Here is a 288,358-nt window from a genome sequence, read left to right on the forward strand (position 1 = left end):
GATGCGTATTGCGCCGGGGGTTTCGGTGAATCTCTAGTTCAGGCCAGTTTTTTACACGTTACAGAAAAGTAGCAGATTACAATTACTTTGTCAGGAATCTAACTTGATTTCAGTGGTGAGTTAGAGCCTGTAAAGTAATATAACAATAACAGAAAAGTAATCGATCACTATTGCGTTATTATTCATCCATCTTTTATTAGCATGGAGCAAATATACACGGACGAGAAGCTGGTCCAGCCGACTTCACGTATACAGTCTGTTGCGTTACATACGTTGGCAATTTCACCTGCAGTCATTTCTAAGTTTACTTCGGTACGTCTCCTGTAGTGAACAAATCAGTAATGACCCTGTAGAGTATCTCGATGTACGCACAGGAGGAGAATGCGTTGCTTTAACATACGAAGGTCTTGCGCACCACCTCGAGATTATGCTAAGTGCCGCACTTCGCTGCTGTTCGAGCTCTGAGAGGCCAGGCTCACTAAACATGACATTCCGTTGTGCAGTCTGCGTGAAATGCGAAGTGCGGTGCGAGTCAAACGCAGGCCACTCGTACTGGCATGTGCGGAAAAGCGCGCGCGGATTTTTCCCATCTCGACAAGTCGCTCTAACGCGAGGGAATGTGTCGCTGAGTTTAGGTAATCACCTACATGCTTTCTTCGAATTTTGTGATGCAAGAATTAAGGTGGAACGTTCTCAGTAATCCAACTGCATTTTCTTTCATTAATACATTACCTGTAATTTCAGTAAAAGTCTGAATCAGGTACACATCTTCTGCCCTCAAGTTTTCCGCTGAACGTCTGGCTACCACGCAGCAACACAGCACGCCCTTAAAAATGGATATTAAATTCGATAAAATAATTATATATAATCACAGTCAGTCATCAAAAATAAATCAAATCTGTTGTGTTTTTGCATCAGACCGAAATCATAAATTCTTGAGTTCTTGCGCTTACTTTTCTGCATCAGAATGGCATCATAAAATCGTAAGTTTATACATTAACCTGTTGGTATCAGAGTCGCATCATAAATTTTTAATGAATACCTTTCCTTTTTACCTTGTTTTCCAAGGACCATCAATGATAAGAACAGTCCCTCTGATGATGTGATACAGCAGTCACTGTATTTATTTGTAGAGCATTTAAACTGATTATGGTTAATTAGCTTGCCGCGGTATTTTCTTTGCTGAGCCTTTATGCATGATTTCTCTTGTTTTGTACGTGCCTGAATTTTTGCACTTTAGCAGACCTGCGCGGATAATCCCGCCTACTATTTTCTTGTACCAAGATTGCAAAATTCATAAAAAAAAATCTGATAAAAAAAGCTAGTTTTTCAGCACGTCAAGATGCATCAGAGCAGTAAAGCAGGAAGTTGGGTTGTACATGATGATGGCTCATGCCGAAAAGAACGTTGCTGTGCTAAAAAGACACCTTCTTGTATTTTACGCGGGTGTCTTCTTGGCGCAGTAACTTGCTTTCCGTCGTGAGACATATCAGAGCAGTGCCTTTTTCAAGCGTCACCTCAGATTTCTTTTTTCAATTGCTCATGCAGTAAAATGCACATCAGCTAACAGAATTTGGAGTTAAATCTCTTGGTTTGCATCTGCCAGAGACTGTAAACCTGACGCCATTTTTTTTTAAACTGCGCTCATTAACAAATCTCCATTAACACAGGTTAATGGGGATTAATGAGGCCTTTCATTGCCAAAGTACAGGGTGATTTTTTTTCTAACTATTACGCATTTTATTTAAAAAACCGTGAGATCCGCTGGTGCAGTCTATGCAGGTGGATTGTACAGCAAGGCATACATTATGTACGTACGTGACAGGGTGGTACACGGAACGCAGAAGCATAGCAGGCGGTATAGGCTGCAGTACGAATATTAATTCGCGTGAAGCAATATGAAATCGCAAGCCTACAATTATCTGCAGGAGAATCCTACCTCTTTCTTTCACTACCGAGAGCTTGAGTGCCTTCAAGACCACAGTACCAAAATTCCCATTGGAATTCCGGCTGTTTTAAGACAACGAGTAACCACACGCAGGCTGCAGCACGTCCAGCTGGCGCAATTTAATATTTCTTCAGGCCTGTGATGCGGCAGCTAACAGGCACACATGAAGCCCACAACCAGGGTTGTACACATGGGGTGGCCACCTTCACCTAGGACCTTTCCCCCAATACCGAAGTACATGAGTCGTGTAAAAATATACTGCAATGCAGCAGATCGGCGTGGGCTAACTCTAGTCGACTGCCTAAGAAGAGATTGACTATCGCTTTCGGTGCGCTATAGACACCGATGCCGGACGGGTGTGTGGGCGATCCAACGAAAAACCAGAGGTTTGCAGCTTTGTTGCGCCGACTGATCTTTCCTTGACATTTGGTGGAAGTTCTGGTCGACCCTAACCTTGGAAATCCTGCCCCTACGGCCCGCCGTACCTGAAGAAACCAGCCAAACCAGCTAGCCCACCTATCACCACCATCTGTATCGGCGTGGCTCGCCGAAGCGGCCCAGTTGTATTCACCGGCAGGGCGGTCAACAGTCACTGCAGGCAAATATTATGGCTGCTAAAGAAGTCTAAGGAACTCGCGGTATAACTGCGCCAGTTACAAGTCTGGGCGCGAATCGGCAAGCGAGTCAATGCGCTGCAATGTGTTCGCTCATTAATTGCGGACTGCAAGCAGCGCCATAAAATACAGCCTGGCGCGCAGAGGAAGCAACCTTCAGCAGAACGCACGGCTACAGTCGCTGGAAAAGATCCACTGCAGCTTTGCGACGTCACCTGTCATCGCATATCTCGAGGCCCGAGCGACTACGCTCTGCCGAAAAAATACGGCATTACAGTCACTAACCACCGGGATGGGGTAAGCAAAATATGCAAAAAATTTAGATGTTTACTTTTGTTCCCTTTCTAAAAGGGCATTCTTTTGTGCATATTTTCCTATAGCGCTTGTTCCTGCGCTGCATATTTCCCTTTGAAGAATAGCTTTGCAAAGGAGGAAGCGAACGGCCAGGCCACCTTTTTTGTAGAAGCGGTGTCTTACGAGCCATTTGAAACGCAACTCCATGAATGGAACTGAATGTTTTTGATTTCATCTGGAGCAAAAACATATCTAGGAACGATTTGAGAGCTCTTAGTTTCCATGATAGCATTTTAACTCTTCATTTTGCATCATCTGGGACGAAGCTCAAAAAAATTCCTCTCTATTACCGGATATACTAAGGTTGTCAACAGTAGATACTGAATAACATTAAACGGCAGCAAAATAGAGACAGCCAACGTTCTAGACGCCTTTCGGATAATCAGAAGCAATAATGCTCTCCGCCGGCTGAGGGAAGTTGCTCGGCGTCAAGTTTTCTCTGCTCGCCGAGCAGAGCAGCAGGTAACAAAAAAGCCGAGGAAACTAAACTACAGGTAATTGAGCCGAATAATGACTACGGAGGTTTTGCCCACCGAAAAAATTGGTCAGAAAATGTTGGCAAAGCAAAAAATGTAATAAAGTTACTTTTCAATTTAAACACTCTATCTCGGAACAACATTTTTTGTTATTACGGTACCATCATCTCCAAAACGACACAAGGCAGAGCCACTTCTTTGCATGTAGTTTATAAGAGCATGTGGGAATAGACTAACCAAAATTATGCATATGCAATGATCTGTTTTGATTTTATAGAGAGAAACAACGTCAAAAGTGGCCTTAAATCTACTCCTCGAGAGAAAAAGGCTAAAAAATAGTTTTAATTGTGTTGCATACTTTTGCTTCAGCAGAAAGTGCATAAAGCAATGATATAAACAGGCAAGCGCTGTCCCTATTGGATGTGGAGAAAAGTGTACCGAAACACGTTCTAAAATAGATGGAAGCGATGGAGCTTGCCCTGTCCCCTTCTGGTCCTTTCCATGCAGCTCTGACTACAATAAAAGACTGGCGCTTCGTTTTCTTACTAACACAGCAAAGCTCTGCGCACGCCGTTCTCGTGTGTGGTTTTAATAGCTACGTGCACAGTTCTTGCAAGTTGTGGCCTAATATTTGCACGAATCCGGGGTATTATGTCACACCACCTGCTAAGCGCCTCTGGACAGTAGTTAAGAAACGCGTGCAATTCTGGTGCAGTGTCCCACGTGGCCAACTATGCAGTGTATAGTCATCAGTGAGGAAAACGTTTCGCTTGATGCTACAGTGCAAGCATAAGGGTAGTCAGACGACCTTGTACCTGCTCAGTGGCGCGCCGCGCACAGGGTTCACGGAGAGTGCACGCCATAATTTACGTGATCGTCGGTGGAAGGGCTAAAACCAAGCAGTAGTCTGCGCATAATTGGAGACAATGCAGAAAGACGTCTCTTCTCCGTGTGCGTTTTCAGACGCGTAGCCGTCACGCTGTTCAATTCAATAAAAATTTAGCAGCAACGAGTCTTTAATAATAGCAAACGAGTGAGAATGTAGTTGTTAAAACAAAAAGCGAATAGAGCTTCGGGAAGAAATACAGTGCAATTCGGGATGGAATGAGGTTTAATTCATAGACGGGCATGTGCCAACCGCGTAGTGTAACTACTTGGAGGCGCCAGTAGAGTGTTAGCCGCGTGGCAATATGGAACACCCCACATGGTCACCGCTCAAATCCTCTCAGCCTGGATCACGAAGGAGGACTATTTAGGAGTAGAAACTCCGCTGTCTGCGGCGACCGGAAAAGGTCACAAGCCCGCAGAGCCACCATCATGATGGCGGCGCCTGGCGGCCTGGAAAGAAACTACTGCTGTTTCGGTTGCCAAGGCAACTGGTCGAGCGTGTTGCTCCCGTTCGGCCGCGCGCGCCCGACTTCTATTGAGGGCACTCTCGCGCGCTTCTTTACCGCTGGTAGCTCGAGGAGCAACCGCTGCTACGCTTCAACCATTTGAGCACAGTAAAAAAATAAAACGCGTTCCTTTCCATGACAGCTATGAGATGTTCTGTAGCTTCTGGTTGTACGCAGGGCTTTTGTTTGACACCCGCGCGATGACTTCGATTGGATTGGTATAAGCGCTGCTGGCATTCGTCGAAGGCAAATATGCCTTCACTTTAGTCGAGTATGTGACCACGCCGAGTTTCATCTGCTGTAGGAGAACGCGGGCTTCGTACGGCGCAGCGTTTATGACTACACATTAGCCGAGAAGGCAACAAACGGCTACAACTTCTCACCTTCCCCCTGCAACGCTTCTAACCGCTTTTGAAATTTCGAACAAAATACCTGCGTCCCATCTCAGTCTAGCAAATTCCGAAGGAGGCCGCACTGCGCGTAGCAGCGCTGTTAGTATTACGGCCCTCGGACAGACATTGACAAGAACTGTTTCTGTTTGACTTAAGGGCGCAGAAATACAACGTCACGGCGTGCCTGCTGAAGCAAACACCCGTGTCGTCTGCTTTGATCGCGCGCCGCCGGAGCCGTCTGTTCTAGTGTTCCTGTATATGCTCCAGGAATACTAGGGCAGGCGGCTCCTGTATATGCTCCCGCAGGGAGCATATACAGGAACACTAGCCTGTCCGGGCGCTGCATTTTTTTTTTTTCGCTGCGGTTTCTACGACGCGCCGCCACTGCATACGGCCCCGTCGGCTCATACAATTGTTACCTTATCTGGTCGCCTGCGCTCGCTCGCGCTGACGGGAGTTTCACCTCCTAAATAGTCTTGCTCCGTGGCCTGGATGATGCCACCCTCCTTCTGAAGAGAAAGGAGTCCTCTATAACGCAGCACGCATGCTCCCTCCGTGCGGCGCGGTAACCTTCTCCCGCGGTATTGGCCGAGCAGAGGTGGTTGCGCGCTTCTAGGGATCAGGGTAGGGATTGCCCTTCTCACTCCGGCCATCACTTCCGAGGCTCGTTTCCCTGCTGCCTCGGGTTGCCTGTGTACCTTTCCCGAAGATGTCGGAAGCCAACATCCACCACTTGGTGAGGGGCCTGCCCGGCACTGAGACCGAATTCGAAATCCGGCAGCAACGGCTCTCTCCCTGGACAGTGCATCGCCCTATGCTGTTTGGACACAGGGACATCATCATCGGTCCATTCCGGAATTTATTACGCCAGCCTGGTCATATTTAAATTGCCCCCCCCCCTTTTTATGTCACAACATAATAAACACAATAAAAGTATACAACAGCTGTATCTTACCGGTACTCAACTACGGGGCATAAACGTGGAGGCTGACGAAAAGGGTTCAGCTCAAGTTAAGGACAGCACAGCAGGCTATGGAAAGAAAAATGATAGGTGTAACGTTAAGAGATCGGAAGCGGGCAGAGTGGGTGAGGGAACAAACGCGGGTTAATGACATCCTAGTCGTGATCAAGAGGAAGAAATGGGCTTGGGCTGGGCATGTACTGCGAAGGCACGCGCAGCAGGAGGAGGCAGAAGGTTAGGTGGGAGGGTGAGACTAAGAAGTTCGCAGGCATAGGATGGGCGCAGCTGGCAATTAAAGGACAGGGTTAATTGGACAGACATGGGAGACGCTTTGGCCCTGCAGTGGGCGCAGTCAAGCTGATGATGATGACAATGATGACAATAAAAACCTCCTTAAAGCACCCGCCAGACGCTCAGAAATAGGGCGTTTTTCATATTTTGGAATACTGTCCCGCTTCCGTGGAGGTCCAAGCGACAACAGCCACCATTTTTAAGCCGAATAACCACACCGCGTCCTGGACATAGCAGTTTGCCCATGCCACCCGTTGCTCCAGAGAGGTCTCTATTTTATGAGGTTAACCGGTTAACTGCACCTAAAATAGGAAGGCTGCCCTGAACGTGCCTGGATGGATCAGTGAGAGAGGCCGCTGTTGCGCGTCCTTTGTACAGTAGCGGACGCAACCTGGCTAATGGCGATGAACGGAACGCCAGAGTGCGTAGGGTTGCGTTGTGTGCAGCCGGTGCAGCTTCCCAAGGAAAGGTGCTTTCAGCTGCAGAAATTTGTGGCGTCAGTTGGCGAAAGACGCATGTTGCACGACTGGAGCCTTGCAGTCGTCGCCGACTCGCTCGCTCAAAACCGACAACCTGGCACAACAGCTGCTGAGGTACTTGGTGCGCAAAGCCCAGCACGTCGAAATTCGCCGACTATCTTTCTTTGAAACCTGGATGGCTAAGCGAAATCGCCAAAAACACTAGCGTTATCACTCGCGTCAAAATGTAACCGCAACCGTAACAAAAAAAAAAAAGACCATCACAGTTCTATCAGACAGTTGCATGGTTATCAGCTCTGTACGTTAGTACAGGTATACTTCGGATATTTTTAACAGCGGCGTCTTGAAACACATTTTGTTTTAGCTTTGCAGCTCATGTAGTTTTCCATTTCACCGATTCGAGAGGAAAGCTAAACTAGCTAGCTGCCATAGTATTGATGTACAAACTCAAGTATTTAATTGGTGATGGTCCCGTCACACAATGGATCAGCAGTTTTTTGTCTGAACGTTACCAATTTGTCCAATTTGACGGACATACCTCCGACATTATTCCCGTAGTATCTGGTGTCCCCCAAGGATCTGTACTGGCGCCTATTTTATTTTTGCTGTTTATTAATGATATAACTAACCAAAATGAAGTACAAATGAGACTTTTTGCAGACGAGTGCGTTCTTTATCATGAAATAAGCATCAGTCTGACCAGATCAAACTAAATAGCGCTTTGAATAAAGTTTTTCAGTGGTGCCATGATTGGAGTATGATCATTAACAAAGACAAAACTGTTTCTATATCCGTCACAAAGAAAAAATTCGCTTAAGTTCACTTAAGCTCTGATAACACTGCGCTACGAAGTGTTACAGAATACCGATATCTGGGCATCCTTATCTCATCCGACCTGAACTGGACAACGCACGTTCAGTATGTAGCAAATAATGCAATGAACAAGCTGTTTTTCCTCAAACGTGCCTTGAAAAACTCGCCTTGCGAAATAAAGCTTCTGGCATACACTACACTTATACGCCCGGTATTAGAATATGCTACCATAACATGGTTCCCTTATACAGGCACTAGCGTAGCCGTACTGGAAAGTGTGCAGCGATGAGCTGCGCGATTTATCTATAACCAACACAGGCGCACAGATTCACCTACTGAACTTTTGCATCGCGCATGACTTCAGCCTTTATCCATCCGATCGAAACTGCACGCTTGAAATTCCTATACTTACTTTTGCACAATTAATTTAAACTTAACTCTAAAGACTTCGTCAATATAAGCCACTCCAGAATCACCCGCCGCAAACATCCTCTTACACTTGAAGAATTTTTTTGTTGCAATAACACATTCCATTTTTCCTTTTTTCCGCGAGCAGTGCGCGAATGAAATGCCCTTGACGCTTCGATTGTAATGCAGCCGACAGTCCTCAAATTTTTGGAGCTTGCCGAGCTGAGTATGCTGGCTCAAAACTGACTAAATATTGTTAAAATGTTGGTGATATATACTGTGTTCTATACAACTGGTGATATATACTGTGTTCTGTACAACTGATTACCCCGACTTTGTTTGTACTTGTCTTGATTTAAGTAGACCCATCCTTTTCATTGTACAACTGCTTACTGTTCTATAATTGTTTTATCTGGAAGTTGGGTATTTTTTGACATCCGCCCACCCCTGTAAAAACCGCGGTTTGGGTTGGCAGTATATTGAAATAAAATAAATAAATAAATATACTAACGAGCAGGTTGAGCAATGCAAGAACGAGTACAGAAAAAAAAGATCACGACATAAACAAGACGGGTGTAAGGCCCCATTTGTCACAGGCTTAGAGCCCAGCTTGTGTGCGAATTTAGCCCTGTCTATTTTACGTTCGCTAATGTACAGGGGCGATGGAAAGAAACGCGAACAGAGCGGAGGCTAGGCGCTCCGCTCTGTTCAAGAAAATGAAAAATTGACTTACCTTTGAAGCAGGCCGTCACCACCAACAAAAGGAGATCACCTTACATGCTTGACAGCAAGTGGGAAAAATAAAAAGGAACACACTACGACTTCAGTTCACTTCACTCAACGCTGCATATTTATTGCCTGGACGGCTAAATAATGCCCCTCAATAGTGTATACAAAAGTTTGTTCCAAAGTACGCACGTGGCAAGAATAAAGTGCGCGCTTGATTCTCTCCCTCGTGCAGGTATATGACGCGCTATCCACTTGACTAAACGCTGCATCGGAGGGCCTCGCATATAGCGACAGTTCTGTCGCGAGCCTTTGAGAGTAAAAAAAAAAAAAGGTGGGTATATATCTTGGGCAATGAGTTCAGAAGTGCGCGCCTGACAGTTGGTTGGGCCAAGCTGCGAGTAAGCGGGGGTTTGCCCGCAACGGGAGCAACGTGCCCCGTGCTAGGGCACCGGGAGCACCGCCGCCAGCATGAGGACTAGCCACGACCACCAGGCCCGAGTAGCACTGCCCCCGGACGCCAGCTGCAGACGGGCCTCCCTGTCGACGACAGCGCTGACGCCTGCGTGGGCCAGAATTGCACCGCAGCCATGCGCTTTAAACACATAGAAAAATGAGCCCGCGGGTGCATGACCCAAACTTCGCTGCATGCGCTACGCTCAACAGTGTCACGCTGCCAGAGTGACGTAAAAGGGCCCCGCGCAGCGATGTACTTCGGCCCCGTGCTCGGTGCACACTGCCGCGGGGGAAGAGTTGTGCAGGAGGAAACACTTTCGCTCAGCCGGCGCTAACGTGCTCTGTTTACTTCCAGCTTTGCTTTGCTTCCTTCCAAAAACGGAGGAGCCAAAGTTCATTACAGCATCGGCTGCTGTCTCCAGAAGCCAACAAACACCGTGTAATCAAAGCATACACTCTACAAGAGCCCAGTGCCAGCGCGAACAAATGAGAAAAAAAAAGTAGCTCTCCCAAAGCGTTTCTGTTTTAAATTAACAGTGTTGTTTAGCAACCCCCCCCCCCCCCCCCCCATTTTCTTGAATCCATGCTGTGGCAATTTTTGTGCTACTCTACTGCGTCCTAAACAATGGAAAACGAAAACAAATGTAAGCATTGCGCGTTTTTTTTTTTTCACCGCTTCGAGATGCTGCGCCGCAGAGTTTGCTGGTTTATCTTACCGTACACTCCTCTGGCTAATCACGTGATCCTGAGAAGCATCTTTCCCTCTCTTCGAGTAGTGCCTTCACAACACAAAAGCCCGAGAAAATTTCTAGTCGAGTGCGAGGAGTGCCTCGGAAATGGTATATACTTCCAAGCGGCAGTCTCCCTGCGATCCTATCGTTATCCCGACACTTCTGCGAATACATTCAGCTACACGCACTCTAAACATAAAGGAGTAAAGAAGGGAGTAAGCCGCCCTCTAGCGCACTCCCTTTTACAAAAGGTAGTGCGGTAGAGGACGGCTTACTCTCTTCTCACTCCCACATCGGAGTATTAGTGTTTAGAGTGCGCAAACGTTAAAGACAAGGAGTGCTACAGCGACACAAAGGCCAATGAGACACTTGATATTTCGTCATACAGCTCTTTTCGTAAGGTCGCGTGACGTGCAATTGGCGCCGGAATGCACCATAAAAGATTTTTTTTTTTAAAACTCAACAGAAATAATCAGTCATTTCGTAACAGCATCGTTCTTGTACGGCAGCACCGTCACTCAGTGCCGGTCAAAACAAGGACATAACTTCAGCCGATAACCTCAAATGTTATAGGGCCATCAGCTCTAAAGAAAAAAAAAATTACAACACATGGCCGCTTTCAAACAAGGTACATGTCACTGAGAGCCCTATAAGCATGCCGACAGAACATTTTTTTGATAGCAGAGAACACAGCTTATATATAAAAAAAGGCACTCTGCGGTTTCGTTTTCATTTCCTAGCACGACCACACTGAACACACCGAGATATGTGTTTTCTGCCAAATAAAATTTGTCGTAGTATTTCATTAAACATGCGCGTGCAATAAACAGCACACGTATCGCCCAGTGCCATTAGTCGTGAACCAACTGACCCAGCAATCCTGTGGTTCCTAACCTCGAGAAAACATGCCTCATAAACGGAGTGAGAACTTTGAAACACTGCCATGACACCCACGTGACAATGAAACGATTGCTATAAGCGCATATGACCCCTCGCTTATATGGACCACTGAGTTCCTATACTGCAAGTGTTTGTGTCGTGTCCGTGAACCTCGCAGGCACACACAACGCGCGCGTACCTCTCGGAGGCACACATCTCAATTACTTGACACTTGGTGAAAAATGCACTTGCTGCGCAATTAGAACATAAGCGGCCATCATTGAATACTCCAAGTCCCGTTTATACAGTAAGGTGCTTCAAGAATGCTCCGAACAACTTGGACACTGCCCATCTCATTACAAAAGCTCCTGCACACAACGTGATTCGGAACAGCAGACTGTTTCGGGCACTGACGAAGAAAGCTGCCTGCATGCAACGCCTCAAGCACACCTACTTCCCTTCTGATATGGCATGCACTGTGGTTCTCACTTTACCACCTACGGCTCTCATTCCCCACTAGGTAGTCGCGATGGTTTAGTCTTACTTCCATCAAACAATTACATACTCGTTTTTCTTATTTTGCTGCTGTGAGCGGCCCAGGGGCACGGTACTGGATTGTGAGTACGAACTGATCACTGTAGAGGGATTGGCGGCGGTTATTAGAAGATTCGCCGTGGCGGCTGCAAGGGCAACAAATAAAGACCGACACACTACGGTCGACTGACGTCGTTTGGGAAACGCCCGTAAAGCAATAACAGAACATGCTAGCCTGCCGTTATACAGTTCCTTGACAAAAGGAATGTAGCTTCGCAAGGGCTCAGTACGCGCGCGAAGCTAGCAACCTTTCTGCCGCTGCGTGGAAGGAGGAGAAAAAACTGCATACCGGTACTATTACGGACTACTAGAAACTGTCTTCCTCGGTCAGCTGATGGCGAGTTTTCTTGGCCCATCATCTATATACACCGTAACGAGCGTGCATCAAAACTCATGTTACAGACCAAAACTTCCCCCTTTTTTTTGTATGGTCACGTATGCATTGCGTGCAGTCGCGCTGGGGCAGCTGCGTTGCTATACGGCCAAAGGCATGTAACCGGCAAATACTAAGGCCATCGACTGCCCCAGTAACACATCGACACGGACGGACCACTCGCGAGCAATGCATTGCCAGTTTTTGTTCTTGTCACCTTTACGCCGCTTTTTCAGGCATTCGCCGAGCTCAAGGTCACGGCTCTATTCCGAAAACCGTAGCTGCATTTCTATGGCGGCGAAATTGGAAAACGCCTATGCACTGAGATTCTGGAATACACTAAAAAAAAAAAAACCGGGTCAGTTACGATGGCAATTTGGTGAAGTTCCTTTTTTTTTTTCAGCGAGCGTAGCCTTTAGAACAAGAGACGGACAGAAGCAAGGACGACACAAGCGCTAATTCCGAACTAGCTGAGAGCAGCCCTTTTGTTTTAGAGATTACGCTGAAAAAACCTAGCAAGTCCATGCGGTTACCAGTTACGTTCGTTTAGTTGACTGTCTGTCCCTTCTCCGACGTGCAACTTTCGTTTCATGGTATTGTCTTCTTTTGCGAAGTTCAGTTCTCTTTAAGTTGCAGTTTCTCTAGGCATTTCGACAGTTTAAAACATTTGTGCCTGTTTCCGGTGTACACCATGCCTTATACTTCCTCGCATCTAAAACATTTCGTATTCGTCGCAAGCGTCGCGCCTCCATATATAAGTCCTCATTACTGATCCTGTTTTTTTTCTTTTCAGAAGGAGAACTACACCTCTTAAATCTTTTTGTATTAAACTCTTCATTTCTGCCCGCTCTGTCCATAAGCTGCGTATTCACACACACACACACACACACACACACACACACACACACACACACACACACACACACACACACACACACACACACACACACACACACACACACACACACACACACACACACACACACACACACACACACACACACACACACACACACACACACACACACACACACACACACACACGCACGCGCGCGCGGAGTTGGAGATGCTTTGTGCGATCTTCACTTTATTACGCAAGCAAAGAAAAAGGCTAACAAAAGCACACGTATCCAGCTATGCATGCAGCGCGGAATCCAATTGTGCCGTGCAGCTTACACCTATACAGTTTCAACGAGGCTTAAGCACTATTTTATGAACGGAAAGAACAGATCAGCAGATTATTCTCTGCCTCGCAAAGATACGTCACAAACTCACCGTACTTATCTTAAGTCTGGATCAGTGACGACGTTTCTTTCCCCGTTTCTAAGAAAACAGATGACCGGGACGTATGACACGCGCATGACTTACGTCCCCCTTCACCATTTCGTCCTCCAAACGGAACCCCAAAATGTGTGTTTAAAAGGCCACATTGATTGGAAGCTTATTATTAGTGTTATCATTACGAGGGCAAGTCAACAAATAACCCACACAGGCTATTCATCCAAACAGCGCATTACCTAATTATAAAGCCTGATTGTGCAGATCCTTTGGGGTTGGTGCTTCACGCACACAGGCAGCCATCGCGGTGGCTCGTTGGGTACACGGCTTAAGGTACATACATGGTGTTCGGCTGCTGGCCCGAAAGACACGGGTTCGATCCCGGCCGAGGCGGTCGCATTTCGATGGAGGCGAAATGCTAAAAACCTATGTACTGTGCGATTGTCAGTGCACATTAAGAACCCCAGGTGGTTGAAATTACCTGGAGCTCTCCACTCGGCGTCCCTAATAGCCCGAGTCGTTTTGAAAGGTAAACGCCATGAACCAACTATCGCCCACAGAGGTAACCCTCGTTCAACTAGACTTATCGAGCAACCTTAAAACAGGAATTTGTTTTCTGTTCTAAAAGAGAAAACTAGACACAATAAGCGCTCGCTGTCCGTGGGCCGTTCTCTTGCAGTCCCCGTTCTGTCCCGCTGCATTTAAAGGAACAAAAGACCAGCTGACAGCCGCTATAGGCCAACGGACGATTCCCTCCCAGGTTAATCGACCACATGCATGAGGTCAGCCACAGCTGCCTGCGCAGAAAGGTTCACAGCGATGCTACTGATAAAATCCAACTTGGGTCAATTTTTGGAGCACTTAAGAGCACTTTGCAGCAGAGGAAGGTCAGTTTAGGAGCAGTTTGGATTACCAATATTTCCAATCTGGAGCATTTTGGAGCAATAAAACATCGATTTAGAAGCACTCTGGAGCACGTAATTCTTAGTTTCCAAATCTATTTGGGTGGCAAACAATGGCGAAAAAGTTTCAGTGTGATGTAAAGATATGCTACCCCATTGAGTCAGTATTTTGGCACAGAGTCGCACCTAAGATGTCTTCAGTTCTGTTTTATGCACTATAATTGAAGAGAGTCACCTTTGCGAAATATGTCAAACACTTAATTGAAGAGCACATACACTGCATAGCTCGCGGGTGAAATAGCTCCACTTTTCTTTATTCCTCCTTAAACGTGCTCCACATTAAAAACTTTCCGGTATTTTAGTAATGCTAGCCCCTTATGTCTGTTTTGCCCTTGTGCTTTCCTCACTCGAAAACAATAAGACACATCGCTGCCGTATCCTTGTGGACTGTCATGATCAGCCCGTCTGCTCGCTGAAGCATCGTGCTAACCCTGCACGATGTATAGCGCTTCATTTTTTTTTTAAAGAAATGACGAAGCGCCACGGTCACCATGTTGCACAACTGGGACGAATGCGAAGTGCAAACAGAGCAATTCCATGGAGTTAAGCCCATTTATAACGAACACTGACCAAGGACGAATGAGATGGAAAATGCGCAAAATGAGCAAAATGCGCATTACGGCTATGGCACAGAGTTTCGGATATATCGAACGTTCCCGGACGAGGCCCTCGGTTGAAATGAAGACAAAGGCCAGAAGCCCGCGTGCGAGATATCGCACCACGGCCGCGATCTTCATCACGAATGTACTACACTATAGCATCAAAAATTTTCCGCGCACAGCGTGAAAATGATGGGCAACACATATGGGACAGAAAGCAGGAAAAAATCCTCCCCGCAAGCCCTGCACTGTCCTGTCTCGCACACACTAGCGATTTCTGCCGGGCGCTCGAGTGTGGGAAGGGAGACGAGCTCCCACCTAAAAAAATTTTCCGCTTCGCCGTACCGCTCAGTCGCTTAATTGAATGTGAAACCGCCTTCAGATCTCGTGGGACAGGTGTCGAGTAGAGCGACGCACGCTAATGCGTGTTCAACGCTTGTAGTCCTTCCCTATGCCCCCACCCTCCAGGCCTTAAAGGGACCCAGAAAGGGGGTCCCTATAATAAAGGTGCGATATGTCTGGGATGTTAAAAGACGACGGTTCGTAATTATCCCCCAGCAAGAATTATTTCAATGCGTTTTGTGGAAGCTGAGTTATATGCAGACAAAATTTGAACTTCCGCGTCTTCGCGCCTTTCCCTCTCCTCTCGCACGCCAAAGCAACGGCGCTCCTCCGGCGGCCAACTCACTCGGCCCCTCCCCTACCTCCGCCGGCTGCGGCGCGCGCGGAGTGGCCGCGGCCGCGGTAGCGCGTGACGTCTGAAAGAATTTGGCGCTGTGAACCAATGATAACCCCCGGCTGATGACGTCATTTGCAAGACGTGACGTCGTTTGCCAGGTTTTCGCGCGAAAGCCCGGCACCGCGCGTCGCCGCGAGGTGCGAAAGCGGCGATTTTTAAAAATGTATTGCAAATTTCCCGCTCGCTTTTGAGGTTTCGTACGCGGCATGGACGCTCGGTGGCCTGTAGTCTACATAGTGCAAGCATTTCAAAGCAAAGCTCAAACACCCCTTTCTGTGACCTTTTAAACAAAGAAACATTTGATTTCATAATGGGTAATAAAATGTCTTACGGCGCCTCAATCAAACCGCGCCAAGTGACGCGACGTCATTATGCGTTGCAGCGTGTTCGTCAGTACCACTAGATATCGCCCAAGCTGCGTGCACATCGATCGCGAATGTCTTCCGATTGAGGTGAAACGTTACATCACAGCAGAAAAATCTTGCTGCCAATCCTGCGCCACTATTCGGCTCTCGGCCTAAAGTGGATCGCGCCTCGCAGCCTGTTTCGCCCTCGGCCACGTTGCGTGCGAGATTTTCACAAATGGACTTCACAGTAATTGGCCGCGCGTACGCGCTTTTTCCACATGCTTCTTCTCGTCAGCGCTCACCGAAGACGACCTTCTGGAAGATGCGATGTGCCATCTGCGCGTAAATCGCCGTACGCGCGTCAGTTATATTATACCACCAAATAATTTTTCCGTCATTAATAAACGCAACGTTCTATCTTTTGACTCACTCCTAAGCCTAATCGGCCGGCCAGTCGGATTCACGCCGACGAAAGACACGCAAGCCTGAGGATGTCGATCGGCCTCCATCTCGACGCGTGTGCTGCTCAGCTGTTTTGTAACGAGGAGAGAAACGGGCAGAGGATCTAAAACGTGTGCCAAAACTTCGCCGGACCGAAGGTGGCTCACGCATACATGCCATAAGTACACCCTGGAAGCCCGCGTTGCGATGGCCATTTTTATTAGCCCATTTACTGCAAACTTCGGAACATGAGGAACGGATGGCGAGTGACAGTCATGCTCGTTATAAGTGGGCTTCAAGTGACCTTAAAAATTTGAAACGGCAGCGAGAGCTACGGTTATGCCCGCCCTGATAGCCAGCGCACGGCGCCGCCAAATTCGAAAGCAGCGAGTTTGGCGCAGTTCTCCCGATTTTTATCAGGATAGAGCAGTTAATCTGGTTTGGCGCAGTTAATCTGGTTTGGCGCAGTTAATCTGGTTTAGCGCAGTTTCGCGCGTTTGGAGCAAGAGTGAGGTGACCGGGTTCAGAAAGGCCTGCGAAAAGCGCAGACGCCCTCGTGCAAGCCCGCAACATGACGCTCGTATCCGTCCAGGCTCCCTCCACCTTTTTGATCTGCCTGTGCTTCCATTCAGGCACACGGTAAGCTCACTTTTGCGTGCTAAATGGGGTTGTCGAACTTTAAGCTGGGCACTCGTTCCCGCACCGTTCCAGCGACGGGGTGATTCGCTAAGTAGGGGAAGGGAGGGGGTAGAAACAAATGGTGGTACGTATATGTCGCCGCTTTGATTCAGTGGAATTATGGTCCTCGACTGCTGGCCCGAAATACACGGGTTCGATCCCGTCCGTGGAGGCCACATTTCGATGGCGGCGAAATGCTAGAGGCCCGTGTACTGTGAGATGTCAGTGCACGTTAAGGAATCGCAGGTGGTACCGGAGCTCTCCACTGCGCCGTCCCTCATGGCCTAAGTCGCTTTGGGACGTTAAACCCCATAAAAGCAAACCAAACGTGCAACGTATGCAGAGATTTTGACAGGAAGGCAGGTTGTGCAGAGAGGACTGAAGAGGGAGCCGCCATACACGACACCCATACAGAGATGGCAAAAACTACTAGCCTTTCTTCTCGGAGGTCGCTTGCCTGTACCATGGTACAGAAACAGGGCAAGATGCGTGCAATCATGGACCGAAGCAGAACTGCAGTTTTCTATGCAAGAATGCACAAGAAACACGAAAGAAAAGCCAGTAAAGTCGCGTTTAACTAGAACATTCTCAACCAGAACATGCGCTTCTTATGATCTGTATGAAAACAGAAAAAAAAAAACTGTCTTTACAAACGACAGTATAACGACGAGCGCTCAGCATGAAACCACAGGCAGACTTTGTTCCCCTCTCTTACTTGGTATTATATACTGACATTTGCTTCAAGTTTTTGGAACAGGGAACCACAAAAAAGCTGTATGGCTTCGTAGCTTATAAGGCGGCCAGTAATGAGGGGGTGAAATATTTACTGGAGCGCGCGGTTGAGAAGCGTAGTTGACAATAGCTATTCTTGAAATGGCCGCAGCTCAGTGGTTAGATAGCTTGGATACGGAGCCGGAGTTCGAACACTACCGCGGTATCCGCGTTTCGATGGAGGCGAAACGCAAAAGCGCCATGTACTGCACGATGTCAGTGCACGTTAAAGATCCCCAGGTGGTCGACATTATTCCGGAGCCCTCCATTAGAGCACATCTTTCTTCTTTCACTCCCACCTTTCTCCTTTCCCTTACGGTGCGGTTCGGATGTCCACCGAGATGTGAGACAATTATTGCGGCATTTCCTTTCCTCAAAAACCAATTTCGAATTTTCAACTACGCTCCTTACCCGCTAATTTTCAGGTCTGTTGCCTTCTACTAAGACGAATTTCACTAAGTACCGTGACCAAGCAGCAGCGCCACTTTCGCAACATATCTTTTTATCTGCGGATTTAGTCTCACAGCAATCTTACGGGGAGACAATGAAGGCGTTGTTGGGAACGCGTAAAAAGTACGCCGGCGGACAACCTCAACAGAGAGCAGGCCACCACGCTCGGACGACTGCGAACAGAGACATATCCAAACAGAGTGATGTATCATAAAATGTGACCGACTCGGTAACATGGACGGGTGAGTGTGGTGTGGGGGATGACGTACCACGTCACCAGGAGCCGCAAAAAGATCCCTAGTCCAGAGCAGTGGGAGGGCCTCCTGACCGACTCCGACCCGAGCACACAGCTCATGCTGCTGACGAGGGCCAAGGCAGCGGTGGAGGTCAACGGCTTCCTTGACTAAGAAGTACCTACTACTGAAGCTCTATATCCATCTTTCTCTCTCTCCTCCAACATGCCCTAATTCTTCCTTACTGAAATAAATGTTGTTTTTACTACTAATTCTAAACGTCACTCAGTAGGGGCGATAGACTGTTACTTGCAAAAAACTGCTCTAGTGCGCCATTAAACAAGAAGTGAAGTAGTGCAGATTAGTCATTTCGGCAAGTTAATATGGCAAACAGTAAGACTTAATGCCTCCTTTCAGTGCGTGTACGTAGGGGATGGAGGCGGGGGGGGGGGGGGGGGGTCGCTTCCTCGTGGCCTTTCATGGGGGATGCATTAGTCTTCGGCATTACATATGTCCGGAAAAAAAGCCAACCATAGTTATTGCCTCCGAAACCTGTGGCTCGGCTCTCTGCTCATTTCGCCACCTGCTAGACAGGAGCCAACTCGGAACTACATAACATTATCCCTTTTTCAGTCTCCGTCAGCAGTGACGCGTCACTGAGTGCAGTGCAGTAGTGTAGTGTGAAGCGTCGCCGTCACACTGAGGAAGGTGGAGGGGCTTGATAAACGAATCTGAATCGACATCTCTGCGGATACTCCTCAACCAGCAATACCAATATTTTATCTTGCTTTGTTTCGTTTGTAGAACCATCTCCAAAAGTTTCTGTGGCTGGGAAATTACAATTGACTACCACACAAAAGCACAAAATGCGGCCAGCAGGAACCTACGTCACGCAGAACCTCGAAAGATCTTGTCCTTTGTGTTTCTCTGCGCTTGTTACAATGTTTATCGTTGTGTGCCCTGTGACGTCGACTTCGGTATCTTGCGGTGTCGTCGGGAGCCTTGTTCCAACAAGCAAGTCGGCAGGAGTTGGACTTCAGTTCAGCGAGCGCGCCAAGAAGTGGTTCTGCAAAATCAATGCCCAGGACCTATAGAAAGAACTGGTCGAAGAAAGGCACTGACTCGGAAAATGTGTGGTTGGAGCCATTATTGAGACGTTCGCAGAAGTAGCAGTCGCGGATCACTCGCTTCACCAAAGTTCGCACTCGGCAAATGAAGTAGCGCTTTCGCAGTTGTATCAAAATGGCCCTGACACCACCATGCAGCACTTGGCAACGCACTCAAGCTGCTAACAGCGCTGAAATGCGATGATTTGTTAGAAGGATGGCAGTTCTTCCGTTCATCGCGTGATGTCAGGCGAGATAAGCGTTCACCGACTCGAAGGATGCCTTCGCTGTCTTGGGTGGTGGTGGCGGTGGTAAACATTTATTGACTATTATGTACAAGGAGGTATTTGGACCCAGGCTCTATTGGCCCCGGTCCTCACAAATCTAGGGAGCCGCCACGGTGGCTGAGTGGTTATGGCACTCGGCTGCTAGTCCGAAAGATGCGGGTTTGATACCGGCCGCGGCGACCGACTTTCGATGGAGGCGAAATTCTAGAGGCCTGTGTACTTTGCAATATCAGTGCACGTCAATGAACCTCCGGTGGTCGAAATTCCCGGAGCGCTTCACTACGGCATCTCTCATAGCCCGAGTCGCTTTGGGACGTTAAGCCCCCGTAAACCATAAACCATCACAAATCTAGGTGGAGCTCCTATTCCGGAGCCCCAATGGCGTCTAACGCCGCTCGCACCCTGGCGACCAGGCCCGTTGGGACTGTAGGTCATGGCAGCTGAGCAGCGCCACCGCCCAGGCCTCCCTAGAAGGGTGGGAGATGAAAGGCTGGGAGCCTGCCGGCAGCGCCAGCCACTGGTGGTCTTCGGGTCATCGTAGCCGCTTAGGTCCGTGAGACCGTGTGCGGCTAGACGAGACCGTTCCGATCGATACGTCACAGGTGTTCCGCAGAATTGTCTAGTCCTGTACAATATGTCCACTCAAAAGCCTCCGTTCTGTTTTTCCGGTTCATGCGGTAGTGCGACCCTACATTTTCCATTTCGAAGCTTGACACTTTGTTCAAAGTCTGGTGTGGTCGCGCTGACGGAGCGATCCTTGTGAACAGGATCTGACATCCCAAGCTCTAGGATTCCTTCGAAGAGCGGAGTGAGTCGCCGCTCTCTTCACTGCCTTTATTAGCTTGTGAAAATGTCGTGATACCGCGAAATGTCCACCCGTGCTAGGAGTTCATTGCTGCGTGTCTCGTCCGTGTCGCAACTAGAAACATGGCCTGTCAGAACCAATAAGTATACTTGCGCCACTTCCCGTTACGGCTGTAGGATAGAGTACTTTGTCCACCGTGTTATTTCCGCACTCAACGATGCCACAAGAGCTGAGTCTATGGGCGTGCGACATCTAAGCAAATGGGTGAAATCTCAAGTGCACGCAGAACAACGCCCGTGTCGGAAAACTTGCTTTTTAAGTGTTGTTCTATGACGCGTCGTTTCCTAACTTGCTGATTTGGCAAGCTAGCGAATATTTCTACGGCAATGGTGGTAAAACCGAATGCACGGACTTCAACTTGAGATGCCTTGAAAACTCTTCCGTTTTGAACGTGCGCTGGCTGCCACCATCGAAATTCGTCGAATATAGCGGCACGCGTTTTCATTTACCGCCCAGGAACAAAATGTTCGCGGCAGTGCACACGAGTTCGATCCGCGCTGAACATTAGGCCGGCTTGTTCAAAGGATGTGCACACGGTCGTGTTGGTGCTCAAGTTGGTCCCACTTTGGCGCGTCTGTCGGCTCGCACCCCCGACTCTCATACTTGAGGGGTGGCGGTTGACCCCAGCAGGTGGAGCAGGTAATCCTTCGCCAACCGTCTCGTGCACGATGGCCTGTCGTTGTGCAACGGAAGCAGGGCATGTGCTTGGACGGAGGTCTTTTCTTGTGCTGGAGAGGAAGCCCAGCGTGGCATGACTCAGTCAGTAAGTAGCTTGACTTGCAGAAAACATAGCTCTCGGTAATCCACAGAGAGCTGCCTTGAAGAACCATTGTGTCTTACGAGCTCTCCGGTGGTGCCTGGTCGTGTACTCAAGTCGGATGTCCCGGCCGTTTCAGCCCTTGAGATCGCTCTTCTCGAGGCTCGTAACAGCTAGAAACGCCAGCAAACGTTCCAGCTTTGACATGGTCGCAGTGGTGCCTCGGTCGTCAGCTGCTGCACCAGTTGCACAGAGCCGGCACGTGGTGCTGGACGACAACGTCACGTGGCAGCGATTGAAGTAGAATATCGCAGAGAATCAAAGAAAACGATGCCTTGCTCACGCCTACGGTCGTGCAAGCGCCGTCGATTTTAATGAGGACTCGGTCGTGCATCTCGCAAAGATTGGCGGAGTGCTCTTGCTCCAAGCGCGCCTTGTAGCCAAAGCACAGCTTCAACGAAGCAGTCTCTTCCACGGGGCCATCTTCAGTAGTAGGGTGGCCCGCGATGGCTGAAGCAGCATCTTCTTTCAAGAAAAGCCAAAAACAGCATAACTCCATGACAGTAAGATCGTTGTTGCGATGGATCATTTAGTCAAACTATTCACAAAACTCATATTGCAATGACACAAGTAGCAATGGTTAGTTCTAGCTTGAGCCGCCGCGGTGACTCAGTGGTTACGGCGCTCGGCTGCTGACCCGAAAGACGCTGGTTCGATCCCGGCCGCGGCAGTTGAATTTCGATGAAGGCGAAATTCTAGAGGCCCGTGTACTGTGCGATGTCAGCGCACGTTAAAGAACCCCAATTGGTAGAAATTTCCGGAGCCCTTCACTACGGCGTCCCTCATAGCCTGAGTCGTTTTGGGACGTTAAACCCCCATAAACCAAACCATAAACCAAGTTGTAGCTTGGGTAATTTAGCTAAGGGCCTTTCAGAAGGAGCTGCGACAACTTGTGTAGCAGCTTCCAGGAGCAAGGTCTCCGTTGACAGAAGAGTTCGTTGACTGAGAATGTCCGTCAGAGTGCGCTTGAGTTGTCTTAGTACTCAATGACTGCCGCGTGCTCCGTTTCAAAAGTTCCTTCATCCCAGATGTACTCTGAGTTTTTCGCATCACGTACAAGGACGTAATAGTCGGTCATGTGCCGCATAATCAGAAATCAGAACAGCAGGTGCCTCGTTGATGAGTAGGACGTTTTGCGCTCGTCAAGCCGTCCGCTAATTTCGGTCTATACATCTCAGATATCCGCACTCATAGCCTAGAGGTCCACGCTGCAGATCCCGGATTTCGGCACGAAATGCTTGCAGTCAATCATGGACTAAATTAGACCGGGTGGGAAAAAGGCTTTAAAGGAGAACCAGGGATCAAATCGCGTAGATAACGTTTTGCCCTTTGCAACAAATGAGTCTTCACCATTTTTCATACCATTTTTTCGTAATAACTATAAATTAGTCTTTAGCTTGTAATTACCGCCGTACCTTGAATGCATTTCAAAATACTACTGGCTATAAAGAAAAGAATTACGGAGCTACTTTGTGAAATTGTGAATACTTAAGTACTGTTAACATCATTGTTATTACTATTTTCTATGTTGTTTAATTACCTAGGCATCCTTCTTAAATGTGTTCTCTTCGTTGTTTGAACAAAATGCCATTTTTATTTTCCTGCTTACTTTTATCTGTATAACTACAGGGATTTCTTAACTTTGGCATGTTATCACTGCCTCTTTTTCTATGCTTTGTATTCCACGATTTATTATGTTTAACATGTTTTCTAGTCAGTGATGGTTTCTAATTGTTGCATGTCACATGCTATGCCTTGTTTTTGGTTTCCTGGACCTAGTCATGTTGTGTAAGCAGCTATTTTCCAGGAAACCATCCAGATATGTCTGGTGAATAAAACTGAAGCGAAAATTTCGAGAAAAAAACTTGGATTTTAGAAAAGATCAGATCTGGTATCTACAAGGCCTTTTAATTATATTCCCTAAAATTATGCCCGAGTTGATGACGCTGACCGGTTCGATCGAGCAGCAGCAAGTGCTGTCAGAGGCCAACCTATGGCCAGTTGCTGACGCCCGGTAGCGAACACGAATACCTTGGCGACACGTGAACAACCAACCAAGGCATTGCGGTGCAGTTCCGACGCGGGTAACGTCTTGCTGCACTATTCAGGGAAGCTTTTAACTATGCTCTGTCGCCTTGGAAACGGCTTAGAACTAAGCGTCCAGCTTCCATGACTCGCATCGTGAGGTGTCGGCGACGGAGCGCAAGTTCGATTTCACAGACTCTCGGCAGAATGGGACCGACAGAAAAGAAAAAAGGAGGCATGCATGCAGGGCTGAATAAACAAACGACAGAGATATACGAAGGCCCCCATAGCCAAAGACACTAAACATTACAGTTCTGGGGCATTTTGATAGACATGAACTGCTTGTGCAACTTCAGTGTTTTTTGACCTGACTGCTCTGCTTGCTGAAGGCGTAGCACGACAATGGCTTCATGGATTTTCATGGTTTGTTGTATCGTACTCCCTCATAAATTCTGTATACAGTGACGTTCCTATATTTTTAATGAATTTCTTATTTTCTCGATGGAACTAATTTGATATGACGATAAAGAGTGCACCATGCAAGCATGGATACAATATTCTGTGAAGAAAAAAATCGGATAGACTATTACAAATATTTGGAGAATGTCACTGCATCAACCATTCCTCTGGGTAAAACTCGCGAGTGACTGCAGACTCCTACCATGTTTTGTTGCAACGCCGGGCTTTCTGCAAGTTTGGTACAATAATAAACCATATAAAAATTTAATGCCAAAACTACTTGAGGTATTTCAGTGAAATTCTGTATTTCTGAACTCAGTGGACTTACCAATAAGCGTACCAAATTGATTGCTCTATGAAAAAAAATTTTAAAATTCACCTCCGACCAGCGCCTCTGCCTCCCCCTTTAATGGGTGCATGCAGCGTAGCCAGCAATGTTGCTATTGTGTTTGTGTCCGTCATGAATGGCAGATATCCTCGGGGGGTTTAGCCACACAGGAAAGAAATCAAAGCCCGATATCACCATGCAGACTTCAGGCGCACAAACTCAGCAACAATTTCCTTACCAAAACAAAAGTGGTCATAATCTGTACTTGGAATGAAGACAAAAAGGGTAGGTGGTGAAAACTAGAAACCCGCACAAGTCTGACCTGAAGAACATTAACGGGCCGAAGACCAAAAACAGAAGACTCAAATCTGACCGGACTGGAGATGTCGCGGCTGTACAAATTTGGGACACCAGCAATGGTGCCCAAAATTCCACTACGAGTGCACGGGCACTCCCTGGCAAGTGGGTCTTTTTCACTGGCATAGAAGTGGGGATAGCGTACGGGATTTAAAAATAACATCCCAACCATTTCACAACAGTACCCACTAGCCCAAATTTCTCCTTTCATTATGCTTCACTACTGATTTGAATGGTTCTCGAAAATTGTTCAAGACAGAACAAAAAGCCGAAATGCATTGATCAAGTCACTTTGCCATTCTGAATTCAGTGCTGCGACTCCACACCACCTTACCCAACAGCACATTATTGGAGCTCAATCACACAAAAAGAAAGTGATAATTCCTGGATGCGCAGTCGGGTCTCCTCTAACAATAGTGGTAAGGCACAGAGAAGAGGTGAAGATGAACATCTACAGAACTCCCCCTGCTACCATCACCATGGCTGTCAGCAATCTTTTTTTTTTTTTTTTAACGGAATGTTTGCACAAAAAGAGACAGAAAATTAAACACTGATTTCTTTTAAAAGTGCTGAGATTTATATAAAGAGTATATTTGCTTCCTTCTGGGCCCCTTGATTTTAAAATAGGCATCATGCAGGAATGTCACCACTTTGTTTTACAGAGGAACGCTTTCACACATCATGCACGCTGATCAACACCAAAACTACCAGCTAAAAAATTATTGTACCAGGCCACCCAGAATAAGAACAAATTACAGCTCTCAAACTATGCTGTACCAGATAACAGTTCTTCTAATTTGTAGCAAACAGATAAAAGATCTCATCCATACATATACAAATGAGTGCTTATTTCGGAAAAAATGAACAGGAATGCTTTTAGTAGAACCCTCATAAACTTACACTGGTGAAAATGTTCCTAATCAATGATGTGAATGTGTTTTTATTTTGTTTCGCATCTTGTATTACTGTTACACGTTATGCTGTGTTGCTGTGTTAGGTGCACCAGGGGGGATGGCCTCGCCAGGCTTACTATGCCTTTTGCCCTTCCCCTCAAGTATGTACACATGCTTGGGATAAACAACTTCCTTCCTTTATTTTACTGTTTCAGTTTCATGGTAATAACAGCCATGGTGTTAATCGCATAGTTAGAATCATGCGATTTGAGGATGTTAGCATTGCTAGGTTAGTAAGCATCTTGAAATATGTACACACAAAAGTGGCTGGCCACCAATGGGCACACCAAGTCTACTGCCATGGTTTGTGAAAATGTGGACAGGACATGCATGACAGTGCAGCTGCCACTATTGTCCTAGAGTCTGTAGGCCTCTATAACTCTTTTACATGGCCAAAAACAGGCTTTGGGGATATAAAATATGATGAAATACTGTATGGAAAGACCTTTTCATTGAAGTGCGCATGCAGAGGTGCAAATAGTACCACTGAAGTGAACTTAATGCACAGCATAAAGTATAACAATTCACAGGGACACCTAATTACATTACGTGTCGGCAATGCCGTAGCATTAGAAGCTGTTAATGCCTTTATATCGTTTTGTGTCATTCTTTAATGGTTGTCTTCGTGTGCCCCTACACCAGACTTTAGGTCATTTACCTGGTTTCCCTGAAGGTGTCTAGAGGTGGTGACATGGACACAGTGAAGACACATAGAAATATGTAGTTGTCAATTTTCAGTCTGGTGACATCACTTCCTGTCCTAGGAATTAAGTGACTGACGGCAAATTTTTTTTCGCCGATGAGACTTCTAATGCTATCGCATTAAAAATGCTAGGAAAATATCCTACCTCACTTATATAGTGCACAATCATGCAATTTCTGGTCACCGGCCGATGGGAGCCCGAGATCTCCCGCAAAAGCTGGTCAGGGTACCCCTTGAGCAGATTCCAAGTTTAAGCCCTGGTCAGGCGTTTTCATAAAGTCTGTTATTGTGCCAAGACCTATGCAGGTGAAACTGCATAAGTACTATAGTTGTCCTATTTATAAGCATATTTGGAAACCTTAGATGAGTGCCCACAAGTACAGAATGCCACCATTTACATTTATGTGGTTTCACCTTTCCATTCAGTACCACTCCTATGTGCAAGCAGCATTGTAAAAACGAGTGCATTACTGTATGTAAACCAGCAAGACTGTCTGCTAAAGTTCTCCAGGACATGATACTCCAGTCACTAGTCACGAATAAGAGACATTGCAAGAGTTGAAATCAACACTTGGGCTTTTATTGTCATCAGCAAAAGGTAGAAATGCTATAAACAAAAAATTAAACCCCAAATTCAGCTTTTCATTACAACTAATAGTACTGATGCCAAGACTTCTTGGTGTAATGGAATCACAGCCTTGAAAAAGTCTGCTCTCTCTTTGGTTAAACAACTTCCAGCATTTGTGCCATAGCCAATATCTCTAAACTATATATATCACTGTAGAGAATATCATTAAAAAGATATCCAGAAGATGCACTGCAATTTACACAATGCTTCTTACAGACAAGAAAAAGAGACTCTGCCCACAATATAACCTCATACGTGCTGTAAAGCTGAACAACATATGTTCAACAACAACTAAATATATATATACATTGCAGACCACTTATAGCACATACCCCACAAGTTAAACAAATTCACACCAAAGAAGGTAACCATGCTTAAGCAAAGCAATAATTTTCTGTTACTGGACATGTGCCTCATCGCACACCCCTTATGAAACAATGAAACTGAATGCTCTGTATAAATACAAACAATATGGCACTGAATAACAGCCCAAAACTTGTGGTTCTGCAAAATCATCAAGAGGGATAATTTAGAACTTGCCCCGAGTGCCACAGGCACTCTCCAACTCAGCCACAATTATTACTGAATTGTGCCAGGCTCACAACCACCACTTTTCTGCATGCCTCTGAAAGATATGAGAGGAAAGCAGTTCACCAAAACACCAAATGCATTCCAATCTAGCCAAATTTGACTTCCTTCCCTTACTTTTTTTTACCTCGATGTTGAACATGAACTGAATGAGCTGTGGTAAACATAGGGCAGGTCTATAAGTGGCCTACAGTGTATTACAATACACAAGCTGCAAAACCTACATGTCAGCTTCTCTGCACAGCAGCTATTCCTGCGCAACGGCAGCAGGGCTTGCCTAGGAGGCAATAATGGACCTTTTCCAGTAGTACACCCTTCTAGTAGCCATCAGGTAAACAAGCACGCTAGGTCAGGCCAGCTAGGCTCCTTCCCACTATCTCTGCGAAAATCCCTTTACAATGATGAGGCAGGCTTACTTTCAGGTAATAGTTAATTGCCGTGCTGGCTTTGTCTAGGGAGACCAGATAGGTGTCAGTCATCTGCAGACAAACCTGCCAAGGTGTACATTGTCAGCGTTGCACTAAATCCGCTTAATCTCAGACTCAAAAATGCTGGCGAACGAGACTGCATCTTCTTGCTCGAGGACGATGCATGCGGGGGCCACGCGGACATTTGTGTGCCTAAAAGATGATAGCACGGCACCTAAATATTGCTCCTCAGTTCTTCCAGTCACTGGTCGCACAGACGCTGCTCATGAAAAAACACATGCAGCTAACTCATCCGCCGTTTTCGCCGGGAGATCCTGCCAAAATTGATGGAGGAGGAGGCTTGGCGCATGTGCTGAGCATAAATTGTGGGGTTTAACGTAGCGAAGCGACATATGGGCTACAAGTGATGCTGTAGTGCAGGACTCTGGATTAATTTAGACCACCTGGGGTTTTTTAACGTGCATTGACATCACATGCCACACAGGCACCTTTTGTGTTTCTTGTCTATTCAAGCGCAGCGGCCGCTGTGGCTGGGATTGAACACGTGTCCTTTAGCTCAGTAGCAGAGCGCCCTAGCCACTGAGCCGCCGCAACGAAGCGCATGCAACACTACTGGAAAAAGGTTCATTATATGCAGTGGTGGCATCCTCTGGGTCCTCGCACATACTTGCCTCACCCTCGAAGACAAGGTCAGGTTTCCAGCATCCTTGAGTCGGGGATTAAGTGGGTTAAGCACACTGCTGGCAGGCAGTGCACTGAGTGACAGGTGCATCCACAAATAGATTGCAAGCATCTGCTCAGCCTAGATGATGCCAGCATTGCTCCTACTGCCCCAAAGTACAGACAGACAGCTACTGTACAAGAATTTCCACCAAACAGGGAAGCTCACATGTAAGCTTTGCAACTCATCTATCCCCTGGATAAAATGGATTTAAAATTCATCACTTTAGGACCCAAAGGTGTATACTATATAAATGATGACAGCATTAGTCACAGCACATGCATGCAGCAGTTGTGAGATTACATCAGTGATTTGATGACAAGAGGATAACTGTACAGTCAAAACAGTCCATACAAACTCGCACCAGATGTGTAACAGGCATTCTGTGAGGAGAAACTGCACATTACTTACACATACAACAACAAAAGTAAGAATATATGTTGCACATACTTAGCTGAAGGTCATCTTATTTGCAGTGTGTTCAGTATCGACTCAAAAGAGAGATACGCAGGTGAGAGAAGGAGCACTCTGAAATGGTCACATAAGAGATGCCAATAGCTACACTGGGTACCGCACTTCTATGCTCACAGCACACTAAACTGCATTCTACTCCGGCACTTCCAAGAAATCTTCATTAACTTCACATGGCTTTTCCAAACGTGATGACAGATCCCACACCTGTAGCATATGCTGCCTGTGTAGCTATTTCTCCTTCTTTAACAAAACAATTTTTCTGGCATCTTCAAGTGCAATATACATTATTAAGTTTATCAAAACATGTCAGTTTGTAATGGTGGTTACAAAAATATACTTAGACCTCTTGGCTGTACATATTAACCTCTCTATTTTTTTTTACACAGCCCATTATGCTCACAACAACAATGAAATGCTCTGACCATGAAAAGTGTAAGCATAAAAAAATGAACGGAAGCCTACACAGAGGAACACTGCACATTGGAGATGAGTTTCTGGTATTTGTTATGCCGCCCAGCTTCAGTAATGCAGGTGTAGCCTGCTTGGACATGTAGCAACATTCGCGCATTTGTCCACATAAACATCAGCAGTTTTCATTATTATTATTATTATAATGTCCATGTTACTGCTCTATCAAAGCTGGCTGCCACAATGCTTCTACTGCAGTTTTGTTTTACTCTCACAGTGAATGGCCAATAAGTGACAGATTACAAAGAACCAAATTGCATGCCCTAAACAAGCACTGTACAGAGGTAAAGCACTCCTCTTTGCCTTCTCTTGATCACAAATGCATTGTCTTATCCTTGTTTAAGCAGTAACATTTTATTTAGATGTCACATTAAACAATATATTTGAAATTTCTTAACCACTGGTAGACAAAAAAAAACCTAATTCAAGGTCTTGAGCATTCACCTTCAATAATAGCATTGCACACTGCCAATTCATGTGCTCCATGACCGTTTAATGTGAACAGCAAATTTTTCTGAGCATTTAATACTATTATCCAAAGCAAAGATAATTTCAGAAAAGCAGATCATGACTCATGGTTAGTTATTGTTTTTTACAAAAGAAGGATTTTAATTACTTTTAAGTGTTTCAAAATTTGGCAACCCTGATCATTTTTAAACAACTATTAAAGAAATTTTTAACTTAATTCCAGTGGTTAAAGAATATTTGTCAGCAAATGCCAACTTAAATATATATAAACATACTCGGTCAGAATGAGCACCACTAATGTAACGCAAGCATATTTAAGCCATGTGAATTGGCTCATACAGAACATCCCAAGTATCATGAGCCAAGGATTGAAAAAGGCTGGTAGATGTGGTGGGACCAAAATGGAATAAGTATAATCTCAAGCAAGCAGGAGTATAGTTCACTTTATATTAATCCAAGTAATTAGGTTCATCAGGCCAATTGTTTAACAGTATCACGTGACCATAAAGAAGCCGGTGGGTTGGTGGTGATGCAATACTGTTAAAAAATTGGCCAAGTGTACACAGTTTTTAACTTCTAAGCTGGCTGATATATGCATAAAATTTGATTAAAGTTGTGCAGAGTGAAAAGGGGGCACAAGTGGCACAATTTATGCTTTTGTAAATTCATTCTAAACATTTTTTCCCATGTTCTGTAGACAACGCACAAAATCCTCAAGGATCACAAAATAGTAGCTACTCCTACGTGCTGACAATGATTGTAACCATGCAAACTTGGGCCCTGTGTGGACGAACAGCAGGGAAGCGGTGCCAGGCACGGGACATTAAAGGCATGTACCTCTTCTACGAATATTTCGAATTCTGTGCACCTTCTTTCAGAGTGTGAAAAGCAGTTTCGTATTAAGCTACCATTGTAAAAATTACACCGTCTGGGTTTCAAAAGAGGCTCAACACCACTTTAATAAAAAATTCCAAATTTTCCTGCAGTTTAATGTTTCAAAGTGAATCACGCTGTGAGAGACGCTATAGTGAAGGGCTTTGCATCTATGTAGACCATCTGAGGATCTTTAATATAAAGCTCACCAATTTTAATAGGGTAGCAGCTCGGACCGGTTGGTGAAGCTTATTTAGAGGCACAGAATACGAGAGAAACAATGGATGAGAACCTCTCACATGCTCTTCATTCTTGTCCATAATTTCTCTTGCAATATGCACCTCTGGATATGGTTAATTAAACCAATTATGTTATTAGCATGAATTAATAGATACATGTGCTTGGTCCAGTGTATACCATCACTGATGCCTGGTAGACTGCTATGAAACGTACAGTAAGCAGTAAAAGTTTGCAGGATATGTGTGCTAGGGAAAAAATTTATTGTAGCCCTGCCTCGGAAGCCAGTCACCTGGAATCAATTCCAGCTGATGCATGATGCAAATCCCCCAATCTTGTAAGCATGTCAAATGATTACTTTGCTTAATGGTGCTGAAATAAACTTGTCCCATGTCCCATTAACTTTTGCTGGTGACTGTACCCTTATAGTGTACATTGCCATGGAATGTGCTAGTCTTTTCTTTTTTTAAGCCTTCACTCAGATTACATGGGGCATTCTGTATAAAAAAGCAATGCAAAAACAGTAAAACACGACAATAAGCCAGTAAGTAATGAAAGCTACAAGTTGCAACACACAAAACAACACTGAGCAAAGCTTTCGATACCAATTATGATGCAGAGCGAGAAATTCGCAGCAAGCCTTCCTTAACATCAGCAGTTTAAATAGCATAATTGCCAATATACTAATTTAGAGCCACCTTGCTAAAAGTACTGTCTACTAGATATAAGGCAAATGAACTCTCAGACAACAGAATAATGGAGGCTTCCTGTCTGTCGTGCTACCATGTCTCAAAAAGTTCAGGCTACCTCCAGCATATTACAACAAGCCAACCAAAATAAAGCCCAGTTTGTAGCCTACATTAAGAAATGGCACCATGGATGACCGAAACTAGACTGACCATTTCAAACTCCACATTACTGTAATGGAGGTATTACATCTGCAACACACCTACTGCTATTCCAGTCATGTAAAGACTTAATGTGCAGATGTCTAGAAAACAAGTGATCACACTAGCATCACAGAAGACACAATTTTACTCGTCATGTCATGAAAGTAAGATTCATCTAAAATGCATATCCCAAAATCAATGTCAAAATGAAAAAAAAAAAATAAAAGCATGCAGGAAGCCAAGACTGAAAAACTACTAGAGTTTTGTACATGCCAATTAGTTTTATGTTTACTTATCTAATTACATCTTTTTTTGGTGCATAATAAGTAATATCCAGTGTGGGCCAAGAGGTATCCCCAAACATAAGCAACATGATTACTGACCATCACATAATAGCACTGTTTACTTACTGCATGTTTGTGCAGTTTGCGGTGAAGTGTTTTACCACTATCAGTTAACCTACCGATACTAATATCCTTAATAAAAGCTTTATGCTTAGTAAGCACATTACCCCTTGACTAGAACTAGGTGGCCTCAGACCACAGCATTAACATCACAGAGTAACTATTTTGAAAAACTGTTGAGCACAAGAACCAATTAGTGCCACCTTGATGATAGAAGAAAGATAAAATTATTAGTTTTATGCTGGTTATGCTTGCTACCACAACGGCCATGTCCACTAAACTCTAATATTTGTGAGTACAAATGTGACAAACCTTAAATAGTAGACAGTAGTTTTAACAAGGCAATGAAATTCGTGCATAACAGAAACACACAGCATAACAAAAAAATGCACACGAGGATACACATATTTCAGTGTCTATAAGCAGCATGAACAAGAAAGATGAGAAAGCTGAACGAATAAGCAGGGTAAATAGGCATGTCAATAAACAGGGCGAATAACAAAAGCGCCACACAAGTCCTGGCAGTACAGGTAGCATCAGAACTACATAGAACAAAGTTCTAATATCAAGTTCTAATATCAAAGTTTCTTATTTCGTAACCTTGGGGAATTAGCATGCATAGTGTAATCGCTGTGTTCTGATTAATTCTGACTTGACTCGTATGTATCTAGTTGCACTCGATACAACCTGCAACACATGAACCGTTATGTTTGGACACTGCACAAGGCAGTGTGCATACTGCTATGCTTAAAATTGATGAATCCATTTATTCAGAGTTCCCACATGTGTTTTGATGCCTATTACAGCTTATTATATCGCAACCGCCAGTAATATGTGGTCAGACTGTTGCTGTCGCACTGCATGTACAACTGAGTACACAGTACTGTCACAATAAAGTTTAGATGCCACTGAAACCACACACACAAAAAAAAAACTGACTTCTCCACAAAACAGGCCAGTAGCATGAAACTGAAAACGTGCCCAGCACTTTGAATGACATCACCTGAGTTTAGCTTTGCTGCAGTGTCTGCTAGCCATCCTGATTGGAGGAGTGACTGCCCTAGTACAGTGGCAGTTTAAGGTTTGCAAACCAGAGAATTCTTCATAACAACAAAGGCTTGACAATACTGTACAGCTTTTCTTTTTTTCTTTTGTAGCCATATAACTGCCCTCAATTTGGCACTAATTATCATTATTCCAGTTTTTAATTGCTGCCTCACGCAGGTGTGCTTTTCTAATACAGTCGAAGCCCACTACAACCAAATTCATGAGACCTGCAAAAATTTAGCTGAAACAAAAGCTTCGTTTTCATGAAATCAGCCCAGAAAATTGACGAACTGGTCCGGATAGTTCATGAATAAGGTTTATTTTCCAAATATCTGTCAGCCTTGGTCTTCCACCATTCCGAAATTGGCACCGTGACGTGAATTTCCCAGTACTTTGCAAATCTCAGACAATGGACTTATTCGCTTAATAAACGCCCCACTACATTTGCTATCAAAACAAATTTTTTTTCCACACCCGTGATAAAAGCACCCTGCTTTTGTCCTGCGAGAATCCGTGCTGAGACCACGCTGTCTGGAGGCATTTCAGCGTGAACTAAGCTCATGTCACAGCGCTTGAATATGAGTCGCATGCATCTCGAAACTGATGCTTTAGACGACTTGCCAGAAATGCGGTTGCTCCGATTTTTCGAAGACTATTTGCGACGTGTGGTACAAACATAACGTCCTACTGCCATTAATGCAACAGTGCCTGTAAGTCAGTGTCCGGATTCATAAGATAGGACAAAATAAATAAAACATTATCACAATGCATGCTTGCGGCGCAAAAGCAAGACTAGAGTGCACCCTAGCCGTCGTCAAGCTTCTTGCAACGGTGTGCCGCTCGCCGACACGCTGGGCAACAGTGGATCGTTGCATGCTGTTGGCTTAACGTCACTAGGCCTAACATGCTCTGCAATGAAGCTGCAGAAAAAGCGCTTTGGAACTAGCCACCGCCTGTCATAAAACGTTATTCGTTTTTGCTGGTTTCTGCCAATGCAACAGCTTCACATTGAAATGAATGCAGAACTGCTTTCCATTACGTGTTCGTCAGCCCAGTGAGTGAAAAAGCCGAAAGCCGCCTCGTACCAATGGCCATGGTTCGCAATCGCAGAGTCCTAGCCGTCAGCAATAACATCGCAGGCAGTCATGCGCTGCATCGCATTTTTATACATACATGCCTGAATATTAATTCTGATTCCGCAGGGAATGCTGGCTGCACTAATGAAAGTGCTCTCTTTGGCAGCCATTTTTTGGTGAAGTCTAACAAGGTACGAGCATGTGTGGATACACAAAAAAAAAAAGGAAATCGAGCGCTTACTCGGAAACATTTTGTTGAAGTGAAACCTCACTCTGGGAATTGTTCATTGTGGGGGGAAATAATTGCATTGCACTGTATGGTTTACCGACGGGGAATCGGAAATACTTAATTCGTTGTGGCGGAAATTTCGCTGTAGCAGCCTTTATTGTAATGGGGTTTGACTGTAGCTACAAAACAAAATGGCAGGGAATTCAAAGATTTGTTTCAAGGCACACAGCGCAATTACTGTTACATACTGTGTCACTCATTTAGCCACCAGTAACAAATTGCACACTGTTACAACTTTTCAATTACTCTTAACTTATCATGCAATATTTAATACACTTCAGTTGTCATAAATCATCGTAACCTTGTTTATTTTTTAGTGTAATGCTGTTTACCTGACCTGTGTATGTTCAGTCTGTGTGACTCAAAACAACCACCCCTCTGAAATAAAGCAACTACCTGTGAATGATTATTCAAATTTTTTATTTCCTTACAAGTAAACATGAATGGTGTATGCAATGAAAAGCTTTAAATCAAGGAAATTGCAGTAGGCCTGTATCGATAGACTATCATGTTCTAATGATAAAGACACTACTTTCCCTGAAAAAGGGCTTTTATAAGCTAGAAAAGGTCGGAAAACAAAGTACAGGTGCCGCCATCACCGGCTGTTAATGTAAGCAAACTATGGTAATACAGCGAAGCCACCCCACAGCTGGTGCTTGACCTGCTGCCATTGCATGCTGGCGATGGCGTACGGAGAAGCCAACCTAACTGGATCTCGTTTTTTTTTTTTTTTGCGGCTTCCAGAATCGCCAAGAGCCGCTTGAAATGGAGTTAAAACTTCAGAAAACATCTTTCATTTCTTTAGTAAGCATCATCTGAGTTATGGTCCCTTCATTGATTCAAATTCTCTGCTCATGCATGCGTTCCTAGAGAAATTTTATATTGTGAATTCAGCTATATCGAAATATTTTACGATTTTTTGTGTCATTATAACGAGGTTTGACTGTAGGTATGTAATTAGCCATTTTCGAACCATCTGTATAAAATTCTAGATAACTCTCATATTTCTCGTTTAGTGCTAAGTAAGTCAACGACCGATTTTTCGGACCCTCTAGGGACTGCGAAACTGACCAAAAAATCAGGCAGTCCAGAAAATCATATTTCACCGAAAAAATCATGAACATGTTGCCATTATGCTGGAGGAAAAGGACAGCTGTGTTGCACACATTCTAAAGCTCCTAGAGCCTAAACTTCGCCGCGCGACACGTGCACAGACGACGGGCGGCGACCGCTTTCACGAGCTCGGCCTGGCTGTGCTGCCCTCGGCATGTCGCCGATGAACGCACGGGTTGGGACAAAGTCTAAACGGGAAAGCGAACACGCCGCTGCGGGAACTGCATTGCGCCCGCAGTACGATGGGCCCAGAATGAGAACGCGAAGATGGCGAAACAATGAGAATCCAGAAACGGCCGAATCAAGCGCTCCGTCGGCGTTAGCCTCCGTCATTAGGCCTAGCGACTAGAGCCAAAATCGGCATCGTATTCGGCGATATGCACTCTGCGGTGGCTTACATATAATGAGGGGCATCTTGCCTGTCATCGAAACGCCAGTTATTTACGGTTTTACGATAGAAAAGTCAGGGTTGCGGTGCGTTTTGCCGCGGGTACGCTGACGTCGCTTTGAAATGCACCATTTTTTCCCACGCTCGCCGTCTCCGTGAAGCCGTATGCCTCCCACGCGCTTCGCTGCTACCTCTTTCCGTATTCGGAACGAAAGACTCCGCATAGGTGAGTTCCGTGAACTCTGACTGCTTTTCAAGTTCGTGCGGCGGAAGACGTTCAAGAACTGTACGAATTCGAAACTACACGGGTACAATGTGCCGACTCGCGCTGGCCATTGCTCTTGCTTTGCTGGTTTGCCACCAATACTGAATCTGCACAGCGGCCACTTCGACTATGTGCCATTTTTTGCCACGGAGAAAACAGATCAACTTGAAACACCATTCTCGCATGGCATTTCTGGCAGTGCTCCTGTACATCTCTCCGAGTAAAGTACTCTGAACAATGGTCCACCTAATGCAATGTTATCACGATGCAGCACCCTAGGATATACTAAATGCCTTGGGATATCACCAGGAGTGTCATAGGCTGTTAACTATGGCCATGCTGCCATCACTAAATATGAGCGCTGCATCTACATTGGTAATTCTAATTCTGAGATGCACATTAGAAGAAAGGCATTCATTGGTGTGCGTTCCCAGATGACATGGTTAAATGACTCCTTGGAATTTTAGGCTCACCTATGGAAACACTTCTTGAGAAGATCTGGCTGTGCTAGCTGTTGGAAAACTGACTTTCACGCATAGGGACCTGATTTAGGTGAGTGTATTTAAGCGAAAGGCTCGTCTGTTCCCTCGCTCTTGCACACACCAAGTGTCACAGTCTTTCGTACACAGAATGTGAGAGGCATCACTGGCAGCAGCAAACGTGTGAAAATAAGTGACCCACACAGCCTTGCACATTTTCCAAGTCTCCAACCAAAAGCAAAATGAAACTTTCCAAATAATCACACAGGAGTGAAGAAATTGTGTGCCTCACATGAGGTAAGAAGAGACTGGAGTAAACTGTGCCAGTGTTCAATGAAACATATCATGTACTTTTCCTGCTTTGCCTGACTACTGTTGAAGAATCGGCTGAGCTTACCAAAATTCCTGTTTTTGCTTTTGACAGTGTTCTTGAGCATTGAGCATGCCCATTCGCCATTTGGTTTCTGAAACCAGGCTGCTATAGCTCTACCAAATCGGTGTAAAAGCATGCAAGTCACAGAATAATGTTTGGGAATGTTTCGGCATTCGGTTTTAGCCTGCCCTGTATCCTTAACCAAAAGTTCCACAGTATGAACCCTTGCTCAGACGCAATTTCTTTTCCAAGACATCTCCAGTGAAAGTATACCAGAGAATAGAGACCGATAGTGAAAGTGCCAAGGGCTGGCCCAAAAAACACTACTAAGCATCTGACTTGCACTTGAGGTGGCAGAAAGCGCTGCCCTGACTACTGTACCGTGGAAGACACCGAGAAAGATAGTGAACCTGCGGCCTTCTCCAGCCAGTCCCCGATTCTCCAATAAACTAGAGTTTAATTAGATCTAGCCTGCACCAATACCTTATCATTCGGATAGCATCATGTCCCCCTGAGATTCAGCGAAAGCTTCTAACTACCACTGCATAGTTCTGGTCACAAACTCCACTGCCCTTACTGCTCCAGTAGTACTGTGCTAACTTAGTTGCCTAAGTCAGCGTTGTAGCAAATTGCACAAAAGTCATCAATACAAGAGCTGTTGATGCAGCAGCACTTTCTTGCACATATACACACATCAGGAAGTGCATTCATCGCACGTGGTGCTTAAGGAATGAAACTCGTAACGGGATGGGCTTACTCAAAAGGAGCAGCATGTTCCTGGCTACATCTCTACCAAGGCTACACTGGACACAGGCCATCTACTACAAAAGTGCTAAGGGTTGGCCATACTAATACTGAGCATTTAAAAATGCAAATTGGAACAGCTCTCAAAGAAAACAGTTACACATCCAGAAGAAAACAGAAAGGAAGAACCATGAGTTTCAGGGCCACATGGCTAATCCTGTAATGCTCAGAAAAAAAAAAAGGGGGTGAATTGGAGTTCTGATAGCATCTGGCCAGTTTCTAAACATTGTAGGGATGAAAAACGAAAATAAATCTGCTAAGGAATCTTAATTCTTCTCAGATCAAAACCTTGAAAATTAAAGTAATTCTGAATGTCTTAAACCCACAGCAATAGCACGCATACTCCCATACTCGCAGAGAGAAAAAACAAACTATTAGGCGATCCTTGGTGGATTGTGTAATGCATTAGCATTTTCTGCTGCTGCTGATTCTGTTGTAGCTAATGACCATATATGCAGTATTGGGCATTCTTCACTTTACGCTCATAGATCAATGGCAGTCCTCATAGCATGCCTGGTGCAGTGGGGTACACCAATTAAGCAATGCGCCACTGCCCCAGCAGGTGGCTGTTTCAAACATAGCCACTGGTGGGGCTTGTGAGACACAGGTTGCTCTTTCTAAGCAACCTCTCACCACCGCTCATTAATTTAACTGCTACCTGCCATGGTGGGCAGTTTGGTCACAATCCGGTAGGCAGGTTGTGATCACATCACGAGGTCACGTGTGATGGCGGTCGCCATTTCCGCCTGCACAGACCTTTCTGCTAATCCAATGATAAATATCAAATTCCCACTGTTTTCAACAAATCACCAAATCGGCAGTAAGCTTATCGTTTAGCTTCAGCAATTCCAATTTTATGTTCAGAGCAGTCAATTGGGTACAAAGTGGAATGTCTCACTTTGGCTGAAATTATCCTCCCAAATGTGTGAATGAAACACACAAGCTCTCACAAAAGGCAACTAGTACATCTAACGAGAGTAGATGTGTATGCTCCTGGCATTCTATGAGCTTCAGTTATGTCAGCAAATGGCCACATGCACTGTGAATGGCTCGGAAAGCCTGGTACCCTTCCAAATAATTTACCATGCAAGTTGCTTTTTGGCAAAAACCGAGCCCTGCAGAAAAGACTTTTTGTACACTCTATGACATTACCAATCCCAGAATATATGTTCCAGAAGGAACTCAAGTTTTTTTAGGCTGCTTAACAAATTTATTAAAGCTACGAAAAAATAAATACGACTTGGCTTTCATTTGATAGTGCAGTAAAAAAAAGGATGTTCGGTTCAGGATCACATCAGTGCTCTGATGTCTCAAAGAGAATGGTTGGCGTCTTTTCAAGATGCAGTGCTCATCACATACACACAAAAGTAACAATGTATTGTGTGACAAAAATGTGAAAATGGATGCTATAATTTGAAAAGAAGTGTGTTCTCAGCAGATCACATTATCACACAAGTCTCAAGAGAAACAACTGTGAACACCTGAAGTACCTCCATAAACTGAGACTAAAAAAGAAGTTGGCAACAGAACTTCTTTATCATCATACCAGTATCAAGTGCCATGGAAGTTGTGGGCATGTACACGCCCCGCTATGCTGTGAAAGAAGGGGACAGCGAGGTGCCAGATTATGTGATAAAAGCAGCCCAGAATGTCAGTCTGGAGCTTCTTCCTGGACGCACACTCCACATCAAGGAACATGAGTACATGGCTGTATAGTGATCGACTGTGAATAGAGTGAATGTTTTTACCCCTTTTTATACCAGCTTAGCCTTTCTTTGGTGGCCATACAGACAGTTTACGTTGTCTGGCATTGTAGCACTATGTTATTTCAGATTTGCATTCATACACAACAATAAATCGATAGATTTTGAATTTTCAATTACACACTTTTTTGCCAGGAAAGGCAACATTCTGGAGTCATGTCACTGCAAAGCCTGAGGCCTTCATTTGCTATCGAATGTGTTAGCGGATTCTGCAATAATAGGCACAGACCACACTGTTCAATTTGTATTGCCCAAGTCCAGGCATGCATCCTCAGCTCCTACCACATCCCTGTTACCAAAAAGCTTCGTTCTCCTCATTTTTTATTTATTTATTTTTATTTATTGATACTGCGATCTTTTACAAGACCTTCGCTCTCAAAGCTTCGTTCTCCTCATTTTACTTTTTATTTATGCCCTTTTTGCAAGCAGTATAAAAATTGTGCACAATTTGACAGCTATCAAGGTCACTTTACTTGTGAGGAGTTTGAATGCAGAAAGCAAAGCAAAACTTGTCAATATTCCAGCAGGGTTTTTGATATACAGTCGAGCCCGCTTATAACGAACATGAGCGTCACGCAGCACCCATTCGTTATATCCCGAAGTTCGTAGTAAGTGGACCACAGCTTTAAAGACACAAAATTTGTCAAAACACAAAATTTTTCTTTGCGAAAAAGTCCGTGATGAACGTCTGTTTCTGCAGCGCAGATCCGATGAGGGAGTTTTCCAGTTTATTTAAAGCAGACGCATGCTATCGCCGAGGCCCTTGGAATAGACAAGTTGTCTGAGGCTCTCTATGTAGCCCATTGCTACAGGTGTGCTTATGGGTGCTGGCTCCGAAGTTTTATCCTCATCTTATTCATCCGGGTCACTCTCGTCTCGCACTTCAGAAACGATGCCCTCGTCCGTGCACGGTTCCGCGGTGCCGGCATCGTCATCAACAGAAATAAAATCATTCCAACCAATGTCATGGTCCCCATGTCGGAGTCGACAACACGCTGCCACAAATCGCCGCCAAGCTGGTCATCTTCTGAAGCATCAGGCTCCACATCACGCAGTGTCGACGAAGCTGGCCTTGCGGAAGCAGTTCCGCTCGCCAGTGGCCATCACCTCTGCCCGTGCCGCTTTCATCATCTCTACCGCTGAATACAATGGAAATGGGCACGGTGTTCCTGTCCGGCATCCCGAATTACATCCAGGGCCCAAGATATGAACGAAGCCAACGAAACAAACGTCCGCACCGCAACAAGAGTGACAAAAATTTGGAGGACGCTTAAGCTTCGTCTTTAAGAGTGAGACACGACAGCGTTGCCAAGGAATGCACGGAACCGAAAGCGACAGGTGTGACGGGCCACGTGTGATGGGACACGTGGCCGTTGGACAATTTAAGGAAAGGACGCCTGTCTCACATATCTCGGTGGACACCCAAAGAACCGGGCCCTATGGGAAGGAAAATTAAATGAAAATTTGGAGGACACTTAAGCTTAAGCAGGACGCTTAAGCTTAAGCAGGACGCTTAAGCTTAAGCAGGACACCACAGCGTGTTGCAGCACTGCCAAGGAATCCACAGAACAGAACTGAACAATGGCCCAGACAATTTAAGGAAAGGAAACATATCTTGGTGGACACCTGATCCACCACCTGAACAGCACCAGTTTTTCTGCGACACCTGAAAGACACCAGCTTTTCTGCGACACGAGCTCCTTAACGCTGTCGCATTAAAGACACACGATGGGGTAGACGTGCAACGTGTACAGGCGGCAATCAAGCCAATCAAGCTAAAGATACAGACGCACAGCGCCAGCGGAGAGACCAATAAGGGCGTCCGTGAGTGTCAGTGCAGCAGCCACCTCTTAGCTCCCACGGAAGGCCTGCTTCATGGAGCGTGGCTTCCGCGATCGGCACTAGCAGCGGTGCGGTTGATCGCGGAGGCCACGCGCGGATTTGCAAGAGAGTGAGGAGAGAGGAGCGGAGTTGCGAGGAGGTGCGGGAGGGCGATGTTGGAAGGCACGTTGGCGGGGAAGGGTAGCTCGCTCGAGAGCGGCGCGAAACGGGGCAGGCAGTTGGCCTGCGATGAGTCTCGGGAAAACATGCCGCGCGCCGGGCGCACAAAGGGGTCGGAGGCAGGTTATCTCGCATCGCGGCGCCGGATTTACGCCGTCTGTTCGCTGTAACCAATCAGCAGAGCTTAATGACGTTCGTTATACGTGTTATTTTGTGCCATTGAAACAATGTATATTTTGACGGTCATGCAAGCCTCGTTCGTTATAAGCGAAAGTTCGTCTTAAGTGGGGCCGTTATATGTGGGCTCAACTGTATGTCTATTACTGGAAAGTTTCTGTTCTGTGCCAGGCCAGAGCACAAGCAGTGGTGCATAGCTTTCTAAGATTAAATAAGTTTTTCTTGTGGACTAATACCAGCAACGCATTCTAGTTATAGCTGATAAAACAAAAACTGAAAGCAGTCAGCCTTGCCAATTAGACTTCGGCTTCGAGCTTTCTCATAAGTCTGTTCTCATAAGTTTTGTCCTTACAATGCTAACATTGCCAAATGAAAAGCAAGGGACGTAATGTCTGTGCAGTGCACGGACAATTTCATTGTAGTGTTGTGCATAGCACTTGAAGGCTAACACCTTGAAGGCTGACCAAATTGAAGGATAACTGCAAAATGAAATGTTCTTTCAACTTTATGAATTATTCTTTTAACAACTTTTAAAAAACACACTGTTCATCCACACTGCCATTAGTCCTGGTTTGCTTGTGAACACTTTGTTTTATTCTTTCCTGTTTTATTTGTTCCCATGCTCGCCTGCAAGGGATGCAGATCATTGTGCACGATTTGAGACATATCAGGATTCTTTTACTTGCAAAGCATACTGAGAAAAAAATTAATAAATTTCCAGCTAGGTCTTTTATATACGGCCACGACTGGAAAGGTTCTGTTGTGCAGTGGATTATTTCCCACTAGTCTTTGAATTCGCTTTCACAGTTGCTTTTTCGTTTTGCTGCTACATGGGCTTTAGTGGGTGGAGGCCTTGTGGAGGATGGAGGTAGGTGTTGGAGCTGGGAGGTGCTTCTGGAAGGTAGAGCTAGGTGGGTGGGTGGTAGATGTTGCTTCTGGAGAATGAAGTGGGTGGGCATGGGGTGGGAAGGTGGATTGGGGGTGTCAGTGGGAGGGTAGGCATCCCCCTCGCTAGGGAGGTGCAATGGGGGGGTGATTGGTGGGTGGTGCTTTTGCAGGGTGAAGGCTTCACACAGATAATGCCGGCATTTTTGCCAACTGCCACTGTTACTGCTGTAACTGCTGCAAATGCGCAAATCCAATGCAACCTCAACGTGAGGTCCCATCTGACAAGCAGTGAAAAGCCCGTGACGAGCGCACAGTTTTAGCAAGCTGGAAGAACAATGCGGACGTGAGCACGTGGAACACACAGTGGTGTCAGAACATCTGTTAGGTTGGAGCAACCTAAAAAGAATTCAAAATAATAAGCCCCTACCTACACCACTAATGTACAACAGGCTTGATCCAATCTGAAAAAAAAAATGAAATGGCCCGAAGGCAATGATATAATTTTACCACCCGTAGGGAGGGAAAATGGAAAAAAATGAGGGGGGGGGGGGTGAAAAGCTACACAGCAGCACAGCCGGGGCAGCGGGCCCGAAGAGACTCCCCTGATCTCCCCTGGGACGTAGCGGAAGGGGTTGGATAAACGGGTTATGGGAATTGGGATGGGAATGGGGACAGCGAGTTTTTGCTCTGATCCTTCATATACCTTGACTTCATTACTGGCCTGCCTGGCCAGGACAGGGAGGGCGTCAAGATTGGCCAATGGTGCGGCCCCGCTCACGGGATGCCCGACCACCCACAAACGCAATGGGCTCCGACCGCCAGAGACAGGAAAACCTAACCCGGGGTCAGCTACCAGCTACGTCGGGCTCCTCCACGACTTTGAGGATTTGCTTCGGACCTGCCAGATACTTGCCGTCGAGTGCTTTTTGTGGTTTTTCGGAGACCGGAAATATGTGTGGTGTGATCCGGCCAGTAGAGGCTTAGGTCCTCCGGCCCTCGGGAACAGTGGTGTCGGAACAGCGAGAGTGGTTTTAAAAAGAAAAAGATTAACGGTGCAGAAGTCAGTGTCCAAAAGTAGAAGCTGCTGGGTTTGCATGGCTGGCCAGTGCGCGGTCGATAACCGCTGTCGCCATGGGCAGTCAGCGAAGCTCAGAAACTGAAACTACACGGCTAGGCTATTTTTGGCTAGTGACTACGGCACTTCTATCATTTTCATGACTGCCATTACACGCACGTCAAAGGTGTGCAGGTTACAATACATCATGCAATAGGCGGGATTTTTTCACAACCGCTTGCCCTCCCGATGACACTTGAGCTCCGTCCCCTTTTAGGAGCCCCAAGCGAAATTCCACAAGTGGCCTTTCGTCAATCAAAACGAGATGGCAGAGCTCATGCAAGAAGAGTTGTGAAGGGGACAGGACAAGTGCCATGGGTGTATGTGTTAAAGAGACACTGAGGACAATGCTATCAAACTTTTTTGTTAGTAAAATCCCATAGTTCAGCATTTTATGGCTTTGTTGCTGCTTTTCCGGCAGCGAAAAAATGCTTTTATTGCTAAGAGATTTGGATTCGAAGTTGAAACACTTTTTCCCGCCGCTACGATTCAAACTCTGGACTCTCTGATGACAAAACAGGAGAAGAGCGATGAAAAGCGGCGGAAATGGAAACAAGGACTCCATGGTTGCTGGCGGAGAGTGCTGCACTCCCACCTAGCAGCAGCTGAAATGAAAACTACTGCCGGCCGGACGTTGAAGGCGTCTATCAGCTGTCGTCACTTAGTTTATGTTTGCACCAACATTACAATGGATCCCGTTCCCGATTCCAACAAAGAAGTTCACGCAAAGAACTGCGGCCTACATTCAGCGACCTTAATCCTACACAGAGTGTGATGCTTTTGAGGGCTGAGGCCATGAAAGCCCTAGCACCGAGGAGACGGCAGCATCGCTGTCACCGCCAGACAACCGTCACGACTGATGTGAAGCGATTGGTACGTGCGGGCATATATAAATTCAGTAATGACAGTCCTCGTAGGGCTGTTTATGCAGTCCAGCGTCTTGGTACGTTGACAAAGCAAACACACCGAGTGCTGCGTTTGCTAACGTGGAGGCGCGTTGAACACTAGGCTATACACAGCTTGTCGTTGCACGAACTTCATCCAAGGAGCACTTAGAGTGGCACTTGGAGGTCCCCTGCTGCTCCGCCCATGTAAATCGAGGCGCATAACGAAACCATGCGGGCACGAAGAATGCATAGCTGCGAAGCACCCCTTAAACATACCGAAACTCAGCTAGCCGCCTGTTCCGCCGCCAAATGCTGGTTTTCTTTGACTTCCAACAGTCAGGTTCCTTTTTCCGTCTTCCTCGTGTGATAAAAGTGCACTGGTGGTTTCAAAGCAAAGCTTATATACTTCAATATCGATCAAACACATAACCTTCATGCACATTTGTCAGCCTCAGAGATCTGCGTAATCTTTTCTCCTATTTCATCATCACACTTGTACTTGCGAGATTGGCCTGTGGTGGCGATACCTGTATTTAGTTCTTGCTCTTTGCGACTTTACAAGAGCTTTGTTTTCAGAAAAGGTGGTCTTTTTGTGTTTAGGAGCTGGTATTCTATTGATACAAGCCAACTTCAATTTCTCCTCAGTGTCCCAGTGTGTCAACACATTACGGAAGGATGAAACAAAAAAAATGCGCGCTTTTGCGCTATAATTGTTTGAAGTGGGTGGTTGGCCATCCTGTTTTTACCATGCTGGGAAATGTGGGGAAGCCCACTAGCAAAATTTCGCAGTCCAACCGACTGGAAATATGGCCAAATAACACCTATCCCAAAAACTAATGACCTGTCGCAATCCGCATCGTTTAGACCCATTTTACTGTTATGCACTTGCACCAAATCACTCGAGCATATCCTTTCCAAACACGTCTCCACTTTTCTCGACAGAAACAAAGTAATTGATATGTGGCATCACGGGTTTCGAAAGGGGCTATCCACAGTAACCCAACTACTTGAAAAAATTCACGATCTCGCTGCAGCATTAGATAAGCATAGCTAGGTCGACATCATTTTTTTACACTTCGAAAAAGCTTTCGATCGCGTGTCTCATCCTAAACTATTGTTAAAGCTAAAATTGCTACTTAAAAATGATACCCTGATAGCGTGGATAAAAGCTTATCTCTCGTGCTGTCGTTAGAATGTTAAGATTTGACAATGCTTCCTCTAGACCTGCTTTAATTGAGTCCGGAATTCCTCAGGGATCGGTTCTTGGACCACTCTTTTTTTAATCTTCATTAATGACATTGTCTGTGAAATTCCTGTGAAAATCAAACTTTTTGTAGCCGATGTATAATTTAAAATGAAATCAGTAATTCCGAAGATCAGGTTGGTTTAAATACTTTGCTGGCCAAGCTACAAGAATGGTGGAACACATAGCAAATGACCATAAATCGCAAAAAAACTGTAGCAATGACGGTCACTCGCAAAAAGAATCTGTTGCACTTCAATTATTGCCTTTAAAACCATGCTTCAGATATGGTATCAAGTTATATATATCTCAGTGTAATAATTACAAATGACTTGAGCTGGAATGAGCCCATACAATATGTTGAAAAAAGGCAATGAAAAAGCTCGGGTACTTGAGAACACTGGCAAAATCAGCATGCGACATAAAACTACTAGCATATAAAACGTACATCAGACCGATACTGGAATACGCTGCAGCTGTTTGGGACCCCTAAACACAAACAAATATCACTAAACTTGAAAAGGTGCAATGCAAATCGGTAAGATTTATCTATAACGCATATAATTGGCGCACATCCCCGTCCCTGCTCTTACTTGACGCAAACTTGGAAAGCCTGGCTTCAAGAAATTGCCATGAATGGATGAAACTTTTTTACTTTCTTTATCACGACCAGTAAAGAATTAATAAAACACTTTACATAGATACTGCTAATCCGCGTGCAACACGCTCCTATCACCCTAAAAAGTTAAAGAATATACCTGCAAAACTAATATTTTTAAAGAGTCATTCTTTCCAAGAATGGCTCGACAGTAGAATGCCTTACCTGTTGATGTTGTGCAATGTGCGAATGTATCATTATTCTCTCGCACGCTGTCCTGAATATCGAAGTGTGTTCACCATACTGTTACTTGCCTTTATTTTTCTGGTTCAGATCGTGGAGTTACGTTGCACTGCCTTTATTCTAATTTATCATGTTTTTTCTCTTGCCCTGCAATGTGTTTTTTGCTTTACAATTAACTTAGAGCTCGCTGGCGTCTGCTGATTTGTCTTTGGCATCTGTTACGATCCCCTGCATGAAATGCTCTTGATGCTATGTATGATGATTTATGTTGTGTACGCCGACTCCTGCTTAAAGCCTGGCACTCAGGCTGCAGTATTCTTCTAAATAAAAGAAAAACCCAGTAGCGTCCGAATGTGATCGGTTCACGCGACAGAGGAGAAGAGCACAAAAAGGACGCCTTTGTACTGTTTTCCCAGCACTTTAAACCCGGCCTTCGAATAATTTGCCCAGATACGAATAATTTGCCCAGATTTCGTTACGCTGCCAGAGAAACTTTTCCGTGAGAAGGCTAAGAATTCAGTTGCCAAAAACTTTAAGCCTGTGCGTTCCAGTGCCCTTAAACAAAAAAGCGAGGCGTTAAGGCTGGTAGGTGATATGAATTTAGTTGGCCTGCAAGCATCCATTAAGAAGGCGAAAGGCAACTTTTTAGAAGTGTTTTTTGCTGCCAAAACTCATAAAACTGGCATCCCCTTCCGTTGCATTGTTACTGAACGGGGAACTTGGCAACATGCCGTTTCAAGTTTTTTGCAAAGTAAATTGTGTTCACTGACAGTAGAAGACCCGTTTCTTGTATCTAATTCCGAGGCGGTTGTGCAATATCTGAAACTAAATAATCCTGGTGGGTGTGATATGTTTAGTATTGATGTGCAGGATTTATTCTATTCATTGCCACATGATAGGCTCCTCCAGTGTGTTAAGAAATGTATAGTAGAGGATAATGATGAAGAAGCATTCATTTCAAAGTGTGGCGTTTCTGTGGGCTCGTTTTTGGAGCTTGTGTCATTTTATCTCAAATCCACATTTGTTGATTGGGAAGGCAGGCTATATGTTCAAAAAACAGGAGTGTGCATTGGCTCAAAAGTGGCTCCGGTACTTAGTAATATCTTTCTTTCCTATGCAGATAGGAGCATTAAAGTTAACTTAGACAACCGTGTAAAACAAATCTTCCGGTATGTAGACGATTATCTTGTTTTTGTTGAATCCCATGACTTCAAGGCACATGTGGATGACATTTTAAAGACTTTTGAAAACTGCGGGTTTGGTCTGAAATTTACCTTTGAATTACCGGAAGATAATCAGCTGCAATTCTTGGATATTAGATTGGAGAAAAAGGTGAATCATGTTTGTTGGTCCTTCCTACAGCGGTCGGAAAAGCCCTTGCTAAATTATCAGTCTGGGCACTCGAAAATAGTTAAATGTGGCATAGCAGTGTCTTGTTTAGGATCTGCACTTACTAAGTCATGTATTCATACTTTAGGCAGCAGTTTCGATAAGCAAGTTCTAAGGCTAAGGTCAGCGGGCTTCCCCAAAGATGTGATAGCGCTTGCTAGCAACAAGATCCTGAAGAAGATGAAGTCGTTTGGTAGACATGAAGCACAGGAAAATTCCGGCAATGACAGAACGAAGTATGCGGTAATACCCTACATTCATCAGTTATCCCATAGGCTTAAGCAGGTTGGCACTAGATATGGGGTAAAAGTGCTCTTTTCGGTCCCTAATAAACTAGGCAAGGTTTGTGCTATTGTTGACAAAAGAGCCCGGGAACAGAAGCAATTAAGAGGCAAAAGAAAAAATGCATGCCAGGTGGATCATGAGTCAACCTTTGTGCCATGTGCAGAGGGAGTGGTTTATGACATACCTTTTAAATGCGGCAAGAGTTACATTGGGCAAACCGGTAAATGCATAAATACACGCTTACGTCAGCATAGAACCTCTTTGAATGGTGCTCCTTCATCAAATCTGTCCCTTCATTACAGAGATTGTCTTCTAAACAAACCCGGTGTGTCTAACAAAAAAGCATGCTTTCCTCTGCTTAACAGAACTAAGATTAAATTCAGACATCCAGATCAGTTAACTAGGGAGTTGTGTGAAGCCTATCACATTCACAAGAACATCGACACGTGCGTTAGCACACCATCTGTGAACTTACATGAGTGTGAAATTTTGTATCTAGATTTTTAACTCTCTTCTGCGTGCCTGGTGGGGGAAGCGCAGGCGCTTTGGGTTGTCAGTTGTGTGCATATAATCTGTGTTTTTTTCAAATAAACTTTCAGTTGTTAGTAGCGCTTGTCCTTGTCTTCCTTCTCTGTTCTTGTTCCTAGTCGCAGCGCTGGTGAAATTGTGCCCAGATACTGTGGCTCTACCACGGTCGAATTTACGAAAGTACGCGCGTTATTCAATCGCTACCAAATAATCGGAAATTTTCTAATACATATTGAGAAATTCTCGAATATCAATTTCTCGAGTTGAATATAAACTGAATAACAAATTTGATTCACATTCGAAATTTCGATTATTTGCCCACCTTTAATTGCAGCACATCTAATACTCGCTTATTTTTGTTTTACTGCAAACTATTATGAGCCAAAAGTCACACACCTGGTAGGTATGAATACATTTTACACTTGGCTGTTCAAAAGCTATGCAGTTAGCATCCAATTAACATCATATCCAATTTGTTAAATGCAATTGCATTCAATTCATACTCAACTAAGTTCAGAATCTTCATTCAAGCAACACTACCTGCTTCATGCCAATAGCCCCATATGGACTTCGCTTTCTCCCTCTCTCTCCCCCTCCTTCCTTTTCTCATGATGAAATTCAAGTGCCCAGACAGAGTGACACCGTTATACTGTACTTTTCCTTTCCTCAGAGCCTCCTCCTCATCCTAAGCAGCAATCAGCATAGCCACACAGCTAAATATAGCGTCAGCAAAGCAAAATTACATCAGTCATCACGAATAAACATTTTCATGAACTGTTCACCGCTTAAAACTGCATAATATTCTCATCTAAATGCTGGTGTCAATGATCCTGTTCATGCAGTGAAAAAGTGGCTGGCTCAGTTTTTTCATACTGCAATAAACAATATAATACATAGCAGAAAGACAGCTGTCTGGAATATTGCCAATGTTACTCTTTTAAATTACAAAAATGTATAATTGCTGAAATTCACAGCAACAATTTGAAAAATTTGACTTACAATTCCTCATCATTAATATGCACAAGCATTTTAATAGTTAAATGGCTATAACACAATTCTCGTGACGTATTCCAGTTCTCAGTATTTTTTTTATGAGTGAGTACAGAATGCAGAGGGTCAAAAAATAAAAGTAAATATAGTAGAACCTCGTTATAAACTAGCTGAGAATGAGCAAAATTCTGAGTGTACTGAGAGTTTTACTAAACGTGGAGGAACTACAAAGTTTTATTACAGCTTTCAAATTTCCGACAAGACTACAAAAGGTTGATCAGCCCATCAACAAACTGTGTGTACATGAAAACATCAGTTCAAGTGAAACTGGAACTTCCAGTAGAGTTGTGGAGTTGCAGAGTTGTATAACAGGGTTCTGTTTAAAAAAAATAAACCTGAGCTGTGTTAAACTGGCATATCGTCACCATTAGAAGGACAACCAGTGACAGACCTAGCATAATATCTGAATGAAAACTTGGGACTTTTGGATGTGAATATAAGTAATAGAACTGACCACTTGAGGGCCAGCAAGTGCTAAGCGCTCCAGACCCTGTCATTCCCACGAACTTTCCACCAACCCTTCATTTTGTTCACCCTACTAAAGACTATAAGACTAAGACGGAGAACATGTTGGGGAATGCACACTGCACGAAGTGATGTGGGCAGTGAGAGCATTGAATTGAATAATCAGCATGTCATTAGAACAAGACTGCTGTCAAGATATCGGCAATCATGCTTAATTAACATTTGAAGTTCATGCAGCCGGATAGAAACCAGCAGCCTTTACCAAAAAAAAAAAAAGAAGTAACACAAGTACGCTTTCACCGCACGAGGCGGATTTAAGGTTGATGGCGAAAGAAATCACTGGCCCGTGATGTACAAGGTGTTTCACCTAAGACTTTACACGATTTTTAAAAATAGGCTTTTTGAGTAAGAAGAAAGCTTTTTTCGGCATAGCATTGTTAGCGGTGTAGACTAGCTCGCTGGTTAACTCATATTGAATAGTTAACCTTTTAACTATTACTCTGGGCTCCTTAATTATTGATGGGCCTGTAGAACACCGTAAGCAATATCAGTTTTTTGAATTTCTAAAATGCGGTTACCCTCAGCGCTGTAGCAGAACAAATTTTGGCTGCATTGCACCAAAATATATGCATTTTCGAGAAGCTTGCAGGTGAAGCAGCCTCTCCAGTGCACGTAACTCGTCGAATTCGCCAAAATTTGTTGGGCCACAACGCCAAGGGTAACTGGTCCTCCGATCGGTCCCCCGATCGAAATGTTGACTCAAATAAAAACGTTTCCTTTAACGAAGCATATACTTCGCTATATATACATATATTATGGTGCGACAGCAGCACCCTGTTGTAGCCAAACATAAGTTTCATCTGCTGTGCTACATATTCATTAAAGATTGGGATGTATCACAAAACAACACACAAACTTCGTTTACTGCACAAAGTTTAGCCAGTAGTAAGTCAGTAATAGACATTGAGAGGAATAAAAATGAGCAAACCAATCGTAGAAGCTGAATATTTAAGTGCAGATCCTTTCCTGCATGCATGATGCTCTACTACTCTTGACCAGTGTGTGTCACATAAAAAGCTTATGAATCCCAGTCGCAAATGAAGGCTACAGTAATATAGTAGAACATGAAGACATACTTGCCTGGACAATAACGAAAAAGGTTGTGACATGGGCCCATATTCCAACTCTGATTCCTGCTAGGACTGATTCCCAGAAGCGCTCACCGACTGGCAGAAGTGCCTATGGTGCTTAATTGTATCACAACGCATTGTTGGAGATGCACTAGTCGCTACAAAAAAATTGGCAGTGGCTTAACTCTGCTATGCCAGAATATACATAGCGAAAGCTAAGGCATAGCTTGGTTAGCCTTGGTTAATCTTGATCGCAAGTCCAGGTTAATCTGGTTGTCTGACTAGTTGTCACGTGGTTTGCCATGTGGTCGGTCACGTGACCAGTCCTGTGTTGGTCACGTGGTGTGGTGCAACCACGATGGGAATGCGAGCACTGTGAAACTGCGAGTTCGTGGCCAATGTAGCTTTCACTACAAAACACGCTCAATTCGACAACTCCATTTCTTGCTGCATGGGCTGTGGCACTGCAGGCGTGGCTGCAAAAACTCAGTTTGGTGGCATGCCACCTATGCAACAATCGCTTGTTCTGTTAACACATCAAAGTCAGGTAGTAATGCAATGCTGCTGCATTTGGGTAGCAGTAGTACTTTAAAACAATCGTCCAAAAATCATCTCTTCTCAGTTCTAAACAAATATATTTCCTAACATATTATGTAATGATGAGCTTTCAATAGGACATGCCACTGTGTTTCTGAGAACGTCGCTTTTTTAATTTTATTCAGCAGTTCATGCAACTGCAGAGAGACCCAGGCTTTCTACAGCCAGGGAAAATGAGTACAGATGGTGTGACTGCACTTTTTTTTGAAAATAAGAGAATATGGGCCCAGGTCAAAAGTGTTTACAGTAGGCCAACTTAAAAGGACTGTACAACCACATCTCATCGAAGCTGCTGAATCCTTGTTCGAGGCTTTTTCTCCCCTTCTGGCATAGCTAGAATACTAAAAGCCATGCACTCGTAAAAGCAGTTTCCTCGCATGCAAACAAGCCAGCCCATGATGGAATTCTAGCTTCACAAATGCTATTACCCTCCTGATAACTCCAGAAAGGATGCCAAGGGTCAAAATGAGAAAAGAATGGAAGAAGCAGTTTAGGGCCCCTTCAAATTAAATATGTGCTGGCAAAGCATGCCAGAAATAATTCCCAAGATACGTAATTTAGATGATTTTTTTCCAGGTCTATTCTATTCAATCCTAGTAGACTAGGGGAGCTGAACATCTTATATGCAAAAGTACTTGAGCAGTATATCACAGTGTGGAAGTCTAGCCAGTAGGTTCTCACAGACTTGCATTAGACTGCATTCCCATCAATTGCATTTATCAAACATAAATAATTCTCTTAAGTATGCGCATTAAGCATGAAAATCTGCCCGAGAAAGTAAATGCCACAATTGCATGCTTTGCAATAGGGCACCATATAATTTTTCACAGCTCAGCTGTCACCGAACCAAAAATGGCTAAAGGATGCAACTACCGTAAAAACCGGAATATAGGTCGAACTTTTCTTCAAAAAACCATGGTGAAAAGTCGACCCCCGTCTTATATACCGGTCATTGGCGGAAAAAATACGGAAGTCTTGCAACAATGGGTGGCTGAAGTCAGCAGCCTCCATCCCATCAGCAGCAGTGCCGCCATTTTGCGTTTCAGTAGATGCAAAGCGGAAGCTAACGGCAATTTACCGTCGCCTTCAAGAAAAACACGATTGAGTACGAGGAAGCTCACGGGAACCTGGCGGCACAGCGCGAATTTGGAGTATCCGAAAAGAGCATTCAGTACTGGCGGAGGCAGAAGCTGCGTATTACAACTTACAGCAACCAGAAGAAAACATCATTTCGTGGGCAGACCGTAGTGTATCGAGAATAGGAAGGAAACGTTGCGCTGCGAGCAAGATCGCTGCCTGTGACTGCCGAATGCATCCGCGTGGAAGCGGCAGAGATCGCGCGTGCCTCTAGACTCACGAGGGCGCAATTCAAAGGCTCGCCATCCTGGTTGCGGCGATTCATGAAGAGGAGGGCTTTGCTCTACGGCGCCGTACTTGCCTGTGCCAGAAACAAACACGCGGGCCGATTGGTGCGCGATATTAAAAAATTTGCCGGGTGTACATACAAGCAGCATTTAAGTGAAATTAAATACTGTCACCATTGTGCAACCTCCCGAGTCGCATTTGTTTCAAAGTAAGGATGTCTTTCGGTACTTTTCCCATTGAAGATCTTTTTCATTTTTAGAATTGGTTAGTTAGGGGGTCGACCTATATTCCGGTCCGACCTATAGTCCGGTTTTTACGGTAGTTTTCAGGCTAGCCGTGCAGTGTATGAGGAGTACCGTGTGGGCAGCCTGTGCCACCTGTGCAGTGCCTTCCACAGCATCAGGCATAACCGGCGCCTGGCACAAACAGTGGCCACCAGGGCAAGCATAAGCAGCCCAAGAAGCAGCAGAACCAAGATGGACCTACCGACAGGCACGAGGCCATCAGGTGAATAGAAGTGCAGCAGAAAGCTGAGCGCGTGCTGCTCATTCCACTGGGTGCCCTCACGGCAGTCGCTGCACAGTGAGGCCGGAGGGAAGAGCTGCTTTGGGTGCAAGGGATCCTCAGAGATGTCCCCAGCCAACCGTGCATTGACTTTGTTATGCGCTTGCCAGAGCCAGAGGACGGCATCCCGTGTCGTGTGGACCTCGGAGTCCAGATCCTTGGCCATGGCACCAAAGTGGGCAGCACAGTAGCGGCAAGAGAAGAAGTAGGCCACGTAATCCCTGATGGCCTGGAGGACATCTGCACCAGATGTGCCTCTCCCAAGAGGGTAGCCTACAAGACAGACATCCGCAGTGATGGGAATGGACAAGAGCATTCTGGAACAGCCTTAGCAGCAGGTGAAGATTCTATTTGGAGCAGCTTCCTCGTGTTTTGTAGCCGGAGACTGATACTGAGAAATATGATGAAAATGCAAATATAGACAGTGTTGCAACTAACTTGTGCCAGGGTTTAAAAAATAACGTGCTGCGCAAAGATTTGAATGCTGCAGGGTTTTGGGCAGTAATCTTAGCCATGTTCACATATTTTTTAAAAGCACCCAAATTTACTTGTCACTTAACACAGAAAAATGAGTGATATTTTGTGCTATTTATATCAGTGCAGATTTTTCTGCACAATAATTGCAGGGAATATTGAGAAACGCCCATTTCTGTTGTTATTTTCTATATCAATTCAGTTTTTTTTTTTAACCCTAAACCCCGCAAAATTTAAAAATTTGCATGTGACTGCACTCCTGCATCGCAACATAAGCACCCTAAAACACGTTCCACTTGAAGGAACTCTGTTAGGAAAAGCCAGGATAAATAAACAGATCACCGGTTACAGGGATCATTCAGGGATGAGAACAGCCATTTAGCTTCGCCAGAGTTATGATGCTGCAGCAGGAGCGCGACCGCGTCATCACCATTTCACAACATAGCACAGGTTTCTTGAAGTCCAACATGGATGCGCCTCTCGTGACAAAGAGTTCTGCCGCACATGCGCGGTGTTTTCCTCCACTGATGGGTTCAGCGTTGCCACGTGCTTCCCACACACTTCGCGGCTTCCTCTTCAAGTATTTTGATAAAGAGGCTAGGTTCAAACTTCTGCCACACACAAGCTTCAGTTTTTGCTATGGTGCGAGGAAGCCTTCTGAAAACAACAACGAGCTCGATCTCACACATGCACCACATGCCAACCTACGGAGAATGCCCCACCATCATTGGAAGTGGCTTAATTTAGTTAGAACGCCTATTTTACTAGCCAAATTACTACAGTAAAACCTCATTAAGCCGTAATCGGACAGAGCTCGGAAAAAGTATGTGCTAAATGGTAGGACAGCTTAACTAAAATGGAATAATACATATCGCCCACTTACTCTATTTACTCGAGTAACTTGTGCACTTCTTTTTCTAAGTTAAGGCTTCAAAAAAGGGGTACGCAAATTTCGTGAACATGTCCTAAAAAAACCCCTACAAAGGTCCTAACGTGCAATATGTACCGTAATAAAGGTTGACTCCAAATATAAGTTGATGCATTACCTCCCGCCCCATGTTGCATTGCTCCATGCAGGATGGCATGATGGCATGAGCACAGCTCAAAGCAATAAACACGCAACAATACAATCACGAAGCCAGCAGCCAGAGGCAAATGGAGATAAAAGGCTATTAAAATGATGCCCTCCTGTACAGCCCACCTGACTAGAGGCAAACCTAACAGCAAACAGTTCGGTAGTTTCGGATTCGGCGTGTAGCGAACGATTCGGTAGTTTCGGATTCCAGGATGTGCTGGAAGTTACCCGAAGTTTGCTTTGCAACTGTTCGTCCGGTAAAGAAACCGCCAGCACGAACAAGTCGGTTAAACAGTGTGCAATTCAATTTTTTTTTTGTGGGGGGGGGGGGAACCAATTTACAAACGAATTAACGACTCTCTTATTTTTTTTTACACATGGAGCTCCATGTACCCTGCCGGGGGAATAGGCATTGGCATGGGGTGCGTACTACTTAAGGCTCGGGCAAAACTACGTTAGACCCCGCGTATAGGCCGGTACCTGCATATACGTCGACACCCCAATTTCAAATGGTCGTTCTTGTATAAAATGTCGACGTATATGCGGCAATATATAGCGTTGTGCCCTAAGGAAGGGATCTCTCTTACGTGACAGGGCCAATTTCTTGTTGCCATGTTCAATAGCATGAATGATCTCCAACTTTTCGCTTATGCTGAGCATCCAGTGTTGCTGCCCCAGCTTCGGCAAGACGCGGACGTAGAACTCGCGATGCACTGTGCTGAAGGGCCACTGCACGGTTAGTTCTTGAAGAGAGCTCCAGGGATGGCGTTCGTCACTGCCATCGTGGCTCTGCTTGGCTACAATTTTCCATTGGCCATACGACTTGCCGTTGTTGCACAGCAATAGTCTGCCGGGCCCCTTTGGGTACAACACAACCATCGTGATTTCGTTGCACTCGTGCGCAAAGAAAAGTGAAAAACTATATGTTAACCAATACATGCATGATAAGCTCGTGCGGTTTGTGCAGATACAAAATGCATTATGTTCAATGGGAGCCGAGTAGGGGATTTAACTTTAATACTCGTAAAATGAAACTACTGTTTAAGCAGGTACATTTTAACGAGGTTTTACTGTAAGCTGAAAGTTTGAATTAAAATGGTAAACCCAAAGCTCAGATTTTGACACTGTTCTTACAACAAGCACCAATGAGGTCCATGGGATCGAGCTATCAGCTGGAGCGCGTCCGAAACCTTTCTCACGGTCTTCTTATAAGACACGCAACGGTGCTGTGCAAAATACCAATTTTTTTATTTGCACGTGCATTCTCTGTGTTCGTATAGCCAGTATTGGCTGTGCCGCCGAAGACTACTGCAAAATGCACACATACCATGTACACCGTACACCCCCCCCCCCCCCCCCAATCAAAAGTATACGGCCCAAGGGGTTTGCTTGTGAGGCTTGCTGTATGCTTTGTTATGCACCCTCAGCCCAAGGGGTTTGCTTGTGAGGCTTGCTGTATGCTTTGTTATGCACCCTCAGCGACCGTAACCCCTCGAAAGCTTTGCGTCCTGAATCCTTCCAAGCTTTGAACTGCTAGATGTGCTGGGGAGCCCTGCTAAACAGCTTAGAAGCTAACCCCTTGGGCTGTATACTCTTGATGGGGGCTGTACTTTAAAATGGCGTCAACTATACATTCTTACATGTCATAATGACATTTGAGTCATGTTGCAACCTTATATTCACAATTTGTGTGATGTTTTAATTACTTTTCAAATCCGCCACTCCACGTGTGATGTCACTACCTTTTCGACCAATCCACATTTTTTCACACGTTGCCAGCGTAACCAGGTTCTCCACTGAACAGGAGCTTTAATGCTATTGCGTTAAAATGCTTCAAACAAAGACAAGTTTTGACTACTATGAATGCTTTTTAAACTAAGAGCAAGTCTGAAATGGCTATATTTAAAAGCTCACTTTATATAATACTTCCACCAATCCTAACGTCTATTTTCACTGAAGATCCTAACTTTTTGACACATCAAAATTACGAACTGTGCTCGTAATTCCAGCCAATAAAGCCAGAGCCATTCAGGCAGTACTTAGCTTACCAATAAATATGTTAGTATAAGCATGGATGCACAAGTGAACCAATAATGTACTAACACTGTTTTACAATGACTTAAAATTTTTATTGTAAGCTAGTCTTAATTTCCCAATGACAGTAATGGATGCTATCAACATGTGCCGAATGGTTGCCAAATTTTGTTTTCTGATTTCGCAAGAAGAAATAAAGAATAGCACAGGTAACATACCTCCAGACGTGTGGTAGGCACTAACAGTCAGACTGTGGAAAAGCATCCAGAGAGCACAGGGGTAACCACGTAGACCCGGCCGGCTGCCTCGACAGCCCTCATAAGGCCCCACAGCTGGAAGTTCCACCTGCAAAAAAATTTTCTCTCACATGACATAATGCACTCCCACTAATTTAAACTTCCAGGATATCGACAATTCGTTGAAATGAAGCTGAGTGCACACTAAAGGGATGCTAGTTAATACAACAGCTGATGCTTCATGCATACGACTGCTAACAAAGCCACACATGCATTACTTAACACCAATATCAGCAGTGCTGCCACACATTCGAAGCAATGTCAACCACAACAGCAAAGTACAAGTTACGTATATTGCAAAAAGTGTGCTACTTAATTTGAGAAAAGTGAAAAGAGAACACTGAAGCAAATGAACTTGTAGATTTCCTGGCTACGATTTAATGGTCAGGGGTGTCCAGCAGTGCTGACTGCAGCAAGGACTGTACGGTCACAATAGCATCCATCACTGTCCTGACTTTTAACAGCACACTGATTACGGGAAATTTTCCCTCCCATTTGAGTCCGTCATCGTTATTGGCCATTGCTTGTCGTTGCTCAGTGGTGATGCCTCAATGCAAATTCAGAGCAGTCGAGACCCTTGTTCAAGGAGTTATTTTAGTTCATGAAGGTTGACCATGCAGACCAGCAGTGCACCCAGGGAGTTTCTAAGTCTTCACCTGAAACAACTACTAAACCCTGGGCAGTGTTTTTGTACTGTGTCAAAAATGCTGTCTTCTGCAATAATGGCACAACAGACAGCATCCATGCACCCAAGCGTAAATAGTGGCATCATCCCTACTCCGAAGAGTGGCGTTTGGCAACAGGGTACTCTTGGTGGGCCGGCAGTGGTAACTACAAACTAGCATGGTGTGGAGCTGTAGCTAGTACTAGGGCAGAATGGTTGGCACTCTCATGTGACTGCCTCTTGGCAGCTCCTTCAGTGTTGTGCTAGGCAATCATTAAGGCAACTCCATGTTAATTTTTTCCTTACCGCGCCCATTCACCAACGTTAGCCACTAACGATGACTTCAAGAACTGATTTCGGAGCCTTCTGCATTGCTTACAGGCATATGCTGTGCATCTGGCTTGTAGTCAAAGAACCAAAGTTTCGTTTCCGATGTAGTTTTCTTTTTTCCCATGAGGCGGCATTTTTTTAACGTGCTGTGAAACCACAGTACCACGCTCATTGCCCGCTAATGACGACTTCGCCACTCGACTTCGGAGCTTTCCGCATTGCTTACGGGCATGCTGCATCATCTGGCTTGTAATTAAGACAAATAAAATTTCATTTTGAATGTAGTTCTTTTCTTCCCGCAAGGCAGCATTTTTTGACCACGCTCCAAAAATGCAGCAGTGTCAAAGTCCCTTGGCAGCCTCTACATGAGCAATGCGCGCTCTAAAATGTCGTAAATCTGACAACTCCGTTTTGTCTGCAATTTATTTTATTGACGACCCAAGCAGCAACAAGTCTGAACATACTGCCTTTTCGTTGGGATTCAGTTCTGACATCGGCGACGACTGAAGGGCTTCCAGTTATTGTTTTGTAGCAAGAATATTATTCAAGATGAAAATTAATTTTTTTTTGTAGCGATAGCCACATTACGGTAGCACTTCGAGACTTCAGCGTGGATGGCGGCGCTGCCACCCCCTGGTTTCGTTGCCACGCTGTCACGTAGTTGGTCACGTGGTGTGGAGCAGCTGCCGGCGGCGTGGCGCCGTGGCTGATCACATGGTTCGTCACGTGACCAGCCACGTGGTGTGGAGCAGATGCTGCTGCTGGCGGCGCGGCGCGCAGGTGAAACCGAGTTGCCACAGCTGTGTGCATGCGCCGTGTCAAGTGGGACGAAGATGAAGAAGGAATGCCCAGCGAAACGGAGCGGCGAAAGACTGAGTTTGCAATTCCACTGAGCAAGTTCCACTCGGCCAGCTGTAGCTATTGCGTCACTCCAGGTTTAACCAGAGCTAAACCACCGCCAATTTTTTTTCACAGATAGTGGCCAATATATATATATATATGGGCATGTTCAGATAAGAACGGTAATTGAGGTCCCATGACCATTTTTTGTTTTCAATTATATATTTATATGTGATGGGTAAATGTGTCCACACAAAGGAATGAACCTTAGTTTAGCAAGGAACTTCGTAGTTTTCTCGAAAAAAAATCGTATGTCACAAGAGGTGGAGAATGTCGGTTTTGCCACTTCTCAAAGTTGCAAGTTTGGAGCATCACTGCATGCACAATAAATTGTGTCCGCGCATAAGTATTTTTTCAGTACTTCATTGCAACTTGTACTATACAAAGAAATAAAAAAACGTTTTCTTGCTGTGCCAATCTTCTTAGTAAAAAATCGCAAACTTCGCTTCCGGTGCTGTGCGGTGCCAAAAAGACTTTTTTGAGGGCAACCTTACGGCAAGATGCGTAAAGATCTCCCGACTGAATCTTTTTCTCTGTATTTTTCAGCTACTTTTAATCACTTCAGGAAAGATCTGTAGCTCTACACTTGACCTATATTTTTCAATATGGCCTCAAAATTGGCAGAAGTTCAAAAACGTGAAAAAAGTGACAACTTTGACTTGAATTTAAAAAAAAACATCATCATCGATATTTGTTAAAATTTGCCCTAATAATACTCAATACTTCATAACTTTAAGGCATTAAAAAAGTATTGCATTATATTGTTTTAAAGTATGAAAATAAATACAAAACAGACTTCATGATTTCAATCCCTACGACTGCTCAGTATTCCCTCTTAGGATGCGCAATCGTCAGAAGCTGGTTTTAGTATTGGTATTTTGTAAGTAAATTTTAAACGCTACAGTTGCTGAGTTCATAAGTGTAATTTGTAAGCATTTTTTTCTATTACAATCAAAGGTCTAAAGCTCCTATTCGCTTTCGTACTGTTCTAACGGTGGGACCTAAATTACTGTAAGCATATTTCAGCACGTTATTTTGGAGTGACGTGTGTGTAGGGGTAGTTTATGCAAACAATTAATGCACCCGTCGCACTCTCAAGGTGACTTTAGCTGCTACCGCCGCTCCAGGGATGAACCGGGCTTGGCAGCCGCTCCTATAGCTATATAATGCCCGGCGCGACCCTGAATTTCACAGCATCATGTGTGCCGCCGCTGCACCGAGGCTTTAGCCGCCGCTATCATCTTTTCATCGCAACGCACCGAACGCCTAGCAGTTATGCCTCAGACTTCGACCTTCGACCGAGATAACCCTTGTGAGCGGATGTTGTTCGGATCTCGAGTTTTGTGTGTCGTTTTCCAGGCCTGGTAGACCCGGTGGGGTCGTTTTCTGTACTCACGTGTTTTCTCTGCGCTGGAGCGCTCCCTCGACAAGCATACTTGGTATCTCAGTCTCAGCTCGTACGCCAGACCGAAAGAACATCAGTGTCGACGGTGGGCAGCCTGTGTTAAAAATCCGTTCATCTGTCCATCTCCTTTTTTTTTGGAAAAGCAGCTCTGGGCCCTGCATCCGTCACCTGCTCTTCTGTCTCGCGATAATCTCCGGAAGCGGTGAGCTTTTGCATTCATGAAGAGATTTCCGCGGCGAATGTTTTGTGCCCACTACTCAAAAAGGCACAAACAGATAATTGAAAAAGGACGTAATTTTCGCAGTGTAAAGACACTCAATGTCACTGCTCTCAAAAAAGTCCTACTTCCCGAAGAAGCTCTCCGAGTACGAGAAAGTGACTTCATCTGTCAGAATTGTTACCGTCGGTTCAAGGAAGACATAGATAATATGCAGGTAGAGTCAACCGAAACATTAGAAGAATACCGCCCTGGGGAAGAAATCGTAGAAAATTTAAATTCAAGTGCCAGCATTACCTCCGAAATCTCGCCCCTAATGCCACCGAGCGCTTAAAAAAAAAACGCCTCAGACTTTCCTATGCAAAGCGAAAGCAGGAAGAGGTGGCAAGAGCTATGGTGACGAAAATACGATCGGGGATACTGGCAGCATATAATGTCCCAGAGAATTCGCGTGCATCAGAAGAAAAGTGAGCGCAATGCAGCAGCTGGGAGGACAACCTACATGCTGCCTACAATAGGTGTGCGTCCTTTCAAGAGCGTTGCCAGCTGCTGACACTGCTACCACGCAACTTAACCGTGAAATATGAGCAGGAAGTTATTCCAGAGGCAACGAGGCACGTTATCCAAAAATCGAAGAAGATGGTGGATGAGGAAGGCGTATGGTCAACACAGGAGAGATATACAAGATGTCAACTACAACAGGAAGACATTACCACCGTGTTAGAATATTACACCATGGATGAACTCGATTGCTCTAGACAGACTCCGAACAAGAAGGACGTTGTGAGAATCGAAAAGGAGGGAGAGAAAGAATGGATACCTAAACGCTTCATGACGCGGTCCTTGCGAGAAGCATTCCGCCTCTACAAGCAAGCTCACCCTGCCTCCCAGGTTGGCCTCACAAAATTCATATCCTTGCGTCCTAAGTGGGTGAAATGCTCGCCACAGTGGCAAGTGTGTGTTTGTGTGTGCTGTGCAAACTTTCAGTTGCGCCTCGTGGGACTGCAGAACGCGTCCGGAAGGTCGCTTTCTCCCGAAGATATGCAGAGCCTCTGCGTATGCCAGGAACCTACTGCGTCGTGTTTCCTTAGGAATTGTGAGCACTATCCACAAGATGGCATTTTCACTCCGGAAAATTTTGAAATGAGCAGCGAGGACGAGGTGTTGATTGGTTCATGGGAATACGGTGAGCTCGTTAAAAAGACTCTGACCGCTTCATCATTTATGAGAGAATTTCTAAGAATGACCATGAAATGGATACCCCACAACTATATTAGATCTGTGCAAGCAAGAGCAATACATGAAGAAAAACACAGCTGCAAGAGAGGTGCAATTGTTTTGCATTTTGATTTCGCCTAAAACTGGACAGTTGTGCTTCCAGACGCAGTACAAGCGTACCATTGGCAGAAAAAGCAGGTGACCGTGTTTACCTGCGTTGTCACGTCAAGAAAATCGACTCGGAACTACGCCGTTATTTCCGACGATATGTCTCATGATTCAGCTCATGCATGCTTGGCTCTGTCAAAAATCAAAGCACACCTCGAAGACAACGCGCCAATCTACACCAAGATAACATATGTGAGCGACGGGGCTCCCGCTCACTTCAAGAATAAATATCAGTTTCATGAGCTGTCAAGAGACGAAATGGATGTTTTCGGCCACTGGACACGACAAAAATGCTTGCGACGGCGTTGGTGGGCTTGTCAAACATCGAGCATCACACCACAACTTGCGGAAGCCTGCAAGTGAGGCCATACAAACAGCCAGCGGCTTCGTAGACGCAACTCAAGGAACGCTAAAGAACATCACCATTCTGGAGCTCCCACAGAGGGAGCTTGCAGACTTTCGCGAAACGAAGAAGGAAGAATGGAAAATGGCAAAGAAAGTGCCTGGAGTTCAGACGCTCCATATGCGGAAGTACGTTCAAACAAATGAAGGCAGTGCATCCTACGTGGCCTCCACCGCTGCTTCGGAATGGAAGAGACTGTGATCTGGTTTGTGCTTCGTGCTGGACAATATACTGTGCGCATACCGACTTCAACTGCTGCTCCTAATTTCTTGTTACGATTTTCTGAATTGCAATCTGCATATAAAGCGGCATCCCATTTGTAAATTGCGTTCCTATTAAAACTCCTCCCGATTAAAAATCTTGCAGATAAATTGTTCCTCTCAGAAGACGACGTTCTGTCTCCTGACATTGCCCAGGAGAACCTTTGAACACAGAGGTAAACAGATGCAGGTACGGAAACGTCGGCTTCAGAAACACATTAATAAAAATTTTTATATATAAAAATTTTTCTAAGAACCGACAAATGATCTAATATTTTTAAAAAATCAATTACATACCAATGTACCTTACGATGATAAATTAGAGAATATAAAAAAAAAACGTTTGACCGCCAGCAGCCAGTTCATCAGGTGAAATAGTGAATTTATTCCCATTTTAACGCATTAAGAACGCCGCTAACAAGCGAGTAGAAGCTGTACAAACATTCAGGAATGTTCGCATATTGTGGTAAATGGAATGTGACCACGTTCAATGAGTGCTAAATCAAATTTCTGACAGTTACTATTTCTAAGAGGCAGTAATAAGCAATTCTAGGTAACAAAAACATGAACTCAGTTTTGTATTTATTTTTATACTTTAAAACAAAATAATGCAACACTTTTTTGGTGCCTTAAAATTATCGAGTATTTAGTATTATTAGGGCAAATTTTAATAAAATTCGATGATGTTTTTTTTTTTAAATTCAAGTCAAATTTGTCACTTTTTTCACGTTTTTGAACTTCTGCCAATTTTGAGGCCATATTGAAAAATATAGGGCAAGTGTAGAGCTACAAAACTTGCCTGAAGTGATTAAAAGTAGCTGAAAAATACAGAGAAAAAGATTCAGTTGGGAGATCTTTACGCATCTTGCCCTAAGGCTGCCCTGAAATGTGCTTTTTTGGCCCCGCACAGCTCCGGAAGCGAAGTTTGCGATTTTTTACTAAGAAGACTGACACAGCAAGAAAACGTTTTTTATTTTCTTCGTATAGTGCAAGTTGTAATAAAGTACCGAAAAAATAGTTATGCGCGGAAACAATTTATTGTGCATACAGTGATGCTCCAAACTTGCAACTTCGCGAAGTGGCAAAAACGACATTCTCCACCTCTTGTGACATACGATTTTTTTCCGAGAAAACCATGAAGTTCCTTGCAAAACTAAGGTTCATTCCTTTGTGTGGACACATTTACCCATCACATATAAAAATTTATTGAAAACAAAAAATGGTCATGGGACCTCGATTACCGTTCTTATCTGAACATGCCCATATATATATATATATATATATATATATATATATATATATATATATATATATATATATATATATATATATATATATATATATATATATATCAAATATTTTGCATATTTCAGAAAATACTTAAGATTTTTTCTTTTTAGATATAAGCGTGTCTTTACAAGTTTCGTTAAATTATTTCCTAAAATCTTGTTTTTGGCAAATGACATTTTCGGTTGCAATGTACAACTCGTTATTCAATCCTGTATGTCTAATAGCACACTTATTTAGCTTTGTTTTTGTGTACTGCATTAAATTTTAAATGCAACAGGTTTTACAGAAAAATACATCTATTGAAACCGATCAAAAAACCTGTCATTTTCCCCACAGTAAGGCAAGAGTTAAAAAAAGGTAAAGAAGAGAAGGCCCTCCTTTGTATGCTACCAAGGAGCCATTCTAAGCAAAATAAAATGGGTAAAAGACAAAGCTCTAGCACAAACTATATACTGTCATTTCTTTGGACTTGGCACCATCAAAAATGCACCTAGGTGCATCAACAGTTTGTAACACCTCGCCATATACTGGGAAAATTCATATCATCAAGATGTGGCAGATTTACAGCTGAACATACACAGATCGAACCAGCATATACGTCTAGCTCCCAAAAAACGCCTACAAGTTCGATATAACATGTAATTAGATTAGAAATAGAAGTAAATTTAACAACACAAAAACACACCGAGATGGAACAAAAATGCATTTCCTTGACAGCCACTTACTGCATGCCGATTACCGAGCGAAATAGTCGTGACTTTTTTGTTTCTTCATCCTCAGAGAGAACACATTTTTCAATGTTATCAATGAACTCCGAACAGCTGAGACCGCAGCCTTTTATCGACATGGAACAGCGACGAACCATGCTATGCATGGAGCCCATCAAAGCATGTGGGCACAGGTTCTCTCAAGTCCTCAGCACAATTCACATCAGTGGTGTCCTGGTTATCCGCGACGACGGCAATGATGCCTTCGTCCACAAGCTCTCCCCCATTCTCAACGTCATCGTCCGTGAAGACAAAGTCGCCTATGGCTGCCCCATCACAATTAGCAGCAGAAAATTCGGACAACTGGTTGCACAAATCATCAAAACCTGCGACAGCTTCATCGAGATCACCCAACAAAAAATTTTATCAGTCTTCTCTGGGAAACCAGAGACCAGTATTTCAGAAGCAGATCTGTACAGTTTTTTTTTTACTTCATTCCACGACCCACTCAGCATAGATGGGGCGATTAAGAGGTCTGTCTATTTTTTGGCCTCTTCCAGTCGTTGGGTTCTGTAGAAGTCGTCCAATCAGACATTTCCTAAAACCAACCTTCACCACGCGGATTATCCCCTGGTCCAAGAGTTGAAGCACTGAAGGTTGCATTCGGCGGAACTAGCACTGCAGCGGTGGGCGCAGACACACCGATCTTGGCCTAACAGGTTGTCATTTCAAGATTTCAGCCACTTGGCAAAAATTTCATGGGTCATCCACGCTCTTCGATTGGGCCTCTAGGTCATAAGAACTGAAAGCATGTTCTGCAAGCATCGCAGAGACTTGCATTTTCCGAACACGAATGGCCGAAGCTTCGTCAATCCACCCATGCTGGTGGAAAGCAACTTCAGATTTCTTCTCAGTTTGGTCAACTCGCTTGGTGATTTCCAGTTTCATGGAAAAGAGGAGGTTCTGCTGGCTGCCATCATGAGCTCAATGAAAACCATGCCAAATCGCTGATGGTAGCACGATGCATCAGAAGTGAAACCTGCACGACAACACAGGCACAACTGACGCAACGGGTTAAAAATGAATATTCCTGTTGGCTGGGTACGCAACCACCGCCTACATCATGGAAAAGCTGCGTAATCACTGGTCTGCGTGTGCTACACAGCACCAATAGGACTTGCATGTCCGTGCATGAAAGCTAACATTCAGAGATGTGTTGAGGAAAAGCCAGCTTCTTGAGTTGACTGGAGTTGCCCACAGTTTGATCAGACCTGCGAGAAAGCTAACCCCTGGAGATATGCTGAGGGAAAGCCAACTTCTTGAGTCACCCAGTGTTGCCCGAACTTCAATCTATCGAATGTGATGGATGATTCGTGTATGATGTAACCGTACATTTTCCTACAGACTCATATTGCAGCTTTATGATGCGCAAAAATTATTCGATACAAAGGATAATTCGATCTAACAGAGTTCGATATATTCGGGTCCGAGTGTATATAATATATACCAGGTGTTTCAAGGAAGACTTTAAGAAACTGTCAAAAATAAGTTTTTTGAAGTAAAAGTGTGGCTTTTTCAGCATAGTATCATCAATGTTGGCAGACACTCGAAAACTGCTGAATTGTCTCAAGTATTAAGCTGGTTAACTAATTTTTAATGCCTAATTAACTTTTTAACTAGTAAAGTTAGGCACCTAGTTGTAATTAGAGACTTGTAGCTGGTCGTTAATAATAGCCATATCAGTTATTAGAATGGAGAAAACCCGATTACCCTTGGCACTGTGGCTTGACAAAATTTGGCTTTTTTGACTAATTATGTGCACTGGAAAGGTTGCTTTGCCTGCACACATTTTGAAAGCGCATGTATTTTGGCACGATGCAGCTAAATTTTGTCAAGCCACAGTGCCAAGGATAATCACGTTTTCGAAATTTTAAAAGCTGATATGGCTATCACTAACAACCGGCTACAAATCTCCAATTGCAATTAGGTGCCTAACTCTAATAGTTGAAAAGTTAATTATTAATAATTAGTTAATCAGCGTACTAGTTAAAACAATCCACCGGCTTTCTGGTGTCCGCAAACATCGGCAATACTATGCCACAAAAGCCGTATTTTTACCCCAAAAAGCCTTTTCTTGAAAATTACTTAAAGGTCTTCCCTGAAACACCTGGTATAGTAGCTAAAACTGCAAGTTTGTTGCACCAGACATAAGTCAAAGCTTTGGAAATTTTTTTTATGCTATCAGACATGGCTAGTACAAGAGAGCCTGTTGTAAGCCATGGAACGTTTTCTAAATAGGTGAAAAGAACAAGAACCTTAGCTAAGAAGTTTAAATGGCAACATACTCCTGGTTTTATTTCTGATCCGCAATAATGCACCTATTTTAGTTTAACAGTGAACGTGAGTGCCAACTAAGTGTTTGGCTCAAACACATCAATATGTGCTGGTTTTCTGTTAGTTTCTTTGCATTTTTCTTACCAGTCTGAAGTACAGTATTGTGCATTTTTATCGTGAAGACTTTAAAAAATTTTCTTGTCTCAACCATTGGCTCGTTTGCAGTAAAACTGATCACAGAGCTTGCGTATTGTGGTAACTTTTGTCTCGTAGCAAGTTTTACAATGATACTTACTTGATTCAGCAGCGAATGATGAAGCTCTGTAATCGTCTGCGCCAAGATCGACGAACTGAAAGCCGCCAGCGCCGGATTGCTGCGAAGGGCAGCAGTGGCGCCATCAAACGACCTGTGCAGCTTGTAATGCTGGCCTTGGCGCCCTTCGCATCATGGCACTCTCCTATGCAAACAACAGATGGTGCCACTAACGCCCTTTAGCAAAAATCAGGAGTTCAAGGCTTTCGGTTTGTCAATTTCGAGGCAGAAAATTACGGGTTTGCAACGTGCGTGGCTGAACCGGGTAAGTACTGCTGACAAACTTACTACGAAACAAAAGTTACCGCAATACCCAAGTTCTGTGCGCAGTTTCAGCGTAAAAGATCCAACGGCTGAGGCAAGAAAAACTTTTAAAGTCTTCACGATAAAAATTCCCAATACTCTACACTTTCCTTGTACACTCTTCTCCATGTACAAACAATATACACAGCATTCCAAAGATAACTCCTGACAGGATGCTGCTGCACACCAACTTTCACTTTCTGCAGCCAAAGCTGGGCCTAGCTCCCTCATTAGCACTGCCAAAGGCACATTTGTCGCAGTACCTCATGATGCGAGATTCACACCTCACAGTTCTGAGTGCTTACAGCTCAGATCTTACCAAAACTCCTCACAGTGGTACATAATGGTGATGACAAGCAATATACCACATTCAGTTTTGCCATAATTTTATCATGAAAACAGCCTGTGCAAGCAAGCAGTCTTGCTTAAATTACCTGTTTCACATCCTGACGTCTCCTAATTGGAGCCAAACCCTTATTATATCAACCATAAATATAACTGATTATTGTCTACGCCAAACTTTTCCAAAAACTTTGCAAGCAACAAAAACAAGAAATGTTTACATTATGCACTAAACGCGCTTGACCATAAAACCAATATGTCCTTCAACTCCACACTGCCAAAGAGTGTCCACTCTGATGGCAAGCAGAGGGCTTCACTGCACTACACGAACGCTAGTGGCAGTGCGACAAGCGTTCATGCCAAGGTCCGCACCTTTATCTCACACACCTTAACAGCACCATGGAAGATACAGCAGTATTGACAGTTTTAGCTATGCAGTATCCTGCAGTGTGGCTCTCCAGCTGAAGTTGATTGTCATGGAGTCTGGGAAAGCGGTGGTGCTACCTAGATAATGTAGTGGTGTGGCATACCTACTTTCCACGCGACATTTCTGTCAGGCAGGGAAGCCACCTTAGCTACCATTTTATTTGCCCCTGCGTGCTGGCAGGGCTGTGCAGGAAAGCCAACCTACCTGGCATTTAGCCCTTTCTTTTGCAACCTTCAAAATCACTGCCAGTGCCTTCAAAATGGCATTAAAAATTCGGAAAAGGTGTCTTCGTGCACAAGTGTCTCCTCAGTTACTACCTGTTTACTGACTGAATTTTCTGCCCTTGCATGCGCCTTCGACAAAATTTCATATAAACTTTTGATTATACTGATTATATACCGCCCTGTGTTGTCGCCTGCCTCCATCCTGTGTCTGTTACAGTTTTAGTCATGTCTCACCAAGTGGCCTACAATTTTCTTCTCCGTAGTTATGGTTATACTGAACTATCTTACAATTATCAACCTGTTCACTATAGTTAACGAGGTTTGATTGTAAAGAGGCTTTTTCCAATTCAAATACAAAGGGGTGTTCAAAGTGGCTCTCCGTTAGTAACCTAGATCTTAAAACATTAGAAAAAGCATTAAAAATGCTAGCTTTCACAGAAAAAGACATGCTGTATAAGCTGCAACCAAGAGGTATTCCCAAAAAATTGCCAAAGTACTGTACATTAGGATAAGAACTAAAGCAGCAAGATGAAGAAATAAAAGATTGAACTTGTAGTGCACAGTGACGCTGTAAAGCGGAGATGCTAAGATCGGCGTTCCCAGCCGGCAAAAGAAGAAAATAAAGATGAACGGCTGGTACACGGTGTGCGCGCACGGCATGGGCTGTTTGGTGCTAAAAGCATGCTATGCTAGTCCTCCGCTGCGACCCCGCAAATCCTCTACAGTGGTGACTCCGGCATAAGAGATGACTGACTCCAGCAACTTCCCGCCCTCAGGCAACCTTCCGCCTGACGCTACCTTGCGCCCACGGGACGTCGCAGCTATCCAGCATTACCGCCACTTCTTGGAAGGCCAGCCATTTCATGTTCTAACGGATCATAAGCCTCTGGTGCATGTGTTCCGTATGAACTATTCCAAGTATGCTGCCCATAAACTTCGTCAGTTGGCCTACATATTGGAGTTCACAGCAGATATCCGACATACCAAAGGCACCGATAAAGAGGCAGCTGATGCACTTTCACGCATTACCTCCATCGGCGTGTCAACATCTGCTGTGGACTGGGAATGTCTGGCCCGGGCAGAGCTAGAAGACCATGAGCTGCAAGCTCTGCGTGACCACTCCCGTGCCCTCTGTCTGCAGCTCGTGCCTCATCCGTTTGTGCCCAGATTGCTCTGACGCGACATGTCATCGGTTCTACCGCGTCCTTTTATCCAGAGGCCTTTCGTTGTGCCATTTTCCATTCACTTCACGACATCTGCCATCCCAGCATCCGAGCCATGCAGCGCCTTGTTACCCAGCGGTACGTCTGGCCGAACATTAACACCAACGTTCGCCAGTGGGCCTGCTCGTGCCTTGCTTGCCAGCCTGCCAAAGTGGCCTGACATACAAAGACTCCCCCCCAGTCTTTCCTGCCACCTGGTTGTCGCTTTGACCACGTTCATCCTGACTTGGTTGGACCGCTCCCTCCCTCTCATGGCTGCCGGTACATTCTGACGATAATCGACCACTTCACCCGTTGGCCCGAAGCAGTGCCTATTCCGGACATTACTGCGGAAAGAGTTGCCAAAGCCTTCGTTTCAGCATGGGTTTCCTGCTCCGACTGCCCCGGCAGTGTTACTACAAATCGCGGCTGCCAGTTCGAATGCACCCTCTTCACTTCCCTCACCCGTTTGCTCGGCACTAAGCACTGCCGAACCACAGCATACCATCCCTGTGCCACATGGTCGAGCAGCTCCATCGCCAGCTCAAGGCTGCCCTCACTGCGCACGTGGACCACGAGCACTGGGTCGACCACCTTCCTATGGTGCTTCTTGGCCTACGCGACGTCCTTCGTCGTGACCTTGGCTGTTCGGCGGCCAAACTCATCTTCGGTGCACCCCTGCAGCTTCCTGGAGACTTGTTAGTTCCTTCGGCTCCTTCATCCCAGCCCCTGCAGTACCTCCAACGCCTACAGGATTGTATTCAGCATCTGCGCCCAGTCCCACCTCGATCATCTGACCGTCACATCTTTTTGCACCCAGACCTTGCATCCTCAACGCATGTTTTTTTAAGGCGAGACGCTGTAAAGACGCCTTTTACCCCCTCATAAGACGGCCCATACCGCGCCCTCAACAAGATGACAAAGTAGACGACTATCCTGCTGAACGGTCGTGAAGAGGTAGTCTCCTTGGATCGCCTCAAACCCGCATACCTAGAGACACCTCCCCAGGAGCTCCCCTCGGATGTTGCCTGCTTATCTGCCAACCTGCCTGCCGCCAAGGCAGCCCCATCTCTGCCCCGTCGGCAAGTACATTTCACCGGTCCGTCTGGGCGGGAGGCCCTGTAGTGCACAGTGACGGTGCAAAGCGGAGGCGCTAAGATTGCCGTTCCCAGCCGGTGAAAGAAGAAAATAAAGATGAACAGCACGTGCTCGGTGCGCACGCACGGCACGGACTGTTCGGCGCAAAAAGCCTGCTACGCTGGTCCTCTTGCTCTTTCACTCTGCTGCAACCCCGCAAATTCTCTACAAACTAAAGGCTCAATGTGCAACACATTGCCACTTTTCAACCTAAAGAGATGTTAAAACTCGCACAGAATTTTTCCTCTTCAAAACGACCACATTCCTCCAGCAGGAAGACCAACTAATAACAGCTATTTTTGTTTAAATACTGCACTTGAATATTTCTCTCTGCTTGTGCTCCATCCTATACTTTATGCTTATCGACAACCAAGAAGGCTACAGCCTGATACAGAGGAAGTTGAATTTAATCTGCATTAGACCACGCATAAAAGTCATATACATAGCAAAATGTATTTCTGTCAAAGTAAATAAGGGTTACCTAAGCTTTCTGTACCAAACCAGAAGCTCCTACACTTTTTCTCCCTTCATCTCTTTCGGTGCTCTTTCCTTTGGTGGTTGGTTCAACCATTACACCGTTGTGAACAAATGCACAGCAACAAGACACTTCTTAATGTGTACCTTACAAAACCAAGCTCACCTGCTTGTTAAGAAAAGCTGAAAGGTCTTCTCCCCGTAAAGAGTCTCCTCCAGATGATGTCACGAAGGTGTGTAAGTTTTGCAGCATCTGCTTCATCGACCAACTTCCTGGAAAATACTGTTTCCCAGGGCACAGTTTAGTTTTTGTTCAAAAATAAATATTACGAATAGCTTTGAGCCTTGGGGTTAACAAACATAAAGGTTGTATCAAGGCATAGAATTTATCACGTCAGGGCTCAGTTACAAGCCAGCAGAAAGGGCAAAAGAAAGTGGACACCCTGCAAGTGCAACCAAAGCTCTTCATGCATCATCACTGGCTTGAACTAAGTGCCCCAGTAGAGAACTACATCCCATTCATAAATATTCACACTAAATATGGCCACTTTAAACAAACATGATCGCTTGAATTGAATGACACACAAGCCTAAGGTGGATACTCTCAAGACAATTTTGAGGTGCAAACAATCTACTAAATGTTCAAACCCTAACAAACAAATGGACATCAAAATGCATACAGTGCACACAGATACAAACTTAACAAAGAAGGCAACAGTGATCCCACCATACAAAACAAGCAGAAAAAACAAATGTTAATGAGACTTAAGCCATAAAAACAATATGAATATATTTATAGTGTCACAAACAAACACTGATATTCTTGACACACCAATGCTATGTTTCATTCACTAATGATGTGGTGATCTGCCCTGCAGTCCCCTGTGTAGGCTTTCCCGCGATGCACCGTGCAGCAGCAGCCTCGCCACGAGGAGGGGCACATTCCCTTGTTAGTTACCTTAACTAACGAAAGAGGGCGCCAGCGTCACAGCGCGAGAGACTGCTTGCAGCTATGATTTGGGCCAGCATGAACTTTGGGACACAAACGAAGAGAGACACATGGAACACGGAACACACTGCTGACTAACAACTTTAATGAAAAGGCGCGGAACACGCGGAAATATATACAGTGGTAAAGGTGGAGAGAAGGATGGAGAGAAGGCAAAGGGCATGGCGAAAGAAGGTTGCACCAAAAGCAAATGTAACAAATCCTTAGAACAAAAGACGAACAGCCGTTACCGGGAAAGCGAAATCACTGAGCCCCCCACAATCTTAGGCCGCGTTGCGAAACTGTGCGCACGTGATGAGAACCAAAGCATGATCGAGAATCAGTTCTCAGAGTAGTCACAGGATAAGATCTAGGCCACAACAAAGACAGTGAAAGAGCAAAAGCCGCGTCATAAAAACAAAACACGAAAAAACTGAAAGAATATATGAATGAAAAACCCGCAAGAATTCACGCCAAAACAAAGCTAGAAGTTTAACATGAAGATGGACATGAGGCTGCGAAAACATGAAAGCTCCTTCGCCTACAGGTGAGACGAGGGTTGAAAAAAACAAAACAAAAAAGCCAACACTAACACGGCTAAAACAGAGCTAAAAGCCTGAAGTTGAATTTAAACCAAAATTCCAACAGTGACACGACTAAAACAGGGCTAGAAACGTAAAACATGATGTGGGAGATAAAAAACAAAAAGCACAAACACAGTGCCGAACAGGACGGGCGTATAATTTGGCCGGTTTATGGGACAGGGCAAACATCATGGAGGAACGTTTTTTCTTTGGTTGAGAGTGCAATTGACGGGGTGCTTACGCAGTCCTTCCCTTTCTTGTGGATGGCTACAGCTTCGATGATTTCCCTGGCCAGCCTATCTTTTTTTCTTCCAAGGATTGAGATGTTGTCGAGGTTGGCCGTGCATGGGTGCTTAGGCTGGCGGCAATGAAGAGCCAGGAAACCTGATGTGGCAGTTGCTCTTAATGAATTTGCGTGTTCTCTAGCTCTTTCATTGATGCACCTGCCTGTCTGTCCAATATAACATTTACCGCATGCGACAGGGAAATGATAAATTACACCTTCGTCGCAATCTGCGTATCTTGTCTGGTGGTTTACTGCGCACCTCATCCTTCGCTCTTCGTTGTTAACTTGGCGGCACATCTTGTATGCTTTGTTGGGTGCAGAGCAAACCACCTTGACAGCTTGTTTTGCGGCGATCTTTTTGAGGTTGTGAGTAAAGCCGTGGACGTAAGGTACAACAACGATGTTCTTGCTGGTCCACGTTTCTTCCCCCATGGTTGCAGATTCCTTGCGAGGCAAGCGGTGAAGCAGCGCCTCGCTTACCGTGATCAGCATTTCTTGGGGGTACCCAGCTGCCCTTAATCTAGTGATCTGCTTCGAAAAGCTGGGGCCCATTTGGTGCGGGCATGATTTTTCAAGCGCTGACCTTAGTGCCCCTTTCGCAATTGCCCTCTTGACGGTCTTAGAATGAGCTGACTCATGGGGAAGGAAACCTTTGTTGCTGCGAGGTTCATAGCGCCAGCACGCATGTCCTTCTTTGAGCAGAAGCCGGAGATCCAAAAACCTAATTTGGTTCCCCTCGGGGAGCCAAATTGACGGGGAGCACCCCGTCAATTGCACTCTCAACCAAAGAAAAAACGTTCCTCCATGATGTTTGCCCTGTCCCATGAACCGGCCAAATTATACGCCCGTCCTGTTCGGCACCGTGTTTGTGCTTTTTGTTTTTTATCTCCCACATCATGTTTTACGTTTCTAGCCCTGTTTTAGTCGTGTCACTGTTGGCATTTTGGTTTAAATTCAACTTCAGGCTTTTAGCTCTGTTTTAGCCGTGTTAGTGTTGGCTTTTTTGTTTTGTTTTTTTCAACCCTCGTCTCACCTGTAGGCGAAGGAGCTTTCATGTTTTCGCAGCCTCATGTCCATCTTCATGTTAAACTTCTAGCTTTGTTTTGGCGTGAATTCTTGCGGGTTTTTCATTCATATATTCTTTCAGTTTTTTCGTGTTTTGTTTTTATGACGCGGCTTTTGCTCTTTCACTGTCTTTGTTGTGGCCTAGATCTTATCCTGTGACTACTCTGAGAACTGATTCTCGATCATGCTTTGGTTCTCATCACGTGCGCACAGTTTCGCAACGCGGCCTAAGATTGTGGGGGGCTCAGTGATTTCGCTTTCCCGGTAACGGCTGTTCGTCTTTTGTTCTAAGGATTTGTTACATTTGCTTTTGGTGCAACCTTCTTTCGCCATGCCCTTTGCCTTCTCTCCATCCTTCTCTCCACCTTTACCACTGTATATATTTCCGCGTGTTCCGCGCCTTTTCATTAAAGTTGTTAGTCAGCAGTGTGTTCCGTGTTCCATGTGTCTCTCTTCGTTTGTGTCCCAAAGTTCATGCTGGCCCAAATCATGGATTCATACCAACTGGCCCAGAAAAAATGCCATTTTGCTTGCAGCTCGCGCGTGGGAGAGAGGATGAGGCTTTTCAGCTGGGATCGTCGGCGCGAGCGGACGTTTCGCACATGGCTCCGCTCTTCGCCAGCGGGGCAAGGAAGCAGTGGGAAGACTGGCTCCCGTACCTTGTCCCGTCCGGCCTTCGGAGTAACCCTTGCCCTAGCGTGGGTGAACATTCACTCGTAACCTTGCTGGTGAGTCGGACGACCTTGATTCATTAGCGTATTTCGTTTGCTAGCTGGCGTTATTGTTGCTGTAGCAATAAATGCCTGTGTGTGTCAGCCAATGTGTCGTTCCTTTGTTCCCTCACAGCAAGGGCCGCTGTGGTCAGCGAGTGCTCGGTAGCGTACGCGATCACGGGGTGGGGTCTGGCGGTTTTGAACTGTGTCAGCCGCGGTTAAATGGGGGAGAGCGTATATATCTCCCCAACTATAAAACTCCACAATACGCACTTCAAGAAACCAGAGCACTTGCTGCAAATGTGGTCACATAAATAATTAGTTTTAGGAACAAAAGTTCCCACTCAGAGGAAAAAAATACTTCAATGGTTAGGGACAATTGGTAATTCAAGGCACAAAAAAGTAAGAAAAAAGCCTTTGCAGCACCACTTAAGTATCTCAGATACGATTAGGAACAGTCAATATTACAATGCAAGTGACAACTTAGAGCTTGAAGTACGGTAAGTCAGCTTCTTGTTTAGTTAACTAATGTGGAAGTTTTGTCTTGTTGGTATCGCATGGCATGAAAATGTATAGCGCACTATATTTCAGATTTCTTACATTTCCCACATTTTCGAGTATCTCAGTTCCTTCCTTGAGATGTCACAGATAATTTTGCTGGCTGCGCATGCGCGATGTCAGGCCATGACGTGCCTTTATATTAGGTATGCTCTGCAGTTCTCAATAAATTGTTGCAAGCTAACACTGACATGTGCCCTGTCTTCCTTCAACGTCCTCATCTTGTAGCGCGCTATACATTTTCATGTCTTCTCAGCTAACTTGGACAAACTGAAACAACAACCATCTCCCAACGTACTAAGCATATACTTAAGATCAGGCCAGTCCTTGCATGACAGATGGCTAATGACTTGAGCATTCTGCACAGTCTCGATCCCTTAACAACACATACCATAAAAGTTGTAAAAATAAATACAGAAAGTGGTACCACACAACAAACCAGACATCAGTTTTTCAAACAGAGTATATATTGAACCTCACTATAACGAAGCAGTTTATGAATAATAGATATAACGAAGTAATAGCAATTCCCCTTAGGAACTTCTATAGAAGCTCATATATTTGATATTATCTCTTTTTTATGAAGCAAAATTATTCTACAATGAAATATAACATACCTCCAAAGAACCACTGGCCATTTAGCACTGAGTATGTCAATTTGTAACAGAGCCCAACACTTCCGCACCATTCGATGTGGCAATTTGTAGTTCCCCCATTCTCAAACCTCCTCGCTGTACACAGCGGACTGCGAGCACACACTGCTTCGCAGGTTGAATGTGCAGTTGAGTTTCGTTTTTGCAGCATGGTTGCATTGTTAAAGACATTTGGAAGTGCGCTTGGAGTACTTGATGGTAATGAGGTCCCGCTGGTTTCACAGGACCAAATGGTGCTAAACGAAAGTGTAAAACAAGTTTCATTGGCCAGAAGGCAGCCATCTTGAAAGTCTTCAATCTAGTGTACACATTCTCCACCAAGACATTCCTGTCATGCGAAGTGTTGTGGCCAGTGTGCTCGTGAGCCATGCAGACAAGCCAACCAAAACAGGTACTTGGGAAGAAATCTCTCCTATGAGCCCTCTTTATAACTGCCTGTATCAGCTTCAGCATACAAAAAACTAAGCTAAATATTCTGAGCAGATTCCTTCCTGTCTTCTCTAACATTATTCCTCTAAGACGCATTTTCTAGGCTCTGAAGCCCATGCAGGCTGTGGAAGACACAGGGACATATGGGCAAGGCCGACATATTCATTTGGTGAACATATAATAGGCCACTTGGTCGGCGCTCCGTACGTGTTTGGTGGCACACTAAATGCCAGATATGTTGTCTGCATTATAAATTGGCAGGTAGGCACACAGTATGCGACAGTTGCAACCAATACCACATACTGCTATAACGAAGCAATGGCTATAACGAATAAATTGCGGGGCCCCTTCGACTTTGTTATAACAAGTTGCAATGTATATGCTAGGCAAGCAACACATGTTTGAACTACGTTTTAGTATGCACTGAAAAGGAAAAAAAACATCTGAAGAAAGGGCGCATAAAAGCATCCCATTACTCCCTGAAGCATGCCACAAGCTCAATGACTACATGTAGGCTCTACTTGACCTAAGCCTCTAATGCGATGTAAGCATTTCACTGCTTTGCACAGATTAATGTCTCATATTAAGCCAAGCTGGGCTAAGGCATGATGCCGCCATGAGAGTACTGTACCCTCTTCTAGTCACGACTGCTTTCTATAAAACTATCTGCTATCTAAAATGATTATACAATGTGTTTCAAATTATTCACTACAAATTTTTCTTTGAAAAGGCGCGAGAGATACGACAATACGGTTTGTGCAAGTGGATTCTACAGCATGGTGAACATTATGTACCCGATACAGCTCTGTAACTAAACGATGAATTAACTAAACTAATCAACTTTTTTACTTTTCACTTTAGGGGCCAAGATTCTATGATGAAATTGAAGGCCAGCAAGATTGAAGTTGAGCTCAGTTTTTAAATTTTCTTAATTGGCAATGTGGCTCGAAATATCGAACTTCAAAAATACACATTTTGAACCTCGATGAATTCGATTTCGCGCATTACATATTTGTAAAAACTCGTTGCTCGCATTTCTGATGCAGCAAATAAAGAAGCCGGTTGTGTATTTTATGAAGTAAAAACAGTTGGTGATTTCCACGACAAGACTACACACAGCGACAGCATTTTATAAATATGTAATGCTTGAAAGCCAACTCAACCAGGTTTAAAATGCGTATTTTTGAAGCTCGATACTTCAAACAACATTGCCGATTAAGAAAGTTTAAAAACTGAGCTCAACTTCAATCTTGATGGCCTTCAATTTTGCCGCATAATCTTGCCGCCTAAAGTTAAATTTAGTTAAATCAGTTAAATTTAGTTCATTGTATATTTATAGAGGTGTATCAGGTACACAACGCCCACCACGCTGTAGAATTCCCCTGCACAAGCTGCACTGTATTATCTCTCATGCCTTTTCAAAGAAAAATCTGTGCTGAATAATTTGAAATACCTGGTATATGATTACGTAACTAATTTCCCACTCTAATCATGACAATGAAAAACATTGTACAGCAAAACCACGCTATAGTAAACGCGAAAATAATAAAAACTTGGATACAGTAAAGAGTAACTGTGGTCCCATTTTGCCTTCCTAGACTACTGCAATTTTTTATTTGTTTAATAAGGAATTTTTTTTAAGAAACGGCTATAGTAAAGAGCGCATGGCCGTGGCGGCGTACTTCCCGCAGAGTGATGACATCGCGGCACGCAGGAAGTCCAGGATCGCGAGGCCGACATTCGGAGGCAAATGAATAGCAGACAATAAAATGTCGCTCGTTGAGATGGCTTCACTACCAACCTCAACAGCTGCGGGGAGAAGCCAACTTTTCAAAAGCTTTGGGGTCATGAGGGAAAGCGCGCGGCGTGCACGAAAAGAAAAAAAATAAAGCTGGCTATGAACGTGGAAAGAAGGCGGTGCGGGTCGCCGAGAAAGGAAAGCCCGTATAAGTGCTGCGAGGAGTAGGGAAGGAAAGAGAGAACGTTCCCAGCACCGCAGCGTGAAGCACGGGGAAGCGGGGAGTTCTACTGTACCATGGTTTCCTGGGTTTCCATGACTGCTGGCTTCCGTACAACTACTGTGATTGCATAATCTGGCTCTACACCGGACTCACACACTTCAACTTCACTACTAGTGAGAGAAGTGGTTGATCAGAACACAACATAGCTTCACATGTTCCCCAATCTAAATGAACAATACAGATGCACAAGGAGTTTATTTTTTCTTTCTTTCCATTCACTCCCCTTGGTTTCAGACAGTATGATACTAACAATACAGTCAGTGTACTGGAATAAATTCCCACGCACACGTGCACACCCGCAGCTCGCCGTGCTAGATGCCGCACTGTACAATACCTACCATCCCAGATAATGGTCTAGCATGTTCTCACTATACCCAATGGCTAGAGCTAGCTCATTATGTAACCTTAACACTATTTAGAAAAACTAAACTAAACACCACTAAACCTCCTCCTTAACAAGCATTCATGAATGTCCTAGCCCACTTGCACGCACCACCAAGTACAGTTTATGGTTTTGCATTTGAAGGCTAGTAGCCAAAGTGTTGTATTGGGTTTAGTGGCACATAAGCACCTAAGACTACCATGCACCACACTCAAAGTATTGAAAAAAATTTTTGTGCAGATTTTTTTTTTAATTGTAAAACAATGGTGGTGTAAAGGGGCTAACAAGTTAGTTCATACCAGTTCGTAAGTTAGTTTGTAAAGCTAAATATGGATTTATTGGTGTCTTGTGTGCAGTTTGTTCCCTTTTTTCATGAAATGACACCATAACTAATTTGCAGTCATTAAATATTGAAAAAAATGAATCTGCTTACAGGAACAATCTTTTTGTAGCTGAGTGACAAAAATTTAGACTTGCTCATAAACAAGTAACCAATCTCCACCTTTATGCTTGTTAATTGGTTACAACACCTCAATTCTCACTACTGCTGCTGTAACACAAATAGTTGTGGTTGCCTTTAACGTGATCAGCCTGTTTTATTTCAAATGATGGGCTAAATGATCCCATTTAGTTGTCAAGAAAAGTAATTTTAAAATGATTTTAATGAGGTTCCTGACATGCCCTGACACGTGGTGCAGAGAAGTTCAACAGAGGCTCTTCCATATGGTTCCTCCTTCTGAGGTTACAATTCAACACATTGCCTGCTTTCTTAAAGTGGATACTGCAAGTGGACATTTGTTCACATTGCTATTTATATTTTTAGCTAAATTTACAGGGCACAGGTTGGATTTAATGAAGCCTATAATGCCGTTTTAACGGAAAATTTCAGACCTCTGAAACAATCATTTTTTTGGCCTCTAAATCCCATTTCTCCAACACGCCAGAAACCCGCTTGGTTTTTCTGCAACATCAAAGACCTAAACAGCAAACTTGTGCACCTAGCCGGGTAAGGTTTTTACTGGCTGCAAAGCAGAAAACTTGAGTTAATGGTGCAACATTAGATGGCAGCACAAGTACAACAAGCTTGACCATGACTACTGAGACTACTCAGGGCTCTATTTTTTTTTTCACACTTCTTTGTCAGACAGTGCAGCACTGCTTTCATAATATCTAAATGGACATTAAAAGTATTGTACTATGCTTTCCACAGCACTGCATTAAATGATGCATTAATCCTTCAGTGCATGTTTACACACAGTCAAACCTCGTTATAGCGAACAGGCAAAAAAATCGTAAAATAGTTTGACATACATGAAACTCGTTAACATCAAATTATGCCCAGAACTCATGCAGGAGAAGCACAATTTAATCAGTGAAAGAATAGCAACGAAGAGGGACCTTTTCCGAAGTTTTTGCAACGTTTCGAAGCCGCTCGCGGCGATTGTGGAGGCCGCAAAAAAAAAGAGCACCAGACGCCAGTTAGGGTAGCTTCCCCGCACAGCACCACCGCACAGATTACACGTCAGCTAGAGTGGCCTCCTCGCATTACAACGGTGTCGCGTAAAAAATCTGACGGCAGAACGAAAGCTATCGCCGTTTGCACCTCCACAGTCGACACCACCACCACCAGTCCCACCACGACCACCACCAGTCACAGTCGACATTTCATTGAAAATAGGATGACAACTGGAAGGCTACAATCAACCATGTTGGCTGCAGTGCACTATAGACAGGCACGAGAGGCGCAAACGGATGGTGATCACCTGGCTACCAATTGTTCACACTTCTATATCTGCTATGGCGCTACTGGCACGAGAGAGATAAAGCGTGAACCATGGTGCGAACGCTTGCTGCAGCGCCACTAGTCACTCGTCACCGAGGGAAAGCCTGACGCCTTGGCGCCTGCCACTCGAGCAGGCACAACTTGGCACTAGGCAGTTCGATATATCCGTTTTAAGGCAAACTGCATTCAATATATAAAGTAAGAATTGCATGTGTTTACTAAAAATATTAAGCAACAGTTCGATATAGCCAATAATTCGCAATATCTGCGTTCGTTAACCAGGGCTTAACTGTAATATCAGCAGTGCATTGAAGTCCTGAAATTAGTTCAAGACATTTTTGAAAAAATGCACCCCATTCAAGATACGCCTTTCAAGATACAGATTCAAAATACGCCTTCCCCACGTCATTGCTGCAATCACCTGCCCATCGACGTTTGCAACAAGTGATCCTCCTCATATTCAAAAATTGTAATCTTCCCCCATATGTAACCCACCCCTTATGTAATCCAATGAAAGGGGTCTTTAAGGTAATAAAATGAAATGAAATGAAAGGTTTCAGCAACATAAAATGACCAATAATCAAAAGTTCTCAATAAGCCCCAACTCCTATGCTGCAGTCTAGGAATTACCGTATTTACTCGCATAATGCTCGCGCCCCCCCAACATTATCAAAAATTGGAAAATTTTTTTTTCCCCGCATAATCATCGCACCCCCAAAATTACTGCCGCGAGCCGTCTGCTTGTCGTAGCGATCGCCATCTATTGACTGCGGCCACAACTAACTGCCATGGTTGGGCGCGCGTGCTACTAGGCAGCGGTACTGTGCTATCAACCGCTGCCACCGCCGCTACCGCTCATCCACTCACCACCGCTACGCCATTTTGCAAAGGTGTCTCCATCTCTCTGGTGTCTCGTAGGCCTCGTTTGCCTTGTTTGCGTGTTGCACCGTGCTCTTTGTGCCGCTTCGCCATGGGACGCTACGCAAGCTACACAGCTGCTTTTAAGCTAAAAGCTATTGAGTATGCGTTGGAACATGGCAACCGCGCCGCCAGCAGACACTTCGGCGTCAACGAGTTTTGCGTCCGGTATTGGAGACGGCAGCACGACGAACTCAAGACGACTGGTAAGATGCGCCGGGCCTTCCGTGGACCGAAGACTGGGAAATTTCCTGCCGTCGAATCCTCTTTACTGGAATATATCAAGGCTCGACGAGCGGATGGGTGTGCTGTGTTGATTGATTTGATACGGAACCAGGCGCTCGTAATCGCAAGAAAGGAGAGCATCCCGGTGCAAGACTTCCGCGCTAGTACCGGGTGGGCCACATGATTTATGTGGCGCAATGGGCTCTCGCTCAGGAGGCGAACGACGCTTTGCCAGCGCCTGCCCGCCGCCTATGAAGAGAAAATAGTGGACTTCCATCGATTCGTTATCAGGATCCGGCAGGAGAAAAACTTCTTGCTCTCCCAGATAGGGAACGCTGACCAAACTCCGCTGAATTTCGATATGCCCAGCAGCAGGACAGTCGAACAGACAGGCGCTCGGACCGTGCACGTCAGGACTACAGGTGCCAAAAAACAGAGGTGCACGATCATGCTAGGCGTGACGGCGGACGGGCGGAAGCTCCCACCGTACGTCATTTTCAAGCGGAAGACCCTCCCAAAAGGAAAGCTCCCCCCTGGTATACACGTGCGCGTCCAAGAAAAGGGGTGGATGACCGCGGACCTTATGGTGGACTGGGTGAAGACTGTGTGGGGGCGGCGACCGGGAGCGCTTCTTTTTCCGTCGCTCCTCGTGCTTGATAGCTTTTGAGGCCATCTTCAAGAGTCGGTTCGGGCGAAGTTCAAGGAACTGTGCACGGACCTGGCTGTTATACCTGGCGGCCTCACATCAATGCTACAGCCTTTGACGTATCTTTGAACAAGCCATTTAAAGATAACGACCGGAGGCTGTACGCAGAATGGATGGCCGAAGGTAAACATGCTCTGACGCCGGGCGGCAAGATCAAAAGACCGTCCGTGGAGCTGCTGTGCAGCTGGGTATCAGAGGCATGGGGGATGATTGATGTAAACATGGTGGCTAGAAGCTTCAAGAAAACAGGAATTTCGAACGCCCTGGATGTGACCGAGGACCACCTGGTGTGGGACGACGAAGAAGCATCGGAAGATGAAGAAACCATTGATTCCAGTGTCGACACGGACTCTGATGAAGAGTAGAATTGCCTGCAGGACGTACGCAACGCGAGTAGTGAAGGGGAGGTTGCGCGCGGCAAATAAAGTGCTTTAGCAGCTTGAGCTTACGTTCACCCTGTACTTTCATAACGAAGGTAAGTTACGCTTGAAAGTAATGTTTTCGTTATATTTACAATTGCAGACCTGACAATCCTGATCTTGCACCCATTCATCTTTGCATTTAACACTCCGAAACATTTGCTTGAAAATTTTTCCCGCATAATTATCGCACCCCCAAACTTCGCGTTGATTTTCAGGGAAAAAAAGTGCGAGGATTACGCGAGTAAATACGGTACATATGTGCCCAGTGGCAAAAGCAATAATTTCCATTGCAACAGCACCAGAGAACCGAACTGAAGAATCCTTAGACCTAGAAGAAGAAGACTCGAAGTGAAAAAAGTTGAACTAAAAATCTATTTTTAACGCGAAAGCGTTACGGGTCCCCTTCAGTGGAAAACCTGGCGTAGTCCGCGGGCACTGTGTCGAGAAACTCCGGATTGGCCATGTGAAGCAATGGAAATCAAAAGTGATTAAAACATAAAAGAACTGGTGATTAGAAGATTGCGACGTGCCTCAAATGTCATTAGGACATGTAAATACACAAAGTAAATAAATTGCACTGAAAAGAAAATTGAGGTAATTGGTCTGGAGTCGAACCCCTGACCCTTAGGTTGCAAGTCAGACATGCTACTCACAGGCCCAGCAGGCACGTTCGTACAGTTTGGTTAGAGCGGGGCTTTATATGCATGTTGTGCAGTCTTTCACATGATTGCGATTGCGAGAGAGGAAACAGTGTCTGTGTCTGCAAGGGCAAAAGGAGCCATGGCTGGGGACCTTAAAGGTCCCCCAAATTTTTTTTACTGTGGAAGTTAAATACATTAAGTAACCACATTTATTTTAAGCTGACTGTTTCACTTCTTACTTTTGAAGTTAATGATTTTCATTGGTTCCAGAAACTTGCAAAACAAATTGTACCAAAAAATTCACGCACATAACTAACTCAACAAATAAAGGCGGACTTTTTTTTTCTCTTCTTGGCATTATTGCTCCTGCAATTAGCATTATGATCATTTCAGCTGTACTGCCTAAATTTAAGTTCGCTACGCATTACTGCACTTCCTGTAGACAAGCCTCCTTGACTTGGTTTTTTTCAATACCACGGTGGCTCACTGGCTATATGGCACCCCGCTATGAGCTGGCAGGTTTAATGCCAGCCATGGTGGCTACATCTCAATAGAGGCGAAACGCAAAAATAGCCTTATACAATTTTGGTTGGCATTAGAGAACCCCAGGTGGTTGAAATAAATCCCAGGCCCTCGACTACGGCATGCCGCACAGCCCAGAGTTGCTATGGCACATAAAAATTAATTAATCATTAGAGATCAACTTTCATGTGCTTATATAGAGTGAAAGCTCGTTAATTCACAACTCATTAATTTGAAATTTTGGATAATTCGAAATAGTCATCGTGGTCCGGTCCGCAGTGCATAGAAGTCTATGCGCATAACAGCTCGTTAATTCACTCAAAAATTGGGGCCGCCACCTATAATTCGAACTGCGCGCCGCCAAGCGCCGCTGTTGAAAACCATCGTTGGAAGCCTTCACGGCAGAACGATAGATGGCACAACCATCGGGGCGCCGCTAGGGTGCTGGAACAAGTACTAACCAGTCTTTCCTGCCGCGACCGCTTCGAGGAACGACGTTTTAGTGTTTTAGCCCTCGTTTTGCACGCCGCGTGCTGTGAGCTTGTGTCCGCGAGATGTGTTCGCGTGGGAAATACTGCGCCAAGACGGTGAAGGAGAATGTGGCGATTTTACGCGAGGTGGACGAACGGAAGGCCAGCAAAGTGGAAATCGCGAAAAAGCACGTGATTCCACCAAGCACGTTGTCGACCTGCGTCCGAAATAGGAAGGCCATCGAGGATGCCTACGAAGCCGAAGATTTCGCCGAAGGACGTTGTCGCTGAAATTGTTGGGGAGCAATCTGTCCCAGAAGAGGCAGAAGACGAGGGCGACGACAAGGAGCAAGAGCCCGTGCGTCTGTCCGCGGCAGAAGTTATGGGAGCGCTGAATGTCGCGCGCCTTTTCTTCAGCTTTGAAGAGGGGGAAGAAGACTCCCTGCGTCGCATTCGCGCGCTAGAAGACCGAGTGACTACGGTAGCCCTCAGAGAGAAGAAGCAGAAGATGATAACAGATTGCTTTGCTAAATAAATGTTTTTCGTGCCCTCCGGGCATCAAACGCGTCCATTTTTGCTCACTTTCATTAGTTCGAATTTTGGTTAATTCGAACTGGCCTAGCGGCCCCGTGGAATTCGAATTAATGAGCTTTTACTGTATTAAAAATTTAAAAATCATTTTGTTTAAGAAACAGGGAATATCAACTAAAGCATTTTTTGCAGAAGTGCTGTTCCTTTTATTCAAATGAAGAAAATTTAACATATATGTCATTTGTGGCAGTTAATTTTAATTAATAAGCCATGGATTGACGACAGGAAAGCAAAGCTCAAATTTACTAAAAAAGCAAATTAAAATCTATAACAAGTGTCCAAATGAGCCATTCATACAAATACATAATCCATTATCTTTTTTGCACTGACTTGCAAGAAAAACCAGCCTGAACTCTTCTGTTCCCACACCACCATCTCTATGGTAAGAGGCAGATAAAACAGCCTGCAAATAGCAGTATATATCCAGCAGGTACACACCTTGAGCAGGATGTCCACAAAGTGCACAAGAGCAGCAAGTTCTGTTCGATTGAGCAACTGGTGGCCAGCCACTTCCTGACGCAAGGAGTATGCCAGTGCATTGTTCAGGTCAGCTAGGTACACCCTGCAAGCCACCACACCGGAAAATCATCAGAACCCTAGAATAAATGCACCTTATGCAGGCAGCATCTCTCAGTATTTGTACAAACGCTGGCAGAGCACAGTACTTTTCTGTCTCTACTCAAGTGCACTCTCCACCAGCATCATGCCCAAATGTTAAGTGCACTTTACTACAAAACTTCTGCCCTTGGCCCAAATGCACTTAGTGGGGGTAAGGCAAAATGCCTTGTCAACTTCCAATACCAAAGCTTCGCTTCTTCAGACCAAGATGCTTGTCCACGTCATAACTAAAATGAAACATTGGCTATCTCTGTAGACCGTTTTCTCATGTGCGCTGTCATATTGGAGAAGTGGTATTATCTAGCTACTGGTCCAGTCACAAATGCCATGATGGCTTGGGAGGTCAGCTGCAGCTGAGTTTCCCTCAGCAGAACAGCAATTGGCTGCGCAGTGTAACCATGCTAGTATTTCGTTTTCTTTTGCACAGGGGATGCTAGCGTTCAGGAGAATATTCATTTGACACCGTTGTTATGGCTACTGGAAACCTTTATCTGCCGCTGCTTTCGCTGGCCCAGTTTATCTATGTGCACACCAAATTTGCATTGGCCAAGAAACGAGAGCTGATTGTAAATAAACGACGCACGGGGAACGACAGATGTTTGCAGTGTTGAAATAGCAGAGTAGAAATTGTGTCATTGCATGCCGGTATCTTGACAGCTTTTTATGCAGCACACCGGATACAAATAAAAATAAGAATCCAAGCAAAGAAGACTCTTCCTCTATTCTTGTAAATACTTCTCCCTAAAATTGAAGTTGAACATTTAGTAAGCAGTCTGGTAGCTCTCTGTATGGATTGCATTTCTGCTACCTAATGCTTTTTCTTCTGATATGTATGCTAAAGCAATGACAGTCATCTGCTGGTGGATAGTGGTGGCCATTTTCGGGATTCAAATTAAATCTGCACATACAAAACTTCCTTACACTTCCCAACTGACTGCACTTACAGTTCTAATTTGCGATTTCGACATTCACATTTTGTGTCGTCCTTCTGTACATAATGCCACAAAAATTTCCTAGCACCTTTGTGAACAAAGCATGCAGTAGACACAGTCTTAGGATAGAAAGCAATCGGATGGTGCCTGATGTGGGCTTTTTTTAATATGCAACTTTTTGCAACTGTCTGGACAGAACTACTACACTATGTTTATCTGTGAAGACAACACAGTGAAGGCACAACCACTAGCATAGTGCAGTATTTTCTTTTCACTTTTCTTTTTTCAAAGCCCGAACAGGTTAGATATGTTCTCGCAGAAGACTCACCAGGGCCCTATGTATGTTAAAAAAGAATCATGCTGGGCCATGATGTGCTAAAAGTGCAAGAAAATGACTGGTTTTCAAGCCCAGTGCACCTTAAGCAGCAGCTTCAGCTTAAGCAGATCCCATCACATGGCCGCTGAACCAGTCAGTGAGAGGAGGAAAGAACCCTGCGCCCAGAACACAGCTGCTTTTTTCCTCGCCAATGACAACGGTCTATAGAGATGTACCCAAAAGATGTTTGAGCACAAATAACATCCAAGCACCACAAACTGCAAGTTAAGACAAAGGCAGTGAACTGTTAAGAATACCTACAATGTCCGCATTAAGCTTCTGGAAAGTCCATTGCACTATGTTTACCATATTGTACATAGCCAGTATAGTATTAACAAAACTACCAATATGAGAAAAATATTCTAGCCCTAGTTTGTTTAATAAAATTATCTGCTTCATTTTGAGGAAAGGAAGTCTTTGCCTGACATATTAGACAAATGACTGCCCACCACTACACTACGCATTCACCTGCTTGTGTCCACTTGGCTGATTTCCTGTATCGGCCCTGTACTAGCAGGTGTTGAAGAGGGAGTTGAACTTGCCACTCGAATGTAAGGTTGCAACGCCCGCAGCACCAGCTCACGAGAGCCATTTTCTTCATTCACCCTGTACATTATAGCACAAAGCATAAGTCAAACATAAATTAGATGTAGAAAAAACAAAGGAACACAAACAAAGAATACTGCAACGCCCTCATCAAAAAGCAACATACATTCAAGAGCTGATTGCCATGTTCTACACATTGAGGCAGGAGCACATTTGCTACATTCATTACTCTCACATGAGGACAAAAAAAAAAAAGGAATGTAATGCCCAATAATTTCCAATGGTACTCGTGCAAAATGAGAAGAATCAGCTTTAGACACCTGAGTATCCTAGTCGTGCTGCCATTACGGTGAAGAGCATAAAGGTCCGCCCAACGAACATCTGAAGCATCTGTTGCATGAGGTAGCAAGGACTCCAGCCAGCTGCTATCTGATGAGACCACGAGACGCCGCACATATATGGACTGCCTTGACGACAGCTCCAAGGTCACCTGTGCAGGAATGTACCATACATTTATTGAGAGTCCCCCCGATGTGAAGTCTCTCTTCACTTCCACCATATTACTCATGCATTCACGTTGCCCTAATCTCGAATAAATGCATCCCAAGCAAGACTTAAATCCAAATGAAATGACGAAGCTTCTGTGCAAAAATAAGCATTCATTCTTTGTTTTTGCGTAGTATTCCATTTCTGCAAGCTGAAGTGAGAAAATACAGCTGTTACCGTTAACAGGTGACAAAAATGCCATAATTTATTTTTATTTTAGACGAAAATAGAAGATAAATACGTAGCATTCTTGCCTTGCCATAGGGTTAAATACATATTGCACCTTCAATTCAGCATCAATTTTTTTAATTAGAATAAATTTCATGATTAACAAGAACTGTTAACTATTTTACAAATTAAAATAGTGACTACAACTGCTACTTTATATACCCCCTGTTCATAGTCAATTCATTTTCTAAAACAAATCAGAATTTTGTCTAACCAGACTGACAAAACATAACCACCAAAAATTTGAAAAATTAAGCTGACTAAAACAGCAGCTCACCTCTTTCCCAATGTATGAAGCATTGCGTTCCACCACAAGGATCTGGGTATTTGTCTTAGCAGGTGCATTCTGCCATAGCTCTTCTATGCTTCTTACTCTGAAATGCATATATGGTATACAGCATAAAGGCTATATTGAAAATGAGTACAACCAGTCGCCCAGATTTTAAAAATACGGGTAATCCTAACTTCGAAGAGCACAACTTTACCTTGACAACAAGTTTGAAAAAAAGCAAGTGCACGCCAGCAAGAGCAAAAAAAAGCTAACTTATTTTATAACATGAGTTTACTTCTGGTGCCCATTTGAACAAGGAAGGCTATATGAAAGGTTCTTTTATGACAACTCCAGAAATCGTACATCCCACATCACTTAACAGCTAAGATCCTTGGCTGCAATGGCTAAATTGTATTAGCAATTGTAGTTACAATTTCAAATTTAGAAACATTGGTTTTAATTACAATTTTATTAACTGTAAATGTAAGTGAACTGGAACAGCAATTAAGAAATAGAAACCACCATTTGTCACATTAACCAAGTTTCTGCCTTACTAAAGCTTTGGTGCCTTATTTGCTGCTTGGTAAGAGATTTGGGAGTGAGACAGCCGAAGGGAGACCAAAAAGCTGTGCTAGTCTATTGCAGCAGAGAGCAGGAGTTGACAGCTTGCCAGTCACCATCCACAACCAGGACAACACTGCTAGCTAATCTATGCATGCAGCCATTACACCCATCAATTTTCAGGAAACAAAAGAATTATTTTGTCACACCACACAAGAATGGTAACACATGCTTGAGCTAGCACTTATCTGTGTTCCTGCTCACCTAAAAAATTGCATTTGCAACCCAATGCGTTAAATCACTTCATCTCTTCATAGTTAGAACTTTCTCTTTCAAACATGTTGCCACTTTGCCAGGTGCACAAACATTGCTTGCCAGTCAGTGCCGTCATCCATCCTCTAGTGTATTTCCCATGTTTATACACAAAGTCTAGAATTTCTTCAAGACAAATAAGAAAATGCAGAAGAAAAAGTAGCCTCTTTTCCCAAAAATAAAGCTGGCAGTGTTCCACAAGAAACCATTTTAAGTCCACTATAGTATTCCATAAGATACTACTACCAGGTCGAGGATCACAATTTTCACTTCTTTTTGTATGCAGTGTGCCAGTGATATCAACGTACCTAAATGCTACATGACAACGTGGTTTTAGCCCACCTCATAACTTGAGCTTTAAAAGAACAAAAGTGTTTCAACACAGGACAGCGTGCTCTTTATGAGAGAGAGAGAGAGAAATAATTACACTTAAAAATGAAAAAAAAAAGTTTCTTTTTTTTACACCAGAACATGGTTTTAATGCCCATAATGCCTCTGTTCAGGCTTAACTACCAGAACGTGTCAACCCGCCTCGTAAAGTTTTAGTCCCATTTTAACGTGTATCAATAAAGGCAGTGATTTACTGGACATTATTTAAACAGCATGAAGATTACTGTTATCTGGTATCAAGAAACGCTAAACACAAAATAATCAAAATATGTATATCACAAAAGATGGCTACCTGTACAGGAAAAGCCATAGCACCACATTATATATACAAGGCTGTTTAAAAGCCATAGTATCACATTATATATGCAAGGCTGTTTAAAAGCCATAACACAGTGCTGGCATAAGTGTAACCCCAAATCAGCTTCCAACCACGAACAGTCCATTTACCACAACCAATACAGGGCTATATTGGGGTCTATAGGCCATTTAAGGACTACAGATTCTTCAATAGAAAACTGCAGACTACATGGCACTTTCTTTCGCCGACCTTGAAGGCGGGGACAAAGTTCATGTTTTTGTTTTAATCACTGACTCTTTTCAGAACTATTTTTGCATCAACTCTCTGTGACTTTCATTTGTACTGCTAACACTGTATCAATGACACAGACATACAAATCAGACAAGGTTCTATTATAGAGTACTTTTTATCCACTGCATGCCCTGTGCAGGTAGTCTAGGCTCTTTTCAGTGAAAAACAGCTCGTTTTTCATTTTTGTCCGAGCTTCACCACATGCTAATGATATAAAATTACCGTATACTGCTCTGTCAAAGTAGAGTCTCTCAAACCCACCTCCTCTCATCTTGCACACTTTGGTTGAAAAAAAAAAGTAAAAAAAAAAAGACTCCAAATAAAGTAGACTCCTTACTCCCCACATCCTTACAGCTCTAGCCAGTAAAAAAATTTTGATTTATGCCTATTGCACTGTACTTTTAGAAATGTAGTTCGTCACGTTCATCCTTGCTCACATTCCTTCACTGAATTCCCACACAGTCACAGTCTTTTCCTCGAGAACGTTGGCAGACTTACTTCCCATGGGATGGCATTGCGACACCCGTCCAGTACTGGATACCCAATACACACAATGACAAAACTGCAAGGCTAGCAGTTAGACGCAAATGGAGATCAAAGGTGATAAAACAGTGCACCTTCCATGTCTTCCACACTCGCATATGTCCCAAATGACAAACCTGGTAAATGGCAAAGCAAGGCAAAGGGAACTGCCAATGTTCTTACTGATTTGAATTCCAGTACAATATACGCCTCAGAGGTGCAAGAAGTCTGCTCTCGCAGTGCCTACCTTTCATCCCAGAAAGAAACCACCAGTGTGAGCGAGCCAATTAAGCAGCTACGACAGCACACAGTTCAATTTTTTCCAGGGGAACCGATTTGCGTACATATTAAATTTTTTTTTTTTTTTCACGCGGAGCTCCATAGTAAACAACAGAACTAGGCACCAGCAAGTGGCGTGCACCACCTGCAGCTCAGGTGAACCTACCTTAAGCCCCGCAAATAGGTCTGCCCAGCATATAGGTAACACCCACCCCCCCAAAAAAATTTGAGAATGGGTCATTTTTGCAAAAAAAAATGGGGGGGGGGGGGGGGGGGGGTAGACATTGTGGGGCTTGATGGCCCCTTTTTAGACATTTAAACTGCATGCACTGTTTTCCAGTCATCTGCATGCGTATGGGTGCAATGTAACTGCACATGATTGAATTCTAGCTTGTGAGATGCGGCATGTGATCGCAGGGGCAATGACTTGATAAGGGCAACGAAACCAGCATGCAGAGTGATTACAGTGAACACGCTACTGTGGCGCGGTCCTGCTATCGACAGCCGGTATGAGCATCAGGATGTACACGTACGACGGAGCAGCACCTTACAAGGAAGACAGAAGATGGAAGCGGTGCCTCCAAAGATGGAATAGCGGTTCGGCGTGAGCGGCTACTATGCGAGCAGTCTTGTTTCTTGTATCACTTCGAGCCCCTCTTTATACGTGCCGCTTCATATTATTCATTTCTCAGTGTGTTTGTTTTTGCCGCGCTAAGCCCGTTTTGCAGTAGTCAGAGTATTGCACTCTCGAGAGCCTAGACCACATGCTCTGCTCCATAGCTAAGTTCCCTGTTGTGCCCCTTTGAAAGCATTGGTTTGGTCCAGAATAAACCGGTGTCTTTTCTGCTGGCTGTGGGTGTGTCACGAGTCACCATGACTCGCAGACCCCATTCCCTAGGAGGAGAGGACTTCAACTAATACACTGCAATATACGGTAAAGTGAACCTAAAAAATTAATAAATGCATTTTTTTTTTTTTCAGTTCACGTTATGCAGGTCAGGACCCACTAACCCCTGAAGAGGTTCAAATGGGGGCCAGCTGGCTGGCCGTGGCCCTCGGTATGCGTCTTTACTGTCCACAAGGTCAACAGCCTGGTGTCGTAGCTGGTCTAGGTTGTGGCGGGTCTCCACCTCAACACCTCGATCATGAAGTGTTGAATGCGCCTGGAAAAACTGCAGTTGAAAGCAGCACAATGTAATAATGATAACCAATAATATAGAGTAAAAAAATAAACTCTTCGTGAATGATTGCAACATGTATAAAAAAATTAACAGCCACAACGACCATCTCGTTCTTTCTGAACCCCTTAACACATTAGCCAAGTGGTGCGCCCCAATGAGAAATGAGTATTGATGTCAATGAATCAGTGGCAATGACAATCACAAGAAAAAAGCAATTCTCTCACTTCACCTATATCGTCAATGACACACCGTTTTTCCAAGGTTGAAAAACAGAAATATTTAGAAATAAAACTGACATCAAACCTTTCTTGGGAAATACATGTAACCAATATTATAACTACTACACTACAAAAGCTATTTTATTTAAAAAGATGCTTAGAGTTCGCTACAATAAATATTAAGCTACTGGCCTATAATACATTTGTGAGACCTTGTTTAGAATATGCTAACACAATTTAGTTTCCTTATACAGCAACTAACATAGCTAAACTTGAACGTGTACAAAGAAATGCAGCAAGGCTCGTTCACAGCAAATATTGTCGCACTGACTCACCCTCACGTCTCTTAGCTTGTCCAGATCTTAGTACATTATCAACGAGAGCAAAACAAGCTTGGCCTAAGTTTCTTTTCAAATTCTACATTGCCAGTACAAGACTGATATCACACAGTACAATTTATATTCCCAATCTAGAATGACATGGCACCAACACGAGCATGCATTAACTGAATATTCCTTTTCTAATGACATATTCAAGTACTCATTCCTTCCTCGGGTTATCAACGAATGGATAAAATAAACTCATCAATAAAAATACAAATTCATTATCCTAGTTCGTGTAACAGCTAGAACTTATCACAAGAGATTACTAATGCTTCTTATGTTTGTTCTCAACTCTCCTTTATGTAACACTGACACTACGTAGAACTGGAATTGAATACACGTGTTATTGTTCCATAACATTTCCCATTTTTCCTTTGTCTAAGAAGTGTCCATGCTGTTGTTCATTTCATTCTTTGCTTGTTTTCTATTGAATTTTGTATACTTGCATTAAAACCTTCATGTTCCTCTGAGAAATAAAACAAACAACGTTTTGTATAGTATTTCAGAATATTTGGAATATTTTTTTTTTCACGTTATAATCTTAATGCCATACACAATTACCATAATTTTCACCATAGTTTGTATTAGAGAACTAAAATTTCATTATACTACCAAATATATTTATTTGTAATGCCCAGTATGACATAGCTAGTACATTCATTTTGATATGTTGTATGTTAATGTAATTACCACATTATTTTCAGTCCAAAAAAAATAAAATGAAGCACTAAAAGGCAGCCACTTTTTTCCACGATAAGGTTTGGTTTGATTTGGTTTGGTTTGTCAAAGGTGACTCGAGCTACGAGGGATGCCGCAGTGGAGGGCCCCAGATAATTTCGACCATCTGGAGTTCTTTAATGTTCCACAGTAAGGAAATAGTTAAATGTGCTAGGAGTAAATTAATTACCTTATTTGTTAAATGGCATTTGTAAATTTTTGTTGCTTTATTAGGTGTCACGATGGAAGGTCGTAGTAAGTGCACTGAATCCATTAAGAAAAGAGCTGATTTGACTATTAAAAAGAGCCCAAATCACTAGCATTCCGGATAAAAGAAGCATTACAAAAGCAATGCAAAAGAAAGTTGCTGTGTTGTACAGCTGCAAGAAAACCTAGGGACAAAAAAAAGAATAAGCTAGCTCAATAAAATCAACAAGCAAACAACTAACCTACCCGCTCACTGCTCTTTATTATTAGTAATGCAAGAATGAACACAAAAGTAAAGTGCCATTTTTCAACTTTTAAATTTATGGCTAAACAAGAACCAGCTGGTACACAGCTGAAGTTCAATGAAACAATGACATCACAAGCAGAAAAATGAGATTCTGTTCTGTTCAGAGAGAAAAGTGCCAACATGATTATAACAACAGTCTTTTCTATGTCTTCATACCATCTTGACTAGAACACCATTTTAATTATAAGTAAAAACTGCGTGCAGACATCAATTACTGAAATGATCTGGAGAAAAGCAGAAAGACAGTACTACCAGTTGTACTGTGATGGAACTATGGTTTATTTGAAGTTATAACTCATTTTAAATAATCCACTGCTTGGAACACGTTTGCAACATTCAGCATTTGATATTTTAGGCAAGAACCAAGGGGAGGAAATACAAATTAAATTTCATTATTGAACTTCAGATATCATGAATCTTTAAAAACCAAGCCATTCCCAATTTGTGTCAGAACAAGCGATACATGAGTGTTTTCACAGTGCCAGACATTGATACAAGGCACATTTATAAATAATTTTCAAGCACAAAAAGCTTCATAATGTAATCAATAATCTTCAACACCCTGCTTTGGCAGTTCTATGAAGCATAGAGACTTCTCCTAAACTATGATGCAAAAAACAAAAAATGAAAAGACGTCTACAAACAAAGTGAGCATGTAGACAAGTCTTTTATAGCATAATACAACTGTGCTACATGAGAAAAACAATGGTCTCCTAAGCAAAATGCTGCTACAAACTGAAATGAAAAAGAAAAAAAGAAAGCAACATTTTTCTACAATTGCCATTGTCCTTCTCCCCATGAACAAGTTATTTTATTTTTTGCTATTCTGCGTAGCAAATGGATCACTCATTCATTGAGAATGAGCACACTGGAGCATAGGCTACTACATCAACATTTTTTAGGAGAATAAAGCTAACTAAAAAAAAAACTCAACATGGACCAGGAGAGAAAATGTATGACAGCAGCAGTAGGGAAAGTTTTGTCCTCCCATGGCATAAGTATTAATTTTGTGTATGTGAAAAGTAACTTCATACTAAAACATAAGTTGAATGAATCCAATTCACGTAGAAAGCTGATTACCAAAACGAATGATCAAATAGTAAAACACTTTTCCTTTGCTATATTTATATTAAGTTTTTAAAAGCACAATTCATAATCATCATCATTATAGCAAGGTTACATCCACAGCAGAGCAAAGGCCTCTCCCATCAATCTACATCTAGTCCTGCCCCATGGCAGCCGTAACCATCCTATCCCAGCAGATTTCCTAATCTCATCCCCCCCCCCAACTCTCTGCGACTCGTGTCTGTACTTCCCTACCATTAGGATACAAGCTGTAGCCCAGCAGACATTGCCTGTTGTTGTTAATCACACAGTTCTTTCTAAACAACAGAGAATTGAAGACAAAGTTAATTACACTTATAAAAAGAGAAAGGATGTCATCCTCATAAAAATTACTTTGATCGTTGGATAAGAATTGATGCCATATGTGCGGCAGGTCTGCATGTAGTCGACACAGTCGATGACTGCCAAGCTTATAACAGGCTTCCAACCTGCACAAGACAAGCAACAATCCGTCAAGCATACAAGCACACATATTTCAGATCACATGAAGCATCAGACAGAACTTGTTCCCACAAAAGTGCATTGTCCACAAGAATGTGACCAGACTCACGGTACACATTACACACTTTCTCCTGGATCACTTGGAGACTACTTCAAATTACAGTACTACAGTACTACAGCAGTGTACCAGCCACTAAACCATTACAAACTGAAACTAACAAAACATTTCTCAAATGCATGCACCATTTCATCATGACCACTGATTTTGATACATTACAGTCTGGCTCATTCAGAAACGTACAGATGTAGCAAAAACAAAATGAAATTTGAGGAACAAGAGGCAACTGTCTATGATCACAAGCTAAGTACGGGCAGCAAAATCAACAGCAAACACAAACAGATAGTTCGAGTACACCACCTAACATGCTGTAATGTCTTGTTCATGGAAGCCACAAAATAGGAAGCAGCTGCAAAGCGATGAAGACCTGAGGCCTAAACTAATTCCAACATGCTTACACTAAGCACTTATCCTAGCACGCTGTTTTACATGTAGAAAGAAACTCCAAAGCAAGATTTTATTACACTAACATCAAGAGACAAAAGGTTACATCCATGAGTATACTCTGATCAGTGTGTTGATACAAATGTTGTAGTGCAAATTGGCATCATATTTAACTCGAAGTGTTTCGACCAGTCTGCACTGAGGAATGACTGACTTTGCATATGAATTTAAATGTATCAATCTGCACACATAAATACTGTACATCAAGTTTTGTGCACTATCACCTATAAAGTAGTGTGGACTTGCAAGCCATCTGAAAGGAGAGCTAAGAAGTGGCAGGAAGGTCTGAACTGTTCAACCCTAAAAACATATCCAAATGCTATAGATAACAGTGGAAAAAAAAAAAAATTTGGAGGACACTTAAGGTTCCTCTTCAAGAGTGAGAGGCGCAGTGTGTTGCAGTGCTGCCAAGGAGGGAATGCCAACACCCTTGCCAGCGCGATGATGGGATGCATGGCCCACAATTTAAGGAAAGGACGCCTGTCTCACATATCTCAGTGGACACCCAAACCCAACTGGGCCATAAGGGAAGGAAATTGAAATGAAAATTGCTTTTAAGGAAAGGAAATGACCCGTCTCAAAATTCTTGGTGGACACCCTACCACTGTGCCTGTGCTGCTACTGTGCCTGTGCGTAAGGGAAGGAAAATCCCTTCCCTTATGGCAGTTCAGGTGTCCAGTTCAGGTGTCCACTGAGATGCGCCATTTTACACTCACACCTGAACTGCGCCCCATAAGGGAAGGAAAATTACGCACAGGCACAGTAGCAGCACAGGCACAGTGGTACAGTGTCCACCAAGAATTGTGAGACAGGGGTCATTTCCTTTCCTTAAAAGCAATTTTCATTTCAATTTCCTTCCCTTATGGCCCAGTTGGGTTCATTTTACACTCACGGCCAATGACACCCCCTTTTCTGCTACACCAGCTCCTTAACGCTCTCGCGTTAAAATAAAGGCTTAAGGGCACAAAATATTTTGACACAATATGAGCTGTTGGCACACAGCAAAAAAACTAACAATACACTCTATAGTATGATACAACTTAAAAAAAACAGCAGTTGTTAACACCGGGCCACAATCCGCGGCGTACTTACTATATTACTCCGCCAGCCAGTAACAAAAATAAACAAAATCAGCTGTTTCATTTTTGACTTCATTCAACAAGCCAGGTATCAAAATTCTAGAGCTTGTAACTTTTTTCTCATGATTAGCTTCTTGTATAGGTGACGAGAGTAGTTCTGACAACGGACTACTTTTTTGTCATAAAGGAATTCCATGCGCCGGTCCTAAATATGGGCGGAGCTTCACTGCAGGCTTAAGTTGTATCCAACTATACAGTGAAGCAAATACATGAGATATACAGTGTTGCTTCTAATGAAACTTCAACTACCACATATTGTAGCAGAGTCAATTTCTAGTCTGTATTTGAGCAAATGTATGCTGACAAGTTGTTGACTGTTTTGCTGTCCTTAACAATGTGAAGAAAATTTTTTCCACGTTAAAGCTCGCATTGTAGCCATGTGATCCAATAAATTTTTCTACTATTCACAAACATATTAATTTCATGCTTTAATTGAAGGCAGTGAAGGCAGACAGACTCAAGCAAGATTCAGTGACTTGCACTACTATGTAGTGAAATTTTTATATTGAAGGCAATTTTGCTTAGCGTTGTTATCCACTATGATATGATCAAAATAATAAGAAAAAATAGACAACAGCACAGCATCATCAAAATTTTGAAAACTACACTCAAGACTAGACATGTTTCTCCTCCAACAATGTCTCAAGCAAAGACACATTACTGCTCATGACTGTGTGCCTGAAGATGGGAAGTGATTGTGATAACCTTGCCACAGTGGCATAGTGATTAAAGTGCTCAGGTGCTGAGCTCGAGGAAGAAGGTTAAATCCTCGCCACAGTGGCTGTGTTTCGATGGAGGTGAAACACAAAAGGTACCCATGTTCTGTGTGATGTCACCGCACGTCAAAGATCCCCAGGTGACCGAAATTATTCCAGAGCCCTATACTGCGGCACCTCTTTCTCTCTTTTTTCTTTCACTCCCTCCTTCATACCTTCCCTCAAAGCATGGTTTGGGTGTCCACCAAGAAGTAAGACAGTCACTGCACCTTTTTCTTTGCTTAAAACCCATTTTCACTTTTTTTAATTGTGACAGCAGGTGGATGTGAAAGTACTCATTCAAATACAGGCACCATTACATGTTGCAGCACTATGCAGAGTTGTCCTCATCTATTTGCGCTATAAATATAATTTTTGTGCATGGCCTAATTATAGGGGGCATATGGGATTCAGTGAAAGCTGCAGCAAGAGGTTCCCAACACCGCTCATAAATTTAGGCACGGGCTACATCATAGTTTTCTGAAGAGAATAAAGCTTTCTACAAAACTAATTAAAACAAAACAATCTGAATCAGAAGAGGTGATGTACCACAGCAGCAGCAGTTTTGTCCTATTTTGGAGCAGGTACAGATTCTGCAAAATTTTGTAACCCAAAGCAGCATCATAATCAGCGCATTGAAATGAACTCTAGTCACTGAAACAGAATCCCAAATAGTCATCATGTGCAAGTGAGTCCTAAACATAAAAATCACTGATAAAGCTGTTTGGTTTGGCTTGCGGGGGTTTAACGTCCCAAAGCGACTCGGGCTATGAGAGACGCCGAAGTGAAGGGCTCCGGAAATTTTGACCACCTGGGGTTCTTTAACGTGCACTGACATCACACAGTACATGGGCCTCTAGAATTTCGCCTCCATTGAAATTCAACGGCCGTGGCCAGGATCGAACCCGTGTCTTTCGGGCCAGCAGCCGAGCGCCGTAACCACTCTACCACCGCGGCGTCTTTGATAAAGCTGTACAGGTATCAGTTTTTCTCTCAGAGAAGGGAAATGCTTTATTAATAGGCTACCGTGACAACAATATTGCACATTCATAATATGATCCTGTGCAAACATACCTTGCAAATTAAAGCAGATGGTGCAAAAGCACTGGAAATGAAATGTCCTCCAAGCAGATAGCCTGTCCTCCTCTTAGTAGATAACATTCCTCTCCATGCATGCAATGTCTACTCCTTTACATGCATTCGACTTGAGATTGACAACTAAACCCACTACACACTTAAAGGTTGTCACTAAGCATCTAATCCAAAACTACACTTGAAACAAAAGATTTAACAGCATTCACAAATTCACTTCAAAAACAACCTGTGGTTACAGGGAGAACTTGTCTGGATACCAGAAAGGCTCCACAAACTCCAGTACCCTATAACAAGTGGTCAAGTCCCAGGTAGCACTATACTGAATAGGATACTATCGCTGACCTCGCTCAACTGCTTCTAGACAAAGCCAGGGTGTTATCAGAAGCCCATCACATATTTGTCTTGATAAGACTAGCACGTGACTACATGCACTGAAGAACCCTAAAAACTTCAGCTGTCAGTCTAAGCAATGAAGTTTGTTATGTGTCCACCATAACTCTTAAGATGGACGTGCCTTCTCCTGAAGAGCACACTTAAGATGTGTACAGCAACTCACGAACTGCCCCGGCATTATGTATTCAAAGTGCCAGTACTTACTTCATTGCCTCAAAAAATAATTGCCTGCATTCACATGAGCAGTGCCCTCCAACAACTGCTCTAGGTCTTTTAAGGAAAGCACTAAAAAAAAACAACCAGTCAGCTGCTCACACCTTTCTCCTGTAGTACACCTGCCTTGCTATGATAATACTGCTCACATTTGCATTCTATCACACGTGCTTTTGTGAAATAGCCTTTTCCTGCTCTCTGAACAGCAAGCCTATCACCAAAATCAGACTAGGGGACTCCTTTTTCGACAGCTGAAAGGGCTGCAGAATGATGCATCGCATCAATAACTCTTCTAAAGCCTTGACAACGCATTTACCTCTACCAATCAATTCTGCAAAATTTTAAACTGAAGTTTATTGAACATGACACATTTATATCTTTACAGTACCAACACTTTGTATTTAACTAACATGGGTAAAAGAATGCTATGCATTGGAAGTGAACAAAGCCTGTGTGAACTGAGTTCACATGAATACACTCAAATTTTCATAACCATATGTATTTGTTATGCACAGTACAATGTGATAAGGTCTGAAGTCCCTGTACCCAGCAAGGTGGGACAATAAGTGTGGCAGCTCAAAATGTGCATTTTTAAACATGAACACCATTTCTTTTATGATTTATGTATGAAGCCCAATAGCATTCAGTATCACCATAAGTCATGCCAATTCATAGCAAGTTTGGCTCCCATATATATCCAAGCGAAAAACATAACTTTGTAATCAGCCAGTGTAGATTTTAGAATTAGCTTCTTAGCTAATTCTAATTGGCTAATTAGCTTTCGTGGATTCCAGAATCCACTGAAACAAACTAAGGCCATCAACAGGTTGTCCAAACCTACCCTCATCTTCAGTGTTATTTCATTCTGCATTATTATCCAGAAATATTAGTAAAATGGGTAAAGCAAGAAGTTATAACAAAACTGGCAAGCAGAACACATACTCATTTCAGGACATGACATTGTTCTTAATACGTTGTTCCTTCATGGACCAAAGACATTCACAAAACTGCTAGGTGTAGTCCCAAGGAGCCAAAAGTGAATATAAACATCCCTCCATTAATAGGTAAATGTGGTGATGAGTGGACTCTACTGAACCACATCAACTCAATCCAGTTCAATGATGCTCACGCTGCCATCTTAACAAGTTGTCACAAACCAAATGAATATGACAGGAAAGAAAAGATCACCTACATCATTTATTCTTTGTAGGAGATGCTATTAGCACTTTCATTGTACCAATTCTTATCTTCATCCTTTGGTTTTCTCAGTGGTTGCCATTCACACTTTGTGATACTTCTTTGGATGCACTAGTAGTACCTTCCCATACAAGTTCTGAGAACGCAGAAAAATCTCTGCTTCTCAAAGCTATGTAAACTTTACCTATGCAGCATGCAAATTAAAAAATTAACAAAAGTGCAGCTGTGCCATCACTTGTGGAAAGATAAAGAGTACCTCCTCGATTCATCTCGTGATACACATGTTGAAAACCCCCTTTATTTGACAACTTTCAGCAATTATTTCAGCTGGTTGAATTAAATTATTCCAACAGTCATTCAACTCCTTAAAAGAAAAGAAAATCAGGAGTAATACTTTACACACAATCAAGCTTAGCAGGATGCAGTTAGTTTATTAATGCAGTCATTCTCATTCCTGTTCCTAGATCTACACACTACTGGTAACTATTATCAATTACACAGTAGAAGGTTGCGCTCAAAATTTGTTTGAAACAGATTTTAAAAAATTACTATCACATTCCTCTGCTTGGCACAACACCAACATCTTTCATAGTACAAAGTGCATAGCACATAAAACAATGCTTTTCCCATAGTTTCTGTAATAGTAGAACCCTAAACCTGATCAAAAAAAGAACCTGAGTTACCCAACCATGCATCACACAGTAAGCAGCAAACAGAGTTGGCAGTTTAGTAATGACATTAATTCCTAACAGCAATTTCAAAAACCAGAGTCCCAGGCTACTGCCAGCTTCAACCAAGTCAACATCAGACGAGGACCATGACCAAAGCCAGACCTTTTTGTGTTCTCCAGTTCTGAAAAACTGGATGAAAAATATGGTAAGCGACCCACTTCCTCCACTTTTATGGCCTACATGGACTCTCAAGTGCACAGGGGCAAAGGGAGCATGGGAGTGATAAGGATGATTACTTTTGAAGAGATATCTTGTTGGAACACTTCCAGACATGCACAGCTGCAACTGCTGGTAAGCTTGCTGCTGCCTTTATTATTACAAAATCCTAAAACTGAAACACAGCCAATTTCTGTTTGCTCTAGGAGCTTCATAAGCATTCTTGTGGCTATAGCCTTTCTGCTGCTAAAAAGTAAAATACAGCTCCAAAGCATTTTTGCTCATTCAGATGAGCCCATTTCATTTTTTTTTTAATTTAAAATGCAGAACACAGATAATAGCAATGTGCAAATTCACCAGAGCTGCAAGCATTTTTTTTTTGTGTGCCCCTTAAGTTCTGAAAGCAGTTCATTACAAGGAGACAGAAAACTAACTGAAAGATTAACAAAAACAGCTCACAAGATGAGTCATTCATGTTACCAGGAGATGCTTTAACGAAACATGATTTGCCAGAAGGAAAAAAACAAACAAGGAACCCTGTTGCTTGGAAGCCAAGACATATAGTAGTATCATTTAAGATGACTGTAAAAGCACAGAATTTAAGAAGTGCTTGCTGCTGATTTGTGTCCATCTTTTGCACCACTGAACACAAGCCACTAGCATACCAATGCGGGTCATAAATGATGGAACAAAAAAAATACTTCTTTCATTTCTGACATCACTTAAGTGCAAGCTGTATGCGTGTAAGACACGCATACAAATGGTAAAATTGCACTCAGAATGACTCTAAAAACTGAATGACATCACTTTCAAGCCGTTTCGATCACCAGTTTTGCAGAAAACAAGGGCACACATTTCTACCAATGACTTAGTAAAAAGACCTGTAATGTGGTATTTATCCTTAGCTCAGTCGTAATGACACATAAGAAAACTTGCAACATAATTGATAATTGCTTCAAGAAGTATTATGAGGCAGTTCACTGATGGTAAAGGCTCAAAAACAATTTTTCCAATTTTATTTTTACCACCAATATGGACTGTGCCAAACTGTACATACAACTTTGCTTCTAAAAACATGCATAAAACAAGAAGGCCTATTAGCGAACAAGAGCAACACGCTGCATAGTTTGTTTGATTGTTCAGTAGCATTCAGCACACAAAAATATGGTACACAGAAGCATCATTTTCCGCTTGCTGGAACTTTAAGCAAGAGGGACGAGTCCCGCTGTCCTACCAAGGGTTAATGGAACCAGCTGCCAACTGATAAGGTTGAATGGCATTAATGAGGCTGTCAGAAATGTTGATAGAGCTAGGTTTACTGTGCACTTGTTTTAATACCGCCTAGCGGACTTGAACGAGCCAGGCTCATCATAAGCCAACTGCCATTTCTGGGGTTAACGCCCAATAAATGTGCACAAAAATGCATATAATGAAACTAGCAGAGAAGGTGGTATATGATTATAACACAGCAGAGCTGCAGGGTGAATTCTTTGCTGCGTGCATATATAGTTTGCTCATGGTTTGCAAGAATACAAATTTACAAAGAATGCAAAACAAAACAGCACGATAAAACAGCAGCCCAGAACATGTGAACACGAGACACATGCACTAATTCACCTTCCCAAGTGTTTCGCAAGCTCGTTTTAGCTTTTTTTATTTCTTTGGACATCTACAACACCTGCCACCTCGACTAGCTCAGCACAATAAATTCTCCCACATTACATGTATTCCGGGTCCGTTCGCAGACTGGGCCGACAATAAGGCATTGTTATTTTTGTACACGCGCCAAACTTTTGGCTGAAGGTCCGGTAGCCAGGTGGCACGAAACAAAAACTCACAGCCATCACAACGTTATGTGTATCCGGTTTACTTGCAAGTATCGTGGCTGACAGCAATGAGCTCCTGCTAGAGTTTCGTCCAAACTCGGCCTTTACTGGCACAGTATTTCAGTGCATACCAGAACTAGACAAACCCTTGGTGACGAATGTCCCTCCAGGTTATGATGAGACTCCAATACATACCATCACATATACGATGATGTACTGCAGCATGGTTTTGTTCCAATTCATACCCATATTACAGCGGGTTTGGTTCGTTTAGTTGGGTTAGTTGTTGTAGAACTCGTCAGTTTCCTCTTTTGGATGCGCAAATAAATTTAGATTTCCTTCAGTTGAGTACATTCGTAGCAGTAGTTTGAAATTTTTATTAAACAGCCTTCGGGATCACTGTAAGCGCAGTTAATTCTTGATTTTTTTTCTTCCGTGTCTAGCGTTTCATCCAGACGGAAAAGTGTAACTGCTGCTAGGAATTCCGTCCAGACGGATCAGTGCACAGCATCATACACGTACCAACATTTGCTGCTGCGCGGTTTCGTCAGGTTGGGTTGGTTGTCATTAGGGGACTTAAGTGTCAGTCACAGTCACTGTGGACATCTGGATGTAACTGGTAGCTATTTTTGTTACCCCTGGACATAACTCCAGCAGCAGTTCTTCAGCCTGGACGAAACTCTAGCCACAGCTTTGAAAAAAACGTACTCACCTGCGACGTCGTTGGCGAATGCCCTGAAGAGCGGAGAAAATTTGATGCAATGGCCACACCAGTGATTGTAGAATTGTACAAGCCAAGCATTCTCCTTGTTTAGGATTACTTTTTGGAAACTAGTAGCGTTGAGAACCTCAAGCGGCATAGAAGGATCATAAAGGCTCGCCAAGCCAAGCGCGAAACTCACTCTACATAATAGCAAGATCCCCGCACCCAGAAGAAATGATAACTTCGTACTGCCGCACATTCCCAGGCGCCGTGGCGTGATATTACACACCAACAGCGTTAAGCAAAGCTGGGAACGTCCGAACTGCCGCGCTCAGCTGCTCACGACAGCAAAAGGCGGACAGCCGGCAGACGAGAAAGAAGCGCTCTGGCGGCTGCTGCGGGGTTGGAAAGAGCGTCGCCAGGCGTCACAAGCATCGTCAGTGCATAAACTACGTCAAAGTTAAGAAACAAGTCGCACAAGTTCTGCTCAAACTTTTTTTCGGTTTTCTATACTTTATGTGGTAAAAAAAATATAACTTCGTCATGAGACTACAATAGTTTTCGGCATAACCATAGGCTACTTTTGACACATTTTTTTTTATTTTGCACGGTTTTAACGGTTGTAAGACAATCCAAGCACCCAAGTCTCTAACAGTTTCGATTCCGAGACGCGACTGCATGTGATAACAGCTGCGTTTACTTGATGATTGTTTTCGTCTCTTTCACTCGTTTTCATTTTGCACCATGGTGGTCGACACTTTCAACCTGAATGTCGGTGTGTTAGGTCATGTAGACAGCGGGAAGACATCTCTAGCGAAATCCCTGAGCACGACTGCAAGTACAGCTTGCTTTGACAAGAATCCCCAGAGTCAGGCGCGCGGCATCACGCTCGATCTTGGTTTCTCGTCTTTTCAAGTGGAGGCTCCTGAGCGCTTGAAGAGTCAATGCCGGAATCTTCACTTCACCCTAGTCGATTGTCCTGGACATGCTTCGTTAATACGCACAATTATTGGTGGTGAGTGGCCCTGTTCAGTTGCACGAAACTACTCGTGAGTAGCTGCATGGACTGCTCCGTTCTGTCTTAAAACATGGCTAGTCGATCCGTGGTCACAGTTCAATGATTTCGTATATGTCGGGCTTGAAATACGCCGTTGGTTGTAATAGGCTCTGCGCATTTAGTGAAGAATCCTTCTCTATGCAGCTATAGCTCCATAGCTATCTTACGAAGGACTTAGTTGCACGGAAAGCAACGTTGAAACCCCTATTGGGACGCGGGTTTTCACTGGCATTAGCATTAGTGCTGAGCTTGCAAGAGCCTTGGCGTACCGTTTCTCACTCGTAGACAATTCAGCGGCCTTTGCAAGCCATTGAATCCTTGAAATTTACCTGCACGTCACTTGTTTACATCCTAATTCCGTGTGAAAGTTAGCCTGGCGGGACCTTTTGAAACCGGACACGCCGCTACGATGTTTACAGCGCTCTAACGGTGCGTTTGATTAAGCAGTAGCACTTACATTGTCTAAAGAGCACACGTTTATCATCCTTTCACCCAGGTGCCCAAATCATTGATTTGATGATGCTGGTAATAGACGTGACCAAGGGCATCCAGACACAAACAGCTGAGTGCCTCGTCTTAGGTGAAATAACCTGCGACCATATGCTTCTGGTCCTGAACAAGATTGACTTGCTGCCAGATGCTGATAGAGCAAAGCTTATTGACAAGGTGACACTTTCCTTCTCTGCTCTTGAGGGCTTCTAACCGCGAAATGCCAGAAAGTGTGCTAATACCATTATATGATACTGTTATATTACCATTAGTGCAGTGTAATATCTGCATGTTGCAATGTTTGTATTCATTTTTAGGTTGACTGTGTGATCATCTGGTGTTGTACTGAAGGATGTGAAATTGCATTCATGTATGTTTGCTTGTTTACATGTTGATTTTTGTCAGGTCTGCGTTGTGATGAAAATTTATGTATCATTCTTATGCCAACGTAATATTTGTCACGTGTGAATGAGGGAGATCACAGATCACAAGAAACAGCAGCGGGCTTCGACAAACGTCTTGACCACAGCTCCAGATCGCTGTCACTTCCACTTCCTCTTTTAGAGGCGGCGCGTGCTTCAGGTCAGCGCTAAGCGAAAATGCGGAACGCTCTGTGTCACTGGCTCCCCGTTAAGAAAGAGCATTGTCCCGATGCATAGCCTGTGTGTTTAAAAAAGTTCACTAGGGGAAGCATGATGTGCACGTGAAAGTCCAGCTCTACTGCTACCGCTCGTAGTAAGGCTTGAGACGTACAACGTTACCACCTCAGGGTGCAGGGATCGCCGAGACTTCTGAAAGCCATCAGGAACGACCTCATAGTTGAGGTCTCCAATTGGCTTGATCAGTTTGTAGGATCCAAAATACCAGAAGAGGAGCTTTTCGCTAAGTCCGTGTCGGCAAATGGGAAACCAGACCCACACACGGTCTCCTGATGTGTACCGAGCATCACGGCGTCGGAGGTTATAGCGTTGAGCATCTCGGCATTGTTGGTCGAGAATCCGCACTCTGGCCAGCTGACGAGCCTCTTCAGCGAGGTGCAGGAAGGTTTGAAGATCCGCATTCGGGTCGATGTCGTCCACATGCGGTAACATGGCGTCCAGCATCGTAGTCACGTCGCGGCCGTAAACGAGACGGAACGGTGGCATGTATGTCGTTTCCTGTACGGCTGTATTGTATGCGAAGGTGATGTATGGGAGCACTTCGTCCCAAGTTCTGTGCTCAACGTCAACATGCATTGACAGCATGTCACCTAGCATTTTGTTTAATCATTCCGTTAAACTGTTCGTTTGAGAATGGTAGGATGTCGTCTTTCGGTGGTTTGTATGACTGTGGCGTAAAATCTGCTGTAAGAGTGCAGGAGGAAAGCACTGTGTCAATATGTTTAGGAAAACCTCCTAGATAGTGTGGATTCTGAAACACGATGGTAATTATCATTTACCAGAAAAGTGGTGGTTGCATAATAGTCGAACCTTGTTATAACGAAACGGTCTATAATGAAATAATGAATATAAAGAAGGAATGGCGATTCCCCTCGGAAGCTTGGTCAATACGGGCTATAGCAAAGCTACAGCTATAATGAAGTAATGGCCGGGCCCCTTCAACTTTGTTATAATGAGGTTCAGCTGCAGTACCCTGAGCCAATATGAGTTTTTCTGCAGCTGTGAAGACATTGAAAGCTGCATATGAAATACTGCTTGAACAAATATAAGGGATTCTAAGGAAATTTTCACTCACCTGCAATGAGTTTGTAGTGGCTTATTCTGATGAAGCGAAGTAAATATGCAGCATTCAGATGTCTTACAAATGCATTTATTACACAATGCTCAAGTACTGGGAAATTATGGAAAGTTAATTAATATCAGGTACAGAGTCAAAAGAAAATCAAAGATGGTGCAATTTTCGCTTGGTTTAATTCGAAAGTGTGTATCGCAAGGAATGTTTAGTAAACATCTTACACCTGGCTGTGCTTATGGGTATTTAGCTATTTATGTTCCCTTTTGATGCTTTAAAGCTTTCTGCTTGAAACTTGTGTGTCTTAAAGTTAATTACTGCATCCATTAGGCTGTTGTTAAGTAAAAAAAATGCCAGTCTTTTGCAAGCAACTGCAGATGCTCCAGTTTCAGTTGTATTCCTGCAGTGTGTGCGAGCGTGCATTGAAACCTTGGCTCACATTATATGGAACACCATGTCGCGTGTTACAAAGTATCATGTTTCCTTTCTTTATCGTTTATGTAGACTACAAAAAGGCTGAAAAAGACATTAGAGAAGACCAAGTTTGCTGACGCTCCCATTATTCCTGTGGCCGCAAACCCTGGTGGAGCTGAGGTAAGCAACCTGCTGTACTTTCTTAAATGGCTCCTGTTTCAAGAGAACCGATAGCATGTATAAATATTCTGGCAGTTTTATTTCTCAACTAACCACAAGAGGATTTGTTCGGAGGTTGCTGCTTTCTTTAGGCAAATAGATATGTGTAGGCATGGCATCTGTAATAGCATATTAGGTAATATTAAACAATGGCATATACACTGCCATATATTTAGATGAGTCAAAGGCAGCAGACAATGTTTTTCATGAATTTAAGATGTCGCAGATTGCAGCAGTGAAAAAGAGAGCCAACTGCTTGGATCAGCTCTTGTATAAAAGGGAGTGATGTTTTTCACAAAAATTTCTCTGCTAGAGACGTGGAGCCAGATCTTCTTAATGGTAAACAGTATGCAAAAGCTTCTGAAGGCCCTGGAGTTCATTGTGATGTTATGAAAATTCTGTGTAAGCAAGGAAACTATGTAGTCACTGCAGCACTTGGTCGAAAATATTAAACAGGGTTTTGTCAAGTAAAATAAGTGGTTAGTTTACCCATAGAGTGAAGAAACTGTCATTTCATCAAGAAGCAACAAAACATTTAATGTACAGAATGCCAAGGTGGTAGTATGTAGGCTTTCATTTATTTATTTTCTCACAAGGCTGAATCTTTTTTGTGTGCATATAATTTACTTGTGAAAGTATGTCAGCAGCTTTCATGTTTTTCTGTGTTATGCATTGAGAGTCCAGTCCTATACTCCGTTTCATACATCAGGTGCAACGCTGTGAAAGGTACGGAAGTAGTCCGGACGGGAAAATAAAGGGAGGCGTATTACTTTGCGCTTGTTCTGTGCCCGAGTGGTCTATGGCACAAGAAAGCGACAGCGTGTTGTCAGCAATAACAGTGCATTTTAATCAAGGTCATGACGAATGTGTCACATGGTAAGCCTACAGGGAAAGCATTTACTATGTTTCGCTCCCCACAAATAACGCACTACTTTTTGGTTGCGGATGCAGGCAGCACAAAGAAGAGTGCTAGCTTTGACAGCGTTGCACATGATGTTTGAAACGGAGTATAGTAGTAAAAAAGCCCACAGTGACTGTTGTGTGCGCAGTCTCGCTTTATTTGTAATTGTGCAAAATGATGCTAAACATTACATTTAAGTTTAGCATGGAAATCAAATTAGTAGTATAATCGGAATGAAAAAAAAAATGAAACAAATAAATCACAAAGTCTGCTGCTCCTCTGCAGGTGCTGTCAAGTATCATGTAGCACATCTACAAGTTCCCAGCACCACTAGGTTTTATTATCACTAACCGATAACTGAGGTCGATAAGGGTAACGGACTGCATACCAAGAGAAGGCAAGCGGAGCAGGGGGTGGCAGAAAGTAAGGTGGGGAGATGAGATAAAGAAGTTTGTGGGGATAAGGTGGCTGCAGCTGGCACAGGACAGGGTTCATTGGAGAGGTATGGGAGAGCCCTTTGTCCTGCAGGTGACGCAGTCAGGCTGATGATGATGATGATGATTTAATGCATGTTGATAAACATCTGTGGCATGCAGCCATTTACGCAAGTTGTTTGAGCACTAATCTCTTTTTTTTTTCTTTAGGGGGAGGGGGTTTGTTTTGAGGGCAGTTATGACATGGCGCTGAGTGCATAGCCTACAGGTCAGCCATTTTTACAGCATAAGGCTTGAAAAAGCAACGGAGTAAAAAGCATATCCTGACTTGTTGATCTTAATGAAAAATTTCTTGTTCTAAGGTACACATATTGATACCTCATGCCTGTCTGGATGCAGCACAGAATGCTTTGTTTTTGCTGCTATTGCACTGACACTCATTATACTAGTGTATTCATTGTATAATTCCCTTCACTTTTGGCTTCGAATATGCGGAGCTGTTAGGCACTGATCATCATTCTTCCTGCCTGCACTCGTCCCACTTCACTAAATTCTTTGTTTTCAGATGTTAAAATTTCTCAGAGCCGCCTCAGTCATGTGAACTTTTCATAGAGCTTTTTCCAACAAAATTCCAAACAGACTAAAAAGCATTTTTTCTTCAAGATGCAGGAAGGCAAGCCATCACTGGTCCCACTATTATGTGTATACCTAACAATTAAAAACAAAATGAGAAGTGCTTTTCAGGAATAACTGCTATATAGCAAGCTCATTCTGCTGCTGGTCTCTTTGAATGAGAAGCAATAAGAATGAAAGGAAATAAATGAAACAATTCTCTTCTTCTAGCCTCTCTCATTATCCTTTTGTGTTACACTTTTTGTGACACTGATGCTCTTCGTTCATTTATTTATATATTTATTCATACCTCAAAATCCCCTCTTGGAGTATTACATGACGAGTGGGTCGTTATAGCGTGTTGATGATTTTTTTTAAAGAACACCTTGAAGTGGGCTGCATTAGTGTGGTGAACTGCGTCGGCAGTACGGTGATTCCAGTCCTTTGCTGTCGGGGGGAAGAGAGCATTGTAATGTGCAGTAGTATGTACGGATGGTGGGTAAACAGCTTTGTCGTGATTAATGCAATCAGAACACGGTGAGCTGGTGTGATAATTGAACTTCCAAGCGGTGAGTGATAAAATTTATGAAAGAAACATAGCCTGGCAATTTTGCAGTGTGAAGCAAGGGATGGAAGATTAGATTCTGATTTCAGTTTGGTGACGCTTGAATAAGGAGAATAATCTAAGTGAATGAATCTTGCCACATGATTTTGAACAGATTCAAGGGTGCGAGAAAAATTTGACTGGTGAGGGTCCCAGACTACGCATGCGTATTTCAGTTTGGGACGAACGACTGTTAAATAGATCAGCAGTTTTATAGCGGAAGGAGCTAGTCGCAAGTTATGGCGTTAGATACCAAGCATGCGGTTAGAATCATTAGTAATGTTGGAAATGTGGGGTGACCAGCTAAGGAAGTGGGAAATAGTTACACCAAGGTACAAACTTTGTCCGTAAAGTTCCAAGACTGAGTCCATTTAAAAAGATGCGTTTAACATTGAAATCATTTGTGCAGCACTCCTTCGAAATAGTCTCCCTTGCAGTCTATACATAGCTTCCAATGCTTCTTGGGGTCTTGGAAACAGTTGGAAAATGCTTCTTTTCGCAGGGCTGTCAGCTCCTTTGTCATGGCACCTTGAATGACCTCCACACTCCCCATCCAGCAACCTTTTAGGGGTCTCTTCACATGAGGAAACATGAAAAAATCGCATGGGGAGAGGTCAGGCGAGTATGACGGGTGGGGAAGTACAGTAATGCTGTGCTTGGCGAGAAGTTTTGTCACACTGAGAGCAGTGTGCGGACATGCGTTATCGTGGCGAAGGCTCCATTGTCCAGGTGCCCATAAGTCAGGGCAACGGCGTCACAGTGCATCACGCATGTGTTGGAGCACGCAGATATAAAACACCTGATTCACCATCTGCCCTTGTGGGACGAACTCGTGGTGTATGACACCTCTACCATCGCAAAAGAACTGTCAGCATCGTCTTTATTTTGCTCTTTTATCGCCGTACCTTTCTCAACACCGAAGAGCTTGTGGACCGCCATTCGGCACTCTGCCTCTTTGTTTGGGGATTGTATTGAAAACATGGTGTTTCATCTTCAACAATGATGCTGTCGATGAAAGCAGCATCCTTCTCTGCCTCGGAAAGCAAATCAGCGCCCATTGATGTCCGCGTGTCCTTCTGGTTCTGTGTTAGGGAGTGCAGCACAAGTCTGGCATTCAGCTTTCGTTTCCCCAAGTTCTCACGCAAAATTTGGTGGCATGTTGTCTTACTAATGTCGACGGCATCTAATAGCATGCGGACTGTAATGGTACGGTCTTGCTGTACTATTTTCCTGATCCGAGCCACGTTGTTTTCATTCCGTGAGGTTGAACGGCCCCTGCATTGCGTCGTCTTGCATCGACGTTCTCCCCGAAACGAACCTCTTGTGCCACTCGAAAACTCACGCCCGCGATGTCTCGTTGCCGTAAGCGTCACGGAGGAGCTCATAGGTCTGTGTAACTGTCTTGCCAAGCTTCACACAGAATTTTATATTTACACGCTGTTCGAGGTGGGCGTTCATCTCTCCACATTCACTCGGAGTAGAATGTGCAGACGACTAGTGACTACGTATTTTTCTACATATAGTGCCATCTAGCGGCTGCCATAGCAATTAACATAAATAGCTCAGGTTAGCCCAAAAAGATGGCCCTGCACATACGCACCAACATTTGTTTTGGGGAATCATTTCTAGAGAAGAAAATAAATCAGACTCGAAACTTTACGGAAAAAGGTTGTATTTGTATGAGGTGATTGCGGAAAGCTTGGAATGGGAGTTATAGAATTTTGTCAAGGGATGGGTCTGCCTGTGGTGAAATGTAACTAGAGAAGTTTAATAACATTTAAAGACATGAGCCATTTGTTGCACCATGATTCAATGTAAGTTAAGTCTGCTTGCAATATAAGTGTATCGTGGCCGTTAGTGATACGTTGATAGATAACGCAGTCATCAGCAAATAATCGAATATTAGATGTGGTACAAGCCAGCATGTCATTGATGTAAATTAGAAAAAGCGAAGGGCCGAGTGCTATACCTCGTGGCACACCGGAAGCTACGGGGGTCAAAGCAGAGCAGTGTTGTTTAGCATATACAAACTGTTGGCGGTTAGAGAGAAAGCATCGTATCCAATCAAGAGTGAGGGGCCAATATTTAAACATGAGAGTTTATGGAAAACCCGCTTGTGGGCAACTTTGTCAAATACTTTTTCAAAATTTAGAAATAATTAGATTAGAACTGATGAATATAGCCAGTTATGTGTCACATGACATACCTTTCTGGAGACCATTTAGTACTGCCTTTCTCCTCCACATGATGCTTTCCCCTTTAATTTTCCAGGCATTGTTGCACAGATTAGCAATATGTTTTGTGTAGGCATGTGCAAATAGTGGTTTTTTGGTTATAATTTAATTCGAAGCGAATAGTAATTTTCTTCGAATAATTTCGAAGCAAATATTTCGAATACTGATTGTACACAAAAAAGGCTGAATGGCATAATAGGCATTTTAAAAATCAGGTATTTTACATGAAAAGGCAAGACTATTACATGAAAAAAAAAGAGAGAATGCATTGAAGCTTTGTCACGCTCATATAAGTTGTGTTGATGTCCTGAAAAAATGGCCATCGGAAATTGGGGAGGCCTCCTGCATGTGGAGCCGACATATTTGTGGGGTCTGAGACCTATCTATGAGACCCCCGACTGCTGTTCTTAAAGGGGCTCTGAAAGGGTCTCTAATAAAGTTGCAGTATGGCTGGGATATTAAAGCATGCCTCTTCACGAATACTGTCCAGCAAGAAATTTTGTAATGCACTTTTAGAAGCTCAGTTATCTATAGTCAAAATTTTAATTTCAGCGTCTCGCGCCTTCCCCTCTCCTCTCGTCACTTTTTGCACGCTGGAAGGTCCCCCACCTCTGAGGGCGGAGCTTCCAGACCCGCCCGAGCTATGCGGCTAATTGGCTGCGGCCTTGGTAGCTGCCTGACGTCTGAAAGAATCTAACCAGTAGCCACCTCTCAACATGTATACGTAGATGCAAGCGACGAAGCAGGGTGCGAGCATGAAAAAGTCGCCGGGAAGGGCTCGTCAACTTTAACACGTGATTGTAGGTCCTCTGCTGCGTGTAGAAGTATATTATTTGGCTCAGGTTTTTATGACAACACAATGCAGTGATTAAGTGAGTTGATGTGCTTTCCTCGGAAGGTGTTTCAGAGCCCCTTTAATTGCGATTGCGTCATTGTGCAGCTATTACATTTAAGCGACAACTCCATGAACACGTACTAGGCATATGCACCGCGCACCCAGCTCAACCTTGCTTCAGGCGTCGAAAGGGGCACCCATCTCCAATTGCCTCTTGCTAGCTGCCTCTCATTCTCGCGCCATTGTACTTGATTCATGAATTTCATGCGTAGAAGAGCGGCTGTTGCACCTGCAGTCAGCTCGAACTCGTTCTGCAGAAATCAAGGGAGCCGCGCGTCCTCCGATTAGAGAGATTTAGCCTAATGTGATCCACTTCCGCGGGGAGCCACTGCGCATGCACAAGTCGTCCGGAGGATGCCACGAGGCGCAGGTGCCAGCCAGCTGTTTGCAAGCCTGCCCCGTCGGGACCAATCGGCGCGTGTGCACTGGTGGTGCGCGGAAGTGGATTGCGCAGTGCTAAATACCTATTGATGCAGGCCGCCGTGCCAGTCAAGGTGCACACGCACCATGCAGTTGCAGACACCTGGAAGGTACAGATCTAAAGGCCGCGCTTCCGCCTGCTCGCGTCTGTTGCCACGAGCATGCACAGACCGGCGCCGGCATACACAAAAGCAGCTCAGGCATGTGGCACGGAGTCATGGCATTGGTTGTGTGTGCGCCGCGTTGTCATCCCGGAGGAGGTAGGTTGAACCAAAACTTCATGAAGCAAGAGTTCCAGAAACGTTATTCACTTGAGACAAATACTTTGAGATTTCAAATTCCAAACATTTGCATCGAATTGAATATCGGATACTTTACTATTTGACCAAATATTTGAAATTACCTAATATTTGCACGGGCCTGGTTTTATGTTCAAAACGGAATCACTGAAAGCCACACTACATGGCAAGCACTGGTGCCATGAACTGTCTGTACATTTTACGCACATTGTCTTGTTTTGATTAATGTTTGCAGAATGTTGACCATGCAGCGACGCTCGGGCTCGATGGTCTTGTGGAGGCCCTTTGTCAGGCAGCTCAGTTGCCTGAGCGACAGGATAAGGGGCCCCTAGTGCTGTCAGTGGATCACTGCTTCTTGGTCAAGGGCCAGGGTACAGTGCTCACGGGTACCATTCTACAGGGCTCAGTTGCTGTCAATGATGTAAGTGCTGACTTCTCAATTTTTTTCTCAGCATTGCTATCAACGTCTACAGATATTTCTGCCCAATTGTGTGTGTATTCATAAAATAAAACCTGGAAGGGACACTTAAGCTCGGCATTAAGGGCATTAAACGATAGCATTAATGGGTTAATGCCCATATATACTGAATTGGTCATTGTCTGCTTTGCATCCATAGATCACTGTTAGTCCCCAACAGTTAAGCGATGAGCCTCTGCCTTGCTGTGGCAGGGACGGCCACCGGTGGGGCTTGTGTGACCCCGGTTGCTCTTCCTAAGTAACCTCTCGCGACCAATCATTAATTTAACTGCCACCCGCCATATGGTCAGTTCAGTTTGCTTACAGTACGGTGCACAGGTTGTGATGACGTCACAAGGTCATGTGACCTGTATGAGTTGTTTCTCTGGGTATTTTTCACCCATGCCGATGCCAGCTTTTTTGCTTAGTGAAATTCTTAACACTATTTCATGAAAACACAGAAAAGCTTCTACATTATGGCTGACTTTGTGTTTACGTAAGACATCTGGCAAGATGTACTGTATTTGTTGAAGCAAAACTTTGCAGACATTAAAGCTTTATGAATCATTGTTTCTCACTTCGTTAGTCTACTCGTGCACTAATTGACCTAAAGGATAGAAAGTACTCGCTGTTGTGGCTCAATGGCTGTGGCGATTTGCAGAGGCAGAATCCTGGGTAGAACAGCTACATTTTGTGGAAATGAAAATGAAAAAAAAAATTCTCTTATGCCGAGCTTTTGTTGTGCATTCAAGAACTGTAGGTAATAAAAACTAGTCCAAAGTTGTCCACAATAGTGTACCCCAAGGCATGGCTTTGGCATGGAAATTTAATTTTAAAATATGAAAAGTTTTTCATCTGCTTTTGCTTGTCTTTTATTCTATCTTAAAAGCAAGGATTTTCCTGAAGTAGTAATGCTGGCTTCTTTGAAATAAAAAAAACAAATGAGAGGAAAAAAGAAAGATTGTTTCACAAAAAGCAAGAGTGTTGCATTGCAGTTATGTCGCACCATTTGGTTGTGGGGAACCTTGGATACTATGTGTGCTTTGGCACCATAGGAGAAAAAGCGCTTACCATCAAGTTAAGAAGGTGGTAACAATAAAAAATATTCAGGGCACCAACCTGTATAATACTAAGACTGGTAATTAAAAAAGAGGGAAGGGAGCATGTTGTACTTGCATACTCTTCTTCATCATCATTATCATCATAATAATCAGCCTGACTAAGCACACAGCAGGGGAAAAGCCTCTCCCATGTCTCTCCAGTTAACCCTGTCCTTTGTCAGCTGCGGCCACTGTATCCCTGCAAACTTCTTAATCTTATCCGCCCACCTAACTTTCTGCCACCCCCTGCTACGCTTACCTTCTCTTGGAATCCACTCCGTTACCCTTAAAGACCAGCTGTTATTTTGCCTTCACATTACATGCCCTGCCCAAGCCCATTTTTTCCTCTTGGTTTTGACTAGGGTGTCGTTAACCCGCTTTTGTTCCCTCGCGCACTCTGCCTGCTTCCTATCTCTTACCGTTACACCTATCATTTTTCTTTCCATAGCTCGCTGCGTTGTTTTTAACATAAGCTGAACCCTTTTCGTTAACTCTCGTTCCTGCCCCATAGGTGAGTACTGGTCAGGTACAGCTGTTGTATACTTTTCTCTTCAGGGATATTGGTAAACTTCCATTCATGATCCGAGAGAACCTGCCATATGTGCTCCACCCCATTCTTATTCTTCTAGTTCTATTAGCTATTCTTCTCTATGTGGATATAACTGATGCAGTGTTTTTGGATGCTGCCTGTCTTTATTTGGTGATTAATCAAGTGTTTGATTAATAATGAAGTCACTAACCTTTTTGTTTTAAACTAGTGAAAAATGTCATGGTAAATAATTTCAGAACGTTAAATATAGGTACCTAATGACAGCTGAATTATCTGAAGTATTGGAGGTTCAGTATTGGAGGTTGCAGTGCTGTATTTGGAAATGTGGTGAACAGAACTTGTGCGCAGTAAATCTTTTCTTGTGCAGGTGGTAGAGATTCCATCGTTGAAAGTGTCAAAAAAGGTCAAAAGCATCCAAATGTTTCGCAAGCCAGTTAACAGGGCAATACAGGTAAGGGTCAGGAATCTTTTGCCTCTCTGTGCAGGAAATTGAAACTAACAGTGCTAGTTGCATTATGCATTTTATAATTATGTATGTTAACAAATACTGACCTTTTCCAGTTGGCTGTGCATAGGCAGCATGCATAAAAACGTGACGAATTTTTACTGTGCAAAGTGAGATCTCAGACGACGTTTTAACAAAGCAGTGTGTGGAGTAAAATTGTGATTTTTTTCTGAAATATAGTAACGTCATGCTGATATCAAATGCAGTGTTCCGGTTTAAGGTCAGTTGTGCACCTGACTTGACTGATCTTCCTCATGTAGCATGGATTGGTGATGCTACGGACCTTCTTGCAAAACATGGGTGGTCAGTGAAGTCCCAGCATTCTAGAGGCATCTTTAAAATGGTGATGAAACAAAAAGAAAACTCAAGTTTCTCCACATTGAGCTCTTAACAGAAAAGCAGTTCTGCTAATACCAGAGACTATGGGAAGGCTTTACTTAGTTCTATACAGCATGTAAATTTTCATTTCTTTGTGCACTTAAAAATCAGCGTTGTTCTTTCAAATTTGCATTTGTTCACATCAGAATTGGACAAAGTAATTATTGAGACAAAAATATCAGGTGGCTTGTACGAAAAACAGTTCATGCCACTTGTTGCAGCTGTCTGTGTGCCTTTATCTGGAAGCACTTTAATTGGAGCAAACAAACTAATCTGGCTTTCTTTTGATGCCGTTATTTTTCATTTAAGACTGACAGCGACGTGTGCTGCAGTTGCTGTATGTTATATAATGTGTATTTAATTCATATTTTTCTGTCTCGCTGCGTCTAACCTAGTGAATGCGGTTGACTGCATGTGAACAGCACCAGTTTCTTCGCAGACTATCATTCTCCTTGAGGGCTGAGCACACCTGAGTCCACTCTGTTTTGCTATGCCATTGGATAAAAGTGGAATGGTCACTGTGTCACCTGCATGCTTTGCCTCTAGGACAGCACATATCTGAGTGGGTAAATGTGACAAGAGCACACACTGAAATGTGAATTTTTGGTACTTTTGGAGCAAAATCCAGAAGTGCACACCACTGAGCATTTGCTGTGCTGTGCCTCGATCCTTGTTCTTCCCTAATGTGCACCTGCAGAGCTTGCAACAGTCCAGTGTTGCCTGTATGCAGGGTGATCGTGTGGGCGTGTGTGTGGGTCAGCTGGAGGCATCATTGCTCGAGCGAGGCTTGGTGTGCACCCCTGGCCATCTGGGGGCGCAACTGTTCCTGCTGGCACGGGTGCAGCCTGTGGCACACTTCCGCAGTCCCTGCCCCTCTGGGAGCCGGTTCCACCTCTCAGCCCTGCATGCCACCCTCATGGCCAGGTCTGGACCACCTTCTTGAACTGCCCACATGCTGTTTACTGTACAGTCAGCACAATGAATGCACTCTTTCTGTCAGAAAACTTGATGCTAATTTGGGAGGTGCATTTGCTGCATGAGGTAAAACTTGCACCTGCAGTCAGTTGAAATTTTTCCAAATTTTTATCATTAAAGTAGGAAGTGCATTTATTATGCAGGTGCATTTATAATGCCAATGAATACGGTTAGTGTGTGTGTGCCACTTGTGTTTTAACCATGGTGTAATAAAGGTCCATTCTAGTGACTCATCAGCTGACAACCTTTTCAGAGATGCATTATGTTCTGCTATTGCTATCGAGAAAAATCTGAAAATTTGTGCACATTTATTTGGAACCTAATTTTTAACAGAAACATGTATGGGTCAAAAACTTTAGAAATTTGCACACACCGCACACTTCCACGCTCATGGATATGCAGCATTATTCTTGTATCAAACACATTTATTCACTTTCAATTATTTTGCTTATCATACAAAGCTATTCCCACAACAAAAACCCAGATACAGTGTCCTTTAATAAAACATTTCACTGTGTCAGAGACTAAACAAGCGGTAGCACCAGATGGCACTTCCTAGGTGTGCCCTGGAGTTTCTTGTTTTGGAAAAGTAATTCCTTCTTTCTGGACACGAAATGGCCCTGACATTTTGTCCAGCAGAAACTTGGAATGCAGCTGGTATCACTGACCGTAAAAACAGTGATAGGTGCTTTTTAAAAAATTTGGAAAGTTCCACAATTGTAGATGCCATGCCACAAAGTGTTAAAGGACTCAGATAATCAGCGTGATAGATCTTTACTCACAGCATAGCAGCCGCTGCGATGGCTCACTGGTTATGGCACATGGCTGCTGACCCGAAAGACACGGGTTCGATCCCGACCACGGTGGTCGAATTTCGATGGTGGTGAAATTCTAGAGGCCCGTGTACTATGCAATATCAGTGCACACTAAACAACCCCAGATGGTCGAAACTTCCGGAGCCCTTCACTACGGCATCTCTGATAGCCTGGGTCGCTTTGGGACTTTAAAGGTGCACTAAAGAGAAATCTGAACTCGTCTTTTTACCGCGGGAACTCGATCTACACGTTCCGAGCATTCTTAGAAACTTCAAATTATTCCCCTGTGTGGCCGATTTCCCTAATTTAAATCTGATTAAACATCCTGGCTTCCGCCTTTCTTTGAACTCAGCGCTGAAGGTAGGAGTCAACCAACGTGTGGAGTGCCTTTCAGCCAGTCGCGTGGTGCTTCGCTTTCACTTTTATTTTGTTTTTTTAGGTTTCCGTGGATAAATAGTTTCAGTCGCAGACAATATAGCAGCAAATTAGGCTCGCGGAAGTAAAAATACGCGTGGACTCTTTGATTTATGTATCACTCCGCCGATGGCAGAGCAGCAAGCCGCCATGGGACTGGCGGAAAGGCACTCCCTGCGTTAGTTGACTCCTCCTACCTCCAGCGTTGAGTTAAAAAAAAGGCGGGAGCCGGGACGTTTAATACGATTTAAATTAGGGAAATCGGCCGCACAGGATAATAATTCGAAGTTTCTAAGAAAGCTCGGAATGTGTAGATCAAGTCCCCGTGGTAAGAAGACGAGTTCAGATTCCTCTTAAGTGAACCTTTAAGTCCCCGTAAACCAATCAGAGCATAGCCATACTCTGTATATGCACATTACAGATGCTTAGATATCCCCAGTATATTGCATCTGTCTAGTAGACTCCATGTTTGTGAGAGCTTATGTTTGGTGCTAGGAGTATTTGGATTCTTTAGTATTATCTGATTTTCAGTAGCCACCTTCTGATCTATATCATACAAACTGGTATAAACTGAAAAGTGCCTGAATTTGAGCGATATTTTTTGCTGACTGGTATGTGAAACCAAACTCATGTGGTTGCTACCATGGTAAATATGCATCGAAAGTGCACTGTTTTTATCGCAAGGAAAGGCTAGAAAAAGAAAAGGCAACCCAAGAAATTCTGGTGGACATTATGTGGGCTATTGAACATGTGCAACACTTCCAGCACAGTTCAAGGCAAGTAGTGGTGACAGGGTAGCAATGCTAGCTTAGCACAAAAAATGGAGCATCTTTCTGAGAAAGTCATTACACTAAATGGCTGCTTCTTTCTGATGAATTACTTAAGCTGCTGGCGCTTCCATTGTCCCTTGTGTAGCTGGGAGCTTTTCGCCAGCTACTTAATAGGAGCTTTTTGCCAGCTGCAGGTGTGGCAAAACCTAAGGAGTGCAGCCATTTGGCTGAAAGTATGCTTTTGGCATGCCAGATGTCTACAGGACATGGGATCTGCAAAAATTGGGGGACACTTAAGCTCCGCCTTTAAGGGTATGATGCTACAGCAGTTCCTCTTGCCCACACAGACACGGACACTGTTTCCTCTTCCACAATCGCAATCATTATGTGAAAGACCACACAATATACATGTAAAGCCCCGTTTTAGCCAAATCATACGAACATGTCTGCATGGCATAATGGTAGCATGTCTGACTCGCAACTGAAGGGGCAGGGGTTTTTCAATGTGCTGCAGATCTGGCTGGTGCCATCTATTGGAGCCTCTTGTAATTGACTAGTCCTAACTTCTGTCACGCCAACAGCAATGCTGACACTGGCTTTTCTGTGACACGAGGCGTTTATGTTTTTGCGCACAAAAATTTAACTTCTGTAAAACCTGAGCGCTCAATTTGGAGTTAAGAGTTGCTCTGCACTGTTTGCTTGTGGAGCATAGACCAAAACCTTGCACTCATTATCACATCTTGCTTGTAATGAAGTGGAAGCTACAAATGCAATGCAATGACTTCCAGAAGTGTTCGGCTGACTTGTGAGAGTACGCAGACTTCACATTTGTGAAAGACATCACATTGCACTGTGGAAACCTGTTTCCTTCCTACATTTCGATGCGACCCATCTGCATCGTCGGCCGTCGGGACGGACAGCCCCGGCTGGGTGACGAGGGAAGTCTCCCTCATGGGGGAAAGGGAACGGCGACGGGAGCGCCACCTCGTAGGTTACGCGGAATTCTGCGGTACCGGACAGAGCTCTTCGGGATGCGGCCAGCGTTACGAGCGGTTGGAGCCGCACGCTCTCGTCACCTTCCGCGGCAGGCGCATGGGGATCCGTTGTGCCTTGCCGCTGGACTTCTGGTTCCAGGCAGTGAAGCGAGTGCAGCAAACGCGCGCTCTGGTCGCCTTCCCTAGCAAATGCTAGGGAACGGCTTTGCCCCAAGAATGCGGCGCGCACGGGAAAACCCAGCCGCCATTATCGGCGCATACAAATGTTTGCCGCCGATACCTCCGAAGTCGCGCCCCTGCCCCAGCCAGTAAGTCGGAAGTCCTTCTTACGTAGCCTTCTATTTCCGAGGAATGCCTCGTTGATGTTTTGTAGCTAGCTGGCCCGCTCTGTATATTAATTGCAAGTGTAATAAATAGCATACGAGTGTTAACACTGTGGCGTCCCTCCCCTTTGTCCCTCGATCACGAACCCCATCCGCAGTTAGCGAGCGGGAACGCTGCATCCGCAGAGTGGGAGTGCGGCAGGGGCGAAAGGCTTTGTCCCGCCGTATTTCCACAACACTTATAGCTTCCACGCTACCATGAACATGTTGTGATACTGGGTGTAGTATCCCAGGCTGTGTGCCTGGGTACTTTGGAAAATTATTGTGAAACATGCATCCTATAAACTTTTAGTGCCAGTGTCATCCTTACATGTGCATTTCCTGCAACCACTTTTAATTATGATTGGTGCGAATTTCTTTTTTCTCCATTATAATTGTGACTGCAAATAAAATTAGCACGTAACACTTTTGCATTGTTTTGTCCTCTGTAATTACTTGTGGAGATCAGTAACAACAAGAATAAAGCTGAACACACCTAAAAGGCAAGCAGGGTGCAAAATAAATGCTATTAGACTGAATTTTTTTATTAAAAAAGTTACAATAAATGCCCATCATACATGAATAAAAAGGCCCATCAAAAAGTCCTTAGTCCAGAAATGATGCTGGTTCGCCTAGTTGGTTCTTCATAGCTGCCAAACAGCGCGAGACCAAGATGGGACAAGAAAAGCACACAATTACATGAGCACAACACGAGCACTTGTGTCGTTCTGTGCTCTTTTTTGTCCTGCTTGTGTCATTACAAATAAGTGATTGCAGCTTTTTTCGCGGTAGAAAGCTTACAGCGGAGCTCATGCTTTGTGAAAATCATTGCCAGCGGAAGCAGTAGCTGCTGCAAAAGTGTGCAGGTAGAAGTATTGTGGCCCTGGGTTTCAGCCTAATAGAAGGGGCCATTGCAGGGTGTCCTTCTTGAGCTTCCCTCAGGGCTCAGCCTTGGAGGAGGTGGGGCTGCGATGGGACCCCGAGATGCTGACTGGCCCAGCTGCTGAGAACCAAGAGCAGTGGGCTCTGCTGGAGCTGGACCAGCCAGCTCTCCTGGCACCCGACATGCTACTCATCGGCTCCCGTCTTGACATGGACCCTCAGGGAAAAGCCTGCCGGCTGGCTTTTCATGGCCACATCCAGCGCTGCTACACAGACCGGTCAGCACTCGCAGGCCTGCCTGTCTTTAAGGTAAGCACAAGCAACAGCACAAATGTTAGATTGTGGATTCTGCTGTAATCAGTGTGCCAGTCCAAGTGCCTTTCACACATGGAAGCGGTGCCATGGCATGTCTTTGAAAAGACACTCTAGTTTGCTAATTGAGTGCCAAAGCAGTTATGTTTGCATTGTGAGCGATACTGTAAGTGATGCTCCAAGTGATACTGTGAGTGAACAAAGAAGTGTGAACGCTGAACTATAAGTGACGCTCACAGCCAGCCACCATACAAACACAAGGCACATCTTTGTGCACAAGTTCTAGTTGCAGGACATTGCTTGAATCCAATTTTATGAAGTCCTCAAGGGTTGCATTGAGCTTTGCAAGTTTGGGGATTTCATATTGTGAAAAGTACACTATAATGTCAAGCAGATGACAAATTCATCCATGAAAAAGTATGATTTTTCTTCAATGCTACTTTTCAATTGTAGTATCACACATTTCTCATACATTACTAGTGCTTTTAGTGCTTCCCACTCCCAGGAGCTAGCAAACTACCTTAAAGGGCAGCTCTGGAGGTATTTCGAGGTCACTGTTTTCTTATGAAACTTATACTGTAGGTTCTTTCGTTCCTGATTACTTCCATTAAATTTGGCAGCCATGCAACATTTCTTTCCAATGCAAATTGATTTTAAAGCTTGCAATTTTCGTGGCCTCGGTTCAGATAATTTCTGTGGATAATACTGCATTTGCAACATCGGAAACAATCCCCGCACATTAATACCAATTACCCACTTCACTAACAAAATTTTGAGGCTTGTGTTAGGTCACCTCAGGCATTTTATAGGAATCATCGTTTTCAGTCGCTATTTCAGCCATTCAGCATGTGTAGGAGTGTGTTTCTAGTAACTTTTGTGCTGTCATCCCTGCATCAGGTGAAGCATCATCCCTGGCTACAGACCGAGTTTCATTTTCAGTTTCTGTTTTCGCTCTTTTAAAATGATCCTACTCAGCATTTTGAAAAACGGTTTATTGTGGCGAAAGTAGGGGCTCTAAGGAATGTAATGCGACTGTCAACTCAGAATGTTAAAAAATATCCCAGAGTTGCCCTTTAAATTGTCAATTGCATTACTCGGCGGAACTTTGGGACAGGACCGTTAGAGTTAACCACATCACCTTGTGGTTGTTTTACCGTCGCTGCAGTCCTCAAGATGTCATTGTTGTCAAGAATTTTATATTATGCCTGCATTCGTTCTGGTATCAGTGCTTGTATAGCCACTGAAGGTGTACCTAGTGGAATTCTTCACTTTGTGTCCAGAACTTCTCAACTTGACACAGTATGTTTCTGGGATATCTGGGTGTGTCTGGGACTTGTTTTGCGCTGCTGTACATGCTGTACATTGTGAAGACATTCTCTGTGCTGTTTTGTCTATGCCTTTTTCCCACCTATTTTCATGGAAGACCTCTAAAAATTGTGGTAATAAATGCATTGAAATCAACGAGCTGTGATCAGGGAATATCATTTTGTGCATAAAATGAAGCAATTCGTCAAGGCGGGTTTCACTCATAATCAACAGTACATTTTTGTTATGTCATAATCTTTTTACATCAAAGCAGTCCTAGTAACAAACATGGTCAGTGCACCAGTCACTGTGCTCACTGTGTTTAATGTGATGATCATGACACGAGTAAGGACAGCTTTTATGCCTTTTGCAGCCAAAAAGTCATGAAGAAATAGTTAGCACAATGGATTGGGTATGAGGTGGTATCCTTCTTTCTGACACAAATAGCCAGTCTATAGCTTAAAGCAAGAAGATTGTAGAAAATTGGTGGATATCCTTGCACAATGAAAGCAGAAGTTGTGTTTTTTGTAGTGGAGATACATGAGATACAGATTGCTTGAGCATGAAAGTACTTACTTGAAGCCACTTGCATTTAGAGGAAAGATAACACATGAAACTTGACATAAGGCAATCTAGACTTACTAATCAAAAAGTTAAGGAGAACTAAGCATAAATGTCTGTTGCCAAAGCAGATGGCCAAGGCAATCTCCGCATCCCATTAACTTGGAAAAAATGTAGCATTGAATGAACATTACTTGAATGAACCATGAATGAACATTACTTGCTGGTGTAGTTTTCAAACAGTAAACCTTAGTGCTGTCATCATTTCGGTGATGTTATTCTCATAGCGTCAGGCATTGCCCTGTGGGAAGTTTATAAAAAAAGAGGAAAAAAAGACTGCATGCATGCCCCATATTGCCCACGAGGTCTCATGTTTGCTTATTGTAACCATGGATGCACAATGTTATTTCTAACTTTACTTATGAGGCAAGTTATCTAGTCTCACATTCTTTTGACAAAGCTTGTTTGCAAGTGATTGTGGCTATGCACTTGCTGTTCTGCAGTGCTCTGCAGCACATTTGATGCCATGTTCGGATGCGTACCGTGCCCGCAACTGAGTTTGTGAGGATCCAGGTGCTTGCTTATGTAGACAATCGGCAGGACCGTGGTCGACGGTGATTGGTGAAAACTTCTGGGGTAGATTCCGTTGTAGACAGCGCACCTCGCCGTCACTGAGGGCGGCTGAAGATAAGGCTCGGCGTTTGGCTTGTACTCCAGCTCGCTGAACATAGTTGATGGCGTTGTAAATGCACCGGTCAGTAGCGGAACCTGCAGGCAGGCAAAGATGAGCACATTTGATGCCATGTTCGGATGCGTACCGTGCCCGCAAAGTGCAGCCCGAAACCTCATTATTATGATTCTGCCAAGTGCATATGCTGCTAACACCATCACCAAGCTTCGTTATTTTTTGAGAACAGAAGTTTGCTGTGGTGCTGAATTCTTCATCTACATTCCTTTTTGCTTGTAGTTGCCTCTGCATGACAACCTGTGCTGCGGGTTTTTGTCTGAGACAGCTTAGGCACTGCCAACTGGGGTGTGCATATGAGCAGTAAACTTCCTTTGCAAATGATCGGTCAGGAAAAATTTGCAACATTGCAGCTGTAACTGCTTCTGGAAATAAGAAACCCAGCCTACACAGAAATAAGCCTTTATCAGCGAGTGTTATGTCATGTTAAAGGGTCAGTTTACTGAATTTTTATCTACAATATGGTCTGTCTTAGTGCTGTCGAAAAGCTCCACACCCACTTGAACATGTATCTAGCTCTGGCACTAAGGAACACAGTGAAACATATTAAAACATAATTTTTTAGGTGGCAGTGACCCTTTGCATTTGGTAGGTGCCATCTCCAACTGTGACACTAAAGGCATGCCTGCTTCCAAGGCAGTGGGGAGCCTGGCGTTATAGCAAACAGGTAAAAAATCGTAGAATAGTTCAATATTGCCGAAATTCATAAGACAAAATTTCATAAAAAACGCATGCAACAGCAGCTGAATTTAATCAGTGAAGGGACAGAAACTCAAGCGAACCTTACTAGAGAAGCGAAAAAGCCTTTTCCGAACTTTCAGTGCCATTTGGAAGCCACTCACAGCAATACCGGAGGCCGCAATAAACCGAGCGCCATTTAGGCTGGCTTCCCCACACAGCACCGCCAGCACACAGCGCTGGCAGGCCAAGTGCCAGCTAGGGTGGCTTCCCCGGATTACAGCCATGTCTCTTGGAAAATGGTACATGAGAGTGAGGCCTACCCATTTCTACAACCCACATGACAACCGACATGAGTGCAGGATGGTTACTGCAAGGCTACGACCGTCCATGCTGCTGCTTCTGGGGCACTGTTGGCAAGTGCGAGAGGCGTGAATGCATGCTGATCGCCTGACCGCCGACCCTCTACGTTGCTGTGTGTTTCGTGGCGCTGTTGGCAAGTGCTAAATAGAAGTGCAAGGCTTGGCGCGAATTCTTGCCGCACCACCACCAGTCACTTGTGTCGTGTAGCAAAGCCTGCTGCCTGCCATTTGAGGGGGCACTGCAGTTGGCACTGGGAGTTCAATGTATCTGTTTTATGGACTACTGCATTCGATATAAAAAGTAAAAAACTGAATGTAAAAATTTAGGAAAGTTCAGTACAGCCAATAATTCGTAATATCATTTTCGTTATATCGAGGTTCGACTTGTAGAGCCAGAGTTTAAGACTCTAGGCATGATATGGAAACAATGCAGCAACCCAAGCAGCCAGCACTGTACTGCTACAAACAACATGAGTAACGTCAATGGCAGCAGCTTCACTGCTATCAGCACAGTAGTAGCTTTGGTTATGTGATCTGCTTTCTTTTTTTAAAACCACACGAAAAGAATTAGAACTCAGAATTAAACTGTGCACGACATCATAACTAATTTGCAAGATCATAAAAATGAGCTGTCTAGAGTTTATTTCAGCAAACCTTAATTTTTTTGTGCAGTGGTGTGTCATATTCATTGATGTAGTGACTAACTCCCAGCAATATGACCCACCTACCGACACAGTTTTAAAACAGCACGTTGTCACCACTTATTCTGGCCTTAGTTTCTCTGTCCGTTTAAAAATATAGACTCTTCATAAAACCACCAGTTCTGCACTCACTTTTACAACCATAGACTAGATCTGTCAGAATTTACCAATACTATTTTTTCACTCATCTCCAGCAGTAGGCTCACCATTGTATATGGAGTGCAGCTGGCATGGAATTCACCATTAACTCTAGTGCATATAAATATGGGTGCTGAAACATACATCAGATGTTTTAGGACATTTGAATCAAGGTGACCACACGCTGCAGCGTGCGCGTGCATGCTCTCTACTGCCAGTGGCTCTCCCATTGCGCTGCTTGTCCTCACTTCACGGACACTTCTAATGTGGCGCTTTTTCAAATGGTAGTGCGACTGACTTTTTGCATGCTTGTGGCGTCCTTTGCAATGGCCCTTCGTACCATTAGATGTGAAATGGCTTCTAGTGCATTTGTGGCTTGAGAAGCAGGCTTAGTTGGCGCTAAAATTTAACAGTACCTTGCTTTTCCTTTAGTGTGCACGAGACTCTTCACATGCCTCAAGGTGCAGCATCCGATTTGTTTAAGCAGTCTCATCATCTTGCTGTGTATCTGCCTGTTGAGCGTTGGTGGAATCATAGCATAAAAGAATAGTAAATTTAATGCTGGTACAACTCTTTTTTGATAACAAACTTCTTTCTTGTCACTACTTTTGTTCCATTTGCAAATTTTGAGCTGCAGAGATGTGCGCATCATGGCATGAGTGAATTCATTCTCGGCTTTTTTTTTTTTTTTTGGTCAGCCCAGATGGTTCCACTCAAGCCTGCCTTTTTGGAGGCAGGCTTCACAAGTACCTTGATATGCACATCCGAGAAGCGCGAAAATTTACGTAGCCAGCAAGGAGAGCGACACTGAAAGAGTTTGTGAAAAAAGGGAGGATATAGTTCATATGCTTTAGTCTGCAGTCTACTATCCATTTCATGCTTTTCTGCTGCTCATGCACCTCAGACAGTAGCACTGCACAATAAAATGCGAAGGCTATACCATTAAGTAAACTCAGTGCAATGGTGGCACATCAATCGTTTCAAGCAGACTAAATAAAAGTCGAGTCAGTGCATAATCTTGATGCTAGCAACTAATGGAACACTCACTTATCGTGGTGTCATCAAGCGAAGAGATGGTTTGTACCAAATAAAGCCACGAAGGACCTTAGTTCAGCCACCGTTCACATGCTCCATTTACTTCTGTCCTCACCTATGCATATTACTGCTAAATAAGCAGCATAACTTCCTCAAAGGTGCCATCTGAGCTTTATACTAGATATTGACACCTTAAACACCTGAAATATTTCAACTGGAATCTGCTCCTCTCCCAGGCCACAGCAAAACTCCTGCAGGTGATTTTTCATCAGAGAATGGCTTTCATTCGAAGCTATTTTGAGGAACACTGAAACGCTGCAATGCACTGTGAGCTGGGCACACACTGCTCAGCATCTTTGCATAAGGCACTGGGGCAGGGCTCATTGGCTGACCACACATACTATTGACCAGCATTTTTATCTAGCCTGCCTCCCTTCAGTCATTGTTGGTTGTTGTCTTCATCTGGCTTATTTAAGGGACGAAGCGATTTAAACAGTTTCTTCTTTTCTTGTGCCAAGTACCTGGTTCTTTGAAATAGGGCAGAGCAATCTGCAGCACTGAGTTGCTAGGCAAGAGCCACCTACTGTTAAAAAAACAAATCCGCTTTGTGTCTGTAATATCAATAATTTGTACAGACCCTGAATAAACAAAATACTATTATTTAGCCACTGGATAATTTATGCAGTTTCTGATCATGTTGATTGTTGTTTACGTGAACAGTGGAGAGCAGTACAATTCACACACCGTTGGCAGTGCAACTGGCTAGTGCATGTGAGAGGCAGATCAAAGGGGTGGAGACACCAGATTTTTGTTCTGTGCTCTTTCTTTGGTAGTGAACATGGGTCACCACATGGAATTTGCCTTCACCTGGTAAATAATTTACAAGTGGATTTCTTCTCCTATGCAGTTTTGGTGGCAGCCACCAAATGATGGCTATGCTGCAACAAATAAGTTTGAGATCACATAAGACAGACAAAAACTGCATTATAGTCACTGCTTCATCACTTCTATTTGCTCCATTTCTTACCCTAGCCTGCCCCAGGAGCCAGAATGACAGAAAATGAAGTACCCGTTCAATTTTTTCATGCTTCATTTTATCTTAACCGTGCGTGTCACATCGTAACCACTGTTTGGCTGCTGAAACAGAAACTGCGTTGGAGAAATTCTGTTGTAACTTATTGACTGGGCACAGGCAAGTTTAATGTGACCATCGATGTTTACTAGCGACTGACACACCATTTTGCAGAAAAAACTTGCTAAGAAAAATATGGTGTGTCCACTTCTCTAGGCATTAAATTCCCTCTGAAATGTTGTAACCACTTATGTGGACCTGGCATCAGCTAACAGAAAAAACAGGAGAAAAAAAACTTGGTCCATGAGTAGAGGTGAGCACACTTGTTTACAGCGCTCGAATGGTGCTCTGCAGAACAAAGCGAGCGAAATATTAAAGCAAGTACCGAGTTTTCCGAGATAATACTTGTGCTCGAGCACAGCCAGGTAGACATACAAATCACGCAGGCACAAGCACCTTGTCCCTAGCAAACCATTTGCGTTAAAATTTCTCATCACTTGCTCCGCAGCACACTGTTTTAAGTGTTCTGGACAAGTGTGCTTGCCACTGTACACTTTACCAACACTGAAAAGATATAGAAATTGTCAGAATTAAAAATTGACCGCTGGTATAGTTGCTAACCTAAAAACGTGCCTTTTGTCAAAAGGGAAATCGGTTTGTTCAGCGAAGTGGTGGTTCGTGATGCAGGATAGAAGAAAGGAGTCGCAGCATTCCTTTTCTGCTTTTTATCCGGCTTTGGTACCAAGATTTGCACGCCATTATCTCCAGGGCAGTTTTTCGCTTCGTGGCGCCTTCCTACCGCGACCTTGTCAACGTACGACTGTGGCCCGATCTCCGCTTTCACCTGTCTTGTCTGCCTGCGGAGGGGGGCAAGGCTGTCGGCTTTGCGCACAGATAAGGAGCGAGACTGAGCTGTGCGTGCGCCAGTCCGGCGAAGCGCCCAGCGGCGCGGCAGTATAGATCGGTGGTGACGATAAGAGCGAACGAGAGCCTTGCTGGCGCGTTCAAGGCCGCGGTTGAAAAAGAAGAAAAACAATAAAGCAGTTTGGCTCGTTTTGAGTTGGCGCCCTTCTTCCACGCCCTCCGCCCTTTCCTAATCATCGACTCGCTCGCGAGCAGAATTTCACCGCGACGCGAGTCAAACGCTGGTGGACCTCCCGTCCGTAGCGGAACCAGTCGTTGCAGTGCCGAGTCTTGTGAGAACTGAAAATTAATTTTAAGTTGCAAATATTGCCGAATGCACCGGCCGCGGCGAACGCGTTTCGATGCGAGGCGAAACGCAAAGGTGCCCGTGTGCTGTGCGATGTCAGTGCACGTTAAAGATCCCCAGGTGGTCGAAATTATTCCGGAGCCCTCCACTACGGCACCTCTTCCTTCCTTTTTTTCACTCCCTCCTTCATCCCTTCCCTTACGGCGCGGTTCGGGTGTCCACCGAGATGTAAGACAATTAATGCGCCATTTCCTTACCTCAAAAACCAATTTTCAATTTTCCCCGAGTTGGTTATGTGAACTGACCGAGCAACAAAAGTCCTGCTTTGCCTACTAGCTAATCAATGGAGCCTCCGTAAGCCAGATAGCGTCGTCGACGCCTCACAAATGTTAGTCCGGCCGTGCCATACAGTGGCCTGCACCTAGCCCACTGCATTGCATGCTGCGACCAGACATGGGTATTTCAAATAAACAATTCCAGTGTGTAGATAGGGTCGTTACGATCGTCTCTGCGAAATATTAGAGCCATGCACGGCCCGAAAGACGCTCCCTTTCGACAAAGCCAACCTCTAAGCTGGTACCCGCGGCTTCCCTGCGACGGCATAGAGCGAACTCCATTTCATTGGACCATCGTTCTGATTCATATTCGTTTCTGCGCGCGCGCGTACACACACATTTAAGTCTCTCCGTGGTACGGGTAACCTGTGCCCTTCGATTTTCGTTCATTGCTTACTATTTTACCGTGCACGTGGGCGCATCGTCTCGACGGAAAGCTGCTCGGGCGTTTCCGTGCCCCCCCCCCCCCCCCCCCCCCCTCGTTTCACGCGTACCGCGACGTATGCACTACTGACAAGCGCAGGGAAGCGCTGCCGTAAATAAGTTGGGAAGCAAGAGGCAGAAAAAGTTCCGCTCCGCGCCTCCCCCAAAAACCGAAGAACGGGAAATGGTCCTGCTGGCAAATTTGCACCAGCACATTTCAGCTCTCCTTTTCTCCTCCCCATTCCACCATTGTGTTCTTTGAGTGATAGCATGAGTCAGGGTTAAAAATTAATCAGTTTACTATACTACTTAGTACTTTTGAGTAGTCTAGACTTGTGTTCATAATCATGGGACTAAAAAGCTCAACGTCTCCTTACGATTTGGTATCAAGGAAGTGTTGGGATTTGTGTTACAAAACAAGTGCCGGTTAATAGCAGGAAAGAAACGGAACTGTTTCATCTTCAGAGTTTACGAATTGGTACCAAGGAATTGTTGCAATTTTTGTTACAAAACAAGTGCCGGCTAATAGCAGGAAAGAAACGAAACTGCCTCATCTTCAGAATTGAGGCCATAGCTATGCAAAGAAAACTGCCTGTTTTGCATAAGCTTGCGGCAACTTAGAAATCAAATGCTGTTAAGCTGCTGCATGTAGTATATAGCACCTGAGGCACCATAAGCAACTAGCGTTATCTGGCACCTCACTCCAAGCATGGGCACCTCATGTGCAGGAGAAGAGTCGCAAGGGACTTGTGGACCGTGTGCTAAGTGAAGATGAACTGGTGGTACGCTCGTTGTTCTCCAAGGGATCTGACCTGGCTGCCTTCCATGGTCTCTGGGTGAAACTGGCTACTGGAGACTGGGGCACCTTGGCTGGCCCGTTTGGTCAAGGTGGCAAAGTGCGTGTGCGCCTTCAGGGTCAGTTCCTTGCTTCTTTTTCCTTGTCCAAACAATGTCAAGTGACTTTACATGCACAACTTGATTTACAAGTGAAGAGTAAGAGCAATGGGTAAAATCAGTATCAGCCAGCAGTGGTTTGCACTGAAATACATATTAACTGGCATTGTTTTTATTTGCCAAGCACATATTATATTTATGTACACAAAATTGACATTTGAGTCATATCTGCTGATGGCCTTGTGAAGCGGCTCACAACCTTCAGACCATTGGAGATTCACGCCGTTAAGCTAGCTACCATAGGCAGAGGCTTCCAACAGGATGCATTATTTGCAGGCGAGCCATCTGCTCAGCTTCACGCCCTGCTGCCCAAGGAGCGTGGAAAGAGGCCATCTCTCCCTGCAGACCAGAAGCCCATCCAAGTGGCCCTGCAGTTTAGGAAGTACCTGTTTGATGCCAGCAGCAAGATGGTGCAGCCGAAAGTGCCCCCTGGACTCTACCGGCCAAAATGACAGTCAGGAAGCCTTTGTAAATAAATCTGTCTCAGAGACAGTCCATGTGTATATCACTGGGTGGAAGGCACTTTTTCCATAAGCCACAGCTGCATGGGTATGCCAGAGGTGGTTAGCTGTTCCAACACTCACTTTTGCTAAAGCACAAATCTACTCTTGAACACACACTGGCAGCCTATCAGGCATCACAGGCACACTCACAGTTCAGATCTTAGACTGAGATTTCTTCCAAAGTTTGTCCATGCAGTGGCAGCATTCAGAAGGTGCACAAAGAAAAGGCCAGAGGTAACGCCACACACAGCACTGCCTTGAAAGCAATAAAGTACTTTCAGATTGGTGCAGTGCACGAAACGGTTCCACTTCAAGCAGCTCCTCCAGCAAGAGTTTTCGTCCAACCTTTCTACCACTAGTAGTACACTCTCTCTTCAAAGCAGTGTCAGTCAGACACTGGAAGCAACCGTGTGGGCATGACAAGGCGACTGAGGCAGTGATGAGCCAGGCCCGAGGCAAGCAGCACAGAAATGGCAATCCACCCATTGTAGCGCATGATGATAAGCATCACCAAGAAGCCGAGGGTCAACTGTAGTGCATGAAGAAGAGTCTGTAGCAGCCGGAACTTCAGCCGTCCCCAGCGTTCTGCATCCATATGGCCATAAAGGAGGTTCACCTGCAGGCACATGCATCAAATGCATTGAACGAAATGGAATTCACAAAGGCCCATTTACAAAATCTCTGCTCGTGAATAAAACCATCTGAGTGTCATACTCCACATTTTTCAAACTTAAGATTATGCTCAAGTTATCTTGCTTCGCCCATAACAGCAGCTGGGAGGGCAGCCACTGCTCAAGCTGAGCTACTGAAACACAACATGCAGTGTGCAATCTACTCTGGTGGTGCATTTCCCTCTGCTTTCAATATATATACAATACTTTTTCATAAAGCATTAACTAATGACTTTTTCATTTCATTTATTGAAACCTTAAGGGCCTGTGGGCATTATATAATGTGGGGGCAAGAACAGTGTGTCGCATCATACTGATACCATACACCAATGTTTTACCTCTAATGGTGGACTTTATGGGTAGACTTGCAAGAATTATCTGAAATGCTGGTGAATTAATTAGGCAACATATACAAACTGATATTTTTCTGTGCTGAATTGACAGACCTGCAGGCCAGCACTTTTTACAGAATAGCCATGTGCTTCAAGCCAACAGTTCTGACTGGAACCGCATACTTGGGCATTCAAAAGCATGAAGCCGCGTATGCCTCTTCTATTGGTGAATGCGCGGGCGGGCCGCTTTTACTTGCGTCCTTCATCCCGACCGTCCGACGGACTGCTAAATGCTCTGGTGGCCACCCTAGTTATGGAAAGGCATCGGTCGGCCCCGCCTACGGCGCGAATAATTGATGCATTAAGGTGAATTTTCATTTGCCTGGCCAAACAAAGCAGCAGACCTTTCTAATGGTGGTGGTGCTCGAAACTACACATTCTTCACCGTATGGTAGATTCACGCCTCATCCGAACGCTAAAATCCGCTTCTGTATTCCTTAGCTTCTGCGGCCAATGCGTCGCGAAGCGTGCACACCGCCGCCGACGGCTTTCTCGGTGCGCACGTCAAAGGATCGAACCATGTCCGCGTATATATACCCAAATGCACCACGAAGGCCGAGCAAAAAAAAAAAAAAAGACTGACTGCCAAGCTGGTACGTCAGGCAGTAAACCACTGTACCGCGCTCTCTAGCAGGAGGGCAGGGGCATTAAACGCGCGGTCCATGCATGCGGGCATTTGGGGCACCCCATCAGTATGGTACCAGCCTGAGTGTAGCGCTTCCGCGGTCGCCAGCCTTTCCCAGTGACGCACATGCAGGTCGCTATCGCAGAATACGGACGTGAATACTGTTACACACACCGCGAAAGTGCACTGATCTGATCACGCGAGCGCTGATCAGCCGCCCGCCTTCGCCAGAAAACAACAAAATAAGCACGTCGAGGGACTCCACGCGGAATCAAAACAAAATTCCATCGCGCTACCCGGTTCGACAGCACGCAGGGAAAACGGTACGCTGAAAAGCAGCGATAATTGCCTGCAGCCAAATACCAGCCTCACCGCATTGCCCCTCAAGCACAGCTCGATAAGTAACCAGTTTGGTCACCGCGGTTCAAGGCAGTTTGCCCCCTCCCCCATTGGCTGGACAAGCAGCTCTGGCTTCGCGGCTGTCGCGATCGGCATGGGCATTGCCCGCAAACAAACCAGGCCTGCTACAGCCCTTCGTCGAGAAAAGGTCACTATAGGTGCGACGTTCAATACTGCGCGTTCGCTCGAGTTGAACCCGAGTTCAAACTGTATGACGCGGACGAACAACAATCGACGGTGTGTCGACGGCCCGCTGCGTAGTCGCGATGGGTGACTCTTACATGTTTGAGACCGATTTTCGCCCAGATAGAAGGTTGAGTAGAACCACGGCAGCTCAATGGAGGCGGCGCACTTCCACTGAACGGCCGTGGTAGAACTACGATGGTGAGGCTCGCATACGCACAGGCCTTCGGGCATGTACAGTTTCTATCTGTACTGCAAGTAGTAAAGCTCAGCTGTGGCTATGGGTGCACAAACAGGAGTCAATATTAACTGATTTTAACACATTTTGTTACACAACGTCGTTCATCATATTCATGCACGGAGTTTTCTGTAGTTTGTTAGACAGTCGTACGCTTACAAGATTACTGCACCGTCATTAGACACACAGGAACAATACAACGGCTACTCAGTTCAATATGCACACAATACTACACACAACCTTGTATTATGCAACAGCTAGACAACACGAAGGCCAACTGACGAAGCTGGTTTTCATGGCACCGCGAAACGAAACGCTAAATATTATATCACTGATTCAATACAGGCGCACCGTCCACTAGTCTTATCGCCAGTCAACACCATGACCACTGGGTAAGCGAAACCAATGTAACTGTATGCGCATTCCGCCAGAATGCAAAAACTGCTCAACAGCTGCCCGATTAGGTTTCAGCAGACGCCTACACTACAGATGAAAGGGAGATTCCGCTCAAGGATATCGTTTACCGTCTCGTCGAGCTGTCCAAACAGCAAGCGTGCTGCCAAGGTCGAGGGGCTAACGTACATGGAGTTTTAGCGCTTTTTGAGCAACTCCCATTCTCACCAAATCAGGTTCGCCAGAAACACCAATTGCCCGCAATTCTGCACTTATCGTTACGACAATGAGGAGCATGTGGAGAGAGAAAAGGCGCACGCGTCTCCGCAGTAGTCTCGTCCAGCCATCACGACTGAGGCAACAGGGCGCGCTCCCTCTCCCTCGCCGCGTTTGCCGGTTGGAGAAAAGAATAAATTTCATTGGTCGTTTAGCCTCCATTATGGGGCTTACCACGAGTGGGGACTTTTTTTTTAATGCAAGGTCTCGCCCAGCACATAACGGACGTGCTGGACAAGAGCCTGAAGGATGGTGATGCTGCAGGGTTGGGTTTGGGGACCGAGCCAATTATTGAGGAAGGGTTAAGTGTGCTACGTGAGATTATGGGACTGCTGGGCATTCCCATAGAGTGTATGTGAAAAACGGGAAGTTCCCGCAGTAGGGACAAGTAGGGGGACTTGGCGAAGTGGTAGATTGTAGTGGGGTTAAAAACAAGGGAATGAGTATGTGCTCGCCTCAGCATACAGCCTTCTTCGCGGGTCATATCCCGTGGGAGTGGAGGTAGAGCTATTCTGTTCTCTGCGAGTTCTAGCAGTATAGCGCGTCTTTTATTAGCATGCATTTTTCGCGCCGTCCTCGTGTAATGGAAGTCCGGCCACGGGCATGGGGGCCAAATAAAGCCAGTAGCGGGCGACATTGTGCGCTGTCTCGTTACTGAATGAGAATTTAAAGACTGTTGCGCTGCATATGTCAGTGAAGAATGTGATGTGTATGAAGAGGAATGTGTCCTTGTGGAAGGCCCAGCATGCGTCTTGACTGTCCGTCCGTACTCCGACCTTGTCGCGTTGGTGTAATGGGAGTACAATGGCCTCCATGATGGCCGTCCCTTCTGTAGGAGAGGGCAGGTCCAGATGTACAACCTTTGTCCGTAAAGTTCTGAGACTGAGTCCATTAAAAAAATGCGTTTAACATTGAAATCATTTATGCAGCACCCCTTCGAAATAGTCTCCCTTGTAGTCTATACACAGCTTCTAACGCTTCTTGACTTCTTGGAAACAGTTGGAAAACGCTTCTTTTGGCTGTCAGCTCCTTTGTCGTGGCGGCTTGAATGCCCTCCACGCTCCCCATCCAGCGACCTTTTAGGCCTCTCTTCACACGAGGATACATGGAAAAAATCGCATGGGGAGAGGTCAGGCGAGTATGGCGGATGGGGAAGTACACTAATGCTGTGCTTGGCAAAAATTTTGTCACGCTGAGAGCAGTGTGCGGCCTTGCGTTATCGTGGAGAAGGCTCCATTGTCCAGATGCCCATAAGTAAGGGCGACGGCGTCGCAGTGCATCACGCGTGTGTTGGAGCACGCGGATATAAAACTGATTCACCGTCTGCCCTTGTGGGACGAACTCGTGGTGTGTGACACCTCTGGCATGAAAAAAATATCAGCATCATCTTTGTTTTAGTCTTCTGTCGCCGCACCTTTCTCGACGCCGAAGAGCTCGTGGACCGTCATTCGGCGCTCTGCCTCTGTTTGGGGATTGTATTGAAAACACCATGTTTCGTCTTCAGCAATGATGCTGTCGACGAATGCAGCATCCTTCTCTGCCTCGGAGAACAAATCAGCGCTCACTGATGTCCGCGTGTCCTTCTGGTCCTGTGTGAGGGAGTGCGGCACAAGTCTGGCATTCAGCTTTTGTTTCCCCAAGTTCTCACGCAAAATTTGGTGGCATATGTTGTCTTACTAAGGTCGAGAGCATCTGATAGCATGCGGACTGTAATGGTGCTGTCTTGCTGTACGATTTCCCTGATCCGAGCCACGTTGTTTTCATTCCGTGAGGTTGAACGGCCCCTGCCTTGTGTCGTCTTGCATCGACGTTCTCCCCGAAACGAACCTCTTGTGCTACTCGAAAACTCGCGCCCGCGATGTCTCGTTGCCGTAAGCGTTACGGAGGAGCTCATATGTGTAACTGTCTTGCCAAGCTTCACACAGAATTTTATGTTTACACGCTGTTCGAGGTGAACGTCCATCTCTCCACATTCACTCACAGTAGAATGCGCAGACTAGTGACAACGTATTTTTCTACATGTAGTGCCATCTAGCGGCTGCCACAGCAATTAACATAAATACCTCAGGTTAGCCCGAAAAGATGGTGCTAAACATACGCACCAGCATTTGTTTTGGGGAATCATTTCTAGAGAAGAAAATAAACCAGTCTCGAAACTTTACACACAAAGGTTGTAGATTCGTGTTCTCCAAGTTTTCGGATTAACAGATTAATGCAGTGAGCGTTAATATTCTGCTATGGCCGGCATCCGTCTAAGACATGCAGGTGATGGAGTAGCGAGTTTTTAGTTTGCTGTAGCAGCACGCCTTCGTTTTTTGCGGCTGTCGAAGTTCATGCCTGCAGGTATGCGGTCCACTGCAATACTGAGGATGTGTTCCCATGGAGAGATGGAGGAAGCGCGACGTCGGAAGGGAGATACAAGGGCTGAAAGTGCACTCCGAACCCGATGGGCCGAGCAGTAGTGCGGTGACACGACGGCACAAGAACTATCTCGAAGGTATCTTTCAAAAGCATCCCCCAGACTATACTGTAAGGTTCGACTGGTTGCTGTTTTAGAGCGCTAGCACTTATAATGGTCATTCCCCCCATTTAGCCGTTGTGTGTTAGTCCGTTTGTCTGAAGCCGGTTTTGTGGCAAGCTGCTCACCAGCCCAGGCGCGCACACGCATGCATGCATGCATCATCCGCTGCTATCGACATAGGCTTTCTTTCAGTGTTGCAAAAAGACCCTGTGTGTGTGTGTGTGTGTGTGTGTGTGTGTGTGTGTGTGTGTGTGTGTGTGTGTGTGTGTGTGTGTGTGTGTGTGTGTGTGTGTGTGTGTGTGTGTGTGTGTGTGTGTGTGTGTGTGTGTGTGTGTGTGTGTGTGTGTGTGTGTGTGTGTGTGTGTGTGTGTGTGTGTGTGTGTGTGTGTGTGTGTGTGTGTGTGTGTGTGTGTGTGTGTGTGTGTGTGTGTGTGTGTGTGTGTGTGTGTGTGTGTGTGTGTGTGTGTGTGTGTGTGTGTGTGTGTGTGTGTGTGTGTGTGTGTGTGTGTGTGTGTGTGTGTGTGTGTGTGTGTGTGTGTGTGTGTGTGTGTGTGTGTGTGTGTGTGTGTGTGTGTGTGTGTGTGTGTGTGTGTGTGTGTGTGTGTGTGTGTGTGTGTGTGTGTGTGTGTGTGTGTGTGTGTGTGTGTGTGTGTGTGTGTGTGTGTGTGTGTGTGTGTGTGTGTGTGTGTGTGTGTGTGTGTGTGTGTGTGTGCGCGCGCGCGCGCGCGCGTGCGTGCGTGCGTGCGTGCGTGCGCGCACACATTTATTAAGCCCGAAATAAATCGGTGGTTCAGAGTTCAGCTTAAGTTAAGGACAACGCAGCGAGCCATGGAAAGAAAAATGATAGGTGTAACGTTAAGAGATCGGAAGCGGGCAGAGTGGGTGAGGGAACAAACACGGGTTAATGACATCCTAGTCGAAATCAAGAGAAAGAAATGGACTTGGGCAGGGCATGTAATGCGAAGGCAAGATAACCGCTGGTCTTTAAGGGTAACGGAGTGGGTTCCAAGAGAAAGTAAGCGTAGCAGGGGGCGGCAGAAGGTTAGATGGGCGGATGAGATTAAGAAGTTTGCAGGCAAAGGGTGGATGCAGCTGGCAAAGGATAGGGTTAATTGGAGAGACATGGGAGAGGCCTTTGCCCTGCAGTGGGTGTAGTAGGGCTGATGATGATGATGATGAAATCGGTGGTGCACGCAAGCACCAGACGGGGTGGTTCCCTAGTTGCGGGACCTATATGTTTCCAGCAGCTCCTGGTCCCTGTCCGTCAGTGCGAGCTGAATCGGTAGGGCGAGACTGGATAACAAGGTCTCCCATCGCTCAAAGGGTTGGGGATTGGGGGTGTTGGCGGGAAGGGGAGGAGAGGGGAATCTTCAGTTTTGTGCACTCTGCCAAGACGCGTGGCAGGGTGCCCTTTTCTCGTTTGCAAAAAAGTAGAGCATATTGTGTTCCGCAGGGTACATGCGGTTCATCAGTGCGGGATGCGCAAGCGATCCCGCGTGCGCTCGACGCAGGATCGTGTGTTGTTGCCTGGTGAGTTTGGGGTGCGGTTCTGGCAGTCTGCACCTTTCCTCGCGGTACATACGGGTAATGTCCCGAAAGCTGATAACCGGGTGCGGTAGCTCTTCCGGCTCGTACTCGGCCCTGATTGACATTCCTCGAGCATGATAGTCGGCAATGATGTTGCCTGCTACCTGCGAGTGAGCCGGGACCCAAACGAGCTCTATGGCTCTTTCCGGAGGCCTGCACTTGGATAGAATGGCTAGGGCCGCGGAGGAGATTACCCCCCTGCGGAAGCTTCCGTAGTCTGTCTGAGTCGGTGACCACGATGTCCACGATCGGCTGTGCGAGTGAGAGGGCCACGACCGCTTCTTCGGCAACTGCGGGGTCTGTTGTCTTCAGGGACGTGCTCACGATCAGCCTGTCTTTTGGCGTAACCACCACAGCTGCACAGTCACTGTTTTCGAAGCGAGGCGTCCGCGTAGAGGACCCTGGGGTTCTCTTCCAGCTTCCGGGCTATGGATTTGGCTCGCGCGGTGCGCCTCTTGTCGTCCCTGCCCGGCGTCATGCTCCGGGGAAGGGGTTTGAACTGATTGGTCGTCTTGCAGTCCTCCGGAAGGGCCGCCTTGATGGGTACTGGCTCGATCTGCCATCCTATCTTGAGTAGGACGGCTCGCTCGTGTTCCGTGTGATTGAGCCGGATTCTCTGGTTAGAGAGGTGGGCTTCGATGAGCTCCTCCACCGTGTTGTGGGCGCCCATGTCTAGCAGTCTTTGCGTGGACAAGTATATGGGCATGCCCACTGCTTGCTTCGTTGCCTTACGAAGCATCGTGTTTAGGGCGTCCCTATTCGCCTTCGTCAGCTGGAGATACGGGGCGGATTAGGTAACCCGTGACACGACGAACGCGCGTACCAGGCGCATGGCATCGTCCTCTTTAAGGCCTCGGTTTCTATTAGATACCCTCCGAAGCATACTAAGTATCTGTTCGGTTGTAGTCTTGATCTTTGTGACGGCGGCGTGTGCCTTCCCGTCGCTCTGAAGTACAGGCCCAGAATCCTAATCTGCTGTGTTGGCTTGATGACCGTTCCGTCGATGGCGATGATCACGTTCGGCGGCAGCTCCTTCTTGGATTTTCCCGGTTGGATCATTAGCAGCTCTGATTTCTGGGGAGCGCAGCTCAGTCCGCACGACTTTGCGTATTCGTGCACGGTCGTTGCCGCCCGCTGCAAGGCTTCCTCCGTCCAGGCATCGGACCCTGCTCGGGTCGTCCACACCGTAATATCGTCGGCGTAGAACGCGTGCTCCACGCCTTCGATTTGCTTGAGTAGATAGGGCAGGGGCAGGAGGACCAGATTGAAGAGCAGGCGCGACAACACCGATCCCTGAGGAGTGCCCCTATCGCCGAGCTCGACAGAGTCCGACTTCTCTTCCCCTATCCTGATGGTCGCCGTTCGGTCTGACAGAAAATCTTTTATGCAGCCGAATGTCTTTCGGCCACACCTGGTCTTGTTCAGACTCTGCAACACACTCGCGTGGGACACGTTGTCAAACGCTCCCTACAGGTCGAGAGCGAGTATCCCGCGCGGCGCGTTCCTCGTTGCGGGCTTTACGACCAGTTCGTGGAGATGGATCAACACGTCTTAGGTGCTGAGATGTTGCATGAAGCCGTACATCGTCTCCGGTATCTGATCCGTTTCTTCGAGGTGCTTCTACAGCTTTCGAAGCACCGTGCGCTCCATCACCTTCCCCACGCAGGACGTGAGGGAGATGGGCCGCATGTTGTCTATCGTGAGGGCCTTGCCGTGCTTTGGAATGAAGCGGACCTCGGCGTCCTTCCATTCCTTCGGCAAACGTGAGCTCTTCCAGGCTTCATTGATGTGCTCTAGGAGGCCGCGGGCCGCTGTACCGCTCATGTTACCGAGTAGTTCGTAAGTTATTGCGTCCCTGCCGGATGCACTTCTCTTGTTACTTTCATCTATCGCCGTCCACAGTTCCGTCATTGTAAACGGCCGGGCCAGCTCTTCGTTGTCGGGTCCATGGTACCTCTCGGGCACCGGGTACTGGCCCTTCTCTGTCTTTAGGTACTTCGCCTTCAGGTCTTCCAGGAGCCTGCGGCCGTCTTCCTTGTATTCACTAGAAACGCCCCACACTGGCTAGGTCCCTATTTCCGCACCCAAAACAAGTTTCAGTCATTAAAGCATAATGTTCCATCACTTCTAAACAAATATCCAAAGGAATTTTTTCTGTCTAAGAAAGAATGTAAAAATTATTTCTGTAACCTCAACTGAACTCTTACGTGTCACCCTGATTTGATGTATCTTGCCTTGGTTTTAAACTGGCTAATTGTCCTTTGACCGTGTGCTTCCATATCATCTCATGATTTTTTCTTTTTGTCTCACTGTTTGTTTCGTGTATATATACGCTTTTGAGACCTGCTTTATTGCCCATATATTTTCAATGTGATCTTTGATGAGTGCGGTTTTCTTTCTTTTGTTGATAATCTGCATCGACTGCTGTCTTGTAAGGTGGGCCCCTGGGCCGTCGTCAAGTTGCTTAGTGCAACTTTTAGTCCAGGGGACAATTCAGAGTTTGCGTTTGTACCGCTATGGAAAATAAACGAATTGAATTGAATTGTACGTGTTCAATACTTTGGTGAGATTGCGATTGGTCGCAGTTTTGCTACTCAGCGGGTCGATCAGATGCCTCAAGAGACACCACGTCTTCCCCGTCGAGAGCTTGCCCTGCAGGCCTTGCAGGTCTTCAGCCAATTTTTCCTACATAGTTTTGTCGCACGCTCGGCGATCTGTTTGTTCAAGACTACTATACGCTTGGCCAGCTTTCTGTAGTGTCTCTCTGTTGTGTTTCAGCTTGTCCCGATTCTTCCTCGGACGCCTCTTCTTGTTCTTGGGTAAACTTTCTCATCTTGTCTCAATCCGTGATCCGCGCCGTCCCCAGCACAGCCCGATATCGGGAGCCTCGGATCGTGATGCCGATCACGCTGTGGTCAGTCCCCAGGTCCACTTCTTCGCTTCTCCAGGAGACGTCTAGCGTGCCCGATAACCACGACAAGTCTGGCGTGGTGTCCATCGCGGCACTGTTGCCTCTTCTGGTGGTTACGTCCGGCTCGTTCAGGAGGGCCATCTCGTGATCCTCCATTGCTTTGGCCAGTGCTTTTCCTCTCTTGGTCTGGAACTGATAGCACCACGTTGTGTGAGGGGCATTAAAGTCGCCGAGGATCAGAACCGGCCTGGTCTCCGCCAACCCTTTCGCCTGGCTCACGATGCGGTCAAATTCGTACTGCCGTTAGGTGGGCCGGCAGTACGCGCTCATTACAAATAAATTGCCCGAGCTGCCAATTTCTATCGCATGAATTTCGACCAGCGTGTGCTCGCACCCGCCCTGCGCCGTGACATGTTGAGTTGCCGCCACGTTGCTGCGGACGAGGACCGCCGTTCCGTTCTCCGTGGGGTCCGTGTAAGTGACGTACCACGGGGGTCTTGGTTTCCCGTTTGTTTCCTGTAGAGCAATTACATCTGGCTTGTTTTCTTGCCCGCCAATGTGTAACATTAGTTCCGCTTCTTTGTTGGAATCCCGCGGCAGTTCCATTGGTAAATTACGGTGGTGTCAACACCTCCCCCCCCCCCCCCCGGTCTTGTGCTTCTTACTTGGCTTCTGCATCATCCTTTCCGGACGTCTTGAGTCGATTGCGCCTTCTGGCGATCGCGTCTGATTTTTTCGGCCCGCTCCTTTTTCAAGGACGCGAAGCGGTTTCTTACCGATGTTGAGGCTACTTTTGGCGCTAGGCGCTTGTGCCTCACCGATGGCGTGTGAGGCTGACTCTCGACAGCTTCGAGTCGGGCGTCCATTTTGCCTACCCTTTCGTTAATTTGGGAAATTGCGGCCAAAATGGCCGTCAGCTCTCCTTCTCGCGGGATCTGTGCCGTTGCCGTGGTCGCGGTCTCTGCGGTCGCCCCTGCCTCTCCGCTCGCGGAGCTTCGGCGTCCATCGCCTCTTGATTACTTGATGCACGTTTCGCGGCCCCAGCCTCTCCCGCCGCCCGCCCTAGGCGGGGCGAGGGGGGGGGGGGGGGTCCATCCGCGGCACCCTGCACAAGCCTGCGGCGTTGTCTGCCGCCGTGCTGTCGTTCTGGGGTCTTTCATTTGCCGAGCTGCCGTTACTCGCCAGCGTTTCGATCTTATTCATAAGCGCCCGTATTTGGGCGTTCTGCTCCTGGATCTGAGCGTTCTGGCGCTCTATGATCCTCTTAAGCTCTATCACTTCGCTACTGTCCTTTTGCGGATTCGCTTGTGAGTTAGGGGGTTGGGAGGGGGTGAGGGGTGGGAATTCGGTGTCGCTGGTCGGAGCGACGGGAGCCCTGTTGGTCCAGCCCACTTTTTTCTCGGCGATCCCTCGGCGTCCGGCTGACTCGCTCCGGGACCTCGAACGGGCCCCGGATCCCGAACTGGCCCGGAAGCGCGAGCGGCGGTTGCCGCCGCCGCTGCCGCCCCCGGATGTTGCCTTCGATCGGGAGCGACTCTGGCGGCCGTTTCCGGCGCCACTGTTGTTGCTGCTGCGGCCTGGCGTGTGTGACCGACCCCGTTGTTTGGAGGCGCTACGGCGGGGTCGGCCTGCAGGACCTCTCTTATCTCGGTTCCTTCTGGCATCGTCTTCCTTTGCTCGGCGCCGTTCACAGCGCCGCCAGCGGACGACGTAGGGCGTTTTGAAGCGGGCTTTGCAAGCCTTGTCCGCGGTCAGGTGCTTGCCTCCGCACAGGCCACACTTCGGGACACATACGTGGTCATCGGCGGGTTTGGAGATACCGCACCCTCGGCAGATCGTGTTCGAAGGATCCGGGCACACGTCCATTCTGTGGCCCATTCTTCCGAACGCATAGCATACGTCGATTTGTTTTCTGTGCAATGCGCACTCCGTGAGCAGGTTAGCGTATGTCACGTAATTGGGTACTTCAATTGTGCTCTTCGAAGGCAATGACGACTGATCGGGTCTTACCGATTCGGTTTGCCTGTAGGGCCGTTGGGTTATGCTTGTGCACAACATTGTCCTGAATCTCCTGGGCCGTATCCTCGAGCGGGATACCCCTTATGACGCTCTTCACCGTGCCGTGAGGGGCCACTTCGTAGGTACTTAAGGCGCCAATATACTCCGACGTCCTCGGCGCGCGGGCGTGCGCCGGTGGCGGTTGGCCACGTCAAGTCGGCAACGCCGCGCCAAGCGCAAATTCGTGCGCCGTGCCGCGTATGTCGATCCTTCATACTGCAGCGTATCGGTCGGCGTGCTCTTTCTTGGAGGTGCTCACCACGACGATATTCTGCTGGAGGTTGGGACACACGACGTACTCACTTGCTTCATTGGCGGGGATCTGTGCCGCCGCCGCAATTGCAAGACTTAGTTCAACGCGGATCACGTCGCTCAGGTGGAGCCCGCCTCGTGGTCGTAACACGGTCTTTATGTCGCCGCGTGGCAAGTCTGGCATTCGAGCGCCCTTCAACAATTTGCCCATGTTTACACGTTTCGCCCTTGAGTGACGTGTACCGCTGCCAGTGGCGCCACCGCCGAGGTTGTTGCTCCGGCTGTTGACACCAGCCGTGGCCTTGGCGCCATCTTGGCTCGTTTGAAGTACGGGATTTAGTCCTAGCTTGTCAATGCCTTTGTGCCTACTCTCTCACCGGCAGTTTTCCAGCCTTGCGATCTTGTGCACTGGTCCGGCGAAATTTCGATGCCGTCCACCTCTACACGCATAGCGATAGTCACCCTAAAGGTGAATGCTCACTTGCGTAATCACCGATGATTCCATATTCCGCTGGCGACTTCACTGAGGCTCGGGCTGGGCCTAACGTCGACCTCGCTCTTGGCCGGGGGAGCGACGCTCCTCTCGGCACACAAAAGTCCTCATAATTCGGAAAAAGCGGTCACCTACCTCGGAATTTGGGTTCCCGGTGGTCCACAAAACCTCATGCATCCGGTCGATGCACTTTCATTAAGGTGAGACTAAAAAAACCGGCAGTTCCAAGAAAAAACACGGAGCCCAGATGAGATGCGTCCGCTCGCTCCGCCGGATGCTGGTGTTCTCCGATAGCAGCGGGAACGCAGCTGTGAGGACCGCTTTTCGCTCAATTGTTCAATGCTTCGAAACAAAAAATGGTTTTGACGAAAGGAAAGGCACTGTACCTGTCTCGGCTCTCGGTGACACCTCAGCCGCGCCATGAGGGAAGGGAGTTGCGATTATTACATGTCGAGAGCAGGCACGTAGCCAGGAATTTTTTTCGGAAGTGGGCCCAAGGTAATTTTCGAGCTGGGGGGGGGGGGGGGGGGGGGGTGCTGGCGGCAGCTGGTTGAGCACTGCCAAGCGAGCAGGAGGGGGGCTCGGGTGGACGAGTTGGTCAAAAGGGGATGCACAGCGCTGTAACTCTCTCCTTACGAGGTATGAAGGATGGAGTGAAAGAAGAAAGTGAGAGAAAAGCGCCGTAGTGGCGGACTCCGGAATTATTTCAACCATATGGGATTCATGGACGGGCGCTGACATCGAACAGCGCACGGGCGCCTTTAACGTCTCGCCTCCATCGAAGCGCCTCCGGGAAGCTTTGTGCGCGCCGGTGTGGGGTAATTAAACGGAAAGATTCGGTACCAAGGCTCACAGTAGGTTAACACTCGAACCGTACCTTGAAGAAGGGGATTAAGGAGGGTGTGAAATGGACACATATTAAACAAGAACAAAGTTTGCGCGACGTTTTGAGTAGAGCAAGCGTAGTCTCGCGCAAATTTTTGGTTGGAGATGTGCAGTTTCTTACAAAATATTGCCACACTGCATCACTGAGCCTCAGCTCAGCGAAGACCTGCTGTCCTCTCTCTCTCGCTCTCTCTCCGCTGTCATTCAGTAGCTCTCTAAGCATGGACACAACACATCAAGAAAAGCCGCGGTCTCCCACGTCAGCCTGTCGAAAATAATCGCCGTTTAAGCATTAACTTCTCAAAGCCTGTCCCGTATTTCAATTCGCGAGTCTCGTTTTTGACCACAGGAAAACAAGCAATTTCAGGGTGGTGCGCGTAAAAAAATTGTTCACCTATAAATTTAAGAATTTTCCTTCATTGAAGCCCATTATGTGCAGCTACAATGGAGTTCTCTTTTTAATGACAAAAAAATCGACACATGTATTGCTCAGGAAGAAAAAAATCTGGAAAACAGATTCGCACAAAAATTCACAAAATATTAATAATATTCAGTCAGAAAATAGTAGAATAAAACAACCTAGAATTACGTTCCATGCATTATTAAGTCAGAAACGCAAATGAAGGAAGTAAACAATCATCGAAGCCCAATACAGCATAGGGAATTTTTTTTTTACTTGTGGTGCTGCTCAATGGGAAAATAATAAAGGAATTTTTTTATGGCTGCAAGATAACTGATTTGAAAGCAGAAGAAAAAAAACTGACGGTCGATTTCCGTAGTTATGCCAAATGCGAATTAACTGCGCTAGCACTTCGGTTTTCCCACGTCTTCGTTTCCGATGTTCGGATCCATTGTTCACGGATGGAAGTTTTTCGGATAACGACAATGGGTTAATGCCCATATATTCGGAATAGGTCATTCTCTACTTTACATTCATAGATCGCTGGGGGTCCTCGTACCGCTCCCGGCGCAGTGGTGCAGCGATTTAGCGATGCGCCCAATTATTAATTGCACGCCGGTGGGATCCGAAACCAAGACCTCCGAATTTCACGTATGGTGCTCTACCAACTCAGCTACCGCGACGGCCGTACAGTCGTCTACTTTCGGGGGTATTTACGTTGCGAGCAACCTAATCGTGAGAACGCTCACCGGCGCCACCTTCGTCCATAGCGGCGGGCGTAGTACGTCCTGTATTACCACTGTTCGACTTTCTTCACTTGTGTGTCATAACCACTGTATTCATAACGGCCCCTCATCTCCCTATCGTTGTCTGCTCAACAGCTTAACGAGGGACTCAATTCTGGCAGTCTTGACGCCATAGGTAACATACAGGCGTGGGCACCCACATGAGGGTTTCAGTCGGTAAGGTGAGGGTGAGGTAGGACTGGCACAGAAGAATATGTAAAGGCGAGGGAGGGAAGAGATGGGGAAAGGAGGGTATGGGAGGGAAAGAAAGATGCACGGGGTGAGGGTGATTCTCAAAGTTCGTACCTTCCTTGGCCTTTCTTTAAGTTTCCCGCCCGGAACGCTGCCTGTTCCACATGGACGACTAAAGGAAAACAACTAAACAAGAACTAATAGTCTGAAGGCGGACTGCACGATCCACGCGACCCGTTCACTCCGACCTGCGTACTAAGTATACACGCAACGGAAGAAAACAACTGAAAACACGGCGGAGCTAAGAGCAGCAGAAAAAAAAAAACCTTCAAGAAGTGATGGAGGAAAAGGCGAAACGGTGTTTCTCGACAGGAAGCCAGCTACAACAGAGGAGCCATGCAAGTTGCACCGAATATACCGATGCCCATATATATCACCGCAAAAAAGCTTCACAACCATGGACACAAAGTGCAGTACTCTCCCGGCTCCTACGAACGTAGCGTTTTTACGAAGGAATGGTGGCTGCGGACCACGTACACCGTGCTGAGGACAAGCAGAAATAGCAGCAACAAACTTTTTTTGACCAAATGAGCAGGCGAGAGTCTTCGCCCTAGGCGGGCGGCGTCCTTAGTCCCGGAGGCCGAGCCGTGGCCATTTGGCGCGCCCTGTCCGCCAGCATGTGCCGGACGTCAGGGTCGGGACTGGCTATCCGAGCCTCCCACTGCTCTTCGGAAGGTTGCTGCGTGGGTGGTGCCCCGGTGCCGTCACACACTCACACCACGTGGAGCTGGGTGTTGGGCACCTTGCACAGCAAGAGGTGTTTTGCTACACGAACCATAGCCAGGAAGGATCCGTCGTCTGACACCAAAAGCAACGAGGACGAAGCAACCGACGTGTGAAAAAAAAAGAAGTTACGGAGGGCACTTATGACTGCTCACATGCTTTGAATGCGAAAGCATTGTCTCAACGTGAGTTCTGTTTCGAGGTTCATCAAAGATGCCTTCCTTTCTAATGACACTCCTATTCATTAGCATACAGTTATAAGAAAACGCATACACTAGGTTCATCTTTAGTCGCCATGAGGCAACGCGGTTTTGTGGCCGATGGATTACGTGCTCGCCTCACAACCTGAAGGTCCTCGGTTCAATTCACGACATCTTCGGAAGAAATTCTACTTTTTCTTCTTTGCTGTAGAAGTCATCTTATGGGCTACTGCTTACGTCATGCAAGAACATGGCGACGTCACTGAGGAATTTCGTGCCATGGACGGCGACAGACCGCTATTTTGTGCTAATTGAACATATAATGCTTTCGCATTAAAAAATGAGTAAGACAGGACGCATTCCACCCGAAGGCGACTGGAAAAAAAGGATGGCCGAATGCTGTCAGTATGTCAGTTCTCGCCCCATGTGCAGTCATGTCCTTTACCGCTCTGTCGTGTCTCTCCTGTGATCTTTCCTTTCGAGGTCTATCTTTAGCGTTTGCGTCCGTTCCTCTGGATCGCCTTTCTTTACCACCAGGACGCGGCGGCTAGAAAAACAGGAGCCGGGCAGATTGTCTGGAGGAAGTGAGTGCATGCGACGCGTGCGAAGCCAGCCGACACGTGACCCTCCGGCCTGTGTCTGATATGTCAAGTGCAGTGATGGCGGTGACAATGATGCATGGTCCAAGCTAATCGGCATCCGCGACACCACATCGGCCCCGCAGCAAGCATCGGCCAGCCCGGTGGCGCTCCCTACAACCGGACACTGCCGTTACGCAGACCAGCCACCGCCTTCGCTAGCTCTATGAATTTTTTTCTTTGTCCGTGTACCTCGATCTCTCTACTCGACTTGTACTTCTGTATTGCTTCGTTCAGCGGCGTGCACATTTATGCATCTGTATTCTGCAATTATACCGGTATTACCTCATGTGTTAATTTTACCATACCTGTCTTTTGTCTGTGCTACCTAGTCTGAGTAGTCTAAGAAAGGGCGCGTGTCTGAGAACCGAACAGCGGAGAAAGAAAAGATACGAGAGATACGCGGCGATTTTGAACACATGAATGCAGCTGTTTCCGATCGCATCGACCATTAAGGAACGCTCAAGCCACAAAGTGCATGCGAACGCATTACGCCGCAGCTATTACACTGATCGTCCCATAATTGCTTCTTCTACTTCATAATCAGTTATCTTTCAGCCATAAAGTAATTACATTGATCAACGCCACAAGCACAAAAATATGGAAACATTTCCCTATGCTCTCCTGATAACTGTTGGCTTCTTTCCGAACATATTAGGGCTGCTCCACAGCGCAGTACAAAGATCGACCCCAGGTCGTATTCGAGAAATCTTGATCCGCTACAATGCTGGTGGAACGGAACCGTTCAGAGCATGCCCGCTTCATTCAGAGAGACTCGGAAAGCAGCGATCGTTACAGGCGGGCACCTGTTGAAAGTGCGGGTTGGGCGGACCAGTCATCTGTATCCCAACAAAACTCCGACGAATGGGCGTCATATTTCCACACAAAGCTGTGGCTTGCATTTACCAGCAGTTGCGCTACGCCACCACCGCCGCGATGCACTCCGGGGGTTGCGGTGCGTGGCGTGGTGCACGCGCGAGAAGCAGTCCTGTTTGCGTCGCCACGCGGTGTTTCTCTGCATGAATGCTGGATTTGTGAGAGAAGTGGGCTCACCTGAGGGGTGTCATGTGCTCCGACAACTGAGCGATACAGAGGGTCCCGGATTTTTCGTTTTCTCGAAAAGGTCCCCAAGATAGAGCGCAGAAGCTGGCCATGAGAGGCAGCTGAAGAAGTCCTGTTGAGCACATAAAGCGTTCTTATCCCTGCTGATCAGTCCATATTAGCAAATGGTAATTTTTTAAGGTCTGAAGATCTGAAACGCCTTTTACGTGCCGCTCAGCTTTCAAGGCAGTTTAATTGCCATCAAGGAGGCGGTCGGATTCAATTCACCTTCGTGCTGCTTCGCCAAGCCTTCTTTGCATGCGTTTCTGCTTTTATGTAACGTTGTGGGTGAAAAACTGAAATTTTGTCGTACTCAGGAATCCACAATGTGCATGCCTGATGCGCGTATTCACTCCTGTTACCTCAAGCTGCCATAGCAGCGGTAGTGCTTTCTATACTTCATTAAATGGGAAATGTGGAATAAATTCTGACGTTTTGCTACACCCCGTTCTTCAAGCATACGTGATCTTGCCTTTTTAGCAACACATCTTTATGTCGAAATATCACTCGCGCTCTACTCAGTATTTCCAAAAATTAGAAAAAAACGATTGTCTGTAGTGTTTCCCCGTAATTCAACGTATTCCGACTTGTATACTGAGAAAACAGCGGGAGTGCGTAGGTTGAGAGGCGCCTTGGCAGCAAGGATTATATCTCTAAACGAAAAAAATTTGTGTTGCAACAATGCACTCAAAAATGAACTTATTGGTCACAAAGTTAAAAACCATTCAACCCTCAATTGCCGCACTCGAAACCTCCCGAATGGCTTCCCCTTTTCTTATTTTGCACTCAACACAAGAACTGGTCACAACTCTATTCAAAAAAAAAACTTCATAGCTCACTCGTACTGCTGAGCTTCCCTGCTGGTAAACCCGCTGAGCACATCGTGAAGATATTTATATGTTTATATGAATAAAAAATCTACCGCATGGCCAGTTTTAAATAAGGACCACGATGAAAAATACAGCCAACGTAATGTGACACTGCTATAGTGAATGCCGATATGGATACAGCGAAAATCGACACGGCAAAGTGAGGTGGAAAGAAATGTAAATACTGTCTGAAGTCGTTAAAACGCGTCCATCGTTATCAGTAGAAATGTTCTGCTTGCAAAACGAGCTAAAGTGACGGTCAAGCGCGTTTTTATCGTCACCTGAAACATTTTTAACGATAAGGTTCGAATCACAAGCGCAGCATCCCCGTCACTGCACTCCCCGCAGCAACTGAATGCCCCCTCAGCGCTGCGCCTGCTGCGATTAGCACTGCACCCCTCGAAACTCCTTAGAGGCGCCTCTGTTTCCTTTAGCTCAACACAATAAATGAAACGGCGGAAAGCTACTGCGACCGGGTATAATGCCAATCAAGGTGCAAAGTGGGCTGTCGAGCAGACGATGCCTCGAAGGACTACAACCAAGATGGCGCTTGGCTACTTCCGGTATACGCGCGCATGCGCAGTGCGCTTTGTGAAGTTGTCTCTATCGCGAGTACCGCCGTTGCTGATCAGGGTCGGTGGGAGACTAGGACGCCACCCTGAACGTCACGCTCGTCGTGATCGCTTGAAAATACTCCTTGATAATCAATCAATCAATCAATCAATCAATCGTGTTTATTTAACATCATGACAAAAACACCGAATCCGAAACTGACGCGCACAGTTCTTTTGCAACATAGTGGGCAGTGTTGCGCGTCCAAAAGCGGCCCGCATCGCGCAGTGTGCACCATTTCGCGCCATCGTTCAAGCCGAACGATTTGAATAGGCGCAGTAAGGAACGAGTCAACCGCGACCGCCTCAGCCTAAAGTCCCTTTTACCTCAGCCGCCCGTGCAAGATTACACAACGTGCCGGCACAGACGAGCCAATGTAGCGGAGAAAGGCCGAATGCTGTCGCCCCAACATCCTTGGCCGCCATCCTGCATAGCGGCGCTGGCTTCGAGGCACCTCGTGTAAAGTTACGGCACGCGCACCACCTTCGCAGTCCGGCGATATCGGTTCGATCATGTGTGCTCGAGCACTTGTAAGCACCTGCACCGAGCTTCCTCCTTGCCGCAAGTTGTTTTTTTTTTTCACACTGAAATTGTGCATTGAAGGAAAATTTACGTCAAGAAACACTGAGTGAGGGTTTAGGCCGGGAACTGGCGCACGCTATTACGTATATGTCACGTCTTGTGCACTTCGCAGCCACATGCGGACTTCCCGTATTCTTCTCTGGCCACGAAATTTTTTGACGACCAAACGCACGAGGGCCCGCATGTGCTTACCGCGCCTCCTTGAATTATGGTGGCAATATGCCACGATTGCAAACGCCACGGCGATAATAGCGCTGGCTTGATGTTAACTTGACGTTTCAATCACCGATTCGAGCCACCGCGACAGCTACGACAATGGTTCGTTCTTCTATGACGGCGTCAAGCCGAACTGCGCGATTATTCCCACTTCGAAAAGGTAACGCTCACATGCTATGCTGCAGGCAAGCTGAAAGGGTCACACGGGCCACAGCAGACGGCGCGGCGTGCGGAGGAGTTGGTTTATGTCATCAGCGTCTACAACAGTTACCACACCAGCAAGCTGTTCACGAAAAAAAACTATTAAATCATTTTAAAAGCGTCTGCTGCACCTATGCAGCTGAAAGTTCGAGGTTTTGCAGCCTGGCACATGAGGAATAACTTTCCCTTTGATGATCCCCACAAATTAAAAAAGAAAATCCCCTACGCATTCCGCGACTGTTGACTTCCTTCATAGGCATGTAATAACTTAAGCCCCTTATTTACCTACCCTTTTCTGCTCAAAAGCTTAAAGAGGCCCTCGGTTCCAGCAGTCCTGATGCCACAGGCAGCATAGTGTTCTCGCACAGCTTCCGCCTTCACCGTTCTGTCATGTTGGTTTAGGTTTATGGTTTATGGGGATTTAACGTCCCAAAGCGACTCAGGCTATGAGAGACGCCGTAGTGAAGGGCTCCGGATATTTCGACCACCGTGCACTGACGTCGTGTATTCTTTAACGTGCACTGACATCGCACAGCAGACGGGCCTCTAGAATTTCGCCTCCATCGAAATTCGACCGCCGCGGCCGGGATCGAACCCGCGTCTTTCGGGCCAGCAGCCAAGCGCCATAACCACTCCGCTACCGCAGCGGCTCCGTTTTATCATGTGACGCGTGACACTCGCAGTTATGGTTTGGTTTATGGGTGTTTAACGTCCCAAAGCGACTCAGGCTACGAGGGACGCCGTAGTGAAGGGCTCCGGAAATTTCGACCACCTGGGGTTCTTTCACGTGCACTGGCATAGCACAGTACAGGGGCCTCTAGAATTTCGCCTCCATTGAAATTCTACCGCCGCGGCCGGGATCGAACCCGCGTCTTTCGGGTCAGCAGCCGAACGCCATAACCAATGAGGCACCGCGACGGCCCTTTCAAATGATGCGTTAGACATTAAAAGTCATGGATCACCACGTGATATTCGCCTGCGACCGCTAAATAATTTATACTTGAATTTATTCGTGACGCTTTTTCGGTTTCATGAACATAACGATGGGGCTTTACGTGTAGTTGGTCTTTAGGTCACGTGAGGCATGAAAAAAAACGGCATATAACAGCCGATACGTCGTTTGCTGTCCTTGCAGCTCTTGAAGCAGGCTAGTAAGTGTTGTAGCGAATTAAAACTGCGTATCAGCGTTTATATTGCCAGTTCTTTCATGCCTCACGTGGCTTGAAGGTCAACTACACGTCATAGCTAGCGTTCGCATGTTGAAACCGAAACAGCATGAGGGAATAAATTCAATTAAAAATTACTTAGCAGTCTCAGGCGAATACCATACGGTGATGCATGTAAGCTAATTCTAACGCATCAATTGAAAGAAGAAAACGCGCAACTAAAATTACGTGCGCAGAGTCCTTTAAAATACGCAGCAGGAAGGTAGTACAGGCGCGGCCTGAATAGTACGGAGCACGCGACAGGCGACGCATCAAGGAGAAACTGCATCTAAGCGCCACCTATCAACGACAGAAAGAAACATTTGGCTGTCCGCGCGCAGGGAGACTACCCGCCACCGAGCCCCACTCTTTGCTTTATCTTATCTTTGCTCGAAAGATGCTGGGTTGTTCCGAGCAATTCCGCCAGGTGATACCGTCCTCCAAGCGGGCTGAGTTTATTGTCGATGCTGCGCGCCGAGCGCCAAGTTGTGTTGCGCTACGAAGCGCGCAGCCCTTCCTTTGCTGCAGGCATGCAGACTATACGTTAAGCAGTGATGTCGACAAGCCTGCGGCAAAAAAGTGGGTCCGTGCCCCGGCGCCTCTCTGCGCGTGCCGACACGCATAGTTTCCGACGCTCACGCTAAGTAGCGCGCATATGCAGTTCTCCGCCGATCTGCGACCGTTCCTGTGCTCCGTACTATTCTGGCCCCGCATGTACATATAAGGTTATGTTTACAGAGACAGCTGTATAAGCGCCGCCCGTCGAAATCGCGCTTTCGTCGTCATCCGCGCACACACCCCCGCACCCCTGTCACCCACTCCCACAACGCTCCATGACTGCTCACTGCACCCAGCTACTCCAGCACTGTCAACGCCGCACGTCCAGGCGTACACCGTCACGCGTGCGTGAGTGAGGCACGCCTACCCTCCTACCTCCTCACATGACTGGTTGACGCAACCGGCTTCTCCAACACTCTCCTCAGCAAAAGGCTCTCGAGTGAAGCAGCATGAACGCAGCAGACATCCCACGCACCTACACAGAGCTGTACAAAACGCTGCCGGCTGCCATCAGCAACACAAACCCAGCATGTCGCTCAAGTTAAATTACCACAGGACGGGATAAACGTCCAGCCACTTTTTTTTTTTTTTCACGCCCCAGCTAGGAAAAAAAAAGCGTAAAGGAAAGGAAGCGAGGGGTTGGTCATTTACATGATTGCGACAGAAGACGACTCCAGTCCACCTCTTGAGGGAAAGTGCCAAAACGACGAGAGAGTAGTATATTGTCTACACGTGCAACGATTCGAAACATTTGTAACCGTGGTTTATGCGTGATGCATAGGCACCTCAAAATGGGCCTAATCTGTTCTTGCAACAAACATCGGTTGTGAGGGAGCACTCGTACAGTTTCTTTTTTTTTTTGTTATCAGTTCTCGTTCGCGCTTTGCTGCCGTAGGAAGAAAGGATCAACCAACTGGCAAGCTGAGCCCAAAGCCTTGCCCACGGAGTCCACTTCAGCGCAGCGTGGGACCCGCACACGGAACAAGGTCGGGACGACCTGCAACCTCCCGCCCTATACCGCCGCTGCGAGTCGCCGTGGGAACGTGCGACCGGCGTTAGACGGGCCATTTGCATAAATCGGTGTACGTGTACTGGGCTGATCGCGCGTCCTAATGTAACCACTCCGTCATGTGCCCAAAATAAGCCGGTGTACCCCGTGTCAGACTGCGAGCGCTAGAGCAGAAAACACGACACGAAACGCGCCGGTGTACGCAGAAACGAATCCGGTTTAAGCGGAAGAGGTATGCTACTTTCGCTCGGGCGTGCAACGATGCTTTTGTGGGTCAAGTTAAACGTTGATTCTCGGCAAAAAAAAAAAAAAGCCTTACTTTTGTTCGGGATGGAGACGGGAATTTAGACCATGGCCGTATGACGCAGACTAAGCCCCTATGGGACAGACACCCACGGCGCTCGCGCCAGCTATTCGCAGACCGCAGGCCATTCCCATCGGCCCGCCTGTGGCCGCGATCGCAATGTGCGTGCATACATTGGGAATCGGACCTCACTTCTGCACACACCGCCCAGAACCGTGCACATAGTGCAGAATAGCAGACCAGAGAACCATTACTCAGGCCGAGCACTGATGAGTAAAAAGCATCTGGAGGATCCACGGCGACTGCTAATGAACAGTGAGACACGCGCACAACTAAAAGCACGCGGTGCGGGACAGTGATGTATGACACGAGTATGCGAGTGGTCGCTACCCATTTGAATACCTTGAGTGAACGTTTGTATGATTGCGTACTTGTATATAGGTGTAAATAGTGTATGTAAATAGCGTCTTTCTAGCTGCTGCTCCTATCTTTGTTTCTTCTTCCTATCTTCGACCCCATTCCTTTGGTTTCACCCGGCTGCCGATCAGGTGATTAAGCGAATCGACAGCAGTTTCCGCAGCCGTCCACTGTTTTTTTTTTCATTTTTGTTTTTATTTCAATAAACCACTATTACTACACTGGATCTGCATTGAGTTCGATCCCAATCGACTCGATTAGGATCAGAAGTTCCCGTGTGACAGCAGCGCTGCTAAATAACCCTCTCCCTCTAAAGTGCTAATCAGCCAGACATCCAGTTTGCAACCTGACCAGGTCGAACTTAACTGCCCCTTCTTTCACAATAAAAAAAGTACAAAGCTCAGCAATTGGGGACAACCGCGTGGAACACGGGTTCATACAGGGATCAGACCTAGGGTCTATCGCATGCGAAGTGGATGTTCTACCACTAAACTAGCGTTGCAGTAAACGCCTGTATGCGAGGTGAAAACAACGGTAAGAATTCTGAACAGCGCACGACGCAAACTGAAGATACGCGCGCACACAAAAAGCTGCAGCGCCTTTCTACGCGCTGTTTCTACACATTGACGCCATACCAATTCGCCCGTCAGTTCGTAGAATTGAACAACCGCAAAAACGCAGCGCCACTGCTGCACAAAGACGATATACCAGCCTATCGCTCTCATTTTTGCGAACTACAGACGAAAAAAAACGCACGCTTTTTTTTTTTTAGTACACACAGTCATAAAGGTGAAGATACCAAATATTTGTTGCGTGCTCTTTCTTCAGAACGATGGGCAAGACGAATCATGGCGATGAATAAACATGAATCATGGCGAGGAATCGGCCTACGCCAGGTAAATACTTTGTAACTTGGAATTTCTTCTGCCCACGCAGTTTTGGTTCCAGCAGGCGAACGGTGCTGCGACGTCAAAAGTAGATTGGTTCAAACTCAAGCTAAGAGAGCCAAGATAAAAGAAAAATGCAGTGTAGTTACTCCATTCTCGTTTTATTTCGCTCAAAATCGTACGCTTGTGTAACTCCAGAAGATGACCGCGAGTGAACAGCTATCGTATAGCAGTTTTTGTACGCTTCATGCGATTTCTGCTCTACTTGTGGCGTGAAAGCCACTGCTCGGCTGCTAAAAACCGAAGCTACATACAAAAAGAAATTCAATTACAAATTATCCACCGGGTGCAGGACAATTCCAAGCAGCGTTTAGTAATGTGTATTACGCACCATTCCTAAGGGGAAAAAAACTAAACATTTACAGTCTCCACCCCATTACCCAGCACATTTTTGACAACGTGGCGTTCTTTCTTTCTGTATCGAAAATAGATGTACACTTCAAAAGGCTATGCATGCGTGTGTTACGCTTCGGTTCGCTCCGTAAAAGCGTTCTCAGCGGCCAACGAAAGCAGCATTTGGAATGGCGATAAAAACGGCATCCACTGTTATCACTTCGCTCTTTTCCCATTTTGTTCTCCGGAGATTATGCTAGGCCACCAATTAAAGGGACAGTGAGGTCTGTGTCGATAGCGTACCGCGTTCTAATACCGAAGAGACCACTCTCACCGAAAACGAAGTTTTTTTTATAAGCCAAAAAAGAAGAAAAAACCCAATACAGGTGTCTCCATCACCGGCCGATTTCGCAAGTAAGCTGCGTGCTTCGAAGCCCATTTTTAGGCGCTCATCGCGGAGGCTAGGCTGCACCGCCAATCACTTCAAAACGGTGGCAGCCTTTCTCGGTGTAGACGTCACGAGTTTGGCTCGAGCGGTGAGAAAATGTTTTAATTCAATTATCTCAGCGATAAATTCCTATTTTCCTTACGTACAAACGTCAACATAACCGGCAAGAACTAGAGAATCAATTTTTACTGAGAAGAGTTTTTGATGGAGTTGACATCTTTAAAGGACTACAGACACCGAATTTTAGTAGCGTGTTTCCTTTTCTGCAATTATGCACAAAACATAATACATGGATTACCACGTGGTGTTCTCCTACGACCGCTGAATAATTTGTGATTCAATTTCTTCTCCCGCGGTGATTCGGTTTCATCAGCCGAACGGTGGCTGTGACATCAAAGGTGGCTTTAGGTCACAGAAGGCATGAAAAAAAAACTACAATATAATCGCTGATACGTAGTCTCTTGCCATTCCGGCTCTTGAAGGAAGCTGGCTCAAGCGTTGCAGTGAATTAAAAGTACGTGTCAGCGATCATATTGCAGTTTGTGCCATACCTCACGTGACCTAAAGCCAATCTTTGATGTCACAACCATCGTTCGGTTAATGAAACCGAAACGGAAATAGCGTCAAGAAGAAATTCAATTATAATTTCTTTTTTTAGCGGAAGTAGGGGAATGACCACGAGAAGAAACACACAAACAAAACAATTGCTGTCTATGCTCATTTAATCTGCTAGGTCAATTTTTTTTTTCGATCCTCTCAGAACTGCCTTCCTTATTTGGCCTAAAACACGGCATTCTAGATAATCAATTGCAATCATAGCATTTTCTATTCTTAGTTTTCAGAGCTCGTTTCACCCGTAGTGGCCGAACGAGACAGACTGAGCCTACGTGATCCCAGAGGACATCAAACTCCCGTGCAACGGCGAATGCTCAATGAAGGAGCCCTAACGGCGGCACGAGTCGGAAAATGCCCGCTTCGCGAATGCAGCAGATGGAGCTATGACACGCATACGGGCTGAACGCCACGATTAGGCGGCGAAAGCGGAAGCGGCAGTGAGAAACGGCGATCCGTTTGTTACTTTTTTTCCCCCGCTCCCTTTCTTGTTGCTTCTGCAGGAAAAGGGAAAGGGAAGAAATAATACCAACGGCTACGCGATGGCGAAACTGCCGGCGCTCACGAAGCGCGCCGCGAGAAGGGAACGACCGTTAGGCCCCCAAGCGGTGCAGGCGCCGCACAAGATGAGCTTCGCGATAAGATGCCGCGATCGGAAGACTCCAAATGGGCCGCGCTCACTTCAGGCGCCTTTTTGTTTTGGTTCCCGGAGCAGGAAGCTGTTCGTGAAAAGGAGAGGGGGAGGGGGGGGGGGGGGTCCTTCGAATTAACGCGCCACACATCGACGGCGAAGGGGGAGGGAAGAGAACGGGCAGCGGACATGACAGACTGCAATGCCAGGCAAGCCAAACTCGCGCAGCATACCGGTACCGCGCACGTGCGCGCACGCATCCCGCTCGACGCGGCAGCCTGCGCAGCACGTGGTGTTACGTTCCGCTTCGGTGCCACCACCACGCGGGGGGAAAAGCAAAAAGTAAACGGGTCAAAGGTGGTAAGCAGCGTCTTCCGCGCAATGCTTCGCGTGGTGGTGTACCCATCCAGGGCACGAGGCGCGCCTCGAGATGAGCTAAACACTTACTCAATGCGCACTGCAGCCCAACATGCCGGCGACACTCGTCACACCGACACGCCCATCGCACAGTCGCCACGCATTTGCAAGTGGATGTAGTACGCTCGTTCTCCCCGCCGAGTCTCCGAGCGTGGCCCCGCGATAACGAAAAGGAAGAGCCAGGCAGTGTGGCCACCCTTGAAGACCAGGAAGAAGTCGAGCGAAGGGAGTGAACGCTGGCACGCGTTCGTTTCCACCCGCGACGCTGACTGGATCCGGAAGTTAGCGTCGCGCGCAGCAAGCGCTCACCTAGGTAGGTGTTTGGCGCTCAACGGCTTCGCACTGCGGTATTTACCTGCGACCTGCTCACTTCCCTTCTCTGTGCGAATGCAACGCTGGGGGTTATACCAGCATCGAGGGGGCTAGGCTACCAAAAACAGAAAAAACGGGAACCACTGCTAAATTTAAGTGTAACTGTCAAAGAAATATGGACGTCATTTGACGCCTTACAACGTCACCCTCCAATCACTGCTTTCAAAACTCATTCATCAAATTCCTCCGAACTACCACTCCAATGAGCCAAAAGAAAATATTGCAAATCACTGGGTTACTTTTTTAAAAATTGCAAGGCTTGCCTGCATAACAAACTGTAGCATAATGACTACTGCCCTTACCATTAGTTCCTTCTACATGAGCCATCAATAACCTCCTCTAAGCCTTTCACAGGTTTTTCTACACATTTAGGAGCTACAATTCTTAGCTAGATTAATCGTAGGCTGATCCACACCTTCAGGACACTTCACCAGCAGAAGATCCTACAATCCTACAGACATATGTAATAATCGTTTTGTTTTAATCTCTATGGCAGACAGAGGCCAGGTAGGCAAGTGTCAGTGAGCAAAACCTCAGAAGCAAGTGTTTCCAGCATGCACAATCACTTCACATTTTCTAATTTTTTTTATCACTTCACACTTCCCTTTATCCTCTACCTTCACCTACCCTCAAACAGCTCACAGGAAGCACCATTTCAAATGTTTCCAACACTTTCCAATAACATGTGGCACAAATGCACAAAAGGACGAAGGCAGTAATTTACTGAATAAATAAAGGAGAGGATGCATTCTCCGTCCACTGACCTACTCTTTGAACCTTGTTGTGACGAACAACACCACAAGTCCACAACGTTAAACTCCAACCCTGGAATGAGCCATGCTTACGCAATGTTTGTGCTATGCAGCGTCATGTTTCCAGCAAGAAAGATGTATTAACTCTACACTCACGGCAACAAGGTGGGCTCACAAAGCACTAAAAACAATTTAAGCTCTACTATCTCCTAACAATAAGGTGACTCTGCCTTGCCCTGCAAAGAAAAGCACTCAACATGGCTACGAGGAGCAGAGGATCAATCAGACCTGGGAGGCATCCGGACTGGCCTCAAGGCGACTCCGCTGGCTCGGTGCCCAAAGGCTCTGCTTGTGCACTTCTGTCACATAATGGTGCGAGGCTGTGATGGATTCATAGAGCACTGAGAAGGCAGCTACTCCCAGGCACATGCCAAGCATACCTGCATGGGAAACAAGCTTCTTATGCTCTGACTGCACTATCCAGAGCACAGGTCTACCCCAAGAGTTAGTTGCCTGGGAGGTAATTTGGTTCAAAGGCATCACTATGTCGCAAAGACCCACTCATGTCCTGCCCAGTAGTACACACTGCATGGCTTCCTCATTTCATTACCAGAAAAAGCTCTCACAGCCAAGAAACTGTTAGAAGCACAGCTGTAAAAACAAGGCTACCCCCATGAGTCATGAGAATCATATTACACAACAGGAACAGTGAGGTGACAATGTAGTACCACTCAAAAAAGTCCTATCACCACAGACCTGAACAACACACCTACCTCTGCCCTTCTGGGTCATGTCACCAGAATGCTGAACGTGGAACAGAACAGGAACAAACAGCCATGCTAAATCCTGAAGTGATAAACGCCTCTGCTACATTGCAAGGCAGGCTTTTTAGAAAACAAACAGGAGTCACCTCCAAGAGAGGATGCAGAGAGGCCTCGAAACAGCAGGTTTTCCACATGAGTGCTAAATTCAAAGTATGACTGATGGCCCATCACCTCCATCTGCGCAGAACAAAATAAGCATGGGTACACCATTATTAACAAGGTAAAAATGGTAGGAGGTGACTCGTCTCATAAAATTGCTAAACTTGTAACTTGGAAAAACATGAAACCAATAGCTTTTACTTTTGTAAACAAATCATAAAAAGACTCCCACACTTGTCACCATATATGCGGGGGCAAAAAGAAGGAGCAACAGCTGTAGCCCCAACAAGATTCCATGATTACACAGGACACCTTTTATTTCTTTTTGTTAGTCCCAACACAATATCTGCCCTCAGCCCAGTTTGACAACATTCTTATCTGCAAACACTGGAACATGGGGGATTTTACTTTTGGCATATCTAGTTAATGACAACACTGCTTACCCAAGAGAAAGTCCCATATTCAGGAAGTGCTCATAAAATGTGGACAAAAATAAAAGCACCAGCGTCTTGTGAAAACTGCAAGCTAGTAGATTCCAGTATAGCAATGCTGATAAGGTCCTCAGAACAAAACGAGCAAAGGATATTGAAAAATTCCACTGTACCAAAAGTGTTCGAGCCACCTTGCACGGTGGCTCAGGAACAAGAGTTCCCGGGTTCGAACCCGACCGCGGCGGCTGCATTTTTATGGAGGCAAAACACTAAGGCTGTGTGATGTCAGTGCACATTAGAGACCCCCAGGTGGTCGAAATTATTCAGGAGCCCTCCACTACAGGCACCTCTTTCTTCCTTTATTCTTTCATTCCCTCCTTTATCCTTTCCCTTACAGCAGCCGAGGTGCGGTTCAGCTGTCCAACAGGTGTCCAACGATATATGAGACTGCGCCATTTCCTTTCCCCAAAAACCAATTATTATTATTATAGTCATCTTCTTACCAGCCTTGGTCAGTAAGTAGCCCTCAGCATGTAAACAGAACAATGCAATAGAAATTCCTTCAGGTTCACTTTTCTGCTGAAGGTGGAGATATTCCTATTGCATTGTTCTGTTTACATGCACACAGCTACTTCACTGACCAACGCTGGCAAGGAGATGGAATTTTCAGCCCCAGCATGTTGTTTCTTCCTTAACTCCAGCATATATATTCCTTTCTTATGAGACCTAGCAACTTTATGCTTGTATATGCTAAGCAGACAGCAAGTAATGTACAGATGATAAAAGAGCACACTTTTCTGATTCCATCAGAAACGCTATGCACAACACTTCCACACAATGGAACACGTAGTCATGACCGCAAACAACAGTTCTCCACTTCACTAAGTTAATTCTGCTAACAAGGCAGCAACCTGTGACATAAAATAAGTTCAAGTTTGTTTATTAAGCTAAAAATGATGAATATCAAGCAAATGCCTTTTTTATATAAGCATTTGACATCTTAAACAAGTAAAAATCAGCCACCTGAATAATCACTAGCACAGGCAACTTACAAACTAGCCCACAAGCATTTTTCTACTTCTGAAAATTAGTTAACGTACAATAACCGTTGTCTCGGTGAAATCATCAAATCAGATTTTACAGAACTAGATAGATGAATAAAGGTGCTATCTATCTATCTTGATACAGAGAAAGAATCAGGCCTACCTAAGCCTCAGAGGGCATGGTGGCCGTGCCTGGTAAACAGTAAACAATTTCATAACATAAATATAACAAAAGGAACAAAGTGTAGACACTGTAACACACCTGGAAAAGTGACTTACAAGCATAGAAAATCCCAAAACATTACGTACAACACTAAGGCATTACAAATTCAAAAGAAATGACAGCATGAAGTTTATACAGCAACGAAAGATGACACTTATAGAGCAGGAAGCGCCATAATGATAAATTGCAAAGATTATTTTCAGCCTGTATATCGTTTTCGTGTGGAATACGCTAGACAATAGGCTATGCAAACACGCAGGTACATAATACTGCTGTGTACACGTGACATATCGCGTTGAGTGGCGAGGAATGATAAACCAGTATTTTAGCCTTCAATCATGTGCAGAAACATATGGAATGGTATACTGACTGTACCAAAAGTGTTCGTGCAGCTTTTCGAGGGTGGTGGTGAGGTGGGCTGTGGGTGGACAGCCCTCTCGAGCTAGGGGGTGGAGTGGGAAGGTGGCAGATGCTTCTGGAGGGAAGCTGGCTTTCCCATTGTGTCTTTGAATGGGATTTTGCCCTTGCTTTTTCATTCTGCTGCTGTGTGTGCTTCTAGCAGCAGGACTTGTGGAGGGTGGAACTTCTGGAGGGTGAAGGTGGGCAAAGGTGGGATGGGGAGGTGGACCCAGGGTGGTGGTGGGTAGCCCCTAGCTGGGGGAGGCGGCTGGTGAGTGGAGCTTCGAGAGAGTGGAGGCTTCACTCAAAGGCCTCACACAGACAATGCCAACATTTTCACCGAGTGCCACTGTTATCACAGTAACATCTGCGCACTACTCAAGCTTCTGACTGTGTTGCTTCTTTTTCCAACTTGTGTACACTTTGTACATAAAGACTTGCAAATTACATTAGTTCTGGTTACCGATACTTAATCACAAAAAATAGGTGCTGAGTTCCAAAACAAGGCAACAAACACTATGATGGAAGCAGTTGGGTACAAGTAGCAAAACGGTAATTCTAGTGCAGGCGAATCCAATTGCTCAATGGTCATTTGATGCTACTATACATTACAATAATGTATAATTCGGCTAAGGTTACAATTTACTAAAATAAACTTTGTTGAGCAAGGAGACTAAACTAAACAGGGTGACCTGATGAACACAAGAATAAGTATATCGTAACCACACCCAATTTCTTCGCTCCTATGCACAGCCAATCGATCGTACTTCCAAACTATACTGAAGTGACAATGCTGTCATTCATCTGCTAGTGCACAAACAACGCATTTACATGATCATGAACAACTGTTTTTAATTAAGAAAACCTAAGCCCGTCATAAATACTTAAATTAGCATAATCAAGTGCTAGGCTGAACATGAACTCATTTCCCCCAGCCGAGCTGGCTGGAGGCCTTTCAGCGTCTCCGACCTGCATGAAATCCGGTCAAGGACCAGGGACGCCGGTCGACGAACCCGGACCACGAAAACACTTCCGCGATGGGTCCACTTTCTCCCGCTACCTGCACTGCCGGCTTCCGGGTCCAGGAAAGTTTACGACGCCTGACCGCCAGTGCGCTATTTCCCCGTTTCAAGACACCGTGCCCGCTACCCTTTGTCTTAGTATTCGTCGGTACTACAAGCTCCAATGTAGACAGCTTTGACCATGACCAACGAGTCAAAGGTCAACTCAGTACTGCGTCCAAAAGTGTGTAAAGCAATGTCAACATCAACCGCGCCAGTGCTTTCGCGAATGCAGCACAGCGCTGTTTGGACATCAAGGTCGACCACTTGATTGGAAAAATAGGTAGGTAATACACGTGTATCTCATCTATAATGCGCCAAATGAATGCCGCATATGCTTTCGCAGTCAGGGGCCGGCAACTGTGTTCTGTTGAGACCGGATATATATACATTTCGCTCGGAGTCAAACAAAGCCGTCTGTGAGGCACGGTACCATCACCTGGTGCTAGAAACCATCATGCAACGCCCGTAAGGAGTAGAATACAGTCATAAATCTTTATCGCTACACAAGAAAATAACGTGCACCGAGCACACAACGCACACCACGAACTCTAGCTGCAGGCAACTCCTCAATTCGTGTAGCCCGCCACACTGTCATGTCATTTCACACATCCAAACGCACGCGATGAGAGAAAACACAACGGCCCGAGGACGTCGCTTAAGGGGAAATCCACCAACACAATACGCCATGAAATCCAGGCGACGCTAACAACAAACGGAGCCAACACTCCAACGTGGAGGCAGCAAAAAGAAAAAAACATCTTGGTAGCGTGTTTTTCAAGCAGCGCGCTTGTCAACGGCCGCGGCGCAACGCACTGCCCAAACAACTGCACTGCAACCTTGGAGACCAAGGGGTTCACGCCCGCCGGCCTCAAAGAGGTAGCGCACAACTCGTATACGGACACTACTAAAGCTGCAACCATATCGGCAATACAGACGCAAGTCGTCGATCACATGCGTAAAACTACAGAGAAGTATAAGCAAATTCGGGTACAATCAGCGGCAACGAGTTTTCGAAAGCCAAGAGCTAAACACAACGGCCAGAAAACAAAGTGGGGCTTACCTTCAGCTGACGTTGGTTGGCGCTAGCCGTCCACTGAGCCCAACTGCCGCCGCGCTGTGTGCGACGGAGCTAAACTTGGTATACGCCAGAAGAAAAGCAAAAGTGAAGAGAAAGCCGGTTGCAATCCAGTTTTCACTTTCTCGAAGCCGCCTCAGCATCGCGGCGCAGCCGCGCGTAGGCCATCCGGATCGGGCGTCCTTCGCGGCGCCGGCGCCGTTGCCATGCCACGGGCGACGCTTGCGCTGGTAGCGCCGCCTTTCCGCGTTTAGGAGAACTATGCCAGCGCGCGCGCGCACTGCCTAGGGAGCCTCCAATGCCCGGCATGTAGGCTCCCGAGTGCCGCCGCGCGCGTGCGCCAGCGCCGCTTTCGCGCCCACTGCCCCGTCCGGCGGTCAGGCCGTCGGGAACACGCAGTTCACCATGTGCTTATTCAGTTAAGTTTGTTCTACAGTATATTCAGCACTCCGCGCACCTTTCTGCTTCTACAGACGCCCATATCTATGTGGTCTTCGACTCGCTGACATGGTTTCAAAGACCAGCAATGGGCTTAACCTACAGCGGAGGAGCGAGGACAAAAAATGATGAAGATTATTTGTCCGGTGCGGTGACAACCGCCATTTTTATGAGGCCAATCACATATGGAACAAGGGGAAAAATAGCCCAGTCATCTTTTAGACGAAACCTGGAAGCATTCCTACTCTTGATTAGTTTAATTTGTTAATCAGCAACCCCTAATAGATAAACCAGAGCTTCGCCTCTGTTTTATTACCACCACATGTTATAAGTTTTATCACCAGTAAGTTCAGAAACGCGCATAAGCCACGTTAGACGTCAAAGATAAAAAAATGTTACTGAAATGCGAGATTTATTTTTTTAGCATTTTCTCATTGTCGTCATTACCTTCTGATTTAAAATTCTCCGAGCATTTAATATGGCAGTTATTATTATATTTTAACATTTTATAGTTACGTGTTTTGTTTGCATGCACAAACGCTGCGGCCAAGGCGGAATAAACGTTGGCGTCATTTAAAGCATGCGTTTTCAACGCATTTTTACGGGAAAAAAATTTTTCTGCACAGCACATTTTGCGTCATACGGGGTTGTCAAAACAGCTGCTTTATCGCGGTATGCAATACAACATTGCTGAACAGCAAAATCTGTGAAAGTGTACATTAATATACCGGCCAGAGAAGTGTTGCTGTTAAATTTTTCACCAAAACAGCACAGGAGACAGGCTGTCCGCCTACTGTTTTGTCGAAAATCGCTTTCACAACGCTTGGTACACACTTCATTACGATTAGTTCCCTGACTCGTCTTGAAAGCGTTTGCACAAATGCGTAGAAAACAAGACAGTCGCTACAACTACCCCTCCGAAATTTTTCTGCTTTCGTCAGCCCACTGTCACAGCAGAATTCTCGCAGTCATCCACTAAGGCATGCAGCATGGCCTCTGCGCTGCGATTTTACCGTCCTGTATGGGCGCTTCTTTTGCGCTTAACGTATGGTATTTCCACGGTGCAAAAGAGGCCACAGTCACAAAAAAAAAAAGGAAAAGAAGGGACGAATAAGTAACGTAACGATGCAAAGCGGCTCAAGGCGTCATTTTACTTTATCTTCGTACTGCAAGTAATCCATAAACGAGGCACGCGCAGGGACTGACAAAGCACGACCGAAACTGGCGCCGCGCTTTTCTCTGGATCAGCTGCATAACCTCAATCCTCGCTCAGTCTCGCCCAGTCGCCTTCAGGCATAGCTATTCATTTCTCAAGACTAAAGAAGAAAAAAATAACTCACGTGGTTTCAAACCTTCTTAACAGCTAGAGGTAGTTCTTATCGTTTTTTTTCTTTTGCGAACCAGGCTGTCTCTTTCTTTTTTTCCCCTACTGAAGAAAAAGCGAGTCCCGGCCGGCAGCAGCGGCTATATGTTTCCAAGGCTGTTAGCCTGTTAGCCTCAAGTGGCCGACGCTAATCCTAAGGCCACCACTACAGCACGAGCACGTAGCGGCTCTGTTTCGAAACCCACCACAGCGCAGGGTCACACAAAGAGAGAGATATACCGGTTCGGTTCTGGTTGCAGCTGCTGGATTTCCGTCCCAACAGCTTCAGGGTAGTAATGACGATTACAAGGGTAGAAGTTCAGCTGATGTGCTCATTCCCGTTAAGATTAGCCATAACGCGAAAAGGACAGCCCGTTCGGCGCTTGGTCACATCGTTCGTCACAGCGCGCTGTGTGTGTGCGGTTTTCGTGTTCATGGTTCGTGCTTCCCTTATAAAAAAGCTTGGCAAGGGTGATGTCAGGCGCTTCGTATAATTCGAAGAGCAGAGACAAAGCAATGAAAGCCACAGCTCGTTGTCCAGAGCGCTGTAAAATGGATTGGCTCCTTTCTAAAACGAATGTCGCCCTGAACAAATCAGCCAAGTGTCTGTTTGTAGAATGAAGCTTCATTATGAGACGGAGCTCGCGAGCAAGTCCTGAAATGTCTGCTTGAAATCTGTCGACAGTGGCATGTACTAGTGAACTTCATGAATCACAGTCGCATGCAATGGCTCTTTCTGGCTGTGTTAACGTTTTTACAGCAAAGGGCTTATCTATTTCTTGGAAAATTGAATTTAAACATGCAACTTCTTTTTTTTTTTCTTGGCACTCGATTCAAACTCGTGGCGTCAAGATAAAAAAAAAAAAGAACTTCGCGATCACAATATGAAAGTAAACGGTGATGTAGCCTAGCCTCAGAGATTCGCGAAAAATCAATCAGTCTTGTATCACTACAGTTCACTTGCGAAAACGGCTACTGGCAGCAATGCCTGTATTTCAGTTTTTGATCTTTTTCTAGCCTATACAACTTCCGTTTTCTTGAACGTATATCACTGGAATGTGCTCTTCAATACCGGAAAACTTCAATTCGTCCTTACGGCCCGTTTAAGGGGGCGACTCAGCAAGAATTTTCTTCATGTTCCTCGGAGAAGCCAGTTGTTTCAAAGGCCAAATTTCAAGGAATGTATCTTTGCAAATACTACCTCGCCACGCTTCTCTAAGCGCCCCCTCCTAGAATTTACCTAAAGAGGTCGTCCAGGTGGGCTCAAAGAATGCTCAGGGTATGCCATGCAACCGCTGTAGCTAAATCTGTCAGTCGGCGCCGCGGAATAGCTGGGCATGTATGTGGTGTTTAAAGGGACACTGAGGACAAATTGATGTTCGCCTGTATTCTTAGATTACCGCATTATAACTACACAGACACTATTTATTGAAAGCGAAGCTTTTATAAGATATAGAAAAAGCCATAAAATGAAATACGGGTGCCGCCGTCACCTGCAGATACCTCAAGAAACTGCGTGCGTCACCAAAGCTTTGGGCGGATCCCAGCGGCTAAGCTACACCTCCATTCAGTTCAAAATGGTGATCACGGAGTCCTTATCGGTCTATACGTCACGAGTTTAAATCGAATGGCGGGTAAATTTTTAAATGCAATTTTCTCAGCAATAAATGTGCCTCTTGCGGCCGGACAAACGCCAACGTAAAGAAAGAGCCAAAGGAGCGATTTTTGCCAAGAACAAGAATTGGACCCAATTGTTCCAAAGCTGTACAAGGGCTATGGGAGGACACCATAGCGGAGTGCTCCGGATTAAGTTAGACCGCTCGGGAGCACACGAGCGCTCTTGCATTTTGAGTCCATCTAAACGCGACCGCCGCGGCCAGGTTTCAATCCTGCGACCTTGACCATCTCACCAGCCAAACTGACTAACCACTGAGCCGACCTAAGGAAAAGACTCAACATCCTACACCTGCCCAGAAATTCACTCACCATGTGGAGTAGTTGGTATTGAGTCAAAACTTGTGAAGAATAATGCGCTACACCCATCAGTGATTTCGTCGATTTTTTGCGAGGCTATTCAAATATTGGGACGCATACATGGTGTTTCAATTATTCTCCCATTCTTTTGGCCAATACACTGCGCAAAATATTCGAGCGCACCATTTACTTGCACCCGGTCCCCCTTCTGGAAAGCAGCCTATCTTATGTATAAAGTCACCATGGCTTTCGCAAATGATATCCTTGCGAGGCGCAGCTGGCGTGCTTCTTTCAGACAGGGTGTGTAATGCACAGCCATGTGGCGTAGCACGAAGGTGCTTTACACGCACTGTGATCAAACCACGCAAGAAGCAATGGAAGCCTTCCAAATCAGTCAAGAGCCAAAGTGTGTCAGTCACTCTCAATGACAAAGAGATAGCTTTTCTTGGTGGCCTTTGAGCGCCGCGTGCTTCTCTGCCTCATGTTTTATCGGTTTTAGTGAAACGTGTGATGTGCTTTGTGCGTGTTTTTTTCCTTTATAAGCACCAGTTGTTGCTAATAAACCCTTAGTTGAGAATCAGCGCTCGTCCCGTGCCCTTCTTGTTCTTGTCCAACGTTGTTCGCGCTGTTTTACGAAAGATGGCCAAATTGGTTTCAATATGTAAAATAACTTATAATTAAAACACTAGCAGTGCTACGTATCCAGTAGTGTTCTAATTTATGTATTAACATTTAATTATCAGTCGAGTCTAAAGCCTTTAGGTCTAAAACAAGTCCAGGTGTTACATTTTGTTTTTCGATATTCTTGATTATTTTATCCTTGATGTCTAGAAGGGCTTGCTCTGCCCGCTTGTTTTTCTAAGAGCTTTATTGGTGCTTGGAAGTCACGTCATGTTTAATCAAGAAAGGCCACAGCCTGTAAAATTTAACACTTTCCAAAATCTGTAAGAATATATTTAGGACGGATATTGGCCGGTAATTCGACACTTGATCTTTCGCGCCGCCTTTATGAATTGGTGCAACTCGCTCAGTTTTTAGCACGTCACGAAAAATTTCTGAAGACATTCACAAATTTAAATGTATGTTAGAACGTCACTTGCGTATCTGTGTCCAGCGGGTGAGCCAGTGCTGTGACGGGCGGTGAACGCTTTCGCGCCATGGGACGCTGTGCACATAGTACATTACGCAGTTTCGGGAAGAACTGACGCCTACAAAGATAAGGGTATATCATTCACGTGTTTATGCAGCCAGGGAAGCAAAAAAGCCCCCCCCCCCCCCCCCCCTCCAGTGTTTAGGACTTTTAGGAGTCCCTTGAGGAGAACTTCCACGCCGCCGGTCGAGTTCTTATCTAACTTGATTCCGGTGTAAATATACAAGGCAAACAAAAACAGTGCAGAAAAATATCTTCGTCGAATAAAACTGTGCGGCCATGCAAAGAAGCAAAGTGAATAACGGTTTTTTCTCTCTTCCTTCTCCTGAGCCCCTTCTGCTCTTCCGCGATAACGAGCCGTGACAAGCCCGAGCGTAGCTCCCAGATCGCTTCACTCCGATGCCCCTTCCCTTCCGCATCCCGGCGCTCAGCTCAGGGGAGGGGGTCTCAGTTTCAGTGCAGTGGTTGGCTGTAAGCCGACGCCGCAAGGAAGAAACCGCGAAGTGCACAAGGCACGGGGACCGCACATGCTGCACGGTTTGCCTTGCCGAGGCTGGGGAGCGCGTAGACTGGTGACGCGGCCACTTTGCTTTCGGGTCCGTTCGTTCACCGTTTTGCAACTCTGCTGCCAAAGCTACATGTTCAGGAGTAAAACCAGTCAAAAAACGGGACACAGCGAAGAGACGAGGCACACACATGTGTGTGCCTCGTCGTGCACGACGACTGGACTAGCAACTGTGCTTGTTAGAAGAAAACAGACTCCCAGGAAAAATGGCAAAGTTTGCGCAGCTCAGTTAACAGCAACCTACATCAAAAGATAAGCTGTAATCTAACGCCGTTGCGAAAGGAAGCTAAGTTCCTTCTGCATGAGGTAGATAGAAGGACTGCTGATACAATCATCTCCTTGAATACTAATGAAGAACGCTTCGAGGATTTCGCGCTCAACTTTTCCCTTGCCTCTGCCGACAATACTAACATTGGAAAATAGCCGGTAGCAACCGCATTCCCGGCAATGTCGAGGCAAGTTAGCGCCGTCAGTAGGGCACAGAGAGTTGTGGTGTTCTCTTAGTCTGTCAAGTTGAGCGCGAAATCCTCGAAGCGTTCTTCATTAGTATTCAAGGAGATGATTGTATCAGCAGTCCTTCTATCTACCTCATGCAGAAGGAACTTAGCTTCCTTTCGCAACGGCGTTAGATTACAGCTTATCTTTTGATGTAGGTTGCTGTTAACTGAGCTGCGCAAACTTTGCCATTTTTCCTGGGAGTCTGTTTTCTTCTAACAAGCACAGTTGCTAGTCCAGTCGTCGTGTGTGTGCCTCGTCTCTTCGCTGTGTCCCGTTTTTTGACTGGTTTTACTCCTGAACATGTACCAACTGACCCAGATTTCAACACTACTGCAATGCCAAAGCTACATTTCTCCGGAGCACCTCGCAATTTGCGTGGCATGATTCGAGTGCTGCGGAAGACGTAACTGAAGCTCGAGACGCATTTAATTGTTAATCAGCGCACATCCACTGCTCGGATTAGCTCTTACTAGAGTCCGCGGAAAGGCCTCGGGTCTCAGTAGTAAACCTCTGAACGACAGTCGTGCATTTTTTGTATGCAGGATGTTTCACCTAAGACAGTAAGAAATTTTTAAGAATAGGCTCTTTGAGTTAGACGAGTGTTTTTTTTTTTTTTCGGCACGGCATGGTAAGCGCTGTAGTGCACCTGAATACAGCTATGACATGCTAACTAGCAGGCTGGTTAACTAACACTTGTTGGGGGGCTAGTTGGTGCATGTTTCCAGAAGAGGTTTGTAGCGCCGAAAAAGACAACACATAGCAAGCGAGACGGGACAGGCGCAACTTCCAACTGTTTATTCACCGCGAATGCTAATGAATATAAGGACAAATCAAGATGGGTAGCAAGAACCACACATGCGCGCGAGTGTTTTACAACCGCATCATTGTAAAGCCTGCGGAGAAGAAAGGAAGATTAAGTGTGTGGCAAGGCTGAAAGAAGCAAAGGTTTTAAAGAGAAGTAAGGACCAGACAGCCCGTGGACTGTTGGAGGCCTTCTATATTAAAAGAAACTGTAGCGATTGTGTTAGTGCCCCATCTATCACCATTTATAAGAATGAAACTGCGTTTTCATATACACGGGTGTGAGATACGTGTGTGCCTCGCCTATCTTTTATCCGCTTTTTTGTAAAACCCTCGCGCGCATGTGTGGTTCTTGCAACCCATCTTGATTTGTCCTTATATTCATTAGCATTAGCGGTGAATAAACAGTTGGAAGTTGCGCCTGTCCCATCTCGCTTGCCATGTGTTGTCTTTTTCGGCGCTACAACCCTCTTCTGGTTAACTAATGTTGAATAGTTAACCTTTCCACTGCTACTGTTAGTTTTCTTATTTATTGAGAGCCTTGTATAGCCTACCGTAAGTAATATCGATATCAGTTTTTAGATTTTCGAAAGTACCATTCTCGCCGCCGCTGCAGCGCAAGAATTTCTGGGACAGCACAGAGGCGAAAGCGAAACCGTGCGGCCACAAAGAGCGCTCGTCTCGCAGTGGTGCGGGTGTCACGTGGTCCTTTTGCAGGGCCCTACTGGGAGCGGCAAGCGGGCCCGCAGCACGTGACAGGCGCTCCGATGCGTGTGAATCCACTCGTACGTGCACGCGTGTTTGCCGCTAGCGCGTTTCCGCTTTCGACCGTGCTTGCGCTGCAGCACCGGCGAGAATGGTATTTTCGAAAATCTAGACTCTGACATCGATATTACTTACGACGGGCAACAAGCATCTCAATAACCAAAGATCCCAAGCAGAATCGTTAAAAAGTCAACTATTTAATATTAGTTAACTAGTCTGCTAGTTAACACTAGCTGTATTCGGATGCACGACACCACTGATACTGATATTCCGAAAAAGAAAAAAAAAACGCTCTTGTAACTCAAACAGCCAGTTTTTAAAAATTTCTCAGTCTTAGAGGAAACACATTTGATATATGCCGGGTGTTCCACATAGGATGTTCAGCAATTTTTGAAAATAGGCTTTTTGAGTTAGAAGAGCGCTTTTTTCGGCCTAGCATTGCCAGTGGTGTGGCGCATCAGAATACAGCTAAAACGTGCAAACTATTAGGCTGGTTAACTGATATCGAATAGTTAACATTTCAACTGTTACTGCTAGTCTCCCACCAGTTTTTAGAATTTAGAAAATGCGGTTACCCTCGGCTCAGTAGCCCAACAAATTCTGGCTACATTGCAACAAAATACATGCGCTTTCGGAAAGCTTGCAGACAAAGCAACCCTTCCAGTGCATGTATCTCGTCGAAATACACAAAATTTGTTGGGCCACAGCGCGGAGAGTAACTGTGTTTTCGCAGTTCTAAAAATTGATGTGGATATTATTTACGGTGGGCTACACGCCCCTCAGTAATTAAGAAGTCTAACAGTGATAGTTAAAAAGTTAGCTACACAATATTAGTTAACCAGCCTATTATAGAGAACTTACCTATATTCTGATGCGCTACACCGCTGACGATGCTGTGCCGAAAAAGTGCTCTTCTAGCTCAAAAAACCTATTTTTAAAAATTGCCAATTGCAGAACATCTTAGGTGAAACACTCGGTATAACGAATGACGGAAAAAGCTCAGAAGGTACTGGGGCATTTATGAGCTCCGAGTGCACCGCCAGCGAGCGCAATGGAACTCGCTAATAACGAAACCGGATACAGAGAATTTTTCCGTACATCGAATACTAAAGTTAAATTAAATGTGTAAAGTAAATTGCTTGTGTCGAAATATGGCATGGAAAGCACTGGGATCGGACAGTGCAATGCCACTTGCGAAACGCAACTTTTGTTTCTCCCGGCGTCTAGCCTCGCAGAAATTAAAAATACCTTGTATTCGCTCAGACTACTCAACGAATTTATTTAAATACAAAAAGCAATGACGCCCCCTCCTCCCCTTTCCGAAAGAAAAAACGCCTCCCGTGAAGCCATCCTGTGACACTATCACATGCATGCAGAGGTTCTAACGTTTGTTTACGAAGCGTGAATACAGCGAAAACACGTCGCTTTCACGGTTTCTTGCGGGAGGGGACTTTCAAGTCCTGGAATAAAGGGCGTACAACAAAGAGGCACTTCCTTTCTAGAGAAAGTTGAGTGCCTCGCTCTCTTACATAAAGAAATAAAGAAGAAGCAAGAAGACTCTGCGCGACAGGCCTTCGTGTGTGTGTTAATTACAGCGTCCTAAGAGCGAGACCGAACGAGCCGAAGGTCGCGGGCCCGTCATCCATGTGCAACGCATAAGTGAGGCCCAACTTTCGGCACTTTTTGGAATTTTTGTCTTGCCCACCGCATACTTATTTTTTGTCATTCGTCGGCTGAAGCGCTAAGTGGAGACATGAAGCGCGAGTGACGGTGCTCATTTGTAAACAAGCTGTGCAGCTTAGAGAGAAAGACGAGTGCTCGGGAGCCCCTTGAAAAAGCATCGCATTAAACCGGGAAGTTACCCAGACATACGTTTACGCGACTTTAATTCACAGTGGGGAAATCACTGCACGTAGTGCAGGTGTCTGTTTTCGCTTGTGCGCGACGTCGGGCTGCCCGAGCTGCTTTTGAAGTATTGGCCTTTGTTGTCTTCTTTCCGTTTCCCACATAGTTGGTCGAATCTAACAGGGAAGCCACGTGTTCGTAAATTATTTTTATTTGTTCTGTTTTGATCAGTAGCCTTCTTGTTCTCGGTCCCTGCTTTACCTACTCTGCGTCATTGCTTTTTCTCCCTCGCTTCGTTTATAATTATTTTGTCATGCAAATTCCCCAATTTGCAATCCAAATGCGAATGCCGCTCTTTCAAACAGAGAACGATCGGCTCACCGCACGACGCTCAGCTAGGCAGGAATTAAGTCAGTAAAAAAAAAAAGAAATTGATGTAAGCAATTAATGTAAGCAAGCGAGAAACAGACGGGCACGCGTACTCAGCAACATTCCACACCCGACTTAACCCTTCCACACGGTATTACACGGATAACCTGGCACAATATTTGCAGCCTTCCGGAAACAGAAAATGGTACGCCAGGTCTCTGATTGGAATGCCTTTCGCAAAATACGCAGCCACTTCGCGTACCCCACTTCATCATACTCCGACTGGCTTCTTTCCCTAAACCAGGCCAGGAAATCTGTCTCAAAAAGCGAGAAACTGGAAACACCTGCACAATCACCAAACACACATTTGATCCAACGATGGCGTCGTAAACGTTTCCTACAACGGATCAAAACGCAGCCACATAACCCACAACTTGAAAACTCCCTAGAAAAAAAATGCACGTAGACATAACAAAACACTTGCCTAACCATCGATATAACACAATCGAATCAGGTATGTGATCAGATCAACCGCACCTTACATCAGAAATCCACCTGGCATCTCCTTCGTCCTTTTCTCGCCATCCTGCCCCCACCCTTGACAAATTCTTTTCTCTTCATGAGCCAGCTCATCTGACCCGAACCCTTTCTGACCTTTACACCCCTCCACCGCTACCTTCCACCTATCCTTCTCACGCCTCGACATGGGCAAACCTTTCACGCTCAACGGACCGGACTGTGCTCTTGCTCACAACCCCCGTTCCTCTTCTCCCAGATCGCATACGCTCTTCTCCGCAACCTTCCTGACAAAGATACACTCCTGTCCCACATAAATGAGCGCTGGTCTGAGGGCACCGTCCCCTCTGATGGTGCCCTCAGAGCCCGGCGAACCTCTTAGTTTACAAGATTTACGCCCATCTCCCTTCGTGCTTTCGAAAAACGATGGAGCGGATGGTCTTGAGTGGTTTTCAGGAACATTTCGACGCCATCGACTTCTTTCCGCACTTCAACATTGGTTTTCGCTCCCACGTGTCCACTCAAACTTTTTCCTACTTCTTGAGCAAACCTGTCTGAACTCCTCCTTTAGCCAGGGCCACGCTTTGGTTACATTCTATGTACCTTTTACAGTATAAGCATTGATCGCATACTCAGTTACAGCCAACACACGCATAGCGCACACAATACAGGCATAACTTGAGTTTGTCGATACTTTATAACTTCCTCCAAGGACGGACAGCCCAATTTAGCTTGCCCGATACACTCTCAAACCCCATACCCCTCTAGCGGGGGACGTTGCAGGGAGCGGTGTTGTCGCTCATCCGCGGCATAGCTCCCCTGGCCGGGCAACTCGACTGTATCCCGTATCTACGGCACATCTCAACTCCAGCTTTCTTGCACATAGCTTCAATTGTGAGGCAACTATGGAATATTGCAACATATCGTTATGAACAAATTGATGACAGTGGTTGAACCTTCCGATGAGCAGCAAAATCTTGCTTTTAAAGTTTGTCCTGGGGCTATCACTGAGTAGTTAAGACTACCATAGAAAGCCAATGCAATGCGTTTCGGACCATAATTTTGAGACAACTATGAAAAATTCTAATATATTATTATGAACATATTGATGGGTGTGGTCTGATTTGCCGGTACATAGCAAGAACTCCCCTTTCACTTCATTTCATGTCATTTCATTTTATTACCTTAAAGGAATCAGGAACTGGTATTCCGTAAAGCGTAGGAAGTACTGGGTAAACAGTGTTATGATAGTACATAATTTTTACACTTTCCAGGAACTTCGATGAGCAGGTGGTGACAGAAATATAGCTTGGAAGACCGGTTCAGTGCGCAGCTGTGCGGCGAAAAAAGGAATTAGAAGAGGTGACTGTACGTGAGAGTGGACGGGCAACATGTAGCTGATGACTTGTACGGAGTGATATGAGTGCTGGGGCTGTTAAGAACTGTATATAATAGGCTGGAAATGCGACGACGTAATGATAAGGACTATAAACCAGATTCTGCTTTTAAGGCGGAAATACTGACATCGTAAGAATACGACGCATGAATGAAATTGGCAGCACGATTTTCAGCGGATTCGAGAGAATTAATAAGATAAGCTTTATGAGGATTCTAAGTGGGTGATGCGAATTCTAGTTCTGACAGGACGGATGACTTATAGGCTAATAACTTAACATGGTGATGAGGGTGGTGTAGATGACGTTTTAAGAACCCTAATGTTCTTTTGGCTGATGACTTCGTGTTAGTGACATGCAAACTCCAAGATCACCAAAATACCTGTATGAATGAACTGGTTCTATGGGCCCATCAGAGATTTCCTAGGAAAAGATACTAGTATTACGACGATGGTGGAAGGATAAGAGCTTACATTTATTTGGTTTAAGCTCCATTAACCAGTGATTACACAACTTCTGGACAGCATTAAGGCGCTTTAAAGCGATGATTGATCGGTAGGGGGCAGTGATAGCACTGTAAATTACAAATGTCAGCAAACATGCGTATGTTAGAGGTTACATTTGTCGGCAAGTCAATGTATATTTAAGTAGCGGGCCGAGTACAGATCCCTGAGGAACACTTGGCGCTACTGGGAGATATTTAGAGTTCGTTTCTTTAACAGAAGCATGCTGGCAGCGGTTAGTAGGAACCCTTGGAACCATTTCAAAATGTTGGGATGCAGTTTAATCGGGAAAGTTCTATCAGTAAGGGTTTATAGGGTACTTTGTCGAAGGCTTTAGCAAAATATAAAAAAAATATGACGTCTGTCTGGTGACTCGCATCAAGGTTCATGCGAAGATCGTGTAAGAAAGTGGCAAATTGAATCTCGCAGAAGCAGCCCCTAAGAAATCTATGCTGTGCAGGATAGAAAAAGTTGTTAGAATCAAGAAATACCATGATGTGAGTATAGATGACATGCTCCGTAATGTTGCAGGGTACGCTTGTTTAAGACATGGGACGATGCTTAAAGGCGAGTTCTTGTTACCTGATTTGTGGACTTGAACGACCTTCCCATTTTTCCATGACGCACGTGACGCCCATACCACTTGAAAATCTCTGCCGCGCCCATGCTACCCTGCTCCCAGCTGCTTCGCTGCTCCAGCATGGGCGGAGCAGAGATTGCCGTGTGGTACGTGCGTCACGGGGTGATGCGGTTTGATTGACGTCCCTTTGCGCCCTACCACAGGCGCGCGGTTTTCGAATGGCGCGAGGTATGGCCCAAATTAGTTGAGCCAGGAAGCCACAGCGGCGAGGGTAGTCGCGTTTTCAAAATTCTAAAAACTGATATGGCTATTACTAACGGCCGGCTACAAATCTCTAATTGCAATCAAGCGCCAATCGATAATATTTAGAAAGCTAACCGTTAAAATTAAATAAGTTTACTAGCCAACATCATTCGCTTGTTTTTGACGTCCGCCAACACTGGTATTCGTAGGGCGCGAAAAGCTTCTCATTACCTCAGAAACTTTATTTTTAAAAATTAGTGGCGGGCTTCCCTGAAACACGTCAGCCAAGCAAGGCCGTCTGCACATTGCACTCTTTCCACTCTTTCATATAACAGCAAATGACGTCAACTCTCACCAAAAAACTTGAGCTCCGGTCGCGTAATTTTTTGTTTTTCTCTCAGTAAACATGAAACGCGTGCTCGAAGCTAATTGGCAGCGCAGCACGCTTGCATTGCTGGGGGCGCAAACGCCAAGATAAGGATCGCCAATAACTGCGATGAACATCTGATACGATGCACTACGCGCAACCGCCGTTTAAGCCAAATGCGGGTAAAACGGTGCAGTTATAAAGCGTGGCCAGCGGCCGTTCCTTAACTCTGCAGCCCAAATAATTTCAGCTACATTAACTGGTACGCTACCTCCACTGTAAGGTTCGACTTATGGCTGTTTTCCTTTTGTGCATCTTACTGCCGGAACATCCGCGAGTTGGATGGAATCCCATACCTTATGTTTCGCTTTACAGTTATGTACATCGTCTCTTTAGCATGTTTATAGTGAGTCGGCACGAAAATCATAGGAGCTGAGGCGCAGGATGAGCCTTAGGGTGCGGCAAAGACGTGAGATGCTCTTGAGGCGGCAGCTCACATCTGGCCTTCTTGGTCTTTGTTGACAGTTGCGCATGTGATACAGGAAGTTGCTCAATCCGGAGGTCAACTGTACGAAGGGGTGGGAAACCCAGTAGTACAGTTAATAGACAGTTTTAGCTGTGCGTACGAAAGTGCTTGCGTACGCAAAGAGCTACGGCGCTGCGTGCGTTACGCTGTCCGCTCCGAAGTATAGTTTTAGCTGACCGTGCCGTAGCGTCCCTCAGGCGCACGTGGCGCCATCTAGTGACAAGAAGTCAAACCACATCAACGCTCGGTTGAAGAAAATTTCATCCGTGATTACTGATAACTAGTGTGAGTGCATTGGGAGCCTTTTTTGTTCCAAGAAGAAAAACTATGCAAACCGAAGAAAATGCAAGATCTGGCTAAAAGTTAGAAAACTGCTTCGCCAGGTGTCGTTGCTACGAGGAAAACACACTGAATATAGTTAGGCCTAGGAGCTTGAAGATCGCCAAATTATCTGAAAAACAGTGGCTAGTTATCGCTTATACCGCTACGTGTGGGCAAGATTAGGCGAAATAAAAGCAAACCGCTACCATTTGAGCGAGCTATTGCGTCGAAGAATCCAGCGGCGACATGTATTTATTCCGAAGCGGGCGAGCAGGGCGCCGCCATCTTGTCAAAGTTAGCGTACGCAAGCCACGCAAGCGCCGCAACGCAAACTCCGCTGGCTACCGTACGCAAGGCTACCGTACGCAAGCGCAAGGCTTGCGCTTGCGTTCTGCGCATGCGCACTACCGTCCCCGCAAACTCCTCGCGTACGCTAACTCTTTGCGTGCGCACAGCTAAAACTGTCTAATGTTTTGCGTGAGCTGAGTGATGCAGCCGAGGTTTTACAAACGAACTACATGATAATAGGAGGCGATTTTAACCTGCCTGAGGACAATTAGATTCACCAGGGGCCGACTTCTAGCGTACAGAATGCGTCAACTAATGAAATCACAGAAATATGCTGTTCTTATGCTTTTACATAGTTGGTCCTGGAGCCTACACGTGAAACTAATATTTAGATCTGTTATTAACGAATACTCTCACGGCTGCGAAGTCACCTTAGTAGTCCCAGCAATTAGCGACCATGATGCTGTTTTGGGGGGATATATTTGCACTACTCAAAAAGTGGAAACAGCGCTCGATGGCGCATTTACAGCTATAAGAAAGCCCGAACAAATGACATGGCACTTTTCTTAGAGGCATATTAGTCTTAGAAACTTTAGCGGAAACAGGATATGCATGCAATCTGGAATATATTCAAAAGTAAACTTCTCCAGTTGCGTCATTCACGTGCAACTCTTGGACAAAAATTTAATATTGGTAAACTGTAGGGTATAGTGATACGAAATAATTTAAAATAATGGCTCATTCTTCCGCTGCGTAGCCAAATCTTTCTTTTGTAGTGTTTCCATCACTCGCATCTAAAAGTTAAGACTGCTAGATGCGATGGGGAACGCTTTTGACGATAGCAAAAACGTTAATAGCAAAAAAAAATGGAAGCCTACCAACGGAAGATATGCGGATATATTGATTATTATAGTGAAATCCTACAATATATGAAAAAATTGCGTTCATAAACTCATTCCCGTTCAAAAATATTCTCGTCCAAAATTGTTGGGTATGTGCGCCGTCACGGATAATGACGGCGCGATGCAGCAAATGTGAGCCGTGGTGTACTAATGAAGTGCGCTGGACTGCCAGATGAAGAACAATAGCTTACGCTGCATGCAGGAAAACAGCGTCGCTGCACTTGGAAAAAAAAAAAGCTTAAACAGATACCTAAATACATGAAAGGTGTTTCGAAGCTTGAGAAAGACAAATTCTCTTCGTATTTTCATAAATAAATAAAAAAGCTCGAAAGTGATTTCAGAATGATATCAGGGGAAGCTCTAGTTTTTCTCTTTTAGTGTTATGTGCGGAAAGGGTGGGGGATATTTTGCTGTTTAAGCGTCATCGAAACTCTTTCCGAGGGCCGACTTTTCTGCTATGTCGGCGGAGCTCACGATCTTGTAGCCACGGAGAAGATCCCCGAAACAGGAACTGAAAGTTTTGATCAAAATAATCACTTACTTTTGGCAGCATATTGTTTTTTTCTTCTTCACTGCTCAGTTTAGACGACTCTCTTGTTTTTTACCATATGTCTATTTTTGTTTGCATTTATTACCTAAACTCTCACAGCAGCGACGCAAGGCATTTGAAACAAATTGGATGGTTATGTCAGCTAACCAACATTGATGCCTGATTTGTTTGATGTCGTGTGCCATTTAAACAATGGCAACGCAGGGACGTTAGGCATTTTGAAGTACGCTGGGATCAAACCTGATGTGCACATATTGAACGCTTGCCTGACAGGGGATCAATAGCGTATATCGAAATCTTCCTGTCGGTCAACTGGTACCGCAAAAATCACGAAGAAAAAAAAAGGGAGCTGCCACATGAGCAAAACGAAAAAAAAGGCAATATTAAGACAGAGTTGAGCTACAAATGTAGTGGATGCAGAACAATGCTTTATGGAATTTGTAGTAGTCGTTGTTATTGATGCCCTCTGTAGACATATAAACATGGTACATACCCACGCGGGGGGATTAGCAAGGGTTCGGCGTGAATGCCAAGAAAAATCGCATCGCTTGACTGCGAGGGAATAGGTGGCGTATTCCGAATGTTCTTTCTCGTTCTTGTCGAAACTGCCTGTTCTGCCATTCCTGCTTAGCGAGCAATCCTAACTTCATTCCCGTACAGCATTTTTTTTAATTATAACTTTGTACACTTATTGATTATATAAGTATTGAGCTGTGCAATGAACCACAATAAATAAATTCGTGCCATTTTTCTATTGCTGCATTTTTTCTCTTCAAGATGACTATTTAAGAAAACCATTGTTTTTGGTCATTCCACGATTATACAACGACAGCTGATGGTTCCCCAATTATTTTCATTAACAGCACAGCTCACGTCTTCATGTATACCAATGTAAAAGCAGCATGCCTTGCAGTGACCTAAATTAAAGGTATGACTGCTGGCGTCAGGTTTATGTTTAGAGCATTTAAAAAAATAAAAATATAATATTTTTCACCTGCTTTAACACTTTGATTGGGATAAAACAGTGCGTTTTTTTTTTTAAGATAGACGATTATTTGCGGTTTGTATCTACTATGAAGAATGTTTTCCCACAAAGCGACTTTATTCCATAAGTCTGAAAAAAAGACACAACACATTAAATACTTACAATTAAGGCGGCGTGCAGCCACCGAAGATACACGTCTCCGTTTCCAACGAACCCAGAATCTGAAAATGCCTTTTCGTTTTAGATTTATAGCTTCCATTAATGGCATGGCACCTAATATAATTTCCTTGCTTAACAAAAGTGTTTTGCCAATTTTGATGCGTAATTTACAAAGAAGGAACGATAACAACCCAGCTATACATTGCAACCTGGATCTAACAACATTAACAGAATGATGCCTCACCAGGATAATAGAAATTAACGTGGAGAGTACTGACTATACATTTATAACGTTGCACGTTGGCTTTCGGAATAAACGATAACACATTATTGAACCGTTTCACAATAAATAATAAATTTTAAATTGTGAGATTTAACGTCCCGCAGCGACGCGGGGCTATGAGGGACGCCGTATAGTGCAGTGCTCCGGATTAATATATACCGCCTGGGGTCCTTGTCCTTTAACGTGCACTGACATTGCACTGCACACGAGTGTTTTTGTCATTTCGCCTCCATCGAAATGAGTTCAGCCCCGCGACCTTGGGATCAAAAGCCGAACGCCAAAGCCGCGCAATTAATGCAGACACATGGGGGTTTTGTTGGGCCTTATTACACAGCGCTCATGTATAAATGTTCTTCCTCTTCTCTATTCACTTTATCTTCCCCTCCTCTCTCGTTCCATCTAGCTGCAAGATAGCTCAGTCATCAGCTGATTTTCCTTTTCTTTACACACACGCAACCTTCGCCTCTGCTTTGGTTTCTTGTGCGGATTCAGACAAAGGCAACTGAGAGTTGTTTTTGGAAGCCCTCCATATATGATGGCTCCTTCCAATAAAACAACATTTGAGGACCCGGAATAGGGGCACCGCCCAGCACTGACTTCTTACATGGCCGCGAATAGAAATTTTTTCACTCACTCACTTAGCGCCGACATGACATACGGTAAAACACTGACGGCACTGCGCTGCTTCGAACACATTTGATTCCTTTATTGAGTAACGCGGGAGAAGCAATTCTGATGCACGAAAGCGTGGTAAAGTACGAAAGACCTGGCGCCACTCATCAAACATAAGCTGTTGCGCCGCCTCCAATCTTCCCCAGCAAAGTACCGCTTTTCTTCGCAAAGTTTCTCGCTGCACTTTTCCCAAACTGCAATGCCACCAAGACGAAATTATGGTTTATGGTTTATGGGCTTTAGCCCTAAAGAACCTCAGGCTATGAGAGACGTCGTAGTGAAGAGCTCCGGGAATTTTGACCACCTGGGGTTCTTTAACGTGCACTGACATCGCACAGTACACGGGCCTCTAGAATTTCGCCTCCATCGAAATTCGACCGCCGCGGCCGGGATAGAACCCGCGTCTTTCAGGAGCCACCGCGGTGGCCCACCAAGACTAATTTAATCACAACTTGTGTACGTGTACAGAGCCTCTCCTTCCGTACGTTTCAGACCTTCGCAGAAAGGGGATTAAGAGGAATCCCGGAATTTTCGCCCCCCCCCCCCCCCCTGCTCCTCCTTGGAAAAGGAAGTAATGGCGACATGCGCCGCGTCCCCCTTTTTACTGCCATCGGTATCAAGGATCTCATAAGTAGCTCAACCACACAACACCTCTAGCACCGTGAGTGCAACCACTACCAGGCCTACCTGACACCAACACCACAGATGACACCATATCCTATAGAAAGCCACTCTTCGGTCTTCGGCCCGCTCACAGCGCATATACGCCGATCTCTCTCGGAACCGTTACAAGGCGCTGATATCAGGCGAGGCCACGCGCTTCCGTGTTCCCGCTGTACCGTGAATAAGATAGTAACTCGTGGCTCTGGACCGCCTAGGCGACGTTTCCGTTGGTAGCCATGGGCACGGGGTAATTTTCGTTCCCGGGATATTACAACATTCTCGGGAGAGAGCATCGCAGCAAGAAGAGATACCGATGCAGAAAGGCAAAAATACATCTTTGTGTTGTGTACTTCAAAACAACTACTCCAAATCCTGCGAATAAAGCTATAGGAGCACTCTAGAAGACAGTACGGCCACTCATGACACGTTAACCTCTTTTGGAGCAGCGCCTTCTCACCCGGCGCGGGAAAACCGAATACTCAACCACGTACAGTGCACCTCAACTCGACGCATGCGTCGGGTGGGATTTGAAAGCGTAGACGTGTGGGCAAGTCGGTGCAACGTGACGAAGTAAGCTTGTTACTAACTGAATGAAGAACTACGTCCAAAATTTATGACGGCGGCATCGGCGTGTATATACGACGTAGTCTAAACTCCATGCGGGACAGTTAATTGAAGAGGCACTACACGAGGGCGGCACACGCATGACTCGCCGGTAAGCAGTAAAGCTCGCCTCTCCTGGAAATTAACATAGGGACACAGTCTCCGCAAACCATTCATGGCTGCCAAGTCGTCGCGAGACGCTCCCGCCTATAGATTTTTTCATTTTTCCCTGCTAAACAATGGCAGTCTAGATACCGTCGCAGACCATTGCGCCGATGTCGCACTTCCCCTTCATGAAATCAGCATTCACTGCCCCCGAAGAAAAAAAATTAAATTTTGCAGCTAGATTATTGAACCGGCAATCTTGCCCTTCCAACTGAAATTCATTCAATCCCAGCTAGAACATATTCTGCTCCCAGATGCAAAATGTCATTTCTAACTGGATTATCGAACCAGAAGTCCTCAGGAAAGCCGGAAATCACGCACAGCTGAAACGTTTCCTGCTTTTATGCGCAAAGAATAGTCGGCTCCGCTGGAATCTCTTTCACTTGAGGCAGCTGTAAAACGCCAGTTCTAGCTACTCCAGTAAAAGTGCAGCACTTTCCAGCTGTAATTTTTGCCTCTATTTCAGGCTGGTATCAATTAAATTATTTTGCAATAAATTAATCACTGAAAGAAAAATTAATGGGCATGACATTGTTGCTTGTATGCCGAAGCTGTATGTCGGTAATGAGTGCTTATTGAAATTACCCTCTGTGGCGATCGTGTCGCATTCATGCACGGAACCCTGAGAGCACTACACGATGGTATTCTTAGCAGCGGTAGATTTATTCCGTCTTGCCCTGCAGAGCCGACGAACTCATCACCGTGCTAGTCCGGACTTCGGAGCCAGTCCGTGACAACCGACGAGGGAAAAACGCAGTTGCGCTTAGCTTAGGCTCCTATAGATTCCAGGCTGCTGTGCGAATCGTGATGCCACATGCTGCGGCACAGTCTGAGCCCTGCAGGAACTTTATGGCGCGCAGTCATGCGCTTCCAACTCAGATGGATAGAAAAAAAAAGAAACAAAATGCGCGCCAGAGAAGCTGCGATCGCGTTCCTGCGACCATGGGCGCTTCGCGCGCGGACTGCATTCGGCACCTGAGTCCTCCGCTCTACAGCGTCTGACAACGTTCCGCAGGTGACTCAACGCCGCTCGGTCGGCGTGCAGGTGTTCGGGATGCCTGCGCGCCGCTCCAGAACACGTGCGCTCGACGGGTGTCCTGCGTCTGTACGCCGCGCCCGTGACCTCTGGCTGCACGCCACGGATCACCGAAGGCGTCGAAAGAACAACATCCATGCTTTTTCTCATGGCCGGTGCCGAGCCTAAACGGTCTTTCAGTTTCTACTGCGGTGCACCAAGCGAAGAAGAAAATAGCAGCGCATAGACAAAACGCGACACAGAGGACAAACCCGAGGTAATGATATCCCGGCGGAAATCAAACCGAAAAGATTTTGTAATTAGGGCGGACGTGCAATGCGGAGGAGGCGGGGGCATTACGCCATTTTCTACGATGCGGTGTCTGCGGCTGGAGCAATATAAATTGGAGAAGCCCTGACAGTGAACGCGGAACCTGGCTGGTAATGTTGATGATGAGAATTACGATGATGAATTGCAGCTTTCCTCCTTAGCATGAATGTGAATTCGGACCCGCGGTCTCTGCGGAAGGGATGAAGACTTTTAGTTTGGCGCTGGGTAACTTAATTTCTGTTCGTAAGTAGTCTTGGATTTTGTAGTGTTCCCAGTTGCTGCCTAGAGACTCTGGTGTCCTGGGCGTTACTGCCATCTGCAGAGGGAAATAAGCGTTGTGCACCTTCAAGGCCTCATATCCGATCAGAGGGCTGCTGACAGTGACAATGCAGGTCACGTGCCTTCTGTCATTTCCGCTTAATTGCATGAAACGTGATACGAAATAATTGTTGCCGCATGCTGAAATGCCTTTCAGTGGACGCCATGCGAAATAGTGAAAGGTCATTTTCACCTAGAAATGCACATGTCATCAACGGTGCTAACTCGAACGCAAACCAAGCAGCATTGTTGGAGATCGCCTAGACCACGCAGTCGTCTGTTTTATCCGTACTTTTAGAATGAATTATTGCATATTAACTGACTACTTTTTAAACAGCCGAAGCTTCACAAAAAGTTTCAATTGTAAAGTTGTGGAGGGGGAACAAAATTCAGGGGGCACTTTGTTGACCTAAAGTGCGGTGAGGAAAAGCCTTTAGCGCGGTGTTGCTGCTTGTGTCACTGATGTGTGGATAAGATGCTAATTAAGTACACAATTGTTTGTGAATATTAAACGCTGGATACACTGTAGGACGTTTGGGAGGCACCCGTCTTATTCGACGCCTTTCCGCAAACACTCTCGAGCTTCTTTACGCTAGATAAAAAATTATAGTGAGACTATAGAAAAGAACGAAAAATAAAGTGTCCCTGCCCGTGCCACTAAGTCCTCACGCTAGACATATATTAGTGTCGGCAGAGAAAAAAGAAAGAAAAAAAGGAGAACTACATATGCGTTGGCAGGAAGTAGTGTAGTGGTTAGCACGCTCGACTGCGTAACGGAAGGATGGTGGTTTGTATCCCGCCGTGAACAAGGATATTTAACTTATCGACACACCGCTGATGACTACACCGCTGATGACGTCATTGGCGTGACATGACTTGAGACCGGTCATGACCTGAAACCGGACAAGGTCATGGCCGCAAGTATGAGCCATTAAAGGCTTTCGCCTTAATGCCGCCCAAATGGCTCGATTTCTGGAAAAGTAGCCATTCAGAACGCTTTTGTCTACATTTTGAGGGAAGCGCGCCAAACATCACCATGGAGAACTTTTCAGCCGCTGCACTGTTCTTTGCAGACACGGCCTGAACATTATAAAATTGTTGCGTACGAGGCGCAGTGTGCATAAATATGGACGCAACCAACATCCGAAAATTCTTGCGTGACATTTTTGTTAATTATAATTCACATGTATGAGGTCTTCTGATTATATTTTGTGCATTAAATAAATTTTCCCCTCATAAATTGGTCCGGCGCAGGGCGCCTAATAAATTTTGTCAAAGTAACTAAATCATCGTAAGTTAAAAAATATCCGGCGAGCTCAAGGTGACAGCAATGAATACTGTTTTAGTTTAATTACCGCAATCCTTTCCATATTTTTTAAATCCTTGACTCGTGTAAGGCGGGGCACCTGGCGTGTGTGAGCGCGTGTGCGTGCTTGTCGCTTTGATCTGTTTTGCCACCACCCTAATCGTGCCACGCCTGCAAAGTGAAGCCTGACACGCGTGAGACCGCATTTAGCTGGAATATTTGTAAACCACAGTGCCGAACGCTTGAGGGCACAAACAGGGCTTGTTTGGGAAACACGAGCAACGCAGTGCGTAATACTGAGCATCCATGAAGCGGAAAGGACGGAACGCCTATTAAAGTGCTGGTCACGTGACTACCTATGCAGTCGGGCTCGCCCACACTGAAGACTGCCGCGCGCTGGTCCTCGGGGACAATGAACCCTTTCTTGTTGCCTGAATAAAAATCTAATCAGAAAGTGAAATTGCTCTGATTGCTTAGCCGTCCATGCGGCCTTGTTGCCAAATGATTTCTTTTTTAATCTTATCTTACTATACCCCCAAACAGGGGCGACCGTTTTAGCCTTACCAGAAAGCACGCAAGCGCCAGACAAAAAAATAATAATAATAGCATTTTCGCGCCTCAGACATGCATGCGGCGAAAGATGCGAGACATCTCAGTGAGCAGCCTCTGCGTATTATCGGCTATCTGGAGCAATTAAACGAGTACGTGAATCGCAGTACACGTTTCCTTGCTTCGTTTTGCCTTTCACCCACAAAGGAACGAGTTGCGGCTGCTGCCTGGTATCTTCCCAGCTAGCACCGAAACATTACGATAATGTTACATTTTTGTTTTGGTCAAATGTTATTTCAATGTGCTTAATATCCTTTTTTTTCTAAGGCTATTGTAATGTTGCACATACACGTTCAAATAACCTTCCCCGAACATTAATGAAACATGTAAACGACATAAATGTGACATTCTCGAAAATGGTTAAGCAGCCCTACACAAGCATGCAGGCCCGCCAGTTGTGGCGGCACATAACTTACAACGTTTCGCAAGAACCAGCAACGAAGACGACACTTGAGCTGCACTATACCGCACAATATGCAACTCGTATTCACTCACCTCCGAACGGATACCATGGAGTCAAGCTTATATTTCCATTACTAAGGGATATCCCATGAGTTATAGTGGCCAATGAGTAATAATCGAAGATTTCTGAGGAAATAATGGGGCTGTGCATGCAATCCATGGCGAGTTGTGTATAAAATATAGGTTTAGTTGCAAAGTACTGCTAGTTGAAAAACATGTTCACTGTAAGAAAAGTGGGAAAAGTTCTGGGACCCAGTGCTTAATACATATTTGTTTTGTTATTTTATAGGCATGATTCAAACATTACAGTAATTTTTACGTTCAGTGTTAAATCTATGTTTCAGATATTACGCATAACGTTACACATTTATTCTTAAAGTTAATGTAACATTCCAATGAAATGTGTAACGTTACTGCAACTTGCATAACATTTTTATAATATTAGTCTAATCTTTGGCGCTACCTGCTGGGCTGTTCCTTACGAATCTTCGACGACAGTTTATAACTGTTTGTAACCTACAGAAGCTACAAGAGGAGAGTAGAAAATTGGCTTACCAAGCCATGAACCCGTACGCTCGCATCTGATCAGACGTTTTTAGGAAATTGGTTGCAGCCAATTTGCCCGAACTCTCTTGCGCATAACTAAAGCAGTGGACAAGCGTGGACACTAGTTTTGCTCACACGCCTATATTCTTCGGAAGGCGTTCAGCATGTCTTTGGCATATACTAATATGACGTCGACACTGCGACATTGGGCTTAAGTACCAAATCGGCTCAAGGAAAGCCAAGATTGCATTGGCACTAAGACGCACTATCGCCGAACAAGCAAATAAGTATACATCGTAAGAACTTTAACGCATTACATGTTGCCAAGAGGGTTTTGCCTAGAACTCTCCGCATGTGACCAGCCCAAGCTTCAACGAGGCCGATTTGTTCGTAGCCACTGTTGCAAGTGACATATGGCGTTGCCTAGAGTCACTCCTCTCGAACTCTGCGCACGTGATTATCATGGACTCTGCCAAGACAATCTAGCACAGTGTCATTCGTATGGACGAATACGACATGTCTGAAGCAGTGCAACAGTCATTATCTTTTCAGGATTGATAACGGCACGCAGAGGCACATGAAATCTCGGAAACGCATAAAATCCAGGTCCGCATAAAGGGCTGAGATCAAAGGCCGAAACCTTAAGCGGATCGGAGATCAGTGTCTTATGGCCGCTAAAGTACAGCGCAGTGGTTTCTCAAGACGCGACAGCACGTTATTCACTCATCTTTGCTATTTCTTGTTCCCGCTTGCGCGTATCTCGACGTTGCCACGGGTTAAGTACATGAGCCTGTGTTCGCAGGTGGTCGCGCTCGTCGGAGGGGCTCCGAAGGCGCAGGTAACTGCGCAATCACGAAGGCGCACGAGCGGTAACCAAAAAGAGAACAAGACTTTATTTAATAGAACTGGCGTTAGGGAAACAGCGTGGCACGGGTCTTCGTCCCACGGATTTAGTCTTGACGTTGTTGCAAGCCTTGATTTTGTACACTTGACTAAAATTAGTTGGTTTGCTAAAGTTTCCGCTTTAGTCAGCCACACGGGGTATAAGCTTTATGATGAACGACAAAAAACATGAAGAGTGCCCCCGCATATATTTCATGTGTGCGCTGCCGTCCTGCATGCAATCCCTTTTGATGTCAGCTCGCACGCCAACCGCAGCCGCCTGAGGCTACGCCCCTAATTCAGAATACGCTTCTTTTAAAGCCCTGGCAAACATCATCAACGCAGGGCAGTGCATGCACGTCGCTTCTTCAGTTTTTTTTTTTTTGCGCATAGTGCGCAATTAGAAAATAGTTAACGGTGACCTCATTTTATTTTTTTCCTCTGTGCGCGGCGCTACACGTAGTCTCCTCAATGAGCGAAGGAAGGACGTAAAAAGAATACGTGCGTTCCACCAAATGGGCGTTGCCCTTGCGAATAATGTTTGCACTTGCGAAGGATAAGGGAAATGCGGAGCGATATGGCACTGTCGCATGCTGGTGCGAGCCAGAGCCCGGTCGCCTAAAGCCCCTAGATCAGCTTTCTAGGGGCTTTACAGCCGCCAAGCGTCAGCGGAAGCGACGACAAAATTGCGGCAGAGGCAGGGCACGCGCGCTGACGAATCACGCCCGGAACACTGACGCGAATATCGACATGGCGCACCAGCAGCATGCGCTCGAAAGCACAGGTTAATCACGTCTGGCCGCGCATCAGTCGAGCATAGCAGCTGCCGCAGTTTTCGGGCTCGGCCCGAGTTCAGCGAGGCGGAACATTTGTGCCGCTTTGTTTCTTGCCTTCAATCGAAAGTTTTCCGCGAGACGTGTCCCGTGTTCCGTCTCGCAGCACGCGCTTCCCGTTTCCGTATCCTCCCCTTTGCCGTACGCAGGGAAACAGGGCGTTCCGTTTCAAACACGACTTTCGTGACGTGTTTGGTCATCGCATTCGCGTTGAAGCTGGTTGCACAAAATATGCATGTTCCAGGTAATAGCTCCGCGCTGTTGTAGGGCATCCTATCGCGACCCGTCGAAACTTTGCGGCTCAAGTGCGATGATAGCAGTGTTGTATGTAGCTCCATTATGTGCACGCCGCAGCCAAGCCTAAATATATATGTACATATTTTAATTTCTGTACGAAACGCTAGACACACGCAGCGATTTTCGCAAACATAGCGTTGCCAGCCTGCTAGCGAACGCCACCAATACGTCGCGCGGACGACGGCACTTCAGATGTACGTTACTCCAGGTCACTGGCCTGAATAGGACTCTGTAAATAGCCCTTTGCGTGCGTGCGTGTGTAAGAGCGTCCGCCTCTATAACAGTCGCTGCATCCCTCACCTGCTTCCTTACACGGCGTATAAGCCAAGTCAGTGCCTCCATCTCTAAATCTCGTTTCGGTGACCCTCGCCATTGTGTTTGTTTACTGCGCGTTGGCACCACAGGAGCTGCACCTTTACGGAGGAGGCACGTGCATAGATGAAAAAATAAAAGAAATGAAAGAGCATAAGCGTGTCAGCGTTAGCAGCTGATTATCGTTCATTCTACTATAGTTTGTGCACAGTTTTAGTTCTTTTTTCCGCTTCGTAGTCTCCATCATCTGAAAGGCAGATGATTGGCCAACGCACAGATAGGTACTTCTCAACCATATTCGTGCATTCACCTTATTTTAGCACTCGTCTTTTCACTCATCTTCACTCGCCTTTATCAAATACTTTAGCTCTTTGAAGATAATTTAACGTTTTTCTCTCAAAACCGCCACGTGCAGCCCTCGAGATGTATCGCAAGTACGTACACGGGGAACTCCGGCTCCTTTTCGAATTGCCTATATATACTCCCTCGCATCGAATCCAACGCTAAGATTATCGGTGGGATTATTAGTAATTTTGCATGATTACCAGTGAGTAATCACGGTGACGCACAAGTGAACTGTTTCGCCGAATACATTTTTTAGCACTTTCATCGTTAACTCGCCCGTTAGGGTGCGTTGTGCGAGTTGGCGCATATCGATTTGAGCGACAGAGGTTGCGCTAGTTAGACAACCGCATCCCGCTAAACTACGTTTATTCTTCATTGCATCACTCTTGTTCCGTCTGCCTTGCGATAGTCTAAGTAGCGCAACCCGTCTAGCGCCGATAAACCGCAGCCAGAGATTTGTAGAACGACGGAGCTAATTCCGCTATACAGCGGCAGCATGTCTGCATTTTTTCCCTCCAGGATCTAAACAAGAGAGTACGAACGTCGAATCGGCAGATTATAGGCACACTGGCGCATGCAAATAGCCACTGCAGCTACTCACGTATAACGAGACTCGTAGAAACGGCACCCGCTTCCAACTACGCGATTCTTTACGCGGAGAAACCACTCTGTTCAGGCTGAAATACGTAAAGAACGATAGCAGTAGCGTATAATCTCTTTTGTAAGCGGTGATTGGGCACTTGTTTTTTTATGTCATGTATTTTCAGAGAGCGGAGATCTAGCCCGACGGCAGTGGCGAAATCTATTCGAAAACGTCTTTGCATGACGGCAATGGTGTGCGAGTGACCGGCATACTGATGAAGAGGCGAGAACGGGTGTGGCGTATCGCTTACATGCGACAAGTGCCATAATGATAAATGTTTGCCATCGGATACGACTCTCCCCAATCATATCCGAAAGCATTTGTTTTCGACAGCTTGTTCGCTGTGCATGATGCGTGTTTATGCGTGCGCTGTTTGCAAACATGCATGCACATGAGTCTACGAGCGTTTACGGGGGCAGACACTATAGTTCGCATACGTCCGTTTCTGTCGCGAATACGTTTCATAGCCACATCTGTGTACTCGTACGGCGTCCAGATGGCTGCATATATCAGAGCCTGCGTGCGTGCGGCGTCAGGGGCCGAGTCTTTGAGGCAATAAACAAGAGTTAAAGGGCGTGGTGGCGCGACTCTTTTCATGGAGAGCCAAGTAAGTGTCCACTGAACAGCGAGGTGTATACATATGCAGAAAAAAGGAGCCACGCCTTCCAGAACAGCCTTTTATAGGCCGCAATGGCGGCTACAAAGATTAGCTCACAGTGTTTATTCAAGATTATTGGTTGGCACTCGCTGTGTGTGTGTATGGCGCAGGGACGTACGCGCCCGTGCCGCGGCAAAACGGATATCGCCTCGGTCTATGGTCTGGTGTGGACGCGTGAGTGTGTATATAGTGCCCGTATGCATGTTTATCTTTTTCTTCTAACTTTCCTCCGGGGCCCGGCCTCCGTCAGGAAATGCGAAGTACAATCAATGTATCTTCCTAAATGCAAGAATTGTACGGCAAGACATGATTGGTAATTATCAGGAGAGTAAAAAACAACCTTTGTCCGTAAAGTTCCGCGACTGAGTCCATTAAAAAATGCGTTTAACAGCGAAATAATTTCTTCAGCACCCCTTCGAAATAGTCTTCCTTGAAGTCTATACACAGCTTCCAACGCTTCTTGAGGTCTTGAAAACAGTTGTAAAACGCTTCTTTTGGCAGGGCTGTCAGCTCCTTTGTCGTGGCGTCTTGAATGGCCTTCACGCTCCCCATCCAGCGACCTTTTAGGGCTCTCTTCACACGAGGAAACTGGAAAAAATATCAAGGGGAGAGGTGAGGCGAGTATTGCGGATGGGGAAGTCCAGTAATGCTGTACTTGGCGAGAAATTTTGTCGCACTGAGAGCAGTGTGCGGCCTTGCGTTATCGTGGAGAAGGCTCTATTGTCCAGGTGCCCATAAGTCAGGGCGACGGCGTCGCAGTTCATCACGCGTGTGTTGGAGCACGCGGATATAAAACTCCTGATTCACCGTCTGCCCTTGTCGGACGAACTCGTGGTGTATGACACCTCTGGCATCGATAAAACTATCAGCATCATCTTTGTTTTGGTCTCTTGTCGCCGCACTTTTCTCGACGCCGAAGAGCTCGTGGACCGCCAATCGCCGCTCTGCCTCTTTGTTTGAGGATCGTATTGAAAATACCATGTTTCGTCTTCCGCTATGATGCTGTCGACGAAAGCAGCATCCTTCTCTGCCTCGGAGAGCAAACCAGCGCTTACTGATGTCCGCGTGTCCTTCTGATCCTGTGTGAAGGAGTGCGGCGTGCACAAGTCTGGCATTCAGCTTTCGTTTCCCCAAGTTCTCACGCAAAATTTGGTGGCACGTTGTCTTACTAATGTCGAGAGCATCTGATAGCATGCGGACTGTAATGGTGCGGTCTTGCTGTACGATTTTCCTGATCCGAGCCACGTTGTTTTCATTCCGTGAGGTTGAACGGCCCCTGCCTTGTGTCGTCTTGCATCGACGTTCTCCCCGAAACGAACCTCTTGTGCTACTCGAAAACTCGCGCCCGCGATAATGTCTCGTTGTCGTAAGCGTCACGAAGGAGCTCATATGTCTGTGTAACTGTCTTGCCAAGCTTCGCACTGAATTTTATGTTTAGACGCTGTTCCAGGTGGGCGTCCATCTCTCCGAGAACATTCACTCACAGTAGAAGCGCAGACGACTAGTGATGACGTATTTTTCTACATGTAGTGCCCTCTAGCGGCTGCCATAGCAATTGACATAAATAACTCATGTTAGCCCGAAAAATTGGCTCTACACATACACATCAACATTTGTTTTGGGGAATTATTTCTAGAGAAGAAAATAAATCAGTCTCGAAACTTTACGGACAAATGTATATGAAGTGCACGGCAGAGAGACTGTCTTTCGGCGCTGTAAGCAGAGCATTCACAAAGAATGTGGGCTATAGTCTCATCACACCCGCAGATGGCACATGCAGGGCGGTCAGCCATACCGATGAAGAAGGAGTAGTGCATGGTGAAAGCTACACCAAGCCACAGGCGACACAGCAAAGTTGCTTCACGTCGTGGTAGGCCGGATGGAAGTCGAAGCTTCAGATCTGGGTCTAAGGTTTTTAAACGCGAATGCGAGAATTGGCCTGAATTCCACGCGGCAAGCGTGACGTGCCGCGACAGTGGCCTAAGCCTATCCGCTGTGTCGGCTCTCGAGATGGGGATGGACACGCAATCACCATCATGGTGAGCAGTTCGCGCGGCCTCGTCCGCGTGGTGGTTTCCTGCGATGCCGCTGTGTCCTGGCAGCCATTGGTAAACAATATCGTGCCCTTTGTTGATGGCTGTGTGGTGGAGCTCTCGGATTTCGGCGACAGGTTGTTCATGGGACCCATGACGAAGAGCAGATTGTAACGCCTGGAGGGCTGCCTTTAAACCAGTGAAAAGAGACCATTGCTGGGGTGTTTCTTCATTGATATGCTCAATGGCGACACGAATAGCAGTAAGTTCTGCGCCAGTCGATGAAGTCCGGAGTGTTTTCACTTTCTTAACTATGGTCCTTATACGGGGATGACTACGGAGCCTGAGGAACTGGAAGGGGTCACTGAGCCATCGCTGTATACGTGCAGTCGGTGTCCGTGTTTCTCATGCAAATATTCTAGAGTGGTCTGTTCTAGTGCTGTCGTCGATAAATCAGCCTTCTTTTTGATGCCCGGTATGGAAAGAAGCACACGAGGTTGGTGCAGACTCCATAGTGGAGGAGATGGTCTAGAGGCTGGTGTAAATTGGGTTGGTAGGAAGTCGCGATGGGCATCAATAATTTTTGCAAACGATGTACTCGGCCGGTTAGCAGGAAGACTGGCAAGATGGTGTGCGGGCGTCCGAGAGAGGTGTCGAATATGCGCTCTCAAAGCTCCGATTGTGACATAGGCAGTCACTGGATTCTCCTGAGCGATGAATACTGTTGCGGCTGTAGACGCGCATTTTGGCAGTCCTAGGCACGTCCGCAGAGCTTGAGCCTGAACACTTTGCAGACACAGTATGTTCGTTTTCCTGAAGTTTCCCAGTGCAGGGATACTGTACCGAAGGAAAACCATGAATAATGCGGTGTATAGCTGGAACATCGAGTGCACTGATGCTCCCCGCGACTTCCCTCCGAGAAAGGATAGAACGTGAACGATCGATGTCAGTCGCCTTTTCATGCACGAGACATGTGGGCTTTATGTTAGATTACGATCGATTGTTACTCCGAGGAAGCGATGGCTTCTTAGGATATTGTTGACCCATTTATGTGTACGGGGTAATGGGACATGCTCTTGCGTGTACAGGCAACAACGGAACATTTTTCAGTATAAATCTTCAGTCCTTGCAGGCGGAGGTAGGCCGCAAGAATGCTTGCCGCCTTTTGAAGCCTTGCTCGAACTTGTGGTCGCGCAACTCCTGATGCCCAGATACAAATATCGTCTGCATAGACTGAGACTCTCGCCTACTGTGGTAGTACATCGACAACACCGACAAGGGCAAGATTGAAAAGCGTTGGGCTGAGTACTCCACCTTGTGGGACACCACGGAAAGTGTAAAGTGAAGATGTTGGTCCGTCCTCAGTCTGCATAAATAGTGATCGGTTGGATAGATAACTGCGTATTCAGCAGAACATGCGACCACCAAGTTCTGCAGCTTCCAGAGAGTCCAAAATAGCTTGAGTGACGTTATCATACGCCGCTTTAACATCCAGAAACAACGCCGCGGTCAAGCGCTTCAGATGCTTCTGATGTTGAACTGATGAAACCAGGCCGATCACGCTATCAATAGCAGAACGTCCCCGCCGAAACCCGGACATTACATCTGGGTATATTTGATAGTGGTCCAGATACCACTCAATTCGCGTAAGCACCATCCTTTCCATGAGTTTTCCCACGAAAATAGCCAATGCGATTGGGCGGTACGATGATAGGTCAAGCGGCGATTTTCCAGGTTTAAGGACTAGAACCAGACTACTTGATTTCCACACGTCCGGAACTGTACCAGCACGCCATGTTGAGTTGAAGTGGTCTAAAAGAACACGTCGAGCCTCCTGACCAAGGTTTGCAAGTGCAGAGTATGTTACTCCATCGGGCCCCGCGATGAAGACCGTCTGCAACCGGCCATGGCGGCGTCTAGTTCTTCCATGGAAAAAAGGAGGTACATTCGTGAATGCCTAGATCTAGGCACTTCGCAGCAATTCAGAGTTGTGGATTGGTTCCTGGGACCTGCTATTCATGCGCAAAAATCTTCACCAATCTCCGCTTCGCTACGTCCTTGGTGTAGTACGAGAGACTCGGATGGTTGGAGCTGCTGAGGAGATGTTCGCAAATTACGCACCACACTCCAGATGCGTGAGAGAGGCTTTCGAGGATCCAGTGATTCACAGAATTCTTTCCAACGGTAAGCCTGCAAGATTTGAATTATGCGCTGAATTTTCTTCTGTGTGCGCCTTGCATCCCTTAAGTCGTGCAGCGAGTTTGTGCGCCTGTATCTTCTTTCTGCTCTTCGTCGAACTGATCGGAGGCGCTGCAGCTTCACATCGAAGTCTGCGAAATTTGGCATTGGAGTAAAGAAGCATCTCGCGTGTTTCATAGCCTCCTTGATGCGTTTTTCAATGCATGTTGTAATGTCTTCTCTGCAGGCTTCTTCCATATAGGTATTAAAAATAGACCAGTCTATTCGTCGCAAACGTTTGGCAGATCTGCATCCAGCGAGACCAGGAACAATAATATATGTGGGGATGTGGTCACTTCCATGCGTTTCCACGTCGACAAACCACCGGACGCGTCTCGCAAGGCACCGAGTCACAAACGCCAAGTCCAGACAACTGCTGTAAGACAGCCCGCGAATGTACGTTGGAAAACAGTCGTTAAGGCATTGTAGGTCGTGGTCAGATGCGAAACAGACAAGACTTCTTCCCTTCGAATTCATCAGGATGCCTTCCCACATGGCGTGATGCGCATTAAAGTCACCAGTGACAATCCAAGGCCCAGGTGTTGCAGCCAACGAGTCCCTCAGTCTATCGGCGTCAAACCTTGTTGTTGGAGATAAGTACGCGCCCACAAGCGTAAACGTCTGGGTGCGCCTTTTCACCGTTACACAGACGTACTAGTTATGGTCGTGAGGGGGAACCGTATGGTGCACGTATGTAAGCTGCCTTCAAATGTAGAGGATGACCTTGCTATTTCCCCTGTGCGTGGAGGATGCAAACGCTTCATAGCCAGAAATTCGGATGGGATTTTGTAAATTAAGCTCACAAATCATAAGGATTCGAAATCTATGTTTATAGACGTATTCGCGAATGTCCGAAATGCGGGAATTGAGTCCACGGGCATTTCACTGGCAAATTGACGCTTCTCTGACTTGGCTTTCAAATGGTAACGCTGGGAGAGCCATTGTGTCTGCTACTGGAAAGCTGAAAGAACTGGATTTAGCGCGTCCAGCACCTGCAATGCATTCCGTGCTGCTGGCGAGTGAAAGCTAGACAGCATCACACTCATGGCGTTCATAAGAGACCTGAAGATGGCTAAGACCTGAACATCCTCACCTAGGGCTGGATCTCCGCCTTGGACTCGCTCAGCTGTAGGCGTGGGACAGTGGGGGCGTGGTGCCTGCTCAGACACCAAGGTCGAGCATGGCTTCGGAAATGGTGACCATGTCACCTCTGAAGCACTCGTTCCGGCTTCACCAGTCACAGGGCTAACATTACTCGGTGGAGGGGGAGGACAAGTAGCAGGAGCGAGGGGGGCTTCCCTGTCGCTGTCGGCCTTTCGTCTTGCAGATCGACGGCGACGCGAACGACGCCGACGCACCGTAGCTGCGGCCTCTCTGTGCGTTGAATGGTCTCGCACCATTTGCTTCAACACCGCCCGTTCTTTCTTCAGGCAGGGACAGACTTGCGAAGAAGCGTCATGAGGGCCACGGCAGTTGGCGCACTTCAAGACAGTAGCGCGGCGACTGTCATCGCTATGTGCTTCAGAACAGCGCGGACACGCTATGGTGTTATTACAAACACCACTTACATGCCAAATTTTCATGCACTTCCGACACTGAAGCGGCTTCAGGACGAATGAGCGAACTGCATGTCGAAAGTGGCCAACCTTCACGTGGGATGGAATACAATCGCCCTTAAATCAGACTTTGGGATTGATTAGAAGAATTGCCCCTAAAACTGGTGGCGCAGGCTCGTTCGTTGCACGGCAATTGGTGAGGGCAGTTTTGCAGCCACGTATTGTTTATCAAGCCCAGTTTCAACATCTTACAAGAGCCCAATGGGATCGCCTTGAAGCCGTGAACCGAGAGGCTATGAGGACAATTACGTGCCTTCCACGCATCGCAGCTGTCATAGCTTTACAAGAGAATGCACAGCTCAATACCATTGATGAGCTGGTGCAGCAGCGTCGTGAAGCGCGCAGCCTTAAGGCCAGTCTATCGCACTCCACGCATGCACTGAGGACTTATGCAACGTCACACTCCATTCTTCAGCCGCCAACGCCAGTTCTTCCCCCATGGAAAGTTGTACATCTCAGCGACAACAAGCCAACAGATAATCGCCGGCCAACATCTGCTCATTCGGCATCGTTGCTTCGCCAGAAATTTGACGAACAAGATGCTTGCCTGCCTGAAGGATCCATTGTTGTCTACGTAGACGCAAGCGTACAAGACTGTAAAGCAACAAACGCTACCTACTGTCCGTACAGACCTGCCCTGAATCAAATCTCTTCGTTTCAGCTTACGCAACCCCCATTCGTCCTTTTGTGCTGAGCTCGTTGCAGTTCAAGAAGCACTCTGCTCCGTGGCCGACATAACTATGCTCCCTGCGGCCCGCGTTGTCATCCGCACTGACGCCCTTCAAGTTTAATTATTTATTTATTATAGATACCTCAAGGGCCCTTGAGGGCTTTACATGAGGGGTAGGGTTGTACGGTTGCTACGACGTGTTAGCCGCTGTCCCACGATATGTCAGGACATCCACCGGCTCTCGGCACGCATCCAGCAGCCAGTGCGTATTGAGTGGGTCCCACGGGATCTGCTCACCTATCAAAGCCAGGCAGATTTAGCGACTCGCCTTGCGAATACAAACTCATCACCGCCTCGGCTCCTTCATTTGGACAATTTTACCCTCCTTTCATCAAGAAAGGAACTCCTCCGGCGCCGTGCACGTGCTCTCATCTCTCCGTGTGCGGTAACCCTCCGCCGCGGTCTTACCCGTGCAGAGAAGATTGCGCTTAGGAGGAACCGGCTCGGGGTTGCCCTCACACCAGCCATAACTCGGAAGTGGCCTCAGTACCGAGAATTGTCTCCTCGGCCAGGGTGTCCGATATGTAAACACGAGGACATTGAGGCCGACATTCATAACTTACTGTGAGTCTGCCCAACTCTCAAGCCTACAAGGACCCGGCACCTGATGGTAGCAAGTCTTTCACCAAGCAACCCTGCTTCATACATTGCCTGGACGCAGGGACCATACCATCGTTCTCTACTGGACTTCATCAAATCAGCTAACCTTTTTCCATTCATTTAATCTCTACTACATCATTCATCACACCTTGACCCATCATTGATGCCCTGGGGAAATAAATTTCGCTTAAAAAAAGTGAGCTTGACGCACCTTGACTTGCCGAGGCGCTGAACCTTGGTTATTTCGATGCTGTTCGTCGCTGGTTTAATGAGTATCGGCAAGTCTGAGTCAGGGATGTTCGCATCGATGTCGTAAATGCCGCCAGCGGTTGTGCCATTGTCTTCAAGAACAAGAGAGCGGACAGGGATGTCTCCGATTTTCTTGATGGTGGCTAGACTTTCCAAGGCGCTCCGCTCCGTTACATCGATGGCAAGGAGGTTCCTTCGGCTTTTGATCCTGACATCTTTGATCACCCCCGGGACGCGAGCCTCGAGGAACACCGACGTAGCCTGTCTGTTCAGCAGGTTGAAGTTGTCGATGGGCGTTTCAGGCGTAAACAGGACTGTATGCGCCGGTGCACCCCGCGTCGTGATGACGGCAGATGTACTTGACGAGGACGAGTCCTCACTCTTACGCAGTCTTCTCTTGGCTTTCTTGCTCATCACAAGGACGAACCCGTCGCCCGCCAAGGAGTCCTCGCTTGTGGCTGAGTGCAGCACGGTGGCCTGGCTGCTTGCCTCGCTCGATTGGTGGAAGCGCTTCCTCTGGGCAGCTGCCGCCGACCCACCGGGTTCTAGAGGCCTGACGTCCTTCATCGCCGTCACGAAGAGGGAGCGGCGCCTCCCTGATTGTGAAAAAAAAAACGATAAAACTTCAGAGGCAAAGAGATAGCGCTCTGAAGGTTTAAGCAAACAAGATGGGTACCACAAAGGGCTGTTTTTTCTTTCTATGTTTCTGTGTTATTCAACATTCTCCTCAGCTCCATTCCCATTCAAAGCGAAACTCGCCCATACGTCTACGCGGGCGACAGTGCGTTTCTTTTGTAAATACGACTGATATCCATTCTCTTTATGTTCTCTTTGAATCCTATCTGATTGCCCACGAACAATGACTTAACACCGTGCACCTTATGCTGAATGGAAGCAAGTGCGCTGCCCTTGTTTTCCCGAAACAGGATCCTGTATTCGTCTCTCTGACTTCAATTCATTTTATTCTTCCATGGAAAAGAAAATCTCCGCGAGAGATTCAAGGGCTAAAAGCTGCCAGGAACAGCTTGACTGGCCCGTACCTTTAGCCTCTTCCACAAGTTCAGAAAATCTGGGCGGCAGTTAGGACGAAAAACTAACCTGGCGGCCGCACATCGATCATGTCGCGCCTAAAGGGATTCATGCCGTTGGTGTGTTGCGTAGGTTGGGCAGTATGTGGTCAGGCCTTGAGATATAAGTGCCTGAAAAAGACCTTGAAAAACTGGGGAGAAACACGCTTATTTCGTATTTTTTTCATGGCCCAGAAGAAGGGAAGAAAGCGGCAAAGTTTCCAAACCAAGTTTTCCGCACAGTATCACCTCCGTACGCACTGTAAAAGTTTGCCTAAATGAGCTATATGGAAGTGTGCCAAGCGTCTGGAGCTGTCCACATGTTGGCAAGCCAAACAAGGTCTTTGTAGCGAAACCGCCGACGTCAGTCACATGACGGCAACTCCCAATTCTCTCTTCCGTGTCGTGTGAAAGAAACGGTCGCAGTTCGGTAATGTGCATATGAAGCTACGCAACAGGCTTGCGGGCGAGCGCGTGCAAAATTTGAGTGCGCGCACTATAGAATCGCAATGTGGGAAAAGGCGCACAAGCATTTCCATACCCATGAATGACGAGCCACACTGATGCAATGATTTGCGTTGATTGTATTCTACGCAATGTACGCCACCATATTTTCCTGAAAAGGCTCAGAAGCATCTTTGTTTTGGTTAAGATATATCCGTCTTTACTTATTTGTGAGTTACAATGTAAATGTTCTTAGTTAAGTGCGTTTTCATCTTTTCTCAGAACTTCGTATTTTTCTGAAAATAGAAACAAAAAAAAACTTTTTTTAGTTTTCGAAAAAAAGTTTTTTTCAAGCATTCAAAATTTCTTGACATTTTACATCTCTAGTCAGGAATGCGGATATATACACTTCTAATAATTTACAGACTGTACGTTCGACCAATTTTAGCATTAGGTTCTGTACTGTTCTTTGGCTCTCCTGACAGCAAGCTTCGTCCCCTTGTTCCTTTGGAGCGAGAAGCGCTTCGGTTGTGCCGTGGCCCTCCAAGTTTGTGGCTAAAAACGTGTTGTGCCCTGTACCCTGAAGCCCGAAAACCATTCTTCTTATCTCGTTTTAAATTTATTACCGTGAAAACTCGCCTTGAACTCTATCAATCTCCCTTGCACCGCTCCCAGTCTACCTTTTGTTCGCAGCCGTCCTCTTTTTGTCGGCGTCCGGTGTCCTCGTTTTCACACCCCAAAGGTTGCTTTCGTGCGAACTCTGCTTCACCCGTTAAATGTGTAAATATATGACGTCCTTCTGGTGCACAGCAGTGGGGCCTCAGTAGAAATTACATTTGATGACATCTTTTCCAACAATGCTAAACCCTTACCATCCCATTCTAACTTGCTTATCACAGGATAATTCAGAGAGTTTCGCATGTCCAACATTCGTGGACAAAATTTTTTTAAATTGAAAAATTGTAAGATACTATTATGTAAACATTGATGGCAATGGTCCATTCCTCTGATATGCAGCAAACTCTTTCTTTTAAAGTGTTTCCATCGATCTCAGAAAACAGTAAAGACTGTGACAGGAAACCAATAGGGAACGTTTTTGACGATAGCAAAACGTTAACAGAAAAAAAATGTGAGACTGCCGTCGGGTGATCTGCGGATATATTGATTGTTTTAGTGAAATCTTACATTATATGAAAAAAACTGCGTTCATAAACGGTTTCCCACCCAAAAAGGTTTTTGTTCAGAATTGTTGGGTATATGGACTAACACAATGGTCACAGCGGACGCCACCCAGTGCAATGAAAATGCAGGTGTGCGACCTTCTTGCCTGGTGCTATCCTTATCTTTACGATTTCCCGATTTCATTCCCATTTACCACACAGTTTCTGTCGGTAGAGTTTGCACTGCGCGAACTAATGCCATTTCATTCTTCAGTTGCAGTCATTACCGATTCTTAATCTTCGTCCCTCGCTTCATCTGTTGACTTTCCCTCTTAAGCACATTCCATTCACTGCTTGCTTCTCATTTGTGTCTTCTTCATTTCATATGGGCTCCTGGTCAGAGTGGTGTGTTTTTAAATGAGATCGAGGATAGTCCATCGAAAGCTTCCCCCAGAGGCCCCATACTTACAGTCTCCCCGGCTACAGCGTTTGTCAAAGCTGCCAGGTTTCGGAGAAGATCGTTATTAAATAAGCTAAACGAGTCGTTTTTTGAATTCCCAGATTATCAACATCCAAGTCCAGTATCCCTGAAGCAGCAATTTTTGCCGAAAACGACAGATTGAAGTCGAGAATGCGCTGCCGTGTTCCACCGCTAAACATTTACCAACACAGGTATATGTGTACGTGGTTTGGCGCTCTCTCCCCGATGCGCACTTTGCCGTGAACCCGAGTCAACCAACCATTTTCGCATGTTTTGTGCCTCTTTCTTCTCATTAAGAAGGAGAATGTTGTAGGAGGTCTTGCAGCAGCTTGGTCTGCGCTTGAGCGGCCCCATCTTGCTGTCTTTTTTCGCCACCATGCTTGGGTACAGCCAGAGGACTGCTTGTTCCACCGTTCGAAATTTCATGTTCGAATCACACCGGCTGCCATGCTAATTTTGGCAATATTTTTTTATTTCTGACTATCGAATTAAGACCGCCCTCTATCGTCAATATCCCCGCCTGGTGATGCTCTACTGCGTGTTATCGTCCACTTTATTGTTTTTTACTGCTCCTTTCCTTTCATTTTTTTTTCTTCCGAAGCTGTCTAGCTGATTAGCCTTGTTATTCCTCCCGATTCTTGGTCGATCCTCCTGTGCGGGTATGCACCGTTTGTTGCCCAGATCGTCGCCGTCATCATCGCCATCAGAGGTTATTTTACAATAACAAAGCATGCAACACCGTTACTGGGAATGCTCTACAGCTCTAAGAATGTACAGGCAGCTCCATTATGGCAAATTTTCAGCACTAGGTTATTGCCCCATAACTGACACCTAGCTTGGTATGCGATAACACAAGGCTATGAAGTCTTGTCCATGATGACCTGTCCATGAAGTGCCTGTTTTCTTTCATACAGAGGCTACCTGTACAATAAAAACTGCATGGTACAGTCTTCATAATACATTATCAAGACTAGAAAACATTTTGGCACATATAAGATGTCTAAATACCAAAGCTAAGCTTTTAGCTTGATGATATGTGACTAGGGGTTTCACTCTGTGCTAAAAGCTGTATCTACTGCAAGGAGACCGCTGTACAACAATGCATAATAAATATTGTAAGATGCGGTGGCTACAATGACTGCTGAATGACTAGAACATCTTCACTGATAGACAAAGATGTGTAAACATCGCAGACACATCATCGAGGAGATGGTGTGTGAGTAGAGGTTATTTTACAATAACAAAACACGCAACACCGTTACTGGGAATGTTCTACAGGTCTGAGAATATACAGACAGGTCCATTATAGGAAATTTTCAGCACTCGTTTTTTGCCCCATAACTGACACCTAGCTTGGTATACGATAACACAAGGCTATGAAGTTGTGTCCATGATGACACGAGACGGTGACAATGCCAAATGGTCCGACAAGCTCCTTATGCTATCACGTAATATGTGTGACAAGTGTAACTGTTTTCAATCTACTTTTTCTCTAGGTATTTAATATCCTAGTCATTTTCAACTGGTTCTTTTTCCTACTGGAGCGGCATGTATACAGGGTGCCTCAGATAAGATGGACCATAATTAAAAAAAAACACCTAAGTGTTCTTCCTAGCTGAAAGGAAGCGCATGTTGTCAGAAGCTATGTAAAGTATTTAAAGCACTTCAAAACACTGCCCTCGCCAAACCCAGCAATAACAACATCACTCCGCGTGATGCGCAAGATACAAAAAACACATTACACATTACTGCCCTGTCCTACCTACCTCACTGCCCTAGATTATACACAAGCTTGTGCATTGCCTCTAAACATTCATTGTGGAGAATTCAAGCTCTGTGTACCAGCGAACGTGAACAAACTTGCTCAAACAAATTGCATGTTCGTGCTATACCACTACCAGCGCGTCCTCGTGGTGAAAGAAGTTGCCCAAGAGCAAATTAAATTGCAAAACTGAGAACGCTTCTAATTTTCCTTCGTGTTGTTGAGTTTTCAACAGAATTTATTACCAAAATAAAACATTATTTGTTTTATTCATTGCGTTTCTCTTTATTTTTAAACTGGCATGTTCACGGCTCCAGTGGGTAGAAATTGTCTCCTGCATAGCAAAAAAAAATGATGCAGTTAAGCATGTCCTTTCTCGGTGATCTCAACAGCATTATAGGAAGCTCTGCTATAAAATAGAGATTCGTGCTAAGTAGCCCACAGCCGGATGATTGAAGTGTATAAGTGAGTACTGCAGTAAGGTCAGACCTTTACCGTCATATTGATATAAATGATGCACTATGATTGCCTGCACAACACAAGGGCCGTCAGATGCATTTTGCCTTGATTTCTTAGACAGGAAATGCCATGTATTTCAACAATGTGTCAAAGGATGACAATACAATTTATCGCACTGTAACGTGATTACATAGGTGTAACTAGCCAGACTGATTTTTGTAGCTTTAGCAGATTGGGGTAAATGCATAGTGCTGGAGCCTAATATATGTGGCAGAGGTGGCCGAATGTTGACACGGCTTTTTTCCCGTTACCCAGAAAAAACTTACCGTCGTCCAGCAGGCCTTCCTCCGCCTTGGAGTGTCGCCAGACGAACGCGTCGTGGAAGGATCCCGGTCAGCGCATGTCCGCGGCCAGAATGCGCATGTTCACGCCAAAGATATGAGAAAAAACACGCACAGCACGAACTTACTCCCGTTGCCGAGGTCCGCACTTGTAGCCGAACTCAAGCGGTCAAAAACAGTGACCGAGGTCTACTCACTGTCATGTTCGCAGCGTAGAACCCCTTGCGGCTTGTCCGTAGCACTGCCTCGCGGCTTCCTGGTGGCGATATGTGCAATCTACACACCCGACGACGCCGGGAAAGCTGCCGTGGCGAAAGGTTAAGCGAAGGAAGCCCTCCTTCGCCGCCGCCTTCTTTTCAGGTCTCCCTGGAAAGCGAACACACGCCATCTGCGACCCAACGTTGACAATGGTCCCCGCCACCCGCCGCGAACACTTGCTCACAGTCGGTTGGGCTACGCCGAAGTTTGCTCATTTCCTACGGTGGCGAAGAAGCGCAGCGCGCACAGCACCTGCCGCTCCACTGACAGCGCACTCACCCACACACCTCCCAGTTCAACAGCGAGTTCGTCGCACAGCCACTCTGCAGTCTCCTTCTTAAGTCGAAGCGTCGAAATAACTCGTCCCGCGCGTCAAAGTCGTCTTCATGCACCCTCCTACATCGCTGCTCGCGGGGCCACCCGCGTATTAGACGCTGTAAACAGCCGCCATTTTCGCTCACAAAAGTTGTGAGCGGTTTAAGAGCTACCTTTCTCGCTCTCAATTTTAAGTCCGCATAATTAGGTGCGCAACGTCATTACTTCAGCCGTGTTCACTACGTAAATAGCAGCCGCCGGTGACGCAAAAATTGTCGGCCTTGGCCGACCAATAGGAGCGGGCAATATGGCGGCATTGTGAGCGTTTTAGTCGCGTTTTATGACAGAGAGGTACAGAATACGTACCCGGACCTTATACACGAAACCGCTTTCCCAAAAGTAAGCCCTTACACCATTATTCCTTTCCAAATACCTCCCAGAACTCTATACCTAAAGTACCCTCATTATCGCGTCGTCTCTTCGCGCTTTTGCCCTAGCGGCCTGTCGATGCTTTTCCATGTATTCGTTTACACTTCGTTTACACATATCTTGAGGTCAATGAACTTTACCCTGGGTATCTGATGGTCTTCAGTTGTGAGCACCTGTTCAGTGGTATCGTGGAATATCATAAAACCTGATCAAAGAACATTGAATGTATGGATATATGGATGTTAGGAGCATACCTTTTAAAATGAGGTGGTGTCAAGTGTCACCATGCTCACGTTTAGGTTAGGGTCCCTGGATAAGTTTTCATAGAACTGCGTCGATTTTCCCCGCAGCATCGGGATTGAAAGAAATATGACTGCCGTGGCCAAAACAGCAAAAACCACGATTTTCACGCACTTCCCATAGGGCAGCAGGCCTCCAAAGCATCTGGGCTTTCCTCTAAGGCCCGTGTACATGCGCAAGATTATGCTTCACCGAGTTACAAAAATTATTTGTCGTCGCCTTTTAGCCTTAGTGTCCGTTCACGTTTTCTCAGAAGTTAGCTGTGCCAACTGCGCAGAAGTCTAATTCGACACTTATAATAACGCCGTTGCTAAGGCGGATGGATACACAGGGAACCAGGGATGCGATTGAAGTGCTGGGAACATCAGAATCGTGGAGGATCGTCGTGGCACTCTAAGAACTTATCCAGTTACTCTAGTTCACTTTAGGCTTTTGTATGAAGGCTCCCTAATTTGGATGGATGGATGGATGAATGGATGGATGGATGGATGGATGGATGGATGGATGGATGGATGGATGGATGGATGGATGGATGGATGGATGGATGGATGGATGGATGGATGGATGGATGGATGGATGGATAGACGGATGGAGGGACGGATGGACGGACGGATGGATGGATGGATGGATGGATGGATGGATGGATGGATGGACGGACGGACGGACGGACGGACGGACGGACGGACGGACGGACGGACGGACAGACAGATGGATGGATGGATGGATGGATGGATGGATGGATGGATGGATGGATGGATGGATGGATGGATGGATGGATGGATGGATGGATGAATGGATGGATGGATGGATGGATAAGGCTGAACCCTTTAAATCGGGCGGTGGCTCATGCCACCTAGCCATGACTCGCGAAATGTTACTCGTGTCTTGATTTTAGCCACCAATCAGATAACCTTCGCTTGGTTACTTCCACCCGCTTAAAATCTACTTTCCCTTCACTGTCCTTAATCCCCAATGCCTCGGATGAATCAGCCCCGCTGCTTCCAACTGTAGGATGAAGACCTCTGCAGGAAAGCATCAAGTGTTCAGCCGTTTCCTCCTCCTCTCCACACACACCGCACAACGTGTCTATCTCGTGGTGCCCGACTCGATATGTCTTAGTCCGCAATACTCCCGTCCTGGCCTCGAACAACAAAGAGCTTCTCCTAGAATTATCGTAGATATTTTCTTTGGCAATTTCCTGCTTAAACATTGTGTGTGTTCCTAGTGCCGATTTCGCAGCATCCCTGTTTTCCACAGATCTTTTCGTGTTGCGCCATCGCGCGGGAGCCACGAGAAACAAAACAGGTGGTAGTGAGAGCGCATTACGCGAGGCGGGCTACCGTAGTGCGGTTAGAAACGGGGGCAAAAATGGCACGGACAGCAACTGAGGACGGCGACGCTAGAGCCGGCTGAAAACTGCACGTGTTATGTGAGTACGCGATGAAAATGCCTCGGATAATAGATAGAATGAAGAACCAGCTGAAAGCACAGATGAGGGAAGAAGAGGGAAGACACGTTCTTGCATGTCAAGATCCTTCGTAGACGCAGAGGAAGGCAGCACACTGTCATCTTGACTGACAGGTTCCGAGCATGGGTAAAATTAAAAGCATCCCTCTGTACCAAGTGCCACGAACCAGCCACAAATACGCCTCGCAAGTTGGGGGTAGCCTGGCATACGAAGGGCGAGCACACGCCTTTGACCAAGCGGTAATGCGAACAGCGAAAGGCCAGTTTGCCTGCTTCGGCACCAGCACGAAACAGGCTCATTCCACTTGCCTTCATTGCGCATGAGTTTATTAGAAGCAAAGTGACTTAAGCGAAAACATACGGACGTAAATAATAGAGCAACAGGAGCTCTGAATTTGGAGCTTAATTTTTTTCTTTTAGATAACTACAAATGCTGATACAGGTCATTTTTTTTTCGTTGCTTTTTTTAGCCGCCGCTGTGCATGGCTTAGTGGTTATGGTGCTCGGCTGCTGACCCGAAACAGGCGGGTTCGATCCCGGCCTCAGCGGTTGTATTTCTATGGAGGCGAAATGCTAGAAGCCCGTGTGCTGTGTGATGTCAGCGCACGTTAAAGAATCCCAGGTGGTCGAAATCTCCGGAGCCCTTCACTACGGCGTCCCTCATAGCCTGAGTCACCTTGGGACGTTAAACCATAAACTTTTTTGTTTTTTTATCAAAAATAGAGTACAGGGCAGATACCTTCAAAGTGTTTCCCACCGTCACACGATCATGTAGTTGAGAGTTCGACGGAAATCCTTCTGGTAAAGCATGGTGATCCAGTGAAATGAAGAAGCATTCACAGGCCATCGCCCAAAAAAGATAAGTTTCGAAACCGATACGGGTTTCTTGTTCGCAATGGCCACTTTACCAGAGGCCAAGAACAACATAAATTAGCAGGACCGGAGCGGTGACGAATTTTTACGTGAGGAATAGTTCGCATACGTTATTATCGGGCTTAGATGCTTGGCATGGGGCCTTTTTTCTTGTTTAATTTCTTGCATTGTCTAGATTAATAGGGATTCAAGCAGAAGGCGCGTCGTCAGGCGCCTTCTGTGGCTAAGACGGAGGCGTTGCCGCGGTCAATCTGGTGGCCAGTGTCGTGTGCGTGGCCAGCTAGTGCATTCGTGGCATGCTTGGCATTTTTCGCATCACTTTCATTATCCTTTATGCGGCTCGAGAATTTTCTTGTCTCACCGATGTAGACACGGTTACAGTTCAGGCAAAGTATCTTGCACGTAACTGCTGGAAAGTGTTCATCTGGTAATCGGTCTTCGACGTTTCTTGGTTTCGGAGCTTGTTCGAAGGCACGTGGGCCGCTCGCAAGCCATGTCTAGAAAAGACACGAAAAAGTACTTCGCCGATGCCATGCACGTATGAGATGCCTAAGATTGGCTCAATACTCTTCAGTTTATGTAGTGGTGGTGGTGAAAAGCATTTAATGTAAAAGCCCCTAGTCTGGGACAGTAGAAGGGAGGACATTAATCGGACGAGGTGCATGGCGTCGGGGAAACCCAGATGGTCAGCCATGTGCACCAGCGCTCGCATGACATCTGGGAAGGCCGAGAAGCCTGTCGCCACTCCTGTAGCATGATGTACTGTGTTGGCAGAGAAGTTAGAGTCGCCTGTCGAAGTGAGGCGCTATGTGGACAATGCCACAGGATGCGTGTGTGTGTGTGGGGGGGGGGGGGGGTGCCTGAATAGCCACCGCAGTGCGAACAGGTAGGGCGACCTGGGCGGTTCTCAATATAATGAAGAATGTGCGGAGTGAAAAGGGGGTGCGTTTGGGCAGCACACCATATGCAGCCTTCTGCGCGAGTGAGCTGGGGGTGTAGAGGTGCAAAGCCGTTAAGGGCCATGCATAACTCCTGGAGAGCGGGCGAGGTGGAGTGTTTCTGAAGCCGAATAGGGCTCCGTCCACTGATACGCAGGGCCCGGGAAGGATACGCGGGAGCTGGCGGGAACTAACTCGTTCCCTGCGACGTTACAGTGGGACAGGACCCACTCAATTTGATGCTACGAGAAGGCTTGGTGAGGGCAGCCTGGCGTAGCAGTCCAAAGATAGAACTTGGGTATTCATTCTGCCTAATAGCGCGGCAGGCAGCTTGGCTGCAGTTAGTGTAGGAACCGCGGGCACGTCTTCTCTCAGTTAAATGCAAAAGCAGTCGTCGACAAACCGGTAGAAGACCTTGGGTAGGGCAGGGAAGGCTTGCAGTACTTTTTCCTCTAGTGCTTCCATGACGAGATTTGCGGTGGAGACCGACATAAAAGCACCCATCGTTATTCCTTGTGTTTGTTTTTAGAATTTCAAATCGTACGAAAAGTACGTATATCTCCGGAAAAACCGTAGTAATGTGCTCAGCGCTGGAACGTCAAAGGGAGTACGACTTGCTAGGTTGTTGTCGTTTTTGGAATGCTTCCACGCATGTGGTGACGGCTAGATTCACCAGGGCACTGGTGAAGAACGCTGTGACGCCGAAGGAAACCATTATGTCGTCTGCGTCTAACTCCAGTTCACGCATATTTTTTTAACAAATCCCGGGCTTGCGAATCTTGGGAGAACCGTGTAGAGCAGGAGCCGAACCGTTTGTGTTGTTGCTGTCGGGAGGCCTGTTTAACTCGTTCCTGCTATAAAGGGTGTTTCACCTAAGACTGTCAGCAATTAAAAAAAAAGGCTTTTTGAGCTATAGAAAAGCACTTTTTTTCGGCATAGCATTATCAGCGGCGTAGTGCATCAGCAAAGCTTCAAGCTGGGCTTCTTGGTCCAATATCTTTTGCAGGAGCTGTTGCAGCGCAACGGGACGACACATAGAGAGAATGCATAGGATAGCGCTGCACTTTCAACACTGCTTTATTGGGCGAAAACACAATATATGCCGGCTGGTGACGAAGCGTTCTCTTTCCGCCTGCTAAAATTTTCCACATCTAACCAGAAAGCCGCTTTATTTTTGTGCAGCATCAGGAAAACAGAACTCGATATGGCATGGCTCAATCAGCTGTCAGGCGATCGGCTCTTTACACTTCCTCAGGATGGTAGTATCATACAGCCGTGCCCGGCAACGCCCTTCACTGAATTTCTTTCAATGTAAATGAAGGTTAGAACCTGTGCCGTTTCTTGGCGGAGTCTTGTCATCCTGAAGCCTCTCATTAATATATTGACCTGCCTGACCGATGTATACCTTCCAACAAATGAGTGGCAGGCTCTCGACCACTCCTCCTGTGCAACCCACATACAGCTTAGCGTGCTTCTTTTGACATCTTTCATTCTTTTGACGAGATGCTCTCTGACGCAGCCTACCAAGCTTGCAAGGAGCGGAAAATACGACAGGCACCTTATATTTTCTGGCTAAACTCTTCGGATTACGCGCAACGTGGTGCGTGTATGGGACCACGGCAGGTTTAGACCCCTGTGCTCAATCCTCGTTTTGTTGCCGTCTTTCCTTCATTTTTTGCGGCACCGTTTGAACAACAGCAGAGAGCACACAAGAAATATACCCAGCTGATTTCAATTTCGTCTATCAAATCTTGTTCTTGCCAAATGGCAACATGAGTCGCTGAGGCGGCAGAGTGAAGCTATGGCTCGTTTTGCTACCTTGGAACGCGCGAAATTGAACGGCAGAAATTCCTCCCTGCCACAAGGACTATATGTCCGGCATACAAGGTCTTCCTTGACGGTGATTTGGAAATCTAAAAACTGTGAACAGTTGTTAATAGGTGCTTCATGTGTAAAATTAGATGCTGGTCAGCCGCTTCCTATTAAAAATTTCAAGTTAGTTGATGACGTTGATGATCAATGATATCTAAAAAACGATAAGCGTGCCACCAATGCATGCACTCGCAAACCACACATGACACTGGCCACCAGACTACGTGGTGCAAAACCTCTGTCTTGGTCAAAGAAGTGAATCTGACGAGGAGACATGAGCCTTCTGCTCGAATCGCTACTAATCCAGACCACGCAAGAAACTTCAAACAAGAACGAATGCCCCATGCAAAGAATTTACGCCCGATCATTACGTGATATTCTTCGCATGTAAATTAGCCCCCGCTCCTGTCCTGCTCACTGCGAACAAGAAACCTGCCCGAGATTCGATTTTTTTTTTTTTGCTATGGTCAGTGACTGCATGCTTCTTCCTTTCATCGGATTACGCCGCCATATTAAGAAAAGTTTCGGCCAGAACATAATGTATTAATGGACGCCCAGCATTTTTCGCATTGTTGTACGAGAATGCTAGGCGTGCATTCACGCGTGCCGCACCTGAATGGCGATCACATGTATGAAGAAGAAACAACCGACCGAATATGATACAATACTTGCACTTGAAAAGAAAGTACTGTGTACGCTACTGTGGAAAGTAAATGGACCCTCACACGTCAGTGTTTTTATGAACACGGTAAGGGGGAACGTACTCGTGCATGCGAAGAATGCGTCTGAACTTGGAACCCTCTTCTTTTTTACAGCATCAACTTTCATAATGGGGCGTGTGGCTTTTATGACGTCAGCACCTCATGGCACGTCGCTCGTCACTCAGGCTCTCAGGCGCCGTCACTGAGTTGTTGCTACAGTGGCAGGGAATATTTGGTATCCCGAGCCTGTGCTTGGAAGCATCGTCGCGGCGAGTGCAAGCGACGACCACGCGCAGGTCGGGAGTTGCGCACCCGTGAAGCGGAAGAATAAAGCTGGTTGTTGGGCTATTTTGTGCATATTTTTTAAAGGTGGAAAACAGCGCAAGAAAACTTGGACATTTTCCTCCCACCTATGTCAGTTCTTCGTCAGTTCTTCATCAACCCGTTCTGCTCAGTTCGTTCGGTCAGCGACTTACTCTCGAAGATGCTGCAACTCTTAGGGCTAGCTGTACGCTTAAGGGTCATTCCTCGCCAAACGCCCCAGACGTTGCCTTCGATTATCTTCAATTTGTAAAAAAAAAATCGTGAAAACGTGTCTCAATGCGCTATTAAAGCTTGAAATATTTTCGCCGAAAAAAAATTTATTCGTGAGGTGAGCGCAGTTTGAGCATTTAGAAAAGGCGTGAAACCAGGCACTGCTCAAAAATTAACAAAAAATTCAAATTTTTAGGAAACACTTTACAATTTTTTCAATGAAATTTACACATATTCTGGCTTTTGATATAATTTGGAGCATGCAGCTTTATACGCGTCAATATTTTAAATAATTGAAAGAAAATATAAAAATGTACCTTTTTTTGTCGTTTTCTTTTAATCTGAACTTGCTATCGGAAATTCGGAAATTGCCGTTTTTCTTCTCTAGATGTCTAGTACCTATAACAAATGTTACAAGTTAAGAAACTGCGTACATCGAAGTAAAAAAATACTAAAGTTGCAAAAGTGCGGTTTGAGAAAAAAGCACCGGTTAATTTCATCCTGAGGTGGTCCAAGTAAAAATACAATTAATAAGGAGCTACGTAGAGCAGTTTATTCTCTTTAATTTCTGAAATTTTATGGAGGTGATTTTTGTTTAAAGCGAGAAAAGATTTTTTGAAGTTGAGCTCTCGCGCCGCAAGTTGTGTCGTGTCTTGAACGCCTCTTCACCACAGAGCACGACACTGTGACCAGACGAAACGTAGAATTCTTTTCCTTAAGTGAGGTTTGCACTGCAGGCAAGCATGGAAACGTTGAGTAGTCAAACAGGTATTCGTGGGAAAATATTTTCTTAACGCGTCCGGGGCGGTACATGCACCAGTGAGCAAGTTGTTCGGTGCGGTCGTGTCGCAGTAAGTCATTCTTGTAAGCGCCATCACAGACGTAAGCACCAGCTTAAGAGCTTCTGAGACGCCGATCTGGAAATGACCAGAGCGATCCGCTGTTGAAGCAACCCTCGACAATCCGGTGTTGAAGCAATCCTGACCCTTGTGGCCGCCAGAGGCTCATGCCCGATTGTTTTGGATGTGATGTCTTGGTTGTATTTGATTTACTGATCAGTGCAATTTACGCATAAATACTCTATGCTGGGGAAGCACTCTCATGCGAGCGACGCACCTACGCGCGAGCGGACCGCGCTCACCGCCAGCGCGTCTCGCGTTAAGGGGCGCTCACATTAGCGGGAAAACGCGCAACGCCGGGCGTTTCCCGCGTGCCGCTTCCCGCCCAAGCCGGTTTTTCTCCCGCGGACAGCCTGCTCTCCCGTCCCGCGGAGCGATGGGTTCAGGCGCGCTCACACTAGCGGGAAGCTTCCCGCGCCGGCACAGCGTCAACGTCGACGCTGCCTCGCAGCTCCTCGGAATGACGCTCACACTACGCGCGTTTTCTCGCTGCGGTTGTCTTGGAATGTGGAGAGAGGAGGCGCTGAGTGAGGACCCGAACGAGCAGAAAGAGAAGGGGATAGTCACGTGACACTAGAGAAGACTGGAAAGCGCACCCTGCTAGCTCCCCTCCCGTCGCCCTGGCAAAGCAGCCGCCGAGTGCCCCGGCCGGCCGGGGCCGGCCGGCCGGACGCGCGCAGCCTCCGCCTCCGCCGACGGGGTCACTGAACTGGGACCGACGTCACGGTTCACGGTCGGCGCCCATTGGCTGTTCTGTCACCGGCACGGGAAAAATAGGTACCGAACCCATCGCTCCGCGGGACGGGAGAGCAGGCTGTCCGCGGGAGAAAAACCGGCTTGGGCGGGAAGCGGCACGCGGGAAACGCCCGGCGTTGCGCGTTTTCCCGCTAATGTGAGCGCCCCTGCCGGTACCTATTTTTCCCGTGCCGGTGATTAAGGACAGCCAATGGGCGCCGACCGTGAACCGTGACGTCGGTCCCAGCTCAGTGACCCCGTCGGCGGAGGCTGCGCGCGTCCGGCCGGCCGGCCCCGGCCGGCAGGGGCACTCGGCGGCTGCTTTGCCAGGGCGACGGGAGGGGAGCTAGCAGGGTGCGCTTTCCAGTCTTCTCTAGTGTCACGTGACTATCCCCTTCTCTTTCTGCTCGTTCGGGTCCTCCCTCAGCGCCTCCTCTCTCCACATTCCAAGACAACCGCAGCGAGAAAACGCGCGTAGTGTGAGCGTCATTCCGAGGAGCTGCGAGGCAGCGTCGACGTTGACGCTGTGCCGGCGCGGGAAGCTTCCCGCTATTACTCGCCGCAGCGGTGTACACTCCGCACTGCCACGTGCGCTCCGAGGCACGCGCTCTCCGCGATCTTATTCGGACGTAAATAAAGCGCATGTGATACGCCTGCCACGCCGGCTGGTTGTTCCCTCCTCGTGGTCCGTGCGAGACAGCACGCTCAATACCCTTGTTGTCCTTCTCTTGGCTGCCTCGCACCAAGGCCGGTCTGTTCGAACTTCGAAAGAGAAAACGATCTCGTTTATTGCATACCACCCGCCGAATGTCCCGCGATATCTTCTTTAGCTTGAGCCATAAAAAAGGTACGACAGCGAGCGATGGCAAACTGAAGTGGCTATCTCGCCATTAGTGGCGTGCCTTGCCAGGTGGCGTGTTCTGTGGTAAAGAGGCGTTAACAGCAGACGCAACTCGCGGCGCGAGAGTACAGCTTCAAAAACTATTTTCTCGCTTTAAACAAGAATCACCTCCACAGAATTTCAGAAATTAAAGGCAATAAACTGCTCTACGTAGCTCGCTATTAATTGTATATTTTTACTTGGACCACCTCAAGGTCAAATTAAGAGGCATTTATGGCTCAAAACGCACTTTTTAGCAACTTTATTATTTTTTTTAGTTCGATGTACAGTTTCATCCCTTGTGACATTTGTTATAGGTGCTAGACGTCTAGAGAAGAAAAAATCTATTTCCAAAATTCCGAGAGCGTGTTGATATTAAAAAAAACGACAAAAATGGTACGTTTTCCCATTTTCTTTCAATTTTTAAAAGTTTTTATGCCGTATAAAGCTACATGCTCCGAATTATATCGAAAGCCAGAATCTGTGCAAATTTCACTTAAAAAATTGTGGAGGGTTTTCTAAAAATTTGAATTGTTTATTAATTATTGAGCAGTGCCTGATTTCTCGCCTTTTCTAAATGTTCAGACTGCGCCACCTCACGAATAATTTTTTTAGGGCAAAAACTTTTCAGGCTTCGATTGCGCACATTGAGATAAGTTTCCGTGAACTGTTTGAACAACTTGGAGGCGGTCGAGCGCAACGCAACGTCTGGGGCGTTTGGCGTGTAATGACCCTTCACCGCCTCATTACTAGTATCATCTCAGAGAGGCAGGGTGAAGCGACCAGCTATAAAGCGCCAAAATTGGCTCCATCTTTGATGGCTACCCGGTAATTTATCCCGTGCCAAGCTTTCGCCCTTAACTATAAAGAGAAGGTCTCTAATGGAGTAAAGCATGGTGGTGCGGTTTGTGAGCTGGGTCTTACACGCTGCCTGCACAAGATAACGGGCGAAGACTACAGCTGCAAAAAAAAAAAAGGAAGGGGGCCAGCAGTAAGCTTTTTCTCCTGAGTTACATCGCACTGAAGCTGCGAGCACATGTGTATCCGCAGCGACGTCATGAGGCTGTTCCAAGTATCATAAAAGTATAGCACATTTAAATTTCTCATGTAGAGCCGGCCAATTTTTCAACACTATCACGCCGGCGTCGAAATGATAGTCGTACAGCGCGCCATTTGAGCAAGGAGAACGATGAAACAGGTTTTTTATAAAAACGGCTCGAGATAATGTGCTGCCGGGCTAGTTGTTGCTGCTTGATGAGATGCATTCAGAGCAAAAACCAGAGGGAGGACACAAATGAATGTCAAATGTCACACGTGTCTTCTTGTGTCCCTCGTCAGATTTTTGCGCTGAATTCATCTTATTAGGTTAAAAACGGCAGATACTCAGTGCCAATTCTAGCCCATTTCACTGCTTCACTTTATCAGATGCCCCCTGGCAAACTTTCTTCAACGTTTTGTTAAAAAACTGGCCAGTTTTTAAGGTCCCTCTGTTATGAAAGGCAACAAGAAGTTAGCGCAAGAAGAATCCGTAATGATTTCTGTAATAAAGTTGAAAACGACCTTTGGACATTACACGCCAAGAGGAAAACTTGTTAGAAAACAGGAAAAAGTGCTCTTGTCAGACAAGTTCTTAGAGCAATGATTAATTAAATGCCCAAACTTTGTTCACATTAATATTGGAGGGACCAGGTACACGGGCCATCAGTACGGTCATAGGGGGACAGTAACTTTCAGCGGCGCCAGCTTAATAGTAGGGCATTAAGGGCAACAGTCATATTTCTATGGGGCACAAAAGCACCGAGCATTTGACGCCAGTTTTCAGAGAAAGGTTAGAAACGAACAACTAGGATCTGGCCCGCTTATTCTGAGTTGGAGGAAAATTCACCATGTCCACCAAACCATTCAATTGCCCATTCTGACTGATGTCACTTCCTCATGAAGCTTGAATTTGCTTACTATACTATGCCATCGTGACGTTGCTGCATCGTCTCCGCATTTTTCCTTCAAGACACCGGCTTCAAAATACTCTCACGTAGCTTTAAAGGCACGTCCGAACAGGCAGCCGCATAATCTTTTCCTGGCGCAGGGGCTCATTCAGCCTCTAACAGTTTATGTGCACCATCAAGCACTCGAGAATTCCCTCGCGTTAGCATACTCAAGGTCCCCGGAGCTCTTCTGCATAATTCCATGAAAAAGGGCGTCAGTTGAGTCTGTTTCTTTGCTGGCAAATCTTTTATTCTTTACATGAGCACGCAATCTTCTAGTTCTGAGTCACTCACTGCATTAATATGGTGCCTTGACATGTCTGTAAAGTGCACGTAAGCCAAAGGTTCGCCAACTTCGTCCCGTGTTCCCAAAATCAAATAAGATAACATTGGGAAGACGCAGTAGCCCGAATTTTGAGACGCACACCGCCAGAACCACAACCTTCATTGGGACAAGGTCTGCTCTCTAAGCCAGTAAAGAATGCATGAGTCAAACAGTCCTAAATGGAGCGGTATTTAACCGCAGGAGCAAGCCACCTTTCGGTTGAACGCGCAGGTATTCCTTCGTCGGAGCTTGGGGTAAGTTGTTCACCTGACGCCGATTCATGCCGGACATAGGTGTAGTTCATGGTAGCCTTGAAAGGACGCTATCCTGTAGACTTCATTTCACCTGACAGCTTCTTTGAACGGTAAGCGGGCGCATCGGGAAGTATAGGAGGCATGTTCTCAATCGTCAGACGCAGGCACATGACCTTAAAAGGAAAACAACGCTGTCTTCTATGTGAGGTGTGCTGCGCCCTTCGATAAAGTGTTTCTTGAAGTGACATTCACAAACAATATAGCATTTGAGTCTTATCGACGCGACGGATAGGTAGCAAGCTTCCAATTCCTTAACAAGGTTCCCGCCTCACGAGACACAGCGAGGCTTGCGGTCCCTACGTAGCCATAATTGCGGTTTGTGGCGAAGAGAGTGGTGTCCTTATATTAACAGCGAGAGCTGTTTATGGGACACTCGCCACCGGGCTACGCGACCATCCCCCGTGAATACAACTCAAGAAAGAACACAGCGGCAAATGTCCCTCAAAAAGTGGTAGGGTTTTCACAGTTTAACGGGGTTAAACCTAGTAGACGTGCGAAAATATGCGTTTAGCCTGGTTGGCTCACGGATGGCTTTGCTTTGAGTTTAGCTTCTTTTTAGTTAATCACGAGATGTGTTAGGCTGCGGCGATAGCATATTGCTCTCGTCCAGTGGCCAGCGAGGCTGATCTGTTCGCGCCGCCGCGGGTTCGAAACCCAGTCACGGCAATATTTATTTTATTTCTCCAGGTTGTGCAAGGTAACCCTCAAGGTCAAGCTTCACACGCGATTATTGGTTGGAACTGTGTTACGTTGTGCTTTCTCACTAAAAAAAAGCCCGTCAGCCAATGGCATCGACGGATGTCATGACGCCGCGGTTAATCCCCTTGCGCCTGCCACCCCCCTGCAATGTGACACTACGCTGTGCAAGGGTACTGACCGCGACATCATGACAAGCATGCGGTGGACAGCAGCGCCGTCTCTGTCGTCATGAAGTCTAACGTTTGACGAAAACTCGTCTGGTCGGGTAGAATATTCATGTATTAAACGTATTCGTATTAACAACAACCTTTGGTCGGCGCTCCTTTCTTAAATCATGACTCTGTCGTCATGAAGTTGAGGAAGCTGAGGCGTGCAGTCGACATTCCGCGATTAAGCTTGAGCTTGGGAGAGTTGGCTCATATGCGCTCGAGCGGAACAGCCACATTGTATCGTATCATTTTCCCACAGTTCATGGCCAGAAATCAGATCGAAGCTGCTACATGTCCGTGAAATGTCAGGTATGTCCGTTAAAAAGGATGCCGATGCCAAGCGTCGCACGACGGCTTCTCAAGCTTAGGGGACCAAGCTCTTCTTCCACAAAGACTCTGAGACCGGCTCAGCCGAGCGACGTAGTTTGACTGCTCGCAACTCTGTGCACTTTCGCGTGTCGCTGTGGGTACGCATTTACGAATTTCCAGAGCAAGTACATGCGCACTCCGACAATATACGCTGGCACTGCTGCTCAGCAGAACTTTTATAGCACCGGGATGTCAAACGAGAGGGCTTCAAATAAATGTCCTAGAAACAAGATTATTATTGCAAAGAGTGGGTTAAAGGTACCGCTAATGGTACTTTCAGGGGCTGAAAGCCTTAATGATATCGAGAGCAGTTGCTGCATGGATGAAAATTTGATTTGTCTAGCTGCTTGCTGCTTTGGTGGAGGGAGAGCCTGATGATGGACCGACATGTGCAGCCACCGCATTCGCGAAGTTCCTCTACCGAGAGCAGTGGGCTTTGGCGCAGCAACAACCTACTGACTTCTTACCCTAGCTTTACTGACGCATGGGCTTCTCTCCTGGAATGTAAATGTGCGGGCGGGCGGCTGAGAGTGTGTGTGTGTGTGGGGGGGGGGGGGGGGGGGTGTATGGCGGCATCGCATAATGCGACGTAGTTATGCAAGGCATGAGTCGGTTCAGTGGGGCTTGTAGTTTTTCCGTGCAGTGTAAACAAAAAAGAAAAAGCGGCTTGGATGCAGTAGTGCGATCACCAACTTCCACGCCGAATTCTGGGTCCGGCTCGTATCCTTTCTTTTTTAGTTTTTAGTATTGTTTTGTATTCGCTGCGGAACGAAATAACCAGCCACGTCTGTGTGCCGCGTAGCCATGGACAAATTACTCGCGCACTGCCAGCGTCGCGGCAGCTACTGACTGCACCCGTTGGCGGTGGTTCGTTCCTTATTCCTCACATAGAGTGCGGTGCTGCGGTGCATAGCGCTATATTTTCAGCGTACAAACTTTGCTGTTAAACTTCTACAAAACATAACCAATTTCGCGTAGATGTCAATACATTTCGCGTTATTGGTCGCTGCCTTTTGTGTTATTTATTGTTTCCAATTGGCGCAATCGCGCCGTGCTTCCCTCCGTATACCGTACTGCGCCATTGCACATAATGCGACATGCCAAAAGCAGATAAAACTCATTTCGCCAATAACCTCCCTGTGTTTTCTTTCTTATGTTTCTCTCTTATGTTTCTCTCTTTCTGCTATGTTTCTCTCTTTACTCTGCTTACGCCCTGCCGTACTTTTTCGATGCATGGCGGGGCACGCGCAGCCGGTTTTCTGGTTATGGGCAGCGGTAACCGTAATTCGTAATAAGGGGGCAATTACTCACTGGCATCCACCCGATCGCAGCCGAACGGGTTTTCTTTAACTGCAAAGTTTCTGAGAAAGCTGCATAGCTTTTCTTTGTAGCCGTATGGCTGCGTTCGGGTGGATGCCAATGAGTACTTACTTCCTTATTACAAATTTGCTCCACGTAGGGGGATTCCCCTAAACATATTGACTAACCGTAATTCGGTGGCCTAACGGTCGAACAATTTTCCGAATACGAATCGCATATGAATCGGACAGGAATAGTTAGCTTCGGATATTTAATTATATATTAAATATTGAACATCAGGTGCATTTATTCATAACACCGTTTTTATTTTCGCATGTTGGAACATTGAACTTAGTCTAAGAATTCACTAGCAAGCCTTAACGCTAACGGTATGGTTCGGATCAGTAACATGGCAGTAATTCATGAAGTCAGCAATATAATTCCACTTAGGAATGGTGTCAGGCAGGGAGACACGAAATCGCCAATGCTATTCACCGCCTATTTACAGTAGGTATTCAGAGACCTGGATCGGGAAGAGATGGGGGATATAAGTTAATGAAGAACACCTGAGTGATCAGTAATTCACTGATGACATTGCCTAACTAATTCACTCAGGGGATGAATTGCAAAGCATGATCAAAAACTTAGACAAACAGAGCAGAATAGCGGGCCCAAAAATGAATACACTGAAAAACAGAGCGATGCTCCACAATCTCGGAACGAAATAGCAGTTTATAATTGGGTTTGGGTTTATGCGGTAACGTCCCAAAGCGACTCATGTTATGAGGGACGCCTTAGTGGAGGGCTCCGGTAATATCGACCACTGACATCGGACAGCACGCGGGCCTCTAGCATTTCGCCTCCATCCAATACATTATACCTTATCTTCACAACAGCCCCTGACACAGTGTGTGACATAAATTACTTGGATGGTTTGAGTGACCATAATTTACTTTAACTGACAATTAACATTCCACTTTAGTTCACTGGCATCACGAGGAAAAAGATTCGCGGCTATAACAGAGGAGATTACAATCGAATAAATGATGAACGTCAAGTGTTTTCTGATAATATCCTGATGCCCTCTTTTCAAGACAGGTCAGTGGAAGATAACTGAATTCTTTTTAGAGGTAAGCTCGCAGAACTTGTAGGCAAACATGTTCCACATATCACGCTATCAAATCACAAATCTAATCCCTGGTTTAGAAGAAAGCATCAACGCATGAGAAATAAGAAAAAGCGATTGTACAAAAATGCAAAGCAGAAATGTACGCCATGCGCGTGGGGTAAATATAAAACCTACCTAAACCTATATTATTCCGCCCTTTGTCATACAAAAAAAATATTTTCACAAGACCTTCCTGCGCCACTTAAGAATAATCCAAGCAAGTTCTGGAAAACAATACGTCAGAATAGCATCAGTAATGATATCTCAATACATGACGTTAACAACTACCCCTTGTCCGATGCTGACTGCCCTAAAACATTTAACTCGTTTTTCGCATCTGTTTTCACCGAAGAAGATAATTCTCACATCCAGTATGTACCAGATTTTGGCTACCCTTACACGACACCAGTTGACATTACACTTGATGGCATAGTGCACCTGATAAATAACCTTAAAGTATCCTCTTCCTCTGGTGTCGATAAAATTAATTCAAAAACACTAAAAAATACCATTTTTGTCTCCAGCATCATCTTACTTCATATCTTTAAGCAGTCAATATCTAAAGGTGAGCTCTCCACTGATTGGAAAATAGGAAAGGTTGTACCGGTTTTCAAAAGTGGCAACCAACACTCGCACGAAAACTACCGGCCCATCTCACTTACCTGCATCTGTTGCAAGATGCTTGAACACATTTTCGCATCACACATTTACAATCACCCGGAATCTAATCGTTTTTTTTCTCTAAGCAGCATGGTTTCAGAAAAGGCTTTTCCTGTGAGACGCAGTTATTTGAGTTTCCTACCGACCTACACTTCAACATGAACAGTAACTTACAAACTGATTGTAACTTTTTGAACTTTGCCAAAGCATTTTGATCGGGTAGCACATTGCCGACTAATACCTAAACTTTCTGAGCTCAAATTAGATTCTTTAACTCTGTCATGGGTCCGTAATTTTCTTTCTAATCGACATCAGTTCACCGTTGTTAATAATTATTCCTCTCCTCCCTCCGACGTTACATCGGGCGCGCCGCAAGGAAGCGTCCTCAGTCCATTACTCTTCTTAATTTACATTAATGATCTGCCAGTAAAATCTAATCTTGGATGCGCATATTTGCTGATGACTGCATTATTTATCGACCAATAAAAAGTACTAATGACCACCTTGCACTTTAAAGTGATCTCGATTTCATTAACGACTGGTGTAAAACGTGGCTAATGATTTTAAACATTTCTAAGTTCAGATAAGTTCTTTTAGCCAAAAATCAGTCAATTCGCATTTTCCCTACCACATCAATAACGATACATTGGCTCGGACTACGCAGTATAAGTATCTAGGCGTCCATCTTTCACCAAACCTCTCTTGGGCTGAATACATAACCACCACTTTCGCTAATGCTTCCCGGTCACTAGGTTTCCTTCGCCGGAACCTGAAATGCACTACCCCTCACGTGCGTAAACAAGCCTGCACCACTATTGTCAGACCGCAGCTAGAGTACGCTTCATCCATCTGGTCACCTCATCAGAAATGTCTAATAGAGAAGTTGGAAGCTGTCCAGAATAGGGCTTGTCGTTTCATTTCGCAAAATTGCAATTATAATTCCAGTGTATCCCAACTAAAGATCGAAATTTCACTCCATCCGTTGCAAATTCGTCGTGACATTGCCCTTTTATCTATCTTTCACAAATACGTCCATGCCACTGATTCACCGCCAGCACATCTACAACGCGCGAATGGGAAGTTCGATGACAGGTGACTGCAACAGCTTCCTACGCTAGGCCAGCAATAGCGCGGCCTCGTGCACTGCGCCAATCGTTAACATCTCAGCTTAAGCCTGCCTGTTCTACATCACTTAAGTTGGCCAAGTGCTACTAAACACGACGCCCAGTCACTGTCCACACACCACCGTGGCCGACAGGACGCTTCACATAACCGCCATGTTGCCGTGTCGCTGAAGCTTGGTAAGGCTTGGCTGCGGACAAATAAATTATTGGTTGTGAATGGATACTCGAGTCCTTTCAAATATTCGAAATCATAGTGCACTGTGCTTTCGAATCATATATGAATGTGAAATACAGAACACTCGATTCATTTGCGAAACTTCGGAATATTTGCGCATGCCTAGTTCATACGTGACAATGCAAGCACTGTGTGCTACGTGAGGCACGCCGTAGTGACAGCTACTGATTAGTATTTCAGCCATCTGGGACTCTTCAACGTGCACCATACGCTGGGTATGCAGGCGTTTTACCATTTCGACACCACATTCGCTGACGGTAACAGCAAAGTTGCTCCTTTACTATTATTGCGAAAACATTAGATGGCTCATCGACACGAAAACCTGGCGTGGCCCAAAAAGTGGCGGTGTGACGCCATCAAAGGCGGGAAATTATGAAATGTTAAACAGTAAAAGTCAGTACTAGTACTTACAACTAGATCAACTACAAAGGTATGGAATAGAATTGGAATAGAATTGGAATATAACTACATATTTCGAATTGAATTGGAATGAAGTCAGAATATAATTCGAATGCTTTTGCATTATTCGCACGTAAGTTCCTTAAGTGCCTCCGGTAATTTTGTTTTACCAATTGCTAAAGCAGTTCCAGGGATACGTATCCCATGTTTGCGTCGTATTTCCGGAGGCCACATACACGGCGCCACGGTGGCCACCTACACTTTTTCGCTGGATGAGTAATGCCACATCGCGGCGTGCGGATTTTATACTGATCAAGAGCATTCTTGTTCGAACAAGCCCGCAAACAATGGCAAACGACAGTGACCTCACAGTGTAAATAATTGTGCTTTCATTATTAAATAATAAGTTCTTCGCAAAAATGTCAGATCGCGGTGGCTGTGATGGCCCGAAGTGACCGAGCTGTTAATTATTATATCCTTTGGTGTACATACTGTTGTGCTCGCGCTCCCTTCCTGCTGTTGAGTTCGGCGAAGTTGCACATGAGGAGGATTCCCTGAAAACCACCGCGAAGAAACGTGGCTGCAGGAACATCGGGTGCAGCGACGATAATAGCGTCCCCACGTGTTCGAACAGGCCATCGGGTGCAGCGACGATAATAGCGTTCCCACGTGTTCAAACAGGTCATCGGGTGCAGTGACGATAATAGCGTCCCCACGTGTTCGAACAGGCCATCGGGTGCAGCGACGATAATAGCGTCCCCACGTGTTCAAACAGGTCATCGGGTGCAGCGACGATAATAGCGTCCCCACGTGTTCGAACAGGCCATCGGGTGCAGCGACGATAATAGCGTCCCCACGTGTTCGAACAGGCCATCGGGTGCAGCGACGATAATAGCGTCCCCACGTGTTCGAACAGGCCATCGGATGCAGCGACGATAATAGCGTCCCCACGTGTTCGAACAGGCCATCGGGTGCAGCGACGATAATAGCGTCCCCACGTGTTCGAACAGGCCATCGGATGCAGCGACGATAATAGCGTCCCCACGTGTTCGAACAGGTCATCGGGTGCAGCGACGATAATAGCGTCCCCACGTGTTCGAACAGGCCATCGGATGCAGCGACGATAATAGCGTCCCCACGTGTTCGAACAGGCCATCGGGTGCAGCGACGATAATAGCGTCCCCACGTGTTCAAACAGGTCATCGGGTGCAGCGACGATAATAGCGTCCCCACGTGTTCGAACAGGCCATCGGGTGCAGCGACGATAATAGCGTCCCCACGTGTTCGAACAGGCCATCGGGTGCAGCGACGATAATAGCGTCCCCACGTGTTCAAACAGGTCATCGGGTGCAGCGACGATAATAGCGTCCCCACGTGTTCAAACAGGTCATCGGGTGCAGCGACGATAATAGCGTCCCCACGTGTTCGAACAGGCCATCGGGTGCAGCGACGATAATAGCGTCCCCACGTGTTCAAACAGGTCATCGGGTGCAGCGACGATAATAGCGTCCCCACGTGTTCGAACAGGCCATCGGGTGCAGCGACGATAGTAGCGTCCCCACGTGTTCGAACAGGCCATCGGGTGCAGCGACGATAATAGCGTCCCCACGTGTTCAAACAGGTCATCGGGTGCAGCGACGATAATAGCGTCCCCACGTGTTCAAACAGGTCATCGGGTGCAGCGACGATAATAGCGTCCCCACGTGTTCGAACAGGCCATCGGGTGCAGCGACGATAATAGCGTCCCCACGTGTTCAAACAGGTCATCGGGTGCAGCGACGATAATAGCGTCCCCACGTGTTCGAACAGGCCATCGGGTGCAGCGACGATAATAGCGTCCCCACGTGTTCAAACAGGTCATCGGGTGCAGCGACGATAATAGCGTCCCCACGTGTTCGAACAGGCCATCGGGTGCAGCGACGATAATAGCGTCCCCACGTGTTCAAACAGGTCATCGGGTGCAGCGACGATAATAGCGTCCCCACGTGTTCGAACAGGCCATCGGGTGCAGCGACGATAATAGCGTCCCCACGTGTTCGAACAGGCCATCGGGTGCAGCGACGATAATAGCGTCCCCACGTGTTCGAACAGGCCATCGGGTGCAGCGACGATAATAGCGTCCCCACGTGTTCGAACAGGTCATCGGGTGCAGCGACAATAGCGTCCCCACGTGTTCGAACAGGCCATCGGGTGCAGCGACGATAATAGCGTCCCCACGTGTTCGAACAGGCCATCGGGTGCAGCGACGATAATAGCGTCCCCACGTGTTCGAACAGGCCATCGGGTGCAGCGACGATAATAGCGTCCCCACGTGTTCGAACAGGCCATCGGGTGCAGCGACGATAATAGCGTCCCCACGTGTTCAAACAGGTCATCGGGTGCAGCGACGATAATAGCGTCCCCACGTGTTCGAACAGGTCATCGGGTGCAGCGAAGATAATAGCGTCCCCACGTGTTCAAACAGGTCATCGGGTGCAGCGACGATAATAGCGTCCCCACGTGTTCGAACAGGCCATCGGGTGCAGCGACGATAATAGCGTCCCCACGTGTTCAAACAGGTCATCGGGTGCAGCGACGATAATAGCGTCCCCACGTGTTCGAACAGGCCATCGGGTGCAGCGACGATAATAGCGTCCCCACGTGTTCGAACAGGTCATCGGGTGCAGCGAAGATAATAGCGTCCCCACGTGTTCAAACAGGCCATCGGGTGCAGCGACGATAATAGCGTCCCCACGTGTTCGAACAGTCATCGGGTGCAGCGACGATAATAGCGTCCCCACGTGTTCGAACAGGTCATCGGGTGCAGCGACGATAATAGCGTCCCCACGTGTTCGAACAGGCCATCGGGTGCAGCGACGATAATAGCGTCGCCACGTGTTCGAACAGGCCATCGGGTGCAGCGACGATAATAGCGTCCCCACGTGTTCAAACAGGTCATCGGGTGCAGCGACGATAATAGCGTCCCCACGTGTTCGAACAGGTCATCGGGTGCAGCGAAGATAATAGCGTCCCCACGTGTTCAAACAGGTCATCGGGTGCAGCGACGATAATAGCGTCCCCACGTGTTCGAACAGGCCATCGGGTGCAGCGACGATAATAGCGTCCCCACGTGTTCAAACAGGTCATCGGGTGCAGCGACGATAATAGCGTCCCCACGTGTTCGAACAGGCCATCGGGTGCAGCGACGATAATAGCGTCCCCACGTGTTCGAACAGGTCATCGGGTGCAGCGACGATAATAGCGTCCCCACGTGTTCGAACAGGCCATCGGGTGCAGCGACGATAATAGCGTCCCCACGTGTTCGAACAGGCCATCGGGTGCAGCGACGATAATAGCGTCCCCACGTGTTCGAACAGGTCATCGGGTGCAGCGACGATAATAGCGTCCCCACGTGTTCGAACAGTCATCGGGTGCAGCGACGATAATAGCGTCCCCACGTGTTCAAACAGGTCATCGGGTGCAGCGACGATAATAGCGTCCCCACGTGTTCGAACAGGCCATCGGGTGCAGCGACGATAATAGCGTCCCCACGTGTTCGAACAGGCCATCGGGTACAGCGACGATAATAGCGTCCCCACGTGTTCGAACAGTCATCGGGTGCAGCGACGATAATAGCGTCCCCACGTGTTCGAACAGGTCATCGGGTGCAGCGACGATAATAGCGTCCCCACGTGTTCGAACAGGCCATCGGGTGCAGCGACGATAATAGCGTCCCCACGTGTTCGAACAGGTCATCGGGTGCAGCGACGATAATAGCGTCCCCACGTGTTCGAACAGGTCATCGGGTGCAGCGACGATAATAGCGTCCCCACGTGTTCGAACAGTCATCGGGTGCAGCGACGATAATAGCGTCCCCACGTGTTCGAACAGGCCATCGGGTGCAGCGACGATAATAGCGTCCCCACGTGTTCGGACAGGTCATCGGGTGCAGCGAAGATAATAGCGTCCCCTCGTGTTCGAACAGGTCATCGGGTGCAGCGACGATAATAGCGTCCCCACGTGTTCGAACAGGTCATCGGGTGCAGCGACGATAATAGCGTCCCCACGTATTCGTTCCGGTCATCAGACGACGAAGTGCAAGATCACTGTTGCCCTCTTCAGTCACGTTGGGGTTGAACAATTGCCCGAGAGCTGCGCCTTCGACAGAGGTTCCGCGTTCTGGTCATCAGTACAAGATCTTTCAACCCCTGCAGGGAGACAGCCTGCATTCCTGTGTCACGCAGGCGCCTTCCGGTTCCACATGGGCGCGGTCCGGACACACGTGCGCGCCCACCTGGAGGCAGCGTGGACGACAACATGACCGAGTCCTGTTCCCTTTCCCTCGAGCGAGCTGCGAGAGAACATCAGGACCGCCCTGCCGCGGGTGGTACCATCAGTGACATCGTGTGATTGGACATCCTTCTTCGAACTGTATTCCTCAGCTAGGGATCTGGGGAATGCGAAGAGTATTTAACGAGCTGCTGCTTTGGTACCAGAGAGAGCCCCCCTCTTGAGAGATACCCTTTGCTGGGAGAGACTCCCGACTGCTAAGAAGCTCTCTTTACTGAGAAGCACTCTCAGTTGCCCTTACTTGTACATTATGTAAATAGTCTTTGTATAAAGTTTTCAAAGTTTTCTTCCTCCGATCGTCCTCGTCTCTTCTCCGGCCCAGTTACGCTACCTGAATCCCAACAATACGTATGAGGAGGGCTTTAAAGAAAACCATGCTCGACGTGCCCTGCAACCCAGTTTAGAATAACGAAAAACGTGCTAGGCTAGTATGCGCGATCGTACTGCCTCTAGCGAACGCATTTGGAATTCTGATTTAACGCGGACACCTTCGAACTCCATTTTGCTTAGTATAAAATTGCACGGGTGCTTGGCAAGCTGCGACTATGCTCTCACATATTAGTCGGCTTGCATTATAGTGCAGGCGATGACCACATGCACGTCTACGTTGTGAGCCGTAGTATCGCTGCTATATCACACACGGACCGAAATCTCATAGTGCAGTCGCATGTATAAAAAAAAACGCTTTCGCATCGTGAGAAAATTATTTCGCATTTGCGTCGCCACGCTCGCTGTACTCTGGCGTGCCCGTAGCACAGACATGGAGGCAGTTCGGGAACGAGCCTTTTGCGCGTGTTCTCAACATTCCGAACAGCGCTTGTTTTGACCTATGCGCGTAAACTATGGGAAGGCCCTTACGTAGCGCCGCAGAAGTGTGAGTGCGAGGCACAATCCAATAGTTTTTCGAGGAAAGGAAAGCCAGATTAATTATTGCACTCTCTGTAGACACCTGAACCACGCCTTGAGTGAAGTGAATAAGGAGGGAGTATACGTAAAAGGAGGCCGAGAAAAAAAAAGGCGTGGAAGGCTCCGAATAATTTCGGCCCTCTGGGGTTCTTTAGCACATAGCATAGTACAATACACGTGCTATTTTGCATCTCGCGTCCAGCGAAACGCGGCCTCCACAGCTGGTATTCGATCGTGCTCAGCGGCCGAATGCCACGACCGCGTTAGAAAAGTTCTCTGCGTGAAATAAATGGGCACGCACCCCTTGTCCTGTCGTGTTCGTGCCCCCTCTGAGTATCGGCATATTTCGCGCTGAGAACTTTTCTGACATTAATCGACACCAACTGGCCCAAACATCTGTGGTTCTGCCACGGCCACTGCGGCGACAGCGAAAGAGAGCTCGAGACGATGGCTTCCACAAGCGCGGTGTTCAGATGCACAAGTAAGGATCCAATCACCCAGGCCTGGAAGCCGATGGCCCGCGCTCATAGCGTCCCATGCAGTGGCGCAGTGGGTCTAGAAATGGCTGTGCGTCTACGGCTGTGCCATAGAGAAAGGTTGTGCTGATACGAACAGCAGCGACAGCTGGAGTCGTGGGAAATTCGGCAGCACGGATGCCTGTCAGCGATAAGTGCTTGCTTGAAGCATTAAGATGTCCCTGACGAAAACTGTCGGAAGCAGCGTGGCTTAGCCCGTGCCGACGATAAAGCCAGCATCAAAACTTCAGGATGGATCCACCGGACCCTCGCTGTCTGCATGCGCTTCCACTGCTCTAGAGAACGCGCTGGAAAGCAATTTGTCCACCGCTCGCATGCTCCGTTTTACTTTTGGGGCCCTTGTGCTTCGCTTTCTGCGCGATAATTCGTCTCCGCACTTCCCGTCATTCCCCGATGTTGCACATGATGTTTACCTTTACTTGACAATGGCCCCTTCACCACCTGTTGTGAATGTAAGTTGACTCTTCATTTTTAGCGAATGTTCCGGCATAATGAAGAGGCGTGGCAAAGAAAACGTGTTAACTCAAAACAAACCTGGAAACAGGGTACTACATGCAGTCATGACCATAACGCAGAGGCTGGAAGTGCGTGGTAGAAGACAGAGGACGAAGTTTTAATACGAGTTCTCAAATTTTAATCTAAACTAGGCGTTCTTCTAAGTGTGCCCAAAATTATGAAAGATCTCGAGGATTCAATGCATCTACTCTCAGGGTAGTTTGATTAGTGTTACAAACGTCTGTTCGATCAAGAAAAAATACCAAAAACTGTCCACGCGTGTAGACTAAGACAAGGTGGCCTCTCAGATGAAATTGCTTAGCTGAAGCTTGAAGTCGATAGCCTACAGCGGTGTAGTTGCCGCTTCAAACTTGAAATACGCTATGTCCCTGAGTCCAAGAGCGAGGACTTGTTGGAAAAGGTAAATGAAGTGGCTACCGAATTTAATGCCCTATATATGACAAGGAAGGATACCGCGGCCGTGCATAGGCTGCCAGCGAAGCAAGGGGATAACGCCAGGTATCATTGCTCGTTTTTTTGAGGTAAGAGAACCGTGACTCTAGGCTAGGAAGAAGGCGTGTGCTAAAATGAAAAGAACCTCATCTGCGTAAATGTCACGTGGCTCTTCCGCCCATTGCTGGCTTCGGCAAAAGACTGAACTCAAGCGAATGGAGAGCAGAAAGTTGGGCTAGTTGGTTGACATGCATACTGTAACATGGGGACTAAGCCGAGAAAAACGAGGACGAATGGCTACGCTTTCGTTTGGAATGATAAGAAAATCTCTGCACGAGCGATGGCCATTCGCAGTGAGCATCATCTTATTGACTATGGGCTCTGGTAGCACATCAGGAAGTGCTATATCTTAAGTTTCTCTCGCGCTACAGATGATGCATTCAAGCCTTGATTTGCCTTGCGAGCTCACATTCTGAAAAAAAGGGAACTTCGTTTGTTTTGCCGGAAAGACAGAAGCTTAAGAAATAATCTTGAACAAATAGATTTATTTCGGAATGACCTGAACCGACTTTTTTATTATATGATTTGCTTTACTGAGACAAGGCTTTCTTCTGGCGATGAGCGTTATTTTTCTTGATGGTTATGATTGCCTGTCATTATGTCGCGCATTTATGGGTGGGGGTGGTACCGCGATGTAAATCCGTTCGCAGTTCAAGTATATTGCATTTTCAGGGTATATATTATCAGTTATGGCATTAAATGTGTTCTTGCGCAAATTTTGTGGCATCCTTCTAACTGTATTTTATCACCCGCCATCTGGATCCTTGATTTATTTTTGCACTGTATGAAAAAAATTGTTTTTACAAGTCTCGAGTTAAAGCTGCAGTGTGTTTTTTATTGCCGATTTTAATCTGATTACTTCATCAAACAGCCGTGACTGCAACTGCTGTTTGTCATCTGCATGCTTTAACATAATAGACAGCCTAACCAGAATTACCACTACATCTCAAAATACTTCACACCACTGTATCACAAGCTTCTCTCCAGACACTGTCAAATCGGGTATATTGATGTGTTATTTAAGTGACCATTTGCCCATATCCTGCATTCTGCCGCACAAAATGCCCCATATGAATAAGGGTGCAGTTTTGTTCTGTCATTACTCTGAAAAAAAAAATATTAGCAAATTTATTGACTTTCTTTCAAGTCAAAGCTGGGACACGATTATAAAGGAAACGGACGCTAATAAAGCTTACGAGGCATTTTTTTTTGCTTTATGTCCGCTTATGAAAAGCGTTTTCCATTCGATTCATAGGTAAAACAAAACAAAAATGTACGAAACCCTTAGATCACTCGTAAATTGTATTGAAGAATCAAGCAAAATAGTAAGTTATTTGATAAATTTCTTAATACCAAACAAGAAAATCACTTTTCTCTGATTAGGAGGTTCGAAACAAGTTTAATGGAGATATTAGCAGATCAAGATGTGAATATTGAATAGCAAGGTTTATGAACATTGCAAATAATCCAAGATTAATGCGGAAAATTTTGAGGAATATAACCTCGAAAAACTTGCAATATAAAAAAGTCCGATATAAAAATGACGCTTTGCCAAATACGGAGGTTGCAAGTTTATTTAATGATCCCTTTAGTGTTGTCTGATCACGCGATGAGGAATCAGCTGATTACGATTTGAGCCGTTCACTCTGCCAAACTTAACAAACACAATGTTTTTGTCACCGATTGACGAGAGTGAACAGTGGGGTACTATTGTAGGGCTGAAAAACGGCTGTGTACCAGGAGGAGACGAAATTAAATCAAAATCGCTAAAGGCCTTAGACAAAATAATAAGTTTTCCACTCTCCCATGTGTGTAATGTTATTTTATGTGCAGGGTATTTTTCCTACAATAACGAAACATGCCCGAGTAACTGATTTACACAAACGTGACCCTGTGAAGGAATTAACGAACAATAGGCCCATCTCATTATCCCCTGTACTTGCAAAGGTAGCCAACAGAATCATTAACGAAAGACTCGTTGGTTTTGCGACGTTAAAGATAATTGGTCAGCGAGCAGTTTGACTTTAGGAAGGATAGACCAGCAGAAGCCGCACTCGTAGGGATAAAAAAATCTAAACAATATCGAAGAAAAGACATACACCCTGGGAATTTTTCTCGACTTTAGAAAGGTGTTAGACTGTGCCCAGCATGCTGTACTGTTAAACTTTCGTTTTACGGAATGCTGGCGTGTCTTTAACTTCAATATAAAGCTATTTAACTTGTAGAGTGAAATGTACAGTTGTAAACGGGCAACTTCATACGTAAATTTGTCAAATATGGTGTTCCCCAGAGGTCTTTTTTTGGGCGTGTACTGCTCATTCTACACCTAAATGATGTAAATATACAGGGCAGCGAAATCTTAGTATTGAACGCTGATGATACAAACGTTTTTTTTTTTTCGCTCTCTCTAGTATTGACGTCTACATGCTACAAAGAGAGGCTAACTGCTGGTTTCGGGCTTGAGCACATGGGTAAAATCGATCAGCATGCAATTAAAAAACAGTAAAACAAAATACGTACACTTTAAGGCAAAAAGTCTAAAAGATGCTGGTAACTTCAGTTTAAATTTCGAAAACACTCAGCTGCACAGCTGCAACTGTGCTCAGCAATCTTTCCTGAGTGCTTGGTTCCAAGAAAACTTAATTTGGAATTGATATGTAGGCCGCCTTGGTCTTTATCTTTCTCGGGCTGTTGGTCTTTTAAAGAGATTGCGACATTACCTTCCCATGACCATAAAACGACAAATGTATTACTCGCTTGTACATTCCCGTTTGTGGAAAACCTGTTCACCCGTCCGTTTAGACGCGGCCGACCCACTTCATCATCGTGCGTCAGGACCGCACCGGCTGGGCGAGAAGGGAAGTCTCCCTCATGGGGAAAGCGGAAGCAGCGATAGGAGCGCCACCTCGAAGGTTACGCGGAATTCTGCGGAGCCGGAGAGAGCCTCTTCGGGATCCGGCCAACGTCACGAGTGGCTACAGCCTCACGCTCTCGTCACCTTTCGCGGCAGGCGTACGGAGGTCCGTCGCGCTTTGCTTCTGGACTTCTGGTTCCAGGCAGCGAAGCGAGCGCAGCAAACGCGCGCTCTCGGCACCTTCCCCAGCAAATGCTCGGGGATGGCTTTGCCCCAAGAATGCGGCGCGCACGGGAAGACCCGGCCGCCATTGTCGGCGCATACAAACGTTCGCCGCCGATACCTCCGAAGTCGCGCCCCTGCCCCAGCCGGTAAGTCGGAAGCCCTTCTTACGTAGCCTTCTATTTCCGAGGAATGCCTCGTTGATGTTCTGTAGCTAGCTGGCCCGCTCTGTATATTAATTGCAAGTGTAATAAACAGCATATGAGTGTTCACGCTTTGTCGTCCCTCCCTGTTGGATCGCCGGCGCGCCGGCACTCGCTCGCGACGGCCAGTCAGCGCGCCGCTGCCCTACCGTTCTAGAGGCACTCGCCGTGTCAGGCGAGGTGGGGCCTCGCAAGCGAATACGACCCACAGAATAGGAGCTCCTTGAAAGAAAACGTCGAGCCGCTGAGCGCCGTCGATACGAAAGGAAGCAGGACGATGCGGCGCCCCGACGTCGACAACGAATACGCGGGAAGTTGACCTTCGCCGATCCGCATCGAAGGCTGAGAAGCAAAGGAAAACTATGGACAACTCTATGCAATGATCTTTCTCACTAAAAACGAATTCTCTGGCTCCTTTTGAGCATGTTAACGTATGCCCGGCAGCAAAAGAGCCGTTTATGGCTGAGGAAATTGAATTTAAAATCTTTTCCGCCACTCGATTCAAACTCGTGACGTCTACACTAGAATGGACTGGTTGCCACCGTTTTGAAGTCAATGGCGGTGTAGCCTAGCCTCCGGGTTTAGCGAAAAAAGGGGTTCGCCGCACATGGCTTACAAATCGGCTAGTTATGGCGACACCTATATTTCGTTTTTTTTTGTATTTTCTGATTATAAAAGCACCGTTTTCGATGAGAGTGGTCTCTTTGTGGTTAAAATGCGGTACGCTATCGATACAGGCCAACTTTAATTCGTCGCAAAGGAAAGGGGAAAAGCAGCGCACCAGACGAGGACGAAGGAATGGTATCTGTCTTGTTTTGGTTGCAGGCAGGGACGTGTGTACTAGTGTGTTGGCATATGACGAGTTGCAACACCATGGCCACGAGCACAGGTGCACCCAGAATGAGAAAGCTATCGTTCCTTTCTGCTCTTCATAACCTCCTAACTTTATCTGTCTAGTGTCACGGAGTGGAGGGGCTTGATTAGAATTTAAACTGCCGCTGTGGCTCAGTAGTTATGGCACTCGGCTCCTGACCACGAAGTCGCGGGATCGAATCCCGGCCGCGTCGACAGCATTTCGATGGAGATTAAATGTAAAAAGCCACCCGTGGGGTTTTTAATATCAGTGGACGCAGCAGAATCTCACGTGGTCAAAATTATTGTGGAACCCTCTACCACGGCGGCTCTTTCTTTTTCCTTCCTTTCACCCCCTGCGCCTTTCCTTTCCTCATCACCAATTATATGTTACGAGACGTACCGCCGTCAGCACGCTGAACGCGAACGCTCGAGCGCGTGTCTTCCACTGACATTAGTGCCGCTGGGCGTCGGCCGGTGGGTCTGTGACAATGTTAGGGTGGAAGCAGGACACCAGCTGTCTCCAACCGCCGCAAACACACCGTGCTGCACCGTGCGCCCAGCGCTCAGGGGCGGTAATATCAGCGCACAACGCGGAATCGAGCGTTCGTGTTAAGCGTCCTGACGGCGGTACGTAGTTTACCTTCGCTTGTGCCCGTAGGTGCCTCTGCACCGGGTGGCCAAAGGAAAAGTTGCGACAAAGCACACCCCTACACGCCCAAGACCGTGCCAGCGTGTTGTGCACTTCGACATCTTTCTCTCTCCTCAATTAACCCCGCCCACACAGAGAGGCAGTTACCACACCTTGATTTTTCATAACGTACTTTTTCCCTTGCGGCGCCCCTTGGTTAAATTTAAGGAAACGCTAGGTCGCCTTTTGTTGTGACCGCGGGGGCGTCTGTAGCGTTCAGGGGTGAAACGTATGGAGAAAGGAAAGGCGTGATACTGCCTCGTTCTTGGGATACGGGAACCTCACCGTGAAGAAAGGGCAGAGAGAAAGTGGTGCATGTACAGGATTGGTTCAAAGTTCCCAGCCAATAGCTATACCCCGTTTCAAACAAAGTGCAACGCTGAGAAGGCTACGGAAATAGTACGCAAAAAAAAATAAAGAGGTGTATCACTCCGCGCTGTTCTGTGGCCGTGTGCACCAACGCGTCGCTCCGGAGAATCCACATGCAACTGGGGGTGAGTGAAACTTTTTTTTCGCACATTTTTTTTTTCATCCAAAGTTGCATTTCGCGTGACTTGAATGAGAACTCTCGTTTTGCTCGTTTTGTTCACAATCGCTTGAATAATTATGCCGCGTTCTGAAATGAACTGCATGCATCTGCTCATTTGATGCATACCGCGTTAATTTGAGCTGTTCGAAATCCGTTTTCAGTGAGCTCGCACCAGCTTTTGGTCAGCAGTGGCGGTTTTTTTCCCGATTCTGCAGCATTGTGACTATACTTTTTAGATGCAACCGAGAGATTTGTGTGAAAAGAATACGTTCATTCGTCGGGTTTAATTAATTAGCACAGTGGTGAGTGCTCCGCCGTGCCCCGATTAACAAGCGGCCGTCTGCAACTTTCGCTTTTGCCGTTGCCGAGGAACCGACTCCTTTGTGGGCCCCTCTTAAGGTACCCGGCATGTTATGAATTGTTCCGTGCAACCGGTTAGCGGCGGATCCAGTTTTCGCCAAAAGAGTCTGGGACCGACTTTGGCACTGTGCTGTAGAGTAGCCCAAAGGACTTGGCGAGAGCAATTATTTCTTACTGATCGTAAAGTTCAGAAGCAAGATGTCTGTTAATTTATAAAGCTGGTTTATCATACATGAGCGCAGAAAACACATTCTAGACTTCTTAATCGCCTATTTTCTGACTGTATATATGCAACATTCTTGTGCATATCTGCAATTCTTTTTTTTTTGTTAAGATATTTTTCGTTCTTAAGCAAAGCGCGTTTTCTTTTGTCATTGAAAAGAGAGCTCTATAACTGGGCTATGACATGCGGCGAAGAGCAGTATATTTAAACTGATGGGTCAAATGATTTATACACAGAACACCCCAATATGGCCTGTTTTCCCGTGTTAAGTGTTAAATTTAGAACATAGTCTTGATTCACACAGTGACAGAAAATAGTACTGCCTCAAGAGTTACAGATCTGTTGTCGTGCACAAATGTATATGAAGGCAATACAGAGGCAAGTCAGCTTGTCTCGATTTCCCTGCTCAGGCAGGATTTTCATGCATCTAGACAAAAAGAGTTCCGAGCTGTGGGAGCGCCAAGTAGGAATGCAGTAAAAGTTGTACAACGCTATGAAGAAATATTTCGAAAGAGCAAACTTTAAATGAGACAGGACAATGAAGAATGTTGACCCCGCAGTGTTTGCGAGAAATGGTTTATTCTGGAAACAGTCAGTGACATACATCACAGTGCATACAAATTAAAGGACACGTGCAGTGGAGGTGTACCAACACACAATCAGTCAAGTGCTCCAAAATTGAAAAAAAAAATGTGCAGGCCATCGAACATTATTTCATACAACGAGAACATGAACAATGTCTGGACAGGGTTCATAAAGCAGTGCATTTTCAGTCAAAAAGATCAAATTCCTGGGACATGTACTAACAAAGACATGACTCGAAGCAAGCAAATTCACACTGAACCGAGCAAGAGCCAGCTTGAAATCACTCACACCGCCAAAAATTAAGGACAAAACATACAGTACTGGCTACCTCAACACTGGCACTGCAGTATTGCATAACATGTCAAAACGACCAGAGATTGACAGTGACGCAAGACAACACCAAACCAAGACTCCCGTTTCAGGACATGAAGATCAGACACCCATACATACTATTCCCAACCCTCACACACAAAATGAGGCCCATTCTTAGGGGTGTGTGAATGTTCGAAATTTTTGGACTGCAAATTGAATAAATTCCTGTTCAATTAGTCGAATGAATCAAACAGTACATGTCCAAAATTATTTTAAAAGAATCGAATTTGCTCTCAGATTTTCAGATAGTTCTCGAATAATTGACGCAACGCTTGATTAAGCTCCCCTGTATTTTTCTACAATGAATCTCCCAAAAACTGCACACAATGACGACATGTCACAGTATTCATATTCTAATTGGAAAAAAGTACTATTTGCACTCCCTTACAAATTCTACTTCTATACAGACACTATTAACACGACCACGCACCACCAACACCAACACCACCACTTCCTCCTCCGCCCCCACCACCACGTCGTTCACATCCACCTCAACACCTACACTAGAAGTTACTGCCTGATACAATCTGGTGCTAATGAGCATGTGCTTTTACACACATGCACACACAATAGTGATCACAGCATGCTGATGAGTACTCTCTTTCCTCGGTAGACTGATCAACACACACACCCACATGCACACATATTTTCTCCTTTCCACCCCCACACACACAAAGGTGATCACAGCATGCTGAGGAGTCATCTCACTCTTCTCAGTAGCATGTGTACTACACATCCATTCGAAGTCAAACAAGTTCCTCGATGCCACTTAAATCTTCATCACTGAAATTAGTGCTCGACTCATCAGAAGAGGAGTTGCCCGAGTCACAAGTGCAGAAAGACAACCGGTTCAATTTCAGCGTCAACAATCATATCGTGTTGCCATGCTTCAGCCTGAACTTGCTCCACATGAACACAACAGTTTTGCCAGTTATCCTGGCGGCTTACAGACGCCAGCGCTTCCGGCAGGAGCTTTTCCACTTCAGCCAAACTGAAACATTTGTTGCTACTTGCGCTGTATCCCTTCACCTGGCTCCAGACAAGTTCAATGGGATTGAACTCGCAGTGGTACGGTGGTAAACGAAGCACTTAGTGGCCATGGGTAGCTGCCAGGGTGTCGATGCGGTACACAACGCTGGGTGTGTTTACCTTTTGAGAAAGCTCCAGCAGTTCTGCCCTCACCATGTCCTGTGACCAGGGAACACCTTTCTTTGAGAGTCAAAGCTGAATATCAGCTTTGCGCGTAGACTTGGTAGGTGCTTTTTCAAGAGCCACGTTTTGATATGGAGCATTGTCCATGACGACAATACCATTGGCCGGAATGTTTGGCAAAAACATGTCGGTGAACCACTTCTCAAAGTAGTTGCCATCCATCTCAGAGTGGTAGTCAGCGTGGTTTCCTTTTTTTGCTCTGAAGAAGTCAGCAGCGTCTTGCACGAATACTGTTGCACTGCTCCCAGCATGTACAAGGATCCAACGGGCCCCTTTGCCCGAAGGCGCAGCCAATCCCGTTGTTAAACCTTTCAGGAAGGCATCCTGAGATGACTTCACAGTCTTGTCCTGCCAGACGCATTCTTTTGTGTGCTCTGCGTTGACCCAGGTTTCATCTAGGTAGATGATGCACCCGTAAATGCGAAGCAACCGAGCGCACGAGTTAATGCTTCTAAATAAACAAACAAACTGCAGCATGTAAGTAGGCAACGCCCTGAAACAAACGCACTGCTGACCACTTTCTCACAAACAGCCGCTCAAATACAATTGAGAAAAAGAATTATCTCGGCTTTATTGCTCCCTTGTTCGGGCTTATATTTCGCGCCCAGGCGGCATTTGGTAGCCAGTTTATATTCACTATATGTTTGCATGGGGTACTTCACTAATTCGGCAACATTTGAAACCTCTTCACTTGCGGCGACTGCGAACAAAAATTGCCAACGTTCGCAGCAGTAGCCCGACCACCGGAGCAACGGGCAGCGTACAGTGGGTGTTGATTCGTTCCTACGATGACGACGAGATGGCAGTACCCATTGCAGTGCTACGACATTTTTGGAAGTTTTGTTGTTTTTGCTTTCCGCACCAATTAGGATTTAGCGATTAAATCTGACCCATGCAGACACGCGCCCCACCCAAACGTAGCGTAAAACTGGCCGTGAAACGTCACCTCTACGAAAAGGTCGGCAACAGCAACGTGGTTAAGACGATTTCTTTTAAATGTGTTATTCTGAAGCAAAACTCACTGTTACGACTACGCGGTGGCAACGCTAACATCAAGCTCTATATGAAGCCAGTCAAAACGTGCTGCGTAAAAAAATAAGCAAGGAACGACTCGTACCTCCCCTGTCTTCGGAATTCCTTGATCGCCCGCAGGTACCTGCGACGCCAGGCAATGATGTCACTTCGCTCGATTAGCGCAACGTTCCGTTTTTGTTTTTTTTTTTGTTTTTTCAAATGTGAACCCGACGTCCTTCATCAACCTCCACAACGTCGTTTTATTGAAGTTCGGCAGGTCGTCGTCCTCACTGACAGCCTTTAGCACACTGTCCAGTGTTGGGACATCCCTCTTTGCGTACACACTGTGCACTTTCAGACGGATGGAATGAACTGTGAAGCTGTCATTCCTGGCTGTTCGCAGGCTTCAAATCTTCACGTCGCGAAGTCTTTTCTTCGGAGACGCCAAAGGCCCACACAGACGCTCCGCCTTGATTTTGGCAACGGTACGGGGAGATACTCCGGTATCCTCGCTCGCAGCACTCAGTGCTTCCCGAACAGACTTCTCCGGAAAACGGGTACTGGTACGGGAGTACACATTTACAATTACTTGTTTGGCGTGCCTGTACAGCTTGGATGTACGAGCCTTCAAGAAAATGCGTACAGGAGAGGTGGCCGCAGCCGCAGTGCTGGACGCCATTTTCTCAAAAGTGAAAGGGAACCGGAAAAGTAAACACTGCGGCCAGGGTTGCGGGGGACAGCGAAAACGTGAAATGGGAAAAGACGACAAACGCAAAATGCAAAATCACAGCACTTCCGAAGCTCAAAATTTCTGTAAAGTGAGGAGTCGCCGTCATTATCCCTGAGGGCCTTCGTAGGTTCATTGGCGTCGTAAGTGTTCGACTGCACTGCTCAAAAGTAGTCTGTGGCCTGGGAACTTTTGACTAACCCTGCACGTCCAGTAAGTAGGTGTGCAGGCATGTGCTGAACTGAGACACTACGGCCCCAGTCGCAAGTGAGTAGGGTCAAAGCAATAGACAAGAAGGATGGGGCGATTCTTTGAAATTGCAGCTCAGCAGCTAGATCAAAGTATCGCCACAACCGCGGGTGGTCGAAATTAATCCGAAGCCACCTCCGCTGCGGTCGCTCTCGTAGCATAGGAATCCCAATTTCGGCCAGGCAAACGCTATGATCGGGAGCATGGTTGGCTGAGTCGATACCTGCAAGGTGGTGCGTGCACGAAAGCAAATGTTTTGTTTGGCGATCTCGACGCTCTTGCTATAATCTACCGTTTGCAGCGCGTGTTGAAGAGGTCAGGTGTTTTCTGTCGCATTTTATAAAGGAAGAGCTGTCCCAAGCAACGTTAATCCGCGTGATAAGGAAAATCAAAGAGCACGAGAAACACTTATTCAGTGCTATAGCAAATACACGCGCTTATTGCCAAGGCCGTTAAATGCCCACTTCAAATGTAATTGATCAAAGTGCCTGGCAGGTTCTGTGACCCGTAATACAAATAATGTAATTATAATGGAATAGATGAGCGCAATAAAGCTGAACCCTTTGCGACACGGCGCATACGTTCGTGCGTGCGATTTTCAAATTTTATTTTGAAGCGTCTGGAGTTTTTTTTTTTTTCATGAAGACTGTGATGCCAGCCACATTTGAAACTCCTACTTGATAGAATGACCCAGCCATTTCGGGTCTTGAAAAAATAACCGCGTTTTCAAACAAAAAAATATAGTCATGGACGTCGCGAAGCTCTACGCCGCGCCTGGGAAGTGCTTTCTGGTGCTGTTATTTCTTTTTTGACGTGGTGCAGTGTTCTACTAAAGGGCACTGTAGCTGAGTTTTCGCTGCGGAAACAGGCTCAGATGATAAGGAAAACTGGTTTTAGGTTTTATAAGGCTTAACGTCCTAGAGCGACTAATACCCCTGTCACACGGGCACGTGTAAGGCCTTGGGAATTAAGGTCCTTTTCCTCAAAGGCGCCTGACGCGCATCTACACGGCAAAGCGTCGAGACCTTTGCGAAAAATGTCCGTAGCCGCAAAGGCAGCCGTCAGCGGCCTTAAAGTTGCTTTAAGGAGCAACCCAGACGGCAGCGCCAGCTAGCGAGCTCAAAGAATAAAAAATTGACGCAATACAGTTAAAACTCGATTTAACGAAGTTGAGGGGAGCCGTGAATTATTTCGTTAAATCGAGAACTTCGTTAAATTGAATGAGGCATTTCTTGGGCACATAATTCAGTACATTCGATTACAGTAAAACCTCGTTAAAACGTACCCGCTTAAACAGTACTTTCGTTTTAAAAGTAGTAAAGTCAAGTCCCCGACTGAGCACCCATTCAACATAATGCATTTTGCATCCGCATAAACCGTACCAGCTTATCGCGGTCGTATCGGTTAGCACGTACCATTTTCACTTTTCGTCGCACTCGCGCGTGACGAATTCACGCCGGTAGCACCGACCCAAAGGACGGTTCGGCTAGCGGCGCAAAAATCTTCCCTAAATACCGCCGACGGGACGGCAAGCCACACAGCTAATGACAAATTGGCGCCAAAGTTGGTAATCATACAACTAGCGCAATCTTTGGGGGTCCGTATGGTCATCGTCATGACCCCCCGCGCTACTTTCGAGTGGGTAGCGCCAACACCACGACCGGCGCCGCTAGCGCGTATGAAAAGAAACAACAAAAATTCTTACTCGACAAGAAAGGCCCGAGGGGACTACAAATTTATTTTCCGCCAAAGAAGTCGGTGATCTTTGCCTGCGTGCGCTTTGTGAGCAACGGCCGCACCGATTTCTCGTATTTTACAGGCATATTTTTAGCGCAAAGGACGGGACGAGATACAGACAAGACGAGCACGGGCGCTTGCTCGTCTTGTCTGTATCTCGTCCCGTCCTTTGCGCTAAAAATATGCCTGTAAAATCCGAACACCAACTAGCCCAACAACTCACCCTGTTGAAGTATATTTCTCGTAGGTCTGAAGTGCGTCCAGCGCGTCTTCCGTCCCCTCGTGTGCGCCGGCAAAATGTCGCAGCAGATCGAGAGCATCCATCACCTGACCTGGTGTCGGCACGGGAGCTTCGGCACCTGCAGGGTCGTCGGCAGCGTCTTCAGCCGTCACTCCCTCCACGCTTCCTACAAGCCGCAACATATCGGCATCAGTCAAAACTTCCGTTGTGACTGCGTTTGCGTCGGCGTTCACGTAGTCTGAGAAACTTATGCCTGTGGGCACTTCATCCACTGAGCGAAGGTGTTCCCAGGCATCTTCATCCTCGTGCACGGCGCTCGCGCAGTCCGGACCAGCTTCGGCAGTTTCAGGGCCTAGTGTACCGACACCGGCAGTCCTGAAGCAGTTGACAATTATCGACGGCCTCAATGCTCTCCAAGCCGCCGCCACCATCTCAACCGCCATAAAAATATCTATTTTCGTCTCGCGCTTCAGCTCCAGGTTGAGGAGAACTCTGTCGACGACTCGACGCTTGTATGCGCACTTCACGCTATTAATTATCCCTTGATCCAAGGGCTGAACCACGGACGTTGCGTTTGCAACGTAGTGGGCCGTGCAGTTATCCAGCAACAGGCACACTTTCCTTTTCTGGCGACACATGTCGCTGTCAAATTCCTTCAGCCATGTAGCGAAAATGGCACGCGACATCCACGCCTTTGAATTGGCAACGTACTTCACAGGAAGCTTTTTGGTGACTTTAAAACAGCGCGGCCTCGCACTCTTTCCGATGGCAAGCGGGTCTCGTTTGTCGGTGCCGTCCATGTTGACGCACAGCAAAAGAGTCAGCCTTTGTTTGCTGTGTTTGCCGCCGTGGCACGCCTGCCCCTTCAGGGCGAGTGTTTTTTTAGGCAGCATTTGGTAGAATAGACCGCTCTCGTCGGCGTTGTAGACGTCGCTGGGGGCATATTTTCCCAGAATGTCGGGCACGTTTTCAGACTGCCAGTCGCCGACTACAGCCATGCTTACGCTGCTCGCTTCACCGCTAAGCACTTTCCCGACGATGCCGTGTCGTTCTTTGAAGCGCGACAGCCAGCCGGGACTTGCCTTGAACTCGTTGTCGCCCAGCAAGCACGCGAAAGAGCGAGCTTTTTGTTGGAGCAGGTCTCCACTCACGGGTATACTATTCTTCGCCCGCAAATCCATAAACCAGGCGAAGAGGGCCTCTTCCATTTTGCTTTGAGGAGTGGTCTTCAGCGTTTTTTTTGCGCGAGAGATTCCCCGACGAAGTGGCGCGGAGGATGTCATCTTTCCCTTCCAATATTGTGGAGAGAGTACTCGCTGGAATGCCATGTGATGCAGCCACGTCACATTTCTTCTGTCCACTTGTCACAGCACGAATTATGTCCGCTTTCTCGTCCAGGGTAAGCCTTTTTCGTTTCTTGCAGGGCTCCATCTGCTAGTCAGGAGGGTTAGCGGCGCGCTCGCTCGCACACACCACGTCCGCGTTCACGATAGCAAGGCTAGACTGATGGAGGCCTAACAAGCTGAGCTTGACAAAGACGTGCGTTCAAAGGCACGGGGAAATCCGCACAAGAGCGAACACAAAGCACAACACACAAACACAAAAAAAACACGCGAACTGCAACAGCGCCATCTATGAAATGTGGCACGAAACTTTTTTTACTGCTGGCGCCATCTCGTGAGCTCGACTCAAAATTAAAACTTGTTTTGCACCGCGCAGTTCGAAAAAAGCGACGGGATGAAGATGCTCCGCGCTGTTACCGCTGACTCGCAATCAATAAATTTTGGGGTGCTGTCTACAAAATAGACCAAAAATTAACACTTTTTCACCTTTATTTCTCGAAAAAAGGTTCGTTAAATCGGGACAGATCACGGAATCGGTTTCGTTATTTCGGGTTAGTCAAAGCATTGAACCCTATGGGCGTCTGAGGGGGAATTAGGATACCTTCTTTAAATCGAGATTTTCGTTAAATCGGGTTTCGTTAAATCGAGTTTTGACGTATTTAGTTTTGAAAACGTAAAAAAATATCTAATTTATCTTATTTCATGGTCAATTTTTCGGTACAGTGCACTTAACCGCAGAGGAGGATGACTTAAGACATCTACACTGCTAAGAAAGGACCTGAACGCATTTCAGCAGCCGCATCGACACACACGTGCTTGCGCTTCTCGCTTTGTTGTTTTTTCTTCGTTTGCTCTTCATGGCAATTACACAATTCGTTCTAACGTCTTGCGGTTCGTCGCTCATGATTACGGCTGCACGCTAACCAGGCACAACCTAATTTCTTTGAAATACGCACAAGGACATAAGCAACAAAGCACGCTTCTCACACACAACGAGGAGCCGAACGGAAAACTGCGCCTACCGTGGTCGGACCGGGACCTATGAAAAAAAAAAGAAACTTTTGTTTCAAAATATCTGTTTCTCACCGTCAGAACGCTCGTTTATTATCGTGGTAGCTACTTTTTCAAACATACACGAAAGCACTCTTATCCTCTTAGCTGAAGTGCTAAAGTCTGCTTTAATTTCATAATGTTACTAGCGCCGCTTCACACACAGCGGTGACTTTTGGCATTCACGGAGGCCGCGTTCTAGCTCCTTTGGATTTGCCGTGTAGCAGCGCCGCTGCTCCTTTTCGGTTTCCTCCTTTAGTACATTAAGACAACTTTATGGCAAAGGCCGTGAAGAAGTCCCGTGTGACAGGGGTATAAGGTCATGAAGGACGCCGTAGCGGAGGGCTCCAGATAAATTCGACCTCCTGGGGTTATTTAACGTGCATCGACATCGCATAGTGCATGGGCCACAAGCATATCGCCTCCATCGAAATGTGACCGCCGCGACCGGGGTCGAACCGCGTCTTTCGGGTCAGCGGCCGAGCATCATAACCAACCAATAAGCCACTACAGCGGCCCAAGGAAAATAAATTGAGCACAGATGTGTTGGATATAGTAATAAGGCTGCAAATCTTCGAGCATGGAAGCGTACGGGGATTTCATTAGTTCTTGAGCCGCTCATGCCATTTTGGAGAAATAGGTGGTTATAAATATGCGGACACAAATTTTCATTTTCTTTCTCGATACAACATAAAGAATGTCTGAAAAGGTTGAAAGCGGCGCACCACGGTAACACTAAAAAAATAATGTAGCTTGGGCAAAAGCTTTGCTGATCATTGATAAAGTATTGCTGGCTTTGCTGTCCTTAAAAAGAAGTCGCCCATACGTAGGCGCTGATGGGTCAGCTTATGCTATTCGAATCGTGCCGCACTTACCTGTTAAAGCTAGCTATATATCGCTAGCGGCGCTATCACTATCACGCGCTAACTACAACCGAAACTAAAACTGCTTTCAAGTGTCGTAAAATGCCATTTCGAATTGGAAAGCACCGCGAATAAACGAGAAGCACGAAAAGGGAGAAGGCCGCACAGAGCACAGAAAACCTGTCATTTATTCCCCCTGTGTGTTTCGTGCATTTGCGCTGCTAATTAGAACCGATTAAGAAATTTGGAGGACGATTAAACCTCGCCTTTAAGAGCACAACGCGATAACGTTCTCGATTCCCGTTCGCATTGTCTACTCAACACTCACACAATGACCTAATTCCTAATTGGCATACTCATAATTGTACATGCACGCATCAGAACATGTCTCTAAACCAAGCCGAAGACCACAACGCATTTACTGTATAGGGGCGCCTTTATTCAGCTCGAGACAACGAGCCTTCGTGGCCTATGGGTAACTTGTGCGTCTCGCAATCCGAAGATCCTAGTGCGATTCCCACTCAAATTAACCTAACTTACTTTTCAGCTCATTAATTTACTTTGGTTGCAGGAACCTCCCTGAGAAACTTGATGTTAATCCGAACATCCTTTGACCCGTTCCTGAGCTTATTTAATCACTTGCGTCCGTCTGGATTTTTCGCTCATGGCTGCCGACTACGGTGACGACGCCAGGTTTTCTACGACACAGGATCCTTAACGCTATCGCGCTTAAACAAACTTTTTGAACTCATCTTGGCGACCTTTGCGATACTATCATATTCATTTCATTTTTTCTATCTATTGAAGGCGCATATTGCCTTCGCAAGCTTAAAAAAAATGGAGCTCATCTACCCCTTGAGCGAGCGAATCGGTCGTGGGCTATGCCAACATTCGCGTTAGCCTCAGAGGTACGCCTATGATTAATAATACTACTGCGTGATGCGAATTAAGTCGACACGACTGCATAGGAAACACTTGACAATGCGGAGTGCTGCGATACACACTTTGCACCTCTGCTTTTCGTACCACTTGCCCGGAAAGCGGTGAAACCGTATGGGTGATATCCAGGTCTACGTAAATTGTGAAGACTGTTGTGGCACTCCACAGGGCAACAGTAATGGCTTCAAGCTTTCCGCGAAGACAAACAAGTGGACGTGAAAGCTAAAAGTATAACAATATCACGCGCGAAGCACGTTTGACCAGTTTGAAACGGCTAAAGAGGTATCTGCATGCCAGCGGCTATTTCGCCCCTAGCCGCCAGGGGAGCGACGTGGCGCTGTGGCGCCTCTATACTTGAGCTTGGGTTCCCTGTAGCCTCAGCGATCCAAAAGCTCACTCAGTGAATAGAAAAATGGGCTTCTTCACCAAAACATGACCTGGGCATCCTGACGTCGCAATGGGCCACCAACTTCCAGATGAACTATTAAATGACCCTCGACCCTCCTCTTCAGCGACTGCACAGCAACTGCGAAAGGTATAGGGAATATATGACACAGCGGAGGTTGCTAAGAGTTTCTGGGTCCGGAAAGGCCATCATTTGGAGCTCAACTTCGCAGTGTTTTTCGCAAGAACCTTGTCCAGTGAGGGCAGCCTCACTTGTACATTAAATGGATTATGATATATGTCTTATCAAGATTAGAAATGCTGATGAGGCATAGCTGAGTGAGTGTTAAAGAAATGGCACATGTTATTCCCCACCCACCCCAAATGTAATACCCTTTAAAGGGGGGCCTTTGAGGACCTAATAAATAAATAAATAAATAAATAAATAAATAAATAAATAAATAAATAAATAAATAAATAAATAAATAAATACCTGGTTTTACCTTCAAAGAATTCATCTCCATTGACCATTCAAAGACCAAATTATGAAGTATTCCAATAAAAAAAATTGTAATTGCTTCATTATGCATGCTAATGAACCCACAAGGAAAAATTAAGTTCAAAAATTTTCTAGCTCCGCTGAAATTTGAGAAATCGCTATGTCGCGAATCGCGGCAATAGGCATTTGGTCCAATTTGTGGTAATAGTCTGGGTTGTGTGGAAGGCAGACCTGAATGCCTTCACTCGCGATGAACGTCGCACAAGAAGTTGTTCTTGCTTATTCAGAGACGCAGATTGCGCTTGTAGCGACTAACTGGCGGCCGTGCAGCAACTTTCTTCCTCCTACTGGGCAGCGTGACGTTTTCGAGAAAGCCTGTCAATGTCCACTTCACACCTTCTTTTCCACGTCCTTGGTTTTGTCACTAGGTCATTTCACGCCAAACGCAGCAGACTCTGTATTCTACCCTCCCCGATATCTTTCAGAAAATTTACAGCTATGTTGAGAGTAATTTACTTCAAAATTTTTTCTGCGGAAACATTCTTGTGGCCATGTAAAGACACTTGGAATTTTGTAGACGAGTACCCAACTAGGTCTCATTTAAAAAAAATCAGAAATTTTTTTCCAAGTACAATGTAGAAGCATTGTACATTAGTACCAGCCAAAATTTTTTGTTTGGTTTCAGTCCTTTGTTTTAGCTCAAATAGAATGTTTTGTTTTCAAGAACAAAAAAAATTAGCTCAGCGGTGACTAATAGCGTGTCAGTTTACTCGCATCAGCGGAGTAAACATGGCGCAATTAAGAGGAGGAGTCGCGCTGGCACCAAAGTTGTGTGAGCGCATCGCGAGTGAGGTGGCTCTGGTTGCCATACGCTACTTCCAAGCATATTTGTAACCGCTAATTTTAGTACGCTTTATCGTCAGAAAGTGGACTTTAAATTTATTTGGTGAAAAAAAACTCATAATAAACATTCTAGAGGGTAATCTATCCACGCATGGTTTCCAACGCGTTGTCTCATTCATAGTTACTGGCGCAACTCCAGCATGTAACTACGGACGAGCCTGTGGCCTAAATCGAATTTTATTAAAAGCGCCTTCACTATGCTCCACTGGTACGGCAAAATGTCTTAGTCTGTATTTGGGATAAGGGCTGTATTGCATCCGCTCTATTTGGCGAATTCGGGTTCCGGCCGATAGGTTTGGAGGGAACAAGAGAAGGCAGAGCCGAGCGGTGGCGGGACGCGTTCCTATACACTATATGCGCTGCGCCGGATGGCCGAGTCATTTGATACCAGGAGGTAGAAATTATTCCGGAGCCCTGCACTACGGCACCTCTCTCTTCCTTTCTTCTTTCACTCCCTCCTTTATCCCTTCCCTTACGGCGAGGTTCATGTGTCCAACGATATGTGAGGAAGATAGTGCGTCATTTCCTCCCCCCCCCCAAAAAAAAACAATTATACGTATTATACCGCGCGCTCCGCTTCTCGTGTGAACACAGCACGTGAAAAGCGCTAGTGCCGGCTGCCATTATGATGTGGAAGCATGAACGCCTGAACGCGTGAGTGCACGGCGAATTCGGCAACAATAATAATAATAATAATAATAATAATAATAATAATAATAATAATAATAATAATAATAATAATAATAATAATAATAATAATAATAATATAAAATAATAATAATAATAATAATAATAAAACTTTTGAGCAGCGCCACTGCCGTGTTGTACAGTGCAGTGGCATTACATGACGATAATCGCCGTCGGTGATGGCGCTCAGCTTCGAAAATGTTTTTCTCGCCTAAAACCAGAAGTCGCCGATAAAAATAGCTGAGCGTAATTAGAATTATATTAGCTATGAACTGAGCCATGTTTTGTATTTTTTTCTTGGAACATCTAAGTTTGAGGCTGAATACTGGACAAATCGCACGTTACGGCAAATTCGGATTTTTTTTCAATAACTAGTTCTGTTGTACTTAAGTTCTAACATTTTTACGAAGTGATCAATGTCTCAGACAGCCGATGAGGCGTTTTATACTGCTCATGATTGTCTCTTGCGTTTTATAAAAAAAAGTTCTAAAAATGGTACTTTTTGGGCTAAAATAAAGAACTAAAATATATATTCAGAAATATTCCTGGCAGTTTATTTTTGGCTGATACTAAAGTACGATGCTCCTACATTGTTCAGTTAAAAATTTTGAGCGAAATAACAAATTTTTAAAAAATATTTTTAATGAGACCTAGTTTAGCACCACTCGTCTGCAAAATTCAAAGCGCTGTCAAATGACCGGACAATTTTTTCCCGCCAAAAATACTAAGGGAAATTAAATTCCACAGTGGGACAAAGAGCCATAAATTTTGTAGATAAAATCGGGAAGGCTCGAATGCATACTCTCGTGAGTTTGGCATGGAATGACGCTACTGTCCTCCCCATCATCGTTGATGCTACCGACGTTTAACGGTTGACCCATTCTAAGACGTTTGTTAGCTAATTGCTAACTACAGTAGTAGATATCCCTAAAACTTTCCACAATTTTTAAAACTAGGTTTTTGAGTTGAGAGAGTTCTTTTTCTCGGCACAGCATTGTCAGCGGTGTAGTGCATTAGAATACAGCAAAGACGGCCTAACTAGCAGGTTGGTGAACTAACATTGAATGCTTAATGTTTAAGCTATAACTGTTAGACTCCTTAATTACTGGGGGCGTGTAGCACACCGTAAGTAATATCCGAATCAGTTCTTTTAATTTCGATAACGCGGTTACCCTCGGCGCAACAAGTTGTGGCTACATCGGGCCAAAATACATGCGCTTTCGAGAAGCTAGCAGGCAAAGCAACCTCTCCAGTGCACGTAACTCGTCGAAGTAGCCAAAATTTGTTGGGCCACAGCGCCGAGGGTAACCACGTTTTCTAAGACCTAAAAACTGATATGGATATTACTTACGGTGGGCTACACACCTCTCAATACTTAAGGAACCTAACGGTGATAGTAAACAAATATAGATGGTCGATTTACGTAGTTAGGCCAACTGCGAATTAGGTGCGCTATCAGATTGGTGTTCACTTCGGTTCCGGTGTTCAGAACCAGTGTTCACCGATGACAGTGTTTCGGATAGCGATGATGGGTTAATGTTCGTATATGCGGAACTGGTCAATGTCTCCATTTATACATCCCTGGCAGTCTTCCTACCACTCCTGGCGCAGTGGTGCAGCGGTAAAGCGATGCGTCACTGCCCTGCGGTGGCAGACGCTGCCATCGGTGGGACTTGGGTTGCTGGGATTCGGTTGCGATCCAGGTTGCTTTTTACGAGAAGCCTCTCAAGATTAAACGAGTTGCTGCCTATATATATATATATATATATATATATATATATATATATATATATATATATATATATATATATATATATATATATATATATATATATATATATATATATATATATATATATTAAGCAAGCAAACAGTCACCGAAACCAAGGTGCATAGGGGAATGTTTTTATATTTTTTAATTTGTAGTGCCAATCAATCGGCTTAAAGAAAATTACTTATAAAGCAGCAGAAAAAACAACCATGCCGCCGGTGGGATCCGAACCCACGACCTCCGAATATCGCGTCCGGTGCTCTTACCAACTGAGCTACGGCGACGGCTGTCCAATCTGCTGCTTTGGTGGGTATTTATATTTACTGGGTGTAAGCGAACCTTGAGAGTGTTCACCAGCGCCACCCTCGGCCATAGCGGTGGACGTAGCACGTCCTGTAATACCGCGAGTGTGACGTAGAACGTCATCTAACGGCGACGGCGGAAACTGTGCGAGAGCCCTCTTATGCTACCTATGGCAACAAGACTGCCAGAACCGAGACCCCGTTAAGCTATTAGCAGCCAAGGCAAAGGAAACGAGGGGCTCGTTTTTGACAAACATATTAAGCAAGCCAACAGTCGCCGAAACCAAGGTGCATAGGGGAATGTTTTTATATTTTTTTTAAATTTGTAGTGCCAATCAATCGGTTTAAAGAAAATTACTTATAAAGCAGCAGAAAAAACAACCATGCCGCCGGTGGGATCCGAACCCACGACCTCCGAATATCGCGTCCGGTGCTCTTACCAACTGAGCTACGGCGACGGCTGTCCAATCTGCTGCTTTGGTGGGTATTTATATTTACTGGGTGTAAGCGAACCTTGAGAGTGTTCACCAGCGCCACCCTCGGCCATAGCGGTGGACGTAGCACGTCCTGTAATACCGCGAGTGTGACGTAGAACGTCATCTAACGGCGACGGCGGAAACTGTGCGAGAGCCCTCTTATGCTACCTATGGCAACAAGACTGCCAGAACCGAGACCCCGTTAAGCTATTAGCAGACAAGGCAAAGGAAACGAGGGGCTCGTTTTTGACAAACATATTAAGCAAGCCAACAGTCGCCGAAACCAAGGTGCATAGGGGAATGTTTTTATATTTTTTTTAAATTTGTAGTGCCAATCAATCGGTTTAAAGAAAATTACTTATAAAGCAGCAGAAAAAACAACCATGCCGCCGGTGGGATCCGAACCCACGACCTCCGAATATCGCGTCCGGTGCTCTTACCAACTGAGCTACGGCGACGGCTGTCCAATCTGCTGCTTTGGTGGGTATTTATATTTACTGGGTGTAAGCGAACCTTGAGAGTGTTCACCAGCGCCACCCTCGGCCATAGCGGTGGACGTAGCACGTCCTGTAATACCGCGAGTGTGACGTAGAACGTCATCTAACGGCGACGGCGGAAACTGTGCGAGAGCCCTCTTATGCTACCTATGGCAACAAGACTGCCAGAACCGAGACCCCGTTAAGCTATTAGCAGACAAGGCAAAGGAAATGAGGGGCTCGTTTTTGACAAACATATTAATCAAGCCAACAGTCACCGAAACCAAGGTGCATAGGGGAATGTTTTTATATTTTTTTTAATTTGTAGTGCCAATCAATCGGTTTAAAGAAAATTACTTATAAAGCAGCAGAAAAAAACGAGCCCCTCATTTCCTTTGCCTTGTCTGCTAATATATATATATATATATATATATATATATATATATATATATATATATATATATATATATATATATATATATATATATATATATATATATATATATATATATATATATATATATATATATACCGGATCCGAACCCACGACCTCCGAATATGTCGCGTCCTGCGCTCTACCAACTGAGCTACGGCGACGGCTGTCGAATCTGCTGAGATCGTGGGTAATGTTTTGCGTGTAAGCGAACCTTGAGAGGATCCCACCGGCGGCATGGTTGTTTTTTTGTGCTGCTTTATGAGTAATTTTCTTTAAGCGACAGATTAATGAACTAATATTCTACCACTGATCAGCACTACAAATTAAAAAAAGCAACATTCCCCTAGGCAACTTGGTTTCGGTGACTTTTGGCTTCTTTCATATATATATATATATATATATATATATATATATATATATATATATATATATATATATATATATATATATATATATATATATATACATTGCGTCCGACCCGACCAAATGCATATTGCTGGCTATTGGATGGAGCAACTCACGCTATTTTTGTGTTGTGCTTAATTGCATTAGTCGAGATTAATTAATCAATTTCGCAAGCAACGAAGATAGGCAAAAAAGTCGAATTAAAAAGTTGTAGAATGGTCCGCAAAACGTCCAATTAAATAGTTTCTAACTTTCCAACTATTATGCGTCGGCTTTTTTTTTTCGCTCTCTGCAGACGCCCGCGAAATATAAAAAAATACCACGTGACATGCCCGCTTGCGCGCCGCGATTGCAGTGCTCTCAAACGTTGCGCGTAGGAACGAACAGATCATTTAGCCCGGTGTGCTGCTGCTTAAAAAGGTGACAGGGCTGCGACGGAGGCGCTGGCTGCGCGATTTACGCGAGCGCATGCTATAAGAATGACTGTCTGCTTGTCGATATCAAGCGCCACAAGGGAACCGTAACGCTTGCCTATATCGCACAGCCAGCTGCTGCGTCGCTGCCCTGCTACCTTTTAAGGTTGTATTATATACTCAAACGTGTTGTATTATATACCCGAACATTTGCGGTCTCTCTCGTTGCCGGGAACCGGTATTAAATGCTTTGTCGGACTGGCGGGTCACATTTATGGGTCGGGTCACAGATGGATCAAGCGGCAATCATCAGTAATACTCTGTTTGGTCATGTGTGTTTCTAGGGAGGCATTCTCCCTCTTTTATTCGGCCTGTGCAAAGCTTTCCTCTGCCTTCGCGTGCGGCCGCATGCAGCAGCCGTAGCCGATCAGTCGAGCGCTTCCATGCTCCGGCGTCGAACCAGTCACTTAGGGAGACTACATACAACTAGCTTCTTCTTGTGTTGTTGCCAGGAAAAATGAAAAGGAAAGTGCACAGGCCTACCCACTGTCTCAAGGCGAGCCACAATCGCAACCACGTGCAGAAAGTAGGAGAGTTTAAAGATAGGATAGAAAGATAGGATAGAAAAGACGCACGCTATAATGTCTCAGGCCGATCCCAGAGGCAGTGCAATACCGGGCCAACCGGTGGCGGAAGTGAAGCAACCTTCAAGCACGCCGCCACATTTCCAAAAATATGTTGGGTTCAAATGGGACCCGCATCAGATATTCTATAAACGAAAACAGCCCACGGGGTTTCGAACCCATCGCTCTACATACAACTAGCTCCACCGGCCTGGCTTTTATATGTGGAGACACCCCCGCCCAACGCTGCCTGAAACGGGCCATAAATTTAACACGTCACCATACAGAACATAATTGGCTTTTGGGGAAAGGAAATGGAGCAGTATCTGTCTCATATATCGTTGGACACCTGCACCGCGCCGTAAGAGAAGGGATAAAGGAGGGAGTGAAAGAAGAAAGGAAGAAGAGGTGCCGTAGTGGAGGGCTCTGGAATAATTTCGACCACCTGGGGATCTTTAACGTGCACTGACATCGCACAGCACACGGGCGCCTTAGCGTTTTTCCTCCATAAAAACGCAACCGCCGCGGTCGGGTTCGAACACGGGAACTCCGGCTCAGTAGTCGAGCACCCAAACCACTGAGCCACCGCGGCGGGGTAACCATACAGAACCCCATCTTCCATTTCGAGGAAAAGGTTGTAAGGAAAGGAAAGGTCACGGTATATGTATCACTCTCAGTGAACACTGGAACCGTGCCGGGAGGGAAAGGATGAAGTGGGGAAAATAGGAAGAAAAGTGAGAAAGGAGTGCCAGCAATAGTCATCAGACAAGCGCATATAGCAACGTTCACCGCGCATTTTATTTCGCCGTAACCTCCTTCCCCTCGCAACTGATAGCGCGCTGGGGGCCGGAGTGTGCTGTTGGGACCTGGGAACTAGAATGACCGATCAGTCTGGAAACCATCGCATAATCCCCGGCTCAGCTATGCTCACTGCAGGGCAAAAGACTCTTACATACATTTAGAATTAACACTGTTCTGTGCCAGCTGCGGCCACTCTATCTCCGCAAGCTTCCCCATTCCGTCTGCTCACCTGACACTGCATGCCACGCTACCCCAAGGGACCATCGGTAGTTTGCAACCCGCATTAATGCCCAGCCCATGTCGTTTTCTTCTTCTTGATTTCGACTAACGTATCGTTCACTGACGTTTATTCCCTGATCATTCCACCCTCTTTCTGACCCTTAATGTTACACCTTCCATTTTCGTTCCCATAACTCGCTGCGCTGCCCATAATTTCATCTGAATCCTTTTCATTCGCCTCCACGTGTCTGTCCCACAGTGAGTACTGCTACTGGTAGGGGTACTGGATATTTGTACATTGCTATACGTGAAACGTGATTATGTGCCAAATTCTTTCAATCCTAATTGTAGTTTCGCTCGTATCCGGTCCGGATCTAGGGTCAAAATTTGTGTCAGATGTACTCCCTTACCACTTCGAATACCTCGGCGCCTATCGTGAATTGTGAATTGCTGGCCCTCTCCCAGATTGTTGAACATGACATTAGTCTTCTTCATACTAATTCCTTTCTCCCACCGTCCCGCTTTGAGTGTTCAAGCCTTGAATTATGCGCCGCATTTCCTCCCTTGCGTTACTCAGCAGGACAATGTCATCCGCAAATCGGATATTACTGAGGTTCACGAGGGTGTTGTTGCGGGCTAGTTTGTTTAACATTGCTTAAAAGGGAACAGGACAAACACGGGTCGAGTGCGCCCCTTTCATCGTCCTGTGTTTGCGCTGTTCCCTTCTCTTCAATTACTGAGGTGTTCTCATAAAAGTTTATTTCCGGCTCTTCCCAATCCAGCCTTCTGAATACCTCTTGCAAACACGCCGTGAACAGCCGCGTGCATAGATTGTGTCTCCATGCCTGACACTGCGCATAGCCGAGAAATAACTCCTTTTCGAACCCGACCGCGGCGGCCGCGTTTCGATAGAGGCGAAACACGCCTGGACACATTTCTCATTGTGTAAATAGTGTGTACATGTTACTTCTCCCCCTATCCTCTCTTCCTGTCCCCTCACCTCTTTCATTTAATTTCTCTATTCTGCCTGCTATCCTTTATTTCCGCTGCCCCAGCTCAGGTGCTTGAGTATCGATGGCAGATGCCGGGGCTAGCAAAAATCTTTTCCTTCCTTTTTACTATTATTTTAATAAAAAAACCACTACCACCACCATAGAGGCGAAACGCAAAAGGCGCCCGTGTGCTGTGCGATCCCTAGGTGGTCGAAATTATTCCGGAGTCCTCCACTACGGCACCTCTTCTTCCTTTCTTCTTTCACTCCCTCCTTTATCCTTTCCCTTACGGCGCGGTTAAGGTGTCCAACGATATATGAGACAGATACTGCGCCATTTCCTTTCCCCAAAAAACCATTATTATTATTATTATTATTATTATTATTATTATTATTATTATTATTATTATTATTATTATTATTATTATTATTATTATTATTATTATTATTATTATTATTATTATGTGCTGTGCGATGTCAAAGAATGTTAAAGATCCCCAAGTGGTCGAAATTATTCCGGAGCCCTCCACGACTGCACCTCTTTCTTCTCTCAGTCCCTCCTTTATACCTTCCTTACGGCGCGGTTCGGGTGTCCTCCGAGATGTGTTAGACAGTTACTGCGCCATTTCCTTTCCTCAAAACCATTTTTTTTTCCAGCGCGCCTCTCTCTCTTCCTTTCTCTTTCTTCCTTCTCGCTCTTCATTCCCTTCATATCCCTTCTCCTTGCCGGCCGATATTAAGGTGGCAGCCCTGAGCTCGGCAGTTACGTTGCCCCAGCCGGCTTGTTTCTTTTTATTTTTACAATAACAAATATTGCCAACACCAACACCATGGCATGGTTCCCATGGCAATTATGCGTTGGAAATTTACATCTTTAGAGGCCGGCGGCAAGTGATGCTTCAAAGGCTGCAGGGTGCTTCAATGCTTCGATACCTACACCGCCGCGGTGACACCCTTTTTTCGATCGGGAGACACCATTCTGAGTCACAAAGATTGCACACACCCCTGGTATGAACACTCGAAGCTTCTACATTTCTGCCTGAAATAAGATTTTATGCTTAGAAGCAGTGTCGAACGGGCTTGGCCCGGAAAGCCGAAAATACTGTATTCTGAAATGATACTGTGGCGTCGCTACGTTGAGTTTCTGCCGCAGAATAGCGTAAGAGTCTCCACTTTGAACGCCGACGCTGAACACCGAGTATCTAAGGCAACCAATGGACGCCACCTGCGCAACGCCATTCGTTATCCGCGCGCTAATCTACTTTCTAGAGAGCCGCGCGTCCAGCTGCAAAGTACAGTACTCACGGATTGAAATAGGACATTCGAAGCGCAAGCCTTGCAGTGCCACGCAGGCATGTGGTAAACCACAGGCCGGCTCGTTGGCGACTGGAAGGAACAATTCTGCTTTGTAGATGTTCTCCCCCTCGCGCCATACCACAATGCACCACCTTGGTTCCATGAGCATCTACGGGCGGCGCTCCATGAAGCGACGGTCACGCGCTCCGAATGTCCTATTTCAATCCGTGAGTACTGTACATACGTGCCACAAGCAAGTGCCCGTGCTGTTGCTGCGATGGCCAGGCGGTTATCTAGTGCGCCAGTTTTGCACTAAGAAAAAATCTGAGGGAGGAATGCGAAAGCATGTGTTTTGAGGAGAGGGCGCAGTAGCTCTCAGATCTCGACATCTCGCTGGACACCTTACCGCGCCTTAAAGCATACAATCGAAGGGGTGCGTATGTCATTGGTACGAACCCCTGACTTTAGCTAGCCTCCAACTTGACTAATACATGTAAGCTATGTGCAAAGAGAAATGCTATGACACCACCCAGAAGGCTGTAAAACGAACGGTTGATCAGAATTTTGGTGCATGTAGTCGGGAATACTGTCACCACGTTGCAGTCCACCAGTGATGATATAGCGGGGATTTCATCGGCTAAAGCGATATCGTTTGTTCAGTGCACAGCCAGCTCTTCAGAGTCGTTTCGACGAACGCGGTTTTGCTCCGCGCGTCGCTTTCCATCTTTAAATAGTGATGATGTTACCGTTTTTGAATTTGTAAAACTCTACTAATTCATTTCTTAACCGCGTTTACTAATTAACGGTGTGACATCATTATTCATCATGGTACATAACACCATTAATTTATTACTCGTTATCACTAAACTTTTACACATAAATGTGTGAACACATTTCGCGGGCAACTGAGCCATATAAAGCTTTCGCAGGAACCCTTTACTGCACGAATTTTTGTTTCATCATAAAATTATTTCAGGAGACGTAGGCTGCCGAAAGAATTACCATGTGCACATGGAAAATTGATTCAGTGGTTTCGCTCAGTTTTTAATAACCCAAAATAGGTATGTTGCATACTTGCAACAACAAGAGTAAAATAAAGCACATTACAAAATGAACACCGCTGTTGATTATTATGAACTACAAATAATGAGTATTGAATATGACACAACAAAAGCGTCATTCAGCCGTGTTGTTCAAAAGAAAACAATTGCTCTTGTTTGTCGATGAGAGGTAAGTACCACATTTCGAGCAGTAGCTCACAAAGATTCCTGTGCATTTGGGAAACTTGCAAAGCTGCCTCCTCTGGCTCCAAAAGACCAAGTGACCAACCTGAAAACAGAAATACAATACCTCTTCTAGCTTGGCACCCTGTGGTGGAGTGGGTGCTTGATGGGCCATGTTCAGAAGAGATAATCTACGAACATGAGATTTATGCTTAAGTTCATGGAGTTTACCGTCCCAAAGCAACTCAGGCTATGAGGAACGCCGTAGTGAAGGGCTCCGGATAATTTCCATCACCTGGGGTTATTTAACATGCACTGATATCGCACAGTACGAAGATCTTTATAATTTCACATCCATCAGATTTATGATAGCATCACCAAACCGTATAAGAGCAGCCCAGCGCGTTCACGCGAAGCAACCACCACACAAAACCGAAGCAAACGCGGGTTCCAAAAGGAAATAACAAATAATTTTCAGAGAAATACCAGCGCCTATGCAAACTAGGCTTTCAGGTGCGCAGGTTTTTTACTTAAGGGTTGGGTGATGGTCTCATGATTGCTCTGAAATTTGCACTCTATTTTTGGGTCCTTAGGCCTTCGGAGAAAAGTATCTTGATATGATCGATGGCTGGGAGGGATGAATTTGTTTGCTTTGGTCTCAAAAATATTCAAGTGGCAGTACGATGCGGTATGTTTACGTCTTTCTTCCTCTGCTGTGTTTTTTCGCTCTGGTTTCTTCGAACTCTTGATGAGCACTCCTCCTGTCCGAGAGATGAGCTGCTAAAGCCCCACGCAAATTATTCACGGCATGCAGCTGTCGTGGTAATCACCGCGCCTGTTTTAGCGCTTTCGGTAGGCATCTTTATTAATAAAGGCCAAACTAAGAAATTGGAAGGTTCTTCGGTCAGCAGACAAGAACCCAGCAGCTAGCACGAGGCTGTTCGAATCTATGCCGGTAACATTGTCGTGAACGTATACCTTCGCAATCTAAGGCATGACCATCAGTCCAGCTTGTTTAACACGTATACAGCAGAGCCGACAGAAAACAAAAACAGCCGCTCTTTTTCGCTCACGAACTTACCTGAAAACTCAGAATTTTTAAGTTTGTTTCATTTTGCTTGTGGCTTTATCCCTGCATTTCAGCAGAGCGGTCGTCATGTCAAAGACAGGACAGCTTCAATGTCTTGAAAGAACAACGCGAAAAGGACGGTACAACTTAGAAAGAACACATAATGAAGGGACAGGCGCTGACAGGACAGCATTCAAAGTCTTCGCAGTGCCCGCCAAGGTCCTCCAGGCACATGCTTGACATTATACTGCTGTTTTTTAAGGGGATGCTGAGGAGGAACTCAAGTCGGCTTGTGCTGATAGATTACCACATTCTAACGGCTGAGTAAAACCTTTCTCTAAAAACAGAATTTTTGTAAGCTGGAAAGCGCAAAAACAAGACAAAATACAGGCACTGACTACAGTGACCAATCTCACAAGCAATGCGCAATTATAGCAATGTTTTTTTTGTGCTTCCGGATATCTAAGGCTGTCGCAGCGCTATTCACTTCCAGTCTTCGATCACTGAGTGGTTTTCATCACTGGATTCGACGAAAATTTATCTGGTCAGGCACATAAGTCAATTTTTTTTTCCAGTCGCTGACCAAGTCACACAATGATGAAAGATGTTCCGGAACACGTACGGGTTCCTTGCTCACAATGAGGCGGACAAAGCAAGTAGGCGCATTTCAGGCGGAAATTTTGTGACGTAACGACTGGTAATAGATTATCGGTATGCTTCCTGCAGTGCGGTTCATGGTACCGGTTGTCGATTGGATGAACGATGATTCAAGGAGAAGCTGCGTTGTCAGGTTCCGTTCTTTGGCTAAAATTGTAGAGAGCGTCTCCTATATAAGTGACGTGTTTAAGAACCAAAATGAGCCACCAGAGTGGCTTTCAGTAATAGACGACCTTGGACCGCTAAAACTCTTTTGATCGTCCGGCGTGAGAGAAGCAGATTTCCGCTCGCGCTTTTTACTTGTCAAGTGATGTAGACGCAGTACATATGTACGGATGTTTTGTTACGTTCATAGAAGGTAATAAAACAAAAATTTGACAAGACACTTAAGATCCGCCTTAAGGCTATGACGCCATACTGTTGTAGGTAAGGCTTTCCATTCTGAACAGTTTGACACCTTTGAACCATTTTTCTTTTTTTTTCAATTGTTCCCATTAACTAATTGATCTGGTCTGTGTGATTGATGACGTAAAGAAAATTAAACAAAAGATAGAAGTTGTGGAAGAAGAGCGTTATCGCGGTGCGTTGGTGCGTGCGAAAGCTGAAGAGGCGGTTTTCAGTGAAGAACCAACAAAACGAGCCTTGCTCATGGAAAAAACCCGGGCTGAGCGCAATCGGGTTGATAAGATTGAATGGGGAGGTGTCATAGCAAGCCGATTTAATTCACTAACGTGGACTACAAATTATTTATGAAGGTCTTAGCAAGGCGGTTACAAAGGGTAATGAATATGATAGTAGGTGCTCATCACACGTGTGGCATCAAAGGCCGTTCTATTATGTCTAATATTCTTCAAGCAAGATGTCTGCTTGAGAGTTTTAATATTACAGACAGTCGTGTTGCTATTCTTCAGTTAGACCTGGAAAAGGCATTTGACTTCGTGGCACATAAACTTTTGTTTTTAATTTTAGATCAGGTGAACGTTTGATTGGCCATCAGGAAGGGAGTGGCCATGGCGTACTGCAACTGCGCAACTAGACTAATAATAAATAAGAGTTTGGTGTGCCAGGGCTGCTCCCTCCGCCCTCTTTTGTTTGGTGTATACATAGAAGCCCTGTGTTTGAGCATAATACAGATTGACGGTATTCATAGTTTTAGGTTACAAGCGACAGAACTTAGGTTGCTGGCTTATGCGGTCGACGTAGCCGTTTTCGTGGTTGATTAGAGCATAAAAAAGCCATCGATTGTGTTCGGCAATTTAGCCAATCGACAGGAAGACGAGTAAATTTTGGAAAATGTGTTTGCATCTGGTATGGTGAATGGCCAGCGACTCCAGTTAACTTTGCGAATGTATCCTGGGTGACGACCTCGATGAAGTGTTAGGGGTCCCACTGGAGTGTTATCAAGACAGATAACCGTATTGCAAAAGCCAATTGGAAGACACACGTGCAAAAGCTGACAGGTGGAGAGGGACTCAGTTATCGACTTTCGCGAGGGCTACAGTGTGCCACTTATTCTTCATCAGCAAGCTGTGCTATGTGATGCAGGTACTGCACTGTTCACGAACCAACGTGCAGAAACTGCAGCGCATTTTTTCATTGTTTGTCTGGGCCTCGAGGTGGGAACGATGCAGAGGCACAAATTTGTTTAGAAGTGTAAAAGATGGAGGCCTAGACCTGAGCCATCTGTTCTTGCGCCAAATCATGAGAAGGTTTTTATTTTTTCGTGCCGTGAGTGATCCCTTCTTGCGTACAATCTGGCAAGTAAGGCTGGGCCGTGCGTTACCAGAATCGATTGCGGGAACAGGTAACTTTCAGTGTCGGATTTATGGATACAGCAGACAAGTGGTAATGAGTGTTAGATTTTTAGCTGCTCGTTTTTCGCAGCTGTACCTCTCTACTGTAAAAAGGAAAACACTGTTCTGCCTGAACCATTGTACAGGGCCATGTACCGTGAACGCCAGGGCGGTAATGTGTTGAAGTGGGTGAAGAAAATGCAGGTACCACCGGCCGCTAAATCTTTCTTTTTTAAGTTACACATAGAAACACTGGCCGTGAAAGCATCTATAGAGAAAAAGAGAATGTTTCTGCCTTGGGGCTCAGATTGTTCGATTTGCAAGAAGCCAGAGACAATCAATCATGTATTCTTGCACTGCTGGGAAGGCGTCTACAACTGGGATGTCTTGCAAAGAACGCTCAAGAAAGACTTGCTTGTAGACACATATAGAATACGGTATCTCCCTCTACAAAACGAAGAGGGCGTACCAATTATGACACAATTCTGCTTTTGGGTCTCCACGCTATTTGGCGCTCGCGAATGGCTCGATACTACTGTGAACCGGATGCGAGGCGTGCCCGAATTTACTTTCGTGAGAGTGTGCACTCGTTTATTGAAATACAAAAAAAGGCCGATCAAGTTCCTGAATGGCTCTCGAGGGTAGAGCCCTTGGTGTCCCTGAGGGACATTAAAAATGACGAAGCCAGCAGCAGCGGCTGGTTAACTGTCAGATTCCCCTTGAAAGAGGTATCATGTAAATTTTTTTTGTATACTCTGTCGAAGCCCGGCAATAAAAAGAAAAGAAAGTCACATGGTGTAATGGTTAGCACTCTGAACTCTAAATCCAGCGATCTGAGTTCAAATGTCGATGAGACCTGCGCTTTTTTTCTTTTTTTCTTTTTCTCACTTAAACTGCCTTGGACGTTTATTGTGCACCAGCTTGCACTGCTTCCCCTCGTTCTGGCGTGGTCTAGTGGCTAGGATACCTGGCTTTCACCTAGGCGGTCAGGGCTCGATTCCCGGCGTCGGAAGGTGCGGTCTCATGGTGTAATGGATGATTCAGCTCCCGGCCACGCATGTGAACGGATGTTCAATGGCGGGCTCCGCAAGGTAGATGTACACTGGTAGCGAAGGCTCCATAGACGCCCATTGGTCAAAAAAAAAATGGCGGCTCGTGGGCACTCCAGCGCCCCATGGATTTTGGGGGGCAAACTACGCAAACGTGACGTAGAATGACGTCACGCATACGCATGCTTTTGGCGCGAATTATAAAGCGGTATTTCTGTAGAATCCGCGTTTTCGAGCCCGTACCTCTCGAAGGTTGCTGCCTTTCAGCGCGCCCCAACCTTTGCCAGTCAAATGTGCTCGAGTTCCTGCTAGTTATGGCCGTGTTAATGTGCAATTGGGAACGCAATGAAAGTGACTGGTAAAGGAGGGGCAGCATAGAAAGGCAGCAACACTTCCAGACACTGGCGAAGCATGCATGATTCGTAGTGCAAATACTGGTGCTAGTACTTTTGAGAGCTTTTGAGTACAGAAAGGTATGATGCAAGGTATGATGCACAAAGCACTGGCTCAAGTGCACAGTTCGCAATAGAGTGTACGGCAAGTATGGTTTTCATAGTTTCATATTCATTGTTTATTGCAGCAACCAAACAAATACAGTCACAAAGCACACCCTTGGCACACAAACAAAAAATACATGTCACAGGCAGCACAAGCAGTATTGTTTAAGTTGGCTAATCATCTCAATAGTCACAGTGCAGAAGGAAAAAGCCCTGAAGTGCCACGAACGTTGTCAGTTAGGAAATTGAAAAGTATAGAAAACAATGCTACGACAGCTTCAATTGAAGCAAACATGACATAAGTAGGCGCATCAACACAGACCATAGAGCACACTGGGATTATTCTTCACATTTAATTTCTTCAGCTGAAAGAATATAGCAGGTGCGTTTACATCTGCAAGGCAATGTTAAAGCCAGCTTTAGCACCCTCAAACGTGCTCAACGTAGGAGCAAATACCATACATTGAAAAAGACATGAAGCCAAGTACGCACGAACGGGTTACAGCTATGAAACACGAGCGAACAGCCCGGCGAAACCATATCGAAGCTATCGCGCATACCTAGAGCAGACGACACACCTGTGAAAGTCCAGCGGGAATCGGTGTAGCGTGACACCAATGGTACTATCCACGCTGTCGCAGTGTACCACGGAGCATCGTTTCTTCACATGCCGCAAGCTCATCTTGAAATGAAGCGCTAAGCGCTTCAAAAGAAGAGCGCGAAGCGTGCAAAGACGGAAAAAGACTTCGCACTGGCCGCACGCCGAAGGAAACGACAAAACCGAGAAAACTGCCGCAGCGGTGCAGCGGGGTGCAAATCTTACCGAACGTTGACAAAGAAGCGACGTGCAAGGACGACGAAAACTTCGCAAAAGGAGCATTTTGAGACCGGCGAGCTAAATTTATACGCTTTACCAGGCGCGCCATCGCAGACAGCTGGCGATAAGAAATCGCCACTGTGGCCGGGTTAGCCGGGTATCGAAACAAGGCCTGCAAAGACGCGCTGTAATGCACCGCACACTCATGAATAGGGGGCAGGTCAAGAGTGTTGCAAAAATACAAAATTTGCCAGGTTTTAATAAAATGACTTACCTCTTTCATTAAACAAGGTGCTAATATATTTTTTTTCTTTTCTATTGGCAGATTACATTCCTATTTTGTAGCTTTATTATTTCTTTATATGAGTGTTTTGCCCCCCATCCTCTGGTTGTGCTGCAGTCGCGCTAAACCACTTTTCGGCCCAGCCTTCGCCACCAATTTAAATCCGCCTTGGCAGCACGCCGGGCTAAATGTTCTGTTCGTTCCTACTCGGAACGTTTGAGAGCACTGCAATCGCGGCGCTCAAGCGGGTATGTCACGTGGTATTTTTTTTTTTTTGTATTTCGCGGGCATATGCAACGAGCGAAAAGAAGCCGATACGTAATGGACGTAAAGTTAGAAACTGTTCACTTGGACGTTTCGTGGACCATTCTACAACTTTCTCAGTGGACTTCTTCGCCTATCTTCATTGCTAGTGAAGTTGGCTAATTAGTCTCGACTAATTATGCAATTAAGCGCACTACAAAAAATAATGTGAGTTGCTCTATACAATAGCCAGCAACATGCATTTAGTCGCGTCGTTCAGTTACACACACACAGACCGCCGCCCACCAGGTGGTGGGCGGGTTGCCCACCACCCGGTGGGCAGGTGAGCAGCCAGCCACAAAAGCGTCTTCAGACAGACACGCAACGGTTAAATGCGGGGAATGGCCACTATAACTGCTAGTACACTAAATGTTAGCTATTCAATATGGGTTAACCAGCCTGCTAGTTAGCACGTCTTAGCTCCACTCTGATGTACTACACCGATGACAATGCTCTGACGTAAAAAGCGCTCTTCTAACTCAAAAAGCCTATTTTTAGAAAAACAGTGCGGGAAATCTTAATGGTTGCAAGGCAAGCTTCGATTGCACACGTCTTCGCAACGTCGTTCATTTCACAGCGCGCACTCCTCACGCGCTCAGTCGATCACGGTGGTCGTCGCCCTGCGCTCCCCGGACTTTGCGCCCTCGCCCGTCGGGACGCGGCCTCACCGGCGTGCGTTGCCTTCTCCGGTGGCTTCGGGTGTCCGGGTCGGCGCCGAGCAGCCGCCGCCGATGGGTTTGCGAGTCCGGTTTCTCGTCCGCGCGTTGGTAGATCGGATTGATTTTACACTGGGAAACAAAAGTGCACGAAGAGCAAAGCCGTCCGCTTACACACAGAAGGCGCCTGAGTCATCGTGGTCTCGTGCCGCAGCATAGCTCTGTGCACGGGCCGCAATTCTGAGCCCGCGCCCGGCCGGGCCCTACACTACCACAGGCGGCGCGGCCCCGCTCGACGCTAAAGAAGCCTGAGTTCGCCCGGCCCGGCTTGGCATTAGGCCGGGTTAAGGCCCGGCCCGGGCCCGGCCCGACCTGCAATAAAGCGACGCCGACACAAATAGTAACAATATCAGGAAAATCCGTTTATTTGAATGACCTTATAATGCTGAACTCTTGCATTTCATATGACAAAATCGTGAATATGTACAGATGCAGCGCGCGCACAGAATTGTTATTCCAAGTTATTGTGCAAAGACAACAAGTTGTCCATTGATGAAGGGTTAAGGCAAGTGCGGCGCTCCTGCATTATGAATCCGGCAGCGCTGAAGTTTCGTTCACTGCTTGAAGTTAGATTCCATTTTTGATGAATAAATACATTGCACTTCCTACTGTACCTACATGCGAGACGACAAGCATACTTTCGCATAAGGTACGCAGTCGAGATCGGTGAGCCCGACCAGCCCGTCCGAGACACAGAAAGCCTGGCCCGGCCCAAGCCCGAGTGAGAGAATCTCCAAAATGGCCCGAGCATGGCCCGCGGGCCGGAGCGGGTCCGGGTTTTCGGGCCGGCCCGAGCCCGTGCACAGCTCTGCCGCAGCATACGGTTGTGAATAACTAGGAAGGTGCTCCTGGAAGCAAAATGATTTTTTTTCGGTTATTTGTAATGAAGCGAATTGCTTTTCAGGCCTTGTAATTTAGTAAGGTAATAAAGTACTTTGGGGCAGTAATTTAACAGCGAAAGTGATTAATTACTTTATAAATAACTTTTATTACTATTTAATGAGCGAATTATGAAGAAACCAAAGAAAAAATCATTACCTCAATGTAATCCTATGTAACGTACCCACGTTTAAAATCCAGTACGAAAGCTTTGTCACCACCGCTGAAATTTTAGAAATCACAATGTCGCCACTTGGCGACGGATGTCATTTGGTCCATTTTCTGCAGCTAATCCTGAGTTGCGTAGAAGGTCAAATTGAAGGCCCCGAATCAACTCGGAAGTCGAGAGGCTGTAAACAATTTTTTTTTATCCGACAAAAGTCTCGCTATTACGCCTCAACAGCTGCCAGAAAATGAAAGATGAGGAATTGTTGGCTGCTGGCTGGAAGTCGCACAATCACGCTCCCTTTTTCTTCTCACAGCTTGTGTGCCGTGAAGCCAGACATTCTGGCCAGAAAGCGCTGGCAGCCGAGAACATGACTGCATCGAACTTCGCATGTAGGCTTCATGCAGTAATGAGCACACGGCGTGCAAACGGTATGCGCCGAACTCGCAGCACTGGGCACTAAAGGGTTAACAATGCACCACTGCTCTTTGGGTTGGCAAAGCTTTGCTCTCTCGCTTGCCTTCTTGGTCACATCGAAAGCAGGAGCAACGCGCGAAAAGTTTGGGCCAGCAAACCAGAGCAGCTGAACACGCGAACGAGTGGCGATGCGCGCAGTCCTTAGCCGCCATCTAGGAGCTGGGAAAAGGGAAAAAAGATGCGTAGCTTCTGGCGCTTCATACGAACGCAAACACACCAACCCGCGGTTCTACGGTTTTTCAGTTATACCCGAGTCTGAATAATCCTTCATCAGGCACATAACTGGGTTGCCATAAACGGCGCCAGCAGTGCGGCTATTCAACGTGGCCATAGGCACTTTCAAAGCAGGGCAAAATTTCGCCGCCTACTTTGAAGCTCAGCTGCTCCAGCGATGCAATAAACTGGGATCTGAAATGCTTGTGGGACTTGTGTACCTCTTTTTTATGCGCAAAAATTATTACTTAAGTTAAAAGTAAATGTGATGCAATGTCATTACTTTCTGTGAGCAGATCGGTACTCGAATCTAATTACATTTTCGATTTTTTCTGGAAAGTAATTGGTAATATCATTTAATTACTTTTCTAAAGTAATTTTGCCATGTGTGCCTTGAAGGGCTAGCACAGGGAGGGGGAGAGGGAGGGAGGGACGGGGGGGGGGGGGGGAAGCAGTAGCCCGCTAACCAAAGTTTCGACAAGTTTCGTCTCATCAGTGGCAGTCATCTGGTCTTGCCGAGGCGGAAAAGCCGGAATGGGACGAAGGAAAGCGAAGAGTGTGGTGTGAGACGAGGGCGGTAGAGTGGTGCGAGTTGTCTAGAAAAAAGTTTTTTCTTTCTATGCAAGAGTTCGCGCTTTGGTCAATGAACTGATGGTTTCCGCATCCCTCCCCTAGTTGAACGTTCTCCTTCTTGCAGCAGTTGTCATGGTGTTTCTGACAAAACATGCGGCCTTCAGCTCACTGCACTGGTAACAGCTTGTGGTACGCATAATATGTCAAGTGAAACGGGGCGACCCTCCAGCGGAATGGGTCAGCATATTTCTTTTAACAGATTCCAAGTGGCGCGAATGCCCAACATGGTGAATTCGCGACAAACTGGAAATAAATTAATTATTCTCTAAAAATAACCTTTTATTTCTTATTTTACAAAGATCAAGAGCTCAGAAAGAATAAACAATTTTTTATCTAAAATATTTCTTCCGATTCTTCCCGCAACTGTTCTCACAGAATGAGGGAAGAGGAAACATTGAACGCTTGCATAAAAGTCGCACATTCGAGCCCTTTTTTCCTCCACAGAGCTTCTTTGTAGTGGCATGCCAAACATTATGGTAAGAAAACTCTGGCTACTGGAAACATATATTGACATATTTGCGTGCAAGCTTCGTGGAGAAATGAGTACACGCCGTTCATCGACACGTCGCGAATTCGCGCCACTCAGTGTTGCAGGAATAACGCGAGGTTGGCAGCCATAAGCAGCGTTTACATGAATGCGACTGAAGCCGAGCCCAGTTCACGTTTTTAAGATAAAGTGCAAACACGTCGAGGAAGGGAGTAGAGGACGAGTCACGCCTTTCCTTCTGAAGGCCTGCTCTTTAAGCCAAAAAGCTTACTGAAGTCGACTTCTGTCTTATTCATGTAACAGCGGCTACGGTAATTAAACTTTGCACGAGGTACTAATTCAAGATAGTGGAGTGCTGCGCGCCGACATTGTCACGATAAGAGGACGGCAAAAAGGTACAGCGAAGATGTCGAGTCGGCGATGAGCAAAGTAAAAACGCAGTGCAGTCTACTGGTGGGCGACTTCAATGCTAAATTAGGGAAGGAAGAGGGAGGTCAGAAGTCAGTAGGAAACTATGACACACACTCCTGAAAGAGGGAAGGTGAGAATTGTCGGTAGAATTCGCGGATAGAAATAATGCATGAATTACGAACATCTTCCGCAAACTCCGGTGACAAGAAGTGAATATGAGCAGACTAAAAATGAAATAGGCTTCGTTCGCCCATTTCCGCACCGCGCAGGAAGTATACATACGTGTCAGGCAAGGGGAAGGGGAGTGGCGACCATGTCATGGTGAAGTATAGAGTTACCCTCGATTTGAAAAGCAGTAAGAATGAAGCACTTAAAGGAGTTAGCGGTAAGAGGGGGGTGGGGGGTGTAGGAGTTCAGAAGACACACAAAGCTCAGAGGTGATGAATAAAAACCTTACCGAAATAATCACGGAGTGCGCAATTCAAGCAGGACTTAGGGTAGTTAGGCAGGATACTGGCAAGGTCTCCTAGGAAGGATCTTATTGAAAGGCACCAGAGCGTGAAAGTCCAGAACCCGACAGATAAGGCAGAATAGGAGAACCACGACCGATCGTGGGGGAAACCATACAAATTAATGAGCGAAAGGTAAGTGACATTAGGAAGTAGTGGTAGTGTTAGGCATTTATTCTGCCAAAATTTAAGAGCCCAGCATATCGATCCGCCTGGGCGAATAGTCGATGTTGTTCTCCCTCCTCCCCTTCAGCGCCACGTGGTGATGGAAAGGGACGGCATCCGACTGCTGAGCAGCCGGGCAATGGGACAGGACCGCATAGGTGGAGAGGCAGACTGGATCGCAGAGAAAGAGGCGGGAGGGGGGTGCATTCATTTGGATGCGCCCGAGAAGGCAAGCCTCCCGCATGGTGAGTGATGGATGAAGGGGAGCGAGAGACGCGACGGAGCATAACGTGAAGAGGATTGAGCAAGCACTATAAAGCTCGGAGGCAGCCTTGAAGCAGCGAGAAGGAAATTAGATGCCGCAGAAACCAGATGTACTGTCGGGAGCTAAAGTGATGTGTATGCCACGCGAACTTAGGTCAGAATACATTGGCGCGCAACTTTCTCGCGGCGTCTTCAGTTGATACAGGCCAGGAGGTCGCAGTTTTTTTTTTTTTTTACAGGAATGTCAGCTTGCTCGTCTTGATCCGCGCCGCCCCGGCAGCAATGGTAGAAATAGTAACGCTGAAGAGATGAAAATTCCTTTTGTAACATAAGGCTAATGAAGGAAAGCGTCACAAACAATGCAGATCCACCAAAGCATGGCGGAGATATTGTACTAGAAAAGTTTGCGACCCTTTGTACGCAATGCCACATGATCTAAAATGTACCAGCCACATAGAAAAGTGCTAACAAGGTCTTTAGCTACAAGGAATCTGTACATATTTTTTTTTAAATATAGAGTGATTACTTCATTGTCTGCTGCTTGCGAGATATTTGTTAGTTGCTAATAGAGTAAACTCAACGTTATACCTCAAGCAAGCAAGAAAAAAGAAAAAAGGTCGGTTTTTGGAAAGGATGTTCAACACGACAACATTCATGTCATTCGGTAATAGGTCAGTCGTGATGCAGAGAAGTGCGCCGAACATACAGCCTCTATGCATAGTGCTCATCGATTAGGAAAAGGCGCCCTATTCAGCTGAAGCGTCTCCGGTTATGCAGGCGCTCTGTGGCGGGGGCGTAGAGAACAAGTTTATACAATTGCTATAAAAAATTAACAGGGACTGCACAACGGCCATAGTCGCCGACAGGGGGAGTGATAAAGGGTGTTGCGGAAGAGAGTAATCTATCCAAGCCGACTGCTGGCGGTAGATACGGACCATTGGAAAGAAATAACCATCAAAATAAGAATAGAATGGAGTGCATTTAGCAAGCACCTTCAAGTTACAAACAGTATCCAAGTGATATCCATCAAAGGGAAAGTACATATACACTTTTATCAGTACTTTTATCTCGCCAGTGCTGACTTAAGGGGCAGAAGCTTGAAAGCTAACGAAAAAGCTTTAAATTAAGTTCAAGCCAACGCAACGAGCTATAAAAAAGAAAGTGGTAGGGGGAACGTTAAGCCAGAAAGAGAGAAGCGTGCACTGGAGAACAAACGCGAGTTGATGATACTCTAACGGCGGTCTAGAGCAGAATGTGGACTTGGGCGGGAAACAGACAACCGATATTCTCCAACGGTAACGGAGTGGATACCGAGGTGAACGGAATCTTAGCCGGGGGCGGCAAACATGTCAGGTAAGGAAATGAGATTGGAAAAATCCGCTGGGCTAATGTAACCGCGACTGACGCCCCGATACATGGCTGACCGGTCGTCAGTGGGAAAGGCCTTTTTCTTGCGGTGGACGGCATCCCATCTGATGCCGAAGACGATTCTTGCGACGATTTTCACACCAGCGCGGGTTGACGCTGCGGTACAGACTCAGCGACAGTCCGGGTGCCACGACCAGCCAGCCGCGGGTCCCTGGACGCGACTTCCGGCTCCCTCCACCGCATTGCGGGGTCAGCGCACTCGGAAGAGGACGCGCCTCCTGCTTGGCGAGACGTCTCCGGCCAGACCTCGTCTGTTTCCGACGCGCGGAGAACGGGCCGAGCGCGGGGCCGATGATAAGCTCGGCTCTCGTTTCGTGCGGATAAGCGGCCCCCTCGCTTTCGTCAGGCCCAAAAGTGATAGGGATTACGAAGGATGAGAGAGCGGCACAACTGGCCCGCATCGCCATGCACGCGCTCGCCGAACAGCCCAGGCCCATAGCAGCCCAGTCGGTCAGTGGTGCCCTTCTTCTCAGCGCCGCCGTCTGCAAAATTTTCCCGAGAATCCTGGCTCGCAGCGCACATTGTTACGCACGACAACGTTCATACTGCGGGTGAGTTTTTTTGAGGTTGATTCCGATACTAAGCGCGCCTATAACGCTGCCAACGGCGCCTCCCAGCGCCCACCTGCCCTCGGTCCTTCGGTCGCTTAAAACGGACGCGCTGCTCAGGTGTTTCTTTCTTTTCTCGCCTAAAAAGCCCAGCCAATGAGCCCGCCGAGGCAGGCAGGCGCGCGGCCAAAAGAAACGCGCGTCATTCCCTCGCCAATGGGCTGCCCGGCAGCTTCGGCGACTTGTCATTGTGTGTTTTCTTTAGGGTGCCAGAGACGCTCGCGCAGTGCCTACCTCGCGCGTATTGCCACAGGTGCACCGCAGCTTTGTAGCTGCACCGGGGAGGCCCTGCCTTTCTCCTGTTGACACAGCAATAGCACAAGATTAGAAGAAAGGCAGTCTTCTCGGCCACCGGGTCTTCCTCCTCCTCTCCTTTTTCTCGTTCCTCCTTCCTGCAGGTGGAAGGAGGACGATGCACCTAGAACAGCGTGATGCTTCTAAACATGCGCGCATTCTTCACACCTAAACCAGTTCCTTGTGTAGAACGTCGCACGAGTTCGAAACGCGCCGGTGGTCGCTCATTTGCTACGGAATGCCCTTTCCTGGCGTAAAGGGTCCTTTCCGAAAATCGCTTTCAATTACCCGCATCACAGCGTGCTCGCGAGAAATTGGATTACACCAAAACGCCGTTTCACTTCAAGACTCCCACCTAGAGCTTTTTCTGTCACAGTAAAGTGGCTCAATTCCATCTGTAAAAGTTCCTTTTCACAAAGTAGGCTAACCGCGGCACAGACATTGCGCAGTTTCAGTATAGCCGATTGACGCATGTGCTTAAATAACGATTCTCTACTTTCGGCCAAAAACTCAAAGGCAGCCTTAGCGTCTTTTTTTTTTTTTCATCCCGTTTGGCAAACGCCAGTATATCCTTCGGGGGACTACGTAATGTGATTTTTACTGCGTGGCGCTCCGCATCTAGCTACATGCCTGCATTGCATTCATTTGTTTTCCCTGCCTCATTTGCGCTGGCATACTGAAGACGAAGTTTAAATTTAAATGCGCTGACGTCACATGAGCACGTGGGCACATAGGTATCCTAGAGCACGTGTAGTGAGAGCTTATGAAGAAATATTTCTTCGTTTTTTTTCCTTCATGAACAATATTATCCGTTTTTTATTTACAAACCCAAAACCTCCAAGCTGCAGTCACTGTTTCCTACAGGTGATAATCTTTTATATGTCGCAGGTTTATATTCATAGGTGTCTTGCAACAGAGCTTTCCACGAAAATTAGAGTAGTTCAAGGCCCAATTTCTGCACAACCTTTTTCGTGAAGTCAGATTTCGGACATTTAAGCGCAAAATTTCTTCAGACAGGTCCGCGTGCGCGTGCCTCCCAGTCCAGCATTCTACGCTCGATCTCGTAGCTTGATCTCTGCGCTCACGTCTTAAGCCACATAACATACCTTCCTTTCCTTCCCTTTACGCGAAACCTATGTTTCCCCGGCACTAAACTGCTCATACCACGAGTATGTTTGGTGCACGTGCGTTTCTTCTGACGTCACGAGTCGTGCGACGAAGTACTCTGTCTTGCCGGATGGCCAGCTGCCGCAGGATAGATAATTTTCTAAGCAGCCTGCATAATATCTTTAGGCAGTTAAACCTGGATATCTCTGATAGTAGTCAGCTGTCATGAAGACCCCGGAAGACGTGTGTGTGTGTCCGTTCTGCCAAAAGATAACAGCATGCGTCAGCGTAGAGATCTGTGACCTACGCTTCGCGCTGTCTTCAAGGAAAAAGGAGGATCACAGAACTTGTTTCAAAACAAAGCTTTTAAAATATCGGCCGCTATAAGAGCTTTGTCATCTGAGGGAAAAGCGGATTTACGGAGGTGCACAGCCCTGAACGACACAGAACGCGCGCTCGTGTGTGGCGTTAATGACGGGCCCCTTTTATTTTTTTTCGTCGGTGTTAGGTCATGATAGGCGGTTTGCACGTGACGTTGCGGACACCATGATGGTGGTTTACACGTAGCATCCACAGTGCATGCCGGAAGAGTTGGAGAAAAGCGAATTAGATAAGCGCGCAGCCTTTTATCGTTCTCTTAGTCCACTAATATGGCGGAGATCTCTAGTAAGCCGTCCATGTGGAAATTGTGACGCGTCGCAGTGCTAGCGGTCGCGTCAAGCAATTTTACAGGATCAGGACCCAAATGAGCCCCTCAGCCTGTCTAAGCTGTAATGAATCATGTTCGAAAAGTCGAGCGCTGGCAACTGCGCGCGTAACGGGCGGTGTGCGGGACTGTTGTCTTCTCTGCGCAGACCCTCGGGGCGAAGCTGGATTCCCCGCGGCAGCGCGGCGGCCGCGCCTCCTCGCCCGTCCGGCGAGATTAGCGGCGGCGCCACGTGCATCGGGTTGGGCAACGCAGCCGTCCCCGCTGGTGGTGGTGGGGGCGGCGGTGCGAGGGGGACCCCGCCTTTGTTCTTGGGGTCGCGCGCAGCGGCGGCCGGCGCAGGGCCCGCGGGCCCGCAGCTGCGGCACACCTGCAACCCCCACCTGAGCGCTCACCTGGCACGGGGCCAAGGACGCCGCCACGTGCGCCAGACATGCTGCTGGACGTCATCCGAGCGGCCGCTCTGGCTGCGCTCCTGCTCCTCCCGACTGCGGCGGCGCTCTGGGGCCCCTGGTCGGCGTGCCGCCGCTGCCAGCAGAGCCGCCGCCAGCTCTGCCCGCGGGGCTCCCCCGACTGCGATGGTCCGCTGTGGCTCGAGGTGCGCGCCTGCCCCGGCAGCCGCTGTCCGCAGCCGCGCCTCCGGGCTCGCTCCGCCAGGCCTCCGGGCTCGGAGCGCAACTTCCGCGTGCTGCATCACCTGCAGAGCCTCGTCTATTCCAACTGGTCTGGCTGGTCGCCCTGCAGCAGCGACTGCCGCACCCACCGCCAGCGGCAATGCAAGATGCCCCTCGTCTGCGGCAAAGCCGTTCTCCACGAAGATGCGCTCTGCTACGTGCGGGGCAGCCCCTGCGAGGCACGCTTCGCCTCAGGTCAGTGAGCGCAGCGGCATGGTGCACCTCGCAGGCGCGTTGCCCATCGCTGCGCGGACTCGCCTCGCCCGCGCAGCGAGGGAAACGGACGGCCGCGCGGTACCTAACTCAAAACTTTCGGCGACGGAGGTCCTGTCGATAACGCGCGCAGGTTGATTATATAAATCTATTCGATGTGTTTTTGATGCACACGTTAACAGTAGCACGACGCTTCATTCCAGAATGATGCCGAATGCGCAGTGGACAGCGGCGCAGGTGCAAAGGAAGCAACCTGAAGCGTCATTTACAGGGTGTGGCTTTCTTGCTTTCATTAGGGACAGGTGTATTACGATGATTTCTTTTAACATTAACACATTTTTATTTTAACACCCCTGAGAGATACGTCAGTGCAGTCTATTGAGCTGGAATTTGCAGCAAGCGGACATTGTGTACCGCATATAGATCAGTAATTAAACTTTTAAATATTTCAATTAACAAATAAAATTTTTATTTCTGGTTTCAGAGGCCAAGATTATATTGCGATATTGATGGCATTCAACATCGAATGTAAACAGTATTTTTAAGCTTTCTTAATCTGAAACATGCTTCGAAATATTCGACGTCAAAAAGAAGAATTTGAAATCTAGTTGTGCTTGACTTTCCCGCATTGCATATTTTTAAAAGGTGTCTGTCGCTCTTCTTATGCGTCAAATAAAGGCGCATTTGGCGCATGATGTACAAGAAGTTAATTCTTCACATCCGGCGGCAATGCCATGTGCAACGACGCTATTTTATATGTCAATGCGGGAAAGACAGCAAACAAGCTTTCTAATGCGTTCGATATTTCGGGCCATATTGCCGATTTAGAAAATTTAAAAACAGGAATCACATTCGATGTTGACGGTCATCAATTTCACAATACAGCCTTGCCCACTACAATAAAAAGTTTATTAGTTAATTTAACGTAATGAATAGTCTAATTAGTGATCCATACAAGGTACACAATGTTCGCCTTGCTGTGCAATCCAGATTAGTTAACTCCTCCGACTTATCTCTTGTAGTTTTTTTTACGCTAAAGGTTAAATAAAATCACCCTGTATATGACGTTGACAGGGTTTCAGCTCCAGTGCCACACATCATCACTGTTCTTACCGCAGAGCCCTCCGACACCGAGTAACAAAGGGGGGAAAAAACCGCGCGTCTCTGATGAAGTTGGGAAGAGAGCCTTCGACATCCCGGCTCCAACATCGGGGCGCTCTAGCTCGGGAACATGCGCTGCTTAGGCTTTACCTTTGAACATGCGGGCGTTCAAGGAAAACAGTCGCCGAAAAAGACGCAATGCAGAAGAGAAAAATACACAACGCAGAGTGACAGGCCAAGAAAATCATTGGCAGGAAACTTGTGTGATCCCGCATATTGGTTAAACTTGCTTGCTGCCTTATTGCACTCCTTATAACCCTTATAAATCTCGGAAAATGCTAGCTATCTGAATGAGACACAGGTTCCGACAAGTGCCAAAAAGTAAAGGGACTGCTTTGCAGAACCAGGACAGGTTTTTTTTTTTTTTCCGCAGACACATTAGCCTTATCTTTCAGAAGAATTCTTTAATTATTGCAACAAGAGCATGGAGGGCACTGAAAAAGAAACATTTAATGCATAATCTTGATTTCAGCTCAAGCCAATGACAGTGATTAGAAGTCTTGAAGAAAGCGGGGATCCGGTTTCAGTTCCAAGTTTGAGGCGGCCTCATATTTTCCGTTTTGAAACAAACGAGGAAATCGGTGTTTTCCCTCTCGGCCGATATTGTACGCCATCTTTTCTTTTCTTGTAATAACACGCCAATTTATGGTAGACGAATGAAAAATAAACACAGTCTTGTTTGTTTGTTTGTTTGTTTTTTAAGCAGAAAAAACGGGCTATTTATGTTATTCGATTGGTTGCTTAGCTTGTGCAAAAATGTTGCTATCAAGGCGTACGTAATGGGGGCTTCGTAGTCGAAGCTACGGATGCCCGTCGTATATTGTGACATATTCAGTGATACAAAAAGCAAGTAGCCAACGCCGCAACTTCCTGTCTTGTTTCCGGTGTACCTTCTTTCTTCGCTCCTTTACTTGAGCTTACAAGCGAGCGTGAGTGGTGCTGTATATGAATAATAATAATAATAATAATAATAATAATAATAATAATAATAATAATAATAATAATAATAATAATAATAATAATAATAATAATAATAATAATAATAATAATAATAATATTAATAATAATAATAATAATGATAATAATAATAATAATAATAATTGGTTTTCGGGGAAAGGAAATGGCGCAGTATCTGTCTCATATATCGTTGGACACCTGAACCGCGCCGTAAGGGAAGGGATAAGGGAGGGAGTGAGAGAAGAAAGGAAGAAGGAGGTGCCGTAGTGGAGGCCTCCGGAATAATTTCGACCGCCTGGGGATCTTTAACGTGCGCTGACATCGCACAGCACACGGGCGCCTTAGCGTTTTTCCTCCATAAAAACGCAGCAGCCGCGGTCGGGTTCGAGCCCGGGAACTCCGGATCAGTAGTCGAGCGCCCTAACCACTAAGCCACCGCGGCGGGTCTCATTTTCTTTCCTCAAAAACCAATTTTCAGCAAATGTCTCTCAGCACGTGCTGAGACGCACTGCATGCCAATCCTCTCTGTTTTCCCAGTCTCATCGATATATGGAGGTTGCTAAATATTTATATAGCCAGCGGGTTTGCCAGGGACGCCGCTCGAAACTCTGCTAAGGTCCTAATTGTAGACTTTTAAAATTATAAAGCGAGTATAGTCGTAAAGTGTGCATGAATGTCAGTCGTGAGTTTGTTATCCGTTGCGCTATATTGCAATGGAGAAGGCAGGCAAACGAACAACATAAACTACAGGAGAATTTGTTTTTGTTTTTGTTCACTTCAATGTTCTCACCACCTCCGACGAATAGGTTTGAAACCAAGGTCGTAAAATATTGCTTCAACCAATTGAAACCGTGGTCGTATGAAGGGCAACAGTAGCCACTTTGGAAAAGCGGCGCTCTTGGTGACACCGGTGTAATTGAAAGCTGCGAGGCCCACTAGTGGCAATACTTCGGAAGCAGTTAAATGAATTTCTCTCTATTGGAACGCTTCATGCTCTCTGGTGAAAAGTTTCCAGGTGCGAGAAGGGCGAGAAAAACTTTTTATCGTCACTTTTATCTAGCATCACCAGCTGCATGTCGAGTAACTGCTGTCACTACGGAAACGTTCACCTTCGTTCTGGTACGCCGCGTATCGCTAGACATCGCTGCTGACTGACTGCGCGCATCGTCTCGGATTTGGGAAGAGCTCGTTTGTTGGGGCAGAATATGTGCGCTGAAACTTCGCGCCACCACCATCGGCGCCCACGTAAAATAGTCTGTGCGGCCGAAATTCCGGCTCCCTAGTGAGGGGCTTCTACACGCACGCACGCACGCACGCACGCACGCACGCACGCACGCACGCACGCACACACACACACACACACACACACACACACACACACACACACACACACACACACACACACACACACACACACACACACACACACACACACGCCGAAGGCATGGCTTATATAGGTATATCTCGTATATCGAAATATCGAACACATTCTCTTGCGTTTCCTCTCTCTCTTTATCGGCCTTTGCCAACGCACTGCACGCACCTCTTGAGATGCCCAGTTTATATGAAGTGATTTATACACGTTTTAGTTTATGAATGAACGAGCAAAATGGTGTTGGACCTCACCAGAAGGAGGAGCGCACTGAAAGAGAGAAAGGGGACAATATGCGATGTCAATAACGCGCGGTTCCTCGGTGACTGCCTCCGCGGGCCCGGGCCAGTGGCGCCGGACACCGGGTGCAATGTCCTAACCCTCCCCATTTCGGGACACCACAGGAGGCAGCGGCGGGAGCAGCGAGGAGGACACCGATTCAGACAGGGGCTTCCACCTGGACCCTCCCAGCTGCGGCGTGCCTCGCAGTCCGCAGAGGCCGGCGCTGCGCATCATCGGAGGGCAGCCCGCCGCCAGGGGGCGGTGGCCTTGGCAGGTGAGAACTCCCCCCCCCCCCCCCCCCGATCCTCCACAAGGACTAGGCATGCGACGCGATTCCCTACAATCAACGTCCCTCCCCTTTTTTTAAAGAAGGGAAAGAGAGGGACCCATTGCTCTTTTAAGGGAGGAATAACAAGGGCGCTGAGAACGAGGGGCCATCGAATTTGCGAAACAAGAGGCGCCCGCCGCGAGGACGCGGCTGTTGTACGCGCTCAGCTGCCAGCCTTGTTTCCAGCTCTCTGCCGGCAGAAGTCGCCGCATCCTCGGGCGCAGTAGGGCGCAGCGCTCCGTGAAGCGTGCTTCTAGATTGCTTCGAAGCCCGCGCTTTACGGGATTTTTTTTCTTTCCCTCCAGTCGCTCGCTCGACAAACTAGACTGTGCGGAATAGTCAGTTTCTTGTCTGTTGTCTCCTTCGAACACTGGCGTGGACTGCGCACCACCGCGACTTAACTCGCGCGGTGTGCTAAATCGAGATAGACAGCTGCGTCTGCGTAAACAACCCCTTTTAACCCGTCGGCGTCTTAACACTGAGCTTGAGCGCTGTACTGAATAGGCGGTGTAGTCCGTCCTAACAAAGGAGCTAGATTTTGTGCATTACTGACCACAATGGGCTCGGGAAAAACAAATGTCGTTTGTTGCAAAAGCAAAAATGCCAATCACGATCAGCCATTTCTTTTTTTTTTTTACCTTCGTCAAATGTACCATAGCCCAACGAGAATTTCGACGCAGCCACCAGGGTAATAAATATACTGACATTACTCTGAAAGCCCTGAAGATATCAACACTGAGAAGACAAGACTCCGCCGCATTTCATTGAGCCCACCCTAGTGAAAGCAATTCTTTAGGGTCGCAGTTTCAAGAACGGTAACATTAATCAATAGCTCACTTGTTATTTTTTTGCCAGCGCACGGATAAGCGAGGAGGCGACTGATGTTCATTTCACGTGCGATGCCACTGCGAAGAAATGTTTAGGTCATTCGAACTAGGCTATGCCCAAGAACGCAGGCGTATGGTGTGGATCGCTACTACAAATACCCGCAATCAGCTTAATTTTCTCACTCCATGCATCACATGAGATGCTTTAAGTAAGAAAACGTATGTACTACGCCGGGTTTGATCTGGCGATACTGCTGTTCGATGTGCGTCCGAAAGCAACGCACAGCCACTGGACATGCCTCAGCCAGCGGTCCGCATCTCCCGGCTGCGACGCGTGTCGCTGGACTGGCGAGAGGAGATGAAATTGCAGTGTCGGCGTCGGCACAGTCGAGTGGCGAATGGTGACGGTGCCGGACGCTTTTTGCTTCAAGTGGGACGTTGACAAGCTACTCTTGTAGTTCTTACGCTCTTAGTTACGTATACGCTTTGCTAAACTGGGATGCTTTAATCAGGAAAATCATTTGGTACAACCCTGTATTAAAAGCTCGGAATGACTCTGAGGATTGCCAGGCGGTGTATGTCGAACTTGACTATTCCTTTAATGATTTTTTTTCGCCTATCAGTGAGGCGTTCTTCCAATAACCTGACCAAGCGTCCTCTTCGAAAATACTAGTTTTGCGGTGAGACTTGTATGTCGCCATTCATATAACAGCAGATGCTAGTCAATTCTCACGCGTTGTTTCTAAAACATATACTACGCCTACTTAAAGGCAGGCATTGTTAAGCGGTCGGGACGAGTCAGTCGTGAGGGGATGGCGCTTTGATCCAAGCATGGATGGCCCATGAGTGGATTCGAATAAAAGGAAATAAAAAAAGCATTCGCAACGAAAATAATTGGGATATCGTAGAGATCGAGAGGTTTTAATGACACAGGGGCACCGGTGGCCTACAGGTGGTGTTCTTGGTCGCAGCGCTAGAAAAGCTGCTGGCAAGAGACTGAAGTGAATGTCAATTATCCCGGTTTTGTATCTAAGGGACGCTCACATGAAGGGGCAGGGATACGAAATGCGCATACTAACCATGCTCACTTGACGGAAAGTCACCAAAGTCCTTGTCTTGTGGCTGCCCAGTCTCCGCATATTTGCGTTTTCTAAGCTCTCGTATCTCGCAGCTCAGGTGCGGCCAGCGAACTGAGTTTAAAAAAAATGTTTAACTGCGCAGATTAAAGGCACGACAAGAACATCCACCCATAAATCACACAGAAGCGCAAATTTAGCGCCGACTTACAAATGGTGTAATTTTCGCACATGCCTACCTTTACACCCACGCATCGAAGCCGCTTCAGGGACGTCAAGTGGCAAAATGCAAAACTGCAATTAAATTGGCCACACCATCAACCATTCAGCTGTCTATGGCTTGGCCAGACTATTATTAATGGTATGGATATTCATGTCCCAATTAACGTGCAATACTATCCATACTATGTGCTCTAAATATGGCTTGGAAGTATAGATGCGCTCAGTACTATGTGTTATGAACCAGCAAGCCCAAAACATAGTATTCTTACGTGCCAGAAATACCTCCAGGCTTATGAGCTACGCTGCCCTGGAAGATTCCGGAACAACAGAAATGCTTGAATTGCACCACAATTTCACAACAGTGCCTGATACTAAGGTGCAAAAAAACAAGAACATAATAGCAAACAAAATCCCGCCTGATTTGTCAAGAAATAACCAAAGCAAGAGTCCCCAAACCTCAGTATTGCCACTCGTCAAAACCAAGCGAAAGTAATGCGTTTAGGGAAAAAAAAGTGGAAGCGAAGTGTATGGCGGTGCGATTGTACGGATGGCCTCAGAAGGTTTCTGAACGCCGAAATGACAAAAAAAAGTTTAATTACTGAGCAGTCTAAGCATGCTGTCATGAATTGATAGAAGCGTTTTGCACTAGTCCCCACGTGACCTGAACAACGCTCTTCTCAAAGACCGTCCGGGTCTCTGGGTAGCGAGGAAATTCAGTTTTTTCGTGACTTGGAAAACTTTTTTGGGGCACCTGTGCATTTCTGTTGAGAACTTTGCGCGCAGCTGAAACAGAAGCGCCATCGCCGTCGCTGAAACCGAGAGCATTTGATGCGCTCTTCCGTGCTCAATAAGCGGGCGCTTGTCGTCCTGTCAACTGTGCATCAATCAAACAGTCTTCGGGCACAGCGACAGCGACACTGGCGGGCCGCTTGCCCGCGTTCGGAATGAGGCTCCGTGCACGGGAGGGAAGACCGACTGCGTGAGCGAACCTCCGGGCCACAGGGAGCGCGAGCAGGGACTTGTATTTCGCTCGCTCTTCTCTTGGTTGGTTTTTAGCGATCATGCACCGCCGGCACGCTTTATATCCGCTCTTCAGTTCGCGAGCGCGACTTCCTTCTTTTTTTCTTTTTTTGGCACGCGCGACCGGGTTCTTCTCAGCAGCGCCGGGCACTGTTCTGAGCTGAGCTGCGCATTCCTTCACATGGCTATATATGCTCGTGGTAGCACCTGCTTGAGAATTGCTTTTTGCTTATTGCAACCGCCGCGGTTCAGTGGTTATGGCGCTCGGCTGCTGACCCGAAAGACGCAGGTTCGATCCCGGCCGCGGCAGTCGCATTTTGATGGAGGCGAAATGCTAGAAGCCCGTGTACTGTGCGATTTCGGTGCACATTAAAGAACCTCAGGGGGTCGAAATTATTCGGAGCCCTCCACTACGGTGTCCCTCATGCCCTGAGTCACTTTGGAGCGTTAAACCCGATAAGACCTCTTTGCTGCTCAGCGACAGCCACACTTGGTTTTTGTGCATATAACAAGGAGTTCAATTTGTTGTGTCAGAGCTACACCACATGGTAGGGGACACAGTATGGCTTAGCCCTCGTGATGAATTCCGACCAGGTTCTTTACTCCTGCAGCCAAATTCTTTAGCTCCGTCGAAATGTGGTCGAATGTCGCAGGTGGCGCTCCTCAACCGGCGGCGCGAGCCCTTCTGCGGGGGCACCCTGGTCGCCCCGGGCTGGGTGCTGACGGCCGCCCACTGCCTGCGAAGGCGGCTCCTGGTGCTGGCCGGCGAGTACAGCCTGGGTCGCCCCGAGGGCTCCGAGGT

At 46.1% G+C, this 288,358-nt stretch overlaps 5 protein-coding genes across 8 annotated transcripts in view; 2 read left to right on the plus strand and 3 right to left on the minus strand.

Moving 5' to 3' along the window:
* Nucleotides 1-8,957: 8,957 nt before the first annotated feature.
* On the minus strand, nucleotides 8,958-106,648 carry LOC144114569 (sulfhydryl oxidase 1-like). The gene is made up of 11 exons (XM_077648401.1): nucleotides 106,270-106,648; nucleotides 97,383-97,477; nucleotides 93,923-94,083; nucleotides 90,265-90,361; nucleotides 89,534-89,703; nucleotides 89,136-89,273; nucleotides 87,180-87,303; nucleotides 72,951-73,067; nucleotides 58,389-58,515; nucleotides 54,510-54,860; nucleotides 8,958-9,418 (listed from the first exon to the last, which is right to left on the minus strand). Exons 1-11 carry the CDS (start codon nucleotides 106,517-106,519, stop codon nucleotides 9,300-9,302), a joined length of 1,749 nt encoding a protein of 582 aa, XP_077504527.1. The 5' UTR covers nucleotides 106,520-106,648; the 3' UTR covers nucleotides 8,958-9,299.
* Nucleotides 106,649-106,891: 243 nt separating this feature from the next.
* eEFSec (eukaryotic translation elongation factor, selenocysteine-specific) lies at nucleotides 106,892-135,106 on the plus strand. Its single transcript, XM_077648402.1, has 9 exons — nucleotides 106,892-107,275; nucleotides 107,814-107,983; nucleotides 110,042-110,131; nucleotides 116,805-116,990; nucleotides 119,044-119,127; nucleotides 120,290-120,483; nucleotides 124,808-125,081; nucleotides 134,378-134,564; nucleotides 134,880-135,106. The coding sequence occupies exons 1-9, from the start codon at nucleotides 107,005-107,007 to the stop codon at nucleotides 135,053-135,055; spliced, it is 1,632 nt and encodes a 543-aa protein (XP_077504528.1). The 5' UTR covers nucleotides 106,892-107,004; the 3' UTR covers nucleotides 135,056-135,106.
* LOC144114571 (protein SLC31A2-like) lies at nucleotides 122,461-168,947 on the minus strand. 3 transcript variants are annotated; one of them, XM_077648404.1, is made up of 5 exons: nucleotides 168,718-168,947; nucleotides 166,135-166,163; nucleotides 164,485-164,575; nucleotides 163,863-164,014; nucleotides 126,935-127,718 (listed from the first exon to the last, which is right to left on the minus strand). In XM_077648404.1, exons 3-5 carry the CDS (start codon nucleotides 164,573-164,575, stop codon nucleotides 127,392-127,394), a joined length of 570 nt encoding a protein of 189 aa, XP_077504530.1. In that variant the 5' UTR covers nucleotides 166,135-166,163; nucleotides 168,718-168,947; the 3' UTR covers nucleotides 126,935-127,391. The 3 variants fall into 3 exon arrangements, with proteins under 3 accessions (XP_077504529.1, XP_077504530.1, XP_077504531.1); XM_077648403.1 differs by lacking the exon at nucleotides 166,135-166,163 and having other exon boundaries at nucleotides 122,461-127,718; nucleotides 168,718-168,945; XM_077648405.1 differs by lacking the exons at nucleotides 126,935-127,718; nucleotides 166,135-166,163 and adding an exon at nucleotides 134,657-135,722 and having other exon boundaries at nucleotides 168,718-168,928.
* On the minus strand, nucleotides 166,727-210,318 carry LOC144115649 (uncharacterized). Its single transcript, XM_077650091.1, has 3 exons — nucleotides 210,154-210,318; nucleotides 204,205-204,838; nucleotides 166,727-166,874 (listed from the first exon to the last, which is right to left on the minus strand). The coding sequence occupies exons 2-3, from the start codon at nucleotides 204,807-204,809 to the stop codon at nucleotides 166,727-166,729; spliced, it is 753 nt and encodes a 250-aa protein (XP_077506217.1). The 5' UTR covers nucleotides 204,810-204,838; nucleotides 210,154-210,318.
* A 66,704-nt stretch (nucleotides 210,319-277,022) lies between these two features.
* LOC144114573 (serine protease 33-like) overlaps nucleotides 277,023-288,358 on the plus strand; it is a 12,014-nt gene continuing 678 nt past the window's right edge. The window contains exons 1-4 of one of the 2 annotated variants that reach the window (XM_077648407.1): nucleotides 277,023-277,260; nucleotides 279,573-280,293; nucleotides 284,206-284,357; nucleotides 288,210-288,358. The exon at nucleotides 288,210-288,358 is cut by the window's right edge and continues 54 nt beyond it. In XM_077648407.1, coding sequence (XP_077504533.1) covers nucleotides 277,115-277,260; nucleotides 279,573-280,293; nucleotides 284,206-284,357; nucleotides 288,210-288,279 — 1,089 coding nt within the window. In that variant the 5' untranslated portion in view covers nucleotides 277,023-277,114 and the 3' untranslated portion in view covers nucleotides 288,280-288,358. Of the gene's footprint in view, nucleotides 277,261-279,572; nucleotides 280,294-284,205; nucleotides 284,358-288,209 lie in introns of those variants that run through there. The other variant, XM_077648406.1, reaches the window with a different exon arrangement.

The sequence above is a fragment of the Amblyomma americanum genome, chromosome 1 (assembly GCF_052857255.1).
Source record: "Amblyomma americanum isolate KBUSLIRL-KWMA chromosome 1, ASM5285725v1, whole genome shotgun sequence".
Lineage (NCBI taxonomy): Eukaryota > Metazoa > Arthropoda > Arachnida > Ixodida > Ixodidae > Amblyomma > Amblyomma americanum.

What these genes read in the sequence shown, in the direction of transcription:
- LOC144114569 (XM_077648401.1), bottom strand. Translation starts at nt 106,519, where the DNA reads ATGTGCGGCAGTACGAAGTTATCATTTCTTCTGGGTGCGGGGATCTTG. An exon ending in CCATTTGAACCTCTTCAGGG is followed by an intron (nt 90,362 to 93,922) that starts GTTAGTGGGTCC and finishes TATGCATTTCAG; the next exon opens with AGTAAGAAGCATAGAAGAGC. An exon ending in CAGCTTTTCTTAACAAGCAG is followed by an intron (nt 58,516 to 72,950) that starts GTGAGCTTGGTT and finishes ATTTTTTTGCAG; the next exon opens with GTGGAACTTCCAGCTGTGGG.
- eEFSec (XM_077648402.1), top strand. Translation starts at nt 107,005, where the DNA reads ATGGTGGTCGACACTTTCAACCTGAATGTCGGTGTGTTAGGTCATGTA. An exon ending in CAAACCCTGGTGGAGCTGAG is followed by an intron (nt 110,132 to 116,804) that starts GTAAGCAACCTG and finishes TAATGTTTGCAG; the next exon opens with AATGTTGACCATGCAGCGAC. An exon ending in CAGGCCTGCCTGTCTTTAAG is followed by an intron (nt 125,082 to 134,377) that starts GTAAGCACAAGC and finishes CCTCATGTGCAG; the next exon opens with GAGAAGAGTCGCAAGGGACT.
- LOC144114571 (XM_077648403.1), bottom strand. Translation starts at nt 164,575, where the DNA reads ATGGAGGTGATGGGCCATCAGTCATACTTTGAATTTAGCACTCATGTG. An exon ending in CTCTGCATCCTCTCTTGGAG is followed by an intron (nt 164,015 to 164,484) that starts GTGACTCCTGTT and finishes TTTCCCATGCAG; the next exon opens with GTATGCTTGGCATGTGCCTG. An exon ending in CCAGTCCGGATGCCTCCCAG is followed by an intron (nt 127,719 to 163,862) that starts GTCTGATTGATC and finishes GCCTGCCTGCAG; the next exon opens with GTTCCGCTACTGACCGGTGC.
- LOC144115649 (XM_077650091.1), bottom strand. Translation starts at nt 204,809, where the DNA reads ATGAAGGACGTCAGGCCTCTAGAACCCGGTGGGTCGGCGGCAGCTGCC. An exon ending in CAGCGCCTCGGCAAGTCAAG is followed by an intron (nt 166,875 to 204,204) that starts GTGCGTCAAGCT and finishes ACTCTCTCGAAG; the next exon opens with CTCCACTCACCAGCCGCCTC.